This window comes from Papio anubis, chromosome 1 (genome assembly GCF_008728515.1).
Source record: "Papio anubis isolate 15944 chromosome 1, Panubis1.0, whole genome shotgun sequence".
NCBI lineage: Eukaryota > Metazoa > Chordata > Mammalia > Primates > Cercopithecidae > Papio > Papio anubis.
Window position 1 is genome coordinate 79,128,486 of NC_044976.1, and position 288,358 is coordinate 79,416,843.

The following is a 288,358-nucleotide window of genomic DNA, read 5'->3' on the forward strand; positions in this document are numbered from 1 at the left end:
TGTTCATTTCTTTTTATTGCAGAGAAGTGTTTTATTGCATAGAAACACCATTTGTATGAGAATAACATGGGAATAACTCATTTTGATGAAAATTTGGGTTGTTTCCAATTTTTGGCTATTACAAATAGAGCTATGAACATTCACTGGTGTGTTGATGTACATTTTCATTTCCCTGGGATAATTACTTAGATGTGGAATGGCTGGATATCTGATAGTGTAGGTTTGCAGTAAGGAACTGCAAAACCATTTTCCAAAGCAATTGTACTGTTTTCCAGTTGCACCAGCTTTAAGAGAATTGTGGTTCTTCTACATCCTTATCAACACTTGGCATGGCCAGTCTGTAATTTTAGCTATTCTAATGACTGTGTAGTAATTTCTAATTGTGCTTCTAATTTGCATTTCCCTAATGATTAACAAGGTTGAGCATTATCTCGTGGGCTTTTCATCTGTATATCTTTGGTGAAGGGTCTATTCAAACATTTTAATCATTTATATTGGGTTGTTTGTTTTCTTATTGTTGAACATAGAGAGTTTTAGATATATTCTGGAAATGAGTTCTTCATCAGATACCTAATTTGCAAATGACTTCTTTCAATCCATGGCTTCTTTTCATTCTCTTTCATAGTGACTTTTGAAACAGTGATTTTTTTATGAACACTAATTTATCTCTTTTTTTCTGGAATATACTTTTGATAGCATATCTAAGAAATATGTGCACAATTCAAAGTAAAGTTTTTTCTATCTTTTTTCTGAAAGTGTTATGGTTTTAGGTTTTACATTTAGATCTGTGATCCATTTTCAATTGAGTTTTGTATATAATATTTTAAAGTAGTGATCAAAGTTCAATTTTTTTCTTTTTACATATGGACATCCAATATTTGCAAGAACATGTTTTGAAATGATTATCCTTTCTCTACTGAATTGCTTTTGCACTTGTGTCCAAAAAGGCTTTCCATATACATGTGAGTCTATTTCTGGACACTCTTTTATACCATTGTTCTATTTATCTGTCTAAAGCCAGTACTACACTTATTTTAGCTTTATAATGATTCTTAAAATCAGGGTGTATTAGTTCCCCTATTTTATTCTTCCTCTTTCAAAGTTGTTTGGATTTTTCTAGTTCATTTGAATTCCCATATAAATTTTAGCTTGAGATGATGTCAAGTTTGACATAAACAACAACAACAACAACAAAAAGAACAATCTGCTGCAGTCTTCACTGGTATCACACATAATTAAATTAGGGGAAATTAACATCTTAACAATAAAGAGTCTTTTTAAGCCATAAAAATGGTATATAACTTCATTTTTCTAGGCCTTCCTTAATTTCTCAATAATGTTCTGAAAGTTTCATTGTTCAAATCTTGCATATATTTTCTCAGATTTATGTTTAACTATTTTATATTAGGGCAAATGATATTTAAGCATTTTTTGATTATTCCTAAGATATAAAAATAGAATTAACTTTTATATTGATTTTGTACCCTGAAGTCTTGCTAAACTCATTTGTTAATTCTGTTAGCTTTTTTGTGGAGTCTTTTAAATTTTCTCTTTAGATGATCATGTTATCCTTGAATAAAGAAACTTTAATTTCCTTTCTATACTGGATGTGTTTTATTTCTTTATTTCTTGCCATAATGCACAGGGTGGAAAAAAAAAGAACTCATTTCTAGAATGTATAAAGAATCTTCAATACTCAACAATATGAAAACAAACAGTCCCTCACTATTAAGTATGACATAACTGCAGGTTTTTCATAGATGCCTTTTTTAAGGTTTAGGAAGTTCCCTTATATTCCTAGTTTTTTAAGTTTGTATAATGCATATAATTAGATTTTGTCAGATGCTTTCTCTGCTTCTATTGAGATGCTCATCTGATATAAAATTTCAGTTTATTGGTATGGTGATTTCTGAATATTAAATAAATCATTCATTCCTGGGATAAATCCCACTTTGTTATGGTGAATTATCCCTTTAATATATTGCATTTGCTTTGCTAATATGTTGTTTATAATTCTTGGATTCTCTGTTCATGCAATGCATTGTTATAATGTGTTTGTCAGGTTTTGGTATTAGGATAATGCTGGCCTCATAGAATAAACTGGAAAGTATTATATACATTCAGTTTTCTGGAAGAGTTTTTAGATAGCTGATACAATTTATTTATTCTGTATTTTGTAGAATTTTCCAATTAAACCACTGGGGCCTAGAGTTTTCTTTGTGGAAATATTATAACTGCATATTCAGTTTCTTTCATAGATAGGGGGTTATTTAGACTACCTGTTTTTCTAAGAGTAAGTTTGTAAACTGTGTCTTTCAGGAAATCTAGTCATTTTATCTAAGTTGTCAAATCTACTAGCATAACATTTTAAAATAATATTCAGTTAGTAACCGTTTAATATCTGTAGAATCTGTAGTAGCATCATTTATCTCAATCCACACATTAGCAATTTGTGGCTTCTCTCTATTTTTGTTAGTCAGCCTGGCTGAAGATTTGTTGACTTTTGATTTTTCTCAAAGAACAAGTTTGTTTTCATTGATATTCCGTATTGTTTTCTGTCGTATTTCTTTCATTTTTCTTCTTTCTTCTGCTTACTTTGATTTTAATTTGCTGTTCTTTCTTCAGTTTTGAAGGTAGAATCAGGTCATTGATGTGGGACTTCTATTATCTCCTAATATAGAAATTGAAGGCGACAAATCCATCCCTCCTACCAGGTACTGCTTTATTAGCACCATTCAAATTTGGATGCCTGATATTAATTCTATTCAAATATTTTAACTTTCTCTTTGATTTATGTTTTGAAATATGGGTTACATCCTTCATATAGATCCACTTTCTATCTGGAATCATTTTTCATCTCCTGAAGGACTTCCTTGGCGTTTCTTGTTTTAGTCTTCTGGCCATGAATTCTTTCAGCTTTTGTACATCAACAAGTCCACATTTTGCCTTCATTTTGAAGAGATGTTTTTTGGTATACAATTCTACATTGATATAGTTTTCTTTTCATATTTGAAGGATGTTTTTCTACTATTTTCCTATTTACATCATGTCCACAAGAAAATAAATCTTAAGTCATCCTCTGTAGATAGTATGTTCTCTCTGTCTCTTTACTTTTAAGGTTTTCTCGCTATCACTGTTTTTGATAAATTAGATTATAGATATATCTTAGTGTAGTTTTCCTCAGGGGTTGTGTGTGTGTGTGTGTGTATTTCTGTGTGTGTTCTTGAGGTTCATTGGGCTTCTTGAATATGTGGATTTTCTAATTTTTGAAATCAAAATAATATTTTAGGCCATTATTTCTTTAACCTCATTCCTTCAGAGTTTAAAATTACACATAATTAGGCTGTATGAAATTGTTCTACAGCTCATTGACCCTCTTTTCATTGTTTCAGCTATTTTTTCCCTTTATGTGTTTCATTTGGATAGATTCTATTATTACACCAGACTTATTACTCTTTCTGTAGTCAATGTTTAATCTGAAATGACCTTAATCTACTTAGTGTTGCCATAACACAATAACACAGACTGGGAAATTATAAAGAAAATACATTTATTTCTCATGGTTCTGGAGGATGGGAAGTCCAACATCAAGATGCCAGCATCTGATGATGGCTTTGTTGATGCATCATCCCATGACAGATGATGAAAGAACAAGAGAGTGTGCATAAAACAGAGGTAGAGGGCCAAACTCAATCTTATTGTCAGAAGCCCACTCCTGCAATAATGACATTAATCTATTCATTAAAAAGTGATCTAGCCACCTCTTAAAAGTCTCACCTAGCCACATTGTTGCATTGGGAATTAAGTTTTTAACACATGAATTTAAGGGATACATTCAAACCATAGCAGTCATTAATCTCATCTGGTTTATTTTTTCTCTCATTCATTTTAATTATTATCTGTAGAAGTTTGATTTAGATCTTTTATAATATCTTTTATTCTCTACCTGAATTTTTTAACATGTGGAATATAGTATAATGACTTTCTTCATTTCCTTGTCTACTAATTCTAACCACTGTGTCTGTTCTGAGTTGTTTGATTGATTTTCTCCTCATCATAGAAGGTCATGTTTTCTTGCTTTGCATGCCTGGTAACATTTCACTGGATTGTAGTTATTGTACAATTGTACAATTTTGAGTACTGAATATTTTTGAATTCCTATGAATATTATTGAGTATTGTTTTAGGATACAGTTAAATTATTTGGAAACTGTTCAATACTCTAGGGTTTCACTTTGAAAATTTGTTAGATTACACCAGAGATATGTCCCACATAATACGCAGAGCTAATTATGTCCACTACTGAGTATTCTGTGTGCACACTCCTGACTATCCTATATGATGCCCTGTGAATTATGAGGTTTTCTAGTTTGCTTGATAGAAACAGGGGCTATTCTCAATGCCCCATGTGAGCATTGGATATTCCATGTAATCCTTTTGGATTGTTTTTCTCCAAGATTGGATAATTTCCTCACACACATGAGCTAATCAGTATTCTGCTGAATATACAAGGGAAATCTTCTGTAATTATCTGGCCTTCTTCCTCTCTGCAGCGGTCTCTCCCCTCAGTAGTTTGTCCTGTGATCTCTAGGTACTTTGTCCTTTCCAGATTCTCAGCTGCATCAGTAGAATTCAGACAGCCTTCTGCTTGAGTTTTTCCTCCCTGTACATGATCTGGACATTCTCTTGAAGCAATACAATGGGAAATCATAGCCTCATCTGACATTTTTTCCCATTTCTCTGGGATCACCATCTTGTATTGCCTGTCAAACCATTGTTAGATATATTTTCCTTGATTTTTGTTTGTTTCAGGCAGGAAACTATTACTGTATCCTGGATAGAAGTATAAGTCTGCATTAATTTTATAAACTCCACTGTGGATCATTTAATTCCATCTCATCATAGAATATACCTTTGTGATGAATTATGTTTTCAATTTTCAATTCAAGGGAGATAATTTTCATAGCTTTCACTTTTGTGTACAAGTCATTATCATTGAAGATGGATTTCTTAAGGATTCATGACTTGCTTTTTTGTTTTTCTCCCTAGGAACTAGCAAACTGCCTAGAATATGGTAGATTGATTGATGGCCTAGATGAATAGAAGGCCGATTGAAAGCATGTTAAGATGAAAATAAAAAGTAGAGTGTGGTGTTGAATGTATATCTGTTATGAACTGAATGTTTGTCTTGTGTCCAAATTTACATGTCAAAACCCCATTCATTATAGCCAATACCTTTGTGTAAACTTCTTTTGAGTTACAAAGCACTCAGAGTTCACAAAGCCCTATCAAATCAACCTTCACATTAACTCTCAAATATATATGGCAAGTAACAGCCTCATTTTCCAAATAAGAGAATAGAAACTGACAGACAATAAATGACTTTCTCTGGCAACCCCATTAAAAAGTGGTGAGGTTAGGTTATAACTGAGATCATGCTCAGGTCTTAGGAGTAGACCATCAACTTCTTAATTAGTATTTATCTTCTGGTTAAAGTGGCCAATTGATGGTTTGTATAATTACAAATCTAGGCTTAAGGTTTAATGTGTAATGTGAAAGGAGCCTATCATTCTTCATCTGACATTAAGAACATCATCCGAAGTAAACTCAATAATATTTAGCATATTAATTTAAAACCAGAAAGGCAGAATTTTTTTGTCAGAATATTGGAACTGTGGTCTCACACAGATAGATATGTGCCAGAAATAAGAGTTCAGTCCCTTATAACTGATTTGGTGAAGTTTTAAAAAACTTAAAAGTAGCTGAAAATAATAAAAATTATAGTATTTTGGAACAACTCTATTTCAGAAAATTTTCTGAAAGAAATCCCATTACTAATGGACAAATATAACAAATGGTTAGTGATACAAATAGGAGAAGATGGAAGGAATAATGAGATATCCTAGAGGAATCTTCTTTTAGTTATTAGTTTAAGCTGGTTGTAGACTTCAAACTCAGTTCTTGGCAGAGAGAAAAAAAATAAATCCTCTTTAATTCCCATAATGCTATTGTGACACTGGGTACTGTTTCTCTAAAAAAAAAATAATGCAATATATCAAAGCTACATAGTATGTGGTTTGAAGTAAATGGAAGAATTGTCTAATGTAGAAAAAATAATTGGTTTAAAAGTTATGATCACTTCTCCCCCTTCCCCCAAATCATTATATCTTCAAACAGTGATGGGTACCGAGTTACATAATATTTTTCATTTTATTTAAGGTAAGATTATTATTCTTAAGTGCTAGTTACAAATAAGGGCCATGTTTTAGAGCACATAAAGCATACACAGTGTGGTACTTTATCAATATCAACTCAAATGAAAGTTTCTCCTTTTTTTGTTGACTAGTACCTGGTTGGGACACTGTCTAGCACATGATTAACACTAAGGAAATGGTTGCAATTATTGTTATTATTTACTTTTCCTAAATGAGATTTTGGTCAATTTAGCACTTCACACAACTGCTAATCTGCAGTTTCTCAATTTTGTGAAACCTTCAATTTCATGTTCCCTGAAAAACACTCCTTTCAGAACTAGACAAGACACATGGCCACTAGAAAAATGTCATTCTTCTTGTAGCCAAGTGGAAAAATTTGTGATATTGTCTACCCATAAAGCTCAGGGACAAATGATGAAAGACTGGCCAATGTATTATAGAAAGGATTACTAGTCACATCTTCAATCTCTAACATTATTTCTCTAAAAAGCATAGAGTTTTCATGATTCAAATTTATTTACTATTTACCACAGTCCTTCATATCACGGTGTTATAACATTTTTGAGATTATTTTCTGAAAAACACCCCATCACGTTGTTTAAAACAATTTCTCTGAAAATTAGGTCTCTCTAGATCACATAGCATGAATGTAGGAAATGAGGTATTCAGGTTCTCAGTACCTGTGTCTGACGGACTGTTGGTTCACCATATTGGCATGGTGGAGTATAAAAACAGTGTTCTATGTTCAAATTAAATGGAGATTGGTGTGTTAAACAAAGCAAAACAAGTTTCTATACTCCAGAATGTTTTAAAGCCTTGGCTATTCAAATACATTTGTAAATCTCCTAGAGGGAGCTACAGAACAGGCAGCATCTGCCAAACGTATTTGCCTGTGGGATCTATTTTTTAGGCACATTAGCAGAATCTCCCTAAGAAAAAACTATTAAGGATTTGCTGTTGTAGGAGTCAATTTTAGTGAACTTTTGTGACTAAATTATAGCTCAGATATAGAAATATTTTAACAAATCAATCAATACTAATAGGGATACAACTCAGAGGAAAATGCATTTCATTAATTCTTATTAGATCCCATCATTAGGTCTAAAAGGATCTAATAAATAGCTTTATTCAATTTTAATTTTTCATAGAAAGGCCATAAAATTGAAGGTAAATATTTTACATTCTATATTTGATTTATAAAATATAAATCATATTTTATTATAATTATTAAATAAATGAATTTTGATATATTCAAAGTATATTTCAGTTTGGAAAGAGAGTCTGAATTATGGGTGAGATCCACAAGAAAGTAATGAAAATGATAAATTAGGAGGGTATAGTCACCATTCACTATATTTCTTACTCTCTCGTAAAAGTTGTCAAAATGAACAATAGGAATTCAATAAGTGTACTATTCTCCAGACAAAAAAAAAAAAAAAAAAAACAATGAAAAATTGAATGAAATATCATAAAATAAAAGGGGTCTTGTGACCAAAAAGTGAACATGTATAAATGCGAGCTGGAGTCTTTTGTATTCAGGGTAAAATAATTCGTCATGATGAATTTTCCATGGGAAAGATTAGTATTAAGGAACTGGTTTTAGTTAGAGATTTCAAAATTTAAGAAGATATGGAGATGTTGGTACTAAGTAATTCATAGGTTAAAAGTTTGAAAATAAGACCTAACAACAAAATATTAAGAAAACATAGTTGATTAACTTTGGGAACAGAAGAATCAAGGTAGAGTATCCGCAGGATGAGTTTAACAATCATGTTAAGGAATTAGAAATATAACCATTACCAACATTGGTAAAACAGTAAGAATACAGCTTGGGACAATTTTTTTTTTATAGAAAAGAATACCATGAACTGTTACTTAACAGAAAGCTTAAGACATGGAAAGCAATTATTTATTACATTGAAATTATATACTGTTATGTTTTTTAAATATGAAGAAATTATATACATGAAATTATATTATATATTATATATCACATTAAAATGATATACCATTATGTTTTTTTAACTATGAAGAAATTATATATATGAAATTATATATATTCTATATTATAAATAATTATATACTCTATATTATGTATATATTATACATAATTATATATTCTATATTATGTATATATAATATATAACAGTGAAATTATATATCATTCTGTTTTTTACATATTATGAAATTATATATTACATATTATATATAATCACATATTATATATTAAATATTTTATATATAAAACAGAAATTATATGCTGATCTGTTTTATAAATAAGAAATATGAAATTATATATAATGTATTAATATATAATATATAACATATAATATATAAATATATAATATATATTAACATATAACATATAACATTGAAATTATATACTGTTGTTTTTAAATATGAGAAATTATATATATGAAATTTTATATATTATATATAATTTATTATATATATATGGAAATTAGGATTTCCTTACACAAAATGCTATTTTAAAGTTATTTAGGACCCTGCACAAATGAGAATGCTTGATAATCTAACGTATGGACAACTCAACCAGCCCAAGGTTTAATGATTTATTTGATAGTGGAAAATTAAATGAACCAGAGAAGCAAAGTTGTAATAAATAAAAACAGTAGCAGTTATGAACTTTAATGTATATTTTGCAGTGTGGGGTGATGCATGGGTTAAGCATTAGATAAATTTGATTTCTAATTCTACTTTAGGCACTTATTGGTGGTCAGTTAAAAAGGTGATATAGCCTACTGTCTCTTCGTATATAAACGAAATGTGGATAGTAATACATACATTTTGGTAGGGTTATTAAATACATTGTAAATAAAATATCTGGTCAATAAAGATAGCACTGCTTGATAACTGATGTATTTTTAAATTAATTTTACAGATATGTTAATGGAGACTCAGATGAAATATGATATAAATAGCAAGAGAAAATGCCTGAGATGGAAATCTATCTCCCCTGATTTATAACTCAGTGCTCTATCTATCCCATCATAGCAGCTGCTCTCCACTTTCTGTAGTTCATCACAATTTCACATTTCTGTTGTTGAGGGTTTATTTATTTTTTTTTTTAATTTATTTTTTATTATTATACTGTAAGTTGTAGGGTACATGTGCATAACGTGCAGGTTTGTTACATATGTATACTTGTGCCTTGTTGGTGTGCTGCACCCATCAACTCGTCATTTACATCAGGTATAACTCCCAATGCAATCCCTCCCCCTTCCCCCCTCCCCATGATAGGCCCCGGTGTGTGATGTTCCCCTTCCTGAGTCCAAGTGATCTCATTGTTCAGTTCCCACCTATGAGTGAGAACATGCGGTGTTTGGTTTTCTGTTCTTGTGATAGTTTGTTAAGAATGATGGATTCCAGCTGCATCTATGTCCCTACAAAGGACACAAACTCATCCTTTTTTATGGCTGCATAGTATTCCATGGTGTATATGTGCCACATTTTCTTAATCCAATCTGTCACTGATGGACATTTGGGTTGATTCCAAGTCTTTGCTATTGTGAATAGTGCCGCAATAAACATACGTGTGCATGTGTTTTTATAGCAGCATAATTTATAATCCTTTGGGTATATACCCAGTAATGGGATGGCTGAGTCATATGGTACATCTAGTTCTAGATCCTTGAGGAATCGCCATACTGTTTTCCATAATGGTTGAACTAGTTTACAATCCCACCAACAGTGTAAAAGTGTTCCTATTTCTCCACATCCTCTCCAGCACCTGTTGTTTCCTGACTTTTTAATGATTGCCATTCTAACTGGTGTGAGATGGTATCTCATTGTGGTTTTGATTTGCATTTCTCTGATGGCCAGTGATGATGAGCATTTTTGCATGTGTCTGTTGGCTGTATGAATGTCTTCTTTTGAGAAATGTCTGTTCATATCCTTTGCCCACTTTTTGATGGGGTTGTTTGTTTTTTTCTTGTAAATTTGTTTGAGTTCTTTGTAGGTTCTGGATATTAGCCCTTTGTCAGATGAGTAGATTGCAAAAATTTTCTCCCATTCTGTAGGTTGCCTGTTCACTCTGATGGTAGTTTCTTTTGCTGTGCAGAAGCTCTTTAGTTTAATTAGATCCCATTTGTCAATTTTAGCTTTTGCTGCCGTTGCTTTTGGTGTTTTAGACATGAAGTCTTTGCCCATGCCTATGTCCTGAATGGTACTACCTAGGTTTTCCTCTGGGATTTTTATGGTATTAGGTCTAACATTTAAGTCTCTAATCCATCTTGAATTAATTTTCGTATAAGGAGTAAGGAAAGGATCCAGTTTCAGCTTTCTACTTATGGCTAGCCAATTTTCCCAGCACCATTTATTAAATAGGGAATCCTTTCCCCATTTCTTGTTTTTCTCAGGTTTGTCAAAGATCAGATGGCTGTAGATGTGTGGTATTATTTCTGAGGACTCTGTTCTGTTCCATTGGTCTATATCTCTGTTTTAGTACCAGTACCATGCTGTTTTGGTTACTGTAGCCTTGTAGTATAGTTTGAAGTCAGGGAACGTGATGCCTCCAGCTTTGTTCTTTTGACTTAGGATTGTCTTGGAGATGCGGGCTCTTTTTTGGTTCCATATGAACTTTAAAGCAGTTCTTTCCAATTCTGTGAAGAAACTCATTGGTAGCTTGATGGGGATGGCATTGAATCTATAAATTACCTTGGGCAGTATGGCCATTTTCACAATATTGATTCTTCCTATCCATGAGCATGGTATGTTCTTCCATTTGTTTGTGTCCTCTTTTATTTCACTGAGCAGTGGTTTGTAGTTCTCCTTGAAGAGGTCCTTTACATCCCTTGTAAGTTGGATTCCTAGGTATTTTATTCTCTTTGAAGCAATTGTGAATGGAAGTTCATTCATGATTTGGCTCTCTGTTTGTCTGTTACTGATGTATAAGAATGCTTGTGATTTTTGCACATTAATTTTTTATCCCGAGACTTTGCTGAAGTTGCTTATCAGCTTAAGGAGATTTTGGGCTGAGACAATGGGGTTTTCTAAATATACAATCATGTCATCTGCAAAGAGGGACAATTTGACTTCTTCTTTTCCTAACTGAATACCCTTGATTTCTTTCTCTTGCCTGATTGCCCTAGCCAGAACTTCCAACACTATGTTGAATAGGAGTGGTGAGAGGGGGCATCCCTGTCTTATGCCAGTTTTCAAAGGGAATTTTTCCAGTTTTTGCCCATTCAGTATGATATTGGCTGTGGGTTTGTCATAAATAGCTCTTATTATTTTGAGGTACCTTCCATCAATACCGAATTTATTGAGCGTTTTTAGCATGAAGGGCTGTTGAATTTTGTCAAAAGCCTTTTCTGCATCATTGAGATAATCATGTGGTTCTTGTCTTTGGTTCTGTTTATATGCTGGATTATGCTTATTGATTTGCGAATATTGAACCAGCCTTGCATCCCAGGGATGAAGCCCACTTGATCATGGTGGATAACCTTTTTGATGTGCTGCTGAATCCGGTTTGCCAGTATTTTACTGAGGATTTTTGCATAGATGTTCATCAGGGATATTGGTCTAAAATTCTCTTTTTCTGTTGTGTCTCTGCTAGGTAGTACCATTCAGGACATAGGCACGGGCAAAGACTTCATGTCTAAAACACCAAAAGCAACGGCAGCAAAAGCCAAAATTGACAAATAGGATCTCATTAAACTAAAGAGCTTCTGCACAGCAAAAGAAACTACCATCAGCGTGAACAGGCAACCTACAGAATGGGAGAAAATTTTTGCAATCTACTCATCTGACAAAGGGCTAATATCCAGAACCTACAAAGAACTGAAACAAATTTACAAGAAAAAAACAAACAACCCCATCAAAAAGTGGGCAAAGGATATGAACAGACATTTCTCAAAAGAAGACATTCATATAGCCAACAGACACATGCAAAAATGCTCATCATCACTGGCCATCAGAGAAATGCAAATCAAAACCACAATGAGATACCATCTCACACCAGTTAGAATGGTGATCATTAAAAAGTCAGGAAACAACAGGTGCTGGAGAGGATGTGGAGAAATAGGAACACTTTTACACTGTTGGTGGGATTGTAAACTAGTTCAACCATTATGGAAAACAGTATGGCGATTCCTCAAGGATCTAGAACTAGATGTACCATATGACCCAGCCATCCCATTACTGGGGATATACCCAAAGGATTATAAATTATGCTGCTATAAAGACACATGCACACGTATGTTTATTGCAGCACTATTCACAATAGCAAAGACTTGGAATCAACCCAAATGTCCATCAGTGACAGACTGGATTAAGAAAATGTGGCACATATACACCATGGAATACTATGCAGCCATAAAAAAGGAGAGTTTGTGTCCTTTGTAGGGACATGGATGCAGCTGGAAACCATCATTCTTAGCAAACTATCACAAGAACAGAAAACCAAACACCGCATGTTCTCACTCATAGGTGGGAACTGAACAATGAGATCACTTGGACTCTGGAAGGGGAACATCACACACCAGGGCCTATCATGGGGAGGGGGGAGGGGGGAGGGACTGCATTGGGAGTTATACCTGATGTAAATGACGAGTTGATGGGTGCTGACGAGTTGATGGGTGCAGCACACCAACATGGGACAAGTATACATATGTAACAAACCTGTACGTTATGCACATGTACCCTAGAACTTAAAGTATAATAATAATAATAAATTTTTAAAAAGAGAGGTAAAAAAATATATAAAAAATAAATAAATAAATAAAAATAAATAAAAATTCTGAAGGTACAAAACTCACTGGTAATAGTAAAGGCACAGACAAATACATAATATTATAACACTGTAATTGTGGTGTGTAAACTACTCATAACTTGAGTAGAAAGATTAAAATATGACTCTATCAAAACTCATAACTATAAAACTTTCTAAGACATAAAGAATATACAGTAACATAAATAGGTAGAATTTTAATTTTCTTGAATTTTTTAAGTCGTGTTTTGTGATCTAACATATGGTCTGTCCTTGAGAATGATCCTTGTGCTGAGAAGAAGAATGTGTATTTTTCAGTCATTGCATGAAATACTCTGTAAATATCTATTAGGTTCATTTGTTCTATAGTTCACATTAGGTCTGAAGTTTCTTTGCTGATTTTCTGTCTGGGTGTTTCTTTGTTGATTTTCTGTCTAGGTGATCTGTCTAATGCTGAAAGTGGGGTGTTGACATCTCCAGTTATTATTGTCTTGGGGTCTATATATCTCAATAACTCTAATATTTGTTTTATATATCTGGATGCTCTAGTGTTGGGTATACATGTATTTAAAATTGTTGTATCCTCTTGCTGACTTGACACTATTATTATTAAGATAGGGTCTCACTCTGTCACCCAGGCTGGAGTGTAGTGGTACGATCTCAGCTCACTGCAGCCTTAACCTCCCAGCCTTAAGCAATCCTCCCACCTCTGCCTCCCAAGTAGCTGGAACTGCAGGTGTGTGCCACCACACCCTGCTAACTTTTGTATTTTTAGTAGAGATGGAGTTTTGCCATGTTGCCCAGGCTGATCTTGAACTCATGGGCTCAATCGATTCATCTGTCTTGGTCTCCCAAAGTGCTGGAAATACAGGTGTGAGCCTCAACACCTGGCCAGTTTTAAGCATCTTGAGATTGGGATGCTTATGGGACATCCATTCAGTAGTGTCCATTCAACAAGAGTTTTTTTTTCAGAAATGACATTCTTTATATCTTTTGATTTTTTTTTTGTCTTAAAATCTACTTTGTCTGATAGAAGTATATCTACTCCTGTTCTTTTTTGGCTTCCATTTGCATGAAATTATATCAAGTAACTTCTCTGAGCATAGTGGAATAAAACTAGACATCAACAACAAGAGAAAACTTGGAAACTATATGAAAATTAATCAATGTGCTCATGAATGACCAGTAGGTAAATGAAGAAATTAGGAAAATTGAAAATTTTCTTGAAATAAACAATAAAACACAACATACCAAGACCTATGGAATACAGTGAAAGCAGTATTATGAGTAAAGTTTATAGCAGTAAGCACTTACATAAAAAAAAAATAGAAAAAAAACCTTCAAATAAACAACTCAGTAATACATGTTAAGGAACTAGAAAAGCAAGAGCAAACCAAATCCAAAATTAGTTAAATAAATAATAAAGAGTAGAGCAGAAATAAATAAAATTGAAATTTTAAAAATACAAAGGATCAACAATATGAAAAGGTGGTTTTTGAAAAGATAAACAAAACCAACAACTTTTTAGCCAGGTTAACTAAGTAAAAAACAGAAAGAACTCAAATAAATAAAATAAAAGTTGAAAAAGGAGACATTACAAATGTTATTGCAGAAATTTAAAGGATCATTAGAGGCTACTGTTAGCAACTATATGCCAATAAATTGGAAAATCTAGAAGAAATAAATTCCTAAATACATACAACCTACCAAGATTGAACCATGAAGAAATTTAAAAATGAACAGACTATTAACAAGTAACAAGATCAAAGCCATAATGAAGTCTCCCAGCAAAGCCTGGGAATCTCTGCCTTCACTACTGTATTCTACCAAATATTTAAAGAAGAATTAATACCAAACTCACTCAAACAATTTCTAAAAATAGAGGAGAGAGGAGTACTTCCAAACCAATTTTATGAGACCAGTATTACCCTGGTCCTCAAACTGGACAAACATACAACAACAAAAGAAAACTATATCTGATAAATATTGATTAAAAAAATCCTCAACAAAAGAATAGCAAACTGAACTCATCAACTCATTAAAAACAAACAGTATTCATTTTGACCAAGTGGAATTCATTGCAGAGATGCAAGGATGGTTCAGCCTATGCAAATCAATCAATATGATACATCATATCAACAGAATTAGAGGCAAAAACCGTATGATCATGTCAATTGATGCTGAAAAAACATTTGATAAAATTCAATATGCATTCATCATAAAAACTCTAAAAACTTGGTATAGAAGAAATATGTAAGACAATAAAACACCCATAGCTTTTAAACTGTGAATAGAGTTCATGGATTGGACAAATTAATATTAAAATGGCCATACTACCCAAAGCAATCTTCAGATTCAATGTAATCCCTTTCAAAACACCAATGACATTTCTTCACTAAAATGAAAAAAAAAAAAACTAAAATTTATATGGAACCACAAAAACTCCAGAATACTCAAAGCCATCCTGAACAAAAAGAACAAAATTGGAGGAATCACATTACCTAACTTTAGGTACTATACTATATAGTAACCAAAACAGTATGCTACTGGCATAAAATCATACATATAGAACAATGGAACAGACTGAAGTATCTTGAAATATTTTCATACATCTACAGTGTATTAGTCTGTTCTCATACTGCTAATAAAGACATATCCGAGACCGGGTAATTTATAAAGGAAAGAGGTTTAATGGACTCATAGTTCCACATGGCTGGGAGGCCTCACAATCATGGCAGAAGGTGAAGGAAGAACAAGGCAAGTCTTACACAACACCAGGCAAGAGATTGTATGCAGGGGAACTCCCCTTTATAAAACCATAGATCTAGTGAGACTTATTCACTATCATGAGAACAACAGGGAAAAACTCACCCCCATGATTCAATTACCTCCCACGGAGTCCCTCCCTTGACACATGGGTATTACCGGAGCTACAATTCAAGATGAGATTTGTGTGGGCACACAGCCAAACCATATCATACGATGATCTCATTTTCAACAAAGGTGCCAAGAATATATATTGGAGGAAAAAACATTCTCTTCAATAAATGTTACTGAGAAAACTACTTATTCATATGCAGAAGAAAGAGACTATAGCATTGGTTTTGGCAAATATTTCTTGAGTAATATCCCAAAAGCATAGGCAACCAAAAAAAAAAAAAATGGACAAATGGGAATCATATAGAATTAAAAACTTCGGCACAGCAAAGGAAATAATAACAAAGTCAAAAGAAAACTCACAGAATGGGAGAAAATATTTGCAAATTATTCATCTGATAAGGGATTTATAACCAGGATGTATATAAGGAGCTTAAACCACTAAATAGTAAAAAGCTAGTAACCTAATTTAAAAATGGGCAAAACATCTGGATAGACATTTCTCAAAAGAAGACATACAAATGGCAAACCAGTTTGTGAAAATGCCCTTAACATCACTCATCATCAGAGAAATGCAAATAAAAACTACAATGAGGTATTATCTCACCCCAACAAAAATGGCTTTTATCCAAAAGACAGGCAATAATGAATGCCAGCATAGATGTGGATACAAAAGGAACCCTCTTACATTGTTAGTGGGAATGTGAATTACTGTTTCCACTATGAAGAACAGTGTGGAGGTTCCTCAAAAAACTAAAGACAGAACTATCATATGATCCAGAAATTCCATTAATGTTCCTGTATCTAAAGGAAATGAAGTCAGTATTTTGAAGAAATATCTGTACTCCCATGTTTGGTGCAGCACTGTTCACAGTAGGCAAGATTTGGAAGCAACCTAAGTGTTCATAAACAGATGATTGGATAAAGAAAACGTGGGACATATACACAATGAAGTACTATTGGCCATAAAAAAGAATGAGATGCTGTCATTTGCAACAACATGGATGTAACTGGAAGAAATTATGTTAAGGGAAATAAGCAAGGCACACAAAAGCAAACTTTGCATGTTCTCATCTGCTGGTGGAATCTAAAAATTAAAACAATTGAATTCATGGAGATAGAGAGTGGAATGATTGTTCATCTCCATGAACTCATGGAGATAGAGAGTGGATTGAGCCTGAGAAAGGTAATGGGGGTCTGATGAGGAAGTGGAAATAGTTAATGGATACAAAACATATATTAGATGGAATGAGTAAGATCTAGTATTTGATAGCACAACAGAGCAAATACAGTCAACAATAATTTATTGCACATCTAAAAATAGCTGAAAGACTATGATTGGAATGTTTGTAAAACAAAGAAATGATGAATGCTTCAGGTGACAAATATCCTATTTTTCCTGATGTGATCATTACACATTTTCTGCCTGTATCGAAGTGTCTAATGTACCCCATAAATACATATGCCTACTATGTACCTATAAAAATTGAAATGAAAAAGAAAAAAAAAAAGCTGCCTGGTAGGGCCAGTTGCCATACTGACTTGCTTCAATCAGATACAATAATTGTATTTAGGTATTTTTGGCTTTACTCTTTAAATATACAAATATTCAATCATGCTTCAAGATGCATCTATCTGGCTTTTGTGCTGGCCAAGTAGGAGAGTTAAATGGGAATGTACTAGGAATGATTATTCCTGTTTTTTTCAAATCCTTGATAGTGAAGCTAATCTCTAAAATTTCCCTAGGATTGTAATTTTGCCTTTAGTATGTAAGGGGGAGGTGGGATGTTCCAGCAGGTTCTACTAGGTTATTTCCACCAAAGTAGTCCACATTCTACCAGTCAAGGAAATAATATATTTTGTTATTTATTAAATATAACTATTTTCACTGTTTAATCTGTGACTGAGAAAATAATCACCATGAATCTGACTTGGGGCAAGATTCCATTTGTCTTCTGATCTCGATAAATCCCAATCTCCAGTTTATCTCAAGTCTCTGAGCATTAGTATCAGTCTAAACCCAGTGTATAAAAAAATCCAAGGGCTGAGTTGTATTCTTTCTCTACTATACACTTACTCTCAGAAATGCTGCTAGTCTCTCTGAGAGAAATTATTTTTAAAAAATTCACTTGTGGCTTCATTGAAGAATGTTTCTTAAAGAGAGCTAGCTTTCTCCATAAACAAATAGCTTGAATTCTGTGAAATGATTTTAGCTAGAACTTGAGTAAGAGAGCGTAAATACCCTATATCAACTTGAATTGTGCTTTCTGCTCTCCAGACCTAGAATTTTCCCTCTTACATATTTTAAACAGCCTCTTAATAGTCCCCTCACCCATTTAATTTCTAGAGATCCTGTGGTCAATTAACTATATTTCTGCTTGGGAGAGTACTCTGATTGTGACGTCTCTCTAAAGTATATTATGATAATTGTGCTTATTTTTGTGCTCACAGGTAAGTACCTTTATAACTCTAGGATCTCAAGATTCCACTGCTCTCATAGAAATTGGGGAGCTCAATTCCATGGCAGAATTTATCTCTAGCTTGCAAAAAGACAGTCACCACACTTGCTAAGAAGGCTTAGAGAAACATGTATCCCTCAGGCTTCCCTAGAGTTGAAGTTAGGGACTGGTTAAGCAGATTGCACATAAGACATTCATTCCAACATTTTCTAAGCCTTCAGGCAACTTTCCTGTTCAGTATGCTCTGCAAATTCCAGCATCTCAATTTCATTGACTATAGGTCTGCCTTCAATTCTCCATCCAAGCAAACTATTACTGTTTACTTTCAGTGTGTTTAAACCAACACAGGTCCTGGATGCTGAGTGAGTGGATTTATTTCAATAAATTAAACCCATATTGGTCTTATATTCCATGCCCCTGGACCTAATAATCTTAGAATCCCTCTCACTCATGCTCTTTGGACTTTTACTGACACTGATCGGCAAGATACTACATTTCTTTCAGCAGATAGGCTATTTCATTTCAGGTTAGTATTTGTACTTCTCCATTTGAACTCTGCTGGCATCAAACTCTTCTTATAGACCTGCAGGACATGTAGGCTGGTGGAGTGAGTCCTGAGAACAACTAAAATTCCATAGAGAGGCAACTGTTCCAGTTTATACATAAAGAAGCTGCATCCATTAACAAAGTTTTAGGTGTATATGGAAATTCAAATTCCTCAGTTTTATCTGTTTCTTCTCTAATGTGCTCATGTCATACCTCATTCTTCCACTCTTTCCTAACCAGGACCTTTTCTTAGAATAAAGATCTAGTAGAATTGTACATTATATTAGTTTGGTTCTGTAATTCTACTGTGATTATAATCAGGCTCTGTGCTTGACTCTGCATCTATAGGACATAAGAAACTATTATAATTACCTTTTAAAAACAAATTTCCGGCTGAGTGCAGTGGCTCACGCCTGTAATCCCAGCACTTTGGGAGTGCGAGGCAGGTGAATCATAAGGTCAGGAGATCGAGACCATCCTGGCTAACATGGTGAAACCCCGTCTCTATTAAAAATACAAAAAATTAGCCGGACATGGTGGCGGGCACCTATAGTCCCAGCTACTCTGGAGGCTGAGGCAGGAGAATGGCGTGAACCCAAGAGGCAGAGCTTGCAGTGAGCTGAGATCGCACCACTGCACTCTAGCCTTGGCGACAGTGTGAGACTCCGTCTCAAATAAATAAATGAATGAATGAATGAATAAATATATAAATAAATAAATTTCCATCTGAACACTGCAATTGACATCCACGACAATCAGCATTTTGTTTCCTCATTATTCTCAAGGACCCTCAGAGGAGCTATCCCTGTTTCAAACTTTGTAAGCACTATTGTTACTATATAGACACTTCGTCACAAAACCATGTCTTCTTTCATCACTTTCTCATGTGTCTTTGCTGGTGGTCATTTTTTGGAATATGATGGCAACATTTGTTCATTACCATCCTCACCCTGGATGAGGCTGTAAGGTTATACATGTGCTTCTAAAACACGTAAACAACCGAATCCCGGAATCTTAATTTTATGGTTCTTCCTGGGGTGGCTACTCCTGGTATCAGTCACTCTTTTAGTCAGAAAACAGATGGCACATCCTAATGGGGTAATTGAGGAAAGATTAATATGGACACCATTTTTGGTAAGTAAACCAACAGGGACTATGAAGCACCCCAGGGCTACCAGGCAGTGGTAACTTGTTATCATCTTTAGGCTTAAAGTGGCAAGAGAGAGGAACAATTACTACATTTTGGAGAAAGCTATGGTTTTAGGAAAAGACTACCCACTAGAAACATAATCCCTGCCAACCTGCAGCCTGGCAGAAGTCAATTAGTGGACTAAAACTTCAGCCCTCTCTCTCCTTCCACTGATCTGCTGGTGCCTCCCATTGGCTGTGACCCGGTATATTATAAGAACATAGTCCACAACCTTTTCCAGTATTATTGATGAGTAGTATTTGATACTTTCTTCCTCCTTATACTCTACATTCTCTCCTTTTTCCTTACGCAGCTGACCTTGATTTCACTGAGAAAACCAAAACTTTCAGAAAACAGTGTTCACAGAGTCCCAAGACCATATTGACATGTTTAGTAGTATGTGTACCCACATCATAGGCCTCCATTCCTGTTGCCCATAGATCAATTTCCATGTTTCTCTATGATCCACAACTCCTGAACTAGATGCCTTTCATCTGTTCAAGCACATCTCTCTAGCTCTTCTCCCCCATTTCTTCCACACCATCAATGTTTCTTTGCTATTGTATTATTGTCATCAACCCATTGACATACTGTTATTTTTTCCATCATAAAAGTTCTTTATCACCCTTCTCTTTCTAGCTACTGTCACATTTCTTTTCTCCTTTTTATAGGAAATCTCCACATGATTGTAATCTCACTTTTAGAAACTTAACTCTTATCTTTTAAACCCTCCTAAGTCAGGCCTTCACTCTGAAGTTGTTCTTGTTAAGGGCACTAATGACCCACCTTGTTGAATGTAATGGTTAATTTCAGTCAACTTGTCCCATCAACAACAGTTGACATAGTCGGTCATATACTCCTTAAATATTTTAACCTGGATACCAAGTTGGTTTTCTAACTTTTTCTGTGACTATTCCTTTTCAGTGTCCATTCCTTTTCAGTGTCCTTTGCTTCTTTTTCATTTAGGTCAGGTGCCACCCAAAGGAGTTTTATTAATAAAGGACATAAATTAACATGACACACATATGAAATTTAGGCTAAAACTCTCTCCCAAATATCCTCAATATTATCTAGTCTCTAAAGAAAGATTGTGTTTGGGCAAGGAGGTATTATTATTTAAAATCTAATGTAGCGTTTTATGTGAAATTTGCCATACCACCTCCCATTCCACTAGATGACATTTCTAAAACACAATTTGCAACACTGTCAAGGTCAAAATCCTGTGTATGAAACTTAGGCATTATGCTTCGTTCTCACTTGTGACTTTATGTTACCTGATAAATCTAGTGATGTGCTGAAGTCAAATCATATTGATTTGAGAGAGCCAATTTTTAAATTTTCAGATATCTTATCAGCAAGTTTTTGAAGCACTGGTAGCACGAAATTGGCTATTGGGAGAGTATTTACACTATGGGAATTGGTAAATGCTACAAATGAGGAATTTTGCCTCTAGAGATGCAGATGCTAAATATTTACTAGTACACAATTGCTTGATTTGCCACAATGTTTTGAACAAAATCTTGAAATTAAATTACATTATGATGTCTGTGCTATCAAATAAGCTCCATGTGAATAGAAAGCTGGTATGTTTTCTTTATGTTTGTATTCCCATAGAACATCACAGTATATTGTACGTATTTCAATACATATTTTTGCATTAATGAATGTACATACACCTTTGGATTATATCATAATATAACCCATGGGTTATACCACAATAACAAAAAATGTTGTGTTTTTCTAATAAATATACAGTATCTAAGTTGCTGTCTAATTATTCTAAGCCCTGAAAATATTTTTTTAAAGTCTCAAGACATTAATACATGCCTTAATAAAGCTTTTAGGCAGATGAATAGAAATATTATAAATAAATAGGGGATTTAGAGAATGATCTCACTTTGCAACAGACACAGACTATTTAAAATATGTCATCTCTTTACTGTGCATTAAACTGCTCCACTGTAATTTTTAGTAACAATTATAGAAGCCATTTCAAAAGTATTTTAGATACGGGGAAGTCATATAATCAGGTTTCCTTTGATATTTTCTTTTACACATCCTAACACCACAGTTCTGAGAGGATGTCAGCTTTCCAGAATTCTCATATTTGTTTTTCTTCTTTCCTGTTTTCTTTAAATATTTTTATTCTCTAGACAGGCAGAATAAGGACCAGTGAAAGAAACCATTATAATTCCTTTGTCCATTTTCTCCAGAATTGCTTTTCCTTCCCTCTTTCCAACTTTGTCTGATGGATCCACTGAATATTTCAATATATCCTAGTGGAGTAAAAATATTAAGCCAAAGAAATTGAAATTATAGAAAATATAAATTCAATCATCACACTCAATTATTGTAAGCTTTTCTCCCTGGCATTTGAAATGAAACAAGGATGCATATTATCATCACTCCTATTCAAAATTTTATTTGTTCTATAACTAGCCAGTACAATAAAGCAAGGGCGAAAAGGACAGGGACAGCATAAGGTTTGAAAAAAAGAAATAAAACTGTATTATCTGAATACATGATTGTTTACATTAAAAATTCAGAAGAATATAAAGTTAAATTTTAGAATCAATAAAGATTTTAGCAAGGAGACTGTATGTAGAGCTAAACGTAATTAAATTATATTTATGTATATTAGCAGAACAGGTAAAATTGGAGTTTAGAATATATTAACTACAGTGATGGCAAAATATATCAAATGCTTAAATATGCATAACAGAAGGTATGCAATAACTTTAGTTTAAAAAGTAGAAAAGAGTAAGAGAGATATTAAAAAAAGATTTAAAAATAAATGCCCATGGTTTGGAAACTCAAAATTATAAAGATGTCAATTCTTCCTAAATTGATTTATAGATTAAGTGCAGTTTCAATTAAAATACCAGCAAAGGTGTGTGTGTGTGTGTGTGTGTGTGTATGTGTGTGTAAATTGACAGATTCTAACATCCATATCAAGACAGTGATAAAAATACTCAAAGCAATCCTGAAGAAAGCAAAGTTAAAAAACTTACTTCACATATCAATATGTAATATAAAGTTATAGTAATTTGAACAATGGGATATTGACACAATAGACTAGTTTACCATGAGAATAGAATAAAAAGTTAAGAAATAGACCCACATATAAGTGTTCACCAGATTTATGACAAAGGTGACACTGTAGTTCTCTGAGGAATGAATGACCTTTTCAATAAACGGTGCTGAGTCCATTATAAGGCAAAACAAAACGTATATGGATTCCTACCTCATATGTTATGAAAAATCAATTAAAAATTGATAGCAGATCAAAATGTGAAAGGTAAATCAATAAAGCTTTTAGGGAGATGAATAGAAGAAAATTTTATAAAGTGAATTGGAAAAAATTTCTCAAATTGGACACAAAAGCATCCTAATCATGAAATAAAAAATAAATGATGTTAAATTAAGAACTGCTTATCTGACACCATCTTTCTTTTTGAAGTCATCTTCAATAACATAAAGAATTTCATAGATTGAAAGAAGATATTCACTAAATATACCTGACTAAGGACAAATTTCTGAATAACTCAAATTCTTCAATACCTCAATAAGAAAAACATAGTATCCAATAGATATGGGTAGTAATTTGGACAAACATTTCAGAACAGAGGATATACAAATTACCAATAAATATACAAAAATATGCTTACTTTCATTATATATTAAGAAAATTTAAATCAAATAACAATATGATACCATAAAATACCCAAAAGAATTATTAAAGTAAAAATGATGGAAAAGGTAAAGGGTTAGCAAGGAGATGGAGTTCTTGAGACTTATAAACTACTGGTGGGTGCAAAAATTGGTGAAACCACTTCTTAAGTCTGCATGACAGGATCAACCAAAGTTAAAACTACGTATACCTGATAAGAGAGCAATTCCACTTCCAGGTGTATACCTACACAATACACATTTGCTTTCCAAAGATATGTATTGGAATGTTCATAGCAGCACTTAATGATAATTCCTTATAAATGGCAATCACCCAAATGCCTAACATCAGATAAAGTGTATTATATTCACACGATGAAATGCCATCCTACAAAAATGAGAATGGATGATTTTCAACTACATAGAAAAACATGGATAAATCTAACAAACATGATGTGGGGCAGAAGAAGTCAGAAAGAAAGGAAGAGATGCAGGAAAATGTCATACATATAAAACACAAAAGCATGCAAATAGATATACACCAAATAAAATAACACAATCCTAATTGCCTCTCTATGCTGTTAGAAGTCAGAGTAAGGCGTTACTCTCACAGAAGTAGTAACTGAAAGGAAAAGAATTGGGGCTTCTGTGGTGTTGGATGATCTGAGGACTTTGTTTCGTTTTTTAATTTATCTCAGAGCTGATCAGACCAGGGTGTTTATCTGTGAAAATTCTTCAAGATGTACACTCATGACATGTGATGCTTTCTACATGGTTATTACACTTCAAAGAAAACTTTTAAAAAGAGTACGGAGGGAGAGGTTTTATTTTTCTCACCAGCATTCATAATTTTTATTGTATACCATATCTCTCTTTTATGCTATTTTATTGTTTCTCTTTGAATAACAAGGCTTTGTTTTTATCAATAAACAAAATTCTAGTCCAAGCTGTGCCCCATTATACACATCTTGTATTATATAACATGAGGGAAGGCGTACAGCTATTTAATTTCTGATATTTCCATTTCTGGAATAAAAACCAGAAGGTTCAGGTTTAAAATTTTCTAATTTGAACCACCCATAGCAAGAAAAGCAGGCCCAACACGTGTACCCCAAATCAATCCAGTCACCAGTATTTTCAGCAGAGTAACAACATATAATCTTTTATTTTAATGATAAAATGCATTAATTTTTGTAATTCTACAGCCTTTAAAAATCTTCTTAAATATTTAAAGGAAAGCCCCATCTTGGAAAACACTATGCGTATTTCTTTAATGGAAATTTTACATTAAATTTCTAACAACCAAGTGAACCTTCTTTGAAAGAAAGGAAAAATCATCATATTCAAAACAGAGAGGCCATATAAACATATCAGTACAGATGGTCTCCAACTTATGACAGTTTAACTTAATGATTTTTTTAGCTTTTTGATGGCGCAAAATCATCTAAATAAACTTTGAATTTTGATCTTTTGCCATGTTAGTGATATGCAGCACATGAGATATTCAACACTTTATTGTAAGATAGGCTTTGTGTTAAATAATTTTGACTAACTATAGACTAATGTAACCATTATGGTGATGTTTAAGGCAGGATAAGTTAAACTATGATGTATAGTAGGTTACATGTATTAAATGCATTTTTGACTTACAATATTTTCAGCTTATGATGGGTTTTCCAACATGTAACCCCATTGTAAATACAGGATCACCTACATATGCTTCATTATAAATACTCAGATTAGGATTTTCATAGTGATTTTTATTTAAAATTCTCAGCAGCTCTTGTTCCCATGGATTACAAGTGTTCAATGCTTGCTGTACTGAAATCTCACTTTTTGTATTTATAAGAAAATTATTGTTCTGGTATGTAAACTAGGAGCTTTGTTAGGTTAGATGACAGGGAATCATTGAGTTGCCTCTCTTTAATAATAAAGACATATCACTATGTTCTTACTTTATAAATTTATCAATATTTTCTATACTTCATATTACATTATAAACACATATACTTCTTCACATATACACACAGAAATAGATACACACCAAATAAAATAACACAACCCTAATTGTCTTAACATGTTTTTTAACATGGATTCACCCACGTTTCTAACTCATGTTATACTACTTGTAATTACAAAACTGTGTGTGACAGTTCACGTGAGTATAGAAACTTGGGATGCTTCAGACACAAGAGGAATTGACACTTTCTTGAAGGCTCGTTTCTAGGGACCTTATTGTTTCTTAAGAAAGACTGGTTGCAGGACAGGTGTCTGGAGAAAGCATTATTTGTAATGCAAGGCTGGGGAAGAGAATAATAGCCGCTGTGGAAAACACATAAATCACCATCAGGATCCTCCTTTTATATTCCTCATGGAAAAAAAGACTAAAGCTTCCAGAGGAATGGCAAGAAAAACGATCATCCTTGGACCATAGATAAAAACCCATTAAAACTAAAGGAAGAGAACCTGAAAAACACCCTCTACTTCTGAGGTAAGGGCAGAAACACAGTTTGAGCCCAGGCCGTGAGAGTTCTCCTACAGCTTGATAAGGGATAGGATCACTGAGAAGTCCCCATTCCTGAGAACCAGGGATGTTAACATCTGCCTAATACTGAGGCTGAACCAGAACAGCTGAGATTTTCTCCACCATTCACTACTACCAGCATAGCAAGTGTTATGCAATGAGTAATAGCCGTTTAATCTGGAAAAAATATCAAAGGAGGAGAGACTGCCAATGAAGTATAGGTGCAATGGGAAGACCCAAAGCTAAAGGTAGAATAAGCAATGTAAAATTTTCTGAAAGATAAGTTGTTGGCCTAAACACAAGGAAATTCAGGAGGCAGTTGTCACCTGTAGTGCACTAAAGGCAGTCATACCAACAACAAAACAAGTCCAGAAAACCTAGCCCAGTTTCTGATTAACTTTACTCAGTCTCAGACACTAAAGATTTAGAAAAAAGACATGTGCATCTCTAGGAATAAATATTATTTGCCTCAGTTTCTACTAGTCTAATAAGATGTCTGACTTTTATTCAAATTTTAAAAGACATAAAGCAGCAAGAAAAACAAGACATGTTCCAGAGGAGACAAAGCAATCAACAGAACCAGATTTAGATATGAGAAAACTTTGGGAACTACCAGGTGTGGAATTCAAAATAAATATAGTTAATAAATTGAAGCCTGTAGAGGAAATGGTAAGCAACATGCATTATCAGATGGTCAACTGAAATAAAGGATATAATAAAAATGCTACAGAAGAAATACAGTAACAAGTGAAGGATGTCTCTCATGGACTTCTCAGTAGGTGACACGAACAAGAAAATAAGCACTGAATTGGAGACACATCAATAGAAATTTCACAAATAGCAAAAGAAAAGTTAGACTGAAAGACAAAAAATCCAACCAAACAAAATATCTAGGACAAAACAGAGCAGCTAAGGACTGTGGGGCAATATGAGTCTAACAAGCATGCAAATGGACCAATTGAAGGAGAAGAGTGAAAGAATGGGGCAAAAGAAATATTCAAAAATGAGAATGTACAATAAGTTTGTAAAATTAATAAAAAATAAAAGCACAGTTTCAATAAGCTTGGAGAGGACACCATTCAGGACAAACAAAAGCAAACAGAAAAACAAAAGCAGTATATATCTTTTCAAATAGCTACAAATGTAAGACGAAATCTTGAAGGCAGCCACAAACACAACACAATACATACAGGGGAACAAAGGTAAGATTCACATCTGAATTTTTTGTTGGAAACTATGAAAGTGAAAATGCAGAAGAGTAACATCCTGATATGCTAAAAATAAATTAAAAATTGTCAACTCAAAATTCTAGACCTGTGAACATACTTTTCAAAAATGAAAGAGAATAAAACATTTTTTTTCCAAACATGGAAAAGCAGAGTTCTTTACCTGCAAATCTAAATACAAGAAATTTTAATGGAAGTTATTCAGACATAAAAAATGTACTATCAGGCAAAACCCTGTATCTACACAAAGAAATGAAGAATATTAAAAATAGAATAAAGATAAATATATAATATTTTCTTCTTGTAATTGCTCCAGTAAATGACTGCTTAGAATGAAAATTACAGCAATGTACCACACATTTATGGCATACGTAAGAGCTAAATGCGTAATAAAAATAGCACAAATAATAGAGAAATTGGGAAGATACAGTGGTAAAACACTTTCTCAAAAGTAGAAGCCATTTCTAAGCAAATGGCTTAGAAACAAGTTTATGAAGAAATGCTCGACATCACTAATCATCAGATAAATACACATTAAAACCACAATGAGATACCATTTCACACTAGTTAAAAACAGTTTGTATCAAAAAGACTGGTAATAACAGTTGCTGGTGAAGATGTGGGGAAAGGGGAAGTCAGACACAGAAAGACAAATATCATGTGTTCTCACTCCTATGTGAAAGCTGAAACAAGCGGATTTCATGAAAATAGAGAGTAGGCTGGTGATTACCAGAGTCTAGGAAGGGGAGATGAAAGGAAAAATAGAATATAAATGTATTTATTACCACTAAACTGTAAACTTTCAAATGCTGAAGATGGTAAATTTTACATGTAAATTTTACCATGATAAAAAAATGAGAAAGTTAAATCATAAAATATTTGATTAAATGATAATTAATATAGTATATATAAAAATTTCAGTCTGAGAACAGTAGCTCCTGCCTGTAATTCCAGTGCTTTGGAAGCTGAGGTGGAAGGAAGCATGAGACCAGGAGTTTAAGACCAGCCTGGGCAACATAGTAAGACCTGTCTCTACAAAAAAAAATTTAAAAAAAAAAAATTAGTCATGGTAGCATGCACCTGTAGTCCTATCTACTTGGGAGGCGGAGCAGGAGAATCCCTTGAGCACAAGAGTTTGAGGATACAGTGAGCTGTGGTTATGTCACTACAATTCAGCCTGAACAACAGAGCGAGGCCCTGTCTCTATAAAAAAAAATAAAATAAAAGAGAAGAAAATCCAGGGGTGCTACTAAAGCAGTGTTAACAAAAAAAGTTTATGTTGATACAACCAAGTGTTGATTAATGAGGGTGATATTCTGAGAAATGCACCTGTATTAGCCTGTTCTCACACTGCTAATGAAGACATATTTGAAACTCAGTAATTTATAAAGGAAAGAGGTTTACTGGACTCACAGTTCCACATGTGTGGGGAGGCCTCACGATCATCGTGGAAGGCGAAGGAGGAGCAAAAGCAAGACTTACATGGCAACAAGCAAGAGAGCACGTACAGGGGAACTGCCCTTTATAAAACTGTCAGATTTTCTGAGACTTATTCACAATCACAAGAACAGCATGGGAAAAACCCACCCACATAATTCAATTACCTCACACTGGGCCCCTCCCATGACACATGGGGATTATGGGAGCTACAATTGAAGATAAGATTTGGGTGAGGATACAGCCAAACCATATCAACATCATTAGGTGATTTTGTAATTGTGCAAACATCATACAATTTACTTAAGCTTGGTGGTATAGCTCACTATACACCTAGGCTACATGGTATAACCTATTCCTAGGTTACAAACCTGTACACCATGGTACTGTACTGAATACTGTAGATAATTATAACCCAATGGTATTATTTGCATATCTAAACACATCTAAGCACAGAAAATGATACAGTCAAAATATGGAATAAAAGATAAAAAATGGTACACTCATATAGGGCATGTTTCATGAATGGAGCTATCAGGATTGGAAATTGCCCTGGATGAGTCAGTGACTAAGTAGTGAGTGAATGTGGAGGCCTAGGACATTACTGTACACTACTATGGACTTTAAAAACACTGTACGGTGAGGCTATATTAAATTTATTTATAAATTTCTTCAGTAATTACCCTTAGCTTATTGTAACTTTTTTATTTTATAAACTTTTAACTTTTAAATTTTTGAGTCTTTTGTAATAACACTTAGAATACAAATTGTACAAACACATTTCTTTTTTATATCTTCATTTCATAAGGTTTTTCTGTTCTTGAAATTTTCTTTTTTTTTTTTTTTTTACTTTTTAAACATTTTTGTCATAAACTAAGACATAAACATATACATTAGCCTAGGCCTACATGGGTTCAGGATCATTAATTTTACTTTCTTCTACCTCTACTTCTTACCTCACTGGAAAGTCCTCAGGGGCAATATACATGGAGTTGTCATCTTCTATGACAACAATGCCTTCTAAAATACTTCCTGAAAGGCCTGCCTTTGACTGTTTTATGATTAAATTTTTTTATGTGCAGAAGCAGTAGACTCCAAAATAATTGCTAAAAAGTATAGTATAGTAAATACATAAACTGGTAACATAGAAGTTTATCAAGTATTATGTACTATGCATATGCTATACTTTTACAGGACTAGCAGCCCAGGAGGTCTGCTGACATCAGCATCACCACAAACATGAGTAATACATTGTGGTGTGATGTTACAACAGATATTATATCACTAATTAATAGGAATTTTTAGTTCTATTATAATCTTTGGGACCACTGATGTATTATATACAATCTGTTGTTGACTGAAAACGTCATTATGTGGCACAGGACTCTATTCAAAAAGAAGGTAGATAACAAATAAAATAGCTGAGGTTTAGAAACAAGAAAAAAAAAGAGCAATTCAATCCAAAGCAATCAGAAGGTAAAAATTACAATAATCAGAAGTTAGAGAAATTAAGAACAAAAAATATAAACCAAATGAAAAGCTGGTTCTTTGTGAAGATCAGTAAGATTGATGAAATTCTAGCTAGACTGACAAAATTAAAAGGAGGCATGTGGGTGGGAGAAAGGGGACAGGGGAGGAGACACAAATTCCAAATTTCAGAAAAGAAAAAGGGGACATCACTTCATCACACACACCCTGCAAAAAGCAAAACGGACATTGGAATTCTACAGCAACTTTACACCCACAAAGTTGACAATTTATATAAAATAGACAAATACCTTGAAAAATGCAAACTGCTAAAGTTCAGTTTAGAAGAAATAAACAATCTAACTATTTTTGTATCTATTAAAGACTGTATTTGCAATTGGAAACATTACAAAAATAAAATGTTCTGATCTAAGTGAATTATAGCAAATATTCAAGGATACAGTAATTTCAATTGTACACAAATTCTCCCAGAATATAAAGAGGTGTTAATACTTCTCAACTCATTTTATTGGGCCAGCATTACTCCCATACCTAAACCAAAGGCATTAAAGACAAAGACGTTAAAGACAAACAAAAGTCACATATCGCTCAGGTACATGAGGAAAAAAAAAACGTAAAGAAAATATTAGCAAATTGAATACAACAATCTTTAAAAAGAATAAAACATATGACTGCATAAAGTTTACCCCAAGAATACAAGATTCATTTAACTTAGTAATCAGGATAATTCACCAGATGAACAGACAAAAGATGAAAAAAATTATATAATCATTTTAACATAGGCAATTAGGAAAAAGCACTAGACAAATTTCAGCACATATGTATGATAAAGAGTCTAAGTAAACTAGGAGGAGAAGCAAACATCTCCAAATCAATAAAGGTGATCTATAAAACAACATACAAGCTGACATCATACTTAATGCTCAGTGATCCAAGACCAAAAACAAAGCAAGAATATTTGCTGTGCCATTCTTATTCAATATCACAGCAGAAGCTGTATGAGTTCAATAAGGCAATACAAATAACTAAAATGTATATAAATTAGAATAGAAGATTGCCTCTGTAGAAATTTCTAGGGAATCTACAAAAATAAAAGAAATGAACGAAATGTATATTAGAGCTAGTAGTGGGTTTAGCAAGGCTATAACATATAAGGTCAATACACAAAGTAAATATATTTCCCATTTTATTTTTTATTTGCATAAATGTAATGGGTACAAGTGAAGTTTTTTTACATGGTTATATTGTGTAGTGGCTAAGTCTGGGCTTTTAATGCAACCATCATCTAAATAATGTACATTGTACCATTGAGTAACTCCTCATCCCTAACCCTCGCCCAACCCCCTGAGTCTCCAATGTCTATTACTCCACATCCTATATCCATGCATACACATTATTTAGCCACCACTTATAAGTAAGAATCTGTGGTATTTGATTTTCTGTTTCTGAGTTGTTCCACTTTAGGTAATAACTTCCATTCCCATACATGTTGCTGCAAAAGACACGATTTCATTTTTTTTTTAATGGCTGAATAGTATATGAGTACATTTTATATATAGCACATTTTCTTCATCTAGTCATTCATTGATGGACACAGGTTGATTCCATATTTGTTATTGTGAATAGTGCTGCAATAAAGTATAAAAGGAATGATCGACTGAAAATTCAAATTTAAAAGTACCATTTACAATAGGAGCAAAATACAGGAAATACTGATGCATAAAACTAATAAAAATATATGTCTGATCTATCTGCTGATTAAACAAAATACTGATTAAATAAATAAAAATGACCTAATGGAGGGATTTACTATATTTATGAATTGGAAGACTCGATATATTTAATACGTGAGTTACTAAAGTGTTCTATAGATTTGACACAATTCCAATCCAAATTTGAACAGATTTTTTGCATAGATATTGATAAGCTGTTCTGAATTATATATGAAAATGCAGAAGAACTAGAAAAACAAAAAATAAGAACAAAGTTAGAGGACTCATACTACCAAAAATCTGGACCTGTGATAAAGTTACAGAAATCAAGACAGTATTTTATTAGAGAAAGGATAAACCCATAGATCAATGGAACAGAATTGAAAGCCTAAACATGAAGCCACACACATACGGTCAATTTTTTGACAAAGTTACAACAGCAATTCAATGGAGAAAGGGTAGTCTTCAGTGAAAAATGATAAAAAGGTATGCATTCATATACAAAAATCTACTCATTATTCCTGCCTCACGTCACATACAAAGTTTAACTCAAAATCTATCACTCACCTAAACACAATACATAAAACCATAAAACATCTAGAAGAAGACAAAGAAGTATATATTTATGAGCCTAGTTAATGTGAGATCTTCTTGGATAGAACATCAAAAGAATGAATCAAAACAAAAAAATATGAGTAAGTTGGACTTGGTAAAAATTAACATTTGCTCTTTCAAAGACACTATTGAAAGAAGTAAAAGTGACAGACTAGGAGAAAATAAGTTCAAAGCACATATACAACGAACCACAGGCTGGGCGCGGTGGCTCACGCTTGTAATCCCAGAACTTTGGGAGGCCGAGGTGCGCGGACCACGAGGTCAGGAGATGGAGACCATCCTGGCTAACAGGGTGAAACCCCGTCTCTACTAAAAATACAAAAAATTAGCCGGGCGTAGTGGTGGGCGCCTGTAGTCCCAGCTACTCGGGAGGCTGTGACGGGAAAATGGCGTGAACCCAGGAGACGGAGCTTGCAGTGAGCCGAGATCCCGCCACTGCACTCCAGCCTGGGCGACAGAGCAAGACTCCGTCTCAAAAAACAAATAAACAAACAAACAAACAAACAAAACAAGCACATATCCAGAATATATAAACATCTTCTAAAACTTAGTAAGAAAACTAACAACTAAAAAACAAATAAGTAAATCACCCACAAAAGAAAAGCAAATCAGGACATGAAAAGATGCCCAACACCATTAGCCCTTAGAGAAGTGCAAATTAACATTGCAACTAGATACCACAACAGACCTATTTGAGACCACCAAGAGCTGACAAAGAGGTAGCGCAATCTGAATTCTCATATATTGCTTGTATGAAATGACAAATTATACAACCACTGTGGAAACAGTTTGATATTTTCTTATAAAATTAAACTTACCCTTACTATAAGACTCAACCATCATAGTCATAGGTATTCACACAAGTAAAGAAAAACCTATGTTCCCACAAAAACCTTTATGTGAATATTTAGAGCAGATTTATTCAGAATTGTTCCAACCTAGAAACAATCTAAATTTCTCTCAATTGAGGAAAAGATGAACAAACCATAGTGCATCTAGAAAATGGAATTCTACTGAGCTGTAAAGAGGAACAAACTACTGATCAACCCAACAATACAAGTGATTCTAAAGTGCATTATGCAATTTACAAGAAGACTCCAAATGCTACATATTAAATAATTCCCTGTATAATACTATCTGGAAGGGGCTATACTGTAGGGACAGATTATAGATTAGTGTTGTCCAGGAGCTAAGGATTAGATAGGAGGTTGACTACAAAGTGACTCAAGGAAAATTTTGTGGTGCAATGGAAATATTCTATATTTTTATCTTGGTGATAGTGACACAAGCATATGCATTTGTCAAAACTTGCACAATTGGACATTAAAAATGTTATTTTCCTATGTTTAAACTATATATATATTTTTTACATTGGAGCAAGGATAAAAAAAAATGCCTTTTATTCAGCAAGGCATTTCCCGCCGTATCGCCCTTTTAATTACTCTCCAACAAAAAAAATGGCTTAATTAAATTAAGAGTAAAACAGCTTGGTGGTATAAATTAAATCTAGGATATTTTTCATCTATTTTGTTGCTAAATGAGATAATTTCTAAGTAAAAAGCTTGTTTTTCTTCAATAAGATATATTACATGAAGTCAGTACGAATAAAAATAAGGCAATGTTGTTATCAATAATATATCATGTAATTGGAGTATCTTACAAGTACATATACGTTTCCTCACTACATGTTTGCATTCATGTAACTGTTTTGCAAGAATGAAAGCAAAGGGCTTATTCTTAACTTGCTAAATATATCCACTTTTTCAGTGCCACTATGACAATTAAAAGTGCATTAAAATCCCTTGACGGTAGCCTTTACAAAAATTACAATAAACATACTGAAATTTTGCATAGCTATGTATTTATCTGACCCATAATTTGGATCAGATGTATAGATAATACAGAAACAAGAAAGGAAAACATCTCTGGTTCCTTTTTCTAAGAATGAATTTTATAAATTAAAGTGTTATGTTTCAATTACAGAATAAATTGCAGATTATAATCCAAGATATTGGAAGATAAGGATGAAAAAGAAAAAAAGTATTTAACAATAAATTACAACTGAGAACGTTTAAGCCATGAATATTTTCAAATCCCTCAAAGAGGTATAGAAAAGATGACGTCTTCAAATAAAAGCTTTCATTATTTAAAACAAAACAAACAAACAAACAAAACACTTGGAACTGTTGGAAGAAGACACACACATCTTACTTAGCAGGCCTTTAGGAACTAACATATTTGTATCTCCTTTTTGTTTTCTCTACCTGATTCATCAGTACATGGTTGGCTATGTATTGTAACTATCTTTTTACATCAGCTATTCAAAACACTTTGCTTGTCACAAATTCACCAGATAATTGGTCTTTCTGCCTTAATTGATTTGAAATACATGTCATTTAAAAATTAAAGGACAATGGACTCAATTTTCTAATGACAAAAAAATACGTTTTCAAAGGTTGAGTTGATGGGGTTTTGACTAGACAAATGAGCTATTAAGGTCCTTTAAGCAATTCATTAGTCGCTAACGGTTTTAGGGACATCTGTTGATGACACTGAAATCGATCAATTTTAGGTGCAACTTTACTGTTGGGAAATTCAACCACCAAATCATTCAGAAATTTAAATGAGGTTAATGCTTGCATGTTTACAACTTTGTAGAATACAACTCCTGATTTTTAGCCGCTATACCAGAAGAACAAAATGGTAAGACAAAAAGAAGAAAATATGCAATCTTTCATTTTAATTGAAGCTCTGAATTTGCAAATTTTAACACGTACAACTTTGCAAAATTTTTCTGTAAATTTGAAGACTATATATAGATGCTTTTTTAATATATACTACAATGCTATAACACAAAGGGGAAAATACAAAAATTTTATCCTTCTAAACCTATGGGTAAAAATGACACATGTCTCATTTCATATATAAATGACATTAATTTAGACTGAGTCCCCAGCCCATAGTGCTGGAGAAAATTTAACCTTAGCCATTTCAAAAGTGTCCATCCTCTAGTGAAGGCAAAGCACTTGGGCCACATCCAAAGCCAACATACTGGGGAAGCCCTCTCTTCATCTGTGTCATCCATTCTCTATATTGTCTGGGTTTCATGAATATTATTATCCCAGTTTGACATGTTCCCTTCAGGTCTGATAGCAATGAATTTATCATGCCACATTACTAGGGCTCTTCTCCCTGAAGCTTTGATATCTCCTTGACAAGTTGTTAGGAAGTAAAATTCTGGAGTCAGCCAGACCTGGGTTTGACCCTTCACTCTACTGCTCATTAGTGGCCAGACCTTGTGCAAGTGGCTTAATCATTCTGAGCCTGAATTTCTTCAGCTCTAATATAGATAATAAAGAAAATTACCAGACTGACTGAGCCCTGAATAAGATAATGTTGTGACACTGAAATAAGATAATGTATACAAATGACCTAACATGCTGTCAAGCACATTCATATGAATTTTAGCTATTTGGTAGCTACAAGTGTATTTGCTGACAAATACTCTCTCCTTCATCAAACCTTGGTCAGGCTCCTCCAAGCCCTCTTCTCAACTACGCTTCAATCTTGGGCTTTGGTGTCCATCCTTATCTGGCCTTCATTGTCCAGTTTCAGTAAGAATTCTGCCAAGTCAGTTTAGAGAGAATTCCCCACTTTTGATATCTGATCCTCTCAATATCTAATGAAATTCCACATCCCCTACCCTCAACATCTGATCACTCTGACCTGCCTTCAGCAAATATTCCACCCTCATCTCCCGTGTTCCCTCTTAATCATTTTCCATCCACCACTTCTACCACTACCACAAACTTGCTCCTTTGTTATTCATCCCCACTTTTCCTCGTTGTATTTAGAATTGAGCCCAATTATATATTCAGATAGCTCTGCCTCTACTGTAATAGCTCCTGAGTAAAATTCATTTTTACTGTTTTAACTACTATGCAGCTCCTGCTTTTCTTAACATTATCAGCATTAGTTCTTAGAAGATATTGACATAGATCATTGTAAAATAAACACAAAGCTTGCTGCAAAACTTTATTTTATAATGAGTAATTTTCTTCACTATGAGCATATAGCATCTTTATATGGCACCTGTAATGTAAAACTAATGAGGAATTATAATGGGGTAACTGAAGTAGAGAAATTGTCTATTCTCTCAAAGATTTTATAATGTAAGCAGAGGCAAACATACATACACTAAAAATTGTGTGTGGATATGCATTTTAAATATTGTATATAAAGTGCTAATAGGATACTCTTGCAGGAATTTCAAGCATAATGATCAAAATAGTAATATGATCTCAGATTAGAGCTCAGACATAAAGGCAATAATTGAAGTCCATAGAGCAAGAAAATAAAGGTTTTGCTCATTTTTCAGACTGTGAGCTTGGTAAACATTCACAAGACAGATTTCAGAAGAACAAATAGAATTAGTGAAGTATGTAATGAGTGGTCACAAATATAGAAAGGCAATACAGACAATAAAAAGGGTAAGAATACAGTTTAATCAAGTATTAAACACATCATAGAGGTCACATATAATAAACACAAAGAAAAAGCAACTGTGGATTTGGGGTTGAGTTGCTTAGAGAGCCAAGACTCCTTTTTCCTTCAGTGATGTTAGCTCTAGGCTGATACATGGGTTAGTTTTATGGACTGAGTTCTTATTTAGGCTAATAAAAATATGGTAATAATAACAAGACAATAGTAGCAGCTTATCTGTTCCCCAAAGCCCTCAGAGACGTTTCACGAAGTAAGTGAAAAGTAGAGGTTCAAAGGTCTCATTCTCTTTCAGAAATTCAAATCTCCTAACCTAGATTCAATGAATATGCTTCTAAGAAGCTACTCCATTTTGGAAGAACAACAGATATCATCATCACTGAAAGAAAAGATCATTTGGATTTGACAGAACTTTCTGTGTCTCAATACCCATCATAAGAGGAAGAAGATTCTACTACAGCTACAAAATTCAGCCTTTGGGGTGCTGCTTTGTTGGAGGTTATACCAAGATGCTCATTTCCTGGAAGGATCCCTAAATACAGAAAGCAAGATGGCTTTCAAGTTTTTCTAAACTCGGTAGATTAAACAGCCACTCAGTTGTCTCTTTGGAGCAACTATTATGGAAATTAAAATGCCCTTTTAAAAACCAGATAAGTCCCTACTAGAGTTTCGTTTCATCCCCTATGCCATCTTGCTTCTCTATGCGCTCGCACACACACACACACACACACACACCCCGAAGCTTATGGATAATGTGCATTGCACTGGGAATATCCAAAGCAATGAATGGCTTTTAGAGTTGATTAAATGCTAAAGTGAAGCTTTTTGATAACCATGAGAGCTGACTATTGTAAGTGTACTCCAGTGTCATGAATATTACTGCTAATACATGATAAGATTTTTAAGGACATAATAAAGTGTAATAAAGAATAGATCACTTTCTTCCCTTTTGAGGTTTGGAAAGAGCTATCTTCTTTTCCTTGGGCCTTTACAATTGATGGCAAAAGGGAAGTCCTTTTAAAGTGAGTGACTTGGTCAGGGAGGTTATATAATGAGATTAATAGCTTAAAGGAATGGACTGTGTAACAGGCCGTGATGAGATTAAAGATATTTTAATATCAAAAAGGGCTTTGTGGCTTGTTAAAGAGAATACAATTTAACATTTGAGGGCTGAGACTGACAGAAACTTTTGTTGATTAATAAGAATGTATTCCTCTTTCTGTACATTACTTAGCTGGGGAAATTGTGAGAACAGTACTTTATGGTACTGACAGTGCACTAAAATAAAAATGCAATAACTAGAAGGGGGAGTTATTAGGGTGAAATGAACTATTGCACTTTGAACAAATGTTTCAAATTATATTTCAGATATTTGGTTCCTTAAAAATTCAATTGCATTTATTAAAAAGTTAATTCTATATATTTAAACAAATATGTATTGAAAGATATTGGGTTTACCATAGCCATGGGTTACTTTTTTAAAATAGGGTAATAAGCTACTATATAATCTAAAATAAATTGTGAATGTTTTACTTTATATAGATGATAAAAACTTCCTGTGTCATATTTATACTGGCAATAATATTGATAATCATTATGCCTACCAAACACTATTCAAGCACTGTATTTATTAATATTTTATATATCCCATATTATATATTATACACGCACATATATGTAGTTTACATATTTTTAAATATATATATAATGTATATTTGTAAAGGACTGATAGTTGAGAAGAAGACACTATTTACAAGAGACTACGGTAGTATTTGGTAAGGTTTTAGTAGTCCAGCATTTGTTCTCCTTCTTTAATAACTTTCTTTTCTATTGGAAGTGACATGTTCTTTATTTGTATTGTTGAAGGTGACAAGAAGAGCCCGATATCTCTGTTCTATACTCCAGAGGAGCTCAGGCAAAGAGTTCCCTCCCAGAATTTTTGAAGTTGACCTAGCCAAAATAGGACAAGCAAGTGCCCTTGGAAGTATTTATTATAGCTCAGCAGCAGCAGCAGCAGCAGTCGTGGGAAAGGCCCAATTAACTTCAGGATATTTGTTGAGCTCCCTGCTGTCTGAGTCTTCTTCCCATCACAGCCCCTTTGATTCCTGCTCATCCCCCAAGATTTGTCTCCCAGGTGGCTGTCAATTATGTAAGAGTCCCTAATATTCTTTCATTAAATTTCCTATTGCTAAGATGAGCTCAACAAAAAGGATCTCAAACCAAGGTAAACACAAACATGATTACATCACTGAAGGTAAAGCTCTTTATAATATTGTTTATGTTTTATTTTTTCTTATATCAATAAAATGGATAGCAGGGACTGTTTTTGGCAGTAGCAGTGATACTGAAAATAATAATCTACATATATTGAAGTTGCTTTAAAATACCATATCTCATAATAATCCTAAGAGGTCAATAATAATTTTGTCCTCTTTTTAGAAAGAGAAAAACTGTGATAAGAAATTTACTGTTGTATTTAAATTTTAGGAAGGGGACCCGTTGCGAAGAACTGAAGCTTTCAGAAAACTGTAAACCTTTACAGACAGAGGAAGACCTAAAATATGTGCTAGACTAGGCAAGATGCAGAGTATTCATGAAATATTATTAACCAGGTTTCTGGAGCACAAGTCATGTAGAGTAGTTGGATATGTCCTTGGGAGTCACACAGATGAGCAAACTTAATTGGCAAAAAATGAGTTATTACAATGAAGACACAGAGGTGTGGCCTAACTCTTCAGAAATATCACTACAAAGAATGTATTCTACTAGAAGTTGTTTAGAAAACAGTGACATCAGAGGAGACGAAAAAGTAACTGAAGTTTCTCATCAATCAACAAATTAACACGTTCCCACAGTTATGATTTAAGCTATAGTTTCTCTCTGCCCAGAACCCCATATCACTAGGTAGATGTAACTACTCAGGCATATTAAACACAACCTGCCCAAGGGAAATTTCCTGTTTACCTCACTTTGATTCCCACCAAGTCTCCCTTTCCCAGTGCTCCCCACTCTCAAGAATAGCAATCATCCATTTGGTTGCTTAAAAAAATAATGCTTTCAGGAGATCGGGACCACAGTGAAACCCCGTCTCTACTAAAAATACAAAAAATTAGCCGGGCGCGGTGGCGGGCGCCTGTAGTCCCAGCTACTCAGGAGGCTGAGGCAGGAGAATGGCGTGAACCCGGGAGGCGGAGCTTGCAGTGATCCGAGATCGCGCCACTGCACTCCAGCCTGGGCGACAGCGCGAGACTCCGTCTCAAAAAAAAAAAAAAAAAAAAAATAGTAATAATAATAATACTTTAAGTTCCTGTTTATCTATACCAGCCAGCAGAAAGCCCTGTGGACTTTGCCATCTGAGATGTATGCAGATCATACCACTTCTCCCCATCACAACCTTTTCCACCCCACATGATCTCTTTGAGGAAACTGCTACCACAGGTCTCAAAGTGAACTAATCTCCTGATTCCATTCCTGTCCTGTCTGAGTCATTCCCACACAGCAGCAAGAGGGAGATTGCCGTAATCATGTGAATCGGGTCATGGCAATCCCCTGTTTAAAACCCCCCAACAACTTCCTGTTGCATTTAAGTAAAATGCAACCTTTTCATCAGGTTCAGAAAGACCTTTCTGATTTGGCCTCCGCATACATTGCCAATGTCATTTTGTACCCCTCTCTTTTCCCACTTTGCTCCGGCCGCATTGGCTGTCCTTCAGTTCCTAGAGCACGGTGAGCTCATTCCCCTTTTACGACTTTTTTCCTTTAGTTACAAATGGGTGGCATAGTTTTGAGATTCACAGCTCAGCCTCAAAATCGTATTCTCACAGGTATCTACTCTGTACCTTACAGCAGAGCAGCTGCTCACTAGCATAGCAACATAATTAAATCTCTCCATTGTGGCTGTTTATTGTTTTTTGTTATCTGAGTCATCTTTCAAGATATTAGCTTCATTAAAATAATCCTCTGGTTTATCCTGTTTACCTTTATATATCAGCACTTAGTACATTTCCTGACACATGGTTGGTGCTCAGTGAATATCTGTCAAGTCAGTGACTAAATGAAGGAAGAAAGAAAAAAACTAATATTTATTAAGTGTCAGGAATATTCAAGTAAGCTAAATAACTCTGAGTGACAAAGTACAAGTCAACCTCTATACCCATATTGTCAAAGATTATCTGAGCTACTTTAGGGGTTTTTTAATATTAATAATAAAAAATTACTATCAATTAATATTTAAGATAGTTACCTAAAGCTTTTTAATTCTTTTCTGAAAACCAGTAAGACCCTTTTATTTTTCAGATACATATAAGCTCTATACAGTAGGTGGGATATAAGTAAGCTATCCAGTTGGCAGAGGAAAGTACTCTTCTCCCATTCTCATCAACAAACTGGGTGTTTTGCACACAAAGCAAAACGACTTTCTCAAAGGACCACGCTGCTTAATAGCGGAAGGGAATGTATGGAGTTGCTGCAGGGGGTTAAAAATTGTGGCCCAGAAAGTGTTTGGTTCTTGAGCTTTCTCTACAGATAATGTAGCAAGCTGAATGCCAGGAGTGTGAGGGCAAAGACAAAAAACAGAGTTTTGCTTTCTGACCCCTGGCCCTGAAGACAGGTTTCTAGGTTCTGAAACAATGGCCCAAATAGTGACTGTAAATGTGCAAGCTTCTTCAGCAGGTATATAACACCCTGTTGCTGCTTCATGCAGACAGTGGGTCTTAGATTTACTATTATTGCCTTCTTTAGCTTTTATGTTTTTCTCCTTTAGCTTTTTTCTTCTTTGCACTCAATATTTTTATATTTCCATTTTATTATCTTGGTTACCTTTGCAATTATGTTTTTTTAAAATCTCTTAGTCATTCTGTGTTTTTTTTAAATAACATATTTTATTGCCTTAACTGTTCTACCATATCTTAAAACTTCTTAGCCTGCTTTGTCTTTTCTCAGTAACTTATTTTTCCATTTATCTTTTTTTCCTTATACTTAGCTTTGCATACATCATTTACCTAGTTTTTTTCCCTAAAACTTTCACCAGTATAAGTGTTATCTTGTGGTGTTTACTTATACTTTTAGCTTTTCCTGTCTCTCATTCTTAATAAATTTGTCTTTTATTACATTGTACTATTTTTATTCTCTTAAATATTTTCTATTTAAAATGTATTTTGTCAAATTTTCTTAACTTGTGTCTATGTATTTTAATTGAATTTCTTTTAATTACTGTTAAATATATTTAAATGTGAGAAGAAGTTACACATATGCCATTCAATTAAGGAGACTCTCTGCTCTAGGCAAGGTCAGTTGTCATTTTTTACTTTTCATTTAACCTTTAATGGGTCCTCCTGGCCCTTGTGAAACTGAACCTTCATTTACAACACCGAACATGTGATTCTAAATCATTGCACTGGATAATAATAAGGCAGAATTTTGCAAATTCCATTGCCAATATTAACACTAATGCCTTGGAATAAAGTAATGTATCCACATTTGAAACAAGTTCTTTCTCCCTCAGAATGACCTGGGGAATGAGAAAGGAGGGATTGATTATTAACAGTACAATGTACTTGGCCTCACTCCATAATACCATACTGGAATATTGGGAATGTAAGCCTTGAACTTGCCTTTAACATTATATTTGTTCACAAGCTACCCTGGGTGATTTTATAAAAATTACATTAAGCTTTGACAACCAGTGTCCTAAATCATTCAGCCCCTTTGTATAAAAATGTTAATACAAAACCTATCGTTTCTATCTTAAATAACCACTGGATACCAGGCAAATCATTTTTTTTTTGAGACGGAGTCTCGCTCTGCCGCCCAGGCTGGAGTGCAGTGGCCGGATCTCAGCTCACTGCAAGCTCCGCCTTCCAGGTTCACGCCATTCTCCTGCCTCAGCCTCCCGAGTAGCTGGGACTACAGGCGCCCACCACCGCGCCCGGCTAGTTTTTTGTATTTTTTAGTAGAGACGGGGTTTCACCGTGTTAGCCAGGATGGTCTCGATCTCCTGACCTCGTGATCCACCCGTCTCGGCCTCCCAAAGTGCTGGGATTACAGGCTTGAGCCACCGCGCCCGGCCCCAGGCAAATCATTAAAACAGAATAAAAACATATTTAATAAATCACTCTTCAGATTGAATGGTATTATTAAACAATTAATCAGTTCTTTTAAAGTTCTAGTACTGTGACTGAAAAGAAGAATGAGGATCTGTAGCTCTTGTCCTGGAGCCTGCTTTATTACAAATTTCACTATTACTTAACTGGTTCACTTTAGTTCCAGAAAGTGTCATGTCCATGGTACTCCCTCTGTGGGTTTGCAGTTATTAATAACATTATCAATATCACTACAGCTAAGTTAAACTTACATCATGAGGTTGTGCTTGCTCATACATTGCCTCCTGATGTAGACTGTGGGCTGCTCCAGGGCAACTTTTATGTTTCTGTTCTTAGAGTCTGGTACTAGTAACAGTGTCCAGCATTGAGTAGATGCTTAAAGAAAATGTTTTGAATAAATAAATAATTGTTTATTTAAACAGAAAAGTGTTTTCCCATACTCTCCAATAAGATGGAGATAGTAAATATTAGTTTTTATTCTTTCTCCAAATGTAAAACCTGTTTACATATGGAGCCTCTGATTGGTACTCTTCTGGCATTTACATAATCATTAGGTATCTAAAATAATTAGTTCCGGAGAATCAACAACAGAATCAGAAATGGCAAGATGGAAACTCTATTTAAAGATAATATACATAGAATGAGGGATAATTCTATCCCATTCTATAGATCGTTCCTGTGATCATTTAAATTTTTGCTCAATAAGTATTTACACTACTCTGTAGATGGTGTATATTTTCCCATCCCATGTTGTTAGGCCAGACTATGTAACTAGTTTAAACCAATGAATTCTTAGTGGACATGACACAAGTAGAAGTTTTAAATACTTGTGTGTGGTTTTGTTCAATCTATTCCGGTGTCTTGCCTTGAAAATAACATGCCCGAGGTAGCTGCTGTGCCTCTGGGTCATAGAACAAGCAGACATAGATGAGACCTGAATTGAACCACAGACTGGATCCAAGTGTAACCAATACACAACCTGAAGCAGAACTGTACAGGCAAGCCCTATCGACATCGGCTGAACCACTGTCACTCCATAGACTTTGTGGCAATGAAAACACATTCTGGTTTCGAAGACTGAGTTTGGGGGTGATTTTTTTTTATGTAACAAGTTGTGGCACCAGGTTTTTTATATGCCTCTTCTGGGGTGAATTCATTGAATACAAAAAGAAACATTTTGAAAAACTTAGAGTTATGATATAGTGTTAGAAGATATTAATCTGTTCTCTCACTTAAGTCCAACGTATTTTCAACCATGGACAATAATCCAGTTTTCTTCTATTACTGTCACCTTTCATATCTATTCATAACCCTTTTGTGGTCTAGTGGAATTATTAATCAGGCTGTGGAAATAAAAAAGAGGTTAACTGTATTCAATTAATACTACTTACATTTTAGCTTTTCTCTGTGTATTAATCCAGATTCCTAAACTCAGCAAAATTCACTTTTTTTTTCCGGCATGAATTCTTTCCACGGGGAACTTTCCTCTATTGAAATTAAAACAGTACTTTTAGAAAGTACTTTGTGTTTAGCAGTTAGTCGTATCCTCTTTTAGATCATCTTCTAGATATACCATTGGTAAATTTTGCTTCTCTAACAATATGGTTAACTTCTGAGGTCATTCTTCAATTTCTTTATGTCCTTCCACAATCCCTAAAATAAACCTAAACACAAAATAGGCATTTCATAAACAGAATAACCATATACCACGGTTTTCCTGGGACATTCTCATTTACGGCTTTTGTTCCAGAATACTATTAATAGCCTTGTTAATTCTTAAAATGTCCCAGCTTGGATAGGAAATTATTTGGTCAATCAATTAATAAATCACTGCCAGATGACAAAAATGATGCTTAGAAAAAGTTATGTATATACTATCACCATCCCAATGGAATTAAATGTGTAGATGTAAACCAACAAGTGTTAATATCAATGTATCATCTTGTCATGAATTCTTATATTCGGCCTAATAATGTAAGAAAAGTGGTGACTAAACATCCATTTGCCTTCTGCTTTTTAAAGGACAGAGTCTGATCTGATATTCATGTCTGGTTTGTCTTATAATGTGATATGCTGATGTTGTAAATCTTTGTTTGTATAGCAGGGACTCACAGCATATTTCAAGTCTATTTATACTTTATTTATATTTCAAAGACATCAGCCCAAAGTAGAGTGAGTTCAGCACAGTATACAAAATAAAATGCTTGTGGTTAAGCATTTATCAATGCCTTTGGAGTCAAAGAAGTCAATGGAAAGTGCTGTAAGCAGAGATGTATTAAAACTTGAAGAAAAGCATTATAATAAAATGTAATTTTTTTTTCTTTCCCTACGGTTTATAGTACTTATATTTTTCATGGATTTAGGACTATGAGTTTTAATGGGCCATTGGGTATAGTGAGCACAGACTTTGGAATCTTGAAGATCTGAGTTTAAAACCATGTTAGCTATTTACCGACTAGGTAACCTTGAAAATCTCTGGCAATGACAGCTTTTTTATTTGTGTCATGGAGAAGGAATGTCCACTCATTAGACTATTGCAAATAGTTAACGAAAAAAAATAGAAAACACAGTGCTTGATACAAGTGATTGTTCAAAAATTAAGATTTTTCTGTATGACTAACCCTTATTCCTAACATCTAAGAATTACTGAAAGCCTGAAGGTTTATTTTAGGAGTTACTCTGTTACTGCTTTCACTCCAGATTTCCCATTTTCAAAGGTCTGTTGCTCTGTTGGTGTTATAAGTTTGGGTTTTTTCTTTTTCCCCCCCTTTCTATTTATGTATTCATTGGGAAAAAATTTGCTGGTCTGAGCTCTTTAATGGCTTAAGAAGTCTGTGTGGATAAATGGGAAATGCAGTAACTGAAAGTCCTGTGTTAAGGCTAGCTCCTGCCCGGAGTGCACATCATATCTTGCTTTTGCGTGTTGCTGTTCCTACTGCTGCTGGAGGGGAACTATAACTACAGATCATGAGAGTCTATGACAGACTGTCTGAGGCACCTGAGTGCTGCGCTCATACTTACATAACTTAATGCATTCAACGAAACCTGGAGAAATTAACGCAGGACAGCTGCATACATGACAAACAAACGCACATGCCGTGCTGACTCCTCCACCAGAACCCAGGGCCTCTTCAGTATGTTTTGACAGATCAATTTGAGGCCTCTTATAAACCAATTCTCCCCATCAAGCTAAAAGCAAATGACCAAGATCTTTAAGATTTTGAAGGAAGAGAGGCATGTCTTCATTCCTTATTTCTTAGTCCAATGGGGATTGTGATAAATAAGCAATTGCTGTCATAATGTTTAAGCAGTAGTTTGTTCTTTCTGCAATCTTTGAAAGGCTTTTGTTTAAAACCACTGGAGGAGTGTTTCTACATGCAATGAAAAAGCAGTAAGAAATCTATGAATTATACCAGCCCGCAGATAAATTTTTACCTTTGTAAAAATTATTTTTATGTGAAATAATTGTAGCCTAAATATATCTACCCAGGGTTTACAAAAATATCCAGCTAATTTAGTATATAACTTAATCTGCCCCTAACTTTGAGTCGCTTACTCTGGATTTGTAGCAATGGTGAGACTTATGGAAATACAACATTAATTGGACTGCACTCAAAATGTGTGAATTTCAAAATCTAGCAATGTGCTAGAACTAGAAAATAGTGATAAACTCTTTCCTCAAAAAAGATACAGAAGACATCTTTCATCACAAAATATCTACAAGAAAAGGAAATAATTATTTTTAAACTTTAAATCAAATGTTCTTCCAGGTCAAATAAAATATGTGTTGGATACTTTTTTTAGATGAAGAATAGGTTTATGAATAGATCTAAAATATTTTTAAGAAGCACAGCTTAGTCTCATACAGTTATTGAATACTTAAATTTCTTCATATATCTTAAGGACATCAGTTGTCAGGATGTCTGTGCTAGTGTATGGGTTTTCAGCTTTTGTTCCCTTTAATAGCTTAGAAAGGAAGATACGAACTATGAGAATTGTTAAAGCAACAAAAAAGTCTCTCTGTGTTTTCTTTTGAGGGGAAAGGTAATTTGTTAAGAAACCTCCTTGACAGGATGATGGAACATACTTCTTTTGTTTTTTTCCCACTGTGTAGAGCCATGAGAATCAAATGAAAGCTTGGCTTACTGTAACACATTGACTGACAATTAGATTTTAAAACCCCAGGAAATAGGATCTCATAATGGTACCTAATGGGATTCTGAAATAAAGTCTACTGCTCTCAGGTATCATCAGGTAGTGAAATTAAAAGAAAAGCACAGAAACTCAATTATTGCTAGAATCGGCTCGTTAAGTTGGTTGCTGTCACAACTAGAAGATTCTTAACTCCATGGCAATATTGCATATTTTTGGTTTCTTGTACCATTAGAGGTTATTATGCCTCATAAAGCTAATAAATGTGAATCAAATTCTTTTCACGTGAAAATCTTTTGAGGCTTATTTTATATGTATCCTTCTCACAAAGCAGAGTAATTTTATTAATATATCAAGCTAACAGAATTTGATGCAGCAGTAAATATCTGGAATGTGATGGCTTAATTATACCCCTATTATTAGAACGTCATAATTTTAAGTACTGCAGTAATGCTCCATTTTTATAAATTTTATGCCAATTGCATCTAATGAGACAATACTTAGATACTGATAAAAGAGTACAGAAAGTAATCACTGTGAGTGAAACTTAGACATTCAATAACAAAAATGTCAATGTAAATAATGAAAATTATGGCTTATTTTACCATTTAATGCTATGAGATCAAAAAAGAATGTTTGACTTTTGTTGTTTGATTAAAAATGTTCCCTTAGCATTTCATTTCTGAATTTTCCCATAGTCCATTATTAACGATGATCCAAAAACTAATTAGAGGAGTAAAAAATGTATTATTTGGAATATGAATTCAGCCACTAGAGATAAAAATGTTAGGAGCTCATTAATCTAAAGTCTTTTCAAATACATTTTTAAGTGAAAGTAACTTTATTAATCATAATATCCTAATAATCATTTTATACATACATACATACACACACACACACACATATAGAGAGAGAGAACAAGAGATGGAGAGAGAGAAAGACACACAGAGGGTTTTTCTTTTGAAGTTCTAAAAATATAATGTCAAAAGAAAAGCTGATTCTTTCTACAAAGGAAAGAAAGCAATACTGATTATTGATAAACATAAAAGGACATGTCCCTAGAGACCCCTGTAGTAGAGTTTCATTCTTTATGTCTATGCTTGGTTTGTCCACCAGTAGTAGCGGAATTTCCTTTAGTTGCAGAAAGAGCTACGTTGGACAAACTCCCTCAAAAGACGTCCTCATTCTTTTTCACAGAAGCAAGTGGATGTAAATAGAGAGGATAAGAAAAAAACTCAGTGGATTTAGGAGAATCAAGTTGCACCCATGACACATGCCCTAACTTTAAAATATAGATCATTTGAGCCTATTTAATTTCAAGTTATTATTAATTCTTTATTCAAGAGACCAAAACTTAATGAGCTTTTACTGAATTCTGGGAAGCAGAGAATTCAAAAAGGTATGTTTTTTCCAGACATGAGAATAGAAAATCAAAAGAATTAATTGAGACAATTTGGTTTTATTATTAAAAGTCAGAAATGCTAAGCACAGAAAAAGACTGACAAAAAATAGCATAAAATTAAGAATATTAGTATTTATATAAAGAATTTTGTCATTTTCAAAATACTAGGTGGTTATATCAAATGGAAATATAAAAATTTTTAAACATGTTAAATTTTAGAAACAGCCAAACTTTTTATTCTAGCAGAAAAAAAAGGCATAACAAAGCAAACAGCACAAAACAAAGGGATTAGCAGTACAATTAAACTCTGCTGGTTGGATTCTACCATCATTATATTGATAATAAAAGGCAATAAAGGACTACTTTACAAGTATTAATTAAAGAGAGACTCGAGAGCAAGAGAAAGGGGAGAAAAAAGTTCACAAAAAAGCCACAATCAAAAAAAGGTTTATTTCAGGTTGGATGGTGTAGATACTAAAGGCAGTAGAGTGTGATCGTTATTAACTAGGACTTTGGAGTCAGACAGACCTGAGTTTAGCGGTGCCTTTGCTACTTATAGTCTAAGTGGTCACTGGAAATCTCATTTTCTTCATTTGTAAAATAAAGTTAATAACAATACTTCTTTTATACAGTTGTTTTGAGGCTAAAATTAAATAGTGCCTGGCACATAGCATATGCTAAATAAATTATAGCTATTGTTATTAGTAAGTCACAGAGACACAGAAAGTGAAAATTACATGGCTCCTGCTTGAGACTGTGTGGTTTCTGTGATCTTCCCTATGATGCTCAGTTTCTCAGCTGAGAAACTGAGTGTTGGCTGAAATCACCAAGATTTGCTTACAGAGTTATCACACTCTGAGCCCTGGAGCAGCACTATGTGCCTGCACAAAGGCATCTTCAGCAATTCAAACTGGTAAGCTGCATCTGCCTACGTAGGTAGAGTTCTGATTCTCACAAAGGTTCTGTATTGTCTCAGTCCTGATCACCAGTTGTCCTTTCCAATTGCAGCGTTGATTATAGCAATGTTTCTTAACCTGGTAAACCACTCTGCATCTGAAGTCAAAGAAGTTGCCCCATTTCTGATTTATAAATTACCATGGGTTTCCATGTGCCATTTTTATTTACTAGCACACAGCTGAGACTTTAGTTTCCTCTTAAATCATTTAGTTTTGTAGTTCTCAATCCAACACTTACCTGATCACCTGCTCTTGTATAGCAGCAACTGACTGCAGTTACTTTTTAGTATCTCACTCTTTATGGATAAAATCAAACCTGGGTTAATCACAGAGCAGGAATGGAGTGATAAGAAGGTAATGAGGTGATTTAGGAAGTTTGGAACTTTTGTTACAAGAAATCATTTTATTTCATAGCCAATGAGGGTCTATTATTTGTGTCAAGCATGGCAAAAGGTCTCAGATTTTAACCCAACTTGCATGTTACAAAGTTGACCTGCCATAGTTTCGTGAATACAGGTCAAAAAACAAGATTCCTAGGGCAGAGATAAAACATACATTTTATTACATCAATAGCAGTAATAAGGTGAACAGCATTTTTGTGTTGGCTCCCTGAGCCCCAGTTCTCATGGGGAGGTGTAAAGATGGACAGATGTTTACCCGCACATACAGTAGATCTTATTACAGGAGAAGAATACTAAGCATAGGGAACCCAGATGTTTTATAATGACCAGTAAGAATGCCTAACCTCCTTTTGCACCATAGGAAGATACCATCTCTGTCATCTAAGGATTTACTTTGTACAAACATTCTTGAAAAGATAGTTCAGAATAAAGGACGATAAGTGCCTCTACTCACCAGATATGCAGAAACAGGCGATACCCATGGATAATTATCTCTCAATGATGTAGAAGACATTGGAAGACTTCCCCAAGGGAAATATCACTATTATTCATTAGATATAGAGCTTATTTATATAAACTTGAGAAGTTACAATGTGATTTTAATAAGGGATTGACAATCTTTCTAAAAATAAGTTCAGAATGTTTATATATCCTTTCAGAGAAAAGAAGCATTAAATAACATTGTTCTAAAGATGAGAAGTCACCTGAAATTCTAAGCAAGCCCAACTCTTCGCATCCCCTTTTTATCCTCTGCTTCTTTACACAGATAAAAATAAACATTTTGCACATAACTTTTGTCACAGTTATTGTGGGCTGATTTCCTTTTGATTATTCTTTTTTAAAATAATCACTTTTAAAATAACTTCAAAATAGCTAGAGATATTGCCTTTAAAACTAATAGTGAAAATATTATATTTTAAAATAAAGAGAAAAACAAAACCAATAGTTTTTAACTCAATCTCCACAGCTAAAACATAACCAAAAATCAATAAGATAAATGAGATAATTAAAGTTATAGAAGTTAATTAAAATTGAATGATTTTCACGAATATATAGAACAAAAAGCAAAAAGCAAAGAGAAAATAAATTCTATAATAATAAGTAGAGAAACAAGATTAATGATGCTGTAACACACTTGAAATATTGATTCTTTCCCTTTATCAGACTTCAACAGAAAAAAAAAAAATGGAGAAAAGAAGTGTAAACAGTCAAGAGATAATGAAGAATGAAAAAAAAAAAATGTCCCTGATCTTTTCCTTGCTGAGCAGGTATGAGAAATTTTGAAAATCATGTATAAGTGAGCAGACTTACTGTACTTGAATCCATGAACATTGAGGGATGTTGAGCACAACTGATGAACTACTGTCTTTTAAATAATCTTGAAGAAGTTAATAGGCATCAATGATTAGGAGGGATAAGTAATATGCAGTAAAGAACCTTTAAAAGGGAGGTGAATAATTGACAGATCAAGTAAATCTTTTCTCTGGAGTGTAACTGACCAAAAGGAAAGAACTGTTTGATGACAAATAAATAACCTGGAGAAAGTCAGCACTCAGCTTAGAGTTTCAAATAAGACACAATTAAAAATAAGTCATTTTAAATATAAGTAATACTGAAATAGATGGAGTGTACTTTAAATTACAGGTAAACAGATATTGAAGAAGAGGGCACTTAATGAAAGACAAATTTTAAAAATGACATAAATGACACAAAATTGTAACAACAGCACGAGGAAAGTTCAGCCTACCAGGAAAAAAGCTTTTGATATAGAAAGAAAGCAACCAAAACAATCCTCATTTAGCTCAACAAACTTGACAGAACATCAAATGTGAGTGAGTGGACCACTGGAGCTGATTTGCACTGCTTGGGAGGGCCAATTGTTAAACATCAGATAATTTGCATGATGGGTGTTAAAATGTTGGGGGTTTCATTTCCGCCATAGTGAGAGCATTTACAACATGAAAAATCAGCAAATGATATAAGTCAGGATCACTTTCTTTTTTCCTTCTTACAAGCCACTATAGCAGGTGCTACAAGAGAGAACTTATTTTGGACAGATTCTGAAGTATTAACGAACAACAAAGTCAAGGCTAAACTTATCATATCCTTTGGCTTCTGTCTTCTCTATTTAAAAACAAGTTTTAAAATTGAAATGGATTAACAATATTTTGTTAAATAGAGAATTAGAGTCTAAGATAATAAAGCTTGATCTAAAGGAATTTCAAAATATGTTTTTTCTTCTTGATTATATAAGCAATGCATTCTCAGTGTAGTGAATACAAAACATAAAAAAGTTATAACAGAGATAAATGTTGTTAATATTTTAATGTATTATACTCGTCTTGAAAAATTAGTGTGCATGACATTTTAACCATTCCTCTATTGTAGGTTATTTATAATATTTTATATATTCAGCTATAATTATAAATAAAACTCCAATGAGCATCTTTGAACATTTATCACTGCATTCCTGCTTATTGCCACAAGATAGATTTCCAGAAGAGGAATCACTGGGAATAAGGGAATGAACATTATTTTTAAGTATCTTCCACATATTAAACCACTGCTTTGCAGAAAGTTGGTTTGAATGTTTACTTCCTTCATCAGTGTACATGAATGCTCATATCCCCACAGCTGCCTAGCATGGATTATGATCATTTTTAGGAAATGGGATCAAGGAGTCAGCATTTATAGAGGTTTTCTGAGACTGAGGCCAGGAATACCGTACTACTAAAAGTTGTCTGTCCCTGGGAGTAATACATCACGTAGCCAGGTCTCAAACTGTCTGAAGACCACTAGAAAATAATAAGTTGGAAATTTGCCCCAGATGCTCTAGATGAGCCAAAGATCTCTTCAATGGCATGTATATTTTTAGTCCAATTTGTCTCTAGCTGAGGCAGCTTGTCTAGATTCAGCACTGCAGTTAATCTCAAACTCAGCATGAACTTTACAAATGTTTGGCAATAGGTATAGTGGTGCTGTTATCTACCTTGTCTAGGTAATTAAAAGGGGCCATGTTTACTAATCAGCCCAGGCATTTCCTGTTTCTTACCTTTATACTGTCATCTGCAAGTTGAGATTTGACCAGATTCCAGTACTTGCTGAACTCTCACGGCTGGAAAAATTGGTATCTTATTTTAATTTGCACTTATGATTATTAAAACTAAGCTTAAACATAATGACTAAATGTAATTAATAGCTATGTGTGTTTACTCTTCTTGGAGTTGCTTATTAACAACTTTTTCCTATTTTTCTTCCTGGGGAAAGGGGAAAATTAAGTATAACTCTCACTTGATATATAACTAGCCAAGTCCTGCAGATTTTGCTTTTTTATTACTCTCAGATTTGTCTCCACTTCTCCTTCTCCACGGTTACTTGCTCCATCATCTGCCTCAGACTGCAGACGGGTTTCCCTGCTTGCAAGCCTCTAGCCCACGGCTCCAAGAGTCATTGTTCTAAAATATTTTTTTAAAAAGAAAACACTAATCATGTCATTCTGATCTGGTTTATATTTTCCCCTAGACCCATCCATGCATTTTAGGCTACAAATTTTTTTTTTTTATTATTATTATACTTTAAGTTCTAGGGTACATGTGCACAATGTGCTGGTTTGTTACATATGTATACTTGTGCCATGTTGGTGTGCTGCACCCATCAACTCGTCAGCACCCATCAACTCGTCATTTACATCAGGTATAACTCCCAATGCCATCCCACCTCCCTCCCCATAATAGGCCCCGGTGTGTGATGTTCTCCTTCCTGAGTCCAGGTGATCTCATTCTTCAATTCCCACCTATGAGTGAGAACATGCGGTGTTTGGTTTTCTGTTCTTGTGATAGTTTGCTGAGAATGATGGTTTCCAGCTGCATCCATGTTCCTACAAAGGACACAAACTCATCCGTTTTTATGGCTACATAGTATTCCATGGTGTATATGTGCCACATTTTCTTAATCCAATCTGTCACTGATGGACATTTGGGTTGATTCTAAGTCTTTGCTACTGAGAATAGTGCCACAACAAACACACATGTGCATGTGTCTTTATAGCAGCATGATTTATAATCCTTTGGGTATATACCCAGTAATGGGATGGCTGGGTCAAATGGTATCTCTAGTTTTAGATCCTTGAGGAATTGCTGCACTGTTTTCCACAATGGTTGAACTAGTTTACAATCCCACCAACAGTGTAAAAGTGTTCCTATTTCTCCACATCCTCTCCAGCACCTGTTGTTTCCTGACTTTTTAATGACTGCCATTCTAACTGGTGTGAGATGGTATCTCATTGTGGTTTTGATTTGCATTTCTCTGATGGCCAGTGATGATGAGCATTTTTGCATGTGTCTGTTGGCTGTACGAATGTCTTCTTCTGAGAAGTGTCTATTCATATCCTTTGCCCACTTTTTGATGGGGTTGTTTTTTTCTTGTAAATTTGTTAGAGTTCTTTGTAGGTTCTGGATATTAGCCCTTTGTCAGATGAGTAGATTGCAAAAACTTTCTCCCATTCTGTAGGTTGCCTGTTCACTCTGATGGTAGTTTCTTTTGCTGCGCAAAAGCTCTTTAGTTTAATTAGATCCCATTTGTCAATTTTGGCTTTTGCTGCCGTTGCTTTTGGTGTTTTAGACATGAAGTCCTTGCCCATGCCTGTGTCCTGAATGGTATTACCTAGGTTTTCTTCTAGGGTTTTTATGGTATTAGGTCTAACATTTAAGTCTCTAATCCATCTTGAATTAATTTTCGTATAAGGAGTAAGGAAGGGATCCAATTTCAACTTTCTACTTATGGCTAGCCAATTTTCCCAGCACCATTTATTAAATAGGGAATCCTTTCCCCATTTCTTGTTTTTTTTCAGGTTTGTCAAAGATCAGGTGGCTGTAGATGTGTGGTATTATTTCTGAGGACTCTGTTCTGTTCCATTGGTCTATATCTCTGTTTTGGTACCAGTACCATGCTGTTTTGGCCAATGGCCATACTGCCCAAGGTAATTTATAGATTCAATGCCATCCCCATCAAGCTACCAATGACTTTCTTCACAGAATTGGAAAAAACTGTTTTGAAGTTCATATGGAACCAAAAAAGAGCCCGCAATGCCAAGACAATCCTAAGTCAAAAGAACAAAGCTGGAGGGATCACGCTACCTGATTTATGCTACAAAATTTTAAACCCTGTTCAGTTCTGCAATGGCTGAGTTTCTCTTCTACTCTTCACCTTTCTTTCTTTTTAATGTACATAGAACCAAACATGATACTAGAGTAAATATTACTGAAAAATAAAACAAAATGAAATATTCATCTACTTCCCACTTCTATTTGATTATTTATTCCTACTGATTCACATTGACTTATACTGACCTTTTAATACACTAAACCCTTACATATTTTTACAGAAGTTACTGTGATTTTTTTTATCCTTTACTTGTATGATTGGCCTTAGGGTCCATTTGCAGAGTATTTGATTCACTCCTGTTAAATTTCCCCTTAAGAAACACAGACTGAAAAAAGCAAAAAGGACTTGGCACTATATAAAGTAATCAAGAATTAATAGCCAACTAAGACCAATAAAGTGATGTATTACCATAAAAAATATAAATAGAAATGGTATCTCTTAAAATAAGGTTGGTCCATGGACGATGTGTAACTTGACCACAATAAGATAAATAAAGACATTGAGAGCAAGCATTTAGAACCTTTTGTGATAATTTGGCTTTCAGATTACATCTAATCCAATACATAATTTTGTGTTACTTAAACCCAATATAAAAAGTTGGGATTTGTAAAAACTATATATACAGCCTGCTATGATTTATTTTTGGATCCTGGATTTGACATCATTTTAATATATGTATCAGTTACAAACTTCATGGGGATGCCCTCTAAATACTCACCAACTTCATTAATAAACAAAAGAGAAGGAGGGGACCCAGATGTCTGACTAGAAGCTGCTAGTGTGTGTCGCTGTTGTGGAGAGGAGGAAGAGTGGTGAGTAAACCATCAGCTCTTCAACTGGATCTTCCAACTTGACACATTGGGATTCATCAAGGTAGAAACGTGAACCATGGAAACCAGAGTAAAATGAGACAGGACGAACCTACCCAGGACTGGTGTGGGTCAGGGGTCTTCCCACTACAGGGAAATGATGAGTGAGTGAAAGCCCCCAGGAACCCATACTCTGGCACTCTGCCAAGTACCTTTGCAACCCTGGCTTCTGGAGATCCCCTGTAGTACCCCGGTTGCTTCCAGACTGACAAAGACAGCTACGAAAAGTCTGGGCAGAGCTACTCTCAGGCACACACTGAATCTGGGGGTCATTGGACCTCTGGACATCCTGGCACCAACGGCTGCAGCTTCGGCAATAGATGAGGCCAGGGTCTTTCACACACCCCCAGGATACAGGCTGAATCCACGGGGCTGAGGAGCAGACGGACTACAGGCAGGCCTCACCTACACTGCACCTCACCAGACAAGGCCCACTGGCCTGGCAGCCTAGCCTGGCCATCGCAGGCCTTCCTGAGCTTTCTGCCGGTAGCAGCCCTGCACTGTCCTTGGGACGGAGCTCCCAGACGGAGGAGATGTGCTTGCCAGTTTTGCTGCTTTGTAGCTCCCACCCCTACTGCTCTCAGGCTCCTGAGGGATCAAAATGATTAATGACTAACATGGGTCACCAGCACTGAGCAGCTGCCTTATGAGAAAGCAACCAGACTGTTTTCCACGCAGGTTCACGTCCCCGCCACTTGTCACTAAACAAGGCCTCCCGACCTGACACCCCAGCCACCCACTGCTACCTGGGCTATCTGGCTGGCAGCAGCTCTGCACTTCCCTAGGAATGAGATCCCAGTGGTGGCAGACAGGCCCGCCATTTTTGCTACTCTTCAGCTTTGTCCCCTACTGCCCTGAGTCTTGGGAGGGAGAAAAGTGATTCAGAACTAAAGTGAGCCCCCAGCAAGCATAGCTGTCTTACAGAAAGGTAGCCAGACAGTATTCCATGTGTATCCCTGCCCCTTTTAACTTCGCTGGGCAGGGCCTCTTGACCTGGGCCCCCAGCACAACCATCCTGCCGCTATCTAAACACCTCAATTGGTAGAGGCTCTGCATTTCTCTGCAAAGGAAATGCCAGAGAAAACCTACAGCCACTCTCCCATTGCAGCTGCAGTTGAACCACTCTTACTACCCACAGGCTGGGAAAGGAACAAAAGGCCTGGCTACATCACTGGCACCTCCAACACACCACAGCAACAATACAGAGAGGAGGCCAGTCTCTCTTCCTTGTGAGCCTCCATCCCCTACTCTTCACCAGGTAAGGCTCCTGGCTCAGGACCACAGAACAGCTGCCCCACCCCCATCTGAGCATTCCCACTGGTGGTAGCTCCCTGCTTCCCTGGGGTGGAGTTTCCAGAGGCAACCAACAAACCCTCTACCACTGCCACTTCAGCCGTTCTTCCCTTGCTGTCCTTGAACTGGAGCAGGAAAAAAGAGCCTGAGGGTTCTAATCATACACACCACAGTTGCCATATGGAAAGGAGTCCAGTCTCTCCTCCCTGTGAGCCTCTGACTCCCTGCTCTTCACAAAGCAGGGCCCCTGGTTCAGGCCTGCAGAGCAACCACCACACCCCATGGTGGAACTTTCCCCCTGGTAGCAGCTCTGCATTTCTCTGGGATGGAGCTCCCAAAGGCAACTGAAAGCCCCTTTGTCACTGCCACTGCACGGGGTCTGCCCTTGCTGCCCCTGGACTGGGGAAGTAACAAAGACCCTGAGTGCTTTACTCAGACCACCATCACATTGAAGTCACCCTAAGTAGAAGAGACCAGCCTGTCTTCCCTGTGAGCCCCTGACTCCCCTGCTTATCACCAAGCATGGCATCTCAGCTTGAGCCTACAGTGCAGTCACCCCAGCCTTGGCTGGTCATTCTGATTGGTAGTGACTCTGTGTTTCTATGGGGTGGAGCCTCAAGAAATAAGTGAAAGGCCCTCTGCCATTGCCACTGCCAAGGTCAAGGCCCCTGAAGCCCCCAAACTGAGGAGGAAACATAAAGCCTGAGTTCACCCCAGGAGTGTTGTGTGTAGACCAAGAGTGACAAGCTGAGATCTGCAGTAAGAACTCCAATGGGAGAAGAACACACACCATCAGACAACTGAGAGGAAACAATGTGCAATTGTGAGGAAATACAAAAGAACCACATGGCTAAACAAGAGTCTACCTACTGGTCATTACACCTAAGACCCATCTACCAAATCACAGCCCGAATATCAACACCAAAAATATTTTGCTAATATCCACCCCCAGTGAAACCAAGGGTAATAATTCAACTACAAATAGAGACCCTGCATAAAGACTCTGCCCTCTGAAAACATCCAGAAATGCAGTCAACTGGCTATACTCAAATCACGCCACAGTTAAAGGAACATCACCCTACATAGATGGGAAAGAATCAGCAAAATCTCTGGCAACTCAGAAAACCAGAATGTCCTCCAACAATGGTTCTTAACCAGGCTGAAATGGCTGGAATGACAAACACAGAATTCAAATTATGAATAGGAATGAAGATCATTGAGATTCAGAAGAAAGTTGAAACCCAATTCAAGGAATCCAAGGACTACAATACAATGATATAGGAGCTCAAAGATGAAATAGCCACTTTAAGAAAAATCCAAGCTCATCTGATATAGTTGAAAAAGTTGGTGTAAGAATTTCATAATGCAATCACAAGTATTAAAGCAAAATAGACCAAGCTGAGGAAAAAAATCTCAGAGCTTAAAGACTGGTTTGCCAAACTAAATCAGTCAGATAAAAGTAAAATAAAATAAAATAAAAGAATAAACAAAACCTCTGAGAAATATGGGATTATGTAAAGAGACCAAATCTAAGACTCATTGCTATCCTTGGAAAACAGGGAGAGAAAATGAGCAACTTGTAAAACATATTTGAGGATATCATTTATGAAAATGTTCCCAACCTTTTTCCAGAGGCCAACATCATTCAAACGCAGGAAATGAAGCAAATCCCTGCAATATAGTATTCAAGATGACCATCCCCAAGACATATAGTCTTCAGGTTCTCCAAGGTTAATATGAAAGAAAAAATGTTAAAGGCAGCTAGAGGGAAGGGGCAGATCACCTACAAAGGAAACCCCAGCAGGCAACAGCAGACATTTCAGCAGAAACCATACGAGACAGAAGAGTTTGGGGGCCTATATTTAGTATTCATAAATAAAATTCCAACAAAGCACTTTATTTTATTTTATTTATTTTTTATTATTATTATTAATATACTTTAAGTTCTAGGGTACATGTGCATAATGTGCAGGTTTGTTACATATGTGTACTTGTGCCATGTTGCTGTGCTGCACCCATCAACTCGTCAGCACCCAACTACTCGTCATTTACATCAGGTATAACTCCCAAAGCAATCCCTCCCCCCTCCCCCCTCCCCATAATAGGCCCCGGTGTGTGATGTCCCCCTTCCCGAGTCCAAGTGATCTCATTGTTCAGTTCCCACCTACGAGTGAGAACATGCAGTGTTTGGTTTTCTGTTCTTGTGATAGTTTGCTAAGAATGATGGTTTCCAGCTGCATCCATGTCCCTACAAAGGACACAAACTCATCCTTTTTTATGGCTGCATAGTATTCCGTGGTGTATATGTGCCACATTTTCTTAATCCAGTCTGCCACTGATGGACATTTGGGTTGATTCCAAGTCTTTGCTATTGTGAATAGTGCCGCAGTGAACATACGTGTGCATGTGTCTTTATAGCAGCATGATTTATAATCCTTTGGGTATATACCCAGCAATTGGGATGGCTGGGTCATATGGTACATCTAGTTCTAGATCCTTGAGGAATCGCCATACTGTTTTCCATAATGGTTGAACTAGTTTACAATCCCACCAACAGTGTAAAAGTGTTCCTATTTCTCCACATCCTCTCCAGCACCTGTTGTTTCCTGACTTTTTAATGATTGCCATTCTAACTGGTGTGAGATGGTATCTCATTGTGGTTTTGATTTGCATTTCTCTGATGGCCAGTGATGATGAGCATTTTTGCATGTGTCTGTTGGCTGTATGAATGTCTTCTTTTGAGAAATGTCTGTTCATATCCTTTGCCCACTTTTTGATGGGGTTGTTTGTTTTTTTCTTGTAAATTTGTTTGAGTTCTTTGTAGGTCTGGATATTAGCCCTTTGTCAGATGAGTAGATTGCAAAAATTTTCTCCCATTCTGTAGGTTGCCTGTTCACGCTGATGGTAGTTTCTTTTGCTGCGCAGAAGCTTTTTAGTTTAATGAGATCCCATTTGTCAATTTTGGCTTTTGCTGCCGTTGCTTTTGGTGTTTTAGGCATGAAGTCTTTGCCCATGCCTATGTCCTGAATGGTACTACCTAGGTTTTCCTCTAGGGTTTTTATGGTATTAGGTCTAACATTTAAGTCTCTAATCCATCTTGAATTAATTTTCGTATAAGGAGTAAGGAAAGGATCCAGTTTCAGCTTTCTACTTATGGCTAGACAATTTTCCCAGCATCATTTATTAAATAGGGAATCCTTTCCCCATTTCTTGTTTCTCTCAGGTTTGTCAAAGATCAGATGGCTGTAGATGTATGGTATTATTTCTGAGGACTCTGTTCTGTTCCATTGGTCTATATCTCTGTTTTGATACCAGTACCATGCTGTTTTGGTTACTGTAGCCTTGTAGTATAGTTTGAAGTCAGGTAGTGTGATGCCTCCAGCTTTGTTCTTTTGACTTAGGATTGTCTTGGCAATGCGGGGTCTTTTTTGGTTCCATATGAACTTTAAAGCAGTTCTTTCCAATTCTGTGAAGAAAGTCATTGGTAGCTTGATGGGGATGGCATTGAATCTATAAATTACCTTGGGCAGTATGGCCATTTTCACGATATTGATTCTTCCTATCCATGAGCATGGTATGTTCTTCCACTTGTTTGTGTCCTCTTTTATTTCATTGAGCAGTGGTTTGTAGTTCTCCTTGAAGAGGTCCTTTACATCCCTTGTAAGTTGGATTCCTAGGTATTTGATTCTCTTTGAAGCAATTGTGAATGGAAGTTCATTCCTGATTTGGCTCTCTGTTTGTCTGTTACTGGTGTATAAGAATGCTTGTGATTTTTGCACATTAATTTTGTATCCTGAGACTTTGCTGAAGTTGCTTATCAGCTTAAGGAGATTTGGGGCTGAGACGATGGGGTTTTCTAAATATACAATCATGTCATCTGCAAAGAGGGACAATTTGACTTCTCAACAAAGCATTTTATATCCACCCAAACTAAGCTTAATAAGTGAAGGAGAAATAAGATCCTTTTTAGACAAACAAGTGCTAAGGAAATTCATTACCACCAGACCTGCTTTACAAGAGGTTCTTAATGGAGTGTTGAATATGGAAATGAAAGACTGTTACTGGCCACCACAAAAAAACAATAATAATAATAATTAGGTGCATAAACTATAGACACTGTAAAGTAACCATACAATCAAGTCTGCATAAAAATAACCAGTTAACAACACAAAGACAGGATCAATGTTAACTGTGAATGTAAACAAGCTAAACGCCCCAATTAAAAGGCACAAAGTGGAAAGTTGGTTTGAGAAATAAGACCCAACTCTATGCTGTCTTCTCGTGACCCATCTCACATGCAATAACACCCACAGGCTCAAAATGAAGAAATGTTGAAAACTCTACCAGGCAGACAGAAAACAAAAAAAGCAGGGTTTGCTATTCTAATTTTAGATAAAACACATTAAACCAGCAATGATTAAAAAAGACAAAGAAAGGCATTACATAATAGTAAATGTTCAATTCAACAAGCTTTAACTATCCTAAATATATATGCACTCAGGAGAACAGGAGCATCCAGATTTATAAAAAAGGATTTTAGAGACAAATAAAGATACTTAGATAACCATACAATTATAGTGGGAGACTTCAGCACCCCAGTGACAGTATTAGACAAATGATCAAAGCTGGAAACTAATAAAGATATTTAGGACCTGAACTCAATACTTGACCAAATGGACCTAACAAATATCTACAGAACTCTATGCCCCAAAACAGCAGAATATACATTATTCTCATTGCTACGTGGCACATTTTCTAAAATTGAACACACAATTAACCATAAAACAATTCTAAGCTAATTCCAAAAATCAAAATCATACCGACCACACTCCCTCCTGGATGACAGCACAATAAAAATAGAAAGAAATATCAAGATCATTTATAACCATATGAGTACACGGAAATTAAACAACCTACTTCTGAGTGACTTTGGAGTAAACAATGAAATTGAGTCAGTAATCAAGAAATTCATTGAATCTAATGAAAACAAAGATACAATATACCAGAATCTCTGGGACACGAGGCGGCATTAAGAAGAAAGCTTATAGTGCTAAGTGCCTACATTAAAAAGTTCGAAAGATCTCAAATTAAAAACCTAATATCACACCTAGAGAAACTAGAAAAACAAGAGCAAACTAACCCCAAAGCTAGTAAAAGACAAGAAATAACCAAAATCAGACCTGAATTTAAAGAAATTGAGACCACAAAACCCATAGAAAAGATCAATGAAACTAGAAGTTGGTTATTTGAAAGAATAAATAAGATACGTATACTACCAGCTAGACTAACAAAAGAAGACAGAAGATCCAAACACAATCAGAAATGACAAAGGGGACATTACCACTGACCTCACAGAAATACACACTCACACAAATCATCAGAGACTATTATAAACACCTCTATGCATACAAACTAGAAAACCCAGAAGAAATGGATACATTTTTTGAAAAATACACCCTCTCAAAACTGAACTAGGAATAAATTCAAACTCTTAGAACAATAACAAGTTCTGAATTTTAATCAGTAATAAAAACACTACCAACAAGAAAATTTGAGATGAATTCTACCAGACATATGAGGAAGAACTGATACCATTTCTACTGAAACTACCAAAAAATTGAAGAGGAGGGACTCTTCCCTAACTCAGTCTATGAGGCCAGCATTATCCTGATACCAAAACCTGTAAAAGACACAACAACAAAAAAAACTTTAGGCCAATATCATTGATTAAAATAGATGCAAAAATCCTTGACAATAGACCAGCAAACAAAATCTAGTAGCACATCAAAAAGCTAATCCATCACAATCAAGTAGGCTGTATCTCTGGGATGCAAGATTGGTTCAACATATGCAAACCAATAAATGTGATTAATCTCATAAGCAAAAACAAAAACCACATTATTATCTCAATAGATACATAAAAGGCTTTTGATAAAATTCAGTATTACCTCATATTAAAAACCCTTAACAAACTAAGCATTGAAGAAACATATCTCAAAAGAATAAAACTTGTCTATGACAAACTCACAGCCAACATCAAACTGAATGGGTAAAACCTGGAAGCATTCCCTTTGAGAGCCAGAACAAGACAAAGAAGCCCACTCTCACCACTCCTATTCAACATAGTACTAGAAGTCTTACCCAGAGCAATCAGTCAAGAGAAATAAATAAAAGGCATTCAAAGAGGAAGAGAAGAAGTCAAACTGTCTGCATTTGCAGACAATATAATTTTTTACCTAGAAAATCGTATAGTATCTGCCCCAAAGCTCCTTGATCTGATAAACAACTTCATCAAAGTTTGTGCTATAATATCAATGTGCACAAATCAGTAGTATTTCTACACACCAATAGTGCCCAAGTTGAGGGTCAAATCTAAAATGAAAGCCCATTCACAATTGCCATTAAAAACGATAAAATGTGGTGGCTGGCATGATGACCAAATAGGAACAACTCCAGTCTGTAGCTCTCAGCAAGATCAATGCAGAAGGCAGGTGATTTCCGCATTTCCAACCGAGGTACCTGGCTCATCTCATTGGGACTGGTTAGACAGTGGGTGCAGCCCACAGAGGGTGAGCCGAAGCACAAGGGGTCAGGGAACTCCCTCCCCTAGCCAAGGGATGCCGTGAAGGACTGTGCCATGAGGAACAGTGCATTCCAGTCCAGATACAATGCTTTTCCCACAGTCCATGCAACCCACAGAACAGGAGATTCCCTTGGGTGCCTACACCACCAGGGCTCTGGGTTTCAAGCACAAAACTGGGTGGCCATTTGGGCAGACACTGAGCTAGCTGAAGTTTTTTTCATACCTCTGTGGCATCTGGAACACCAGCGAGACAGAACCATTCACTCCCCTGGAAAAGGGGCTGAAACCAGGGAGCCAAGTGGTCTAGCTCAGTGGATTCCACCACCATGGAGCCCAGCAAGCTGAGATCCACTGGCTTGAAATTCTCACTGCCAGGACAACAGTCTGAAGTTAACCTGGGACACTTAAGCTTGGTGGGGAGGGGCGTCCACCATTACTGAAGCTTTCCCCTCACAGTGTAAATAAAGCCACCAGGAAGTTCAAACTGGGCAGAGCATACCACAGCTTGGCAAAGCCACTGTAGCCAGACTGCCCCTCTAGATATCTCCTCTCTGAGCAGGGCATCTCTGAAAGAAAGGCAGCAGCCTCAGTCAGTCAGGAGCTTATAGATAAAACTCCTATCTCCCTGGGACAGAGCACCTTGGGGGAAGGAACAGCTGTGGGCACAGTTTGGCTGACTTAAACATTCCTGCCTGCCTGCTCTGAAGAGAGCAGATGATCTTCCAGCACAGCACTCGAACTCTGCTAAGGGACAGACTGCCTCCTCAAGTGGGTCACTGACCCCCATGCCTCCTGACTGGGAGACACCTCCCAGCAGTGGTCAATAGACACCTCATACAGAACTCTGGCTGACATCTGGTGGGTGTCCTTCTGGGACGAGCTTCCAGAGGAAGGAACAGGCAGCAATCTTTGCTGTTCTGCAGCCTCCGCTGGCGATACCCAGGCAACCAGGGTCTGGAGGGGACCGCCAGCAAACTCCAGCAGACCTGCAGCAGAGAGGCCTGTTAGAAGGAAAACTAACAAACAGAAAGGAATAGCATGAACATCAACAAAAAGGGTATCCACACAAAAACCCCATCTGAAGGTCACCAACATCAAAGACCAAAGGTAGGTAAATCCACGAAGGTGAGGAAAAATCAGTGTAAAAAGACTCAAAATTCCAAACACCAGAACAACTCTTCTCCTCCAAAGGATCACAACTCCTCACCAGCAAGGAAACAAAACTAGATGAAGAATGAGTTTGATGAATTGACAGAAGTAGGCTTCAGAAGGAGGGTAAGAAACTCCTCCAACCTAAAACAGCAGGTTCTAACCCAATGCAAGGAAGCTAAGAATCTTGAAAAAAAAAGTTAGAGGAATTTCTAACAAGAAAAAACGTGTGGAGAAGAACATAAATGAACCGATGTAGCTGAAAAACAAGCACAAGAACTTCATGAAGCATACACAGGTATCAATAGCCAGACTGATCAAGCAGAAGAAAGGATATCAGAGATTGAAGATCAACCTAATGAAAGAAAGCATGAAGACAATATTAGAAAAAAAAAAAGAATGAAAAGGAATGAACAAAGCCTCCAGGAAATATGAGACCATGTGAAAAGACCAAACCTGTATTTGATTGGTGTATCAGAAAGTGATGAGGAGAATGGAACCAAGCTGGAAAACACTCTGCAGGATATTATCCAAGAGAACTTCCCCAACCTAGCAAGACAAGCCACCATTCAAATTTAGGAAATATAGAGAACACCACAAAGATACTCCTCTAGAAGAACAATCCCAAGACACATAATTTTCAGATTCACCAAGGTTGAAGTGAAGGAAAAACTGTCAAGGGCAGCCAGAGAGAAAGGTCAGGTTACCCACAAAAGGAAGCCCATCAGACTAACAGCGGATCTGTCTGCAGAAACCCTACAAGCCAGAAGAGAGTGGAGACCAATATTCAACATTCTTACTGAGAAGAAGTTTCAACCCAGAATTTCATATCCAGCCAAACTAAGCTTCATAAGTGAAGGAGAAATAAAATCCTTTATAAACAAGCAAATGCTGAGAGATTTTGTCACCACTAGGCCTGCCTTACAAGAGCTCCTGAAGGAAGCACTAAACATGGAAAGGAAAAACCGGTGCCGGCCACTGCAAAAACATACCAAACTGTAAAGACCATCGACACTATAAAGAAACTGCATCAACTAACAGGCAAAAGAACCAGCTAGCATCATAATGACAGGATCATATTCACACATAACAATATTAGCCTCAAATGTAAATGAACTAAATGCCCCCATTAAAAGACACAGAATGGCAAATTGGATAAAGAGCCAAGACCCATCAGTGTGCTGTATTTAGGAGACCCATCTCACATGCAAAGACACACCATAGTTTCAAAATAAAGGGATGGGGGAATATTTATCAAGCAAATGGAAAGCAAAAAAAAAAAAAAAAAAAAAAAGAAGAAGAAGAAGAAGAAAGGGTTGCAATTGTAGTCTCTGATAAAACAGACTTTAAACCAAGAAAGATTTAAAAAGACAAAGAAGGGCGTTACATTATGGTAAAGGTGTCAATTAAACAAGAAGAACTAACTATCCTAAATATGTATATACCCAATACAGGAGCATCCAGATTCATAAAACAAGTTCTTAGAGACCTACAAAGAGACTTATACTCCCACATGATAATAATGGGAGATTTTTTTTTTTTTTTTTGAGACGGAGTCTCGCTCTGCCGCCCAGGCTGGAGTGCAGTGGCCAGATCTAATAATGGGAGACTTTAACACTCCACTGTCAATATTAGACAGATCAATGAGACAGAAAATTAACAAGGATATTCAGGACTTGAACTCAGCTCTGGACCAAGTGGACATAATAGACATCTACAGAACTCTCCATCCCAAATCAACAGAATATATATTCTTCTCAGCACCACATCGTACTTATTCTAAAATTGACCACATAATTGGAAGTAAAACACTCCTCAGCAAATGTAAAAGAATGGAAATCATAACAAACAGTCTCTCAGACCACAGTGCAATCAAATTAGAACTCAGGATTAAGAAACTCACTCAAAACCACACAACTACATGGAAACTGAATAATCTGCTCCTGAATGACTACTGGGTAAATAATAACATTAAGGTAGAAATAAATAATTTCTTTGAAACCATTGAGAGCAAAGACACAACGTACCAGAATCTCTGGGATTCAGCTAAAGCAGTATTTAGAGGGAAATTTACAGCACTAAATGCCCACAAGAGAAAGTGGGAAAGATCTAAAATCCACACTCTAACATCATAATTAAAAGAACTAGAGAAGCAAGAGCAAAAATTCAAAACCTAGCAGAAGACAAGAAATAACTAAGATCAGAGCAGAACTGAAGGAGATAGAGACACGAAAAACCCTTCAAAAAATCAATGAATCCAGGAGCGTTTTTAAAAAAGATTAACAAAATAGACCACTAGTCAAACTAATAAAAAAGCAAAGAAAGAAGAATCAAATAGACACGATACAAAATGATAAAGGGGATATCACCACTGACAACACAGAAATACAAACTACCATCAGAGAATACTATAAACACCTGTACACAAATTAGAAAACCTAGAAGAAATTGGTACATTCCTGGACACACACACCCTCCCAAGACTAAACCAGGAAGAAGTTGAATCCAGGAATAGACCAATAACAAGTTCTGAAATTGAGGCAGGAATTAATAGCCTACCAACCAAAAAAAGTCCTGGACCAGACAGATTCACAGCTGAATTCTACCAGAGGTACAAAGGGGAGCTGGTACCATTTCTCTAAAACTATTTCAAACAAAGGAAAAAGAGGGACTCCTCCCTAATTCATTTTATCGGGCCAGCATCATCCTGATTCCCAATCCTGGCAGAGACACAACAAAAAAAGAAAATTTAAGGCCAGTGTCCCTGATGAACACTGATGCAAAAATCCTCAATAAAATACTGGCAAACCGAATCCAGTAGTACATCAAAAAGCTTATTCACCACCATCAATTTGGCTTCATCCCTGGGATGCAAGGCTAGTCTAGCACATGCAAATCAATAAATGTCATCCATAACATAAACAGAACCAAAGACAAAAACCGCACTATTATCTCAATAGATGCAGAAAGATAAAACTCAACACCCCTTCATGCTAAAAACTCTCAATAAACTAGGTATTAATGGAGTGTATCTCAAAATAATAAGAGCTATTTATGACAAATCCACACCCAATATCATACTGAATGGACAAAAGTGGGAAGGATTCCCTTTGAAAACAGGGACAAGACAAGTATGCCCTCTCTCACCACTCCTATTCAACATAGTATTGGAAGTTCTGGCCAGGCCACTCAGGCAAGAGAAATAAATAAAGGGTATTCAAATAAGAAAAGAGGAAGTCAAACTGTCTCTGTCTGCAGATGACATGATTGCTTATTTAGAAAATCCCATTGTCTCAGCCCAAAATCTTAAGCTAATAAGCAACTTCAGCAAAGTCTCAGGATACAAAAACAATGTGCAAAAATCACAAGCATTCTTATACACCAATAACAGACAAACAGAGAGCCAAATCATGAGTGAACTCCCATTCACAATTACTGTAAACAGAAAATACCTAGGAATACAACTTACAAGGGATGTGAAGGACCTCTTCAAGGAGAACTACAAACTATTGCTCAAGGAAATAAGAGAAGACACAAACAAATGGAAGAACATTCCATGCTCCTGGATAGGAAGAATCAATATTGTGAAAATGGCTACACTGCCCAAAGTAATTTATAGATTCAATGCTATCCCTATCAAGCTACCATTGACTTTCTTCACAGAATTAGAAAAAACTACTCTAAATTTTATATCTAACCAAAAAAGAGCCCCCACATTGCCAAGACAATCCTAAACAAAAAGAACAAAGTTGGAGGCAGCACGCTACCTGACTTCAAACTATACTACAAGGCTAAAGTAACAAAAACAGCATGGTACTGGTACCAAAACAGATATATTGACCAATGGAACAGAACAGAGGCCTCAGAAACAATGCCACACATCTGCAACCATCTGATCTTTGATAACCCTGACAAAAACAACCAATGAAGGATTCCCTATTTAATAAATAGTTTTGGGAAAACTGGCTAGCCATATGCTGAAAACTGAAACTAGACCCCTTCCTCACACCTTATACAAAAATAACTCAAGGTGAATTAAAGACTTAAACGTAAGACCTAAAGCCATAAAAACCCTAGAAAAACCTAGGCAATACCATCCAGGACATAGGCATGGGCAAAGACTTCATGACTAAAACACCAAAAGCAATGTCAACAAAAGCCAAAATTCACAAATGGGATCTAACTAAACTAAAGAGCTCTGCACAGCAAAAGAAATTATAATCAGAGTGAACAGGCAACCTACAGAATGGGAGAAAAAAATTGTAATTTATCCATCTGACAAAGGGCTAATATCCAGAATCTACACCGAACTTAAACAAATTTACAAGAATAAAGCAAACAACCCCATCAAAAAGTGGGCAAAGGATATGAACAGACACTTCTCAAAAGAAGACATTTATTTGGCCAACAAACATATGAAAAAAACCTCATCATCACTGGTCATTAGAGAAATGCAAATCAAAACCACAACGAGATAGCATCTCATGTCAGTTAGAATGGCAATCATTAAAAAGTCAGGAAACAACAGATGCTGGAGAGGATGTGGAAAAATAGGAATGCTTTTACACTGTTGGTCGGAGCGTACATTAGTTCAACCATTGTGGAAGATAGTGTGGCAATTCCTCGAGGATCTAGAACCAGAAATACCATTTGACCCAGCAATCCCATTACTGGGTATATACTCAAAGGATTATAAATCATGCTACTATAAATACACATGCACATGTATGTTTATTGCAGCACTATTCACAATAGCAAAAACTTGGAACCAATTCAAATGCCCATCAATGATAGACGGGATAAAGAAAATGTGGCACATATATATCATGGAATACTATGCAGCCATTAAAAAGGATGAGTTCATGTCCTTTGCAGGGACATGGATGAAGCTGGAGACCATTGTTCTCAGCAAACTAACACAAGAACAGAAAACCAAATACCACATGTTCTCACTCATAAGTGGAAGCTGAACAATGAGAACACATGGACTCAGGGATGGGAACATCACACACTGGGGCCTGTCACGTTGTGGTGGGCTAGGAGAGGGATAGCATTAGGAGAAATACCTAATGTAGATGATGGGTGCAACAAACCACCATGACAGGTATATAGCTATGTAACAAACCCGCACATGCTGCACATGTATCCCATAACTTAAGGTATGATAATAAAAAAAGATAAAATACCTAGGAATACAGCTACCTGGGGAGTTGAATAATCTCTACAACAAGAATTACAAAAAACTGCAGCAAGAAATCAAAGATGATGCAAAAAAATGGAAAAACATTGCATGCTCATGGACAGAAAAAATCAATATTATTAAAATGGCCATATAGCCCCCCAAAACTTACAGACTCAATGATATACCTATCAAATTATCAATGACATTCTTCACAAAATAGAAAAAATCTATTCTAAAATTCATATGGAACAAAAAAGATCCTCAATAGCCAAAGCAATCCTAAGCAAAAGAACTAAGCTGGAGGTATTACATTACCTGTTACTGAACTATAATACAGGCTATAATAACCAAAACAGCATGGTCAGGGTCCTGGTACAAAAGCAATCACATAGACCAATGGAAGAGAATAGAGAGCCCAGAAACAAAGCTGCCCACCTACAATCATCTGATTGTCAACATAGTTGATAAAAACAAGCAATAGAGAAAGTAATCCCTATTCAATAAATAGTGCTGGAATAATTGGATAGTCATATGCAGAAGATTGAAACTGGACCCCTTCTTTACACCATATACAAAAATCAAGTCAAGAAGGATTCAAGACTTGAATGTACAAACTGAAACTACAAAAACCCTTGAAAAGAACCCAGGAAATACCATTTTAGACATGGGCCCTGGCAAAGATTTTATGCTGAAGATGCCAAAAGCAATTGCAACAGAAACAAAAATTGACAAATGGGACTCTAACTGAACTACAGTGCTTCTGCACAGCAAAAGAAACTATCAACAGAGTAAATAGACAACCCATCTCACATCAGTCAGAATGACTATTGTTAAAAAAGTCAAAAAAATAACAGATGCCAGTGAGGCTGCTGAGAAAAGGGAATGCTTGTACACTGTTGATGGGAAAGTAAATTAGTCTAGCCACTGTGGAAAGCAGTTAACCAATTTCTCAAAGAACTTAAAACATAACTACCATTCAACTCAGAAATCCCATTATTAGGTCTATACCCAAAGGAATATAAATCAATCTACTATAAAGACACATGGATACATATGTTCACTGCAGCACTATTCACCATAGCAAGAAGTGGAATCAATTTAAATGTCCATCAGTAGTGGACTGGATAAAGAAAATGTGGTCCATATACACCATGGAATACTATGCAGCTACAAAAAGCATGAAATAACGTCCTCTGCAACACAGATGAAGCTGGAGCCCATTATATTAAGTGAAATAACATAGTAACAGAAAACCAAATACCACATGTTCTCACTTATAAATGGGAGCTAAACATGGACACAAAGGAAACAGTAGACACCAGGGACTACTTGAGGGTAGAGGTTGGGAGGACGGTGAGGTTGGAAAAACTACCCACTGCATACTATGCTTATAACCTGAGTGATGAAATACATACACCAAACCCCTGCAACAAACAATTTATCTATAGAACCAACCTGCACATATACCCCTGAAATTAAAATAAGTAAAAAAAGACCGAGACAAGTCATATTATGTTCATAGTAAATCACTAGAATCTTTCTATATTGACATTAATATACTATCCATATTTTATAGATATTTAGCTAGTTACTAGGTCTAATTATGCTCCCTTTCCTCCTCAAGTTTTCCATCAGTGTATTATTTTTAAAAGTCAAATACTGGGCTGAAATTGTATTCACACATATGCCAGGCCTTCCAAATTGCCCAATACTCTATTTTCTTTTCTTCTTCACAGGGCAAGTTCTAGGAAATTGCTCAATACTCTCAATCAGTGTCTATTAACATAGTAAAATGTATGAATACTAGGTTTGATGTGAAGTTTTAATATTATTTTTCTCGGTACTCAACTGTCATTCTTTGAATAATTTCTTCCAGATTGTTTATAATCTCTGGCATCTTCAAATTCTTAATGTCTTTGTAACAGACCTATTCACTGTAAGATTTACTATACATTTTAGCTACTTTTTTGTATTTTTATTTCTATGTGTGCTCTTTCATTTTTTAACCTCCTTTGGAATATGGGTTAAGACTTTGTTCTCCAATCTAAATATTTCTAGACAAACTCTAGGTTCTACACCTGGAATAGTGAGTAAACACACAATTGATGTTTGATTGGATGTGCTTATCTCAACGAAATATTTATGTTTCTTTCCAACTGGATTCAAGGCAGAGGGGATTATGGTCTCATGGTATATTTCTAGGCACTGTCTAGGCACCATCTCACTGTGAATCTGTGCCATTGACAGTTCCGTTAACTGAGATTGTGGCTACCATATCCACTCTTTCAAGAAGTGAGGAAAGACTTATTCTTAGTAAGTGTGAGGTAGAAAGGTAGAAAGATAGGCAATCCACTTCAATATTGATGAAGAGGTGGATGTGATGTAACAGTAAACTTAAAAGTCTACTTAATTTCCAAATAAAATATGTGGCTCTCAGTGGTAGAAACAAGGAATAAAATCAAGTGGATTTTGATTTCCCCAAATTATTAAAGTTTAAACTATTACTCTAGATTCATAACACAAAACAATGTATTTAATAATTTAGTAGTTTGCTTTGAGTAAATAAGTCTTTATTCTGCAATTTTAGAGGTACCAGCATCTTTAGCATCAATTGTAAAAACAATATTCCACTTCATAGATATTAGACAAACTCAGCATTTAGATCTTAGGTTTGCATCATGTCAAATGCCTGCAGCTGGCACTTTGATAAAACAGGTAGCATCAGAACTATGATGGTAGTTTTTGAGATATAATATATGCTGTAGAGTTAGAGTGTAACATATTAATTGTGGGAGCTTATATGTAATGAAGATCAAATGTTTGTAGTTCTTTATTATCTTAAAATATTGTGTGTATCAAAATTTGGCCCTAGGCCATCTGTTAAACTGGAAAAGTGACTAGCCCTGGGCATGTTATAATATTAATACTATAATATCTAGAATTACTACTCAAATACATAGGAAAAATTGGTTTAATTTATAAAGAGAAATTAAGTGTTATGCTATGAATACTCTAGAAACTAGTATTAATGAGGTATAACATAAGCCAAGGATGCTATATTTTACATAGATGGTTGCTTGAAATTTTTAAAATGTTGTAATAAAGAACATGAGTTATTTTTTAAAGGCTACCTGAAAACATTTACGGGCTGACTCATGAATGTTTAAAAAGTTGATTGACATTCTTAGCTTATAAGTTTTATGTTATGCTTGCATTCTAGCATTTTTTACATTACAATATTTGAAATTATTTTCAGTTGTTTTTCTGAGCAATGCTGACCGACAGTAACCCTAATCTTGGCTCTCTCCCATTTATTCATAGTACCTGTTTGCTTCATTGATGCCAGAGTGCCTTTCTGAATTGCAAATTTGATCATCTTACTTTATACCTTGAAAGCTTCCACAACAATCTATTGCCTTACACAGTCAAGTCTCATTTCTTAGCATTCACTGCTTTCACAGGCTGCCACTGGTTTTCTGTCCTCAGTCAGCTAGGACTAATCCTTGACGTAATATATTAAATAGACACACGATCTACCACCTTCAGGGTCTTCAGTTTGCTTGGAAATTATGTTTCCACATGCTTTTGTAGAAGCTGTTGTTAACTCCCTTAAATATCCTCTTCTAATCCCACCTTGTAGGAAAGTTCAATTCCTTCTTCACAGCACAAGTGACAACTTCAAAAGTGAAGCCTCCCTTGACTTCTCCCACTTCAAAGTGGGCATTAATGACTGACCTCTCATCACTCTGAACTACCACAAAACTGTATATCTTTATATTTGTCTATTGATTGATCAATCATTGTATATACAATCATTCCATGATGAGAACAATATAAAGGCTGTAAGTCTTACTGAGTCCTTGAATTACTCATTTAAAAGTAATTTATTTGTTTCACTCTGTACTTATTGTATATATGTTTACCAGGTGACCACTGACAGAAAGTTATTTTCCTAAATTTGTACAAGATAGGTAAAAGGGGAGCATATGTGCCCCCTTTTATGTACCTCATAAGATCTCTGCTAGACTGGGAAATTGTTATGGGAACACTTTATATGTTCTTGAATGCCTGAATCTTACTAACATAATCACTCAGCAGCTACTTTTTCTGCTTATATAACCTTCTAGAGCTACCTAAGCTCCTAGTTGCCTTTGAATGTGGACACTTACTTCCTATTATTTTTCTGAATTCTTGGTATAATTTTAACCTATTCCTTTTGGTTTAATTTAGGCAGAGTCCATTTTTGTTGTCTGCTGCCAACTTCAAATTGATATGCAAACTTCAGAAAAATTGTGAGGCTTATATTAGGAGACACATTGACTTGTCCAGGAAATTGTTGAGATCTGAGACAGTTGGCTAATCTCTTCACTATAGGTATAATAATATCAGACACAGACTGGCTAAGCGATAAAAGTAGAGACTCTGTTAAATTTCCAAAGCAGAAAAAAAAAGCTATATTAACATAGCAAATAATTAAAAATTATTTATCTAACACCTTTGGGAAATCATTGACAATTTTAACCATGTATTATTTTAGTTCAAGTAATGGAGAAGAGAAGTAGGTTTTGCTGAAGCATTATGAGTTTAATTTTTGATCTGGTGGTTTGGAAGTGCCAATGACACTTTCCATAGGTAATTAGAAGTATGCAGCTGAATCTGAGTATAAAGCTCAGGAAAAGGGTTGGAGTTCTGAATATTGGTTGGAACATTATCAACCTATAGGTAGTAAGTTGAAGACATTAGCTTATGAGAGCAGCAAAGGAAGTTGCAAATAGATAGCAATATGAATGGAAACAAAGATACCAATATTTAGTCTGGGTGCGGTGGCTCACGCCTGTAGTCCCAGCAGTTTGGGAGGTTGAGGCAAGGGGATCACCTGAGGTCAGGAGTTTGAGACCTGCCTGTCCAACATGGCAAAACCCTGTCTCTACTAAAAATACAAAAAAATTAGCCAGACATGGTGGTGTGTGTCTGTAATCCCAGCTACTTGGGAGGCTGAGGCAAGATAATTGCTTGAACCCGGAAGGCAGAGGTTACAGTGAGCTGAGATCATGCCACTGCACTCCAGCCTGAGTGACAGAGAGGGACTCTGTCTAAAAAAAAAAAAAAACAAAGACACCAATATTTAAATGAGTCTTTCAAAGATTTATATCTTTTTACTGAGAAAGTCTATATCTGGAAATTTATTTAAAAGAAACAACCCTAATTCCAGAAATAGTTCTATGCCCAAAAAATGTCCATCTCAGAGAAAATTAAAATGTCTGCACAGCCCTTCTTTTAGAGGTGTTTGTTGAAATTCACAAGGGGCACTCTCTCCAGCTGCCATGTTTATCCATGACACAAATCAGGCAAATCATATCTTCTTAAAATTTGAATAGAAGGGCATAGAAGCTGAGAGTTGGGAGTAGAATTTATTTCAAGAGCTGAATGTAGGAGGAAAGAAAACACTGCTTTCTATGGATAGCTTCACTCGGGACTGTCCAGTCTTAGACTTAACTAAAAACTTTCACTTTTACTTGAATTGGAAGTGGCATCCTAACATCCACCTAAAATGTTCTTTCTTTTTAATTTTACTTAAACTGAGTCAGTTTGATTTTGGTTACTTGCAACCACATTTTCTTAACTAATAATGCATTGTACATTATTTCTAATTGAGGAAAAGAAAAAATGTTAATAGCTAAACAGTAGTAGAATATTTATATATATAATAGTGTACTTGCTAATCAACAATTAGTAAATTATTAAAAGTAATATCTATAAAGAGCAACTAACAACCTGCAAAAACTTGTTATGCACAAATATAAAAAAAATTTAAAAATTGCTTCTATAACATAATAATTTTATAGCCTATACAGAGGAACAAAACACAAATGTTAATAAGAGTTGTTTTGGAAAAGCTTTTAAAAGTATAAGGTAAAAACAGCTGGCCAGGAGTGATGGTTCAGGCACCACCACTTCTTTCTTTCTCAATTCTGCCTGTATCTACTATTTTCTATCTCCCCTTATGTCATTCTAAACATCACAGGAACCTTCTCTCTGAAAATATCTTTACTAGAAATGTATAAGGGGATAGAGGGAGTATGTCATATTGTTACACTACAAATTTACCTTATATGGTGTTGTATACTCAACATTCTCATTCTTTAGTGTTCTGTAGACACTACCATGGTTCTACACGTTTCTTTATTCCTCTTGCCTTCAAGACCTAAATAATGCTTAAATATCTGCTTGTCTTAAATGAAGAATAATTTACCTATTTTTTTTTGTTTTACCTTTTCTCTGGTTTACACAAGAAGTTAAAATCTTACCCCTACTCAATTACCTTACTGAAATATTTTCCAAAAATAATACACTTGTCTGCCTAAGAATTCAGATGACAGTTTTAAGACAATTTTAACAGACATTTTAAATTTATTAATCACTTATTTATTAAAGTACATATTTATCTATTTTATATTTTAAAACTTGATTTAAACTATATTGGCATTAAATTATTCCCTATGACATTTATATCATTTACATACCAATTATAGTTATTTTAAAGTTCCTAATGCAACATTTGGATTGTCTCAAAGTCTTGATTATATACTGTTTATTCTCTTGACAATGGAGTCATTTTCTCCCGTTTTTTGTGTGTATCTCATATTTTTCAATACTGGATATTTAGAAGAACTGTAGAGAGTGAAGTATTTATGCCTGGAAATGAGCACATTTCTTCATCAGACTTTTAGTATGTGGGTGGTGGAAAATGAGGGGAGTATAAATTAATCTATGTGAAGTAGCTTCCCCTCATCTTGGGCAGATACATTCTAAGACCCCACTGGATGCCTGAAATCATGGATAATGTCAAACCCTGTGTATGCTATGGTTTATTTCCTCTACATACATACTCATGATAAATATATAAATTAGGAACACTAAGATATTAACAACAAAGTAGACCAATGATAACAATACACTATACATCGCTTCTCGGCCTTTTGGCTAAGATCAAGTGATAACAGTACACTATAATAAAAGTTATGTAAATGTGGGATCTCTCTTTCTCTCTCAAAATATCTCAATATTTTCAGACCATGGTTGACCATAGGTAACTAAAATCATGAAAGTGAAATCATGGATGGGGGATACTACAGCATTCTCATAGTGGTCACCTGCTGCTCCCTGTGTTTAGCATAGGGCTTAGTGTGCTGACGCGTTTTCTCAGTATTTATGCTCCACTCTGTTTTATAAGACCCTGAACATCTGCACTAGAGAGAGAGGTCTCCCTCCATCCTTTCATAGTTCTACATCAATAGACTATTACCGTCTGTTGCTCTGTGTGGGGCTTATAGTAGGGCTTACGGGGGAGCTTCTTGGTTCTCTTGGTTGAGCCTCAGTATTAGGCAGGTTCCGTACACCTGAACTGCAAGGGTGGGACTTTCTTTGTATTCCCTCTTCTCTCTTCTGTTAGGGTTCTCCAGAAAAACAGAACCAATAAGAGAGAGAGAAAGATTGATTATAGGAATTGGCTCATGCAATTATGGAGGCTGACAAGTTTCATGATCTACCACTGGCAAGACGAAGAACCAGAAAAGTTGATGATGCAAGTCAATCCAATTCCAAAAGTTTGAGAACCAAGGATGCAGTGTAAGTCCAGATTAAGTCCAAACGGTTGAGACCCAGGGGCACCAATCTAATTGCAGAGGGAAATGTGCATGCCCCAATTCAAACAGAGAGAGCGAATTCACCTTCTCTGCTTTTTGTTTTATTCATTCCTGCAACAGATTGGATGGACCTTTCTCACATTTCTAAGGATGGTCTTAACTCAGTCTAATGACCTAAATGTGAATTGTCTTAGTCCTTTTTTTGTGATACCACAACAGAATACATGAGACTTGGTAATTTATGAAGAACAGGAATGTATTTCTCATAGTTCTGGAAGCTGGGAAGTCCAAGATCAAGGTGTCAGTTGGTTTGGTTGTCTGGTGAGGGCTGCCCTCTGCTTCCAAGACAGCACTTTGATGCTGCATCCTTTGGAGAGAACACAGGCTATATTCTCACATGGCAGAAGGCAGAAAGATAAAAGGAACAAGCTTCATGCATCAAAACTTTTATAAAGGAACCTAATCTCATCTGTAAGGGAAAACACAACATGGCTTAACTTCCTCTTAAAGACCCCACTGCTTAATACTCTCCCATTGACAATATCTGAATTTTGGAGGGGGCACATTCAAATTATAGTACTAATCTCTTCCAGAAACACTCGCAGACACATCCAAAAATGATGTCTGGTCAGATATCCAGGCATCCTTTAATCCAGTCAAGTTGACACATACGATCACAAAAACCAACCTTAGCAGCCAAGCTTTGTCTTTTATCTGTGGATGGTCTTGGGTAATAGAAAATTTCCTATCTTTCCCTCAGTCGTAGCAGACATCCACTTATATCAGTACCAGATATTGTGCTCAAGTGGGTTTCCTGTCGCTTTCCTAGAGACAGATGTATTTGACTTCTACCTGTCCATCAACAGCAGAGCATTTTGCCTGAGATCAGTGGCAGGGGGATTTCCTGCTCATTCACAGTAGTTGAATATGGTTGATGCTACTTGGTGCAATAGTTGTTACATGAACAGAAAAGTTCTGCTCCCACCTCAGAGGGATACAGTTTTGCGTCATATGAAGAAGGGTCTGGGAAAGTGAGCAGGGTTCTCTACCTGTCTACCACTGAGGAAAACTTTCTCAATTCTCTGGTTCTTTCTCTGTCAAGATTACTGGATGGAGGGCCACAGAAAGGTAGGGGCATAAGGGCCACAGAAAAGGGACTGAATGAGAGGAGACTTTTTTTGTGTATCTGGGGCTCTTAGGGATTCTGAATTTTTACAGGAGTCCTCACTTGGTTTTTAAAAATTAAGATTTTAGCCATTTTCTTATTACCCACTTTTATTGTGGTTGCCTCTTCCTCTCATATTCTGCCCAAAGTAAAAGGGTCAGTATATCCTGTCTCCTGAAGAGGGGCTTAAAATTTAGTTTGCCTGGTTATCTTGTTACCTCAAAATTCTGATGTTTTCAATAAAAGGTAACATTGTATAGATTATCCAGCCTTTGTGTAGTTAGCATCATAGAAATGTATTCCTGAGTTTGCATACATTCTAAGTGGAAGCAGAAGTCATAACATACACAGAATATTGCCATTTATTATTTTTGACTCTAAAATATATTATAAAAATATTTATAGGTAGTAGAACTGGATTTTATACTTTCATTTTAATGACTGCATTGTACTGCATAAAACAGAAAAGCTAAGGTTTTTATATTAACATATTCACCTAATAAAAAAAATTAAACAATTTATTATCTAATGGTAAAATGCTACATTAAAGTTAACTTTAAGCCACTAGCAAATGTAAAAATGTTGGCTTTAAAAAAAAAAAAAGTTCAGTAACTAACGAAAAAAGAATTATATTAAATTTGCAGAATCAAAGTATCCCAATATAAAGAATCTTTATTATATCTAAGTTAGGTAGGAGGTACAGATTATAGGAAATTTTTGTTTATGTCACTTGTTACACCATAATTGATGAACATAGGAAATTACAAATAAAATATATTTTGAAAACAGTGTCAAATTTAATGATTATGTATTTTATGCCATTACTGGCAGTTAATTCATATGGTTCTACAGCAACCTCAATTCATCCCCCATCAGAAGAAAGAATTCGACTGAGGGGCGTAAGGCAGAAGGAAAGACCAACGCAAGTTTTAGAGCAGGAGCAAAACTGTATTAAAAAGCTTTGAGTAGGAATGAAAGGAAGTAAAGTACACTTGGAAGAGGGCCAAGCAAGCAACTTGGGAGATCAACTGTGCTGTTTGACCTTTGACTTAGGGTTTTGTATGTTGACTTACTTGCAGGGTCTTGCATCCCTACTACCCCGATTCTTCCCTTGGGGGGCGCTGTCCACATGCACAGTGGCTTTCTAGCACTTGGGAGGTGAGCATGCGCAGTGTATTTACTGGAGCTATAGGCATGCTCACTTGAGACATTCTTCCCTTACCAATTAATTGGCCCTGGAAGTTCATGTACCAAATACATTCCACCATTTTGCCTCTTAGCACACATGTTTGAGCCCACTTACCTAGCTCTTGAGATCTTATCAGGAAGCTGCTGATCACCAGCAGTTTCAGGTTTTTTCTATCTGTTGGGAAGCTGCCTTTGTCTGGCACTGGCTGCAACCAATTATTATTTTAGAGAGGGAACCAATTATTATTTGAGAGAGAGAGAGTGTGACAACTGCCTGACCATCACTTGGTGGTTGCCTGATATTCCTGGTTGGGGTGAGGAGAGGGGCCTCTCCTGTCCTACTCATGTCTGACTACCTACCTACTATAATAATGCTAGGCTCTTTGCTAAGACTTGGAAGCAAAATTTTTTTTAAATCTTTTATTCTGTATTTAGAGCTTACATACAATGATATAAATCACAGTCTAAATAAACAAGGCCTTTATTGAGGTGTGCCATTGGAGTTTAGTTTTAAAGAATGAGTTGGCATTTGTCACATGCAGAAGAGAAGATTACAGTCTTAAAAATGGTCACAATGCAAGCAAGTGTGAAAAAAATTTCCTGAATTAAGAAGGCATCTTGAAACGGTAACATCTACGTATTTGTCACATTTTTGTATGTATTTTTGCTATTAAGATAAAATCTAGAAGCCCAATACTCCCAGTGCTAGTGGATAAATGACTAGACTAAGACTCACAAAACCATGGTTTTTACCAGCTTTAAAGGGATCTACATAAAATAATCAGGGCACATAAAAGCAGCAATATCTTACATACTCGTATTTTGCATTGCTCTCATATCTGTGACTTTTATTAGTAAACAAGAAAACTAGCAAGTGATTACGCTGATAAGAGTAATATAGCTGATAGTTGCTAGGCTATGATGATGTAACAAATAAACCTGAAAATCTCAATAATTCTAAGTGTTGATGAGGTTAACATGGCCCACTTCTTTAACTCTCATCTAAATGGTAGCTAAGGGATCTAAGGTGATCTACCATCTTACAGCCTTTCACTTCCAGTCTAGAAGACTAAAGAACTTGCACATGAAAAACACACACCCATATCTGACAGCCTTGGAATGGAAGTGACATATCACTTCTGCCTACTTGTCACTGATGAGGACCAAAAACATCTCCCCCACCTGATGCATCGGGGCTGAGAAATGTAGTTTCATTCTGTTCCCTGGAAAATGAAACAGTTTGGTGAACTCAGTATATCTTTTTCTATAATGCCAATTCTAAAGGAGTCTATAAATAGAGTAGTTATATAAACAAAGCATATGGAACAGTAAAAAAAAAAATAAGTAAATAACTTAGGAACATTCATAATTCCACTTTGAGAGAAATCGTTATTTCCATATTTTTCCTCCAATATTTCTTCTAAGCATATATTTTTCTATTATATTCTATGAAAAGTTTGGGGTAGCTTCTTTAACATTTCCCATTAGATGATATGTGATTGAATATATTACATACATGTAATGTAATGGTTTCATAGTACCACAGCATATGTATATAGCATCATTTACTTAACTGTACTTATCATTATTTGTTTTCACTAACTATTTCAAAATAAATCTCCCTGTAGAAATATTTAGATGAATTTCAGCTTTTTGTCCTTGAGATAAATTCAGAAAAGTGAAATTATTCTTTCAAAGCATATGGATATTTTTAAGGCCATGTAAAATTATTTCAATATTGCCTTTTAGAATTTTCCATTTCATAATCCCACCAGCAGTGAAAGAGAGAGTGCATCTTGCAAACTTCTTGTTAGTTCTGACTCGGGAAATTGATACTGAGAACTAAAAACATCCCAGCCGATATTACAGAGCAAATAAAAACACAAGCAAGAAGAAAATGAAAATATGAGCTCTTTTTCCTGTGTAATGAGCATGAATTTGATTTTCCTAATATAGATGTTCTCTTATGATCGGATTGCTCTTCACCAGGCCTTCTGAGTGGTTGGATTTGTGAACCATCACTTCCTATAATATCATCCAACTATAAAAATAAAATCTAAGATTTACAGTTAATATCAAACTTGTATGTCATTATTATATTCACTCCCCCTTATTCTCTGTATATGCACATTATTTGTTGGGGTTGGAGGGGGAGAATAACAATTTTGACTCCTCCATTAAATATCAAGCTTCAGAAATTCCTCTGGATTGCATCACTTTGTTATAGTAAACATTTTGCTTTGCAACGCTTCCTTCATGCATATTTCTAGATATGTCACACTCAATATAGATATTATAAAGATCTGCCTATGTTTTTAAGTAATCATAATGTTTGTATGCTTTCCTGATGGGGGTATAGTTTTTCTGCCCTTGATGATGATTACAAGTTAGTCAACAATTAATAATGTATGTACATCTGTTTTAGTGAGTACACAGAGTAAGAGTGGGTTTAGGCACATACTAAATGAATTCAGCTGTGATACATAGACTCCTTTCTTGAATTTCAAGGAAAGCGTCCAAAAAGATGGCATTTATCAGACAACTGTTGGCAATCCTTGAGACACAAGTTTTGTTGGGAGAAATATACACCCATCCACATTATTTCATCAACTTTGATTTTGTTTTCTTTTGAAAAACCCAAATTTCATGGCCAGAAGTCATAGTTCAGTGGTTCTTCAGTAAGCCACTGACAATTAATATATGAAACAAAACAAACTGGCTCCAGGACCCACATAGAAAGATCCACCTCTTCTACACTTTTCTAGAGAGTCTAGTCATTAATAAGCAGCTGTTTTGAAAAGTGCATTTATAGTTTAATATCTGCAACTTGTACTTGATTTGTCAAACACGTGCTTCCAAATGAGCAGCAGCATCCACAGCTATGTTGCTATGTGTTTAGAGGGCAAAGTGGAGGAAAATCCCAGTGTGACGCTGCTGGGGCATGCTCACAAATGGCTCCAGTCGGCCAAAAGGAAAGGTTGTAAATCATGATCCGAAGGAGATTGATGATGTTTGTGGAATATTCTCTCCGGGTGCCAAAGAGGTGTTTGTTCCTGAGGCTTAAGAATTATTTTTGTGGAAGGCTTTTATCATTAAGGTTGATGATCTGCCTGCAACCAAAAAGGAGAGAAAGAGAGAGAGAGAGATTCTCATAACAGCACAGTGATTTGTATTCTTTGCATGACAAAAACTTTCATCATAGATATCACTGACAGTTATGATTTGTTAAAGTTTTCTTCAGGGCATTTGTTACAAACCTGGAATTTATTGTTTTGTGATTTGCATCTTTATTTCTGAGGTGTACAGAATCTGTAGCATTAAGGCGCTCTACAATACTCTACAAGTATTATACCTACATTACATACAGTAGGAGACATTTTTAAGCACAAATCCTTGGTGTACAATAAATTAGTTCTTTTGTAAGAGGCTGGCTTTTCTTTTTATGAGGTATTAAATAAGGATGGCCTCACCAACGCAAAAACATTGACTAAATTGGCACATAGCAAACACAGTCCTATAATTGAGTGTTTCATTTAGCAAAGTGTATCACACATGAACAGGGACTGTATGTGGGATTTTTAAAAAGGGGTTTGGGGAAAACATGTAAAATTTCTAACTAAATTTATAAGTCTAAAAGCTCTTGTAAAATATCACTTATTAAAAGAAAAAAGATTATAAAGCTTTTAAAAATTATATTGAAATCAGTCAGAATTTTGTTTATTTTTATTTTCTTACTGACTTGTTGGGATAATTCTTATTAAGTAATTTATAGCATAAAATTGAACTTTAAACAGAACACTTTCTACTCTGAATCCATTTTCAATTATTTCCCCAAGCCCCACCTAATAAAACAATGAAAAATGCTATGGAATTATATCCCATACAATTTGGGAGTTCCATTTGATTTTTTAACTACCAAGTATGTATGTCTTTCACAAGGAGTATGCAATATAGTGACCTACTCATGTAGAGTGTTTAACTTAAAACACTCAGGATTTTTTTTAAGTATTTAACTTAAAACACTCAATCAAAGTCTGGTGAAGTTTTAAAATTCTTAATTTAGGTGACAGTTTCAGCAAACATTAAATAATAATTTTATTTAAAAGATAGACTCCTTGGAGACTATCGGCAAACGTATCATGTCCATCACTTTGAAGCTCTCACTTCATACTATATAATGGAAAATCACCTGTGTCTAACCTTTGTTGGAATGCTTTATGATTAAAGAAGCTTTTTTGTGGACTAGCAAAATATAGTAAAATAAAAGTAACCTGACAATTTTACTCAATGTTCTTTGGGGATTCCCCAAATAATAAATGTTGAATTTATATGAATTTCTATATTTGAAAGAAAAATTCACTGGGGATTTCCAACTTAACCCAAAGAGATAAGACATGTGTCATAGTGTAAAAGGCTTGACTCTGAAGTAGAAAACCCCAGTTCCTTATTTCAGCTTTCCTTATTTCAGCTTTGTATGTCTTGGAATGTAATTTAATCTTTGTCTACATGTCTCATTTTCCTTACAGCAAAAGAAGAGATTCAACTAGATGAACATTTAGAGCTAAAAGCCTATACGGGTTACTTTTAACCTCTCTCTCTTATACACACACACACACACACGCACACACACGTATATATTACGTATATATGTATACATATATCTGTGTATATATATCTGTGTATATATATGTATGTGTGTGTGTATATATATGCCACACACACAAAAATTACCAAATATCTTCCACCCTCCAATAACATGAGTGATTTCAGTGATTTTTCCAATTACAATTGAGGGCCACCTTTCCTCCCATCCTCCAGATAAAACTTAAGATTATATATATATATGCACACACACACACACACAATTTCATATATGAGAGCCACTTATGATAATGACTAATTAAATAAGATTTAAAAGCACAATGCTTAAATATTTTATGTTACTGAAATAGCTACTATTAGGCTGGTGCAAAAGTTATTGCGGTTTTTGCTATTGTTTTAAAGTCTAAAAATGTAATTTTGCACCAGCGTATGTACACCATCAAAAGTAACATTTAAATTAATTGGCATAAATTCTTCTTTTAATAGGTGAGATATTTGTATAGTAAACTTTTAAATGGAAATCTTCTAAAGATAACCCAAAAAATGAGTGGTATCCATTTAGGTGAGCTATAATAATATTTAAAAGCCACTTGAGGAATTTGGATGTTTCTTCATAACTAAATTACAAGAAGACTTTTGCACTTCACTTATTTATTTATTTATTTCTGTTTATTTTTATTACAAATGCTGTTTTTAATCATGAGAGTGTGTCCTTTAAAAACAATACATACATTACAGATATGTCTGGCAAACTTCACTTGTTCCAAAATATTATTTACTTAGGCTACACATTGTTTTATTTATAATCGCTTGGCTAAGAAAGGTTGAGTATCGTCCAGGAGCAGTGGCTCATGCCTGTAATCCCAGCACTTTGGGAGGTGGAGGCAGGCGGATCATGAGGTTAGGAGTTCAAGACAAGCCTGTCCAACATAGTGAAACCCCATCTCTAATAAAAATACAAAAATTAGCCAGGCATGGTAGGGGTTGCCTGTAGTCCCAGCGACTTGGGAGGCTGAGGCAGGAGAATTGCTTGAACCCAGGAGTCAGAGGTTGCAGTGAGCCAAGATCGTGCCACTACACTCCAGCCTGGGTGACAGAGAGATTCTGTCTCAAAAAAGAAAGAAAGAAAGGTTTGTAGCATTTGTTGGCATTGATGCCTCACATAGGGTGCTGCAAAATTGCCTTTTTAGCCTTTAAAAACAATATAACAATGTCAGTTTGTAGCAAAATAAATATTACAAATCATTTAGAAATAATTTGATATAAAATTATGCTGACTTTTTTTTCAAGAATTATATATCTTAAGAATGAGTTATCTAAATGTGGTAGCTTACCATTTAGTTAAAAAAAGAATTAATATTCTCAGAACCAAGTCTGAATAAATGTACATATGTATACAATGCCTGAAAAAGGAAAAGGCAGCCCATGACTTTCGGAAGCTTGCCTGGCCCTAGAAGTTAGGCCTTAATGTTGTTAGCAGCTGCCTCTGTACTTAGAGCAAGGTCTTGGTGATCACCTTTTGAACACAGACAATTTCGTAGGTCACCAACATCAGAAAAGGTCGCTCTGTGGCTGTGATGAAGTGAGTCAAAAACTAAGCCACTCTGTATTTATGGACGAGCACAAAAAATAACAAGATCATTGTGCAAATCACACACACAAAAAGTACAAAATATCTCCCACCCTCCACTAACATGAGTGATTGCAGCTATTTTTCCAATTGAGGTCCACCTTTCCTCCCATCCTCCAGATAAAACTCAAGATACTCAGTCATAGACTGTCCCCACTTCCAAACAGCACCTAACCCGAAGTACTTCTTTCTTGAATACTCCCCTGAAATTACCTAACACATTTCAAATCCTGTAACTCCTTTATAACCCCTCTTAGTGAAACAGTTCACCAAGAAGTGTGGTGTTCCTCATCACAATACTCAAAAAAACCAACTCCGTTTGACTACAGTTATGTTCCTGGTGGTCTTTGACAAGATATGTATACATTCTGTAAGGTCCATATTGTGAGTGAAAAATAAAAGCCGTCAAAATGTATATTAATATGCTTAGAAACAAATACATAATTGTGTAAAATTCTACACCTCACAAAATTTCCTAAGAAAAATATTCCTAATGAAAATAATTTTATTTTTGTGAACATAAAATTAGGACTCCAATAAAGATACATTCATTTGTTTCACATTATCTCTTCATTCAGAGGCAAGTTTCATCAACATTAATTCATCATCTTTTATCTGCCAAGCAGTGTGCTAGGGACTTTTATGTAAATGTTCTATTTAACCCTCAAAACAGCCTAAAAGGTATATGTTTTTTCTATGGTTTAATCTCCATAACAGAGTACTAAAGTTGGAGTTTTAGCCTCATTTTACATCTAAGGCAACATTAAGTGACTCGCCTGGCAGCAAGAGTCTGAGGCAACAACCAGAACATTAATTCCCAATCATGATAAAAATAGAAAATTAATAAAGCTACACTTTATTCATTTAAGCATATTTGTTATTCCTATTTTGTGCCAGGTACACTAAACAATAGAGATGAAAATCTCTCTTGTCATGGATGTTACATTCTAGTGAGGCATGATAAAAGATAAACAATACAAATAATTAAAATACATAGATGACAATTCGTCCTGTAGAAAAAAATAATAATGGATCAGGGAAAGGTGTTAGAGATGTGGAGACAGGGGTTTCAATTCTAACGATTATGTTTAGGGAGGCTTTCCTGAATGAAACCTGAAAAAAGTGAGGGAGCAAATTATGAAGATATCTGAGAGAAGCATGCACCAGGCAGGGGGAACAGCAGGTACAAAGAACTAGATACTAGAGCATGCCTGATGTATTCAAGGAACAGCAAGGAGGCCTGTGTTTGGAAGGAACAAGAGCAAGTGGGGAAGTACAAATGATGAGATCACAGGGATGGTGTGAAGACAAACACAAATGGAGCCCCGGAGACTAGGAGAGGGCTGGATGGTAGGAATACAAGAGTGTCATGATCCGACTTTTATTAAATGAGGTCTCTTTGACTGCCATTTTGAGAAATGTCTGAAGGGAGCAAGGTTTAGGCAGGGAAATCAAGTCATTTCAATAATTCACATAAGAAATGGTGGCAACGTGGACCAGAGTTGTAGTGGTTGAGGTGGTAAGAAGCGGTTGGCTCCTCGAAGTAGTATTTTGAAGGTAAAGAAGAGAGAGGTATTATAGGTTAAGTCATTTGCAAGGATAAAGTGGCCCAAGATTTGATCCAAGAATCCCAGATATTCTGACTGTGGAGTCTGACCCTCTACTGAACTATGTTGTTATAAACCTCAAAGTATACTGCTATAAAATATTTTTAATGAAAACTTGCTTATTTTCAATTTAATTCCTCGAAACACAGCTATTTTATAAAGTTCCCATGATTTTCCATATAATTACTCATGAGTTTAAAAAAGATTGAAAAATGATCTCATTTGTTAGAAACGCTGAAATTTCACCGCTAAGAAAAATAAGCTACTATTAACTATGTGCTCTTTCTTCAATTAGCTGCCAATTTAATTATTTTCCTTAGCAAACAGACATTTTAATGGAATAATTATGCTTTAATATAAGTCAGAATATTTTTCAGTGTGTACACTGCATCATTCTCAAGTAACTTTTGGTAGACTTTTTTCTTTTTATCAGTTTCCAATTTTGTATAAATTAAAGGTTTTTTAATAGGATAAATTCTCAAATTTTTATATACATATATTAAAAAGTCAATGGGCAATTCATACTTTTTTGCCCTCTTTAAAGATAATTATTATTACCAATCAGTTTCCTAGGAAGAAACATTCTCTCTGTCAATTCATCTTCTCCATCTGCTTGCACATACTGCAAAATTATAATCATCCATAATTTGTGATAAATTCCTGCCAAACGTTGCTAAAACAATTTGGAAAGTGCCAGACAAGGCTACTAGCCAATTTACACACATTGCAGATGCTTTTGTTCTTTATGCTTTTCTCCAGAAAAGTTGAATGTGAAAGTTATTTTTGATGAACTTTTTATTTTAATTCCAAAGTAATTGTGACAGTGAGTTAATTTTTATCTAGAACAATGACTTTTTTTTCTACTAATGATGGGAACACAATTCATAAGGCAGTACATTTCAGAAAAGCATAAATAAGACAAACTCAGAATTTAATGAGGAATACTTAGGTTGTAAGCTCTTTAATGACCCAGGCTGTGTCTCTTTATTTTATAATCTCCAAAACACAGTATAGTTCTTGGTATACTAGAACCGTGCTTAACTAGATATTCTAGCAAGAAAACACAGCTATGCAAATGCCTTGAACTAGGAGAGGATATACTCATCTGGGAAGGTCATCATTGTTCACCAAGCTTTCAGTTTCAAAGAATCTAGGGATGAATAATACATGCAGAAAATGATATTTATCTATCTATATAGATTGCCTGAACTAATCATGATAATAAATACTATGACAGCTGATACAGCCAAAACACTTTCATGTTTTACTCTTTGAATGAAATAGATGAATGAATTGATATCCCCTTGTTTCCTATTTCTCTGCTCTCCTTCAGAGTCAGACTTCTCAGATTTGTCTTGAACTCATGATTTTTACATCCTATTTAACACTTTCTTAACCATTTCCAATAAAGCTATTCCTCCTCAAGGCTCTCAGGCCATCAGAGATCTGTGTCATACCAAAGCCAATCTAACTCCACCTCTCATACTACTGACATGGCTTACCAACCATTTATTCTAGAAATATTTCCTTTTCTATATTTAATCCATCACATTCTTGGTTTGCCTCTTATTTCTGTCACCTCTTCTTCACAGTTTTCTTTACTGGTTCTTTCTCTTCCTCCAGATCGCCAAATTTTGGATGCTGAGATTGTCGTTTTTAATGTTCTTCTTTTGTGTAGGTCCATTTTCTCTATAAACGATTTTATATACTCCCATTATTTTATGTGTGCTTTATGCACAGACAACTACTAAATTTATCTGTCCAAGCTTGCGGCCTTACCTCACTTCCTAACTCATGTATTTAATGTCCTTCCTAATACGTTTATTGTGGCATATATAGGAATCTCAAACTGAATGTAGCTCAAGCAAAACAATTTATTTCATCCTGCCCAGATATTGTATTTTCCTGTTTCTAAGCCTTTCCCATCTTAGCAAACAGCAGCAAGCAACAGCAGCCGAGTTCCTCAGCGGAAGACAAACAAAACTAATATGTATACTTGACTCCTCTCTTTTACTCAGTCTCATCTCATTCATCAGGAAGGTCCCTCAAAACATATATCCTAAATCCTACCACCTCTTAATGATTACAAATTCACTATCATCTCTAGCCAAATTTACATCAACCACTAGCTAACTTTCCATCTCCTTGCTCTCCACTCTTGTTCTATCATCCATCCAGAAGCCAGAATTTTGTTTCTGAGATGTTAAATGCAATCAGATCACCACCAATAGGTTTTCACTGCAAGAAACTAAAATCTAACTTCTTGCCAAGGCCTCAAGGCCCCACATGATCTTGTCTTTGCACAGTGTCATCTTCTCCCACTCTTTTTGCTCTCTTGCTTACTTGCCCCAGCCGTGTCACCCTTTTGGTTTCTTAAACAAACCTGCGCATTCCAGTTTCATAGCATTTGCATCTATGTCTTTTCTTGGAATGTTCTCACACAGATCTTCAAAGAGCTGCAAGGTAAAGGGACCTTCCTGAATGCCTAATTTAAAGAACCCTACTATCTCATATACAGAGTCCCTCTGAACTATGTAAAATCATATCACCTTCTTCATATTGTTTATCGGTAGCTAACATCATTTATTTGATTCAGCTTTCTAAATACAGGGTCTTATTGTCTGCCTACCCCACTCCTAGGGTGCAAGCACTCTTAGGGCATCAATATTATTATTTACAACTCCTATACCTAGAAATATATGACTGAAATATATTTAGTATTCTGAAAATATTTATTTGCCATCTTAAAAGCAATGCTGGAATTAGAAGGACCTGAATTAAGTGTCTTGTACATATTAACTGATGAATAATTTTTTTTGATGTATTTTATCTCAATTATTTTATATCTTCATAAATCTACCTTCAGGTTCTTTTATTAAACATATCTATAAGTACTGTGAATTTTAGAAACCATATTTATTCCTACATACATTTGAAAGAAAAGAGGTAAACTTATCTTACTCATCTATTTCCTATATTAATCACAAAAAGTTACCAACATGGTTATGAGTTGAGACACATTGCATATGTAGCATATACTGTGATTGCACTCATGCTGCAGAGGATAATCATTCTTAATTTAAAAAGATTGTAACAAGTCTTAACTCTTTTATTATTTACATAAATAAAACAAAAACTTTTGACTGACAGTAATGAATGCCACTTATTTCAAACTAAACATTCATTGGCTTCAGAAATGGACAGAGAAACACTCTTCTAATTGTAAAATTTCTAATATCTCTTTGGACATTAGTTACAGTTGAATTTAAGACATGGCTTTAAAATGAGCTAGAATTAATCTCTATGGCAGCAAAGAAAAATTAGAAGTGACGTGAGAAAGAATCTGGTTTGCATGTCCACAGTAATTGCTACTTAGGGTTTCTATTCATTAAAGTAGTCAGAAAAAGGGTTTGAAAGTATTTAGTAAGCATTGGTTTCATAATCTTGTATTTCTACTTTCTGAAAATCACACTTATCAACTTTTGGGCCTAATTTTATAACAGATAGATAGATAGTTTCATAATTCTACCTGATACCATAAATATATTCTAGATACAACTAAAAATATAATCTTAATTTATAAGCTTAATCTGTATACTCAAATACAGGCACAAGTTGTCTTTTAATTCCAAGCTTCTATCTATAAGATGATATTTCTGGAATAAGGGGTTTTTCATAATTTATTTGCCAAAATAAAAGATTTTTTTTTTTTTTTTTTTTTTTTGAGAGGGAGTCTCGCTCTGTCGCCCAGGCTGGAGTGCAGTGGCCGGATCTCAGCTCACTGCAATCTCCGCCTCCCGGGTTTACGCCATTCTCCTGCCTCAGCCTCCCGAGTAGCTGGGACTACAGGCGCCCGCCATCGCGCCGGGCTAGTTTTTTGTACTATTTAGTAGAGACGGGGTTTCACCGTGTTCGCCAGGATGGTCTCGATCTCTTGACCTCGTGATCCGCCCGTCTCGGCCTCCCAAAGTGCTGAGATTACAGGCTTGAGCCACCGCGCCCGGCCCCAATAAAAGATGTTTATGTGAGATTTTATTGATAGATAATCCACTTAGAAAAATTGCTAAAATTAATTATATCACTGATATACATGATTGTGGTAGAGGTTTCTGGCAATAAAAATAGTTAATATGGCTTGCTATTCAACAACTTTATAATTCAATAGGAAAATAGGTTAGCCACAAACACCTTCATTAGTGAAAGCTATAAGCACCTATAATTCACCACATGTAATAAAATAATGTCTCAAAGTGCTTATCATAGACACTGTGCTAAATGTTTTAAACATAACTGAATCTTCATTACTCCGTAAGATAGACATTGCTGTTACTTTAACCCCTTTACACACAAAAAAAGACAACTGAGGCTCAGAAAGTTTAAGTAGCTAACTTGTCCAAGGTCATACAGATAGAAATACTTGCTTGGAACTTGTCATATTTAATTCCAGATTTAGTGTCATTTCCCATGCCAGTGTACTTTTTGTCAGTACAAATGTATCCATGGAGAAGAAATGGAAAGAGGATTCACTGAAGAATTAGAATGAAACACACACACACACACACACACACACAGGGGCTTGTTACTATAAGTGAATGAATACACAGACATGCATATAATACATTTATTGTCACTTTGGGCTTACCTTGTGCCAGACACAGTTTGAACTATTTGCACATATTAATTCATTTAGTCCTTAGAAAAATTCTATTAGTCACTACTATTACTGCTAAATATACTGAAGCACAGAGAAATTATGCAGACTTTCTAAGGTAATAGCATTAAAAAGTAGCTAAAAATCAATGTTCAAATGATATTTAAAACCAATTGTCTGAATAATATCACCCAAGACCTCAAGAAAGAGTATATACAGAGAAGATAACTGGGAACTGAACTGTGCCCCACTTCCAAAATTGAATCTGACAGATTCAAAAAGAGATAACAAAATAACTACGAGATAGCAACCCGTGGCACAGAAGGTGAAAAGCAGGAGGGTGTTCTTACCAGGAAAGCTAAGAGGAGGGAATGATTCCAAGAAGACAGAGATGTCAACTATGTCAAATGCTCCTGAAAAGTTATGAAAGGATTAACAATAAAAAAGATTGGAAACTAGTTGTGTTTATCATAGTGCAATGGCAAAGAAAAAGACCGATGAGAGCTAAAGACAAAAATGGGAATAGTGTCATAAAGAAAGTTAATAAGGACAATTATTTCTAAAATTTTACAGAAGATAAAAATGAAACAGCAGCATGAGGGAGATGTGGGGTCAAGGCAGGGTTTCAGAAGATGGTAAACATTAAAAAAAATTAAAATAAAGTAAAATTCACATATCAATGGAAATGATCAAAAGAGAATATGAAATATGCCATGTGAGAGATAAGGAGAAATATCAGGATTAGAGTCTGTACTTGTGCAAAACATCCAGCACAATGGTTACTTTTATGTGTCAGCTTGACTGGACCTCAAGTGTGCCCGGATATTTATTCAGGTATTATTCTGAATGTTTCTGTGAGGATATTTTGGGATGGGTTTCCATTTATATTAGTTGAATGATGAATGAGTAAAGCATATTCCCTACCTAATGTGCATGGGCCTCATCTAGTTAGGCCTACAGAGAATAAAAATGCTGACCTTCTCCCAAGTAAAAGAGAGATCTCGCCTGACTACCTTTGAGCTAAGACTTCAGCTTGTTCCTGCATTCAGACTTGAATGGAAACATTAGCCTTCAGACTGGAAAAGTATGCCATCACTTCTAGTTCTTTAGGCCTTCAAACTTGAACTGGAACTGTACCAGTGACTCCCTTGGGTCTCCAACTTGCCAACACACCCTGTACATCTTGGGACTTGTCAGCTGCCATAACCACATAAACCAATTTCTTATTATATATACTGTTTCTCTGTAGAACTGACTAATATTACCAGAATCCAGAGCACCAGGCTTCGAATTCACCTAAGGTGGGAGTTTGATTTTGAGTGCTTGAACTTAGTTGACCATCAGAGCAGACCAGATCAGACCAGAAACGGGCAGAAATGATGAGTCAGACTCTTCAAGTTTATCTTGCTTAGTGTCATTTCTAAACTAACAGAAAAGAGGTCCAAACATCATCATGAAAACCAAGAGTAGAAGAGAGTGTACATGGTCTTCTTCCTTTGTCCCTCACTGAAGTGACGGTCTGAGCAGTTGGTGGTGAATGAGGAGCAGGAATGATGTCGGTACTCAGGGGTCTGTCATAGGTCCTTTAGGGAAATGCATGCTGTACAGCAATGCATCATATATGTTCCATTGAGCCTATCCAAAGATCTCAGAGTAATAGGCAGAAAATGGTTAACCGAAGGGTTTCTTATTTCTTCTAATATTGTCATTTTGTTTCTTTTCACTCTGTTTTGTCTTTCTGTTTTCTTCCGAGTTGTATTTTTAAATTTATTTGTAGTGGTTATTCGTGATTTGTGTGATTACAAAACAAATTATCACCATTTATTAAATTTTAAAAGAACTGAAACATCAATCTCGTACCATCATTCTACTGCCTGTACTTGTTGAGTATTTCAGACTTCAGAATAATGTCCAAACTCTTACTATTGAATTCTAAGTCCATCATTAAGGTAGGAATACATGCTTTTCTTCTTAAGTTAATTCAATTAGTTTCTTTTTCTTGCAAACAAATGAGTCCCAAGATGTTATTATTCCAAATCATAGGCAGCAACAGAACATTTATTTATTTTTTGTTTACAGTTTGTTTAATTTCTTCAGTGGATGATACATCATCATAGTTGTCCTTTCACCATATTTTATTTTGTTTGGCTTTTGTTTTAATCAGTGGAAGACAAAAAGAGATTGACCAAGGGCAGCTACCCGTACTGTGATGAATAGGACTCTAGGGATATAAATGAAAAAATAAAAAAGACATTTCAGGAGTTTTTCTGTGTATGTTACAATTTAATTAAACCTTATAAGAGTCTGTGAATTTATTAATTTCTATGAATAATGTTTAATGTATCTTATTCTGTATGTTTCATATTTCCATGTTTTCAGCCTTTAGAGTTGATGCCATTTTACAGATAATTATTTGCTACCAACTACAGCAGATTGTTTACACAAAAATATCCCATAGAAAGGGTGACATTTGGAACTGCAAAGATATATTACACTGTAAGATTTATCTATGTTATTTAATAATTATGGATGTTTATGTTTTAAAACAGAATAGAGGTACCACGGCTAAATAGGAAGAGTCCATCAGCAGATATTAGATTAGATAGTTCTAGAAATTATCTGATTTAATACATAGTGTTCACCTAAGTTCAAAAATAATATTAATTGACCTAAATTAATATTAGTCAATAGGTTCAGTTATCTTTTTTAAAAGATGAATCATCTTAATACACTTCCATAAATATGCTGCTGTGATTAGTTTTTTCCATGCACTGTAAATTATTGCCACAAGTTTTAACCTCATACTAACCATAAATAATGCTTAAATGATGCTGTAATTTTTGCAATCTAGGGCCATTCACAGATGAGTTATTCAGTGACAAGTGGTATCTCTACTAAGGTAATCGTTCCTCATTATCTTATTCCAAAATGAAGGGGAGGAGAAGTGTTAATTCATATTGCTGCTATAGTTAAACTATTCTCTAATAAATTTAATATTGTTTGGTAAACTAAGAGTGAGATATTTGAAAAAATCTCAAATTTGCTTTAAATGGAAGAATTTCTTATAAAAAATGGAATAACATTTTCATTTGAATGATGTTCTATGACATTGCTAAATAATCTTCTAGAAGAGATTGCATTGTTATATTAAATAATTAAAACAAAATTGGAGGAATATTACACATGTTTTACATATGTTTTGTGATATGAAATAAAAGATGTAAGTTGTTTCTTTAAGTAGATCAACAAGTACACATTCTACTTTAAAGTGAAAGCTTTATTACCAGCATTAGAAATGCAAAAGGATGCATTATTTAATTTGGAATGCTTTGAAAGATTGGTCTTACTGCAAATGTTCACAGCTCATGATGATACGTTAATATCATCTTCCTCCTTAGTAAACATGATCATTATCTGGCTCCTTGAGAGTCAATTCATGAAATCTTTAGGCACCACCTGGACCATTATAAAAGCATACACACAGGCAGGACACTCTGCAGACTCAAATCAATACACACTGACTACACATTTGACTAATATATGGGCTTCCTATTTAGATCTCCTCAGGAGATTGCATTTGGTATTAAACAAGTATGTTTCACTGTATTTTAGAAACGATACTGAAAATACGAGTGAAAAATAGCATCCAAGAAACCATATCAGAAGGACCCTAATACAAGCCACCATTGTCTTTCTCCTTGATTACTGAAATGGTCTCTTAAATCTTCATTCTTAGTCACTGTAACCTATTCTTGAACAGGAGCTAGAAAAATGTTTTAAAAACTTGGAACTGGATCATCTTATTCTCCTGCTTAAAACTTCTTGACAGAGCGTGGTAGCTCACGCCTATAATCCCAGCACTTTGGGAGGCCGAGGTGGGCGGATCATGATGTCAGGAGATCGAGACCATCCTGGCTAACATGGTGAAATCCCATCTCTACTAAAAATACAAAAAATTAACCAGGCATGGTGGCATGCGCCTGTAGTCCCAGCTACTTGGGAGACCGAGGCAGGAGAATCGCTTGAACCCAGGAGGAAGAGCTTGCAGTGAGCCGAGATCGCGCCACTGCACTCCAGCCTGGGCAACAGAGACTCTGTTTCAAAACAATAACAACAAAAAACTTTTCTCTTGTTTCTCATTGTCCTTTGCATAACAACTAAGCACTGCACGGTCAGCCCCCTTATTTGCTTCACCAGCCTCATTACCTCCTCTTCTCCTCCAGGTTAAGTGCACCCCCTTTTCTCTTTGGCCCACGTCATGCTAAATGTGGCGTTCTGAGTGAAGTCTTCCATAATTCTCCACACTAACTTAAAAGTCCTCATCATACACACTCACAAAATCCTGTACGTTTCCTTCATTTCAATGATTATTACTGTAACTAAAGAGAAACTCAGAATATCCATCTTCCCACCTCTTTGAAACGACATGCTCCCTAAGGGCAGGACACACTTGCCATTCACAGTAATATTCTAGAATAGTATCTGACACATTAGAGACACTGATAATATTTTTGAATGAATAATTTTCAACAAATCTCAATTAGAAAATGTTGCTTGCATATTTTTACTCATTTAAATGGCTTTATACATTTGTTTATATATTTCAATCTGCATGGTATAGCCACAGATACCTTCTGAATGACATTTGCTTTATGACTCTCTTTAGCTTTATTGGATGCGTTCTCAAAAAACTAATACAGAATCTAGATATTTCTACCAAATTACTTATTGTTAGAAATAAGTGTAATGGGCTCACCAAATGATTGAATTACTGTTGAGTGTAGTTTGCTTACGAAAAAGATAGTTTTCAGGCCCATGTTTCTAAAAGAAAATTTAGAAAATAGAATTAAAAAAACACTTTTTAAAGAGGTAAACTCACCTCAAACAGCCCAGAATGTTTATTTTAGATGCCCCTCAAACAAAGATACCAAAATTTAAAAAGGGCCACCTGGCCCTCTGAGTATTAAACATTTACACCAACAAGGATATGTTCTGAGCAGATGTTTAGCACAGCATGAGGTATTTAGACCTGATTCCAGTTTGCTTCCAAAAAGTGCAAAGTGTCTGGCATTTTTTAAACAGAAGTTTTCTAGATTTTTTAAAATACAAGATGATGTATTAATCTCATAAGATTGATGTGTGCTAAGGTGTTTGAGTCTATTGCAATATTCCAATAAAAATAAAAATAAATTTCCATTCAAGGCACACAATGAAAATGTGCGTGTGTGTGTGTGTGTGTGTGTGTGTGTAAAATATCTTACTATGGGATCTACATATATTTATATCAGACCCTTAGTCACTGTCTTAAGGGAAGTGTTCACAAATGAACTCTAAATTCTATTTTTAAATGGAACAAGGGCAAAAAAATTTTTCCTGTTTTATTTCCTTTCTAGCAGTAAAGAATTTTATTGTTTATTCATCAATTTTTTTAATATTTTAAAATCCAAATTTAAATTTTTAAATAGGACAAAGAATGGGTGTGTTTTTTTCACTAATAGGCAAATTCTTCTATGAACAAAAATAAACTGAGATTATAGATAAACAAAACATAGACACATAGACACAAAAGATCTTTTTTGCCAAGTATATTTTGAGAAACATAATCAAACTTGTTAGAAATCTAGCATTTCAATTTTGCCCTCCCCTAGCAATTCTTTTTTTATTATTCATTACTAAGCTGAGACAGTTAGAGCTGTAAGAAATGCATGCCTCTGGTTAGCCCTTAAAAACAAATATGTCTATCTAATAAATATGAGGTCCAGCTTCGGATCAATGAACTAGGAGCCAGGATTCCTACAACTAATTCATGAATCTTTGACTGATTTTTCCATAGAACTAGGAAGAGCCACTCAAGCTCTTTATATCTTCACTTTGCAATGTGAATAACAACAGAGCATATGCATTACTGGACCCTGTGCAATTTCTTTGCAAAAACACTTTAAGATACTTTGATAAGAAGTACTGTATTAAACAAATTATTGCTGTTACTCATTAAGCTGCTTGTAAAACATAATGAACAAAGGAAAGTATGAGCTCATTGCATGCTATACAAGAGATGTTGGAAATCATTAATGTAGTCAGATTTCTCAGAGTAAACAATTTCAGTCCTACAAGCAGTTGTCATTGATACGGACATTACAATCTCTTAGCTGATTTTTGCACACCCCTCACTATATTGAATCTTACCAGAAATTTGGTTTCTTGGGTGAAACAGAATATTCCATTTATTTTTCGTAGTGTTTTGTATCTTATAAGCTATTCATATTCAAATATCCTTCATGTTATAGCTTCTAAATCCAGGAGAGGCTACAGGTTCATAAATCTTAGAATTGAACATAGTTTCACCATCAGTGCCCCCATTAGTTTAATAAAGAGATAAACAAAGTCATGCATTTTTAAAAAATCAGTAATTGACGTCACATTTTGTCTGGTAAGATGATGTTCATTAATATGTCTTTTCTAATGAATTTTGTTAAATATAACTTTTAAGTTTTACTTCCTCTCTTTTTACCATAAAGTTAACTGAGGATATTTTTTATACTCCACAAATGAAGTCCTTATGCAAAATCAAGTTTAACTTTCTGATACCTTATTGAGAACATGTATCCCCACTTTCAAAGACTACAAGCCATCAAGGATATGTTGGCTTTTTTTTTCCCCTTAAAATAAACCAGAAACCTCTTGCCTTAGCCAAGCACACTCATTGATCAGAGGGTTCTCTTAAATTGACTTGTCATCAGAGAAAACCTCATTTTCTTTCTTCCTTCCTCCCTCTCTCCTCAATGAAGAGGTCACTGATGGGAACAAGAATATATCACAAAAGGAGTTTAGAATTTCTTCTTGGCCTTTTCAGAAAGCCACATCCAAAGCAAGTTCACAAAACCTCACATTTCACAAAGACCTAGTGCCTTAAAATAGAAAACCAAGAAACTGCAGTGAATACCTCTTACATTTTTTTCCAAAGAAACATTGTCTTCCAGTATGAGAAAATAAGAATTTATAGTTTATGAATAATTGCAAGTTTACTCTTCAGTGGTTTTATTTTTCTTCTAGAATGGTCATTTGTTCTGATCTGCAGAGTTCAAGTCAGGTATTATGAATGTGGTCTGATTATATTGAATAGCATAGAGGCCTAGAATAGATCTGTAGCTGCTTGAGAAATCTAACAAACAAAAAATCACTTTAAGAATCATGGCCTTTTCAACAGTTGATGCTTCTCCTTTTCATGGAGAATTACCCCTAAACTTGGTATCTTGATTTTTATTTTATTTTAGGTTCTTTGTTAGTTTTTTCTAGAATGCAATATTAATTTTCACGTTGAAGACGCAGCAACATTAAGATGATAATTGATTTTAGAAGAATAGAATTAAGGACACATTTTATCACATAGGCCCAGGAAGAATTAAGAAATGATCCAACCAATATGTTTTGATAGCACTTCCACACATCTATATACTTCAGGTTTAGTAGAGTTCTCCCCCGATAAGTGTCACAATTTTCTGTTAGCCAGTCTATTTGGTTCACCACTGTATCTCCAGCACCTAGAACAATGCCTGGGACAGAGGCACACTCGAGTATTGCTAAAACATGAGTACATGAGTTATTCCTGCTAGTCTTCAATTTTTGAAATAGTAAAATGTTTTCTTAACCAAATTAGTGTTTCTCACTACTCCGATTCACCTTGCATCTGAATAACAAAAAACAAGCCTCCTTCGGGCTGTTGGTTTAACTACATCATTCCTATCAAGATTTATTGGTTACTTTATAAATTATGGTTTCAAAGTCCTATGCCAAAGATTTCTCTGCCGTCTAAATATTTTCTCTCAATCTTTTAACCTTTGCTATTTTGTCTGAAAAAGAAATTTAATATACAGATTTTCCAATTGTCTTTACATTTTCACATTTATAAGGAACGTCTTTCTTGTACATCTTTTATGATATCATTATTTGATATATTAAGTAGCTCCTGAAATCCCATTTTTATCTGAAGACTATCTGGGATAATTTTTAAATAAGCTTTTCCCTGTCTACTCTCCTCTAACATATACTAGTCTACAGTTGTTTATAGATAAATAATGATATGCTTAGCTATTTGTTTAACATTTCTTGTTGAATTGTAGCCTATAAATAGGAAACAATGAAAATATCACAGCAAAAGAGATCATTGGAAATAATGACAAATTATGAAACATACATTTTTATACTTTCATGAATTAGAGCCATAATTTCCAAAACTGTTAAAGTTTTAATGCAAACTTCTAACTTTCCTTCATTTGTCTTAATGACTTAGCACTAGAAAATCGATTCCTCAATTGCTTGTGGAGACAAAAGGGAACATAAGATGACGTCTATATTTCTTTCCCAATAAGAAATGGATAGCATAAAATAAAAAAAAATCCAGCCATAAATAACAAATGTTATCAAAGAAAATAAAATGGGAAAGGTTTTAATTGGAGTCTCAAATTATAGCTGGTAGGTAATGAGAACTTTCTGGACCTCAGTTTTCTCATTCATAAATTAGGAATGATACTGTCAGAACTCTCATAACACAAAAAAAAATCAACATGAATTCTTGAATTATACCCTGCAATATGTAACTTCACAAGTTCTAAAAGATACCTATCAGAAGACATACTATGGTTTTTGTTGGCCTTTATTTCTAAATTTCTATTTGGTTTGGTGGGAAGACAGCTTTTATCACTTTCAATTAAATCCTAGGTTAGAAACTTTTATTTAAATTAATATAGAAATCAAGCACACAGCTTGGGAATTAAAGCTACCATGGCTGACATGCAGGATCTGCCACTCTCTGGCAGATGTCTGGCTGATTAACCTTAGGCCTTAGAACTATTTTGTTTTCACTGATGTTCTGTTAATACCATTGATGTAAGCATTTTGTGAATTTACTAGATATTTTATTCATTTTTACTTTTTCTAACATATCCCAAAGAAATAAGCAAACATTATACAAAGATTGAGCATCCCTCTAAATCAGGAAAATCTCTACGTATAATAGGGGATATATTTATTTATCCCTATCGAACTGAAATTAAATCACTCCTAGTTTTTAATAGGTTAATCAGTGAACATGTGGAAGTTAGTTCTTATGCTTGAAAGTCTATGCAGAACACCCAACATTCACAGCCTTTCCAGCTACTACCAAAGTAATAACTTCCAGGAGAATCTTTGAAGCTGGAGTAATTACTATGAAAAGCCACCAAAATGGCTTATCTTGCTAGAAAGTAGAATAAAACGGGAACAGCATTCGATTTGGATCCACAGAGCTCTTGCTTTGAATTCTACGTCTGTCTCTTGCTTGCTAAGTATCTTAAGCAAGCTACTAAAACTCTTAGAGACTTAATTTCCCCTTTTGTGAAGTGGTAGTAATACTTTCCCTGCATGTCCACAAAGTTTAGGGCTTGGCACATGGTTAATACCTAACTGTGTTTTTAAATTTGTTCTTACTTTCCACCTTTAGCTTAAGGTATGATTGCGATTACTTATGGATTCACCCATGTGAATGCTTTCAAAGACAAGGTAGCAAACTTGATTATTGAATGACCATGAGAATAAAAACCCTGCAACTTTGCAATTGCCAAATGATGTATATTATTAGGAATCAAAGTGACTTCTGTGAATTCAGAACAGGAACCTTTATTTTCCCAAAGCTGTATTTCTCAAATATACTCAAACAATTTTGAGTAGTGTTAAAAGGAGAAACTAATATAAGATAATTAATCTTTTGTTTTTAGTCTTGCTCTAGCTTTGTCAATTTGGCAAGATAAAACATTTCCACTTAAAAGGCATGATGATTTGGTAACATAAATTGAGTCTCTGCGTAAGGCTTATTAATCATGAATTTTGCCAAGACGCTGTAATCACTGTTTTCTCTATGTTCTTGGTCTTCTGAGTCCCATTAAATGTCATGGTTGAGGTTTCAAGGCTAGACAGTGACTCCACTGATATTTGAGTCAACCTATAATTTCTTATTTCAGCATTTTATAGTCCAACATACTATTCAATCATAAATACTTGTTGCATTTCTAATAGATTTAATAAAGTCTAATATTATCTGTAATCAAATATCAGTTGAATCAGTGGAAAATGAGACTTATCTTTGCAACCCGTATTTTATAAAAACAAAGCAATAATTTCTTATGATTTGAAATAAATCTCTCTTTAACATGAGTTTCTCTTGAGAAATGTGGGATCATTAGAAATATGAATAATTCTTGAATAGTTCTTTTAAATACTCATAAAAGAATATTTATTTGTGGTATCAAAAATTGGCAAATGTTGCCATATTAGGTTTGTGGAATATATCAAACCATGTTTAAAGTATTTCCAATTCATAAAACCTGAAGCAAGAACTTGTTGGCCAAGAACTTCATTGCTTAATTCCATTCTTGTATTTACATAAAGGTAATACATATGTGTTTGATTCATTCACACTTAAATGACTTAAATGTTGCTTTTAAAATTATTTACTTTGTTCTTAGGTAATGTCTTTCTTTTGAGGAGCTCAAAGCACTCTATAAATGTTAATGGGCATTTTCACAATACCCTTATGCGGTAGACGGTAATGAGTTCTGTGAATTTCACTTATGTCATTTTTCAAGGGACCAGGGAAATGTTAACACACAAGAGCTCAGAGTCTTAGTAGTGTTAGGTCATAAGAGATATGTGTGATATAAGATTTCAGATTTAACTCTCGTTCTTTGTTTATAATCAAAATGATTTTTTAAAGATAATACAACATTGATTATGATTACATGGGGGTAAGAATCTCTTTTTTTCCACTCTCTCTCTTTCCTTTACTGTTGTTAGTCACATCCACTAGCTTTTCTCTTCTCCCAACTTTCCACAGAGTAGGAGGTAGCTGATAATAGCTCTCCTTTAAAAGTATCTCCTGGAAGGATGCTCACCCCTACATAGTTTGGAAAGAAATAAAATCGAATAGACATTTAGTGACAAAGTTACTGAATATAACCGAAAATCCACATCTGTGAAAATGACAAAAAAAGCAAGACCTTTTTATGCTTGGTGTTCCCAAACTACAACCTACCATGAACTAGGAATTCAAGAATATTTATAAATTACACTAAATTTATTACACTCCAGATGCTCCAACATGCCTTTAGTATATAAGTTAAATTGATAATTAGTATCTCTTCTACTTAGGGAATTTAAATGGTTACTTCACTCAGAGTATTAGGAGAATAATATTAGGAGAAGTTAGCAGAATCTTACAATTGTCACATTACAAGAAATTAAAGATTGGTTCCTAAATAATATATAGGCTCTTGTGGAAAAATAGCACTCAAGATTTTCTACTTTGTAAATTTAACTTAAGGAAAATGCAATCTTGAGCACAAAAGAAATTCAAATCATGTGAGCTATGGTTGTGACTGTCAGGTAAAGAAAGGGATAGGCAATCACTGAACTAGTGTCCAGAAAATATTTCACATTTCACAGGAGGCAAGTGAAACAAGCAGCCATTCATAAAATCTGAAGCTGCTGTTATCTTGCAATAAAGTAATCATCACAAATAAAATAATGCTCTGAAATTAATGGTAATATTTGACATAAAACTAAATTTTCTAGGCCTCACCAGGTAAATTTCAACAAGTTGTCTAACGAATATGGGAGGACATCCAATCTCCATCTCCATACTCTGCTATGATTTTTGAATCAGTCTCAAATTATCCTTATTCTTGTTAGGAAAAAAAAAAAAGTTAAAATGCGTTCTATGGAGATGACGTTTTTGTGTTCTTGTTGTCCTTTAAGTACAATATTTCTATATGTCCTTGTATTAGCTCTATAATAGAAACATTTTACATACAAAATAGGGGAGAACTAATACACACAGGGAGAAAAAATACTGAGTGAACACTTAGGCCACCTCATTGTCATTAAACTTCCTATAAGGTAACTATTTTTATTATAATATTGCCTTTTTTAATGAATGAGGAAACTGAGATTTACCATATTAAGCAACTTGACCATGGTTATGAATCTTAAAAGTGCTAAATTTTGAATCAGATCCCAAATTGCCTAGCATAAGAATGTATGATATTACATACATATTATTAAAACTCAACTTATTATTGCTGAAGTTTCTTTAAGTAAAATGAATCTGCAGGAGAGAAAAATTAATTATCTTTTTAATTTTAACTTTATTAGCTAGAAAAAGAAAATAATTAGCTTTTTACTAAGTTGTAACAAATTATCTCAGGAAAAAAAAAAAGATGTGGAATTATAACATTTAAAAAGCTTAGAAATTTATTTTCCAATAGAAATTTTACTTCAAAAAAACTTTACTGTTTTCGGTTCTTGAAAATATAATTGGGCACACATCAAAATATCATCAAGGTTATTAGAAGCCACTGCTATGATGAAATAAGATAACAACTAATTTTGCTAAATGGAATCAACAAGGTCTTTAAACACAATTATATTTAAGCTATAATAGGAGCACCGAGCTGTTTTATGAGGCAATAATCTGGTTCCCTCGTGGATAAACTATGAGGCTGAAGGCTGGTTAGAGTTTTGCAATAAGAGAAATGGATTATTGCCTCGTAAAATCATTCAGCACTTTTCTCATTGTGATTATTCTACAAGTCTTCAAGAATTCACTTTTAAATAAATGTCACTACATAAGTGCTTATGTGGCAAGAAAACTATGACAAAGCAAGTGATAGAGGTAGATTGTGGCCTTTGAAATTATAATAAAAGACACATCATCTTTAGCCTCAAAGAAAGTAGTTGTCCATAATGTAATAAGGCAGCTATCCTAAATCTTCAAGATTTCTTGGATTGTAAAGAAATCTTTTTCTATATATATATATATATATATTTTTTTTTGTCAGCAGTCTCCACAAGTGGGTAAAACAGTGGTCTTCTATGGTGTTTATCTTAGAATCATCTTCATAGAGAGGACCCAATGTTCATAAAATACCATTAGAAAAGAATATTCACTTCCAGTTCTGTTTCCTGTTTTGATTATGGCCCTTACAGGAACCATGTTTAGTTAAAATTGACCTGTTCTTTTACTAATATTCATCATTTGATAATTATCTTTAGCTACTGTGTCTTCAGTATATTTTAGTGCTCAGAAATATGGCTTAGGCATAAGAAGAATTTAATACATGTTTTTCAAGATAGCTAAATGGACTTTACTATATTTCACTGTCAAATGGAATTTTCTATTTCTATAGAGAGAAAAGGAACATAGAACTATGAATCTATGATCTAAAAGCTGTTTTTCTAAGAATACACATTTAACTAAAAGTTTTTAAATTTTTTAAATTTTCTCGTTTTTATCATACTAAGGTATAATTTCCTTATTTTCTCACTTTCTTCAACACAAAGTTAAAAATACAAACAAATATTTAATATTTAATAAAGTTTAGTTACATGTCAAGAGTTCGTGTGTGTGTGTGTGTGTGTGTGTGTGTATTTGATTTTCAGAGCAACCCTTGTAAGAATAATTATTTCCATTTTAGATAATGAAAATATGATAAAAAGGTAAAATAACCATACGACATTAGAACAAGTAAAATTAAATCTAAACAAGTTGACTTTAGAGCCTATCCCTTGAAATTACAATAAACAAATTGACATAATTTTTTGTATTTTTAAATTGACAAATAATAATTTCATATATTTACAGGGTACAGCTTGATGTTTCAATTCATGTGTACATTGTGGAATGATCAAATCAGACTAATTTGCATGTTTATCACCTCAAACATTTATTATTTCTTTGTGGTGAGAACATTTAAAATCCTGTCATTTAGCTATTTTAAAGTAGTATATACATTATTAACTATAGTCAGCTACACAACGGAATGTTAGCCTTAAAAAATTAGCATAGATTTGAACCAGCAAATTTTGTCTCAAATTGTATTTTCAATTACCTCACACTTATTTCATGCAAAGAAGTTAATGAAAATAAAATACACGTGGAATTGAAAAGCAGAAATAAAAATATCTAGAATGAGAAAGTATCAAATGCAATGGGTGTACAATGTGAAAAAAGTAAAAACAGAATGGTGTCCAGCTTTCATTACCAGATAATAGAAAGATGAACATGAACTGATGTGTACATTGCACCTCATCCCTCTAAGTGTCTGCTATTGTTGATAATGCATGTATATATAAATTAGATTAAATTACAAAATGGACATGGTAAATACCAAGTAAATGATCTAGAATGTAAAACAAAAACAAATTGGTAGAGTCTAGAGAAAAAAGACCTCTCTCTGTCTGTCTCTCTCTCTCTATATATATATAATATATATATATGTGTGTGTGTGTATATATGTAAAATTTACTTATATATGTAAAAATGGTTAAAATGGAAAAGGAAAGTAAAAACGTTATAAATATACACATATACATATGTTATATATAAGTATATACATGGCAGTAAACAGGGCAAATAAACTAATCTGTCATAATTCAATTCAATTACTTGTCTTTTTGGTAAGAGGATATAATTTCTGACATTAATTCTTGCATAATAGTGGATATGTTTGTTCAAGATTTCTAGGTACCTCTAGAAAAAAAGATGTAGGATTATAATACAAAACACAAAAACAAACAACAAAGAAAAGCTACTCAATCACCAAAAGAAAAACACATTAATATAAAATGTTAAATAAAATTCCATATGTAAGACAAAATGAAAGTTGAGTAATAAAAAAAGAGTTAAACTCTCCTATAAAGTTCAGGAATCAAAAAACAGTTTAAGAAGAGAAAAACAATCTATTCATATGCCAATTAATTTTTGAACAGATTAAAAAAAAAACAAAGGAAGACTGATTTTGAAGGATGGGAATATATACAAAGTCAGATACAAACACAAAGAAAGCCAATGTAACAATACTAAAGAGAGAGAAAATGAAATTCAAAGCAAAGTACATTAAACAGGACAAAAAAGATATTGCTAAAACACCCAATCACACAGAAAATCAAAATGTGTTAAAGTTTTTGTTCACTAACACAGCAAATTCTAATGACTTCCAGCTATAAACACTTTATCTTCCAGGTCTTCAGGTTAGCTGGGACAACTCCAGTTCAAGTTAATTGCATGTATTTCTCTCATTCTGGAACTAGCAGTTACCCTAGTGCTGCTGGCTCTACTGCCAAAAGTAAAACATGCAAACACATTTAAGCTCTCTACTCCTATCACATTTCCTTATAATCCATTGGCCAAAATAGCACATGGCTAATATCAAGTCAAAGTCACATAGTCAAGAGTGTTAATGTATATATCTAGACTAAGGATGACAAGAAGAATCAAACTAAAATCCACTTGCGATGGTTAATATTGAGTGTCAGCTTGATTGGATTGAAAAATGGGTATATCTGTGAGGGTGTTGCCAAAGGAGATTAACATTTGAGTTAGCAGACTGGAAGACACAGACCTGCCCTCAATCTGGGTGGGCAGATCAGCTGCCAGTACAGCTGGGATAAAAGCAGGTAGAGGAACGTGGAAGGACTAGACTGTTTAAGTCTTCTGGCTTCCATTTTTCTCTCATGCTGGATGATTCCTGCCCTCGAACATCGAACTCCACGTTCTTCAGCTTTTAGACTCTTGGACTTACACCAGTGGTTTGACAGGGACTCTCAGGCCTTCTGCCACAGACTGAAGGCTGCACTGTCAGCTTCCCTATTTTTGAAGTTTTGGGAGTAGGAACGGCTTCCTTGCTCCTCAGCTTGTAGACAGCCTTTTGTGGGGCTTCACCTTGTGATCATGTGTGAGTCAATACTCCTTAATAAACTCCCTTTCATATATACATCTATCCTATTAGTCCTGTCCATCTAGAGAATCCTAATACACCACTCTACCACAGTTTACCTCCTTTGTCACAATTGCTCACTAAATGCGCACAAAATACATACCTGCCTCCCTGAGATACCCCAAGAATCTATACAATTATCCAGCTGGCTCAAAATTCAAACCTCATGATCAAAAAAAAAAAAAAAAAGCCAGGTCTAAAATGACTCATCTTGATTCAGAGAAGTACTAACTAATATAGACAAGTAATCTGTTCTTTATATACTCATCGTTCAATGATGAAACAGATTGGCTAACAATATTTTTTAATTAAAAAGTTGGGAGAATGACAGGAATATGAAAGGAACTGGTTTATAGCAATTCAGATCTCTTCTTGGGCAAATAGTAGCAGGTTCTCCCACTCTGGGATAGGCTAGTTTTGCCTCCTAGGTGTAAGTTCCCATTCTGATGTTCTCTTTGCAACCGTCATCATCATCATCCCTACTTATTCACAGGGACAAGGGAAAAGGACAAGGACAAGGGAAAAGGACAAGGGAAATATATTTTCTCTGGAAACATACAGTTTTTCTAGTCTGCTTTCTGCCTGGCCAAAGTTGGGGCCCACTTGTCTTTTTCAGTCTTCACGGTCACAATTTCTTTTTAATCCAGACAGTAGTAGAGCTCTGTAAAAAAATGTATCTTAATATTTGAAAACAAAATTTAATTTCAATCAACTTATATGCCAAAACCATACCAGTTATTTTTGAGATACCTTTTCAAATGCAGCTTATAACAACCAACTCATGCTACCGATATTCTGCTATGAAATCTTTTTGTCCAACACTAAGTTCATTAGGCTCATTTTCTGCCTTCCACGTTATCACTGTGATAATTTTATCAGACAGTTGATAATTCCATACCAAAGCTCACCATTTCTTCATCTTCCTATAATAGTTTCATTGTCCTCTTACCCAAAGACATTGCCATGTATGTTTAGATTTTATATTAGCATGATGGTTTGGCTATGGCTTGTTTGGCTATGGTTTGTTTGGCTCTGCTAAGTGTCATGTTGAAATTTGATCCTCAGTGTTGAAGGTGGGACCTGGTGGGGGGTGTTCAGATCATGGGGCTGGTTCCCTTATGAATGGCTCGGTGTTATTCTTGTGGAAGTCAGTGAGTACTCACTCTTAGTTCTACAAGAACTAATTGTTGAAAAAAGCCTGGCACCTCCTTCCCCTCTCTCTCACTTCTTGTTCTTGTCACATGATGGACTCCCCTTCACCTCTTCCATGAGCTGAAGCAACTTGAGGCTCTTATCAGATGCTGGCACCATGCTTCTTGTACAGCCTGCACAACTGAGCCACACAAACCTTTTTCTTCATAAATTACCCAATCTCAGATATTCCTTTTTTTTTTTTTTTTTTTTTTTTTTTGAGACAGAGTCTCATTCTGTCACCCAGGCAGGAGTGCAGTGATGGCATCTCAGCTCACTGCAACCTCCACCTCCCATGTTCAAGTGATTCTTGTGCTTCAGGTTCTCGAGAAGCTGGAATTACAGGAGTGTGCCACCACGCCATGCTAATTTTTGTGTTTTCAGTAGAGATGGGGTTTCGCCATGTTGACCAGTCTGGTCTTCAACTCCTGACCTGAAGTGATTCACCCCCCTCAGCCTCCCAAAGTACTGGGATTACAAGTATGAGTGACCATGCCTGGCTAGATATTTCTGTATAGCAACACAAACAGATAAATTAGTAGCCCCACCCAGAAACTAATTTCTGTTTTAGTCAAGTTTCTGCTGCAATAATACCAAATAAAATAAAACCCCAAAATATCAGGGGCTTTCAACAATTATCTTTTGTTTTTTGACATTAGGTCTGATAGTTATCTGGGATATGATATTCTCAGGCAGAGAGCAGATGCACAAGATCTCAAACCAACCATACAAGTATATTTACTTCCTCTATTTGTATCCATTCTCTAGCAGTCCATTGTAAAAAGCGAGTCACATGGCCAGGGATATATATTGCACTTACTTGGAGTAAGTACAAGACCACATGAGAAAGAGTATAAATGTGTAAAACTTTTATAAGGAGGAAGTGAAGAACCGCAATAAAAATATAAATTTTAGAAAGAATTGACAAATCGAATATCATGGTAGAAGACTCTAACAAACATTTGGTCAGAATAAAAAATTAGTTTGAAAGATGTAAGAATACTATGAATTTTTAAGATGTAATTAACTCAGTTTATTTTATATAGCTAAGAGATTACATAGATTTTTTTCCAAACAAAAATTATAAAAATAAATTTAACCATATTGCAGGAAAAAGATTATCAGTAAGTTCTAAAACCTAGAAATCAAAGAAGCCACATTCTTTGAATATGAATATAATAAATGTTGGCCAAAAGGGAAAGCAAGTAAGTAGACAATTGAATACATTTGGAAACCAACAAATAACTACCTAAGTAACTCTTAGACCAAAGAAAAAAGGTAAATGGAAATTATAATGTATTCAGAAATGACCCATAGTGAGAAGACTCATATCAAAACCAATTACTGCAGTGAGAACATCTCTCAGAGGCAACTGTGTAATCATAAATGCATTGTTTAGAAAACAAGGTAGGATGAAAAAAAATCAAAATAAGCTTTTAACTCAATAAGCTATAATTGGAATAGCTAAATTAACCAAAACAAAATAGAAGGAATTAATGAGGACATAAGCTAGAACTTAATGAAACAAGGAACAAAAGTAGACTTGATCATAAAATCAAAGCTATATTATTTACTGCTTAATACATGTATATTTGAAAAATCCGCATTAACTGGAAATGTAATAGGAAAACTCAAATTCACTAAAATGTGCTGAAATGTATTCAATACTCATTAAGAAAATTTTTTAAAAAACAGGTTTCCAATTCATGCTTCAAAGATAGCATAAAATCAACACGGGCAATGGATTTAAAAACTATTATACACAAACACGTAATCAAAAAGTAGAGACCACCTCACATTTAATGATATAAAAATTAAAAATTTTAGAAAGTTAACTAAAGTACATTAGTAGTATACTTAAAAAATAACAGATTATGATCAACTATGATTTATCTCAGAACATACAAGGACGGCTCAGCATTAAAAGCTATGGTTCGAAGTTTAAGTCTGTAACATGTATGACCATGTAAATTTCAAAAATTTGAAAAAATTAAAAAATTATTTTAAATTGAAAGCTACCACACATACCTTTTCATATGCATAGAAGCATGTGCATACATACACACACAAGACAGTAGAAGAAAATTTACTTTTAAAGGGCGTTTGGTAGACTATTCAGTAACAACAATTAAAAATAAAACATTAAAAGCATTTTCATAAATAATGAACAAGATACGCATGCCTATTATAGCTACAATCCAAAAAGTCACAAAAATGATTTCCTTTAAAATAGAAGTAAAAATATAAATATTTAGAATTTAATAAAATTGTGCAAAACTAAATGAAATCCATAAAGTCTGACTAAAAAGAGAAACGTCTTCGTAGAAGACACAATTCTAGAAATATAATATCAAAGTAATTTAATTCAGTGGAATTACAAACAAAAGTCTAAAATAATACTTTCCATGTTTCATAAGCTGATAATAAAATTGTCTGATACATAAAATGCTAATAATACCTCCAAAATTTCAAAGAAAAATAATGTGAAGGTCTCTTTGCATCTGTTAGGAAATCATGCCAAAAAATCATTGTAGTTCTGTTCAATAGAATAAATTCAGATTCGGATTTTTAGATAGAATAGAGGAAAACGTTCCACTGACTTTATAAAAAAGATGAAGTTGGCATTTCAAAAACCAGTTTAAGGGAGTCAACTTCTTTTTTTTTTTTTTGAGACGGAGTCTCTCTCTGTCGCCCAGGCTGGAGTGCAGTGGCCGGATCTCAGCTCACTGCAAGCTCCGCCTCCCGGGTTCCCGCCATTCTCCTGCCTCAGCCTCCCGAGTAGCTGGGACCACAGACGCCCGCCACCTCGCCCGGCTAGTTTTTTTTTTTTGTATTTTTTAGTAGAGACGGGGTTTCACCGTATTAGCCAGGATGGTTTTCATCTCCTGACCTCATGATCCGCCCGTCTCGGCCTCCCAAAGTGCTGGGATTACAGGCTTGAGCCACATCGCCCGGCGGGAGTCAACTTCTTTTGTGACATTATCCATTTGTAAAATTTATACGAAATATATAGAAAATTTTCCGCAGATGTATTTGAACTAAATGTGTTAAAGTAAATCCTTAATAATAAAAATTGAATACATTCATAATTTCTAATAGAGACTATCAAAAGGGATTTAAAAGGAAAAAACATAAATATATAAAGAAAAAGTTTTTTAGATATAGCTATTGAATATTTTAATACTGCTGTATCACCAAGACATAATGTTAAAAAGCTAAAAAATAAGTGTGAGAATGTAAGTATTTTCCACATATATAACCACCTCTTAAGAGAAAAACAAATTCAAACAACTTTTTATCAGACTTACAAAATTTTGAAAATTTTATAATATCTAGTGTTGGCAATGGTGTGGGAAAATGAATACTGTCATGTAGTTTGGGTTTATGGCCTTTCTCCTGACAATAATTTATTGCAATTGCTAGATTCAGAAATTTCTCTTCTAGTCACCATTATAGAAAAACAATCACATTTTATGCAAAGAGAGACATAGAAAAATGTTCATTGTAACACAGATTGCCTTGACAAAGAATGTGAAACAAGGCAAATGCCTATCACTTGGGGAATGGTTAAATAAATAAAAGTACATCAATAAATAAATAGCATGTGGTCATTAAAATTAATGACATAGATCTATAAATACTAACCTTGAAACATGTCTTTGATATATTGCTAACTGTAAAAAGCAAGCTGTAGACAAATAGGTATAGCATGACCCATTTCTTAATGATATACTATGTAAAGGTATACAGGTATTGTGTGTGTGTGTGTTTATGAGGGTATATATATTCTTCCTACAGTGACATTAGAATAGCAGAGGAAGTTTCATTTAACAAATATTGTTTTATTCATTTGTACAACAAATATTAAGTTTGCTAAGCACAGTATAAACTATTGTTAAAAATATTTAACGAACGCTTTAGATTCCAATTTTTAATGTTGATAAGTTTTATCACCTTTTATCAATTAAAGCAAAGCCTATAACTTCTACTGTGGCAAAAGCAGAAGGCGAGAGTTTCCTATGTTCTTTAGAAGACTTCAACTTCATTATAAGAATATAGTGGTTTCATTTAAAATCTGACAAACAATATTAGTAAAATTAATGATCACCTATGAGAATGAGACACCAGTTGGATAAATATGTTCATTTAGAGTCTTTTTAAGAAATGGTAATTGCAGGATATTTACCAGATCATTCAATTAATAGGAAAATATGTAATATTATTTCAGGGAGGTTTTTTTTCTATAATATAATTATCCCTATCTCAAAGTCAGGGCCTCAGAATTTAGCCATTAAAACATTGATCACTGTGTATAATTACTTTTTGTTGAATTATAAAAACCAATACTCTTTATATGACTTCCTTTTTAGTCTCTTAAAACACTATTCCTTGAAGTGGATGCTTGTTTTTAATGAACAAAAGCCCTTATGATGTTTCTGTGTAACTTTCTGTGTTTGTGTTTTCTGTCACATTAAAAGTCTATTTTAGAACTTAAGAAAGGGTTAAAATTGTCACAATTTTCAAAAGAGGAAATTTACGATACACTGAGAAGACTAAATGGACTTTAACTCAATAGTTTTGCTAATATTCTGTTATTGCCCCTATGGAACAAATTGAGGAAACCAAGTTGGAGGTTATCCCAGAGTTGCTGTGGTTAACACTCTCTGCAGATGAAGCCTGACATTTTATTCTACACAGGCCTAAACAAAACATGAAATTGTGCTACCATACGTCTTCCCATCACCACCTTCCTCACCCCAGAGCCCAGCTACTATGCTAATGGTAGGTATCTCTAGGAAATCACAATTATCTTTTCTTCTGAGCCCAGATTCATCGCAGAACCCTTCTTACCACAACATTTCAGGCAGTTATCAACGATTATTTGGAGTTGACATACAAGGGTGAACTATATTTGCCATTTCTGTCCTGAAGACTTATTTTTAACTGTTTTTCTGCTCTTCTTTAAGCAAAATCAGATATATTCCTTCTGCCTTTGCTCCCCCTTTTCACCTTTAATATGTTCTTTCTCTACATTGAGTCCGTACAAGTCCTCATCCTCTTTCAAAGCCAATCTCATGTCTCACTTCCTCCAGGAAGCCTCTCAGACAATGGCCACTGTGACCTCCAACTCCTGAGGGTTTCCCTCATATTTCTCACGTGTAATATAGAGTTGCCATCATCACAAACTTAGATAATTCTCTAACTTATATATATATATATATATATATATATATATATATGTGTATATATGTGTGTGTGTGTATATATATACACACATACCACTATTACATAGAATACACTCTAAATAACAAAGAGCTAGTAACAATAAATGGTGACATCCTTAGGTTTCTAATGATTCTTAAGTACACGTTAAAGACATTATTGAAGCTGATTATTGTTTCTAGCTAACACTAAATGCTTTTAAATTTTTTTCTAAGGAAGAATACACTGAAACAAGAATTTTAAAACCATCAGAAATACAAAAGTACAGATGACATTTCAAAACTTTTAGACAGAGAAAAATATATGCTATATATTCCAATCAGATTTAATATTCAAATCTAATTAGAAAATGCTACTGTATACATTTTGTAACAAAATGATTTCAGCTGCTTGCCAGTGAGAAACACCCTCTTAATTCTGGCCTGGACCATGAAGGCTAAAAATTTGCTTCCACTGGTGAAGATCTGTTCAGTCCAAAATTCTACCTATGAAATTCACTATCAGATATATTGCAAAGCCATAGTAGTGCCATCTAGTCCAATGGAGAACAGAAATAAACTATTTCAAGAAGACTGTCAAAATTTAGGAGTGATGGGGATTTTGATGGTAATAATTTGCATAATTCACATATTTTGACATCTCAATGAATGTAAGTGCTATTTAATAAACTGCTAGTAATTCACTATTTTAAAATTAAGAATTGATACTACAGTGTATTATATTTTATATTATGTTTCACAATAATATAGAGGATCATATATCAGAGAAAGATGTTCTTCTTTTGATAAATAACTTTATGTCAAAGCACAATTTTCAAAAAGTTTAAAACGTGACTCTCATACAAATAGAGAATTAACACATGCCAAAGACATATTTGACTCATTAATAAGGAAACAGCAAAATGGTAAAGCCAATTCCAAAGGTATTTGGGAAACAGAAATGTACATAGTTAATGAGGAAAGTCATACGAAAGTAAGTTTTCTAAGTTAAAGAAAAAATTGGTTAACATCCTATATGGCAATAAAACAGTAAAAATTAATATCAATTTCTATACAAGACAGAAATGATTTGGATTTCTACTGAACAAAATCCACAAGTTAGCATGAAATTTCACAAAATCTAGCTGTTAATAGAACATCAAACAGAGGCACAGGTGCGTGTCTCCTCAGGAATAAACAATCCTTAGAAAGGCCTGTAGGAAAATGCTCTAGTACCCTATAGGAAGATATACAGTCATGCTTATACCTTATTTCCAAATTTTATATCATCATTTAACAAAGAAACATTACTTCTGCTGACCTCATTTCTTCCCTTCTGGCTTACCTACATCATCGGCATTTTCAATTTGTTTTCACTTTGGGGTAATCTCAATCACTCACCCATACTCTCTCCCTCTCCCCCCATGCACGCACCCTGAAAGCTCTTGGTTTTTTGGTTTTTTTTTTCATTGAGAATTGTTCCATATGTGGAAGAGTAATCTACAAAGAAACTATGTGGACATGAGAATGCTTGACTGATTCTCATGCTCCTGCCACTTCTGAAATGTCTCAGCAAAATTATGATTTACTACATATTTTGGATCTTCATTACTTATAAGTAGTACAAAGAAAGTCTTATAAATTACAGGGTAGACCATAGTGCTTTGTAAGGCATCATTTTTTTCTCATCTTGAAAATAATTTATAATTTAATAAAGATGTTCTTTACTAAATATGTTATGCTTGAACTTGCAGGCAACATGTCTTTCAGGGTAGGAACCTAAAATGGAAGAGGCCGTTGCATGCCTTTACAGTTAATATATCTATATAAATGAATAAGTCAAACTATCCAATTTTCTATTGATTTGGCACTTCTAATCCCCATGCCCCTCACTGCGAATGAGCAAATTTTGCTATGAGAAATATATCACTGGCTTCTGGCTTTAATTTTTCCACATTTGCTTCAGGGAGACAGCTAGTTCCAATAAAAAGTATCATCAAGTAAGGTAATGCAGGTTGGACTTTCTATAAGGCTGCCTTCTGGGGATTTAAGTATAGGGGAGAGAATACTGAAATCCAGCCCAAAATCTCCTCTTTAAGCCCAAGACCATTGGAGCTTCATACGTCAGCAGGAGGTACCCTGTAAAAAATTTACAAAAAGGCAACTTTTGGCTGAAGGCTAAATTATGGTTGCAATTAATCTGTGATCCATCTGATAAAAAAGCAAAAGCTGCCTCAATCTGTCTGTGAACCTGAAGGCAAAATCTGGCTGGAGAGGTTTCATATGCAGAGAAAGATTCATGCACACGTAAGTATAACTCACAGCTACCTATAGAGAGGCTAACTAGAGAAGGGACAGGGTATTGTCAGGGGACCCAGAAATAAGAAATTCACAACACTCCAGAAAAATGAAAGTAATAGCTAACATTTATTAGGGGCATACTGTGTCCCAGGGACAGAAATACATTTTTATATGAATCATCTCAATATTTTGTTGAATAGATTATATATGGGCCATAACTGCCTTTGACTTTCCATGACTGAATAAATTGATCAGAAATTCAAATATTATACCATGTAATAATCTGGAAGCAAACAGCAGAACCCAGACTTTAAACCTTCATTTCTCATGACATATTGTAAAAGTTTTTATTTTTAATTTCAACTAAAGAATCTGCATGGAACTTGTTAAGAATATACCCCAGCTGCTGCTTTTTCTATTCAGTGTGACCCCAAACAAGGAATGTTTCACATGGTTTTAGGTTTCTGAGTGGAAGTTTAGCACAGCTGTGATATCAAATGAGGTACCACCTGGCCTAATCACCGTAACAATATGTCCTCTGTCCTGCACAGCTAACAGATGGATTGGGTATCAGCCTGATGTCATAATCTGTTAAGTTTGTAATATGGAGTACCCACCCCATTTAGGATTCATCTCATCTTCTCTGATGACATGCTGTACCCTAAATAGACAGATGACACTATCATTATATGCCACTATTACTAGTCATATGGAATCTTAGTTTGCATTACTTAAGAATAATTATACGGTGTTCTAATTCATTTGGTGAACTGTCACTCCACTACTGAAATACTTACATGGAATTTTAACAAATACTATGACATTCATAAAGTAGATTACTAGTCTTCAACATTTATTTTATTCTTTTCTTAATTCAAGTTCTAAATATCGACTTTCTTAAATATGTGCTGCTGATCTTTCTCTTTGGGGCATTAAATGAAATCTCAAAAACTATAGAGTTGATGTGATTTTATACTTGCATCTAGGCTGTCATGTAAAATGTGGTAATATAAAAGTTATCAGTAACATATGTATCTGTAACATATATGATAAACATTTAAAAGGACAATATGACTGGTGATAATAATTCATCAAATTTGTATTGTTTCTCAAATGCAAGGCACAATGATAATGTGAATGCAGAAATAAACATGAAATTAAATTATTCCACCCTTCAAAACATTTTCAGTCTCTTCTAATTCACCTCCTCTCTCTGCCAGCCCCAGAAATACTCATTTGAGTTCATGCAAACAGCAATTCCTTAAGTCTTGTAGATCCATCAGTTGACAAGGCCATTGCCCATCCCCCACTCCCTTCTCTTCTATTGTTACTTATTTTTCTATATAGAGGATAGGAATACTACTACTCATCTTGTTAGTCTTCCTCGCAGCTAGGAACAGCCAGTGAGATGTAACAGAAATCTGGTAGCAGTTATGGCTGAAGTATGCTGGGAAGCTATGGGAAAGTCACACTTCCCTGATAATAGAGGAAATCTATTTCCACCCCCACCTCCTTTCTTCCATCCTTGAATATAAACACGATGCTGAGAGTTGCAGCACCATGAAGCATTAAGATAATTGCCAAGATCAGTAAAGTGCAGGATAGAAAGCAACCAAGAAAATGATATTGTTTAATTTCTCCACAACTCTGATGTGCCTTCATGTAACTTCTTGCTCAACAAAAATAAAGTTTTATTTGTTTAATCCATTGTTAAATAATTTGTTATCCACTACAAAAACAGTGGATATGGCAATTAGTCACATTAAGCCTACTTTATTAATGCACTGATAATTTTCTTATTAATATCCTATTTCTTTTTAGAATTATATTTATTTTCCAAACATAGAAAGGAAAGTATAAAGCATTAATACTGCAGTTTAGTTTTGTTTAGGATGGTTTCCGTCATAGAAATGTGATGCAATAGCTTTACTAAAACTGTAAATTGTTACTATGTAATAAAATATTAATACATTTCTTTTAGCTATATAATGAAGGATTCATGAATAGTACCATTTATTTTTTAATGAAAATTAGATCTTTTTCAAATTATGAAAAGATCAAGAAATATTCAATCTTTACTCATTATTACTATTTATCTTCATTCATCTTTATCATATTCCTTTTTTTTTCCCACAAAATAGCAATTACTTGTACTTTTTAGGATTATACTTTCATTCAGCAGGTGTGCCTTCCATATACCTAGCTCTGTTTGGGGAACAGAGAATACAGAAAACAATGAGGCATGACTTCTTCCCTCAGAAAGATCACAATTGAGTGAGGAAAATCAATAAATAAACTTTTACATTTACCAGCACACTGCCACCACACAGAGAAAAGTGAAGTGGGTATTCTTGTGCTCCACCAAGGTACCCTCAAGTTCAACACACCCAACTCCTAGCTGCTCCCAGCTTCAGCGTAATAGCCAAAGACTTGTATACAGCTGCCTCCACCGCATGGAATTGCCTTGTAGGTATGGAACTGTTCTACCAAAAGTTATGTAGGGATCCAAAGTCTGGCCTGCTGGCCTCCGTTAGAGAAAACTCTGAAATTTAAAAAAAAAAAAAATCCCAGATTTATAAATTGTCATGGGATTAGCTGAGGGCTTAGTTGCAACTCTCTTGAGGGTCAATTTCTCTTTCTACTAATTTTTTCTTTCCTTATTTCCTTTCATGTCTTTCTCATGAGAATACTCCACAGAGTGCTTCTACATGCAATTAATTCCCAAAGAACAAGGTATCTGGCCAAGATCTTGAAGATGAATGAACGGCAGTCGAGGAAAACAGAAAAAGGCAATTCTCAGAAAGGAAAGAACATATTTAAAGGCACCTGCAGAAATGCAAGGTAGCATGGATGGTGTAGGTTAGGAAGCTGGGAAAGGCATACATGAGGCATGCATAAAAGATTTTGCGTATCAGACAAAAATGTTTGAATTTTATTGTGAAGGCAATAGAGAACACGTATCAATTAAAAATGGAAGAAACAATCAAATGCCCAACGTCAGTGGATAAAATTAATACGAGTATATGACTTTTACCTGATAAAAAAATCTGTCTTAAGGATAGCTCCTGGCATTGGTTCTGTAATTTATCATACAAGATATCATGCCCCTGCCTCCTCTTGGTTTCCCTATGGCCTTAAGAAGTCTGTGAAGGATTCAAGTACCTTGCCCTGTTCAACAGCGGGACAAACAGGAAGAGGAAAAACAGTAGCAGTACTCTTCATTTTTATGCCACATCACTTCACATTTGTGAAGAAAGTAAAAGTTTCTTAACACCCACCCAGTAGAATTCTGTTGTAGATAACTTTTATAGTCCCCATGGTAGAAGAAAGCAAGGGAAATGCAAGTAGGAAGAGCTGTTAGGTAAGTTACCCTATGTTGCCCACAAGGGATTCTGAGGACTTGTATGACAGGATCATTACAAGGGGAGGAAATTCTGTAAATGGAGTAGTTTGGATTTGCTATTGAATAATGCAGATAAGACAGGAGGAATGCCTGGAATAACGAATGATTGTAATAGTGTTAGTAGGAATTCACATAAATGGAATAATCAAGAGATATGTGGAATAATATGCCAAGGACTTGGGAATTGATATGATTCCGTTGCTATAGAATGACACAAGTTTTACAAGGTTAGAGAAAATTGACAAGTGCTTCATTGATTTGCATGTACATCCTCATTTGTATATCACCGACACAGGACAGGTATGATTATTCCCATTTCAGAGATTCAGAAACCACTGTTCAGAGAGATCAAAAAGGATTTGCTTTAAAAAAAATCCCATAGCTAGTAATTTTTAGAACTAGGGCTCAAATCCAAGGTTTCTGATGATTAACTTAATTGTGCTTGTTCTCTTGAATGTATAATTTAGTAGAGCTCTAATGAATAATTTTTTATCATCCAAACCATTAAGCACTAGAATTAGTCAGCAAAGGTATATGTGCTTCTATAAAGCCTTATGGCTTTGTGTGAATACAAAATTGATCCTCATAGCAAATACGAGCAGAAATAAAAGAACAAAGAGGAAGAAAAAATGGTATAGAGCAGAATGTATAGGATGAGTAAAAGCTTATATTCAGGTTCAAAGATTTTAACATTTCAAAAATTATTATACTTTATCAATTTGATTGCACAGCCTGTATTCAAATATTTATGTTTTATTTATTTGGTAACAAATATTAACCTCATGATATATATCAGTAACTATATTAGATCTTGGATTTAGCAAAATGAATATGACACAACACTTTGATCAAAATTAGAATTAGAATTAGAAAAATATACCCATCATAAAAACAACCCTCCAAAGTTGTTATAAAAGTGCTCACCAATGCAATTTCATAAGAAATGAAAAAATATTAGAGCAGAGGTGGCAATATACTTATTTATTTTAGCAGATAATATATAACTATTCTTCTAGGAAAGCACATAGGAATAAATTTCAAAAATGTTCAGTTAGTAAGATTAGTCAATAAGTTATCTATTTAAAAAAGCAACTATGCAAAATCAATAGCTATCCCCTTGATATGGTTTGGCTGTGTCTCCACCCAAATCTCATCCTGAATTCCCAGGTATTGTGAGAGGAGCTTGGTAGGAGGTGATTCAATCATGGGGACAGGTCTTTCCCATGCTGTTCTCGTGATAGTGAATAAGTCACACCAGATCCGATGGTTTTAAAATGGGAGTTTCCCTACACAAGCTCTCTTTTTGCCTGCTGCCATCCACGTAAGATGTGACTTGCTCCTCCCTTGCCTTGTGTCATGATTGTGAACCTCCCCAGCTATGTGGAACTGTAAGTCCAATTAAACCTCCTTCCTTTGCAAATCACCCAGTCTTGGGTAAGTCTTTATCAGTGCTGTGAAAAAGAACTAATACACCCCTATAGAGACAACTATTACTAGCTAGAACTTATGATAGAAAAATAGATCACTTTCTATAGAAACAGCAATTATCTTACACCTAGAATTAACTCTAATCAGAAATGTAAAAGCTATATGATGAAATCTTTAAAATCTTTACTGGAGACATAAAGGAAGTCCTGAACTAATGAAGATACCAATGTATACTATGTTTTAAGGAATTACTCCATATTTTAACTCTAAGAGATAAAAATGAAGAATAGAGGATGAGGAGCTCACATTTGCTAAGGCAAATTAGGAAGAGAAGACTTCTTAAAAGAAATAAGGCTCAAATTGAGAATTGAAAAATATGAGTTTCCCAAGTATAGAAGGTAGAAGGAATATCAGAAAGAAGAAACAGCTTATATAAGGCAAAGTTATCTCAAAGAGCACTATGTGTTCAAAGAATAACAATTAGTTGGCCAGGGATGAAACAGAATAACTGGAAGAGAAATATGGAAAGAATCTTGTATTTATCTTTGTTGGGGAGAAAATAATATGCAAATCAAACGCCATGAAAATACAATATTGTTCAATTTTCCACATAGTTTGGTTAATTTTTAGGTAGAAGCTCAGTACTAAAGAATTAGCATATAAACATGTTCTAGAATGTTTATGTATGTAATAATTAAAATTATATGTATTTCTACCATTCTCCAGTGGGGGTTTATAAAATATTTTACATAATATTTGGCATTATGTCTCAGTAACAAAATGTTGAATTCATTGCTAAAGTCAAAGCTTTCCAGAATTACACCTGAGAAATAAGACACTATTAGCTCGTTAAAAGAGTATTAAGCATTAAGTCTCTCATAAAGTTAATTTTAAAATATTTGCTTTGTGTATGAAGCAAAATTCATTTTAAAAGGTCTACTTCCTTTATAGTTAGTAACATAATAAGAGACAGTGTTAGGTAAATAGCAAATTCCTTTAGAAAATAAATAATTCTTGATTATTTATGTTATTGATACTTAATATTTTGATAACATGAATTCTGTAGAAATTGCTTTGTAGAGAACAGAAACTCAGTATAATAAACTAAACTTGAAATGCCTGAAAATAGGTCAAAGCAAACTTCAGTAGTATTAATATGTCTGACCACACATTAATGAGAAGGATTCATATAAATCTTTTCTATGTGTCCTTAAATTTGTTGCAAAAAATATTAAAATATTTTTAGTTTTTATTAAATTAATAAATATTTGTATTTATCCTTAAGTCAGAAAAAGCAAATGTCACATAAAAAAGGTAAACAGATGAAGATGCATAATCAAATATGCATACAGGTTTGTATAAAGATTTAATATATTTCTTTTTAAAACCAAAATTTCTATAATGTCACTAGAACTCTTTGTTGGCTTTCATCCCAGTTGCTAGACAGCGTACATCACATCATTATTCTCTGCCTTTTTTCTCATCAACTTTCTATGTTTTTGGTTTGCATCTACACGGAATTCAAGTATATACAGCACTTTATGCTATACCATGAATTGTTTCTTTTCTTTGACTCCGTGTGCCTCGGGATAGAGTAGATCTACTGTTCCACTTCCCATAATATCCAATCTAAGGAAATGCAAAATGCTGGAAGTTCTAACCTACCCCTTAGTAGAGGAGATTTTCATTGAGTTTTCTGGTAATTCCATCCTAAACACAGAATACCATTTTCTTTCTTCATTTAAAAGCAGCCTAATCCCCACTGGAGAATGGTAGAAATACATATAATTTTAATTATTAATATTTACTTCAACATTCTAGAACATGTTATATGCTAATTCTTTAAGAGTGAGCTAATACCTAAAAATTAAACAAAATATGTGGAAAATTGAATAATGTTGTATTTTCATGGCATGGCTTGCATATTCTTTTCTCCTCAACAAAGATAAATACAAGATTCTTAGTTCTCACATTTCTCTTCCAGCTACTCTATGTTCCATCCATGGCTAATTGTTATTCTTTAAACACATAGTGCTCTTTGAGATAACTTTCCTTTATATAAGCTCTTTCTTCTTTCTGATATTCCTTCTACCTTCTATACTTGGGAAATGCATATTTTTCAATTCTCAATTCAAGTCTCATCTCTTTTAAATATTCTCTTCCTTATTTGCCTTAGCAAATGTGAGTTCCTCATCTGCTTTTCTTCATTTCTATCTCTTAGAGTTAAAATATGGAGTAATTCCTTAAAACATAGTACACACCGATATCTCATTAGTTCAAGACTTCCTTTATGGCTCTAGTAAAGTTTTAAAGATTTCATCATATAGTTTTTACATTTCTGATTAGAGTTAATTCTAGGTGTAAGATAATTGCTGTTTCTATAGAAAGTGATCTATTTTTCTATTGTAAGTTCTAGCTAGTAATAATTGTCTCAATAAGGGATAGCTATTGATTTTGCATATTTGCTTTTTTAGCTAGATAACTTATTGACTAATCTTACTAACTTAACATTTTTGAAATTTATTCATGTGCTTTCTTAGAATAATTATATACTATCTTCTAAAAATAAAAAATAAATATATTGCCACCTCTGTTCTAATATTTTTCATTTTTCTTATCAAATTGCATTGGTGAGCACTCTTATAACAACTTTAGAGGGTTGTTTTTATGATGTGTATATTTTTCTAATTCTAATTTTGAATTAGTGTTTCTAAGATTTTACCGGTGAAAAATGATTGATTTAGAATATATATTATTATATACTGATTACTGCATACTCTTTCTCATATTAAAATTATTTTTCTCTTTCAATCTATTAGTAAACGACATTTCATGCTATCTTAAGTTGATGTTGATGTTAAAAAAATTGCTTTATGTTCTTTAGAATACATAAGTAATGGAAATAACATTTTGAAAAAATTAATTTTTATATATATTTTATTTTCTGAAAAACGTTTTTCTTCAACTGTTTAAGTTCCAGGGCACATGTGCAGGATGTGCGGGTTTGCTACATTGGTAAACTTGTGCCATGGTGGTTTGCTTCACCTATCAACCCATTACCTAGGTATTAAGCTCAGCATGCATTAGCTATCTCCCCACCCTCCCCCAACAGGTCCCAGTGTGTATCGTTTCCTTCTCTGTGTCCATGTGTTTTCATTGTTCAACTCCCACTTATAAGTGAGAAAATGCAGTGTTTGGTTTTCTGTTCCTATGTTTGCTGAGGATGTTTGCTGAATTTGCTGAGAATGATGGCTCCCAGCTTCATCCATGTCCCTGCAAAGGATGTGATCTCATTCACTTTTATGGCTGCATAGTATTCCATGGTATATGTGTATGACAGTTTCTTTATCCAGTCTATCATTGATGGGCATTTGGGTTGATTCCATGTCTTTGCTATTGTGAATAGTGCTGCAATTAACACACACGCATGCATGTATCTTTATAATAGAATGATTTATATTCCTTTGTGTGTATACCCAGTAATGGGATTGCTGGGTCAAATGGTATTTCTGGTTCTAAATCTTTGAGGAATCACCATACTGTCTTCCAGAATGACTGAACTAACTTACATTCTCACCAACAGTGTAAAAGCATTTTTCCCCAGCCTTGCCAGCGTCTGTTGTCTCTGGATTTTTTAATAATCGCTCTTCTGACTGGCATGAGATGGTATCTCATTGTGGTTCAGAGTAAGCAGACAACCTACAGAATGGGAGAAAATGTTTGCAATCTATCCATCTGAAAAAGATGTAATATCCAGCATCTACAAGGAACTTAAGCAAATTTACAAGAAAAAAAAAAAACTCCATTAAAAAGTGAATAAAGGACATGAATAGACACTTCTCAAAAGGAGACACACATGCAGCCAACAACCATGAAAGAAAGCTCAATGTCACTGTTCATTAGAGAAATGGTAATCAAAACAACAATGAGATATCAGCTGTTATCAAGACTATTGAGGTTTACTGCCAAAGAAAAAGAGAAAAGTTTCAAAGGTCACAAACTGAAAAGTTTGCCCCACTCAAATTAAAAGAAAAGGAAGGAGATAATCCCACCAATAACAAGAAGAGTATCTGAGGTCATGCACAAGACAGAGAAAGGAAATTAGCAGGGTATAGACCAGGTAGGATCCTGTGTCTCCCCTTCCCTCTTGAAAGGCAGAAAAGTGAGATGATCATTCATACTTGGACATGTTTATAGAAAATCCTTAGTGTTCCTCACTTCTCAAAGAATAGAAAAACTTTCCAATCAACATAGTGTCCTTAAGAGATAATTTTTAAATGAGGTAGTTAGCCACGGGTGAGTAGAAAAATGACGGTCTTGTGGAGTCTTTCACTTTCCATTATGCTTCTAATAACTCAGCTGAAAAAACAAAGAAATTAAGATAATGTAAAGTTGCTGAGCAAATTTGCAGATTGGTCAACTTTGGGTTGGACCAAGATTTTAGGCACCTTGTGACCAAAATCTGTGACAGGAGCAAGAGCCACTAGAGACTTCACAAAACCACTCGGCATCAGCACCTCTCTTCACACAGATACACACATAACATTATTAAAGAGAAGAGATTTTAAACACCTTTCCAAATGTTTTAACTCAATTTCTTACCTACATCTTCTAAATTTTCATTAGACAACTTCGATTTTATGTAGGTTATTATTCCCAGTTCTTTATTTTACTGGGATAAGCTTAAGTGTAGGTCTCTTTTTGTTGATTGTTACTGGTTCTCCTAAAGGATGCACACCTAAAGAAAGCTGTCTTTATTATTTTATTATGTGTTATTATATTAATAATGTTTCTTTTCTATATGCACTAATGTATTATCATTAGAGACCTCATTATACATTCTTGGGATACATGAATTGGTCTTCCATGTCTTTAATTTTTGTTTGTCGTCATCTCCATTTTTTATTAATAATTTTCGTTCTGGGAGAATTATTGAGCTCATCTAATTTCATTGATTCACTTGTCCTAAGTTTTCAATTCTAGTTTGTTTTCACTAAGTTCTTTATTTTTGATTTAAAAATACATTTTTATTTAAAATTTTTTTAACTTGAAAAGCCTATTTCAGTATTGAAAATTTAATCTTCAATTTATTTTTATAAATAAAATGCCTTCTAAAATTGTGCTGAGAAAATATGTGAGAAGTTTTGTTTTTGGAAATCTGGTTCATAAGATTATGAGAGAAGAAGAAAAAGACAATATGTGAGTTTTCCAGAAGGCCTGCCTCCTTTTATTCCAATTTACTCTTTCGCTGTGTTACTTTAAAATTCTTCATTGGTTGGTGGTGAAATCTTAACACACGGGTAAACCCCATTGTTTGCATAAGGCGAAAAAAATACCATAGATCATTTCTTCAGTCCAATCCTATCTCCTTATTTCTTACAGAAATGTTTGAAAATATCTTGTCAATTGATTTGGCCTTCTCTGTTTTTCAACAGTGTTTAAAAATATATGGGTATTTTTAGTTGTTTCAGTATATTCAGGAAGGAATGAACTTGAAATACATAAGCTGAAAGCTTAATCTTAAATCTTAAAACAACAGGCTGAGACACGTTTTGTAAATACCTTGTTAGAAATGGTTAAACAGACCTCAGGAATGTTAAACAACATGTCCAAAAACACTCAACTAATGGCTCCATTTTCTTAAAACCTTTTTACATGTTCCATGTCTTAGTCCATTTATGCTGCTATAACAAAATGCCACAGACCGGGTAATTTATTAGAAACAGAAATTTATTTTGTCACAGTTCTGAGGCTGGGTAGTCCAAGACAAAGGCACTGGCAGATCCTTTGGTGAAGGAATAGTCTTTTTTCTAAGACAGTATCTTGAATGTTGCATCCTCCTTCAGATAGGGGGAATGCTGTGTACTCACATGGCAGAAGGCAGAAGGGCAAAAGGTAGAAACTCCCTCTGTCAAGCTCTTTGATAAGGGGACCCCATTTTTTAGGAGAGAAGCCCTCATGACCTAATCACCTCTTAACAGCCCCATCTTTCAATACCATTACTTTGGCCATGAAGTTCTAACACCTGAGTTTTAGAGAGGACACATTTAAAACCATAGCATTCTTCCTCAGGCCTCATAAAATTCCTGTCTTTCTCATGTGCAAAGATATATTTTTTTCTGTCCCAATAGCCCCCAAAGTCTTAACTTGCTCCAGCATGAACTCAAAATTCTACCCTTGACATCTAACTTAGATATGGGTGATACTCAAGGTACAAATCACTCTGAGGCAAATTGCTCTCCAATTGTGAGCCAGTGAAATCAATGCCATAACACTTCCAGAATGCAAAAATGGGACCAGCACAGGAGAGACAGGACCATTTTGAAAGACAGCAATAGGAAAGAAGTAAGAAGTAACAGGTCCTAAGTAAGTCTAAAAATGAAACAGGAGAAATAACATGAAATCTTGGGCTTTTGAATAATCTTCTTTGACTCCATGTCCCACCTTCCAGACACAGTGGAGCATGGGTTGGGTCCCCAGTGGCCTAGGCAGCCTTGTCCCCATGGCTTTGCTGGGTGCAACCCATACAGCAGCTCTCATAGGTTAGTGTTGAGTGCTTGCAGCTCTCCAAGCCTGGTGTTACATGCTGGTAGCCCTACAGGTCTGGAATCCTAGGGGCTTCTCTACCCTCTTCCCTGCTAGACATTGCTCCTGTGGCTCTCTCCAGCAGCTCTTCTCCTGCAGCAAGTCATGGCCTGTCCTAAGGCTGTCTGAGATACCCTCTGAAATCTAGGTAAAGGTAGCCATGCCCCCACAACTCATTCACTCTGCAAGCCTGCAGAATTAGCACCATATGGACACACCAGCAAGGCTCACTGCTTGTGTCCTTCAGAGCTGTGGCCCAAGCCATACCTGAGCCCACTTGAGCCACAGCTGCTGTGGCTGGAGAGTGCTGTACCAGAATTGGGGGAGAAAAGACTTGAGACAGCCCCAAGGCCATGAGCCCCCAGGTCCCATGGGTATCCTGAGAACCTCCCTAGAAACCATTCTGCCCTCCAGGCCCTGGCATTCTGGGCCTGTAATTGGTGTAACAGCTTCTAAGATCCATGAAATGTCTGTGGGTCATTCTCCCATTGTCTTGATGAATAACACCTTGGTCCTTCTATATTTACTAATCTTATCAAATGGTCTCTTGAGCACACCCACGTCCTTGGTTTTCTCTCCTAAACATGCTTTTTACATTCTTTACATGGCTAGACTGAGAATTTCCCAAATTTTTATGTTCTGCTTCCCTTTTAATGATAAATTCCAACTTTAAATTGTTCTCTTCTTGCATTTTACTATAAGCAGTTAAGAGAAGCTGTACAATTCCTTCAACATTTTGCTGCTTAGAGATTTCTATCACCAAATATCCTAGTCCATTGCTCTTAAGTTCTGCCTTCCACAAAGTCCTAAGACACAGATATAATCCAGCTAAAGTCTCTGCCAATTTATAACAAGAATGAAATTTTATCACCTTTAACAAATGTTTTTATTTACCATGCTCCAGACCAATGCTTCTCAAACATCAGGGCACATAAGAATCATATGATATTTGATTAAACACAGATTCCTGGCTCCTAACCCTAGAGATTTAGATTTAGTAAGTTAGGGATGAGACTTAAAGTTCTGTGTTTCTAGCAATTCCCCAGGGAGTACTGATGCTATCCAGACACCATACTTTGAGTAACACTGATCTAGGTCAGTCTTTCTACCTTAGTCTTTGAGGAGGAGGAAAATAATCAGAAGACAAAGAGAAAAAAGGATATTATACACTGCACAACAAATTTTATGTGTACATCTACACCCAACTCTTAGATAGGTGTGGCTTTTTATTTTAGGAGCCTTGTAATGCATCCTCTGTCATTGACAAGCATCTGATAGAGTTTTAATTTTCTGAGAAGGGAGCAAGGCAAGGTAGAGAGAGCTGGGAGGTAAGACATAATGCTCTTTAGAGGTAAAACGCTTTTACTCATAAAAAATTTGTATAGTTAGGACAAACTTTTTTGGCAATAATAAAATTAGCTGGAGTTTAGGAGGTTCGGTAACATGAAGCTCATTTATTTATTTTGTAAAAAAACGGTGATCAATTGTGTTCCATAAACTTAAAAAAAAAAAAAATTAATAAAGCAGTTTCGAAGGCCCTAAATGGAGACAGATTTATAGAAGATGCAAAATAGAGAGCAGATCAGGGATGTAGGAGGGTAGAGTGTACAGGAGGTGAGAGGAACCTAAGATGACACATGAATCAAGGGCCATGTTCATGATTTGAAGTAGGAAAAAACAATGGATGGGGAGTCAGGAGGTAAAATGTTTGTACTTCTAATTTAATCACTTTATAGATACATTGTTTTGGACAAGGCATTTTAAAATTCTTGAGCTCTTAGTTTCTTCATCTAGAATATAAAGATCTCATTTGACCAGGACATCTTGGACAGAATTATGCATTGGAGTTGCATGGGGAAAATTTTGAAAATACTTATGGAAAGGTTGTTTTGGAAAAATTTGACTCAATAGATCTAGATAAAGATGTATATGTTGGAAAACTCTCAGGTAGTTCTTTTGTACTCTGGTTTGGGAACAACTGTGCTCAGTGATAGTTGAGTATTTTTACAATAATATTGGATTCATTTAGAGTTATTCAAGTATGGAACAAAAATATTCTTAAATATTAGTTAAAATTATTACACTATACAGTAATTCAGTAATTATGTATTGATATGAAATGTAATATTTTAAATCCTACCTTCCATACACTGCTGGTCATAAGTTTAGCCTAGGTTACGCTCACATGAATCTAGAGTAAAACTCTCAAAGTTAAATACTCTATCATTGACTGTTTTCATACATTAAAATATCCTTGTAGAGGACATCCACTGTTTTTGCCTTTCCAGACCGTATAAAACCTCAGCATAAAAGGAACCTTATTCTTTTTCATTCTATAACTACCTATATTAGTTTAGGCACTCCAAGAAGTAGATGCCAAAACAGTGTTAAATGTGCAAGGATTTTATCAGGGAAAATCCCTGTGTGAAAGGAAATAGGAAGGGAGCCAGGAACAACTGAGCAAGTCATCAGGTTGCTATGTAAGTCTGAACACAGAGTGAAGAAAAGAGGGAGCAAATGTTGGGTAGAAGTGTCATATTTGGCTATGTAGTGACGGATTCAACAAAGCTACAGAGACCTTCTTAAGCTATTGTGGGCCAACACAGGAGTATTCCCCTCCTAGAAATTGGTTTGTCTTGATATCTCCACCACACTCAGTGGCTTACTGGAAGCAGCCTGTGAGAGGTGAGAGGTGAGAGGTGTAGCCTTACAAATTCAGCAATGGGTTTCAAAACATAGTAGCTGAGATCCTTTATTAAGATAAGCTCTATAGAAAGTCTGCAAAGCCTATTATCATTACTAGAAAACCACCTTCACTCGTTTGTAGCACATAGGTTTAAATGTTCAACCAATCACATGAGACAGTAACTGGTACCTGGACCTAGCTCAGACAAGCAAGTTAGCCCCAAGAATCAGCTGAGATTACTGGCAAACATATTTGTTTTCTTTAAAATAGTGACTAAAAAAAAAAAAAGCTTTAAGCTCAGGGGTGTTTGTGACTCTCTCTGCTACTTTATATAGGTAAACTGGACAGAAAATGAAGCCAAAACAGAAAAAAGTTAGAAGAATGACATTAAAGATAGATTATTGATTATATATAGGTTGAATGTTTGAAAGCACCTGAATCATTTCATCCTTTTATACTTTTCAGTTATTTAAATTTAAAATTTATTTCAGTTTTTAAACCAAAAAGTATAAGTTTTCTGTTAATTGCAATGAATAATCTTTTATACAATCAAACATATTTATGTAAATGATTTAATTAAATCTTTACAACAAACTTTGGTGATAGATATTGTAATCCTCATTTTACTGATGGGAATGAGGTCCAGAAAGATGAAATAATTTTTCTAAGGTTGTCTAAAGTAGTAAAAAATTTATCTAGGCTTCAAAGTCATAGTTTTTAAACTAAAAGCCCACTGCCATTCAATCAGTTATATGTTTGGCTTTTTTAAGGTTTTCCTAGTGAACACCTACTTATTGTTGTCTTGTTTTAATGTGAATTATGGTCAATAATCTCTTTGTGTCATAGATACAGTACATATGTTTGCATTTTGCTTAATCCTATGCCTGTGATCATGGACATAGGACTAAGATTTCAGATTTGAAAACTAATAAAATTACCTAAATTCAGTACTCTATATTATATTATTGATTTTCTCCTTATAAAATTACGCAAGGGGTCATATGTAGTATTACTACTTATACCATTTAATAAGTGCATTTTTGATCTACATTTTGTTGTCATTTGACATATGTTTCTAATTTATAAGCCTCAAGTGCCTATGACTGTTATTGTTTAAAGTCAAAAATGCAAGATTTTTATACTTAAAATTGAGTGTTTCAAATTACTTTGGAAAAGAATTCTAAATGAATGCTAAAAAATAGACAGATTAATGGGTATAAAAGTTTGTTCTATACCTCAAGTTCAACTATGAAAATTTGGGTTTTTTTCTATATGTTTTTTGCATATAATTATATATAATATTTTGATTTAATGACATATAATATTGATTTTCCTACATTTCAATACCAGAAATAGTTGCCCCTCTTCTAGTATTTAGGATGATGGTATGACCAGTAAATCCATTTATTCAGGAAACCCTTAGAGAAGTTTTAAATCAGGAGTTAGTCTTAAAAAATCATCAAGTCTAATCTCATTAAGAATGGAGGAACTATGTTCTATGAATTATTGTCACCTGCATAATATTATACAGATTGGCTCTGGCAAAGTTGTGACTAGATTCATTTCTTCTTACTTCCATTTATTTACTCATTCCATTGAGTCTGCTGTACAAAGGATCAACAAAATAGTATTTGCTAATTTTTCCTTGGGAATGTTGTTTGGTGTTCAATTATCCAATTTGTGTATTTGCTTTGTACCTCTTGAAATTATTTGCAGATATAATTGCTCGTAAAATTGGAACCAGATTCTAGGTTGAAACTCCCACCCAGATCTACCACACTATACACACACACACATATGTATTATGTATATATGTATATGATTCCCAGATCACCCTGTTTTAACATTAAGAACACAAGTAAATTCTTAGGTATTGTTAGAGTGTGGCAGTTATGGATAAAGAACATTGAAGAGATCCCATATTTTATGTGAAAGGCAATTCAAATTTAAAACTTAGGTTGGATAATATAGTTCATTTAAATGATCTCAAAGCTATATTTAAATCCTTTGTGTCTCCTCCCTTTCCCTAACCTTCTACATTTTTAAGATTTGTATGCTCTGCCTCTAAAATCTATCTCATATCCAGTCCCATCACCACTTCCTTAGATCCAGGCTCCATCATTTCTTGCTCAAGTTACTACAAACACCTATAAATCAAACTCCTTCTCTGAAATGTGTTCACCTTCCAATCTACGCTTTACTCAGCAAGCAGAGTGATCTTTATAAAAGTCAAATCGGATCAAGTCACTTTGATAACTCTCCAGAGTCTTTAAGAAAAGTTCACACTCCTTAGCATACTATGAAAGGCCTTCTAAAGTCTTTACTGTCTTATCTCTTATCACTACCCCTTCCTTCTCTATCATTTACTATGCAGAAATTCACACACTTCTAAACCTTCCTATAGGACCCTCCCACACTCTGAAATACTCCTTCACTATGTTATCGCCTAGGTTATACTTCAAGACACAGCTTAGATATTACCTCAAATATTTCATTAACCTCACAGTCTAGGTTAGGTATCCATCCTCTGCGCACATAGAGCACCCAGCTAGCATTTTCAGATAGCATTTATCACACGACGTAGCAATCTATTTAGGTGTCTGCCTTTCCTCAGTAAACTGTAAGTAATTGGAGGGTGTATCTATTTCTTTATTCCCAGCCCCTAACATATTCTGGTTACCATACATGTAATATTCATAAGTGTTGGTTCAATAAATGTTTTACTGACACCTTTCTAGCTTCAGTCCACTTTCTTGAGATCAGCTTCCTTTCTCACCCTGCAAGTACTTATCCCAGATGCTGGGAGTTCACAGATATCACACTTTCTTTCATAACAGACTTTGTGAGTGTTTTAACCAAAACAAGATGTAGCTACTGTTCAAATCAAATTATAGTACATTATGCAGGCTTGGTGACTTATTTGAAAGAATGGAGGCACTAAGGGACTGCAGGCAGTGTGCACTTGAGCTAGGAGACAGCAGTGGCTCCAAGTTGGTTGCCCTCTTTTTCCAGTCCTGTGTTCTCAATTCAAGCTTTTCAGCGCAAGGTTGCACTCTTTGAATTACCCAGGATAATACTGTTAAATTAACTTACTACAATCTTTTTATGTCTTAGGGTTTTAAAAATGTAAAATGGCAATAAAATGATTGCTCTCTGAGGTTATTTTGTGAAATAACTTATAAAATCACTTCATTTAGTTTGCAGCTTCAAGTCGTGTTTAAACAGGTTAATCAGACCAGTCCTCCAAATTATTTTAAAAATCTGAACAAAGTGTTTAAAAATATTACATGGCACTGGAGACGAACCAAAAACATTTAGAATCTAGAGAAGATTCTACTATTGAAAGATCATCGGAAACTGGTAAGATGTGAAAGTTTGCAGTCTTTATCTAAGGTCAACCTCAAACTTCAGTTGACTCCGGGACAGAATACTGTAGCCTTGGAAAATTAAATAGTAAGAGGAGACAGGATGTAATGGCAGACCATTCGGAAAAGTATGGGGAAATCTAGGAAGCAAAGGAGCTGCTGAAGAAGTAAGCCTCAATACCTGCATATAATATCAACACAAATCTTTGCCAGATAACAACAATATATATTCATGTCAAAGACTGCAACAGCATGAAAAATTAAAAACAGTTGAAAACTGCAATACATGAACACAAATGTAGATTGCTACAGACCGCAGAGGAGAAAGATTATAGAGGCTAAATCCAGTCAAGTAACTACAAGTCATTCTTCAGAGAAACGTAACAGAATCAAGAGGCTCTACAATGATGTATTCATGATATCCAGAATATAGTTAAAACTCATAAGACATGCAAATTTTAAAAAAGAAAAATATTACCCATATACCCTCTGAAAAACAGTCAGTAAAAAAGCCTCTCTGGGAATACCTACATATTGTAATTAGCAAAGATTTTAAAGCATCTGCAATAAAGACGTCCACAAATTCAGAGAGGAGTTGCACATAATGAATGCTGGGAAATTGCAGCAGAAAAATGGAAACAAAGAAAAATTACAAATCCTAGAATTAAAAAGTATAATATCTGAAAAATTTTAAAATTACTCTATGGGCTTAACAGATTAGAAATACAAGAAGAAAGAGTCACTGAATTTGAAAACAAATCAGGAGCAATTATCCAGTCTGAAGAATAAACATTCAAAAAGGTTAAAGAAAAATGAACAGAATTTGGTACTTGTGGGACAACATCTAGCCATCTAATATCAGTGTAAATAGAGTCCTTAGAAAGAAAAGAGAAAATTACAACAGAAAAAAAAGAGAATTTTAAAAATTCTCACATTTTGAAAAGCATCAACATACCCAAAAGCTCAAAAAACCAAGCAAGTTAAATAAAAAGAAAATCCCACCTCAATAAATCATAGTCCAACTGCGGAAGTACAAAGATAAACTCACAAGCTTGAAAGCGGCAAAAGTAAAACAACCACATTAAATATAGGGCAACAGTGATACAAATGACAATTACTTGTCAAAAGAAACCATAAGTCCACAAACTTCGGCAGAAGAAAAAAATATTTTCAGACTGGTGGGGCATGACATGGTAATAATAATAAAAAGAATTGGGAGAATAGAACTATATAAAGTTGCAGGTTTCCTCAATTTTATAGGAAGAAGTATAATAACTTTAAGTTGATCGTGATTTTTAAAAAGACATATTTTAATCCCCAGAGAAATCATTAAAAATAATACAAACATATAGAGAGCTAAAAGGCAATTAAAAATCCAAATTCAATACAAAAAAAAAAAATAGACTAATCTAAAGTAAACGTAGGAAAGGAGGAGCAGAGAAACAAAAACTCATGACATAAGGGGGGAATAAAAAGCAAATCTCATACCTTAATGCAGTCAAATTGGTAATTACATTAAATAGGAAATGTCTATTATAAAACACTCTAATTTAAAAAAAAATGTTTCAGTCTTGATAAAAAAACAAGGTTGCCAAACTGGATAAAAAAATGAAAGAACTACTTGTTGTATTAAAAAAGCACTTTAAATGTAAAGATACAAATAGGTTAAAAGTAAGAGGAGAAAAAAGATAAACCATGCAAAGAGTAAGCATAAAAACTTGAATGTTATTTCAATAATGAAACAGTTTTCAAGAAAAGGAATGTTACCAGAAAAAAAGGACCATTCTTAATAATTCTTACTATACCATGAAGAGATAATTATATATATGCATACACAACAGAGCTTCCCGATATATTGAATATTAGTGAAATAACATTCATATTTGAAGTTTTTAACACCTTCCCCCAGGAATGCATTTAAAAATTAATAAGATTGATAAACTGCTAGAAATCATGACCAAGTAATAGAAAAAACAAATCACTAATATCAGCAATGAAAAGAGAGATATTACAAATCTATAGTATAAGGATCACGAAAAAATTAGGAACCACTATAGGTCAATAAATATGGCCTCTGAAACTGAGTGGACAAATTACTTGAAAATACAACTTAAAGGTGGTGCAAGGTCATTAAAAGCTCTCGCACTAATGCCCCTGCAAAAGAAACTGGCGAGGCTGAGGCGTGAGCCTGTAGTCCCAGCTGCTTGGGGCTGAGGCAGGAGAATGGCGTGAACCCGGGAGGCGGGCTTGCGGTGAGCTGAGGTCAGCCACTGCTCCAGCCTGGGAACAGAGTGAGACTCCGTCTCAAAAAAGAAAAAAAGAAACTAAATTCATTATTAAAAAAGAATACTTGCTCCTTCTCCCAAAAAATACGAGGACCGGGTGGGCTAACTGGTTGATTGTATCAACCAGTTAGCTCATAACTGAACCAACAGTTCATAAAGAAGCTCTTTTAGAAAACAGAGTAAAAGGAAATAATTATAATTTCATAATATGAGACTAGGATATTACTGGTACCAAAACCTACCAGGTATTGCAAAAAGAAAGTTACAGACCAATATCTCTCATGGACATAGGCATAAAAATTTTTAACAAAGTATTAGTGAATTGAATCCAGTAACATATAAAAATTACACTGCATTAGAACCATGTGTAATTTGTCTCCAGAATGAAAGACTAATTTAATGTTCAAAACATCAAACAATGCAATATACCACATTAACAGAATAGAAGATAAAATACAACACAGTAATAATCTCAATAACTGCAGAAAATATTTATACAATTCAAAATGTATTCATGATTTTTAAAACATTTTTCATCAAATAAGATACAAAATGAAGTTCCCTCAATCTGATATAAGAATAACTATAAACAACCTACATCTAACATTGCACTTAGTAGTGATGACTGAATATTTTATCCCAATATACGTAATAAGGCGGAAAACTTTATTTTTTTCTTTTAATTCCAGATGACTGTATGTTGCAGCCAGTGCAATACAGCATGAAATAATCAAATTTGAAAAAAATATTCATTTGCATCTGTTCACAGGCAACATAATTATTTACATACAAATCTTAAGGAACTAAATATTGCTTTTATAAATAATAAATATGGTTGCAAGCTCTCCAAATACATCAATTTTTGAATAAATTCTGTGTATTTCTTCAACATACAGAAATCAGCTATTTTTACACACTAGCAGCCAACAACCAAAAATGAATTTTATAGTAGCATCAAAAATGAAATATTTAGGGATAAATTTTACAGAAGACATTGAACACTCCTACACTGAAAAGTTAAAAATATTGTTAAGAGATTGATATGCAAAGTTTATGTACTGGAAGACTCAATATCCTTAAAAAATAAATTCTTTCCAAATTGATCAATAGATTAAAACAATGCAACAACGTCAGCCCATCAGTTTTTTTTTTTTAATAGAAAATGACAAGTTGTTTTTAAAATAATTCTGAAAATGTAAAGGTTCATAGAATAACCAAATAATCTCAAAAAAAGAGAAAGCTGCAGAACTTTTACTGCCTGACTGTGGTAGGCAGAATTCTAAAATGGGCCCCAAGAACTCATTCCACAATGTATGTACCCTGAGGCTGTGAATATGAGAAGCGATTAATGTACAGAATATAGTACAATTTATATTAAGAAAGAGAGATCATGTGGGTGGTCTTGACCTAAACCATGATCTCTCTAAACCAGAGTCTACAATAAAATATACAGAAAATCAGAGATTTGAAGCGTGAAACAAATTCAACACAGGGGAAATTTTCATTACTGGTTTTGAAAATGGAAGGACCATATGGCAAGGAATGTGGGTGGCCTCTGTGAGCTAAGAGTGGTTGATCCCCAACTGATAACCAGAAAGAAAATGGGGACCTTAGTCTTATGATTACAAGAAACTGAATTCTGCTAACAACCTGAATGAACTTGGAAGAGGACCCTAGGCCGGGCGCGGTGGCTCAAGCCTGTAATCCCAGCACTTTGGGAGGCCGAGACGGGCGGATCACGAGGTCAGGAGTTCGAGACCATCCTGGCTAACACGGTGAAACCCCGTCTCTACTAAAAAATACGAAAAACTATGCTCCAGGCGAATTGTGAGCTTGCCTGTGGTCAGCTACCGGGAGGCTGAGAGTGAGGAGAATGGCGTGATGAACCCGGGAAGGGGAAAGCTTGCAGTGAGAGCCTGAGATCAGCACTGCACTCCAGCCCTGGGCGACACAGCGAGACCTCTGTCTCAAAAAGGACCCTAAACTAAAGATAAAATTTCGAATTATCTGACGCAACCCAGTTTCAATCTGTGCTAATGTGAGCAGAGAACCCAGCCATGCAGTTGCCTATGCTTCTAACCTAGAACCGTAATATGCACTTTATTTGGCTTTAAATTTAACAAATTTGGGATTAATTTGCTATTAAAAAGCAATAAAAGCTAATACACTGAATGACTTTCTAAAGTTACAGTAATTAAGGCAGTGTCATCAGATAAGATATTATGCAAGATAATAACATCAATGGAATAATGAACAACCAAAACTTTTCTGACTTGTAAGATAGTTCATTGATTTTTAAAATGCCAAAATTCATTACAGGAAGAATTTTTTCAATTAAATGAAGCTATTGAATTGGATATTCATATATGAATAAAAATGAACATCTACACCCTATCTCTCACAAGCGCACAAAACTGTTGAGATGTATTATAACTAAATATAAAATATAAAAACAAAAAGCTTTTATAAAAAAAGCTGGATTACAAATATTCACAACCTGAAGGGTAGACAAATATTTTGTAAAATACAAAAACCAATGATCGTGAAAAAGAAATTGATGGAGTGAACAAGATGGCCCAGCCAAGAACAACTCCAATCCTCAACTCCAAGCATACTTGACCCCTAAGACCAGTAATTTCTACATTTTCAGCTGAGGTGCTGGAGTTCACATCTCACTGGGAGTGCCGGACGATGATTGTAGTCAGCTGCTGCGGCCGACCAGCGAGGAGGCAAGGCACTGAGGCGAGGAGCATCGCTCCTCACCTATAGGAAGCATGAGAAGGAATCCCTTTTCTAGCCAGGGAACTGAGACACTGATGGTGGCTTTCCCTGTGTGGCTGGCTTGAAGCGAGGCACTGGGAGATCTCTCCACCTTTGCGGGAGGGTCCCGCTTGCAGGCACTCCTGTGCTGCTGGTGATCCTGTGATCTGGCAAGGCAGCCAAGGAGGCTAGGAGAGCCAGCCATTGCCAGAGGCAAAGTAGGTAAGCTCACAGAAGCTGCTGGGAAGCTCCAACTGGGTGGAGCTCACAGCAACTCAAGGAAGCCTGCCTTCATCTCTGCCAGACTCCACCTCTGGGGACAGGGCACAGCTATTCTTTCTTTCTTTCTTTCTGTAACAAAGCAGCAGAAAACTCTTGCGGGCACAAGCGACTCTGTCCTGACAGCTTTTGAGAGGTGGTGGATCTCTGGCAGGAGGCTGAGATCTGAGGGAGGCGGGACCCAGACCCCTGCACTCAGAGTGGGTCCTGGCCCTGAGTAGCCTATTGGGAGGCAATACCTAGGGAACAGTCGGCCACCCACCTCATTGATACCCTGAAGGCTTCCAAAGATAGGAATCAGACAGGTACACTCATGTTCAGAAGTAATTCCTATCTTCTGCAGCCTCTGCTGCTGATACCCAGGCAAACAGGAGGGTCTGGAGTGGACCTCAAGCAATCTCCAACAGACCTGCAGCTGAGGTCACAGTAGAAGGAAAACTATCAAACAGGAAGGACACCTCAAGAGCCCCATCAGTACATCCTGCATCATCAAGACCAAGAGGCAGATAAAACCATAAAGATGGGGAAAAAGCAGGGCAGAAAAAGCTAAAATTCAAAATAGAGCACATCGGCAAAGGGCTTGGCTCATGCATCAGCAGCGGATCAAGCTGGGCTGGGAAGAAATGACTTGTGAGATGAGAGAGGAAAGAGGCTTCGGTCATCCCAAGTTCTTGAGAGCTAAAGGAATTCATTACCAAGCGCAAAGAAACTAAAATCTTGAAAAAAAAGTGGAAAGTGGCAGTAAGATGAATAATGCAGAGAAGGTCCGCTTGAGGAAATGAAAGAGATGAAACCGCGATACAATCTGTGACGATGCAAGCTAAAGTAACCGACTTCGATCAACTGGAAGAAAGGTATCGAAGCGTTGAGGATCCAAATGAATGAGTAGGCGAGAAGAAACCAAAAAGAAAAAAAAGAAAAGAAAAAGAAATGAACAAAGCCTGCAAGAAGTGGGATTATGTAAAAAGACCAAATCTCCGATCTGATTGGGGTGCCTGAAGAGTGAGGAAAATGGAACCAGGTTGAAGAGCACTCTTCGGGATCATCATCGGGAGAACTGCAACCTAGTAGGGCAGGCCAACATTTAAATCCAAGGAAGTACAGAGGCAGCCACAAAGATATATAGGAAGGCAACTCCAAGACACACTGTAATTTGCCAAGATTCGCAGAAGAGTTCGAGAATGAAGGAAAATCTTAAAGAGGCGAAATAGAGAAAGGTCCCGGGTTACTAAAGGGAAATATCAGACTCACAGCAGATCTCGGCAGAAACTCTCAAGCCAGAAGAGGCAGGGCTGATATTCAGCATTCTTAAAGAAAAGAATTTTGAAGCAAATTTCATATCAGCCAAACTAAGTTTCATAAGTGAAGGAGAAATAAAATCCCTTTACAGATAAGCAAATGCTTAGAGATTTTGTCCACCACTAGGCCTGCCTTACAAAGAGACCCTGAAGGAAGCACTCAACATGGAAAGGAACAGCAGGGGTACCAGCCATTCTGGCTTGTGCCAAAATGTAAGACCATGAGGCTAGGAAGAAACTGCATCAACTAACGAGCAAAATAACCAGTTAATATCATAATGGCAGGATCAAGTTCACACATAACAATCTTAACCTTAAATGTAAATGGACTAAATGCTCCAATTAAAGACACAGACCCCAGCAAACTGGATAAAGAGTCAAGACCCATCAGTCTGCTGTATTCAGGAGACCCATCTCTGCCTTGAGAGACATGCATGAGCTCCCAAAATAAAGGGATGGAGGAGATTTTTACCAAACCGTCGGAGACAAAAGAAGCAGGGGAGTTGCAATCTAGTCTCACGGTAAAACAGACTTTAAGCCATCAAATCATCCCAAAGAGACGAAGAGGAAGCCGATACACATATTGGTAGGGATCAATTCCAGAGAAGAGCTGTATCCTAAATATATAATACACCCAATACAGGAGCACCCAGATTCATAAAATAAGTCCTTAGAGACTTACAAAAGACTAGACTCTCCCAGCCTAATAATAATGGAACTTCAGCACTCCACTGTCAGCATTAGACAGATCAACAAGACCAGAAAGTTAACAAGGATGTCCAGAGGTGAACTCACATCTCTGCAACAAGCAGACCCTAATAGACATCCTATAGAGACTCTCCACCCCAAATCGGCAAGAATAGCACATTCTTCTCAGCACCACATGTTACTTACTCCAAAATTGACCATATAATTGGAGTAAAGCACTCCTCAGCAAATGTACAAGAACAGAATTATAACAAACTGTCTCTCAGACCACAGTGCAATCAAACTAGAATAGGACAAACTCCAATCAAAACCGCTCAACTTCCCCTTGGAAACTGGAACAACCTGCTGCTCCTGAATGACTGCCTGGGTACATGTGAAGTAGAGGCAGGGAAATAGAGATGTTCTTTGGAGCACAATGAGGAACAAAGATACAACATACCAGAATCTCTGGGACACTGACTAAACATTCACAGAAGTATGGCACTAGTACTTACAGAGAAGCAGGAAAAGATCAAAATTGACACTCTAACATCCACAATTAAAGGAAGAACTAGAGAAATAACAAGAACAAACACATTCCAAAGCTATGAAGGCAAAGAAATCACTAAGATCAGAGCAGAACTGGAAGGAGATAGAGACTAAAAACCTCGAAAATCCAGCTGATCCAGGGTTGGTTTTGAAAAGATCAACAAAATTGACAGACCACTGTATAAAGGCTAGCCAAAGAGAAAGGAAAGAATCAAATCGTGCAATTAAAAAGAAAATGATAAAGGGATATCCTACCGACCCACAGAAATACAAACTACCATCAGAAGAATATATAAACACCTCTCTATGCAAATAAACTGGAAGTAAACCTAGAAGAAATGGATAATTTCCTGAACACCCTCTTTAAAAGGACTAAACCAGGAAAGTTGAATCCCTGAATAGACCAATAGTAGGCTCTGAAATTAGAGGCAATAATTAATAGCCTACCAGCAAAAAAGTCCAGGACAGATGGATTCACAGCTGAATTCTGCCAGGAGGTATGGGAGGTTGGTGCCATTTCCTTCTGGGCTTCTTCAATCAATAGAAAAAAGAGAATCCTCCCTAACTCGTTTGAGATACAGCATCATCCTGATACCAAAGCCTGGCAGAACACAACAAAAAGTACACAGGTAATATCTGATGAACCTTCGTGCAAAAGTCCTCAATAAAATACTGGCAGGCAGTTCAACAGCACATCAAAAAGCTTATCCACCATGATCCAAGTGGAAAAGGCTGCATCCCCTGGGGATGCAAAAGGCTGGATTCCAGCATTCACCAAATCGTAATAAGCACTTAATCCAGCATATAAACCTGGGGAGCCAAAGACAGAACCACATGATTATCTCAATAGATATAAGAAAAGGCTTTGACAAAATTCAGCAGCCCTTCCAGCCACTAAAGATATAATAAATTCGGTATTGATGGAACGTACACCAAAATCATAAGAGCTGCTTTACCTGGCCAAACCCACAGCCAATATCATACTGAATGGGCAAAACTGGAAAAATTCCCTTTGAAAACTGGCACAAGACAGGATGCCTCTCACCACTCTATTCAACATGGTGTTGGAAGTTCTGACTGGGGCAATTAGGCAGGAGAGAAAGAAATCAGGGTATTCAGTTAGGAAAAGAAAGAAGTCAAATTATCCCTGTTTACAGATAACATTATTGTATGTTTAGAAAACCCCATATCTCGGCCCAAAATCTCAAGCTGATAACAACTTCAGCTTTAAGTCTCAGGACACAAAATTAATGTGCAAATCTAAAGCATTCTATACACCAGTAACAGACAAACACAGAGGCAAATCATGATGAACTTCCATTCACAATTGCTTCAAAGGGAATCAAATGCCTGGAATAACTTACAAAGGGATGTAAAAAAGGACCTCTTCAAGGAGAACTGCAAAACCCTGCTCAGTGAAATAAAAGAGGGACACAAACAAATGGAAGGGCATACCATGCTCATGGATAGGAAGAATCCAATATCGTGAAAATAGCCATACTACTTAAAAGGTGAATTTATAGGTCAATGCCATCCCCATCAAGCTACAATGAGTTTCTTCCACAGGAGTGGGAAAAAGCACTTTAAAAGTTCATATGGAGACAAAAGAGCCCATATCTCCCAGGCAGTCCTAAGTCCAGAAAGAACAGAAGCTGGAGGCATCACGCTACCTGACTTTAAGCTATACTACAGGGCTGCAGTAGCAAACAGCATGGTACTTTGGTGCCAAAACAGAGATGTAGATCAATGGAACAGAACAGGTCACTCCGAAATAATGCCTACACATCTACAGCCATCTGATCTTTGACAAACCTAGGAAAAACAAAAGAAATGGGGAAAAAGGATTCCCTATTTAATAAATGGTGCTAGGAAAATTAGCTAGCCATAAGTAGAAAGCTGAAACTGGATCTTTTCACTTCCTCCATATCACGAAAAATTAATAATTCAAGATGGATTGGAGACTTAAATGTTAGACCTAATGCCATAAAAATCTGAGGAAAACCTAGGTAAATCCTCCATCCGGACAGGCATGGGCCAAAGACTTCATGTCTAAAACACCAAAAGCAACGGCTTGTAAAGCTAAAATTGACAAATGGGATCTAATTAATAAAAATAAGCAAAAGAAACTACATCAAGTGAACAGGCAACCGCCTACAGAATGGGAGAAAATTTTTGCGAAATCTACTCATCTGACAAAGGCTATCTCCAGACACAAACTCAAGCAATTTAAAAAAACAAACAACTTCATCAAAAAGTGGGCCAGAAGGATATGAACAGACATTTCTCCAAAGAGGGGACCCACATTCATACGAAACCAACAGACGCCTGAAAAAATGCTCATCATCGCGGCCATCAGAGAAATGCAAATCAAACCACAATGAGATACCATCTCACACCAGTTAGAATGGTGATCATTAAAAAGTCAAGAAACAACAGGTGCTGGAGAGGATGTGGAGAAATAGGAACACTTTTAACACTGTTGAGGTCAGGATTGTAAACTAGTTCAACCATTATAGAGAAACAGTGTGGCGATTCCTCGGGATCTGGGAGCTAGATGCCATGTATTCCAGCCGTACATTACTGAGATTATGCAAAGGATTATAAATCATGCTGCCTATAAAGACACGTACCGCGTATGTTTGTTACTGGCACTATTCATAATAGCAAAGACTTGGAGATCAGCAAATGTCATCAGTGACAAGATTGGATTAAGAAAATGTAAGCACATATACCTACCATGGAATACCCTTAAGCCATAAAAGGATGAGTTCTGAATCGCTTTGTAGGGACATGGATGCAGCTGGAAACCATCATTCTTAGCAAACTGTCACAGAACAAGAAAACCAAACACATTCTCATAGGGTGGGAACTGAACAACAGATCACTTGGACTCCCAGGAAGGGGAACATCACCCACTGGGGCCTATCATGGGGAGGGAGGGTTGCATTAGGGAGTTGTATACCTGATGTAAAATGACGAGTTGATGAGTGCAGCAGACTGGCAGCAACTCAGAGTATGCATATGTAACAAACCACCATATTTATACATGCTTACCACAACAAAATTATAATAATAATAAATATGTAAATAAATAAATAAAAAAGAAATTGATAAAGTGAGTGCATCAAAATTACATTATTCTGAGTCAGAAAAATCATTATGGAAATAAGTGACAAAGAATTTATTAAATATATATATATATATATATCTGACAGGACTTAGGTTGAGATTATACAAATATTATAATCCAATAAGAAAATGACCAATTTTTTTTTTTTTTAAGTCAAAGGAGAGAAGGATTGTGGAAAGATGGCAGAATAGGAAGCACCAGGAATCTAGCTGTTTACATAGGCAAAAATTGCACTAGAAGAATCTCTTTGATGTGACTCTTTTGAAACTCTGAGGTCTATTAAAGGCTTGCAACTTACAAAGGAAGGCTGGGATATGAAATTGTGGTACATTTTGGCCAATTTCAACTTTTATCATAGTAGCAGCTACCCATTCCACTTCTCTCAGCCCATGGCAAGCAGCTGTGCACATGTTCCAAGAGCAGCTTAGACACAGCTTATGGGAGCCAGGGTGGGGGAAAAAAAAAAAAAAAAAAAATTCACTGTCTTCCAGGTGTCAGAGAATTGTGCTCTGAGCACTGACTGGTGCTTCTGATCACAGAGATCCAGACAAAAAGTTAGGACACCATTTTTGTTGTCCCTTCCTCATTGTTGCAAGCCCTTACCCCTTTCAGCTGAAGTGATTTCCAGGGGATTTAAATGGCTGCTGCAACATTCTCTATCCCAGTCCTCTCATTTTTTCCTTTTTCCCTCTTTGGCAGCCAGATATTAAAGACTAGGATGTCCAAAAGAAACTGTATATATGGGGAAAACTAGACAGTGACCTCATGTGCTCAAGTAGAAGTGCAGGCTCAGGCTCAGAAAACACCTGAGAAGACCTTAACGGTGTACCTCAGGCTCATCTTGGGCACAGAAGTTGTCTGCAAAAATCAAAAAAGCAAAAATGATAAATAAATAAAAGAGCAACCTTGGATTAAGGAAATAATCTGACATCCAGAGTTACCAAATTATTAGATTTAAATGTCTAATTTTCAACCAACATTGCAAGACATACAAAGTAACAGTAAACTATGGCCCATTCAAAAAAAATATCAACAGAAACTGTTTCTGAAAAAGACCAATGGCAGATATATTAGACAAAGACTTTAAAACAACCGCCTTAACAGTGATCAAAAAACTAAAGGAAGATATGGAGAAAATTAAGAAAATAGACATGAACAAAGTTGAAAATATCAATAAAGTGATAGAAAACTTAAAGAGAAACCAAGAAATTCTGGACCTGAACAAAATAGTAACTAAGATTAAAAATTGACAAAGGGGATTCAAAGGTAGATTTGAGCAGGCAGAAGAATCAGTAAACTTGAAAATATGACAAAGGAAATTATCAAGTCTGAGGAACAAGAAGGAAATGAATTAAGAAAAGTGAACAGAGCCTAAGGGACTTATGGGACATCATCAGAGGTTCCAATGTATAATATATAGGTTATGTGAATCCCAGGAGACAGCAAATAAAGCAAGGAGAATATCTGAAGAAATAATGTCTGAAAAATTCCCAAATTTGTTGAAAGATACGAATATAAACATTCAAGAAGCTCAGCAAACTCTAAGTAAGATGAACTCAAAGAAACTCCCATCAAGACACATTATAATTAAACTTTGAAAAACCAAAAACAAAGAGAAACTCTTGAAAGCATCCAGAGAGAAGCATCTTCTCACAAACAAGGGACTTTTAATAAGATGATAGATTTCTCACCAGAAATTTTGGAGGTCAGAAAGCAGTGGGCCAATATACTCACAGTGCAAGAAAAAAAAAAAAAAGTTAACCAAAAATTTAATATCCAGCAAAACTGTCCTTCAAAACTGAGGGAGAAATTATGACATTACCAGATAAACAGCAGCTGAGGAAGTTAATTGTCACTAGCTCTTTTCTGAAAGGAATGTTCAAGGGAGTCCTGAAAGATGAAATAAAAGGACACTATACAGTAATCTGAAGCCATAGGAAGAAATAAAGATGTCAATACAGGTCAGCATGGGGGCAATTATAAAAGCTTGACACAATGGTTTGTAACTGTATTTTGTATACATTAAGAAACACACATTTTTAAAAAACAACAGTCTGAAAGTTAGTATTATTTAACTTTGATTTAAAACTCTACATTTTGTGTTCTACATAATTTAAAAGAGTAATGTATTTAAAACAATTATTGGTATATGTTTTTTGGTATACAATATATAAACATGAAATGTTTGGACATCAGCAGCTGAAGTAGGTAGGGACAGAACTATTAAAAGAGTAGAGTTTTTCTATGTCATTGAAGTTTGTCTAGTAAAAATTCAAATTACAGTGTTATAAGTTGAGGATTTCAAAAGTAATCCCCGTGGTAGCCACAAAGTAAATAGCTACAGAAGAATATACATGAAAGGAAATAAGAATTTAAACATTTCACTAAAAAAATAACAAAAAATATGATAGTAATACAAAAAAATGACAAAAATGTAGGTTATATAGAAGACAAGTGGAGAAATCAAAGAAGTCCCCTTTTGTCAGTAATTACTTTAAATGTACATGGATTAAATTCTCCATTCAAAAGACCAAGATTTGGCTAAGCGCAGTGCCTCATGCCTGTAATTCCAACACTTTGGGAGGCCAAGGCAGGTAGATTACCTAAGGTCAGGAGCTCAAGACCAGCCTGGCCAACATGGGAAAATGCCATCTCTACTGAAAATACAAAAATTAGCTGGGCATGGTGGTGGGCACCTGTAATCCCAGCGACTCAGGAGGCAGAGACAGGAGAATTGCTTGAACCTGGGAGGCAGAGGTTGCAGTTAGCCGAGATCACGCCACTGCACTCCAGCCTGGGCGACAGAGCAAGACTCCATCTCACCATCTTAAGAAAAAAAAAAAAAAAAAAGAGAAAGAGATTGGCAGTATGTATACGGGCGGATCACGAGGTCAGGAGATCGAGACCATCCTGGCAAACACGGTGAAACCCCGTCTCTACTAAAAAATATATATATATATATATATATAACACATGATACATGATACAATATGCTGTCTACAAGAGATTCACTTTAGATGCAAAGACACAAATAGATTAAAGTGAAAGGATTGAAAAATATAACACATGCAAATTATAACCAAAAGAAAGCAGTCATGGTGATAAACTATTATCCAAAAAATAGAATTTAAATCAAAAAAATTACAAGGGATTAAGTAGAACATTATATATTACTACAATAAAAAGATAAAATAACTAAATTCTGACATGCTACAACCTGACTGAAACTTGGGCATATTATGCTAAATGAAATAAGTCAGTTACAAAAGGACAATTACTGTATGATTTCACTTATGTGAGGTATTTAAAGTAATCAAAATCATTGAGACAGAAAATGGAATGGTGTTTGCCAAGGACTGGAAGTACGGAAGAGTAGGGGTTATTATTTAATGGGCAGAGGCACTTAGCTTGTCAAGATAGCAAGAGTTATATAAATGAATGGTGGAGATGACTGTACAACATTATTAATGTTTTTAATGCCACTGAACTATATACTTAAAAATGGTTAACATGATCAATTTTATGTTATGTGTAATTTACAATAAACAAATTGGAAAAATATGCAAAAGATTTGAACTGACATTATTTGAAGAAAGATTTATGAATGGCCAATGTGCACAACATAGCTCTCAAGACCAATCGTTATTAGGAAAATTCAAATTAAAACCAAATAAGATACTACAAAACACTCACTACAATGTCTAAAATTAAAATGTTTGAAAATCTCAAACACTGGCAAGGATATGGAGCAATCATAATTCTCATATATTGCTGCTGGGAATGTAAAATGTTACAACCACTTCGAAAATGTTTTAGTAGTATTTTAGCGTTGAACATTTATTTATCCTTTAACCCAACATTCTACTCTTAAATATTTGGTGAAGAAAAAATAGTATGTCCAGAAAATGACAGGTACATGAATATTCATTTATGACATTCTAGGACAGGCAAAAGTAATCTAAGTAAAAATTTTAAAAGAATGAGAATAGACAAGAGTAGTTACCAGGCTGTGTATGTAGGAGGTAAGTAGTGGAGATTGACTAGGAAGGAACTGGAAGAAACTCTGGAAAATACTCTATATCATAAAAGGGATGTGGATCATATGAGTTTAAAATTATACAGTTAACATTTGTGCATCTCAATGAATGTAAATTTTACCTAAATCACCATCACTGACATCATCATCATCATCATCAGTCTGTGGGAAATGAATAGAGGGAGGTAGAAAAAAGAACAAGATGAAAGATTGTTGGTGATTGTTGAAGCTATGTGATGAATACAGGGTTTCACTTTACTATTCTGTTTACTTTGCATGTGTACAAAATTTTCACAAAAAGTGATGAAAAATTGTGTTGAAGAACGAAAATTTCTTTCTTCCACAACTCTTTCCTCATACCACAATCTATTCTTAAGAAAAAAAAAAAAAGGAAAATCTAAGTATATACTTAGTATTATGAAGTAGGCAAAATATTTTATATATGTTATTTTACTCAATGCTCCTGAAAAAATTGTAAAGCCAGCATTATTATTGCCAGTTAGCCTAGGCAGAAATACACATACAGAGAGGTTAAGTAACATTGCCAAGATAGCAAATGACAAAATTACAATTTAACGGCTATCTAACTGATCCCCAAATATATACTCTTTATGTTATATTACTTTCCTAAGTGATGACAAATCTTGCTTTTGAAAAGGTGAAATATTAGGACTCATGATTACAGGCAGAGAAGGTATTAGGCTAAGATGCTTTATAAAAATTTTAATATAAGAAGCTCTTTAGATAATAAAGGTAAGTATTATTAAATTCAAAATTAACTGTTGATACATTTACCTTTTGAGGGAGATGGCATAATTCAAGTCACAGATGAACAAGCTCAATAGAGCTCCCTACAAAGAGGTCACAGACTATTGAAGCACAAAGAGAAAACTGAAATATCAAAGTCTGTACCAGTTATTCTATGTCACTAAACCATTTGGGCCCTGGAGTTAATGTTCCATTGGTAAGCTCAAAACTATAATGAGCTTTTGGATATGCAAGAGTAAACAAAGAGCAAATTAGGAATTAGAAAGCTATTTTATACTACAGTGAAAAATAAGAAAAACTGAGTTATGCGGAGAGAGTTGTTCAAAGGAAGTTGTATTTGTTGGGGTTCCACAGAGAACTAACACAGAAATAGGATGTGTGTGTGTATACACATATATACACACACACACATATATACACATATGCATATATATGATATATGATATACATATTGATATGATTTGGCTCTGTGTTCCCACCCAAATCTCACCTCTAATTATAATCCCTACATGTCAAGGGAGGACCAGGTAGGAGGCGATTGGGTCTTGGGGACATTCTTTCCCCATGCTGTTCTCAAGATAGTGACTGCATTCTCATGATAGCTAATGGTTTTATAAGGCAGTTTTTCCTGCTCTTGCTCTCTCTCACTGCCGCCATGTAAGACATGCCTCTTTCCCTTTTGCCATGATTGTAAGTTTCCTGAGGCCGCCCCAGCCATGTGGAACTGTGAGCCAATTAAGCCTCTTTTCTTTAGAAATTACCCAGTCTTGGGTATGTCTTTATAGCAGTGTGAGAACGGACTAATACACATATATATATGCACATATGTAGCCTAAAGACAGAGAAAGAGAGATTTATTTTAAGGAGTGTGATTGTAGGGGCTGCTACATCCAAAATGTAGGGTAAACTAGTAGACTGGAAACTTAGGCATGATTTTTATGTCATGGTCTTGAGGCAGAATTTCTCCTTCTCCTGGCAACCTCAGTTTTTATCCTTATGACTTTCAACTGGTTGAACAAGGCCCACTCATATGATCCAGGATAACCTCCTTTATGTAAGGTCAACTCACTGTAACTATTAATCACATTTACTAAATACCTTCACAGTACCATCTGGGCTAGGCTTTCACCAAACAACTAGGCACCATAGCCTAGCGAAGTTGACACATGAAATTAACCATCACAGAGGGATTGTGAGAAAGAGACGTAATGTCCATAATGTCATTGGCAGCAAGACTAAAGGAGCTTTGTGAAAGATAATATCTAAGTTTCAGTATTTATTTCAATGTTATATGATGCTGCGCTGTAAATTTGATCACCTTAAGCCTTTCTGTGCAAGATACACAAATTTCTTGCGTGAATAATATTTTGAGAAGAAATAAGTGACTGAATTCATTGTGTAGGCTAAAGAATGAGAAAACGGCGTAGAATGCATTCAATGACTGGTTTAGCTGTATCTTCAATATTTCAGCATATAAAGGGAGTCACACCAGATGTGATAAGAGAGAAATATAAGTCAACTCCCTCCACCAGAACCCGCAGAGATTTCAGGAAAAGTACAAGGTTCCAATATGCATGGCATAAAGTTCAAGCTACTTTTTATTTCTTTGGATCTCAAAGGTCAGTGTACATCACCTAGTGTAACAGCTCTAAAAGGCCACGTTGCAGATTATGGGTCTGAAGCTGAAAGTTATTTAAAAAGATTTTGCAGGCATTCTGAGGAGTCAATGGTAGCTTCCAAAACACCCAGAAACTTTGAACACTAAAGACATCAGATTCACTTTCGGTTAAGAAAGACTTCGTTACCAATAACTATATCTTCTTCCATCAAATTGTGAATAGAGTACTAAGGAAAGTTTTACACCCTGTCTTCTGTTTTGTATACATGCCAGGGATGGATGAACTCTGTCCCTTTCAGAGGAATTAATAGATCCCTTGTTAAAGGTCCAGTCTAGAAGGCTCTAGTGAGGGATTAAACTCAGTTATAGAAACTCAACACTTTAATTCACATTCCCATTTGGGAGTAAAGCTAAGCAAAGAGTTTCAAGAAAAACTTTTTTGGTCTGCTTTTAGCAAAACAGCCATTTGACATTTCTCTGTAAAGTTTTGCAGAGTCAATGCCAAAGTAAATTATGTTGCTTTACTCAAAATTTACTAAAGTGTTTCTTTTGTGGTTCTTGTAATCTACAATCCAACGGTGTTTTTTGAGTAGAGCTGTGTGTAAATATTTGAAAGCAGGTTACTTGATTATTGTTTCCATTTAGAACAGAAATTTCAATGTAGTTAAAAAAAGTTACCTGTACTTTTAATTCGCTAATACCTTGAAAACATCATTGTGGTAGGTGATTGCCCTGAAGACTCTGGCAGATTCACATGGCTATCTGGTAGGCATTTTAGCTAAACATAAAGAAGAAAGTGTGACAGCAATTGCAAATATGTTAGAAGTTGCCTTGTGTATGTTTCAGATACATTTGCATAATAAACCTGACATTCTGCTCTTCTCCTTACTTTCCCTGTTCATACTTTCACTTCACTTTGTTAAAACACACTGGTCGATGTCTCTCAGCCTCAGTTTCCTCTTCTACAGAATTGGGATGTATTTATTTCATAAATTCACTGAGCAGATACTATGAACCAGGAAGTTTACTAGGTATGGGAATATGGAGATCTCAAATACGACATCTGTCTTCCAGAAAAAGAAATAAACTTTATGAAGTGATAGAAAAATACCATCAACCCATCATTTTTCAGTTAAGAAGACAGAAAAAGTTCTGAGTTTCAGCAGGGAAGTAATCTGATTTTGGAAAGGCTAAGTAGAACATGGGATTTACAGGTAGAGGTGTCTAGAAGCAGTTAAAAATAAAGATGGTTGTAAATCAAGTAAAATTACGAATACGAGAGTATTTTAGAGACTAAAACGTCATGCAGATGTAAATTCCATATATGTGACCCCTCATAAGCAATAGAAATGTGAATTATTATTACATATGTACAGTTGGCACTAAGATAGTTTGCAATTGTTTTATGTTGATCTTAAAATGTTTAATCTTCTATGCAAGTATTTTGACTTACCATGTCAAATAGAAGCTTCTCTAAGACAAAGCATTAAACACTCTTTGTAAGTATACTTTATAATATAGATGCTCCATGAATGCTGAATCATTGACAAATGGAAGACGTTTTTACATAGTGATGGAAGAAAACACTAAATCAAAAATTACCAAATGCTGCCAAATACTTACGTTTGAAAGCTCTAGGTTTCTCTTGTAAGTTACACTACCCAAAAACTGAATCCACAGGAGGTTACAAACTCTAATCATCACATCATTATCACTATCTTAAAAAGAAATATTTATCAAGCATTTATTACACAAGTCTTTTTCCTCTGAACTTAAAAGGAATAAGGTCATTGAATTCTCCCAAAATCCCTTGAGATTGATGTGCTGTAAGTGGTACATTAGGGTGGTCAAAACAGATCTGAATTCAGAGGGGTTGGATTAGAAACTTGGCTCCACTGCTTACTGTATGTAGTGACTTGGGAAATTGAAAGCTCTGTGCCACAATAGCGTCATCATTATGAAGTATAATAATATCATCTTCCTCCTAGGATTTTGTTAGGGTGAAATGAGTTAGTTTATCCAAGGAGCTTAAAGCAGTGCCTGGAATATTGTTTTTGTAAATATTAGCTATTATTACCAATGAGGCTACTTTTTTCTATTAAATATTGTTATACATAAAATTTTTATTAATGTACTTAAATCTAGAGATCTATTTTGGCCCTAAAATTCCAGAGTAAAGGGTTTTTGTTTTGTATTTTTAATTTCATTTTTGTTCTTTGAGTGATATTTATTCTCCATGTCTTTGAAACAATTCTGTAGAGACACTCATTGAAAGCGTATATATTCACTTTTTAAAGTGGATAACAAATTTAGGATAAGTATAATTTGAAAATAAGTTCTTTGTAGCCATAAGAATGGTAAAGCAGTGAATAGGTTGATACTTGAGTCTTAATCCCAGGAGAAATATAATAAGAAAATTGTCAACTGTCTGTCCTTTAAGACAGCCAGGACACTAGATTAGCCTATTTCCTGTGGTAATTCCTAGCTGTAAGATTTCAACAGCTCAGAATGAACATAACATTTCAGTGCCTTTATCTGTGGGTTTGTGTAAATGCTGGATATATTTGTATGAAAAAGTATCATGACTTACTACATTTTACACTTGCATCTGATTATATATTTAATCAGCATTCATTAGATTTTGGTTAAAATGTCTTCATGTTTAAAATTACCTCTAGTTACCATATATATTCTCATCTGGGAATGACAAAAGTCATTGGTACAGATGTACTTGAGATATTATACTTTAATCAGTTATCTTAATTGGAAGTTTGTAAAGTCAAAACAGCGGGCACAAATCCCATTTATACTGGTATTGCTATTTGCAAATTTGTAGTACTGCACACAAAAATGTAGTACTAGCTTCTCTCACAAGTGACCTACAGCAAACCATATAAAGTATTTAGAATCTTCACTCTCCACTTTCATAGCCTATCCATGATGACTGTCCTCCACTAATGACTTTAAATGTTAAATTAAGCAATATTTAATTTCCCCAAATCTGCCAGTTCCCAAATCCTTACTGCTATACTACCTGAATCCTCTTGTGTATTATCTATTTGACAGACGAGATGAGTTTATGGTGATCCCCTTCTCTTGGGCTCAAAACATTAAGTTTAAATCGAAACACGGCTGGCAAATAACCACAGGGCCTTTTCCAAACATTATTTAATACACTGAGCTACAGTTGAACAGTTGCATATCCGTCAGATTGGTTTGCTCACAGAAACCACAGCTATGTATTTTTTTCATAGTCTCCTGAATTACTAACCTGAAAGTTAGCCTAATGACAAATTTTTATTTTATTTAAAACATACATTAGCTTACTTTTTCTCTTTAGGGTTAAAAAGGCATTTTATAATATATCCGAGAGAAAATATAATGTATAAGCTATAAATGTGTGTGGTTTTGTTAAGGAAGTGAAGACTAAGGATATAGATAACCCCCATAACTACTTGTTGAACTTATAAAATAACTCTCCACACCATCTAATGAAACTAATCAAACTGCTCTTTGTCTCAGGCCATTCCATTTCTTTCATGTCACCTCTGTTTCTCCTTTTAACTCCTTGTCTCATACAAAACATAAAAATATGCTGAGGCACTTAATATATTTTCACTTGTACAACATGGATCAAGGAATAAGGATATCTTCATAATTCAATAGTTAAATATGATTATATTTAGCCTATATTCCGCATTATTTTTCAAAGAATGTGATTATAAAAATATACATACATTCCAAAACTATAGCCTCCTCCCTGTTTTTATGATTCGTTTGAAAGTTCATGCTTTTTAAAACTTCTTTTTAGTCTCAATGTAAACCTCATTCTGAAGTACCTTATTCTCTTACTGCATCATCAGTGAAGCAAACTGATCTATATATGTTTGCTAAAGTTTGATTACCTAAGAAAGTCTCTGCTATAAATTTATCTAATTAACTTTTTAAAAAATCTTTCTCATACAAGCAGGGGAATGGATATGCAAGATAAACATGGTCACTTTGGTTTTGTAGTTATTTCGGATTCTGGAACCTGCAAGGAAAATTAGCAGTCCCATACATAAAATTTTATTTTTTGTTGTCATTGACTCCCGAGATTTTCATTAACACTGAATTCATGTAACTTAATTCATGTAAATATTGATGTATTTGTCAATATTTTAAAAGCTTTTTATAAGGTCATAGTAATAATGAATTCTCCAAAGCCTTTGATTGATTCACCTGAGAAAAGAATAATTATTATATAATGTGGATTGTGAATATAATTTAATTTATGGGAATTATTCTAAAATGAGGGGAGATCATATCCTCTCAGTGTATCTATCAGAAGACTGAAACATATCATCAGATGTTGCAAAGTGCTCTCACAAAATGTGAAATTTTGTCTTTAGATGATTGTCCTTCATTGAAGTTGAATGTCATTCATTCTGTCAACATTTACATATTACAGGCATAATATATGTCAGACACTCCTTGTCTGCTGGGGATGTGATAATAAACAAGCTAGACAAAGCTGCAGACCATAGACTCATTATTCTAGACGAGGATCTAGAGCTACTGTTAACGACTAGGCCTATTTTGTCCTGCCTTTACCCAGGTGATGAATTCCAAATGTTAGAATCTGGCCCATTGCACACATTCAAAGCATAAATTCTACTATATCCCCCAGTATAGTTTACATACATGACCAGAGTGTGGGGTCTCTGTAGGTTTGCCCCTTTCTTAAGCATCACTTTCAAACATACACCTTGTGAATGATTCCCATCTAATATAAGTATCACTACTTCTGAAAACTCCTCTGACTTATATAAGAAATGGAACATTTTTTGTGCTTCCATAGCATTTTGTATATATTCCAACGGTATCTTTTATCACATTGCATTGTAAACATCTATGCCTGACCCCTCCATTGGACTATAACCTTCTTGAAAACAAAGATTACATATTCTTTAATATTTCTAACAAATACCTCAATACTTAGTACATAGAAGACACTCAAAAAATATTTGATGATTAAGTTAATTAATTAGCTAAGCTAAATTTAGAATTAGCTAAGGCCCCATCAGATTTCCTGGTTAGAAGTTGTTACAAAAATTCTCAGTGAAAAGTGTAGTAATAGAAAACAATCTAATGTTTATCCTTCTCAAGGATATTAATTATACCTAGAAAGTTGATTCTATTCTCGTGAAAAACAGGGTAAATGAGTCAAGCGCTCCAGGCACAGCCCTCTCTTTCTTCAAGAGAGGCTTTGGTGATAATTCTGATTAGAATCATCTCTTGTGACAACCATCATTGGTCACACCAACTATTAACATTTGGCCTCTGTTACTATAAACAGTAAACAGACTCCACTGGTTACTGTATCAATCAATAACTACTTTTCACATTTTTCCACAGTAACTAAAAATCCAAAATACAACAAAATTGTGAAAGGAATTAAGGAACTGGAGGTTTTTTCCAAAACCTCAATATAATAAATATCACTTTGCCAAACCTAATAAATTCATTGCTAAAGCTCACGAAATTATAAATAACAAAGGGAACAAATAAAAAGGTTTAAAAATGTGGTTTAAAGAAATGTTTAAAAATTACTGGATAATTGAGGGTAATAAACTTTAAAAAATAAATAAAATATGTGTATTTTTAAATTGACTCAAAAGTATGGTCAAATAGTCCAAAAGATAGGAAAACAATCTGTAAATTAATCAAAAAAGAAACTTCTGATAGAAAGAGCTAGAGTCAAAAATATCAGGCAAATTTGCTTTTCAATATTTCAAAGAACAAATAATACACCCGTATAATTTAAAGTGTTTCTTAGCACAGAAAGTGGAGAGTTAAATTTTGAAAGGTATATAAGTATTTGATAATTCAAATACAATTATATAATTTATTATTTTATTTATCACAGGGAAATATTAAGTATCAATAGGGGTTAAAGAAATTATAGCAGTCAAAAGAAGGCCAAACACTAAAAATTAATGCCATTAAAATATGTATAACATGAAAATGTTTACAAAAAATTCAAGTTTTGGAAAGTTACTAAACAACATAAAAAATACATTGTGTTATAGTTTTTTAAACAATTTTAACAATTGTGTTAAAAGAAATTTGTGTGTGCTTATATATGTGTACAAATTGACATGCACTGAGAAAAAAAACTGTATTCATTCCAAAATATTAACAGTTTTATATCTTGGTATTAAAAACGGTATCAGCCTAACATTTCTAAGAAGCATGGTACAGCTTTTAAGGTGTTTAACACAATGCCTCACATAAAGTGACCTAAATCTAAATTTATTTTTATTATAAATTCCAAAATATTAACTGTAATTGATTTTCATCTCTAAGCTTTTGTCCATTCTAAATTTTCTATAATGAATTTATATTTCTTTTGTTGCCTGAATAAACCATTATTCTAATTATTATGAAAAACATTTATAAAAGCATTCAATTTACAAATACCATAAATATAAAAAAGGAAACATATCTAGGAAGCAATTATATAATACCCTACTCATCTCTTAGAAAAGTCACTTTTATCTGAGAATCCCTCTCTAAATCCTCTTCTTATTTTGATTTTCTTCCTTTTAGGTTTTAGATATCCTATCAGAGAAAATGGACCATGTTAACAGGAATAGCCCCACCAATAAAATTAAGCCATTACCTTACACTATGTAAATTATAATCCTATTGGTTGCTTTAAAATGTTGGCTTGAATACTGGCCAATTGGCCATCAGTATGGTTAAAGGTGAATGTTGAACACTGTGCTGTATGTCCCATGTTTTTAAAAATTCTATGACAGACCTGTAGCTGTCCTCCTTATGAGGGACTTTTTAAAAAAAGATAATTTATATCTTCTGTCTATTACAGTGGATACTGTTTTATTAATATCTGCCATTTCACTGCAACAACAATCTCATACAAGGCATTAGATAGTTAGAAAACTGATTAAATTTCAAGAAGCAGTGCCTATACACTAAGCCTGTATCTTTTGTTAATTTGAATGCCCACTATTTTTTAACCCGTAAAACTAAAAGTAGTTGTATCAACCCGGAAAGCAAAAGAATCTGTCTCTCCTACAGGAAAATACTTTTGAAATTACCTGTACACAGTTCCTCCAGTGGTACTTTTTAGAAGCATGTATACTGGGAGAAAACAAACAATCGAAAAAAATCTATTCGCTGTTATTTTTCAGTTCTATTTTGCTTTTTCATTTTGTTTCCAAATTGAGTTCCAGTGCTAAGGTATTTCCTTCTGGTATAACATGAAGAAAAAAAGTAGACATTTTCTTGTAAATCAATTTTGAGTACTGTGGATACTTCTCAACTTAATTATTTTATGAAATTGCAACAATTCATGTTTTTCCATCATGAAACACAGCATCAGCTGGGAGCACTGTAGAAAAGTAGCTTTAGGAGAACCGTTATCAGAGAAATTATAATTTTTCATCATGTTTTTTTTTTTTTTTCTAGGAAAAGCAAAGGCTAATTCCCTTGAACTTAGTAGCATTTGGATAATTTCTCATTAAAAAAAAAAAAAGTGAAAACTCAAGTATTTCTTGTTAAAAGGGAAATCAGAGTACATGTGTGATCCAGTTGAAAAAGCAGGATTTATTTTCAGTATGTAGCTACCAGCCTGTAAATTTTCATTGAAAATGTATGGGATAAGATACCTAAATGAAAATATTTGGTGAACTAAGGAAAGGGGCTTAAGTAAATCATAGACTTACAAAGTTAAAGTGCATAACTTGGATTTTTTAAAGTCACAGTACTACAGAATATCTTAAATGCTCATGGGAAAATGCTCTTTAACCTCAGAAATGGAGATTTTCATTTTAGTTACCCCTATTACTTTTTCCCACGTATTTTCTTCTTTCAGAAACTTGAGAAAACAGAAATGTATGAGATATTATTTTACTTAAGGGAAATGAAAAATATATTTTAAAAAATTTATGTGCTGCTGAAATTTACAAATACTCAAGCAATGATGACATATTAGAAACATTTAGGGACTACTACCCAGTCCTGAATGATTCCACAGCAGGGGCAGTCCACTAAGAGCCATCTTTCAAGGGGCTCCCCATCAATCTACTTTGTTAATATCCTTGGGATTTGGTCTAGTATCATGGAGTGGGGTTATGAACACATGCAATACCAATAAAATGTAGAAAGGCCATGAGTGATCATGCAGCCACAATGGAGCACAAATGGAATGTAGAGATTATGAATATATTTAGCAGGCCAAATTCAGAACAGAGCTCAGTTTATCTACACTTCATCGGTCTATCTTCTCTTGCCCTGGGTAATGAACACATTGTTCACCTGTTACTAAGTTTTTCATCAACTTAATTGGTTTCTTTGCTTCAATATTAAATGTCGCTTTTTTTCCAGGTTTGTTAAGGTATAATTGACAAAAATAAATTGTATATATTCAAGGTGTATGTTTTGATACACATATACATTGTAAAATGATTACCACAATCAAGTTAATTAACATATCCATTTCACATATTTACCATTTGTGTGTGGTAAGAATACTTAAGATCTATTCTTTTAGGGCATTTTAACTATATATTACTATTTATTATAGTCATCATGCTGTACATTAAGCCTCCAGAACACATGTATATCTCATAATTAAAGGTTTGTACTCTTTGACCAACATCTCCCTACTTCTCCCTCCCCTGGCAACCGTCATTCCACTCTGTTTCTGAGTTTAACTTTTTAGATTCCACATATAAGTGATACCATGCAATATCTTTCTACACCTGGCTCATTTGACCTAACATAATGTTCTCCAGCTTTATCTATGTCGTCAAAAATTAACAGGATCTATTTCTTTTTAAAGGCCGAATAATAGTCCATTGTTTATGTGTGTATATATACACACAGATATGCATACACACAATCCCTCATTGTACGGATATGTCTAATGTCACCAACTTAGTTGATTTCATTTCCTTCCATATTAAGTGTCTATTTTCCCCAGATTTATTGAGGTATAACTGAGAAGTAAACTTGTGTAAGTTTAATGTACACTATATGATTTGGTATACATAGATACTGTTAAATGATTACCACAATCAACTTAGTTGATACATCTATCACCGGTCCTAATTATCATTTTTTGGATTTTTGCTTTGTTTTGTGATGGAATAAATGGCTTACTTTTTAACATTTTTTTTTCTATAGTAACTGACTCCTCACTTAAAAAATATTCAAAGCACTGAGATTCAAATGGGTACCCCATCACCATAATTGTTGCCATTGCCTCCTAATTTTAGTTTCAGAGCAATTCACTATCTTCATCACATATGTAAAACAATCTGTCCCCTTACATTCTGATCTTGGAGAAAGTAAGGAAAGAATTTCTGAGAGAAAATTGAATTGGCTGGCAATTTCATTCTGCCTGCAGAGCTAGAATTATTTGAAATATGTCATTTTAAAAGTTGTAACTGATGGTAGTATTATCAAATGACTACTCCAAAACCAAATAGCCATTACATTAAGTGCCTTAGATTTCCAAGGGTTTCATCATTATATACATTTATGGGTTTTTACACAGCAAATATAGAACCCATACATTTCTTTTTAGTCCATTTCTCCCTGCTCAAATCTTGCACCTATCCCCACCATATTTTTTTCCATACTCGATTTTTCCCAGTTTTTTTTTTAAGAGTACAATGCTCTTAAAACACCTGGCATTATTTTTAGCTTACCTTTTATAATAAAATTACGAGGTAGAAACCTTACTATTCTCTTGTTCTTCATTCTACTTGCATGTTTAGGGGTTATGGCTTAGAATTGGACTCACAGGCACAAGAGATTTTCCACTTTCAGAAAGAAACAGTTTGTGGGGGCTGGAAAGGAGAGAGAATCGAAGATGACTTTGAGGGCTAGAAAATTTCTAACTGTTGAGCTTTTTAGTGCTACTTGTTCACAGACTAAGATGTTCAGCCAAAATTTTGTTTGTCTGTCGTCTACACACACACACACACACACACAAAATGGGTTAGGAAGATCTTTATTTTTCATGTACATATTTTATAGGAGTACAACACATAAGTTTCAATGCTTACATTGTCATCAGTTCTTCATCCCCCACCCCAACCCCTTTTCCAACTGGGCATACAATATGCACCCAACATATCTATAAAAGGTTGATGAAAAATCACATTTTATAGTCTGCCAAAGGAATGTTTGTATTAAATTGCTTCAGAGAGAGAAAGTTTCAATGTGATCAGAACCCAGGAGATATAAAAGAACCATAAAGTTTGGGTCATAATGTGAGTTTATAAACCTGCCTTCTACTTAATTTAAATTATAGCGGCAGTGCAAGAAACTGTGGTTTACCAGTAACAGTAGGCCTCAGGCCAAATGCTTTCTTTCTACTTGCTGTCCTGATAGCCTGCCTCTGTTGGAAAGAGTTAACTACCTTTCATAGATATTTCTTGTAACTCATCATCTGAGAAAAATAAGACTTGGTAATCACACGTAGACACACACATTACTGTGGTTTACAATTATGAAGCAGAAAGTATAGTACAGGGTAAACTCCACTTCATGAACTTTTACTTGTTGCTTTTTGTTTGTTTGGCTTGCTTTACTTTTTTGTTGCTGGATTAATGCTGACACTCAAATATCTATCTGCCTAGAGCTGGTGCATGAGCTCTAGGAAGAGAATGAATTTAACATTTCTGTTTAAAATTAAAATTTATCTTATAATTTGGTTTGATTTCACTGAATATGTCTGTGATTTATAATTTCTCATATTGGATAGTACCAAATTACATTTACGATAAGATGAATCATATTCTTGTCTGATACTCTATCTTCTTGGCTTTTAAAGTGTACAATTTTCTGTACAAAAGAGGCTGGAATAGATAAACTCGACTGCCTAATCTTTGACCGTGTCTGTTTGGTGAGTCTTTTAAGAGATGGAAATGACAAGAAAGAGCTTTGATCAAATCCAGCCAGCTTTAGCATTTATCCCAGAGTCCATTATTATAGAACACTGGCAAACTATCAAAAAAAAAAAAGTGGGAAAAAGTATTTTCTTTATAATCATTTTCACAGTTAACCATGACTAGTTATATTTTACACTTTTTGAATATTAAGCTGAAGGCTTATTATTTATTTTGTAAAATAATGTGAGAACTACAAATAAAGACAGATAATATATACAGATATCTGGGAAGAAAACGGTTTAAATATCATGACTTCTATTCTTGTGTTTTCATTATTTTACAAACAAGAATTTTTCTTGTGAATTCGATTTAGTAAAATGTTTTTCCAAATAATTATTCCGTAGTTAAAATACATGGTAGAAAATGAATAATCGTCTACTAGTGCCACTACAGACAAAAAGGAATATTCCTATGGTATAGTAAGTTAAGAAAACTTATATTATGACAAAGATATTGTTTATTAGCAGTAGTCATCATTCACATGGTGTCTAATTTCCCATTTCAATTTGATTCTTGAAGTATGTTGTAACTTGGTAGGAAACTGAGAGCTTATCCAGTCCAACCTGTCAATCAGCAAAGGAACCTTTTACAGTGATAACTTGAATTTCCAGCATCTTATGAACTTTCAATGCAAGTGAATTCACAGCTTGGAAAAGTGTCCAGTCTGCTTTCTTTTTTATTGCTATAGATTTAGGAGGCACAAGCACAGATTTCTTACTCACATGTTTCGTGTAATGGTTGAGTCTGGTTTTCTAGTGTATCCATCACTCGAATAGTGAACATTGTACCCAATAGGTAATTTTGCAATCCTCAGCCCACCATAACCCTCCCATCTTTTGTAGAATTCAGTATCTATTATTCCATGTGTATCCTTTGTTTAACTCCCACTTGTAAGTGAGAACATGGGTTACTTGACTTCCTGTTTGAGTTATTTTACTTAGAAAAATGGCTTCCAGTTCCATCCATGTTGCTGCAAGACATGATTGCATTATTTTTATGGATGAGTAATATTCTATGGTATATATAAGCCATATCATATTGATTATATGTAACATATCATATATATATATAACATATGATGTGTTATATATATATCATATTTTCTTTACACATTTGTTGATGGATGCAGGTTGACTCCATCTTTGCTATTGTGACTAGTGGGGAAATATACATACAAGTGCAGGTATCCCTTTGACACAATAATTTCTTTCCCTTAGGGTATAGACAGCAGTAGTGACATTACTGAAAGAGCTACAATTAACTTGTTCCTTCTATTGGATCACACATGGCCTCTCCATAACTTCCTTTCAAAAGTCATACATCTACTTGAGTTGCAAGGAATAAATTTTACCCATCTGTTATATATTATCCCTTTAAAAAGCAGAGACAGTTATTATGTGCCCCCAATACCTTTCTTTCTACAGATAAAATATTCCCATTTTCTTCAAATGTTTATTTAATCTGCCTTTTAATATAATTTTTATGCTGTAATATGACTAGTGTAGTCAGCCCTACTCTTTTCTGATTTCCTGGGATAATTCCTCCCTTGTTTGAGGTTTTCTACTTCTATTAATGCAAGCTATGACCAGACTGTCTTTTTTGGTTTTGATAACTCACTGTTGACAAATATTAAACTCACACTCAGTGAAAACCACTAAGTACAACAATGTGGAATACATTTTTTCTATCCTACATTGACACACACAATATTTTGAACCAAATCACAAGACTTTATAATGATCACTGTAGGATTTTATCTCACTCATTTCAATCCATTCTTTCAGCTTGTTGAGACCACTTTCAGTCTTAACTCTCACATGTTATCTCCCTGGTAGCATAACACTAGTGTCTGCAACAGCAGCCTTGGCACACTACACTGTCCTTGCAGTTGACATATATTTATTATCAAGCTCTTGGGAGCAGAGTTTAAGCAGTTGCTAATTCAACCATTTATTTTCCCTTATTTCAAATATCAGCCAATGTGAAACCTGTACATATGAGGGTCATCTGTATATTGGACCCCTTTACTGCCTGAAGAAGGGACGAAAGTCTTCAAAGTACCCTGAAGTTTTCTTTTTAAATATTTATTTATGTATTTATTTTCAGTATATACTTTTTATGAAATAATAATATACATTATAGGGGGATTATCAACAGATGATTAATCCGGAGTATAAACCCTAATCCTCTTTCAGAATCCAATTTATTTATAAACAGAATGACAAGTTGATGGCCTGTAAAACATAGATGAAAAACAATAAATGGCTTTGTATCCAAAAATCTTCCTTTTGCCAAAGCAATCACAGGAAAATGGTCAGAGTGAAGGCCAATAATCAGATTCCCTAATGCCATTTTTCTAGTGTTAGCATTGTACCAGGGTTTTGAAGAGGGAACAAATCGGTGTCCTCCTTCATAATCTATAATCCACTTTTTTCTCTCCCTCTTCTTTCTGCTGTATCCCTACCATCATCATAATAGCACAGCTAAGTTTTTATACAATATACTATAGTGGTTAAAAGCATTGGAATTATCCACATGTAGACTTCAGTATCAGCTCTGCTGCTTCTGGTTGAGTGTCATCAGGAAAATGTGAAAACTGCACGTCCTTGATCTAGTCCAGTTACATACTTTGTGAGGCCCAATAAAAAAAATGTGGAACTCCTCATTCAAAAAAAAAAAAAAATAGGAAAAATATTGCCACTAATGTTATCAAAATGTAAGGCTTTTTCCTTTCTTCTATGGTCTCTCTAGATTTCTCGTGGTGTTTTTTAATTTGATATTTAGTGTCATTCTAACTTGTAAAAATCTGTAAATAATTATTAGCATGAATTTTACCATTCTTTATGTTTTAAAATGTCTATTTTAAGTGAAAACATGATAGTATTAAACATATGCAGAATCACTGAAATTGCACATTTCAAATTTTATAAATAGTGTATACATAATATTTTCTTACTAGAATGATACAAACCTAACACAAAACTATCTCAGCTGTTTTTATTAAACTTTCAGATGCATGCAAATTCTGCTTACATTGTCTACCTTCATTGTTCTGATGAGTAAGGAAGAACTGACAGGAAAATAACCTACGGATTGCCCTATCTTTCTCATCACTTCTATGTCCTCATATTCAAATGGTTGGGTAATACAGGGAAATAATATTAGATAAAGGGTATGATAGGGCTCCCTAACCACTGTGTTTAAGACATCATTGCCTTGTTTCTGTGTTTGAAGCAATTTCTGGTTTCAACAGAAAATATAGCTTGCAAGATTCTTAGTGCAATTCCTCAGTCGTAGACGTAGCACAGTAATCTTGTGCTATCTTTGAGTCTTGCTGAACTCTCATGCATTAGAGAAAAACACATTCTGCATGCACAGGGCATATGACATATGACATATGCTATATGACAATGAGGAGGCAAAAAATGACAGCAGAAATGTATATTGTATATATCTCCTACAATCACATACATCCTCAATTGTTCCAATGCACAACAGAGCACAAGTTCAAAAATGAAACTATTGAGATTGTCCAGACAGCAACAACAGAGCATTAAAACCAGCACAGGTGCTTCTGAGTGCAGGGCCCTGTGTAACTACACAGACGACACACCCAGAAAGCCAGCCCTGTGTGTATCATAGCATTTAATCACCTATTCTCCCCTAGTAGGCCATAACTTTTGCTTAGAATAATCATTCTAAGGCTTAGCATAGTGCCTGACTTAGGAAGCAATCATTTTTTGACTGAGTGAATACATCAATGTAATACTTAAACCACTGTCAAATATCATTTTTTAAACAATAGACAGTTAAAAATCATTAAATGAGGTATTGTTAAATACAAGAAAATTCCAAGTTACAAACTATGCTCAATATAGTATAAAGTCTAAAATATCAGCTAAATGGAAACAATATAGCCAATTAAAAGGGGGCAAAAATTCTGATCACTTCCTTGGGTCTGAATGGAAATGACACGTGATATATAGGGAGAGATCAGTCTGATAATCACTTTGAAACAAAGCAATTTCCATGAGGCAGAAACTTGGTCTGTTTGGTTCTTTATTACTATTTCCTTTCCCTAAATATGATGATTGATAAATATGTATAAATGAAACATATTAATGAGTGACAAGGTGTAACCTGATGGTCAAGCAGAATTAATGTTAATATATCTCTATTACATGGATTTTGTGAGAAAGGCTTTTGATCCAAGTGTTAAGTCAGTTATAAAATTAAATGATCAAAATGAGAATTGCTGAGCACACATATTCTTCCCTTCCTTGGGTGTAAAAAGAAACTTCTCAGTAGGAAACTACTCACTTTATTTCCAGAAAATCTCTAAAAAGGGGTGGTGAAAGAAGAATAAAAGAGGATAAAATCAACTCCTTAAAACTCTGCATAAGAAATGTGTAAGTTCTTTTTAAGTAGTCATCAATTATTCTGAAGAGTGCAGTTCTGTTAATATTTACTTATGTCATTACAAATAAAGTAATCGACCGCCCATGACCTATCGCCCTGCTTATGTTTTTAAGAAAAGCTTTGTCCAGATAGTGATAGATTCCTTCCTTGTGATTCATACATTACCCAGATGCTTCAGGCTTCCTGGAATTTCTGTTCAAAATTTCAAAACTTTTGGAAATAAATCATTTTTTCTAAGATAAGCCTTAATTTTAAAGAAAAACAAATATTACAAGAAATTTGTCAATAACATATTACTAATTCTTGGCTTCATCAAACATTATCCATGTCAAAAATAAAAAATAAAAATTGCCAGCTTTTCGTATACAAGGATGAGCCTTAATTTTGCATATGTGGGTCACCTGTAACAGGATGTATTGAACCCTGTTGTCAGTAGATGCCACCTTTCTTACTAAATCTCATCCTCTCCGCTATACTTGGTTACATTTTTAAATATTACATTAGCAATATATAGTTGCATTAAAATATTAGGTTGGTGCCAACGTAATTGTGGTTTGTCTTTACTTTTAATGGCAATAACTGCAATTACTTTTGCACCAATCTAATACAAACCGTAGACAGACAGTCTCAATCTTACCATTCTGAGGTCATGAAAAGTATGAGAGTTTGTTAGGTGTCTTTCTACACCTTGTTTGTCACAAAGATCACAATGTTCTATATCCACAACTCTGAAGCTTACTCTTTTCACTTCATAATATATCATGACATTCCTTTGGGTCAATACATATAGATCCGACTCATTATTTTAATAGCTAACTAGTATATCTTGTTAGATATGTACCATAATTTTTAACTATTTATCTATCAATAGACACTCAAGATTCTTTGTTTGTGAGCCAATAAAAACAATAATCCATTAAATGTCTTCATATGTATACTTGTCCATACTGGTGATTTCATATCTTTAATCAACTATCCCTAAAAGCTGGAATGCTGTTTTACAGATATGTCTGTATGTAAATTTTAACAGATGCTAACAGATTCCTTTCCAAAATGGTTTTAATAGTCTATATCCCCACTGGCTTTACTTACATAAGCATTTTTCACTCTACTCTGTGATAGTACTGAAAATTTATCAATACTGCTCACTGACACTTATCTGATACATTTTTTTTTTATTTTTTATAAAATGGTATAATAGCATCTTATTTGTTTTTCCTCAATTAGGAAGGTCGGTATATTTTTAATGTGTTTAGTGTCCTTGTAGTTTCTGGTGGTAACTACACTGGAATCTTATACAGAGAGCTAGCATATTTTCCACCCTTTCCTTGTCAACCTCGACCAAGAATAACTCTAGATCTCCTTTTACTATTTTTCCAGTTAGTCCTTATAACATCATGTGGAGCTTTTTCATCTAATTAGCCTACAGAAAAGGATTATATAAATTTCTCAAACCTAGGAATGAATTGGTTGTGAATCCTTAATGCATATGTGCAGGTATGCTTGTATTTCAACAGGGAATGGCCCACCAAAAATAAAATAGTAGTGAACGCATCACTCTGTGAAGAAGCATCAATACATAAGCCTTCCTTAAAAGGAGGAGAGAATGAGTGGTAGAGAAGAAATATAAGTGAAGAATTGTATATCAAAAACAAATAGGAGGAAAGGATTAACTAACCATGGGGAATTCAACTTTTAGTTGCCTTCAAAGTGTTTGTGTGCCTTATAAGAAAACAACCATCAAGTTGTATTATCTATGTCCCTGATATCTCATAAAACATTTTCCGCTGTGCAGTCTGATTTTCTCTGACCAGGACACTCCTAATAATGTTCTAATTTGACTCGTTGACTTGAATATTTCCAATCTATACTTTATATTTTATTAGGCCCTTGCATTTAACAGGGTCAGAAAACCACCTACATCAAAATCACTTGATTGCTTTCTTGTTTTTTTTTTTTTTAAATGTAGATTTTTAGCCAAGCCTGGTGGCCTGTGACTGTGGTCCCAACTACTCTTGAGGCTGAGGCAGGAGGATCACTTGAGTCCAGGAGTTTAAGGTTGCAGTGAGCTATACTTGAGCCACTTTACTCCAGCCTATAAGACACAGACCCCATCTCAAAAAAAAAAAAAAAAAAAAAATGTAGGTTTTGGAGTATTTTACATCAGCAACAAATTATAATTTCCTAAGGACAAGTCTAGAAAACTATAATTTTAAGAATTTTTCCAGGTAATCTTTACACGTACTAAATTTCGAGGGTAATTTGCTAAGCCATATTAAATAGTTTGCTGTTTCTTGCATATACTGCCATAAAAAGTGTAATTCCACTGCTAATAATATCATTACTATATTCTGTCCATCGAATTACCATTTTTTAAACTGAATTCATCAGTTTGTAACTCTGCCCTCTATGATTTTACAACATTCTATACATAGATGTCCTAAAGGTAGTTTATTTCTAGCCAATGTTTAATTATACTTTATTTCTTTACTAGACTAATATTTAAATTACTTTAGGAAAACTACGTATTTATTCATACCTGTCCTAATATTATGCTTCCATATTTAACCAATTATGATCATTATTATTTTGATGGCTTCTATATATTGAGAGCCTACATCTTTTCAAGTATTATGTTATGAATTTCATATGCAATATATTTTTAATTCCCAATAGGCATTTTAGTTCTATGCTATATACAAGGAAAATGTGACTCAAAGGGGAACAATATGTTTGAACTTGAACAAATAGAAAATAAATTGAGCCAATATTCAAACCCAGTCCCATCTGAATCTAAAGCTACTGCCCTTTCTATAGTATTTCACAGCTCTCAATAAATGTTGGTTAAATTACTGATCATATTATATGCTAGCTAATTCTCTAAGATTTGTCAGTTAAACATTTGTCCATATGTAAATTTTAATAGATGTTAACATATTCCTTTCCAAATGATTTTAATAGTCTGTCTCCCCATTGGCTTTACTTATACAAGCATTTTTCATGCTGCTCTGTGATAGTACTGAAATTTATCAATACTGCTCACTTATGCTTATCTGATGAATTTTTTTGTTTTTCTGTCATCAGTCATTTCTGTAAACCTAAAGGATCTATTTAAAAAAAAAAAAAAAACTTTCTCATTTCTCAGCACACACTCTTAGTAATGTTTCCCACAGAGATTAGTAAAATAAAAAATAATTACTTTATACATTAGAAAAGCTATAATCCCATCCTAACTTTAAGAGAGTCTAAAAGTTCACTTGAAAATTGCCTTTTCTTCATATTCAGGAAAGGAGAATTAGATGGTTACCAGGTTTACTTAATGGGAAAAAAAAAAAACCTTAAGATGAACTAAATATTTTTAGCAAAAAGGAAATCATTAATGTATTGTAGTTACCATTTTGAGCATTTACTTCATGCCAGACTTCATACACATATATTTCCTTATTCTCACAGCATCACTCGGAATTAAATATTTGACCCATTTTAAACACTATGGAATAGGCTCTCAAGAGAACAAGTTGTATGAAGTCATAAAACTGGACATTATTAGAGCCCATTTTTTAACCAAGTTCTTTCTGTGAAATGATTTGCATTTTCTTCCCAAAAATTTGTACAATTTACTGGACTATGCTGTTAGCAATCACCCATACCACCTGGCTCAACTAAACGTCAAGCATGCACATTTATATCGTAATTAAATGAAATAAAATATAAAGATCATTTGATGCATTTTTAGCAATACCTGAAATCGTTATTCTGCTATATGGTTATCAGATGAATGTTAAACAAGGTATGTCAATGACCATTATCACATTTATTTTACCCAATTAAAGTATTCCTAGCTTTATCTGGAAGAAAAATAGAAAAAGTTTAACCAAACAGATAGTTCTTCAAATTCCAAGAAACGACGCAGGTGCCTCCAGTCCTTCAATGAACAGTAGCCATCGTCCAAGTTTTCTGTCTGGATAGGATTACAAAATGTTTCTTTTCTCCTTTCCAGAAGCCACTCTCACAAATGGATGAGGTGAGTTGGGTCCCCAATTCTATTTAATTGGAATTCTGCAAGGCCCAAATGAAGCCTGTATCCCCAAGGTGTAATTAACTTAAATAGACTCTTTCCTTAGACTTGGCACTTCGAAGTAAAAGCCACAAAAAAATAGTTACCTGGGGATTTTGTTTCTAAACTCTAATCAATTTTGAATTATTAGAATTCCAGCACTGTGGGGAAACTAAACAAATTTGGGGAAGATAAATACAGTTGACTTAGTCTCTAAAAGAAGAAATTACAGAACCAGGGATGAATAGTTTCCCTATTGTAAGTTTCATTCTGAAGAAGAGGCCACTTTCTGCCTCATACATCTAATCTTGCCTCCAAGATGCAATTGTCCAGGTGCTGTCATCTTGCTGTATAAGCTAAAGACTCTAGCACACACCTATCCCTTGCTTCCTCTGAAATGAACATATGTCCAGCACATCTTTATTTCCAATTCCTTGACAAAGTGAAAACTTTTCTGTACATACTATAGATTATATCTGGGCACCAGTGAAATCATAAAAGCCTGAAAAGGAGGAATACTCAAAGCAGTGTTCCATAATTTTTAAGAATAAAGAGGAAAAACTGGACGAGACCAATATGAACAACAGTGTTGCTTTTCCTGAGATGTCAACATGTAGTATGAAAAGCAGAAGTCATGCCCACTATTTTAAAAACAAAGACAAGGCACAAACTGGGATCAAATAGTTGTAAAACATAAACTAGATTATAGTTTAAAATGTTTATTAAAATTTCTGCAAATCAATAAGAAAAAGAATAAAGCTAGAAATGGGCAAAAGGATAGGCAGTCATTTCACACAGAAGGGAACTCAACTGGCAAATAAATGTATAGGAAGATGCTCTACCTCACTAGGAATTGGAAAAATCTGAACTAAGATCATAATGAGATGTCACTTTACACCCACTAGATTGGCAAAGTGTCTGAAATACCAAGTGTAGGAAATGATGCACATCAATACAGACTCTCAGATATTCTTGGGAGGAGTGTAAGTTGGAAAAATCCTCATGAAAAGCAGTTTGGCAGCATCTCAAAGAGTTGCGCATTCCCTGTGCCTCAACAATACTACTTATGAGTCTGTCCTATAATACTAGAAGATACACCTATGGATAGATGTCTTGAACCAAGAAACGTGTAGTCAAATGTTCATAGTAGCATGATTTATAATAGAAAAACTGTGAAAGGGACTCATTTATCCAATGATGGAAAAAATGTGAAATAAATATGACACAGTCACAAGATAGTATGTTTTAGAGCTTTACAAATAAATGACTTTTAGCTATCAGCCAAAACATAGCTGACTCCTAGGAATACAATATTGGGTTGTTTTATTTGTCAGCCCTTTAAAAATAACAGATTGTATGTCTTTCTCTGGTACTTGCTTGAAGATGGGAGTTTTCTTTTAGGCTGAGTGAATTTCACTTAAAGTTGGTAATTCAACTTATCCTACCCATGTATTTGAATGGCTTCTGCCAGAGGTTTCTAGCTGTTTCTGATTATATATCATTCAGGTATTCATATATACAATACAATTGGTCCTCCAAATCTGTGTGCTCCATATCCATGGATTCAACTGTGCATCAAAAATATTCAGAAAAAAAATAATGTGTCTGTACTGAGCATGCACAGACTTTTTTCTTGTCATTATTCCCTAAACAATACAGTGTAACAACTATTAACATAGTATTTGCATTGTATTAGGTATTATAAGTAATCTGAAGATGATTTAAAGTATATGAGAGGATAAGCATAGTAATATGCAAACACATTTTATATCAGGGACTTGAGCACCCATAGATTTTAGTATTCACGGGGAGTTCGGCAACCAATACTTGCTCATATGGAGGTATGACTGTGTGTGTGTGTACGTAAAGTTTTAAAAACCAAGGCAACAATAAGCACTAAATTTAAGATAATGCTTATCTGTAGGGAGAGATAGGAATATAAAAAAAAGAATCATAGAAGTAAACACAATTACCTTTGTGATGCCTTAATTGTTAAGTTGAATAGTGGCTCATGGGAACCTATTTAATTATTATATTTTACATATACATTTATCCAGATAGTCAAGGAAGGAACAAAATGGGGAGAAAGAAAAGAGAAAGGAGAGAAGAAAGATGAAGAGAGGGAATGGAGAGGATGGAGGCAAGAGAAAAGCAGGAGCTATGGAGTCAGACATCAACTCTAACAATGAATGTTTGAAGTTAGATAAGTTCTTTAGTATCTCTGAGCCTTATTTTAAATATCAAATGTAAATTTCACTGCTGGGATTGAGATGAGTAGTAAATGAGATTAATTCAAATAACTACACACTCCTGGTGTTTGGTTATTTACACACACACTCCTGTTTCTCCCTGACCAACTCCTTTTCTACTTAAATAAATACAAATTTTGGGGTGAGGTGGGGGGTTCAGGGAAAGGAGAGTTGCTGGAGACCATCACTATTATCTTCCTTTCAGTCATTTCTGTAGGCAGGACACTGCCCATAATCACAGAGCAGGTGATGTCAGTGGCCTTCCAGATCCCAGTCCCCTGAGAAACCCAGTGACCCTAGGTTCTAGAATATGACACCCCTAACTTTTTTCTTCATGGCTTGAACTGAAGCCTAGTGCTTTCAAAGATTAAACATTTTTTTTAGCAAGACCTAATTAGGAAAATCACAATTAGCTGCAAATATGATTTAATCTTCCCTTGGGAAGGGGAAGGTTACTTTCTAAAAAAGTAGTTTGTTCACTAAAATTAATCTTTAAGTGGTGAAATGTGAGATGGAAGTATTTTGGAGCACAGTTGCACTCACCACCACCCCTTGCCTTTTCTCCCTTCGGGAGAAAAGCAAAACTAATCAGCTTGGCAGCTGCCAAGGACCCCCACCCTACTCTGAAAGTGAAGCTTTAACGGCTCAATAAACACAAACATTCATATATTAAGCAACTTAAAACATCAACTGGTAGGAGCTGATGCTTAAACATACTGCCTTAGTGCCCAGTTGAGTTTAGCTCAGTGGCTTTCAACTGGAGGAGATCTTTGCCTCCAGGGAATGGTAGGTAATTCTGGAGACATTTGTAGTCTCACAACTGGGCAGTAGGGTACACTAATTACTGGCACCTAGTGGGTGAAGGAGACAAGGATGCTTGTTGGAAACATCCTACGATACACAGTACAGACCTAATAACAAACAACTATAAGGTCTCAAAATGTCATATGTGCTGCCGATGAAAAATCTGGGTTTGCTGTATGTGTGCCACATTGAGCTAGCTTTCTTCTGACCTCAGAATCCCAAGCTAGCTGTTTACTATAAAGGAATTTTATGTCATGGGGCTCATTATACCTTAATCAGGGATTATTAAGCCAAAGATCTGTGAACTGGCTTAAGGCAGTTCATAAAATCCATGAAATTATATGTAAATTTTGTTCACATGTGCAGTTTTAAAACATGGGTTTAAAGTTAAAAACTTTTTGGAAGCCCAAAGACTCCAATCTTTCCCCCACAAATCTATCCAAGTATCTAAAATTCTCAACAAATCAATGAATTCCTCTTACAAGAAAGATTTCATTGTGGATAGAGATTTTAAAAGATGGTGTTTCTACTCAGAACTGGATTGAAAATGCAGCCACATAAACTTTGAGTCTCAGTTTCTAAATCTATAAAAGAAAATAATTATTCAAATTTAATTACTGCTATTTAGATCACCTCACCACAGCAGGCACATAGTAAACAGTAGCTTTTGCTGATGTTTTATTATTTAAAAAAAAAAAAAAAAAAAAAAGTTGCTTGGTTTTCAGGCTTTGCTTGTAGGAGATGGTTGATGGCATAAAAGAGAGCTATCTGGTAATATTTTAGGGCATATTTATCTTGTACTGGGAAGAAGGAGGAAGAGCAGATTTGTGTAAAGATGTATAAAATGTTTCAACACCTTATCTTATTCTCACAACAAAATATGAAGTAGATGATGTGGACATTCACATGAGAAAAGACAGGCATGAGCAGTGAAGTGATTCGCCAAATAAGCAAGGACTCAAATCCAGACAGTCAGATTCTACAGCCTAATTTCTTTTTACTTTGCCCTCTAGGAAGAGCAGGCCCCTCAGAATTCAGACACAGCAGAGACATTTGGTATAGCACAGACATTCTGAAGGAGTGAACAATACCCCAGAGGACACGCTGCTTTTTTAGGAGGTAATCACTGAATCTGGAAGTTAAGACAGAGAGCCTTTTAGAAGGAAAAAAAAAAAAAAATCTCACAGAGATGAGACGCTTTCTGAAAACGGAGATTGAAAGGTCTGCGCAACCAATTGCAACTTCTAATTTAAAGTCAAGCCTGGCTGTTCAACAGTAAACCCCACCTCAGCTCACTTTCCACTCTCTTCTAGCCCTGAGGCTCCTCTCCTCATTGTCACTGCCATCTGTTTGTGTTTTCCCTAATTTCTGCTCACTCAGAGGTACCAAAATAAGAGTTAAAGACTGAGTTTGGGCCCCGCACAGTAATCCCAGCACTTTGGGAAGCCAAGGCAGGTGCATCGCTTGAGCCCGGGTGGATCGCTTGAGACCAGCCTGGGCAACAAGGCAAAACGCCATCTCTACAAAAATACAAAAAGTAGCCAGGTGTGGTGGCATGCACCCGTAGTCCCAGCTACTCAGCAGGCTGAGGTGGGAGAATTGCTTAAGCCCGGGAGGGTCAAGACTGCAGCGAGCAGTGATCATGCCACTGCACTTCCAGCCTGGGGGATGGAGCCAGGCTACCTCAGGGGAAAAGAAAAAAACAAACAAACAAACAAACAAAAAAAAACCTGAGCTGGGCCACAGTGAGTATGGCATGTGGGGAAAAGCAGGAACTCAGAGAAATAAGATCTGATGTCTCTTTATCATGCCTTTGGATTGCCCAAAGTACTTCCCCAATGTATAGACAGTTGATTGAATTAACAAGATAGATACTTTAAAAAAAAAACAATCTAAAAAGCCAAGAAAAAGGTTACTGAGATTTTTCCTTCATTCATTCATATATTTAATCACTTTTGAAATTCAACAAATATTGAGTGCCTCCAACAAGGGCCAGGAATTCTGCTAACCACAAATGTACATAAAAAAAAAATCAATGCCCATCTCAACCCATTTGGAGTGTGGGGGAGATGGACACTAAACAGATAATCCCTGCATAATTATTACATACTTAATAATTAATTGTAAGTGTAATAGGATTTGTGTCAAGTCCAAATCTATAATAGCATACAAAAGAAACACAATGAACTCCAGGACATCTGTTCTGATTAGTTTTCCCAAGGAATTTAGCAAAAGGAGGAGTAAAAGAATGTTCCTGGCAGAGAAAACTGTATCTTCAAAGACAAAGTGAGAAAAAAAAAAAAAAAGGCAAGGGGGATAAAGAAAGATAACTTGTTCCTCAGTTACACTATGTGGAAACATTTATGCTATCCCAGATGTTTTAAGGACTTCAAAGAGTTTCTTAGCTTTTCCCTCTGATAGAATGCAAAATAAAAAATGAGCCCTCCAACTCTCCATTATCAGTAATTTTTTGATTATATGAACCAACATCAGGGTTAAAAGGAAAACCACAAGTTAAAAACAAACAAACAAACAAAAAAACAGTTCAAGGGGGGAAATAAAAGCCTTCAGTGGTGAATTAAACATATGAGCTTTTTTTTAAAAAAAAAAAAAAAAAAGCTTCTGTTTCTACTAATGGGTTGTTTTCACCTGCTTCTGTGGGCCTACCTGGCTTACCAGGGTGGCTGCAGCTGAACAAGTGAATGAGCTATCATTGTAGCTTGATCACCAGGATGCAGAGGTGACCAAAGGGTCAAAGCAACAGAAGCTGGGCCATTACAGAAATGAGTAATCCTCAAACAGAAAAATCTACTCCCAGATCATTTGGAGCCAAATGGAGACCCGCTAGGCTCAGGGAATCACTGACTGGGTTGCTATTTGAAATGTGTTATCATCAGATACACTGAAAGTCAAACCCCACACAGAAACCTTGTTAGTCATATGTCTGGGACACCTTTGGTGTTTACTAATGCCCCAGGACTGTGAAGCAGAAGATCCACAAGAGAAAACTAGAGCTCTCTGAACAGAGAATCCAAGCAGATTGGAAGAGAGCCCCTTTTGTTTGTGTGTACGTGATCAAAGCTGGAAGCTTTTCAACAGTGAGTTACTGTGCTGAACATAGAAAAACTAAGCCTTTAAAATAAGCCTGTTCAGGTTTCACAGCATATCTTTAGAAATCAGTCTATTCTTAAGAAATTGTGTGGCATTGTTTCATATTTTACTTTTCCTAGCCAACTTAGTTTTTTTCAAAGAATCATGAAAAGACCTTTATGTAATCATGACAAAAACTGACACAATCACTTTGGATTTGAAAGGATTGATTACAAGCATTTTTGAAAACAGATATTCTTTTTTTTTCCCCCTCTCTAAAAAGACGTTGAGGGAAACAGAAGACTAAATATGTTTCCTGGACACAAGAAAAGTCTGATGAAAGCCATTTTTCATTTTATTTCCATGCTGTGAATGCATATTCAGGCTATTCAAACTACCACAGCAGTCTGCTTCTCAAGTTAAACCACCAACCACCAGTCCATAGGGGTGAAAAAAACTATTTTTATGCACTGTGACATTTTTAACTTGTAAAACATTGCAAATGTAGGTGGTAGTTCTCACAGTCTGGTGTATTTTTGGAGTTTCATAATCCTTCTAGTCAGAGCTCAGGGGCTGCTTTTTTTCAACATTTTGGCATGTCGTGGCCTTTTCTCCATAATTGTACATGTTTAAAAAATAAATCTTTTTTTCTCATTGCGCTTCCAGTCCTCTCGTTGAAAGGCACTGGAATGGGAAATAGAACACACACATATTCACACTTGATCCTGCCCTGTTCTCTCCCTTTCTCTACCTCTTCTCTTTTTCTTTCCTCCTCCTTTCTCTCCTCCTCCTTTATTTCATGATCTCTTGTCTGTTCTCCCATGCTTTTCTTCCTCACATACGTTTCTCAGAATAAACTTGAGTTTCAAAACTCTGAAATTATATTTCAAATGAGATTTTTTTGTTGTTTCTCCTTATTTATGAGAGTTAATGGTAACTTAAATCACATTTATGTTTGTGAATTATGTTTTCAAAACATGTAAGAGGTGAGTTCAATTTTAGAAATTATGATAATTTAAATAATGCTAATATAACTGGTTGAAATGTGAGACTTTTTTTTTTTTTTTTAACTTTAGAGAACCCAATGATACATTATTTATTTTCTCTGAATTGAACCATAGTTTGAAGGAACTGGCCAAACCCACTACTTGATGAAAGAACAACCAATCAAAGGTATAATTGTAGAATTCCACCTCTACTAACTGTAGAGGCTATGCAGATGAGATATATAGATCTAATATAACAATTCAGAAATGAATACCCAATATTTGCTTGAATGGTATCAGTGACTTCCCAAAGTAACTACTATTATTAGAAAGTTCCTTCTTATATTAAAATCAGTCTAACTCTCCTATCACTAACCTTTTTTGTTCTTGGTTCTGTTGCAATACAGCGTAACACAAAGCCAGTGTGGACTCTCTCTCTCTCTCCTTATCCTGAATATACACCTTCAATTCTTATTCTTATACTATCATGTTTCACTATAGTACATCCTCATCTACCCTAATTTCAAGACCCTCCACTACTGGGGCAGCCCTCCTTTAAAAGTAATCTAGTTTATCAATATTCTACTTGTTACAATGTGACCATCAGTACAAATTGCTCCAGGCACATCTATAATTTGTCACCTGATTTTTTTCAGAATTGATTAACAGTTATTTAGTGAGACAGGCGGAAATATATTGCCAATTAATATAAACTATATTTTTGACATTTGGAAATAATATATATCAATTGTTCCCTTATCCTCTTCTTTGGGTTCTCCCCAAAATAACCTTCACTTGCCAAAAACTGTTGAAATTTCCAAATACGTACTTGTTAGAATGAAAGAGAGCATAAGTTGAATACACCAGAGCATTTTCTTCCAAAATCCCCAATTAGACAAGTCTTCTCTTAGCCTTGCTATGCCAGTTCTCTATCAACCTCCTCTGCCCCTACCCTGGTCACCCTTTTAGCTGTTTAGCCATTGACTTTTTTTTTTTTTTTTTTGCTTGATTTTTCATTCCTGTCCTCTACCTCCTAAACCCCTCTCCCTTTTTTAGTCAAAGCAATTTAGTTCTGTCTTGCTTCACTCTCCAACACCCTATACCCCCAACCCACTACTGTTTTTAAGAGTTGCCAGACGCCATTAGGATAAAGATGACGATTTTGTATGAGTGTTCAGCAAACAAAAGACCCTATAGTTGGTAAAGTACACCAGTCTTAGAAAGCAATGGGAGATTATAAATGACTTTTTCCTTTCACATGTCCAGATTCCAAACAAGAGATTTCTTAAATGCTCTGGAACTGGATCATTTTCCTATTTTGACAGTTATGTTAGCAGTTACTGGTGCAAACCAGAGTTAACTAGAACCATATTTCTGACTATTTCCAAAAAATGGATTTTTAACACCTTTCATAGACTGGCTGTCCAGGAAGTGGCCAGTCTGTGTATGTTGCTGTCAGCAATGACACCTTAAAACAGTTAAGGTGATGCAATCTGATCACTGAAGAAAACAATAACATTTTGTGACTCTACAATTGGCTATGATATTCCATTAACTAAATAGTTGTTGGATTTGTTTTATTCCTTTGTAGCTCACTCAGTTTTTTAGTGTTAGTTGCTAACGTCATTATGCACTCTGAAACTAATATTTTTAAACTCAAATACCTGATTATTTACATTTATACTTACCCTACTTCATCTTGGTTTGGAACTTAAATGCTAACCTATAGAGGTAAACGTTAAATCTCAGTTCAGAAACATTAAATGTAGTTGTTCCCTGTCCCAACTTTAGGTTATCACAACTTTCAGCAAGTAGCTTTCAATTATAGCAGCTTATAAAGTTTTTATGAGAGACTGATTTTTTCTTAATGTTGCCCAGGACAGGACAAAGCATCATCTGCCATAACAACTAAGCCCACTATCCAGTGTTATACCCATCTACAATACAGAAGTCCAGATATTCTAAAACATAGAAAATGATGCTTGTAGATATCAGTAGATGCAAAACTTTCATTTTTTTTGATTTGTAAAATCCAAAAATAGAATCATTTATCTCTTTCCACATCCTCAGAGATTTATACACTGCATTAAAATTTTGTATTCAGTATACCTCAAAATCCTCAAGAAGAGGAAGCAAATTACAATAAACAAAGCAAAGCTCATATGCCAAGTATAAATCTTACTCTGTTTCAAAGACTTTTTGAACAAGCGGAATATGAACATGACAATCTTGAAGATGATTCAGGGAACTCTGCATCTGAATTTTCACATATACATCATGACACTAAAGAAGGTTGAGACAAACTAGAAACAGTTTCTTTCAAACCAAACCTGTGGTTCACTATCCGTCCCTGCCAAAAGGAGTAAGTTTTTCCAAAAAAATTTCTCGGTGTTATCAAATAAGAGATGGAATTATTTAAAGATGAAGACATCAGAAGAAACTATATGAAGTTAGCTCATAAATATCTCCTCACCTTCCTCAGGCTAATATAGACTCAGAAATGAGTTTATCAGCAGAATGAGAAAATTTGCCCAAAAGAGTACTTGGGAATCCCTGGTAACACCACTGATGTACTTTGTATATTGAAAGAGGGCTTTTAACATAAAGTCAAGTAATATTTAGTTTTCAATTTTTATGGTTAATTAATTTGGTCTGTTTTTATGAGGTGATCAGTGTGTTTTCAATAATAAATTTCTATAAATTTTATCTACTAAAATCGCTTTAAATGAGAACACATTATGTAATATCCATTGTTTTACTTTATATTTTAGTGCTCACTAAAATGTTTTAAATGTCTTTCAATATTTTAAAATAAACATTGAAGAACTTAGTTTTTAACACTGTGTAAAATAAAAACCAAATTACCGGTATTGCCATTTTGCTAGGCTCTTGTAATCACTAGACTACGGGGCATTTTGTTTTTTTCTAGCAGCTGCCTATCCACTAAAATATGTTATCATTCAAGTCACAGATCATTATTATTAAATTCAACATAAATGCTGTAAACTTTTTTTTTCAGTGCTTGGAAACATTGTTGACATTTTCTTGATTTTTTTAAAGTGATCTCACCACAAAAGTTAAATGAAGATTAGTTCCTAATGAGAACTATATAATTTCCTAATTCTTACAAACTGTCTAATAATTAACTTTACAAGAAAATGATACTTAACTTCATTGGAAACCAAAACAGTAAAATGCCATTTTAAGGCATTAGTTTGGCAAATATTTAATATGTAGATAATATCTACTGTTGGCCACCAGAGAGGGAATGTCACTGTCTCTTTCGATGTTGTTTTATTTATTACCCATTAGAATTAAGTGTGTGTAATCTTTGACCCAACATGATTATTTCAGGAAATATATCAGAAATACTAATACAGATTTTCTAGGACAGATGTATAAGTCAGTTTCCTTCAGTGTCACTGGGAGCAACTTATTAAACCATGTCAAGTCATGCTACAGAATGGGCCTCACTCATTCATGATGAAAAGGGGGACACACACGCGCATTTTATATTATAAACAGAACAGCCCAACACATTCTTCTTCTTGAGAACAATCCTCCCTTCTGGTATTTTGTTTATTTCTCTCCAAATATGTTCTGGAGTGTAGGAAGTGTAAGAGAAGTATAGCATATTCAGTTGAACCTGAATGAATGTACTCTTGGGAGCTTAGAAGTCTACAGAGGGTTTCCACTACTACCCTTTAATCATCAAGGATGGAGGGTATACCTGTTTTACCTATTCTACATCTGGCATCATTTGCCATTCTCCAACGTGAAAGCACATGAAATCTCCAATAATATTTAAATAGTTCTTTAGTAATGAGATTTAACTGATTTCATAAAAGCTGAACATATTCAAGAAAAGGGGGGATATTAGACTCTGTTCTTATTCTAACTACTGTGTTTCTTTGCACTACCTAATGACTAAGTCTTTACAATCCAGGTCTTCTATAAGTTTCTCAAGTGGATAGTTGCCAGGTTTTTGGAGGATCTCATATAGACCTCCTTTATTTTTTAATTTCCGCTCTATCCCATTTAGTTTCATAACCCAATCTCAATAACCCATTGCTTGTTGTGAGAAAGCAGTCACCAACAGAAATTATCTAGCCCACAAAGATGTTCACTAATTTTGTGCTATGAAAAAAATAAGGAAACAAATAGAGCTGTTTGAAGCTAGATGAATAGATATTTGAAGATTAATCTTTTTCACAATATGAACTTAAAAGTAATGAATAAGTAAATTGACAACACTTAAAAATCATAAAACTCCTCATTAAATCTGGATTTCCAGTTTCTTTCTTTTTTTTTTTTTTGAGACAGAGTTTCACTCTGTTGCCCAAGCTGGAGCACAGTGGCATGATCTCGGCTCACTGAAACCTCCCCTTCCCAGGTTTAAGTGATTCTCCTGCTTCAACTTCCTGAGTAGCTGGGACCACAGGCGCCTGCCACCACATCTGGCTAATTTTTGTATTTTTAGTAGAGACAGGGTTTCACCATGTTGGCCAGGCTGGTCCCGAACTCCTGACCTCAAGTGATCCGCCCACCTTGGCCTCCCAACCTCCTTTTTCTTTTGTAAAGCTGGAAGACAGGGCAACACTGGGCTACATACCTAAGTGGTGGTCGTTATCTAGATTGCTTCAATTAGACAACATATGTGTTCTTCAGTTTGCCATGATGCCAAAATATCCTTATTTTTTTAGCACTTAGACTACATATTTATTATTTCTTGCTTTACATATTGTAAAGTACCAATATCCCTATCAAAATCCCTATCAAAAGAAAGAAAGGGATAAAACAGTATGATCCTATGACTCATGAGAAAAAAACCTGGGGAAAAGATTTTTCAGATATTTAGATGGCTTCATTTGTATTATATGCCAGCCACCATCTCCACCTTCGTCCATGGGCATTTGAGTTCATAAACCTTGCTTCAGGTAAGAGGGTCCCTCCTTCTTTCCTTTTTCTCATGCCAATCCAAAAAAATAATCAAATTCTGGTTTCCATAATTCCTTTCTAGTATCCTGCAAATTTTACAGCCTCAGGGAAATGTTTCTGCTCTAAATAAATTATATTCTACAATGTCCAATTTGAAGGCTATTCTTCTTCCAGGCGAATGTGAAAGCAAAATAGAAAATCTACCTTTAGGCTAAAAATAGCATCGTTTCTGCCCCATCAACCTCTTCTTTTGTTGTGGTTCTATATATAGTTTTTCAAAGACATCCTTTTAATCCTTGGAGTTTCCTCTGAGCAGCCATTAATGCAGAAGTGTATCATTATGATCACACTTATTATAAGATATCTTACAGATATCACCCTTTCATCAGATTACATGCCCAACTCTACCTCTTCTCTAGCTATTTCAAAAACAAAAAGGTAAACACATCCTTTATTCTTAGTCATATTATCTAAAACATCTTACCTGTAATAAGTGGAAGAGAAAATAATGTCTATGCCTCCCTGAAATACCAATAATTCCTCAAGTTTGAGATGAAAAGAACTTGCATTTATTTTTTACAAGCTTGCTCTTTTAAAATTATTTAATGTGCCACTGAAATAATAGCCATGGAATCTGAGGGACTTGTCTTCTGTCTGATGTGTTCATTGACAATGTTGAGAGTACTGGAATGCTTCAGGGAAATAAATGCTTTCAAAACAGCCTCTCTTTAATATCTGTTTCAAGGGAGAAAGGGACATTGGTGATGCTGAGACAAGGAGATTTTTATTTCCATAATTTAGTTTGAGTGTCTCAAAGCACAGTTAGTTTGATTTGTCTTCGTACGTTGCGGACCACAGGTGTTTCCCATTAAGACAAGCAAGCTGACTTTAACGGAATCCAGCAGAGCAGTGGGCACAGAATGCTTCTGTGAACTGCCAATAATTATTTGTCCTGGATTTGTTTCTGGAGATTCTACTTAAATTGGTTCAAAAGCTGATAATCTGTTTCATCCCTAAAGAGTAACCCCTTTAAAAAAAAAAAAAAATGAGTGTGCTTCCAGGTAATTGGACTGAATGAAAGAGCTCTCTTAATATTGCTGCTAAATTAGAGAATGATTTTTAAATTGTGATAAATAAAGGCTTTGACACAGTGAAAGCCTGTCTCTACTAGAAATACAAAAATTATCCAGGTGTGGTGGCATGCACCTGCAGTCCCAGCTACTTGGGAGGCGGAGGCAGGAGAATTGCTTGATCCTGGGAGGCAGAGGTTACAGTGAGTCAAGACCACACCATTGCACTCCAGCCTGGGCGACAGGGTGAGACTCCATCTCAAAAAAATAAATAAAATAAAAACAAAAAGAGGCTTTGGAAGAGCCCTCAATATGTGGCACTGCTAATCAAATAGCTTCATCAATTATCTCAGTCTTTTCAGCAGACAATGGGATGAGTAATAAATCTAAACTGGCTAGTACCTAAATGCTTACATTGTAAAACATGCTGACTGCTGTGTCTGCTCTGGAATATGAATTTAAACTTAAAGCATCATTTAAAAACTTATCGTAATTTGCAGTCATGTGAACCAAGATGTACTTTTTAAAACCTGTGTCTCAGAAATCCAGTGGTCCTCATGTGGTCATAGTCTCTTCTCGAAGAATGGATAGATGGACACACTTCAACACCCATTGTGGGTATGGCCAGCCGATGCCAGTTGGATTTCAATACACAACGTAGTATTTTATTGTAGCTCACCTCCCCCTTCCTTCTTTACATTGCTTGGCTTCTTCTACAATGAGCTTGGGTGAACTTGACCTCTTTAAACATAAAGTAAATCTATACTCATTAGCTATCTCAGAAAAGAGAGCAGGTCTGACATTAATAGACAACCTGGCTAGTGTAACTTATCAAATTAGCCGTTGGAAGATAGTCATTTTATTATTTATGTATTTATTTATTTGTTTTTATTTGTTGAGACGGAGTTTCACTCTGGTGCCAAGGCTAGGGTGCAGTGGCGCGATCTCGGCTCACTGCAACCCCCACCTCCCAGGTTTGAACAATGCTCCTGCCTGAGCCTCCGGAGTTGCTGGGACTACAGGAGTGTGCCACCATGCCCGCCTAAGGATAGTCATTTTAAAGTTTAGGTCTTGAAGAGTCTGAGGAAGACATCAGAATGAGAATTTTTGTGATAAAATTACATTATTTATTATATTAACCTCTATGCACACAAACTAGAAAGCCTAGAAGAGATGGACAAATTCCTGGACACATACATCCTCCCAAGACTAAATCAGGGAAAAATTAATTTCCTGAACAGACCAATAACGAGCTCCAGAATAGATTAGGTAATGAACAGCCTACCAACCAAAAAATGCCGAGGACCAGATGGATTCACAGCCAAATTCTACTAGATGTACAAAGAGCTGGTACCATCCCTACTGAAACATTTCAAAAAATTGAGGAGGAGGGACTACTCCCTAACTCATCCTATGAGGCAAGCATCATCCTAATGCCAAAACCTGGCAGAGACATAAGAAAAACAAAGAAAAACCTCTTCAGGCCAGTATTCTTGATAAATATTATGCAAAAACTCTCAACAAAATACTTGCAAGCCAAATCCAGCAGCACATCAAAAGCTTATCCACCACAATCAAATAGGCTTCATCCTCAGGATGGAGGTTAGTTCAACATACACAAATCCATAAATGTGATTTATCACATAAACAGAGAAAAAGAGAAAAAGACAAAAAACAAAAACAAAAACAAAAAACAAAAAAAAAAAAACTCACATGTGATTATCTCAATAGATACAGAAAAGGCTTTCAATAGAATTCAACATTCCTTCGTGTTAAAACTCTCAATAAACTAGGTATCAAAGGAACACACATTAAAATAAGAGCCATCTATGGCAAACTCACAGCCAACATCATACTGAATGGGAAAAAGCTGGAAGCATTTTCCTTGAAAATTGGCACAAGACAAGGATACTCTCTCTAACCATTTCTATTCAACATAGTATTAGAAGTCCTGGCCAGAGCAATCAGACAAGAAAAATAAATAAAGGGCATCCAAATAGGAAGAGAGGAAGTCAACTATCCCTGTTTGCAGGCAATATGATTCTATATTTAGAAAACTCCAGAGTCTTGGCCCAAAAGCTCCTTCAGCTGATAACTTCAGCAAAGTTTCAGGATATTTTAACATTATTCTTTATATTTTTTGCTTATATATTTTTACTAACATATACAACCAATATGGATGTATTAAAATGGCATTCATGGGTACAAGTTTAGTTGGAAAACATGTGTTTTAACCCAAGAAAATTAATATATATTTTCATAAGAACTAAGAAAGTAAAAACCAATTTAGAATCCAAATTAAAAAGAAGACATTCTCTGCTCTAATTCAGATGCTAGTATTTATTTTACAATATGTAGTCCACAAAAATGTCTAAGAGACCATAGGACACCAGGATATGTAGGAAGATAGACAGAAAATACCTAAGGATCTTAAGTAAGTTTATTTTTCAGATCCAGAAAAACTTCCAGGAGGCTTAGAATTAGCAAGGTTATTGCAAACTACTGCTAATAATCTATGAATAATCACAAGGAATGGGAGATACATATATGTGTGTGTGTATATATATATATGTGCAGATGTCTAATATTTTAAAAACAAGGGGGAAACTGAGGATTCTAAGAATTATAGGCCACTATACTTATTATGATTTGGTGAAAAAATGTGATATAGTTATTAGGCAAATGTACAGTATTTGTGTACACTAAGAATATAAGGAAGTCATTAATAAGAATCAGGGATGTCTGAAAGAATAAGTCACAGTAAGTTAACAATATTTTCATTTTAATAGAGTTACTAGTGTGTAGTCCCATGAATACTGGAGAATACTTAATTAGCTTTTGACAAGAAATCCTCTGTTATTTCTTACATAATTCTTAGTGATAAGATAGATTTAGACTGTATGAACATGGTCATCAATGACTTTAACATCTAATTCCACTGTCTGTCTTTCTTTATCCTATATTCATAATGCATGACTTCAGATGCTCTTGACTTCATCTGTTTTTCCTTTCAGCTATGTCTGCAATGACCAACTCTGTATGGGCATGTGTTCATTCCTTTGGGTCTATAGCACACACTCCCATCTCTCACACTAGAATTTTTCTGTGGCCTTCACCTTGTGGGATGCTGTAATGATTGATTTGTCACCCAAACAGATACAACCCAAAATTTCAGAGGATTAACCTGTATGAGGCAAAACATTGACCACTGGTCAATAGGAACCAATGAGAAAAGGCTCACAGGTGGCCCTGAGAGGCATTTCATACAGTGTCTCACACTTTCACAAAATTGAGGCATTATTCACCCACAGCATAGCCAACCTGATTAATATATCTTCATATTGGTTCTCCTTTCTTCTCTGCTTCGTAGCCCTTTCTTCCCTCCAAAACCTTTCACCTTTCCAGTTCTCACTTTTTCCCTTTTGTCTCCTAGGTTTGATCACTTGAGTTGTACTCAATATCTGGATCTCCCCTTTCAGCATATACATATTTCCAAATTTCACTCACCCAAAAGAAAAAATGCAAAATAAAAAGTAATACGGTTTGATGGCATATTCTTATCTCATTATTGTCCTTTTTGGTTTTCATCAAGAATCTCAAAAGAGTAGTCCACATTTAAGTTCTTACACCTTCACCTTCTACCTTGCTCTGAGCAACAATCTTGCTCTGACCCCAGCACATCTCTAAAACTCTGCTAACACTATCAAGGACATTTAATTGCTAAGTAAAATAGACACTTTCAAGCTATCTTACTTGACTTTTTGCTGCTTTGGCACTGTTGAGAAAAGTTCTTAAGACTCTTTTAGTTTTCTTTTGACACCATGCTTTTTCATTGTTTTTAATGTTTTTAATATTCCTCAAAGCTCCTTTGCAGGTCCTGTATTGTATTCCTTATCTGTCTGCTTTTCTGATGTTATTGCTTTTAAATTTGCATAACTTTTCTTCTCCAATGCCAATGTCATTCACATTTCTAGTTTGAGAAACTATTTGATCTATGCAGGCACTCAACATTCTGTCTTTACGACTGATTTCCTGGAAGAGTTGGACATCATTTATCCCTCTAGATAACCTACAGGCAACTCAAGTTTAATGTGTTCAAAACGATATCCCTAATTTTCCCCCTACCCAGTCATAAAAGTTTTATCTTCTCATCCTTTCCCATCTCAATTTTTTTGCCTACCATCAAATAAATCAACCCCTTCAGAATCATTGGAATCTTTGTGTTTTTTTTTCTCTCATAATCCAACTAATTAAAGACCTACAGAATGATATTTTAAATAGTTATTGACCACATCTCCATTGCCACTTCCCTAAAAGTGCCTTTACTTTCTCACACTGTATACATTATCATGGTACATTTTATAAGAAAGGAGTTAATTACATTTATTATATCTATCACTTTTTCTAAAGCAAACTGTTCTTATAAAGGCGAAGCTCAGTGTAGTGATATACATGATCTTGTTTCCTCTGACTATAGTTGATTTGACTTAGTGGGAGTATACAACCTCAGTGCAAAAATTGCCACACACATACACATAAGGGGGTTTTACATGAAAAGCCATATTCAAACTCACTCATCCAGATTATCATTGTAAAGGAATTGAAGAATATGAAGAGAATCAGTCAGTAAGCTATTGTATTAGTCCATATTCATACTGCTGTGAAGAAATATCAGAGACTGGGTAATTATAAAGAAAAAGAGGTTTAATGGACTCACAGTTCCAGATGGCTGGGGAGGTCTCACAATCATGGTGGAAGGTGAAGGAAGAGCAAAGATTTGTCTTACATGGTGGCAGGCAAGAGAGCAGTCCAGGGGAACTGAGCTTTATGAAACCATGAGATCTCCAAGACTTATTCATTATCACAAAAACAGCACAGGAAAAACCCACCCTCACAATTCAATTACCTCCCACCAGGTCCCTCCCATGACAGGTGGTATATTAGTCTATTCTCATGCTGCTAATAAAGACATACTTGAGACTGGATAATTTATAAAGGAAAGAGCTTTGATTGACTCACAGTTCCACATGGCTGGGGAGGCCTCACAATCATGGAGGAAGATGAAAGAAAAGCATAGGGACGTCTTATATGGTGGCAGGCAAGAGTGTGTGTGTTCAGGGGAACTTGCCTTTGTAAAACCATCGTATCTCGTGAGACTTATTTTCTATCATGAGAACAGCACCAGAAAACTCACACCCATGATTCAATTACCTCTCGCTAGATCCCTCCCAAGACACGTGGGGATTATAGGAGCTATAGTTCAAGATGAGATTTTGGTGGGGACACAGCCCAACCATATCAGCCATAGAAGCAAAACCTAAAAGATTATCAATATAGAAAAAAACCTAAGATGGCATGATGGACTATTACTTAGCTAAAGCTTTGAGTAGACCAATGTTACAAAAATGGAGAAATCATGAGGCAGTGGGTAAAGAGAATAGAAGTTGATAATACCTCTGGAGAAAAGAATAGACATACTGAGATATATATCGAACAAAACACTGAAGAAAAGTTGAGTTATTAAGTGAAGCATTTCAGTGAAGCCCTGGCAATTTTTGCCATCGAGGTCTACCATAGTATCAATTACAGTTCCTGTTCTTACATGTATATCCATGTAATAAGCCCCTGATTACTCAAATTAGACTTTGTTTCTTATAAGCAGATATGTCTAGCCACAGTACATTCTTCACTGGCCTGACAATCTCTAGTTTCTCACTCCAACATCCAGTATTGAACACTGTTGTATTAAGTTATATGTGTGTGTGTGGGGGGGGTGTATTTCACATAGTCCGTGTATACACATTATATATGTGAGATCTATATACACACATACACACACACACACACATATATATATATATATGTGTCAGGACAAAATCTAAAGTCCTAAGCATGCCACCCAAGGCCTTCTGGTCTGACCTTTGCTTAGCTCTTCAGACTCTTGCCCTCTTCAGACCTCCTTCTACCCTTCCCTTCCTAATTCATATAAAAGTAACACCACATTCCAAATAGTTTCCTTGTTCCACTATGCTCTTTCACCACAGTGAGCTTTTGCATCTTTTGTCCACCATTACTAGATGGTTCAACTCCTTTTGCTCCTGAACTACTTTAATAATCTTTCAAAACACAGTTTACATGTAACTGAATTTAGCTCTTCCCTAGCATCCTGGGCATAAATACTTTATAACGCATACCATGTTGTATTTAAATCAGTAGTCTTCCTCCATCTCTGTCTCCATCACCAGAATGTGATCTTGTTATTATACTTTAAGTTATAGGGTACATGTGCACAACATGCAGGTTTGTTACATACGTATACATGTGCCATGTTGGTGTGCTGCACCCATTAACTTGTCATTTACATTAGGTATATCTCCTAATGCTATCCCTCCCCATCCCCCCACCCCGCCACAGGCCCCAGTGTATGATGTTCCCCTTCCTGTGTCCAAGTGTTTTCATTGTTCAGTTCCCACCTATAAGTAAGAACATGTGGTGTTTGGTTTTCTGTCCTTGCAATAGTTTCTGAGAATGATGGTATCCAGCTTCATCCATGTCCCTACAAAGGACATGAACTCACCTATTTTTATGGTTGCATAGTATTCCATGGTGTATATGTGCCACATTTACATTTCCTTAATCCAGTCTATCATTGATGGACATTTGGGTTGGTTCCAAGTCTTTGCTATTGTGAATAGTGCCACAATAAACATACGTGTGCATGTGTCTTTATAGCAGCATGATTTACAATCCTTTGGGTATATACCCAGCAATGGGATGGCTGGGTCAAATGGTATTTCTAGTTCTAGATCCTTGAGGAATCGCCACACTGTCTTCCATAATGGTTGAACTAGTTTACACTCCCACCAACAGTGTAAAAGTGTTTCCATTTATCCACATCCTCTCCAGCACCTGTTGTTTCCTGACTTTTTAATGATTGCCATTCTAACTGGTGTGAGATGGTATCTCATTGTGGTTTTGATTTGCATTTCTCTGATGGCCAGTGATGATGAGCATTTTTCCATGTGTCTGTTGGCTGCATAAATATCTTCTTTTGAGAAGTGTCTGTTCATATCCTTTGCCCACTTTTTGATGGGGTTGTTTGATTTTTTCTTGTAAATTTGTTTAAGTTCTTTGTAGATTCTGGATATTAGCCCTTTGTCAGATGGGTAGATTGCAAAAATTTTCTCCCATTCTGTAGGTTGCCTGTTCACTCTGATGGTAGTTTCTTTTGCTGTGCAGAAGCTCTTAAGTTTAACTAGATCCCATTTCTCTATGTTGGCTTTTGTTTCCGTTGCTTTTGGTGTTTTAGACATGAAGTCCTTGCCCATGCCTATGTCCTGAATGGTATTGCCTAGGTTTTCTTCTAGGGTTTTTATGGTTTTTGGTCTAACATTTAAGTCTTTAATCCATCCTGAATTAATTTTTATAAGGTGTAAGGAAGGGATCTAGTTTCAGCTTTCTACATATTGCTAGCCAGTTTTTCCCAGCACCATTTATTAAATAGGGAATCCTTTCCCCATTTCTTGTTTTTGTCAGTGTTTGTCAAAGATCAGATGGTTGTAGATGTGTGGTATTATTTCTGAGAGCTCTGTTCTGTTCCATTGGTCTACATCTCTGTTTTGGTACCAGTCCCATGCTGTTTTGGTTACTGTAACCTTGTAGTATAGTTTGAAGTCAGGTAGCGTGATGCCTCCAGCCTTGTTCTTTTGGCTTAGGATTGTCTTGGCAATGCAGGCTCTTTTTTGGTTCCATATGAACTTTAAAGCAGTTTTTTCCAATTCTGTGAACAAAGTCATTGGTAGCTTGATGGGGATGGCATTGAATCTATAAATTACCTTGGGCAGTATGGTCATTTTCACAATATTGATTCTTCCTATCCATGAGCATGGTATGTTCTTCCACTTGTTTGTGTCCTCTTTTATTTCATTGAGCAATGGTTTGTAGTTCTCCTTGAAGAGGTCCTTCACCTCCCTTGTAAGTTGGATTCCTAGGTATTTTATTCTCTTTGTAGCAATTGTGAATGGGAGTTCACTCATGATTTGGCTGTTCGTTTGTTATTGGTGTATGAGAATGCTTGTGATTTTTGCACATTAATTTTGTATACTGAGACTTTGCGGAAGTTGCTTATCAGCTTAATGAGATTTTGGGCTGAGATGATGGGCTTTTCTAAATATACAATCATGTCATCTGCAAACAGGGACAATTTGACTTCCTCTTTTCCTAATTGAATACCCTTTATTTCTTTCTCCTGCCTGATTGCCCTGAATAGAACTTCCAATACTATGTTGAATAGGAGTGGTGAAAGAGGACATTCCTGTCTTGTGCATTTTCAAAGAGAATGCTTCCAGTTTTTGTCCATTCAGTATGATATTGGCTGTGAGTTTGTCATAAATAGCTCTTATTATTTTGAGATACCTCCCATCAATACCTAATTTATTGAGAGGTTTTAGCATGAAGTGCTGCTGAATTTTGTCAAAGGCCTTTTCTGCATCTATTGAGATAATCATGTGGTTTTTGTCTTTGGTTCTGCCTATATGCTGGATTACATTTATTGATTTACATACGTTGAACCAGCTTTGCATCCCAGGGATGAAGCCCCGTTGATCACGGTGGATAAACTTTTTGATGTGCTGCTGGATTCGGTTTGCTAGTATTTTACTGAGGATTTTTGCATTGATGTTCATCAGGGATATTGGTCTAAAATTCTCTTTTTTTGTTTGTCTCTGCTAGGCTTTGGTATCAGGATGATGTTGGCCTCATAAAATGAGTTAAGGAGGATTCCCTCTTTTTCTATTGATTGGAATAGTTTCAGAAGGAATGGTACCAGCTCCTCCTTATACCTCTGGTAGATTCCATTTGGTCCTGGACTTCTTTTGGTTGGCAGGCTATTAATTGTTGCCTCAGTTTCAGAGCCTATTATTAGTCTATTCAGAACAGAAATTATAACACTGTCTCTCAGACCACAGTGCAATCAGAGGAGAACTCAGGATTAAGAAACTCACTTGAAACCACTCAACTACATGGAAACTGAACAACCTGCTCCTGAATGACTACTGGGTACATAATGAAACTCCCTGGTTTAGTTCTGGAAGGGTGTATGTGTCCAGGAATTTATCCATTTCTTCTAGATTTTCTAGTTTATTTTTGTAGAGGTGTTTATAGTATTCTCTGATGGTAGTTTGTATTTCTGTGGGATCAGTGGGGGTATCCCCTTTTATCATTTTTTTATTGTGTCTATTTTACTCTTCTCTCTTTTCTTCTTAGTCTAGCTAGCGGTCTATCAATTTTGTTGATCTTTTCCAAAAACCAGCTCCTGGATTCATTGATTTTTTGAAGGGTTTTTTTTGTGTCTCTATCTCCTTCTGCTCTGATCTTAGTTATTTCTTGCCTTCTGCTAGCTTTCAAATGTGTTTGCTCTTGCTTCTCTAGTTCTTTTAATTGTGATGTTAGAGTGTCAATTTTACATCTTTCCTTACTTTTCTTGTGGGCATATAGTGCTATAGATTTCCCTCTACACACTGCTTTAAATGTGTCCCAGAGATTCTGGTATGTTGTGTCTTTGTTCTCATTGGTTTCAAAGAACATCTTTATTTCTGCCTTCATTTCATTATGTACCCCGTACTCATTCAGGAGCAGGTTGCTCAGTTTCCATGTAGTTGAGGGGTTTTGATTGAGTTTCTTAGTCCTGAGTTCTAGTTTGATTGCACTGTGGTCTGAGAGACAGTTTGTTATAATTTCTGTTCTTTTACATTTTCTGAGGAGTGCTTTACTTCCAACTCTGTGGTCAGTTTTGGAATAAGTGTGATATGGTGCGGAGAAGAATGTATATTCTGTTGATTTGGGGTGGAGAGTTCTATAGATGTCTATTAGGTCTGCTTGGTGCAGAGCTGAGTTCAATTCCTGGATATCCTTGTTAACTTTCTGTCCCGCTGATCTGTCTAATGTTGACAATGGGGTGTTAAAGTCTCCCATTATTATTGTGTGGGAGTCTAAGTCTCTTCGTAGGTCTCTAAGAACTTGCTTTATGAATCTGGGTGTTCCTATATTAGGTGCATATATATTTAGGATAGTTAGCTCTTCTGGTTGAACTGATCCCTTTACCATTATGTAATGGCCTTCTTTGTCTCTTTTGATCTTTGTTGGTTTAAAGTCTGTTTAATCAGCGACTAGGATTGCAACCCCTGCCTTTTTTTGTTTTCCATTTGCTTGGTAGCTCTTCCTCCATCCCTTTATTTTGAGCCTATATGTGTTTCTGCACGTGAAATGGGTCTCCTGAATATAGCACACTGATGGGTCTTGACTCTGTATCCAATTTGCCCGTCTGTGTCTTTTAATTGGAGCATTTAGTCCATTTACATTTAAGGTTAATATTGTTATGTGTGAATTTGATCCTGTCATTATGATGTTAGCTGGTTATCTTGCTCATTAGTTGATGCACTTTCTTCCTAGCATTGACGGTCTTTACAATTTGGCATTTCCTTTCCATGTTTAGTGCTTTCCAGCTACTTGGGCATCAGGGACCCACTTGAGGTGGCAGTCTGTCTGTTCTCAGATCTCAAACTCTGTGCTGGGAGAACAACTATTCTCTTCAAAGCTGTCAGACAGGGACATTGAAGTCTGCAGAGGTTTCTGCTGCCTTTTTTTCCGGCTATGTCCTGCCCCCAGAAGTGGAGTCTACAGAGGCAGGCAAACCTCCTTGAGCTGCAGTCAGCACCACCCAGTTCGAGCTTCCTGGCCGCTTTGTTTACCTACTCAAGCCTCAGCAATGGTGGACGTCCCTCCCCCAGCCTCGCTGACGCCTTGCAGTTCAATCTCAGATTGTTGTGCTAGCAATGAGGGAGGCTCCATGGGCGTGGGACCCTCTGAGCCAGGTGCGGGATATAATCTCCTGGTGTGCCATTTGCTAAGATCATTGGAAAAGTGCGTCATTAGGTAGGAGTGACCCGATTTTCCAGGTGCCATCTGTCACTGCTTCCCTTGGGTAGGAAAGGGAATTTCCTGACCCCTTGCACTTCCTGGGTGAGGCGATGCCTCACCCTGCTTCGGCTTATGCTCGGTGGACTGCACCCACTGTCCAACAAGCCCCAGTGAGATGAACCCGGTACCATCAGTCTTCTGCATGGCTCACCTCTAGTGATCTATCTTATTTATCCCAGAGAAAAACATAAAACATGACATGCATAAAACAATCAGTAAATCTTTCTTCCTACAAATTATGAATCGTAAAGTATACACAGAGGGAGGTGAAGAAGTAACTTCTCTGGGGTCAACCTGATGGAGATCTTCAGTGAACTGCCACCAGACTGGGTATCCCTTTCTGAGTTTAACATTTAATCATTTAATATCAGCAATTTCTAACAGTTCTTCTGGGTCCCAACTTCCAGGAAATGACTCAGAAACTTCCTATGTGTAGATCACTGATCTTAGTCTAGATAAAAACAAACCTGTTTCTAATCTCCTGATCTCATGACCCACAACTTTCCTTTGTATTCAAACATGTCACCATCACTAGAATCCATATTATGCTTCCTTTTGTTTTACAATCTTCTTTGTCTTGAGTGTTCTTTTTCTCATTCTTATTTATCAAAATCTTGCTGGTTTTTAAAACTTTCACCGATAGAGCAGTGCTGTAGATTAAGCATTAGCTTTCTAGTTGAACAGCACTGCTTAACTCCTAAATTCACCACTTCATAACTACGCAATTACCAGCAAGCTATATAACCCTCCCGGCCTTATTTTCTCATATTTGTAAGATGGAAATAATATCTTCTTCAAGTATTTGTTGTATTAGTGAGGTCGTGTATTTCAAAAGCATTTGGAAATTTGTCCCTTAACTTTCCTCTTGTGAATTTTCACCACACTTTGTATTTCCCATATACTGCATTTCCATCTGTGTTTTATAAGAGTTTCTATGTACATGACTGAAAGCCTCTATTAGTGAAAAATTTGGAAGATGAGTTGGGGAGATAAGGTATAGTTTATCAGTCTGTATTTACTTATTGACATGGAGTCTCATTCACTGTGTTGCCCAGGCTAGAATTCAGTGGCATGATCTAGTCTCACTACAACCTCTGCCTCCCAGGTTCAAGCAATTCTCATGCCTTAGCCTCCTGAGTAGCTGGGATTACAGGTGTGCACTACACCTGGCTAATTTTTGTATTTTTAGTAGAGACAGCATTTTACCATGTTGAGCCAGGTTGGTCTTGAACTCCTGACCTCAAGTGATCTGCCCAACTCAGCCTAATCTTTATTTTTTATAGTATTTCACCTAGCAGGGTTAGTCATACAAAATACATGGTTAAAGACTCGAAAGAATTTTTTATCAAATTTATAAATATGAAGTTGAAGAAAGGACTGAGTTGTATAACCAAATCAAGATTCAAAATATCTCAATATGTTGAAATTAGAGTCTAACATTTCTATGCCTAAATGAGTCCTGAAGTTTTACAAGGATTGTTGGCAATTTGGAGGATAAATATCTAAGTGTTTTATTTATTTTTATCTTACAAATAGCCAGTTTTACATTAAGTCCATAAAATAACTAATATGAAATAGTTTACGTTAATTTAATTATATAGACATGATGAAGTTCACAGACTCAGTGTACTTTGTCTTATTCATATTACATGTGGAGCATGTTGTTCTATTTTGGAAGCCTCTTAACTGAACTGGAAAATTTTCAAGGAAGGGCAGCCAGAATTGTGAAGGCTCTGTAAAAGTATGTGTTCTACAGCTTAGCAAAAGAAACTGGGGTTGTCTAGCTTGAAGGATCAAACAGAGAGAGAACATGATAACTGACTGCAATTATTTGAGAGGTTGTCATTTGAAAGATATTAGACTTAATTTCTGGGATTCTCAATGACAGAATTATACCATTGGAGGGAAGATGCAGACACGCAGACATTGACTAAATATGAAAAAGAACTTTAAAACTTTTAGAGATTACAATAAATATAATGGACTTCTCCCAAAATGAGTAGGTTCTTATAAACTAAGAGGTTGAGATTAGTTAAGTGCCTAATCAGGGTGTTATAAGAAAGTTTCTTCCTTTAAGTGAGAAAGTCAGTTAAACAATATCTGATGATTCTTTGAACATTGAGTTTCAATAATCTATATAAACTAGATTTAAGAATTTTGAAATTCATTAAATACTCCTCTAAATTAAAATTTTAAAAATAAACATATTAGAAAAATATTTACTAAATGTCCCTTAATACAGATAAGTTAAGAAATTAACTTGAAGGCAAAACAAGAAAATCACATGGATTTATGCAAGCAAGGATTTGAAAAAGTTATTCGTAACCTTGAAAAACAAAAACGAGCTATATTTAGAAAACATTAAAATAATTGGTTCCATATGTGTTATAGTTCTTATGTGTCCATTAACCTAATTAACTCTGAAATCTAGTAATTAACTGACCCAGGAAGTCACAGGCCAATGAATAAATGAACTTTTCAAGATTAAAAAAAAAAGTCATTGATTTATACTCACTGAGCCCACCCTTAGGAAATGCATTTATACCTTGAATTTTGCATGAAGTTATGTGAATTACACAATTAGGCAATATGCATTTAGCTACAGTCAACAGAGTTCTGATTTGACTGCCAATTAGGAATGCATGTTGACTATCACTTAAGTGAAATACGATGTGGAGGGTAAAATATTACCTCATCAAGTGTCCATCCAACTTTTATCTAACAGATTCACACATACATTCAGTATGCGATTAAATCACAAAATACTGGACACAATGTGATCTCCATGGAAAGTATCAGTGTATATATTCACTTCCTAGTTGATAAGCAGTACAGTTATTTTACAGAACTTCAGTGGTATGCAATTTCAAGACTACTACAGAATTACGCAGGATAACAACTTCAAGTAGCTCTGGTTTAATAAAGGGAGAAAGAAGAAAGGAAGAGAGGAAGGGAAGAAAAAAAAAGAGAAGAAATAAAGGAAAGGAAAGGGGAGAGGAAAGGGGAGGGGAAAGGGGAGGGGGAGGGGGAGGGAGGACGGGAGACGAGAGACGAGAGACGAGAGACGAGAGACGAGGAAGGGAGGAGAGAAGAGGGAGAGAGGAGAGGAATGGAGGAGAGAAGAGGAATGGAGGACAGAAGAGGAAGAGAGAGGAGGAGAGGAGAAGAGGAGGAGGAAGAGAGGAGAAAAGAGGAGGAGAGGAGAAAGGAGGAGAGGAGAAGAGGAGAGGAAAGGAAAAAGGAAAAATGAGGGTTGAAATACTTGATTGAGGAACAGGTGAGGTTAAAAAAAGACTGAAGAATTACTGAACTCATTTTGACATGTTTTAAATAATGGCCAGAAAATACAAGGGCACGTGCAGTGCAGTTAAATCTTTCCCACTCGTTAATAGAGGGGATGCAAAGGTCACTGCTGTGCAAAGAGAATTGACTAATCCTTTCAATGCATGGTGTATCCAGTACCTCTTTTATTTAATTTTGTAGAGGAAAGCTGGTCTGAATTAGGCCTTCAATAATTATTGCAGGAACCTGACACAAACTTTAACAAGCCCCATAATGGCCTATCTATATATTCAGGCCAATTATTACATACTGACTCAAGCAGTTGGGCAGCAGACATTGTGCTGTTCACTCAGAACTTCTTTTGAATCATTTTACATTTCACACAATACAAAAGAAAACAGCCATGTAAATTAGAGAAATAAGCAGAATACCACCCAAGGGAAAGAAAGCTGATTCTTAATGCTGTGTCTAAGTGAAATGTGAATGATTTCATCTTTGAAACCTGAAATTGTGCTTGAAGTTGCAATTATACTCTTTCTGGCATGATAAGCTATTATAGAAAGAAATGCAATATGTCTTTAAAAAGCACAAGAACAGGAGACAGAGTTACAAGTAAGACCCAGATGAGCTGCTTCTTCCAAGAATGACAGCAAAGTTATAAAGGAATAGATGTCGTCTCTCTGGAAAAGTACGCAAAGAAAGAAGTGCTTGGTACGGTTTTAATTCCTGCCACACTATTTTCAAAAATTCCAAGGACAGGACAACCTGACATTTAACTCTTTCTCGTCAATTGTGGTGAGAGTGCTGAAGTAAAATATATGCATTAGTGTTTAATGTACCCTTGGTGTAATGCCAAACCCAGGACATCTTGTTACAAGGCTTATCAAATATATCTTTCCCATCAGTAGCTAGGGCACAAATATCTCTGCCTTCTGATTTCGAGAAAATATTTTTTTATTCTGCTTTTATTCATTACTAGAAGGTTAGAGTGATTGTTTTACTCCTTTAGATCAAATTCCTTCCACAGCTGTTGCCTAAATTTCTTATACAGATTTTATTAAAATATATGAAAATGGAATCTGTTAAACATGACCTGTACATGACCTTAAGCATAACGGAAATCAAAACCATTTCCCTTCTTTTTTGTTACCAGTTTTCCATCCCCTACTTAACTAGTTATTTCAAAATGTGCTTTTCCTTTCCTACAGAACACATCTTTATGTCAAAAATGATGAAAATACTATAATGCTAAAAGAATACAGAAGCTCACTAGCCGTGTTTATTTATTGCCCAACACATGTTTCTCTTACTTTTGTTTTGTAAATCTTATGGATTTAAAATAAACTACTAGACAGGGATGAGAGGTTGCAGTTCTGTATCTATAAATAATGCAGCTTACTAAATGCAAATGTTTCTTGTAGTCCAATGTTTCAAGGAGTAGTTTTTGCAGCTGTTTTGGGAGAAAGTGGTTTTATATATTTTCTTTTGTTATTTAGCTCCATAATTTAAGTTTTATAGAAAAATATTTATAAATTAAACCCCATATGTCTGACTTGCAAAAGAAATACACTAAATACTGTGTTTTCAGAGAAGAGCATTGAAATCAGGGTGGAGACATGCTTACAATTTACTCTCAGCTTGCAAGTATTAAGAAAAAACATTTAGCCTCTGGGGGTAATGCAATCACTTTCATGATATTTCTATCCTAGAAAAATAGTTCTTAGATTTAATCTATGCAATCCAATCAAAACCATACATCTACATAGAGCTTTTAAAAATATGTTCCTTGGACAGTCTTTACAGAAAAATTTACTAAAAGCTTGACTACATTGAAAAAAAAATTCATGTTAGATCTGGGTAAAAAACAACCTTGAATAATTTCTACTGAACTTTACAAAACACAAATGCAGCATAGAGAAAGGTTTCATCTCCAAAGTCTATTAATTTCTACATAAGTACTTTTTCTCTTGCTTATTTTCAGGCCTTCTCCCCCCCACCACCGCCCCGCTCCAAACACACACTCACTCTCTCTCTCTCTCTCTCTCACACACACACACACACACACACACACACTGGTTCTGCTGTTAAAAAGAAACTTGCCACAAATTCAGTTACTTAGAAGCTCCAAGGTGACTTGACTGGAACTCAAATACAATTTTACTGACAACCACATAACTCAGTACAAAACGGGGCCTTCTGATATTTTCTTTTCTGTGAGAAAATAAACTAAAAATGTGCAGAACTAGTCAAAATAGAATTACAATAGATAGTGGCACTGGGAGTAAGAAGGAAGGAAAGAAAAAAAATTGAGAGAAGGGAAAGGAAGGAAAGGAATGAAAAGGGAACAGAGGAAAAATAAAGCAAAATGAGCAAAAAAAAAAAAAAAAAAAAAAAGCTTTCATTTTTGTTTGGTTGGGTTTCCTTGATCACTGAAAATCCTTACCATCTATGTCATCACAGGTAGAGACAGGTGTGTCAAAAAAAAAAAAAAAAAATCTTGTTTTGGATTCTTGTTAGTCATTATTTTTATAAAGAAAGAGGAAGGAAAAAGATTTTTACAGAGACATATACCTCTGTAGATAGAACTAGAAATACTAAAACAAAACAAAAGGCAATGGTTTAAATTCTCTTGTAACAAATGGAAAGAATTCTGAAATTCATTGCTTCAGTGCAGCGTGGCTTGCACTCACAGTACAGCATGCAAAGGGGGCATAGCAGACGTACAGATCTGCCACTTGATGCGTGGATCCTCCTTCAAGGACAGCAGAGAGCACTTAGCTGTCAGCAACATCAGGTTCTGCGGCAAAACGTTACCCTGATGGAAGTTCTGTCCTGCTTTCCAGCGTAACCCTCATGTGGTGACTGAGTGAGGTGGGATATAAAGGCCCAGCCACTTCTACCTGAGGGTGAATGCCCTGCCTTGCGATATTTACTTCCAGTATGGTGCAGACTTTGTTGGCTGGCGTTGTAGTTCACCTTCGTCTGCACCAAACTGCTTCTTCCTTCTTCCCTTCACAGATGGGAATTTTATAACTATCTTGCCCCCAGGCTCCATTTTAGCCTCCACTTCCAATGAATCCAACCTATAACAGCTACTAAGCTAAGTTTTAGGAACACTAAATTATGAAATACAAATTATTGTTTTTAACAGTCACTGAGAGCATACTCTGTTTCAGGGACTAAGCAAAGCACTATTGCTTTCCATTTTCACCTTGCATTGTCATTAACTTCCCACCACCCAATCAGGTACACATTTTATACCCACTTTATAGATGAAGAAACCATGGCAGACAGAAATTCATAAAGTCTGTAAAGGAATAAAGCTTAGAATAAGATTGTGGCAGTCTAACTCAAGAACCTGTGTTATTAATTTTTTAATATGCTATAATCATTTAAAAACAGACAAAAATCAACTTTTCTATACATGCTTCCAAACAGCCAGACAAAAATTTCGAAAATCCCGCAACTCAAATATCCTCATGTCTGATTCTATGTAGCTGGGACTTTTGGATAAAGAATATAAAATTTTAATTTTCATCAGCATGTTTTACACTGAGAAATTTAACAAATATTTGTATACAAATTGCTGTGAAACAAGCACTATGCTAGGTATTGAGGATACAGAAATATATATATATATATATATTTAAAAAAACTGTGGCCTTCAAGAAGCAAAATTCTTATAAAGAGGAATGCAAACCAATAATTTTAGTTCAATGTACTAGGTGCTAAAGTGAAGAGACAAGATACATCAAGTTCATAAAAGAAGGAAGTGATAGCTCTTTTGGAAAATGCTAAAGACTGATTTTATACAGGACACAATGCTTAAGACTTGAAAGTAGGGAATGCTTCCTGACAAAGGCATGGTATAGGAAAAGGCAAATTAGGCATCTGGAGCATCATATGTTCTCTGACAACTGGGTAAATTTTTTCCCTGAGTTTCCTTGATGGCTCAACCACCTATACTATAACTCCTTCTATAACCATCTGCTTTTCTTTCTGGTTCTAGATGGACCTTGGGCAATACTGGTTCCATCTGAAGTTAATTTTATATCTTTTTTGCCCCTCCCTTGAAGAAATAGCAGAATAATTCTCCCTCATTCTGTACCACATTTAAATCTCTAGTGTGAAGTATCAAAAGCAAACAACCTTGACCACACCCTGGTCTCTTCACTCACAAGCACCCAGACACACTAGAGAATCCGGCTATGTGCTTATCAGTATTCATAATTTTCTTACTGAGATCAATTACCATTCTTTACTGTTTTTGTTTAACTCTGGGTCTTCCCCACTAGACTACAAAATTTGGCAGGGAAGTTCTCTAGCTTGCTCACACTGATAGAATTATCAGTGTTGGGAACTTAGTAGGCATTTAATACATATATGTTAAATAAAGGTATAAATGAAGGCACTGTTCACTATCATTTATTTACAAAAACAAATATTTATGGAGTATTTACTAGATTCCAGTCAATATGCTAAACTATATGAACAAAAACTGATGGACATAATCATTGCCTTAAGTAAATAATCTAATAGCTTAAACACATGTGTACAATAACTAATGCTTAAATGCCTACTAATAAGCATAAAGGACTTGGGGCATCTAGAAGGTCAAAGACTAGAGGTGGGATGACTAGATAAAAATGTGAAACTGGTGATTCAATTAGATGAAATAGTTGTATAATAAAAGATGTTTTCCAACATATCCAGCTTAAACTTCTATAAATAAAGAAATATGAGGGCCTTCTACAGGGTATAATAGAAAGAGAGTGGACTGTGAAATAGGTTAAATTTGATTTAAATTTTTAATCCCACCATTTAGTAACTCTATGACCTCGAAATGTTAAGTATATATCATCAATTTCCCCATTTGTTTTATTACTCAGGCCAATAATTACCATTCCCAGAGTTTTTTGTAAGGATTGCCTGAAATTTTATATGTAAAATACTTAGCATACTTTCTGGGACATAGTAATGATAGCTGTTCAACTAATGTTGGTTTTGTCAATTTGTAGGCTAATCTAACTCTAGAACCCATCAATGAAACTGTCTTTATAAACTTCATAAAATTAATCAGGGAAGAAGGAAAGGGGAGAAACAAAAATAAACCAAGACTGCAGCACATTCAAGTCAGCCTGCTCTCTAACTTGCTTCCTTGTAGTTGTCTGTTTACTGCCTATTGCCCCAGAATCATGTAGACCCTATTACAAAATTACAGTTCCCTTCAACTTCTCTCGGGATAACATCTCAAACACTGTGAAACTGTTTTCTCATTTGAGATATTCTTTCAGGTCTTGCATACAGGTGAAACCACTGACACCAGCTGTTCTGAAGGACCCCAAAAGGAACCGATGTACCAAGGAATTCAGTTTCTGTATCCTGATGATTTTATCCCCCTTATCATAACTAAGCAATAACTCCAATTTTCCAGCTCCTTGCCCTCCATAATATCCTTAAAACTTGCATCCCAGAACTCCATTTGAAGATGAATTTGAGGGTTCCTCCCATGTCCTCATTCAGCCATCCTGTGATCATTAAACTCTTTCTCTTCTGCAAACCATGCTGTCTCCATGTATTGGTCTGTTACTGTACAGCAGACATACAAACTTATTGGTCCTGTTATACTGGTACAAGTACAACTTTGTCACCCCACACTATATTCTCTCCTGCCATGCAAAATTGAAATTATGTCTGTGATGACACCTACTGTTTCAGGAGACCTTGCCTTGTAAATTAGGGATCAAAGTGACTTTATAAAATGCCTTCTATTACTCTAGTTAGATTATATGCATTTTCTTGTATGTTGATATAAATGCCAAATAACTTATTTTACTTATGGTTCTCAACATAAGGTGTGTTTATTATTGTTCTTACAATTTCACTATCTAATAAAAGGCTAAACAGTGATAGCTAACTCTTCAAAGATGAATTAAAGTTAACAAATGAGTATTCTACATTTTCTCATCTATCTGTATCTGGTAAAGAGAACACAGGTCTTACCTAGTCAACTGGTTCCCTAGTTACCTAATGTACCAATGTGAGAGTCTGCAGCAAAATGTCTAAAAAATTAGGAAGAAAAAATATATCTAATTCAATAAGGGCATTGCAGTGAGTGCAAGAGTTATGCTGAAATGCACAGCTTGTGAGATGTATTGTTAAAGCCATTTTATTTTCATCCCTTCATTCCTTTTAACATGATTCTATGGGCCCTGTTCTCCTGCCCACTGCTTACTCTTAGTTAAGAAAAACAATTTTTTGACTCATAATAATCTACAGATGTAAGAATAAAAACTTCACATTTTATTTGAAGAGAGGTCCTCTTGCTCCTTACCATCGTGAACCTGACTCACACTAAGCACCTGCGTTGAAGGTGTAGACTGTAATTGTCATTTTCTTCTTCCATTCCTTGCTTTTTTACCCATTCTTCCTCCATTTTGCTCACTGAGATTTTCTAACTTAGATTTATGGGGAGGCGGACTGGAAGAAGAAAATAAAGAAGTCCTTTGTAGTTAAATATACCACGATTCATAACTGCAGTCATGCTCCAGAAGTCAGTCAGATCTTTAGATTGACCTCTTTAATGTGGAATAGTCACATATCTCCTTAGACATTTTCATCCTTAAATTCTTACTTGCCATTCCCTTGATAAGGGCAAATGTATCCCTTCCTGCTCCTGACTTTGGCACTTTCATCAGCCCCTTATCTCACTCCATGATGTTGGAATCACAGGCAGTCCCCTGAATAGGACTTAAGATGGCCTGTGTTTGCTCTTTCCACATCTGTGATGGTATATTCTCATAGAGTCTGTATGTGATCCATGGGAAGTTTACACTTTATTTGCCTCATGGAGGTCACACGCTGCCCAGAGAGAGCACTCGTCTGTTGTTCTGCTTTTCTTTTGATGTCCCAGGCATTCACGATCGGCAGTACCTTATGGCTCCCAAGCTCCAGGGTACATATTTCAAACTCAAAGTGGTTCTGTAGAACATTCTTTCACCAATGTTTTTGGGAGGAACAGACACCTACACCCTCAAAACCTCCTATGTGAGGAAATCAAATGGTACTTAAAAGCATAGCTTTTTCCAAAAATTCGTTTATTGTCTCCACTTTTAATATTTTTATACTTTTAAAATGGTGGAGAATATTTTGATTCATAAAATAATTGGTTTCCATAATTTCTTTTGCAAATCCTTCATGGTGGTCTCATAACTTCACTTAGAATGTGGCATCAATTGTCTTGAGTCCTCAGCTGAAACTGATACTAATATGTATCTATTATACTGTCATAAGTTTTCCATAAAGTTAAATTTATTTAAGAAAAATACTTCTCTTTATTTTGAGATTATGTCTTTCTTCCTTTTTTTGTGGTATACAAATTTATCTGTTTGTAAAATCCTAGTGATCGTGTGTTGTGGTTTTTATAATGTGCTTCCTTGATAAAACAAAGATTTGACCACTGATCCTGTTGGTCCTTTATTTGATTTTTAATTTACAGGTTGATTTCCAAATGCCTTGAAAATATTACTCTGGTTTAGCTCCTTCCTTTTTTAAAAAAAATAAGGAAATTAAAAACCTGAAGTGAGGAAGTGAAAATTCTCAAGCAACCTTAATGAAATATTCAGGACTAGTAAAAGGAACATAGTTCTTCTGGCTCTCTGTCCAGTGCTCTTTCCACTACTAACATTTATTTATTTTTAAAAAATCTAAAATGAACAGATAGAAGTTCATTACAAAATAGAAATCCTGAAAAATGATAATTCTACAAATAAAAGGACAGAGCACTTTCCTCACATTCAGTCATTAATCTTCAAAGCAGCTTACTGCGATAAGCAGTTATTATCCCCACTACACAATGAGAAAACTGAGACCCAGAGCTGTTTTGTAGGTTCCCCCACATCCACAAAACTCATGTTACCCTTAACCTTACTAAAATTTACAGCAAACTTCTGATTAAGAACTGGCTATACTTAACCTGGAAGTCATTTCCATTTATCAAAATAAAACTATATGAAGTTAGCTTCATTAGATAATAGAAAGATGGAATAAAAAAGCAAAGAAAAAATCTAATGACTGATTACAATGTAAAGACACTTATGAAATTTAATTACAGGAATACAAGAGGAATCAGACAAATATCAATGAATTATCAGTGAAATATCAATAAGGGAACACAGTCTACTGATGAAATTTTATCATTTTATATTTCTCTATTCTTTTTCTAAAATCCCTAGATATTTTTAAAGCATACCATGTGTTAAACTTAACATACTTATGATGTAAAATTTAAGAGTCAGATGATATTTCCATCAAAGACTTCATATTTTAGGAGTTCATTACAATCTACTTACAATTTGTACTGAGCTTCCAAATTCTAAAAATACCTGCTTTTAAAATATTTTAAGTCAGTTGGTAAAATAGGAGGCAGTCACATAATCAGGTTCATGGTTTCTACTATGTATGGCTTTTTCTTTCTCCTTTTTTTATCAAGAGCATAACAACTCGATCTTAAACACTGACACTATGCAGACTTTGTTGGACCGCTCTTTTCCAATTTAAACAAAACATAAAACAGAAGAGATATTTATCTTTGAAGAGTGGCTCTCACCATTGGGACAGTGCCTTTTTCTCTGTTACTCTCCAGGAATTCTAGATGTAGACAAAAATATATAGCAGGGCTTGAACAACATATTTCAGTGAAAAGAATTAATTACCCAAAGAGTCAAAGATTGCTTGGAGCAGAATGACAGATTTCAGGAAGCTTTCCTGTAGAGTTACGGTGCTGAGAAACTGACTCCATGTTGAGAAGATGGTCCCTATTATATTTTACCTAACCTTTGGCTAAAGCCATATCCAGACAATGTTGACTTGTTATCCCTAAGATGTTCTAGAATCATGTTTGTGCTTTTCTTTCTAAACCTGCCCCCAGCTAAACATAAATTTTTTGGTCCAGAAGAAAAAGAAAAATATCCCTACAGTATGCCTGTCCTTGACTTCCAGATTACAAATGAGAGTTTAATTCTTTCATCAATGTATATTAAATTTCATCAGAGTAAGAAATACTTTTTGAAACAAACTGACAGTGAAATGCCTTTCAAAATACTGTTTTGGTTTAGAACTGTCATTCTTCAGGCTTAGTGGCTGCAGCCCCAGGGCTGAAAATTTACGCTAGTATTACAGCTGTTCAATGTAATATTCTAACAATGTTTGCCATTGATTTAGAAGATTCAAACAGCTTAGATTTTGTTCCCTTTCATTTACATTCTTAGCATCAAAGTCAGAGTGTTAAGGTAGTACAGTAATGCAGTTAAGAAAAAATATTAATTCTACTGACAGTAGGATCTTGTTGTTTTCATTGCTGTAGCTTAAAATAATTTACATGTTCACCATTCATCAGTAAATGGAAGAATGCCATATCTAAACTTGAAAGAACAATGTATTATAAAATTATTCTGACAGTTCATTCATATGGAGAAGGCCTTGTACAAAACAAAGACGCAATGCACTCCCTGTTGACTCAGGGCCTCTTTTGTAAAGGGCTTGACCTTGTGCTACTTAATAAAATTCAACCCTGATACGGGTCAGTATACTATGCAACGAAGCCTGAAGGGACTGTTTCTGAAGCCAGTGTGGTTTAGAGGAGAAAACACAGGAGGTAAGAATAAAAAGATCTAAATCAGCAGTTGACACAGAGTATGACCTTGGGTGAGTTGCTTAACCTCCTTGGACTCCAGTTGCTACATCTGAGAGGGGGAATAACACTCTAATACAAACATAAAAAGCCTACTTCTTTCTATTTCACAAAATTGGAGTAGGGATTAATGAGATAATGTGTGTAAAGCAATTTGATCTCCTGAGAGAAAGGCATAAAATACATAATATCAAGCATTATTACCAATAATTATTCCAGTTGACCTATGTGTAAAGGGTAGAGAGTAGTTTGACTCTTTTGGTAGCATAATTACATAGGAAACAGGTTTATTTATTTATTTTTCTGCTCTCCCCAAAGAGCCAGAAGTTAATTGTGTTTTCAACCTAGAAGATAAGATTTTGACTTAGACGTGGTAAGTGGTTCACTTGAACAGCTATTGAGTAGACGGTGATAATGTGGTATAACCTGTTTTTTGGGATAGAATATTGGGGGTTTGAAAAAGTAGCAAGGAAAATTTCTAAGCAATGAATCATTGTCTTCTAAATAGCATATAGAGGGTAAGAAATATTTATTCCCCTATAAAGAAGAAGACTTAACAAGCAGTTTTCTTTGTCCCCTATCATAAGGCTATTTGATACATTGGCTATCTGATATGAAATGCAAAATTTTGCAAACAATTTTCATGGTCTATAATCAAGCCAGAATTTCTCACTCACCTATGAAAGGTATAAGCAGAGACACAATCAGTGAATTTCCTAAATGTTTTCTTTCTGGCAGATATCAACTAGAAATCTGACTTAAATCAAATACATTGCACTTATTCATTGACTATTTAAAGATCTATCTACTGTGTTTTGAGGCATTGTACAAGATTTTAAGGATATAGGAAAAGGAGATGCAAATTTTTCAGCATTCTGGAAGACAGAAGATTGACCACATACAGGTGGTGAAGTTTGAGTCTTGATGCAATGGAAGTGATGAACATTCATTTGAGCTGTAAATTCAGGAAAGAGAACAAACAGCTGTGGCTAAAACAAGTACCTTGAAAAGGAATGGCAGTACATGAGACTGAAATGACAAAATGGGATAGGTGATACAAGATTCTGAGGATACATGTGTCACACTTGAAGAGCACATCAGTCTCTTTCCCACTATATATATATATCCTCCCTGTAGTAAGCCACAAGTATTGATTTAAAGACACTTTGTAATATCTTCAAATGCGTTAGAGAAATGTGAAAAGGCAATAGGAACTGTCTTTAGTCCTTTTTTTTTTTTTTTTTTTTTTGGTTGTAACAGAATGCCTGAAACTGAGTAATTTATAAAGAAAAGAGGTTTATTTAGCTCACAGTTCTGAAGACTGAGAAGTTAAAGGGCATACTCCTGGCTCCTGGTGAGGGCCTCTGTGCTATGTTCCCACATGCTAAAGAAAGTCAGTGGGAAAGCGGATATGTGAAGAAAGGAAAATCCAGTGACATCCTGGCTTTATGACAACCTACTCTTGTGAAAACTAATCCATTCCCTCAAGAATTGATCCAGTCTCACCAGAGCTAGAACTCACTATTGTGAAAAAAGCATCAAGTCGTTCATGAGAGGTCTGTCCCCATGACCCAAACACCTCCCACTAGACCCTACCTCCCAACAATGTCATATTGGGGATCAAATTTCAACATGAGTTTTGGTGAAGCACCAACACTGCCTCAAAACCATAACAAGAACTATCCAAAGATTTTAAACGGACAAGTCACTGGTTATATAGATGTCTTACCTTACATAATTCTATAATTAGATATACAAGAAGAATATTTTTTGCATTGTCATTTCCCTGAAATAGCACAGTACCCTTTTACAAAGATGTTTTATCTATCTATCTAATCTCTTTCTATCAGTCTCCAGTGCTTCTCAACATTTCTGCATGCTATCCTCTTTTACCTCCCTTAGACACTTGAGTCAAGAATATGTGTACCCTTTGAAACATAATTATAATAAATGTATATTATCAAAAGATTGAAATTTTGTGTCCAGAAATTCTAGTATTTCAAAGAAATCTCTCAACTCACAACCTCTGGTTTGCATATCACAACTAAGATAATCATTAATAGTTACTAATCTCTTGGTACTTCTTTTTCTTTTATTTTATTTAGCTTATGGAGTGTAGAAGGGTAAAGATCAGGAATGAAAACCTGAAGATTGCATTTCTATTCCTAGTAAAGTAAGTTATTATCCATGTGACCTTGGAACTATTAATTGGGATCATAATACCTATTCAGCCTTTTACAAGTTTTGCTAGTATCACATGAAATAACGAATATGGAAGTCCTTTGACAATATGCAAGAATGGGGGGATAAAATGATCTCCCAGACAATGACTTGGAAAGGCCCTGATGGAATCCCTGTTTTGTTTAGGGATAAATCATAAAAGGTCAAATCTATAGAGAACTATTCAGGCCCAAGGAATGACAAAATTTGGGGTGTATATAGTGAATTAATTGCCCATTTTACTGTGTCCTTCAGAAATTCAGCTGATATTTACTGTTCTAGTTGAACAATGTCATAAGTCTTCATGAGACATTTCATAAAGTTTTTCAAAAAATAGTTTTTCTCCACTATAAATTCAAATCAAACAAAAGGTAAACAACTGAGGTTTATAAGATCCATTTCATAAATAAGACTATTATACAAAATAAGAAATAAGACACAAAAATCAAGTATCTTCCAGTGTCGTTTACAACTGACTGAATTCTTTGTGAGCCTTCTTTTATTTCCCTTTGTATTCTCAAAACAGAAAAGTGCTGGTTCATTGTAGTTACATAATTGATTTTAAATGAGTTAATATTTAAGACAACTTTTTGACATATACATAAAGTATTGCAAATTAAATGCAAACTAAATAAAGTAATTTAATTTCCCCAATATTATATACATACTAACCTATCAGCAAAAAAAAAAACCTGTGGCATAGCCTTTTCAATGAGCATTTTAAATACATGTGAATAATATTAACAGTACTCAAAGTGTCCGTTTAAAATAGAGCTAGAACAGAGGTAAGGGTAATTGAACTATCTAACCATAAGTATTTGAAGATATTTCATACTTTGGAAAATTGTCCAATCTCTGGTATCTTTCTAGAAGAAGTGAGAGTCATTATATGTATATGATAGAATATTTTAAAATGTAAAAAGTCAAACATTTCACAATTTATCCTTCCAAAGAGAATTCTGAAAACAAATCATTCAACCATTGCTCATCCTCTGGTCTAGGAAATGCTTAAGGGAACAAAAAAAAATTACTTTTATAAAGTGTCTTGTCAACAGACCAAGAGAAGACCCAATGAACATAGAAACCAATTGTTGCAAAAATAGTTTACTCCTAGACATATATTTAAAACACATCTAAGGAGGGAAAATCAAGTAAGATTAAAAAATTAATTTCAAGTAAAAAAATATGCTAAGTACATATCTCACATGAAAAGTCATGCCTGCTACTGAAGGAGACATGAAGAAGATGACCAAATAGTCATTAAAAAAAAAAAAAAAAAGCCTGGTATATTTTCATACAGGTAAATAAACAGCTTTACATATATTTATATATATTATATATGTATATATTATGTATATATGTATATATTGTATATATGTAGATATATATTATATATATAATCAGGTAAATTATTTTTATGCAGTTAAACCGCTATAATATGAGGCAGAATGTATTATCGTAGGCATAAAATGCTGTAGGACCTCAAAAAGATTAAGAATTAAACTTCCTTCTCAACCCTACTTCTATATATTGAATTGTTCTATTTTCAGTCTGAAGTCCTCACTTTACACTATATTCCTAAACAGTCTTATCTATTCCTGTAGTTTTAAATAACATCTATAAACCAACAATTCCCAAATTTCTCTTTCCAGCCAAGACTTCTCCTTTGAGCTTCAGACTTATAGAGCTCTCTATTTAAAGTCTTTACTTGAATGTCCCACAAGTGGATCAAATTAAATATCTTCATCAGTCATGGTTCTTAGTTGCAAGCAACAGAAATGGACTGGCTGAAAAATCAAACAAGAGGTTGTAAAAAAGATATTGAGAAACTCACAGAATTGTTGTGAGGATTAGAAAGCCAGGTTCTAAGCTAAATATTTTTGTAGAAAAAATAATCAAAACCACAAATCAGAATTGGCTTAAGATAATCACTGCAGCTGCTGCTGTTACCAAATTCTAGAAACTACTGTTTGCATGGGTGCCACAAGCTTACGTTTTCCACAACTGACCCCCAGCACTGATGGCTTATCTCAGGAAGATGATCTTGCAATCACTGCCCCCTATTCCTGGTAAGTGGAGTCCACTGTCACCACCACATTAGCAGAGTAAATCTTTGCACAGGTTTATGTTATGCATAGACATAACATCAAGTTGCAAAAAAAGCTGAGAAGGGTATTTGGGGCTTCTCCCTTGGGAAGGCAGAATTTATTAAAAATAAAACTCTCCCAAACATAGCAATGGTTGTGAAAAGGTATTGAGCCGACAGAGATAGGACAGATTGTGCCACAGTAATCAAAACGGAACTTTTGATTTCCCTCTCCACAAATCATTCCACTTGCAGTCCCTTACATTTTAGGTAATGGCATTTCCACTGATTCAGTTGTTCAAGTCAGTAACTGAAACATTTTTCTTTAAACATCCTTTTCTTCACATCCACATCTAATCCATTACCAAATTCTGTCCTTGCAGATATATCTCAATTTCATCCACTTGTTTACACATCCACTATTGCTATTTGTCTAAATGAAGGGTCAGCAACCTTGTTTTATAAAAGCCTATAGAGTAAATATTTTAGGCTTTGTGGGTATATACAGTTTGTCACATTTCTTTGCTTATTTTTTACAACTTTCAAAAATGTGAAAACCATTCTTACTTTATGGGCCATACGAGGCAGGTCACTATAGGGTTTGTACCCACTAATTCCTGGTCAAGATCATACTACTACCATCAACTAATTTCTGAATATACACTAGAAGCTTAATGTTGACTGATCTATCTGCTTCTTTATCCATCTTCAATCTATTCACAAATAACAGTATAAGCGGTATTTTAACCTGCTTAATGTCCTTTGCTGGTTTCTCATTGTACTTAGTATGAAAACAAAACCATAAAGTGGCCTTCAAGGCCTGTTGACCTCTTCACATTTACTGCACACTGATTACCTTTCAGCTAAATCAGTCTTATTTCATTTTTTTGAATGCCAAAATCTACATAAACTCAGGGACTTTGCACAAGTTATTCTCTTCCTGGAACCCTTGTATCACTTTTCCTTCATCTTTGAGGGCTCAGAGTCATTTCCTTTGAGTCTGTTCCAATCATCTCAGACTAAATTAGGCTAATATTTTTCTCTTAAAAAGCACCCTGTTATTTTCCTGCATGGTGCATATCTTTATCTGCAGTTATACAATTGTTTCTTTACATTTTTATGCTTACCTCCTTCTTTAGAATGTAAATTCCAAGACAACAGAGACCATGTCTGATTTCTTCATTGCTATAAATTTCATGCCTAGCATTTTACCATGTTCTCAAATAATTACTTGTTGAATGAGGAACTGAATGAATATATAAATCCCCCTGGAAATGTTCAAGGAAATGTTCATGGAGCTAGTGAAATTTAAACTCATCATTGAAGAATATGAAGAATTTAGAAAGGTAAATTAGTGAAGTCTGATGTGGAAACCTAGGGCATACCTAGAAAAAGAGTGAGCTATCCAACGCACTGAGTTATATGGTATATAAGGGATATATAATGACTATATAATGACATCATCCTAGAAAAGTAAATTGGAAGTAAATTGTGGAATGTCCTATACGGTGAGATAAGGAATATACTTTATCCTAATAGCCTAAGAAGATATTCCCATATGGTGTTCTCAGAGCTCTTAGTATGTTTAAACCATTGTAACTCCTTAAAGAATCTAAAGCAATCACCATGATCCCCAACTCCTGGTATTCAAATCTTTGTGTATTCCCTTTCTCTTGAGTGTAGGCAGGACATGTGACTTACCTCTAATCCTTCAAACATGGCAAAGGTGATAGAATGTAACTTCCATGGTTACTCTATAGAAAATTAGAACAACAGTCCAGTGAGGGAACTTTTCCTTTTGCTAGTTTTTATAAAGTAAATTGGCCATATTCCAGAGATTTGCATAGCAGTGTACTCAAAGTTGCCTCTGACCCAGAGTCAGCAGAAACTGAGGCCCTCAGTCCAACAGGCCACAGGGAACAGAATTCTGTCATCCACTATGTCAACTTGGAAGCAGATCCTCTCCTTGGAAACAGAGCTTTGAAATGAGACTACAACCCCAAGTGATACCTTGATTGAAGTCTTGCAGAAGATCCAGCTGAGCTGTGCATAGATTCCTGATTCACAGAAATCGTGATATCATAAATGTGTGTTGTTTTAAGCTGCTATGTTTGTGGTAACATTGTTATGAAGCAGGAGATACTTAAGACAAGATATTATGGGATGAATTTTGTTCCCACCAATATTCATGCTGAAGTCTTAGCCCCTCATACCTCAAAATGTAATCATATTTGGACATAGAATCTTAAGAGAAGTAATTAAATAACAGTGAAGTCCTTAGGATAACCCCTGATCCAATATGACTTGTGTTCTTGTAAGAAAAGGAAATTTAAACACAGACACATCCAAGAGGGAAGTTAGTGTGAAGATCTAGAGAGAAGATGGCTATCTAAAAACCAAAGAACAGATCCTTTTCTCCTGGCCCTCAGAAGGAACCAACCCTGACAACACCTTGATCTTGGATTTCTGGCCTCCAGAACTGTGAGAAAATAAATTTCTGTTGTTTAAACCACCCAGACTGTTGTCATTTGTTATGACAGCCGTAACAAATACATGGGGGTTATAGTATGCAGTATTTCCTTTCTTAAGGAACATTTCTTAATGCTTGAAAGACTACTAATACTTTAAGGAACCTAGTTTATGAAATCCTACTGTAGATAATTCCATTGTCTACAGTAGGATTTCATAAATTTTTGAACCAGGATATGACATGATTACAGCTAGTTAGACAAGTTTATTTGTAATTTCTTTTTTCTTCAATAAGAAATACTTTCTTCCTCTACTTTTCTCACTAGGTCTTCAATCTCTCTCTCTCTCTCGAAGGATTTACCACTAGGCATTTCTCAGACATGCATTCAATATGTCGGGTACACTCAAAAAAATTTCTTATCCATTATATTTTATAAAGGATAATTCTTAAGCAGCAACTGTAAACATTAGTTTAAATATTCCAAATTTGGGAAGCATGTTGAAGTAAAGCCATTTTCAGCAGTTAGAATTATTGTTTTCTTGACAGTGAAACACATACATTTATATAAAATCAGGGACAAATTTTGCTTAAATGCAATGAACTATTACTCAAGAGATTATTTATTGGATTTGGCAATATCACTCAGTAGTCTGATGTTTGGAGAAACATGATTGAATTATTGCAAATAACTTTGTGTTTTCCCTTCATTTCAGTTCAGATTAGGGTTGTGTATTCTCTTATGTATAATGTAAATGTCAAAGTACCTGTGGATGGTTTATACACAATGAATGTGGTTTTCAACTACTAATTGCCAAGTTTTGGTAGCAGAATCAAACTTCTAAGACAGGATTCTCAGAATCTTTGATCACTTATTTTCAGCTGAATGTGTTTGAAATGAGTTAAGAAGCAGCCATTGCTTGCTGGGGGTTCCTCTCCTTCTCCCTGACAGCCATTCCTTCCTCCTTTATGATTTAGTTCTTCCTGTGAGTCTTCTACAGCAGGCTCATGGTGTCCTTTGTTGACCACCGATTGGTCCCCGATCTTGGTTATCTACTGGTACCAACATATAGGTTGTCATCCTGATTTAAGGTTTTATTTAATCGAGGGAAGACACAGTCTTTTTTGCTTCCTAATTCAGCTCTGAGAAAAGTTTGTACTCTATGTCATATTCCTCACCTTTTAAGTATTTTCCCTACTCCAAATAAGGTTTCCATGTTCATCACTTCCCTGAAAGAACTCTCACCAGAGTCACCAATAATCTCCTAATTGCCAAATCCAGTACATTCCGTTCAGTACCCAAAATGTTTGGTATCTGTGAGTCATTGGTGACTGTGAGCTATTTGACATCTCTGAGCTTCTCTTCCTTTGGCTTAGTGATAACACTGTTTCCTCAGTTCTCCTTCTATCCTTCTAATTAAACCTTCTCTGTTTCCACAGTGACATCTTTCTGAAGCTATTCCTGAACTATTAGCGTGTCTTAGATCTTCTCTCCTAAGAACCTGTCTGATTCTCCATATTCTCCTGGATTATCTCATCTAATCCTATTATCTTAAAGACAACTATACAATGATTAAATGACCCCAAAATTTGTACATTTAACTCAGATGCATTTACTACACTCTAGGCCTATATAGGCAATTGCCTATTTTATATCTTCAAATACATGTCTTCCAAAAGCTCAGATTCTACATCTAAAAAACAGAATTCATCAACTCTTTCCTTCCCTTCTTGCCATGAAACCTGTAATTTCCCCTGGAATAATTATCTTGTCATCTCAATTTATTGTGCCAATAGTGTTTAAAACCAGGCAGACAACATCACTTGCATCTTTAAAATCATGTTAAGGTTCTGCTGTTTAGTTTATTACTCTATCTTCACTGCCACTCCTTACCCTAGTGCAAATCTCATCATCACTCACTGGGATGACTTCAATCATTTTCTTCTCTTTCTTCTGCATCAAGTCTGTACCATCTTGCTTTATTTTACATACTAATGCCAAATAATCTTTCTAAAAGTAATGCTTGTCATATTATTTCAATTCCTACAACATTACCTAAAGAAATATTTAAAATATGTCAGAATGTTATTCATAATTTGGCCCCCTGCTTTCTGCTCTGGTCTTAATCCTCCAACCTCACCTTTATCCCCATACTTTAGACCCTCCAGTCATGCAAACTTTTGTTTCCTTTTTATAATGTGCTATTTTATGCCTATACTTACCCAGCTTAACATGCTGAAATGCCCTTCTTTTTGATATGTCCACATTTCTATGTCATGTGCCTGAAAAAATAGCTAATCATTGCTCATGACTCAATTCAAGTAGTTTCTCTACTTTGACTGCTTTTCTAAAAATAGCAGGTTAAGTTGATCATTTATTTTATGGTTCAATTGAATATTTTTGTTATATTTTAATCACTGTTACCACTCTACTGAAGGTATAGTCCATGAAAAACTACAATCTAGGAGGCTAAAAATCCAATTAATGCCCCACTCCCACTCCAATGTACTAAATCAGTCTCTGGGGTAGGACCCAGGACTTGGTGCTTCATATCATTCTCATGCTCATGAAGTTTTAGATTATCTGCTCTGCAAATTTATGTGTTTCTAGGTGTCTAGAAATTAGAGATTTTAATATGGTAGATGGAAATATGATAGAAAGACAAACTGAAAGATAAGAGGCCTTTAAAGAACCTAGTAGAAAAAATTCTCTAACCAAGAGATAAAAAGTTATATACAAGGAAATACTATGATTGCTGTATATAATGTGTAAATTTCTCTTCCTCGACAAAATTACAAAGGTATTACTGCTATGTGTGGTATGTATGCTATGTGTGGTATGTATGCCATAATGTGTAAGTTTCTCTCTTCCTTGACAAAATTACAATGTATTCCTGCTATGTGTGTGTATTGGGTAAATAGTATGCCAAGTACGTTCCTGTGAGGGCTCTGTTCTTCTGGAAAAAAGGAAATAGAAAAATTTCAGCCTGATCTACCAGAGGTTGGATGATTGCCAGGAGAGAAGCAAAAGAGTGATTAGACCAAGATAGAGTTGAAAGTACCTGCTGGCCTTTTTCAAAGTTCTGTCCTTGTACATAAATGGAGAAATAAGTTATCCACATTCAGATACACTTTTCCTGGAAAAAAAAAAAAAAAACTTTTTCTCTGAAATGTTTATCATAACCTTCTATAAAAACGCTTGTTGAGGTCTTCCTCATAGTATAACAGGAAGTACTGATAGGCAGGGAGAGTCAGATGAAGTAGAGCCATGGGATACAGAAAATTTAAATGAAACCAATTGCCTAAAAGAATTTATGAAATATAGGATTAATTATACAGTATATTTTTGTGTCTGCTTCACTTAACAAATGTAAATTCTTTAACACTAAGGGTGATATCTTGCACCATTTTTTCATCTCCATTGGTAACCATAGTTCCTGGAACATAGTAAGCACTCCATGAAAGTTTGCTGAATGAATGGTGAAAAAGATTTCTAAACCAGCATAAATCATAACATTATCATATTCAGTTACAAAATGTTTTTGCAAAGATGTAGAGGACCACGTGCTCACAAACGAGATATTCCCGATAGTTATGCTCTTGCAAACAAAGCATGACGTTTCTTCTCTGCAATCAGGAAGAACAAAAGAGTCAGCCACAAACAGCAGACTCTGGGAACTGGTTAATGTTTAAGCATCTTGAGAACTCAGAAAGTTAGGGAAAGGTCAGAAAAACAACTCATGACATAAAAACAACTTGTGTCTTGTGACGTGGTAAAATTCCACAAGCGTGTATAAAATAAAGCAGAGCGTGCTGCTCGGGGTGGCCGCCATGTTTGTCTTGTCCTGTGTTGTCTTGTGTGTTCATTCCTTTGTTTAGGAAACACACGGACCCCAACACAAAGACAATAATCTAGGCCCTAGGCCAGGTGCGGTGGCTCACACCTTAATCCCAGTATTATGGGAGGCCAAGATGGGTGGATCACGAGGTCAGGAGATTGAGACCATCCTGGCTAACACGGTGAAACCCCATCTCTACTAAAAATACAAAAATAAAATTAGCCGGATGTGGTGGCGGGCACCTGTGGTCCCAGCTACTGGGGAGGCTGAGGCAGGAGAATGGCGTGAGCCCTGGGGGGTGGAGCTTGTAGTGGGTAGAGATCGTGCCACTGCACTCCAGCCTGGGTGACAGAGCAAACGCCATCTCAAAATATATATATATAAATAAATAATAATAAAATAAGCTATTAGCTAATTTGAATTTTAGGTTTGAACCTTCACACATTGTATCCTGTTGAATGAATATTTCAAAGAGTAATGAAATAATTAAACATTACTTTTGGCAATGCTATGTATGTTTTTAAATACCAAATGGATGAACTGGAAACATATCTGCTTTCAAGTGCCTACACAAAGAGGCAGGCTGTCATGCTGAACAGTCACTTACACCTACAGTTTTCTGCTTACATTCCATTACGTTCAATTACCTGAAACATGTCTACCCATGCATAAAATTATTAGTGTAAAATAATTTGTCTAGGCCGGGCGCCGTGGCTCACGCCTGTAATCCCAGCACTTTGGGAGGCCGAGGCGGGCGGATCAAGAGGTCAGGAGATCGAGACCATCCTGGCTAACACTGTGAAACCCCGTCTCTACTAAAAATACAAAAAATTAGCCAGGCGAGGTGGTGGGCGCCTGTGGTCCCAGCTACTTGGGAGGCTGAGGCAGGAGAATGGCGTGAACTCAGGAGGCGGAGCTTGCAGTGAGCCAAGATCGCGCCACTGCACTCCAGCCTGGGTGACAGAGCAAGACTCCATCTCAAAAATTAATAATAATCATAATAATTCGTCTAATAAACACATGATAATGCTGAAATTTGTAATTTTTAAATGTGTAAGGCTTAAAAATTATTGTTAATATTGTATTTCTCCTAATTCAAAATGATGTATTTTAGTAGAATAGGCTAATAATCTAGCAGAATAGGTTTAATAATGTAATCATATTTATTGCTTCCTACAAGGGCCATCCATAGGCATTATGTTTTGTGTTTTGATCTAATTACCAAAATTCAGGTATGATACTGTGGTGAATCACAGAAATAAAATTCCCTCTAGAAGTTGTCTATTTATAAATTAACCCTTTTAAAGATAAAAGTACATAAAGGATCAATTTTTCTCTGTTCCATTAATATAATGATTTTTAATTATTACCAGTATGTCAGGTGTCTTGTCCTAGCTCATAAAGGCTCAGAAGTAATCTGTTTTGTTTATATTACCAATGCTATTTAAAAAGTTCTGGGCAAGTAACACCAGCCAAATGATAGAATACAATGTCTACAGTCTTCATCTCCCACTGAAGAAATAATTTGGCAACCATCCAAGAAATTTTTTTTTTTTTTTTTTGGTAGGAACTTCAGGACCCAAGTAGGCAATTGTGACACCCTATTGGAGCCCTGGACCAAGAGAAGTGGCTTTGAGTACTCCAGTAGCAAGCCTGCCACCGAGGATATGGCTACAGACTTAGAAGTAGTCCCATCCACTGTGGACTTTTCTCCATCCCCACTTGTAAGCAGTCCTGGAGGCTGTCCCATCTATCCAAGAACTAGGCAGTAGCTATACCTACTGACACCCTTGATAACTGGTATGCTGACCACAGACACCTGACTACAGACCTGAATGGACCCAGACTTATGGTCTGGCTCCAGCACCCCAGAGGGCAGTTCCCAGTGCAGTTCTGTCTGCCTGAGGACTAGGCAGGAGCCATGCCCATTTGTGCTTCCTATTAACAGGTCTACCAACTACAGGCCTGATTGTGGATACAGAAGAAACCCCATGATGTGTCCCTATGTCTGCTCAGTCATGATTCTGGAGGAAGTCTTGTCTGGACTTGGCAAGGATAGGTCTTTATCTGCCACAACTAGTCTGTAAAGACTGGAAGAGATAACTGCTCCTTCAAATGCACAGACACAAACACAAAGCCACAGGATCATGAAGAATCAGGCAAATCTGACAACCCCCAAGGTAACAAAGCTCCAGTAACCAATCCTCAGGAAATGGATATCCATGAACTGCTTGATAAAGAATTTTCTTTAAATGTCTTAAATGAGCTCTATGAGCTACAAGACATCTAAATGGCATTCAAATAAAATCAGAAAAATAATACACAAACAAAATAAATTCAATAAGTAGAAATTATAAGAAACAACAAAAACAGAAGTCCTGGGACTGAAGAATACAATGACTGAACTGAAAAATTAATTATAGAGCCTCAACCCCAGACTTGATTAAGATGAAGAAAAAAATCAGTGAATTTGAAGACAGGTAACCCAATATTATCACACTTTAAAGAAAGAATGAAAAAGAGTAAAGGGACCTATGGCACACTATCATGTAAACCAGTATATTATTATGAAAAGACAAGAAGAATAGAAGAAAATGAGAAGAAAGCATAAAGAGATAATGGCTGAAATTTTCCCAAATTCAAAAAGGAAAATGGACCTTCAGATTTGTGAAACCCAAAGGTCTTCAATAGGTTGACTCCAAAGAGATATGTATCAAGACACATTATAATAAAACTGTCAAAGAGAGTTTTGAAAGCAACAAGAGAAAAGCAACTTGTCACATGCAAGAGAGCCTCCAGAAGACTATCGGTGGGTTTCTGCACAAGAGCCTAAATAGGCCAGAGGAAGGTGAGATAATATATTCAAAGTATTCAAAGTTTTTTTTAAAAAAACCTGCAACTTAGAATACTTTATCCAGCAACACTGTCCATTAAAAATAAAGGAAAGAAAATAACTTTCCCAGATTAACATAATCTGGGGAATTTCATCAACAATAGATCTTCCTTATAGGAAGTGCTAAAGGAAACTCTTCAGGTTGAAATGAAAAGACGATCAGCTATAACACGAAAGCATATAAAAGCAGAAATCTCACAAAAAAGTTATAAAAAAAATTGTGGAAACTTGATTATTTAGGCTGAATTTGTATAAAAGCACAATATATTCAATTCACTAAAAATAGTAATTACCTTATTGTGAACACAGGCATATGCCAAATATCATCTTATTGTATTGGGAGAGATAAGAAAAAGTAATTCATTTTTAGTTACAAAAAGTAAAAAATTCACTGTACATTTGTATTTCTAACAAGCAATATAAGAGGAAACAAATGGTGCCCAATTCAGAGAATGATGGTATTTTGATGAGAAGTACCATTGACTGCAGCCTGTAAGTCACCAAAATGTACAGGCTCACCTCAGCAATTTTGTACAGGGTAACATACATTTCTTTATAACATTCAGTTAAATCAACCCAAATCTTAGAGTAGAAACTCACTAATCTGTCTGTCCAATAAGGGAATTAGCACCCTAATCTTTATGGGAAATATTCCTTGATCTCAATCTTAAAATCTGAATTAGAGTTGCCATGCATCTACAAACCACTGGTTGTATAGTTGATCAATCAAAATGTAGGCACTTGATCCGAATTGAACCTGCCATAATCTTCCACATTCCTGACAAAAGTAAATGTGTTTTCAGGTGGACACCTGCACACTGAAAAAATTAAAGCCCTTTGCTACAGTTATTATTTATATTTTTTAAAAATTTGGATTAGAAACAGTATATTGTGGGGCAATCCTATTGCACACTATTATTATTCCTAATGAATGATAAGGATGTTGAAGCAGATAAATGCAAAATGGCATGGTCATGGATCACATACCTAATAAGTACTAGAACTGAAATTCAAACAAACATATTTTGGCTCCAGAGTCTGACACTTAACTGCCATACTCTGCTGGTGTTTGGTGTATTGTGGTCCTACTATACGTGTAGTCTACATATACAAGAGAATAGCAGAGAATCTTTAATCAATCATTTTCCTCAGGTTGAAATGATAAAATATAATAATCCTAGATAGAATCTATAGTGTAGTAGAAATTTGCAAAAAAAAAAAAAAAAAAAATTCTCCGATTCCTGAGAGTTCCCACACGCAAAGATCTTGACATTAGACTTAAGTTCACAGCACTGCAAGGTGCTTCACAGCAAGGCATTTACAGTAGAACACATCTTATTCTTATTCTTGCTGTGAAATATTGTTTTCAGATCTAGAAATTCTTTTTCTCAGTCCTTCTCATCATTTTCATTCTTCTTATTCCATTGTGTAACTTCAGCCTTAGTTGTCATCCCTTTGATTTTTCTTTATAGTCTCTGTGTACTCTCTTTAAGTCGGAAAGGGTCACTTAAGAGTGAACAGGACTTTTCTCAATCCCTCACTCAGCTTGTCTAAATAAGAATTATACCTTTGCCTTTCCTACACAACGGAATTCACAGCCACATGAAACAATTGATATGTGTCTTACTAAGGACATTTTTTTCTTGTAATGAATTTTGCTGAAAGGTCTGTACATTTTTACCTTTCATATATTTTGACAAGCTTTTCTGAAATCACCATATGGCTACGAAAATGCTAGTATAGAGTTTGAGGATTTATTAGGTACCAATTCTGATCTCAGTTTCAGGTAATCAGGAAACAGCAGTTGTAGTTTAGCTATTATGAGGCAGGAAGACGCAATGAAAAAGTGGTCAGCAATTTTCAGGAATAAATTTAGAGAAATAAAAGCAATACAGAGCACTAACAGTGACCTAAATTTCAGAGGAGACCGGTTATAAAAACATTATCACTGTCATCCCAGTGGAGAGCTAGTCACTGTGCACACAATGCACCTGCCCTCATCCCATCCTCCCCCCTTAAAAGAGCAAATGTATTCACGCTGTCTGTATCATCAACAATGATATATTCAGGCACTGCTTCTCTGGAGAAATGAGCTAATAAGCAGTGGGTGGAAAATTTGGCAAGAACTGTGGTAATTGAAGTAACCATAATAGAGATGGTTCCTATTGCTTCATGTTTAAATGAAACTAATAGGAGTAGCTTATTTCCATTCCCAATTCATCACAAAAGTTCTGACCCCTTGTGATAAATCTCTGGATAGTACTGTGCCACTACATATTTTTTATTTCTAAAATGTGACCAAAACTTTTTTCAACGTATAAAAATCTATAATAACTTATAGATATCACCAATGATCATTAATTCATTATGAATACAAAATGTATTACCTTTAAAATACTTTTACTTTTATTATAACCAATTTTATCAATTACTGTTGGCTGATTGAAAATGAAATTACATTATAACCTATATATCTATATGCTGATTTTATTTTTCTGACTGCTAGTTACTCTCAGTATATTCATGAGAGCTCATTTATTTTTCATTTCCTTTCCAATTATCCATAAGTGAACTGTCATTTTATAATATCAGAAATCTATTCTGTATTTGATCACAATGAGAAATATATACCATTTATATGTGTATACACATATACGGTTGGCCCTTGAACCATATTGGGTGAGGAAAATCAGCCCCTGTGCAGTCTTCATATAGCTTTTGACTCCTCAGAAACTTTACTACTAATAGACAACCATTGACTTTACTGATAATACAAACAATCAACACATATTTTGTAGGTTATATGTATTATATATTATATTCTTACAATAAAACAAGCTGGAGAAAGGAAAATGTTATCGAGAAAATCATAAGGAAGAGAAAATATATTTACTATTTATTAAGTGGAAGTGGATCATCATAAAGATCTTTTTTTAACCTCATCTTCACAGTTCAGTACACTGAGAAAGGAGGAAGAGGTGGGGCTGGTGTTGCTGTCTTAGGAGTGATAGAGACAAGAAAATTTATACGTAAGTAAACGCATGAAGTTCAAACTTGTTGTTCAAGGGTCAACTATAGTAATAAACACTGCCAATATGCTTTCAAAAATATTACTTAATCAGTTCATTTCTATTCTTCCTTCCCATCTCATATTCTAAATAGTAAACAGTCCACTAGGATCTCTCCAGCTTTCATACAATGTTGTTATTTTCAAGCTGGGGTTGCTGGTTCCATGCCTCAATCCTAGAAGGAAAGGTGCCAAGCATCAGCTGGTAGCTTGCCTAGGTTCAGTTTCATTCACTGAAAACCAGGCACTTCTCTACATGAAATATCATATTTGCTGGTCCTTAGAGTATTCCATGGTTGACATAAGAAAGCATCTTCCTTCCAGTTTTATCGTCACTGAAAAATATTCTGGGGCAACAAAGGAAGACTTCCATATTAAGTTGGATTGATTTTTCTAGAAAGTGACTTATGACCACAGGAGCTTAATATTTGTTAGACACTAGCTGTGAGCCAGACTCCTGGCAAACTGCTTCACAGACATTTCTTACGACAACCCTTGAAGAATAATTGTTATCCACATTTGACATATGTAAAAACAAAAGGATAGAGAAGTTCTGTAACTTGCCCAAGGTTACTATGTTCATACATGATTCAGCTAGCATAAAACTCATGTAGTTTAACCTCAGTGTGTATGCCTTTGAAAATAACCAGATTTCTTTTTCTCTACATCCTTCAACTTGAGACCTAATGAAATCAATGCCCAATTGCCTTTGGAATAGTGTTGCTAATATTTAAGTGTTAAAACAAATACTTGCATTTTATACTTATAGTAACAAGGGCTAGAGGGGTGGAGAATTATTGTTTGTCTAACCTCAAGCCTATATCCACATATACATTTTCTCACTAGCCAGCGTTCATTATAGGGGCTATGAAAGCTAATTTCTCTTTGACTTCAGTTTCCCTTGCACCAAGGAGTTATGTGACACAGCTTTGTTCAATGAAGTATAATTAGACGTTATCCTAGTCTTCGGGGAAAACTTTCACTTTTTCTGATGAAAACAATGTAACTCCTAGACTGGTAGAATGAGAAGCTCAGCCAAGTCTCTCGGCAAAAGGAAATAATAAAAGTGGACAGTATTGTTAAAAACAGCAACGTCTGTGCTCTAAACGTCAGCTAAAGGCATACAACAAATTGGAAGATTTAATTCCAGTAAAGTTACTAAAACTTCTATGAAGGCAGTAAATAGTGTCTGAGCCTAAGGTTGCTCCCATCCCACTCCTACCCTCAGCCCCATTAGCCCAGTATTTCAACTAGAGGGAGGCAAGCAGTGAGAACACCTCTGCTGCCAGAGGAAGCTAACTTGATTTGGAGAAAAGCCCAACCCCAGCAAAGCTGTTGAAACAATAGTAATAATGGTTGCAATGATTCAAAGAAACCAACCCCACAACTAGTCTGAGGTTGCTATACTGCTTGTGTCAAGCAACAGACTAGCACACTAGCCAGAAATTTAATAGGAATATCCAGAAAATAAGGCAACTACATTGGGTCTGGATATGCTTCTCATATCTCTTTGGTCTAGAAGGCTGGTCTACATAAGCATAAGAGTGAGTGCATACTCAGGAGACACCAGAGGGCCCTAGCTACCTATGTGTCACTGACTGAATTTGAGGCCTAGTGTAGAAAGGTGACATGAGGTGGCCTAGCAAAAAGTAAAAACTAGAACACACTTGTAAACTGCCTGAACTTCGAATGCATTCCTTAACACATACCCAGATCTACTGGCAAATGGTAGAAGATTTATTGGCCCAAGGTGTGTAAGTATAATTTTGACCAATTACTATCTGATCACTGAGTTCTACTAACTAATCTCTAGATGTCAGGCTTAGAAAGAAAATGTAAAAAGAAACAAAAACCTGAGCAGAGACAACCATGGCCACACACTGAGGGAGAGACAGACTTTACAAAATTAGTTCAGGCAAGTCACTAAACCAACAACAAGCAAAACAACAACAACAACAAAGACAGAAAACAGAACTACAACCCCTGGCAAGAGGAGAAATAAGAATTCTGATTTGCTATGGTACATTTTCCAAGTCATCTACTATGCAGCCAAAAATGCGAGCCATTCAGAGAAACAACAATGTGTCACATACACAGTGGGGAGAAAGCAATTGATGGTAATTGTCTCTGAGGGGACCTGGATGTTGGATTTAGAAGATAAAGACTCTGAAGTCACAATTATAAATATATTCAAAGAACTAAAGGAAACGATGATAGTGGCACATCAAATAGAGAATGTCAATACAGATAAAAATTATCGGAACCAACTGGAAAGTCTTCTGTCAAAAAGTACAATAACTGAAATGAAAATAAAACTGAGGGGTCAAGAACAGACGTGAGCTGGTGAAAGAATCAATAAACTTGTATACCAATAGAATATTCTAATCTCAAAAATGGACAATTTTTAAAAATAAAAGACAAAGAATCTTCAAATCTTGTGCAACACTATCGAACACATCAACATATGCATAATGGGAGTAAAAGAGGGTGAAGAAAGCAGAAAGGGCTAGAAAAACTGTTTGTAGAAGTAATGTCCAAAAAATGTTCAGATGGTGATGAAAAGTATTAACTTATGCATCTTGGAAGCTCAACAATCTCCAGATTGGATAAATAAAACATCCATACCTATATGCATCAAATCAATGTATTCTGTCAAAAAAAAAAAAAAAATCTTGAAAGAAGTGTAAGGAAAATGACTTGTCACACAGAGTGAAACCACAATAAAATTAATATCTGGCATCTCATTAGGAATAAATGAAGAGCAGAAGGCACTGGGATGACATATTCAAAGAGCTAAAAGGAAAAATGTCAACTAAAAATTTGATATTAAGGAAGATTATTCTTTAAAATGAAGGTCAAATAGGCATTTTAAGATAAATACTGAGAGAATTTCTTTTCTCCTGAAGGAATTTTTGCAAACTGAAAGAGAATGACATCAGATGGCAACACAAATCACGAAAAGAAACAACAGACAATGGTAAAGGTAACTGTCTAGTTAATATAAAAGGCAGCACACATTTATTTTGTTAATTTTATTATCAAATCATTTTTTAAAAATTACATAAAACAATATTTAAAATGAAATTTTAGGCCCATAAATTAAAAAACAAATATATACAACAATGCTATCATGAAGGATAGAGGAGAATATGTGGCTATTTTGGACTAAAGTTTCTATATTATACTGGAATTAAGTTAGTATTAAAGTAGAATGTACTAAGATATATATAATGACAGCTACAGAAACCAGTAAGAAAATAACTTTATAGGAGAATAACCCAAAAGGAATTTAAATCGTCCACTTAAAATATCTGAGCAGAGACATCCATGGCCATACATTGAGAGAAAGACTACAAAATTAGTTCAGGCAAAAGTATCTATTTTACACATAAGAAGACACTAAAGGAAGAACAGAAAATAACAAAAAAAAAAAAAAAAAGAAAAAAAAAGAGACATATAGAAGACAAATAGCAAAATAGCAGGCATAGCCATACCAATAACTGTAATAAATGCGTACTGATTAAATATAAAGAAATTGTCTAACTGGATAAAGGATAACTGTATGCAGTCTACAAGAGACACTCTTCATATTTAATTACAAAAATAAGTTCAAGGAAAATAAAAAATACACACCATACCAACAATAACCACAAGAGTTTCAGAGTGGCTATACTAATATCAAAGAGTTTTAAAGACAAAACTGTTCCTACAGACAAAATGGGACATTTTATAATAGAAGTGTTAATCAATAATATAACAATTATAAACATAAGCACATCTAAAAATAGAGCCCCAAAATTCATGAAGCAAAAACTGACAGTTGAGAAGAGAATTAGACAATTATAATAGATACAGACTTCAATATCTCACCCTCAAGAACTGATAGAACACCTAGAGAGAATATTGTCAAAGATATAGAAGAGTTATCCAACAATATAAACAAATTGGACCTAACTGATAACTAGTAAACACTTCATCCAGCAACAAAATCCTCGTCCTTTCAATCACACAAAAATGTCCCCCAAGGTAATTAATACTCCAGGCTATAAAATAAGACTAAATAAATGTAAAAGGATGGAAATCATATTAAATGTATACTTCAACTATAATATAATCATGTTACATATCAACAGCAGAAAAAAATTAAAAAATTAATCAACACAGTTATAAAAAACTGATGGATCAATGAAAAAAAATAACAGGTTAGAAAGTTTTTTAAGCTGAGTGACAATGGAAATATAACATGTCTAAATTTTGTGCTGCTATAATACTATTACCACAGACTTGGTAATTTACAATGAACAGACATTGATTGGCTTCTAGTTCAGGAGGCTACAACATCCAAGATTGAGAGGTTGGCATCTGGCAAGGGTTTTCTTAACTGTGTCATCCCATGGCAGAAAGGCAAAAAGAGGGGGGCAGAGAGAGAGAGAGAGAGAGAGAGAGAGAGAGAGGGATAACAAAAGGGAGCCAACCTCATCGTTTTGTAAGGAATACACTCCTAAGATAACAAACCCACTCCATAATGGTATTAATCCATTAATGATGGCAGAGACTTCATGGCCTAGTCACCTCTTAAAAGTCTCACCTCTTAATAACATTCCAATGGGGATTAAGTTTCCAACACATGCTTTTCGAAGGACACATTCAAACCATAGCACAATATATTAATTATGAGATACAACTCGAGCCGTGCTTAACAGCTTTAAATGTCTATATTAGGAAAAATAAAAAATCAATAACCTGCCACTGTCAAAATAGTTTTTCAGTTGTTCAAAAAAGTAAACAGAATTAGCATGACTTATCAGTTTCACTCATAGGTATATGCTCAAGAAAATTAAAAACATACCTTTACACAAAAACTTTAACATGAGTGTTCATAGGAGCATTTTTCACAATATTCAAAAGGAGAAAGAAAATAATAAAGATTAGTGTGAAAATCAATAAAGTAGAAAACAGAAAAACAGTAGAATAAATCAGTGATACCAGTAATTTTTAATGATCAAAAAATATGAGGATCCTTTTGCTAGACAAACCATGACAAAAATAAAGAAGACTCAAATGATCAAATTTTTAAATATTAAATGGAAGAGGAGTTCAGGCATGGTGGTTCATGCTTGTAGCCCCAGCTACTCAGGAAGCAGAAGGAGGAGGATTATTTGAGCCCAGGAGTTCAAGACCAGCCTGGGCTACATAGCAAGACCCTATCATTATTAAAAAAATAAAAACAAAAACTAAAAAAAAAAAATGAAAAAGAAGACAGAACTAGACTACACAACTGAAAAATTTTAAAAGAATTGTAAGAGAATGTTATGAATAACTATATTTCAACAACTTAAGACAACTTTGATGAACTATATTTCTTTAAACAAAAAATTTATAAAAACTACCTCAACAACAAGCCTGAATAGATCTCTAATAAATAATGAATTAATTACAAATCTTACAAAGAAAAGCCCAGGGCCCGATGGCTTGATCCAAAAAAGGTGTTCTATGTAATCCTTAAAGGAGAAATAATACTAATCCTTCATAAACTTTTTTTAAAAATAGAAAAGGCAATGCTTAACTTACTTTACAGTCAGTATTACCCTGATACCAAAAGCCAGCCATATAATTCATTTAAAAAACTAGAGATCAATATTCATCATGAATATAGACATCAAAACACATCTTCAACAAAATATTAGCAACAGATCAGTTCAGCAATATGTAAAAAGGATTAGATACACCATGACCAAGTAGGATTTATCTCTAGGATGCACGGTTGGTTTAACATCTGAAAATCAATTAATATACCATATTGATAAAATAAAGGACAAAAAACAATCATGACAATAGATGCAGAAAAAGCCTTTAACAAAAAGTAATACTCATCTATGATTTAAATTCAACAAAGTAGTAATAAAAGGGAAATTTCTCAACCTAAGGGAAGCTGTGAAAAACATACACCTAAAATCATATTTAATGGTGAATAACAGAATGCTTTTCTTGTAAGATAAGGAATAAGGCAAGAGCATTTGCTTGTGCCACTTTTGATGAATACTACACTCAGTGCTCTAGTCAGTTCAACCTAGCTGAAAAAAAAATTAATTCAGATTCTAAAAGGCAAAGAATCTATTAGCAAATGACATGATACTCTTTATAGAAAATCTAAAGAAATCCCTACCAAAACCAAAACAAAACAACCAGAACAACAACAACAACAACAACAACAAAAACCACTAGTAATCATAACTGTCACTTAACAATGGGAATGCATTCTGAGAAATGCATTGTTTGGCAGTATCATTCTTATGAGAACATCTTGGGGTGCATTTACACAAACCTAGTTAGCATAGCCTACTATGGACCTAGGCAATAGCCGAGGCTATATGCTATAGCCTATTATTCCTGGGCTACAAACCTATACAGCATGTCACTATACTGAATACTACGGGCAATTGTAACAATCATGTTTGTGTATCTAAACATATCAAAACATAGAAAAGATATAGTAAAAATATAATATAAGAGATGAAAAATGGTTTATCTGTATAGGGCTCTTAACCATGAATATAGCTTGCAAGACTGAAGTTACTCTGGGTGAGTCAGTGAATGAGTGAGTGGTAAGTGAATGTGAAGGCCTAGGACATCACTGTACACTACTGTAGACATTATAAACACTGTATACTTACGCTACACTAAATTTATACAAAAACATTTTTCTTCAATGATAAATTAACTGTAACTTACTGCTAATTTCACTTTATAACCTTTAAACTTTGACTCTTACAATAACACTTAGCTTAATATACAAACATATTACAGCTATAAAAATATTTTCTTTATATTCTTATTCTATAAACTTTTCTCTTTAACTTTTTATCTTTTATTTTTACTTCTTAAACTTTTTTGTTAAAAAGTAAGACACAAACACATTAGCCTAGGCCTCCTCAGGGTCAGAATTGCTGTCTTCCTCCTGTACATCTTGTCCCACTGGAAGGTCTTCTGGGGCAGTAACACACATGGAACTGTCATCTCTCATAACAATGCCTTCTTCTGGTGTACTTCCCGAAGGACCTGCCTGAGGCTACTTGACAAGTAACTTTCTTTTTGAGACAGCATCTCACTCTGTTGCCCATGTTGGAGTACAGTGGTAGGATCTCAGCTCACTGCAACCTCCACCTTTCAGGTTCAAGCAATTCTCCCATCTCAGCCTCCCCTAGGACTACAGACACACGTCACCACACCTGGCTAATTTTTGTATTTTTTGGTAGAGATGGGGTTTCACCATGTTGTCCAGGCTGGTCTTGAAATCCTGACTTCACGTGATCCACTCTCCTCAGCCTCCCAAAGTGCTGAGATACAGGCGTGAGCCACTGTGCCTGGCCATGACTTTTTTTTTTATAAGTAGAGGGAATATACTCTAAAATAATGATTAAAATATAATATAGTAAATATATAAACCAATATCAGTGATTTATAATTTTTAAGAATTATGTACTCTATATATTATATGTGTTATACTTTTAGGCAACTGGCAGCACAATAGGTTTCTCTACACCAGCATCACTACAAACATACGAGTAGTGTGTTACACTATGCCATTGTGATGCCTACAAAGTCATTAGGCAATAGAATCTTTTCAGCTCATATTATGAGACCATCCTCCTATATATAGTCTGTCCTTGACTGAAACGTTATGTGGCATATGACTGTACTAATAAACAAGTTCAGCAAGTTGTAAGAATCCAAGAGTAATATCAAAAAGGAAAATGAATTGTACTTCCATAGATGGTCCCCAACTTACTACCGCTCAACTTATGATGCTTCAAATTTACAATTATGTTAAAACGATATGCATTTAGTAGAAACTATACTTGAAATAATGAATTCTGATCTTTTCCTGGGCTAGCAATATGTGGTACAATACTCTTAGATAAGATATTCAACACTTTATTATAAAATTGGCTTTGTGTTAGATGATTTTGCCCAACTGTAGGCTAATGTAAGTGTTCCAAGCATATTTAGGCCAAGCTAGGCTACTCTTCATTGTTCAGTAGGTTACATTTATTAAATGCATTTTTGACTTGTGATTTTTTTAACTTACAATGGTTTATTGGTATGTAACACCATCATAAGTTGTGGTACATAGAACCATTGTAAATAATCGAATGAATAGTCTAAAAATTAACTCAGGTAAAAATTTCACTCACAAGAACACTGAAAAGAATAAACTACTTATAAATAAAATTTAACAAAAAGTAAAAATGTTTTATACAGTTGCTGAAACAAGATTTAAATGAATGGTGAGACATTTTATGTTCATGGATTGGAAGACAATATTATAAAGATACAATTTTTCCCAAATTGATCTGTAGATTCACTATAATTTCTATCCAAATCCCAGTAGATTTTTCTTTGCAGAAATGTTCAGGTTGACCCTAAAATTTATGTGGAAATGCAAAGGTTCCAGAATAGCCAAAATGATTTTGAGGAAAAAACGTTAGAGGGTATAAACTTTCTAATTTCAATACTTGCTATCAAACTACAATAATCAAAACAGATGATGCTGGCATAGAGATAAACATATGGATCAATGGAACAGAATATTTACAGTCAATTGCTCTTACACAAAATGTACCAAGGCAATTTAATGGGGGAAAGGATAGTCTTTTTAACAATGTTTGCCAATTTGATATCCAAAACTATAAATTAAGAGCCTTACTTCATGCTCTATAAATTAACTCCAAGTAAAAAGTTAACCGAAATGTAGGAGCAAAAACCATACATCTTGTACAAGAAAACATAAAAGAATACCTCTTCATGATCTGGGAACAGTTCTGAAGTAGTATACCAAAAGCTTAATCCATAAAAGAAAAACTCAGAACTCACCAGAATAATACATTTCTATTTCAAAATATGTCATTAAGAAAAATGAGAAGATAAGCCACAGAATGAATGAAAATAGTTGTGAATCATTATATGTAACAGAGGACTTCCATCCAAAATATATAAAGAACATGTATAACTCAATGTGAACACAAAACTTCCAATTTAGAAATTGGTAAAAGATCTAATATGCATCTCACTAAAGAAGATAATCAAATGGCTAAAATACACATGAAAAGATACTTAGCAATATTTGCCATTAGGGGACTGTGAATTAAAACAATGAAATTAATACCACTTCATATCCACTATGACTAATCAGAATGACAGACAATAACAAAGATTGATAAGAATCTGGAGAAGCTGGAACCTTCATTTATTGCTGGTAAGGATGTTAAATGGTGCAGCCACTTTGTAAAATAGACTGGAAATTTCTTTAAAGGTTAAACATAAATTTACTATGCAACTCAAGCAGTGGTATTCCGAGGAATATACTGAAAAGAAACAAAGTATGTAAACAGAAAAACATACATAAGTGTTTATAACAGCATTATTCATAACAGTCTAAATGTATAAAATAGTCAATTACTTGGAAATGGATAAACAAAATAGGATATATCCATACATTGGAACGCAGCCATAAGAACAAATGTTACTGGAATATGCTACTACCTGAATGAACTTTAAAAACATACAAAGTGAAAGATATCAAATGCTAAATACTATTTGTATAATTCCATTTATATAAAATTTTCAGAAAAGTCAAATCAATAGAGACAGAAAATAGAACAGTGGCTTTCTGAAGCAGGAATGTAAATAGAGATTGCCTGTAAATGTGTCTGAGGAATTTGTGGATGCGGGAGGTGGATGATGAGAATGTTCTAATACTAGTTGTGGTGATCATCACACAATTCTTAAAATACTAAAAGTCATTGAACTATAACAGTTATATATATAACAGTTGGATTTTACACTAAATACAACTGTTAAAAAAGGAAAGAGTGGACTAAAGGTATCCTGAACTTTTTTCCCAGCCTTTTGATTTAGTGTATATTTGAGAACCAGGAGATTCCTGACTTTGTACAGCTACCCTTTTTAAAATATCTATATCTGAGCACATCAAAGAAGAGATAATTAAGCACATTGTTAACAAGAAAAAGAACGGAGACAGTGCCAATATTTCCCCACTTTTTGGCTTAAATACGAATGGCTCCCTGTAGCTACAGCAGCCATCTTGCAATATTGAGGTAACAAACATGAAACTTAAACGACAAGCATCCAACAAGTAGAAGAAGGAGTGAAAAAATAGCATGGAGCTGTGTCACAGACAACCTCGAACATGATCTCTTACCTCCAGTTTTGCTATTTAAGAGAATAAATCAGCCTTCAAATATTTTTTTGGTTTGTTTGTTTCTGTTTTTCTGAGAAGGAGTCTCACTCTGGCACCCAGGCTGGAGTGCAGTGGCATGATCCCAGCTCACTGCATCCTCCGCCTCCTGGCTTCAAGCAATTCTCATGCCTCAGCCTACTGAGTACCTGAGATTACAGGTGTGCACCACCACACATGGCTAATTTTTATATTCTCAGTAAAGATGGGGTTTCACCATTTTGGCCAGGGTGGTCTCAAACTCCTGACTTCAAGAGATCCTCCTGTCTCAGCCTCACAAAGTGCTGGGATTACAGACATGAGTCACTGTCTGATGACCCCAACCCCCATTTTTTGTGAGAACTTCTGCTTGCATCACAAGCAGTGAAGGCATCACACAATCATATAGGCATTGACATGGACATAGATGATGGAGATAGTGTCATATAATTCTGCTTGTTCATATTGAGAGTATAGAAATATTGCAAAGCCTAATACTGCTTCTTCTAAGTATTACTTGCCATGGCCTAGGTTTTTGGACTAGCCAAAGGCCTCAAGTATAAATAAGGGGAATGTATTCATAGCACTGGGCCAAATGAGCACTTGTTCAGCCCTGAGGGTTGAGAGCAGAACAAAGACTCAGATTCCATCAAATCAGGATCTATTTGTCAAGGTTCTTCAGAGAAACAGATTATACACATCTAAAGAGATTTTATGTAAAATAATTTCAGGGTGGATAAGTTGGTTTTCACATTGATCATATTTTACATAAAATATCGCTATGTATAATATGCTTATATATAAAATCTCTATATGTGTATATTATATAACTATATTATATGACAGTATATTATATATGACTATATAGACACATCTATAAAATACACATATATACTATATAATATATAGTCATATAATCATATAGTCATATATAATATATATATCATATATAATATATATCATATATATAATATAGTCAATATATAGTCATAGTCTATATATGAGACTATATAATATATATGACTATATATAATATAGTATATATATGACTATATATTATATAGTATATATGTGTATTTTATAGATGTGCGTGTGTGTGTACGCAGAGAGGGGAGGGCGAGAGAGAGAGATGGAATAAGGAATCGGCTCATTAAATTTTAGAGGCCTAGCGAGTCCAAAACCTGTAGAATATGCTGGCAAGCTAAAGGCTTGGGGGAGAGTTGAGGTTTGAGTCCAAAAGTGGCCTGCTGGCTAAATTCCTTCCCCTTTCTTCCAGAGAGGTCAGTCTTTTTTTCCTAAGGATTCAACTGACTAAGAACCTCCCACATCATGAGGGTAGTCTATTTTTCTCAAAGTACACTGACTCCAATATTAGTCTCATCTTAAAAAAAAAAATACCTTCACAGAAACATTCAGAGTAACTTTTGACCAAATATGTAGGTACTGTGACGTAGACAAGTTGACATAAAAATGAACCATCACACAGAAGCACAGGGCAAATCTGCAATCATCAGGTGTTTTGTTTTGTTTGTTTTTCTGAGATGGAATCTTGCTCTGTCACCCAGCTGTAGTGCAGTGGAGCGATTTCAGCTCACTGCAACCTCTGCCTCCTGGGTTCAAGTAATTCTCCTGCCTCAGCCTCCCGAGTAGCTGGGATTACAGACGTGCGCCACCATGTCTGGCTGATTTTTGTATTTTTAGTAGAGGCAGGGTTTCACCATGTTGGCCAGGCTGGTCTCAATCTCCTGACCTTGTGATCCACCCACATAGGCAACCCAAAATGCTGGGATTACAGGCATGAGCCACTGCACCCGGCCAGTAAGTGTTTATTAGAATATCATCTGTGGACATGAATTCAGGACAGATGTGACAATAACTAAGTATACACAAATCAAAGCAAAGAGACAAACACAGGCCTAGGATAAACAAAAGGAGTAATTGGACAATAAAGGTTAGGTAACCAGAAAAATGTAAGGAACCAAGATGGATGAAAACAACAGATTAGAAATGGAATATACAAAAGTATCAAAAGGCATTTATAAAGAACCAGTTAAACATACCAAAACCAGGCAGGAACACAGAGCAAGAAAGACAAAATTAAATATTTCAAGCAAAAAAGTATTGCCTTTTTAGCCTGTAAGTCCTTTTTTTGTGTCCCCTCAGTGTCTAACTGTACTGGTATTTTGTACTACTAATGAATTTTGTTTGTATATAAAAATGATTCTGTTGAACACCTGCACTAGGCCATATAGTTTATGTTGGGCTTTGCCTATTAATAAGAATATATTTCATTGACTTTTCTAGGATTTTTTGCTAGTTCCTTTTTTTTTTTTTTTCTTGAAACCGACTCTTGCTCTGTCGCCCAGGCTGGAGTGCACTTGCGCGATCTCGGCTCACCATAACCTCTGCTTCCCAGGTTCAAGCAATTCTCCTGCCTCAGCCTCCTGAGTAGCTGGGATTACAGGCACCTACGCCTGGCTAACATTTTGTATTTTTTTTTTTTTTTTTAGTAGTGATGGGGTTTCACCATGTTGACCAGTCTGGTCTCAAACTCCTGACCTAAGGTGATCCGCCCACCTTGGTCTCCCAAAGTGCTGGGATTACAGCTGTGAGTCACCATATCCAGCTGCTAGTTCCTATTAAAAGCAATGGAAAACGCTAGTAAAATATTTGCCCCAGTAGCTGTGCAAAGTATGGCTGTAAAACTGAAGCACTCCATTTAGTTTGGTGGGAACTGAATTTATAAACTATCAACAAACAAGTTGATTTAACCTACTGTCTTAAGTGCTGAAGACTCTGGTTTTGAGTCAAGACATTTTTAACATCTATGTTATAAAGAGCTATATCTGCAGGTGCACCTCAATTATAACCCCAAATTCTTAATATGACCAATGTGAAAACAAATTTTATTCTCCCTGAATTTTTTTTAGATAAATGTACAAAGTATCTTAAAGATTCAATAGTATATTAAATTTCAGAAACAAAATCTACTGAACTGATATTAAAATTTTAAAAGTGATTTTTAAATAGATTAAAGTCATTTGCATCTGAAGATACACTATAAAATTTTCCCAACAGCCATTCCAATTTCAGGTCAGAACTTAAAAACACAACAGATTTTTAAAATGCAATGATGTTTACTATACAGTGACTACAACCCAGCTTTTATATACATTTTGCACAAAATATTAATATTATTGCTTCACTATGTGTACAAAAAGGTTAGTTACAGTTACTAAGGGAAACATAACTTGGAATTTTTTGACTTACACTTAAATTTTTGACTTACAGTTAGAAAGCTTGCCCTTAGTGTTCTATTAATATAAGGTTTTGCAATTAACTCTCTTGGCAAAAAATAAACAAAAGTAAAAATAAAAAAGCTCTGCAGAAATTTTTAAACTCATAATTCACTCGTAATGCGTTTTCTCTGAATGCATGGTTTGAAATTCAGTGAGCAAAATTATAAATACCTTATTAGGTATCCTTTTATGAATTTGTACTCATTATAATAAATGCAGCTGTTATACTTTTCCTTTTCCTAAAATTTGTCACCTGAAATAAAAATAAATTTCATGATTTAAAGGGCCAGACGTTTTAGTATAAAAGTCCTAAAAGAAGCCATATGAATCAACGGGAAATAATGATGAGGCATTGTTCATGCACAAGGCCTTGAATGCCCTCCCATTCACTTCTTAATTTTGCTTCAGGGCAGGAAGAAATCTTTCTGGCTCTTATTTTTTTCAGAACTGCATCTGTTGCTTCTTCAAGACATTTATCATTTTGTACTTTATATTAGATTCTTCTGGAGTTCAGAATTCTATCACTTCATACTTTATATTGGGTGCTTCTAGAGTTCAGAATTCAACTTTGGGATCCTGTAATACCTAGACAGGTGATTTAAGTACATGCTCAGTCATATTTGTTGAAATCAAATAAGAATTTTGCTATATTCTGCCATCAAACTCTGCGTTCTTTACAAATCTGCCACTCTTACAGGTTGCCCCTCAAACTGTGAGCTTCATGAAGGATGGGAACCCGTATTCACTGTAAATCTCAGTACTTCATAAAGGATGGGAACCCGTATTCACTGTAAATCTCAGTACTTAGGGCACCGTCCAGTTTATTTACTAACACATAATATATATGTTTTGAATGTGGTAACTTTATCAATGTAGATGTTCCATCATCTTTCCTAGATAGAAGGAAAAATGAATTATTAGCTTCATGAGGTCACAGAGCCAATAAAATTCTAATCAAAATTCAAACCATTATTTTTGCCCTTGTAAAACTTTCAAGTTAAAATATTTTTAAAAATACAACCGCAACAGGTTTAAAAAACAAAAACAACAAAAAAAGCAAACAAAAAAAACCCTAAGATATTCTTGAAGAACAAGCTGAAAGGACTACTGTACTGATTATTTAAATGTCTGAAGTTCTAGTACTTAAGATAGTATTCCACTGGTGCAAAGATTGACTGGAAAGCAATAGAAAGACAAGCAGCTTCCTGATGAATGTATAGACACTTGTTTCATTGTAAAGCTGTGTGATAGAATGCATTACTATTTGCCAAAATTTGCCAGCCTTCTCTGCACAAATAATATGTACACATAATTGTTGAATTGTTGACCATGTACTAGCTTTGTCCACTAAAATATGAGCAAAAGTTAGTATCACTTCAGGGCAAAAGATTTAAGAGCTTTCCTCCCTTCTCCTTTCCCCTCTGCCATGAAGACCAGCAAAGTTCCAGATAGAGGCTGTGACGTAAAGCCAATGCCCACTCAGGATGACCAAATGTAAATGAGAAATAAACTTTGTGGGTTTTGAGATGCTTAAATTTGGGGGATATTTGTTACAGAAAACCTTAGTATTTTCTGAATTCCATTACTTTGTACAGTATAGCGGTAGGGATGTTATCTGTAGTCTTTTTGGTTATTTATGCTAAAATAAAAGTAGCTTTATATGGGAAAGAATTTTTAGAACTCTTCTCTACCTCACATCATATACAAAAATTAATTCTTAGTGAGTTGAAGGTGTATAACAAAACAAAAATGTTTTAGCAGATATTATAGGGGCACATATTTATGATGCTGAGAGTGACTTTCTAAAAAAAACACAAAAAATCTGTAGAAAGAGTAAAACATTGCACTACACTACAGAAGAATTAAAACTTCTCTCCATCAAAATATACTATTAAAAGCCTCAAAGTAAAAAAAAAAAAAAAAAATGCTTACACCATATACAACTAAAGAACTCATATACACAATACGACACCATTTTTTTAAGGGCCAAATTCTTTAAATGGCCACTTCTCCAAGAGTTTTTCCACATTGACTGGTAAACACATGAAAGAGAGCATAACTACATTAGTAATTTGTGAAATGCAAATAAACACCAAAATATAACACCCTTACAGACCTACCAGAGAAGCTAAAATGAAACCAAAAGACAATACTAAGTATTGACATAGAAGTGAAGCAACTAAAAGTCTCTTAAACCCTTAAGAATGTAAATTAGTAAAACCACATTGGAAGAGTTTGTTTTGGCATTGTTGGCTAAAGTGAAAGTTACAAATACTCTATCACCCAAAACTTCCACTCCTGAGGCATACACTCAGAAGACTTAAGTGCCTTTTCTGGGCTTAAAGAGTTGCCTCCAAGACCCTCTTTCAAGGAAGGACCTGTAGCCCAGGTGCAGTGAGTGCAGTCGGCCAACAGCTTTCAGGTGCCACTCCTTTGTGGTCAGCCTCAGTTGCAGAGAACTACATTGACGAAGATCATCCCTCTTAAGGGCAGCAGCTCATACCAGGTTACTGAATGAGGCTGGGCTCTTAGAGCCTGACCGTTTAAGCCTTATTTACTTGCTCTAGATTTTGTTGGGCCTTCATCTCAGTTCAGCTTTTTTCCCTGCTCAATCCTGCCCCAGTCTGGTTTTCTTCACAAGCGTTAGTTCCTATAAAGCATTGCACACACCAAGACCCATCTCAGCACTTGTTTCTGGATAAATCAATATGTGACAGCTGGTGTTAGAAGTGGTCTGAGAAAGTAACTGTCAAGGTAGGATTTGAGGCTATATCGTTCACTTCCCAGCTGGCCATGGAGACCCATCAATAGTAGTAGGTGACACACAAATCGCCCCTTCACACAGGTGTTGATCATATTGTAAAACTTTCATTGGCAGCGAATTGAGAGGGTGTGCTAGTGAAAGAGAATGCACCCGTATCAGGCTTTGGAGACCTTTAAACAAAACAGTAGCTATTAGGTGCTAAATGACTATTGCTGAACACCATGACTGCTCTACAAAAATATCATGAGTAGCTCTGGGCAAGGAACTGGCAATTCAAAGCCAGTTGTGAAACCCCCAAGCCCTGCTGGGTTGCATGCAAAGAGGCTCTTACCAACTCTATCTGGAGGAGAGGAGAAAGCTGAGAATCAAACCCAGGGCTTAATCCATTAGCTGAAATTCAAATAAAGTTAAATCCCAACTACAGTAATTATGGGCCTTAGTTGAACAAACCTCTTGTTACTCATAGACTTATGGGTTAATCATATATCTGATGATTAGCTGAGGGAAGAGGAAAAAAGCGTGGTTCATAGTGTTATTGCCTTGTGTTAGTCCATTTTCATAATGCTATGAAGAAATACCTGAGACTGGATAGTTTATAAAGAAAAAAGATTTGATGGACTTACAGTTCCACATGGCTTGGGAGGCCTCACGATCATGGTTCGGAAGGCATACAAGGAGCAAAGACATATCTTACGTGGCGGCAGGCAAGAGAGCGTGTACGGGGGAACTGCCCTTTATAAAACTATCAGATCTCGTGAGACTTATTCACTATCACGAGAACAGCACAGGAAAAACCCATCCCCATGATTCAATTACCTCCCACTGGGTTCCTCCCAGGACATGTGGGGATTATGTTATGGGAACTACAATTCAAGATGAGATTTGGGTTGGGACACAGACAGACCACATCAGGGCTGAATTGTGTCCCTTGTCCCCCAAATTCATATGATGCAGTCCTAGAATGTAGGATTGTATTTGTAGATACAGTCTTTAAAGAGGTGATTAAGGTAAAATAAGGTGAGCGTGGACCCTAATCCATTAGAACTGGTGTATCTATAAGAATAGGAGATTATGAAACAGACAGAGGAAGATGGCTAGCTACAAGCCAAGGAGAGAGACTCAGAAGAAACCAGTCCTGTCAGCAATTTAGTCTTGGATGTCTAGTCTCCAGAATTGTGAGAAAATAAATTTCTATTTTTTAACCATCCCATCTATGGTACTTTGTTATGGTAGCCCTTGAAAACAAATACAGATTTGGGAACCAAGAAGTAGGATGCTACTCTAACAAATAACTAGAAATGTAAAAGTGGCTTTGCATTGAGGCTGGAAGAGTTTTGAGGCGCATGTTGGAAAAAGCCTAGATTGCTTTGAAGAGATTGTTGATAGAAATATATATGTTAGAGGTGATTCTAGTAAGTGCTTGTAAAGAAAACAGGAGAGCTATAGAGAAAGCTTCTACCTTCTTATATAGTCTTGGCAATTAAATGACAATTAAAATGAACTACAGCTATATACAACACCGTGAATGAATCACACAAAATTGCTGCGCACAGGAAGTCAGATAGCAAAGGAAACAACTACAAAAATCTGTATTAGTTTGCTAGGACTGCTATTATAGGAATGGAGTTGAGATCCAGAAAGGACACACAGAGAGCCTCTGGTTGCTTGCAATGTTCTATTTCTTCATTTGGCAATAGTCAGGAGTTTTTAATTCAATATACGCTTTACGTATTATGTACTTTTAAAAATGTGTGTTTTGTGTTGGGTACTCTATTATATTGTAGGCAAGTGGACCTCTCAAAACTAAACTCCCAAGTAAGATTGACTTACCTGGGCAGAGAGAGTGCTGAAGTACTACATTCAGCACTGAGAGCATGTACATCCTTCAGGCAGTTCATTCATAAGAGAGAAGAGAAAGCAAGGGATTGTTCTATGCATGTTCTTTCCCTCCACTATCCCCAGTCAGATGTCACTCTGCTTCCACTGGGGGGGAATGAGAAAGGGGGAGGAGAGAGACCAGGAGCATTATGCTCATGAAACTTCATCAACATAAAAGGAAACATCAGAGTGGAGAGTAAGCAATGCTAATGCATCCCAACATTGTTAAAATAATTTTGTTATTTTAATTCATTGATCTTAACCATTAAACCTAAGGATTCCTAGGGTCAGTCACCATTCCTTTCCACTTCACTTAGGAGGGTAGATTGGCAGTCCATCAAGACAGCACTGTTCCTACCTTCATAACTCCATTCTCTCAATACCATTCCCTTTGAGTATCTTCTTGTAACTTCTGGTGGACAGTAAAGATTAGAGTCCCAACTGATTTTAGGACTGAACTGATTTTGATCTGAAATTGATTACTGAGTATATTCAACCCCAAAAAGGTGAAAATGTACTCTTTTCCTCATGTTCAACTATGTTGTCAGAAATAAGCAGTCCAGAATTTCTATAATAAAATCATATAAAAATGTTAGGATAATGCAAATAATGCAATAATAAGATGTCAACTTAGAGATATTCCAATAATAAAATAAAAAGTTTGAATACAAAGCCTCCTATAATTATCAAATTTTTAGGGCAAAATTTAAGCCCAAAGATTAAATCCCCTTGAAGATCGCTGCTAGAGCTCTAGCCATTATTCCTGTGTCCCGAGAAAAAGGAAGGGAAGAGAAGTTGAGCACCCCTCCCCCAGTATTTTGTGGAGGATTCTCCAAGTCTCATATACCACTTTCATTTGTCTCTTATTACTCAGAACTTAGCCATGTAGTTCCACATACCTGCAAAGGCAGCGAGAAAATGGGATCTCCTTTCTAGGGGGCAACTTAGAATAAATATCAGGATTATTTTCACAAGAAAGAACAATGATATTGTTAAGGAACTAGAAGGAACTAGAGTTTGCTAAAGCAGCTCTTGTTTGAGACTTTTCCTCCTCCTTTATACGTAAAATCAGTTAAATTTTACTTCGCCTCCAAGTCCTCTGTTTGTAACATGCTGGTACTGAAATGAAAGACACAGTGGCCATATTTTTTAGTGAATAGGCATTTTCAGATTTGTTCTACAGCGGTTGTCTCCACTGCCTTTTGCTGTAATAATGATTAAGCCTTAGAAACCTGTCAGTGTAACCTAAGAAACAGTGGTAAATAGGAGTAATTTTTGAGCCTATAATTAAGTCACAGGAAATTAAGATTTAATCCTTCTCAAGACCTTGAAGATTGCCCCCCTCAAAGTCTATCTCCATTTCCCCCTCTGGCAACCAGACCAAAAATTAGGGTCAATCCCAGCACAACTTTGACCAGGGATTTTCTGGGCCTGCTGTAGAAGAAGGTGCACTAAACAACAAAGAAGCTGCATAATCTAGGTGTCAGGTACCAGCATGAGCCAGGAGACTTTGCATGGAACAAGGTTCTTAGGGTGCTCAATCAAGGAAAGGGGTCGGGTGAAGCATGAAATTGGCTGAGGGAGAGTTTCTTGACATGGGGACTCTTTCCCATGATAGCAAACTCTTGACAAGGACCTGTGAGATAGTGCTAACGTGCTGTCATGTTAGCCCGGGAAGCTTGAAAAGCTATGACCTACTTTCGTTGAAGCAGAAATGCAGAATGAACTTTTTGTTTAACTAGAAATGTCCTTTTCCAACCTAACTGACAAAGTCCTACTCATCCTTTAAGATCAAGATTCAAATGTGTTCCGTTACTCATCGTACCAAATAAAATTAATCACTCCATTACAATCTTACAGCACTATTATGGGAATTCCTTACATTCTTCTCTCTACCTGTACATGATAAAATAATAAAAAGTATTTTAAAAAATGGCAGGGGGAGGAAATGCATATTCTCATAGATATCTGCCAGGAATACTAGGCAATTATTGTTGTATGTATGCCTGTGTGTGTTATGTGAGGTTCATGGGTAAGAGAGACTGAGAAATGTTGAAATATTAAATATTTTATTTAAACATTTAATCAATAAATATAGGTACATATAGGTCAGGTTTCTTTTTCCCCTCACCCTTTTCTTTTCTTCTCAACCTGGTAATGGATAAGTTTTTGGTAAGACATAATAATTGAAAAGTCATAATATTAATAACACCAGTACATTGAGTACTTCTTAAGCACCAGAAAATATTATATGAGTCATATATATTAACTCATATAACCCTCCAAGAAACCACAAGAATGATGTCCTGTTATTATCTCCATTTTACAGGTAAAGAAGTGGGTCCGAAAGAGATTCAGTAACTTGCTATGGTCACACAGCTCATAGGGACAGAGACATGATTCAAATATAACAACTTTTTAACTCATCTTCTTAAATTTTTGACAATTTACTGCTTAAAAAAGACAGTTTTATTTGTTTAAAAATAATATGATTTAAGAAGCAGTCATTATGATAAAAAGATTTGTTGGACTATTGGATAGTCCTCTTTGAAAAAATCTGGAAGTTCTAGTTCACATACTGCTACCATTATCAAAGTATGACATAGCTGTGTGTTTCCAAAATGGAGGCAGGGCCCTGAAGAGGAGACAGAGTGAAAGAAAAGACCAAGAGAAACTGGAATGATGAGGGGAGAAGGAAGAAGACTGTTGTGGTGGTTCTCCTAAACATACATCAAAATTATGCTGTATCCCAGCCTGAGATGTAAAATATTAGTGCAACATCCTCTAAATACCATGTGTGCAGGTAATCAACTAATAGTGGCATTGAGTTCTTTCTGGTGATGGATGAAAGTTGTTTTCCTTCTCCGACATGATAGGTACAACCTAGGGGTTACACATGAATGCAAGTTTACCAACAATGCATCTAGCACAGACTGTGTCTTTGTGGATACTAAGCATCTAATAAATATGTGTCTCCTTTAATTAAATTATGTCTTATACATTTGGTTTTCTCCACATGAAGTTTAGCCTTTAATTTGACAGAATCAATAGGAAGAGGAGTCACGCTTGTAAAATGTCATTTTAAACAATTAACATATTTATCACAAAAGCACTCGTGATAAAATAAATAAGATGAGATAATTTTTAGACAGCAGGGGATGTAGGAGAATTTTCTCTTTCAATCAGAGACAGATAATTTTCACTTTAATTGGGAGACCATGGGGTGTAATGAAACAATTTCTAGATCAGTGGTCTAAAGCTATATTCTAGGTCTTGATCTACCATGAAGATGTTGTACAATCTTAGGAAAGTTACTTTGGTTTTCCTTAACATGCTAATATCAGGGATGTTATGAGAAGCCAATGAAATAATCCATGCTACAACCCTACACAAATGTGCCATGTTGGAAAAGTATAAATGATTTTGTTGTCGATCACAATACCTGATGCGCATTCAGCTTTCTGTAAATAACTGCTGATCAAACTTAAGTTTCTTCATTTTAGATTTCCATAACCCCCATGTGTATGTTCTACTGATATACAAAAATATAACAATAAAAAGAGGTGAAGTATCTTAATACAAATACAATACCTAAATAATACAAATACAATACCTAAATAATCCTTACAACAACACTGTGAGGTTTCCATTTTTGATATCCTCTTTTCACACATGAGGGTTACAAAGGTTACATAAATACAAACAAGGATTTATAACTGGTAGATGCTAAAGAAAAAATTCAGCATAGGTCTACTGGTCACTAACATCCGTATACTTCCATCATGAAATATTTCTTCTATTAGATATATAATTCTCTCTGAGTCCCTAAAGGAGATTTTCTCAGGGCAGAAAAGATATCCACTATAGGCTCACAACTGTAAAACAAGCCCCTAAATAATTCACATGTGTTTTAAAGACAAATGCATGTATATATGTGCATGTATGTGCATGCATATACATGCAATATGTATATATTCACATATTAATCAATGCCATGAGAATAATGCATGTCTGTACAGAAATCTGTATGTTAATGGACGTGTTTCTCATTTGCTAATTTCTTTACATAATTATCTTCTCTTGTTAAAAGGAATTTAATGTGGGATATTTTCATTAGAAAAGTTTCTATTAATTTAAAGAATGTTCTGCTTGCAATACCACCGAGATAATCAGAACTGGTAACACAAAGGAATAATAATATAACAAACCAATCTTTCTATCATAATACCACCATTCCCCTAGCAGCTCCTCAAAAAAAAAAAATGAAAATTTTTATTCAGACTGCAATATTTATTTTAAATAGAAATAGAACTATGTGCTGAAGTCTTTATAAAAGCTCTGATTACCTGTGAATCCCAGAGGCAGCCATCTATACATTAGCATAGATGATAATTGCCTGGTTTTTGATTATGTGTACAAATTTGACATTCCAGCTACCTGTTTCCATGAGCAAGTATAAAATATTTACCACTTTTGGCATCTGACCAACTAATTACCTTCAAAAATACAACCAGAGTCGGCATAAAATATAAAATTAAAACTTTTAAAATACTTTTACTACAAACTTTAACTTTATATTCTCTTTTAATGTTAAGTAGTCCTTACAGGTAAAAGTCTAAGGGAATTGGAAGTTATTCAATAATCCTAGAAAAATAACTAAGATCATGCCAGTGGTTTTTAAACATATATTTTATGTATTTAATTGAAAATCACATCTCCTTTACCTTATTTCAGCATATATTATACTTAATGCTAAACATTAGCCCTCAGAATAAAGAAATGAATAATATATGAGTTGCTCTTTATTATGATTTTGAAGACTGATTTAAAATTAATTTTCAAGACTATTATGGAATACCAAATGTCATATTCACTAGTACCTGTACTCTACTTCCCAATTGCAATGTGCTGTTTGCCACAGCCATCTGTTCGTATTCTCTCTCTTCCAACTTGAATATTGAAAGAACCTCTTTCTAACAGGAAAGAATTAGGGATTCAAAGTTTTTCATGTTTTTGCAGAAAGTTCATAAAAAATTTGCACCATGTATATAAGAATTATGCAAAAAAAAAATACAATTATAGGAACTAACAAAAATTATCTGTGATATGCTTGGGTTTGCCAGAAAAGTCTGGTATTGTATTTAAGTAATAGTTCTCATTGCACAAATGCTCATAAAGTTTGTAATACGAAGTCTACAGGGACTGTGAATATGAATGCAATGAATAACTATGAGGTGTAATATATTCTAAAAAATAATACTGGAAAAGAGTATTGTCTTTGTTTTGTTTGTTTGTTTGTTTTGTTTTGAGACAGAATCTCTCTCTGTCGCCCAGACTAGAATGCAGTGGTGTGATCTCACTGTAATGGCGCAGTGAATGGAATGCAGTGAATGGAATGGTGCAGTGAATGGAATGCAGTGGCCGAGCTCATTGCAAGCTACTCCTCCTGGGTTCATGCCATTCTTCTGCTTCAGCCTCCTGAGTAGCTGGAACTACAAGTGCCCACCACCATGCCCAGCTAATTTTTTTGTATTTTTTTTTTGTAGAGACAGGGTTTCACCATGTTAGCCAGGAGGATCTCAATCTCCTGACCTCATGATCTGCCCTCCTCAACCTCCCAAAGTGCTGAGATTACAGGCATGAGCCACCGTCCTGGCCTGGAAAACAGTATTGTCATACAAATGGAAGCTAAATGTCCAAGGAAACCTTCAGCACATCAAGATTATACTCATCAAAAAAGAAGGACTTCTTAATGTTTAAATGAGATTCTTTTGGCTGGTGACTGTGAAAGTGAGAGCCTTTTTAAGCAATTGACAGTTTCAAACTTGTGACATTTTGTCTAGCCAGACAGAATAGTTTCGTACAGTGAACAACTTTTTGAATCTACTCTATATTGAGCACTGTACTAATTTGAGGAAATGGAGAAGGAAGGAAAGAGGATACAAAGAAAACAATTGATAAACTGCTTACCTTGAATTCACTTTATATCCAATAGAAAGAATATATAGGCTAACATATACCGTCTGGAAAAAAGAGAATAGAAAACCATAAAGTCTAGTAACAAATAAAATAAGCAACACAAACAGCTCTCACATCCACCCATCGCAAAGTAATATGCCTAATGAGAAACGCTCCTTTTGTAAAGAAATTTAGATAATCTAAAGATAATAACTCACAAATATGTCATCAAGGTATTTCTATATTCCCAAAGGAGATTGAGGAGATGACTTTGACAAAATTTGTTGTGTAAAAGTGACAGGCATGGGATTATTTCTCTCCCTTTGCTGATAACTGTAAATGGTGCCTATTTCCCTTATCAGGCTACTTGCTCAATGCTTGGAATAAACTCCAGAAGAAAATGTGATCTGCCTGTGACATCTCAGGTCCATTGATCACCATGGTTGATGTAACTGATCAGGTCAGATCCATAGGCATCATTTTCTTCTTCATCACTTTATTTGTATCATACTAAAGCTGTAATTCTAATCAATTTTCAGGTAAAAGTAAACATTCTTAATGAAAAATAGAGTGAAAAAAATCCAGGAAAGCATACGGTGCTTACCACTCAGATATTGCTGGTTTTTTATACTGAAGGTAGGTATTCTATTGCTAGAGGCTCCAAACAAATAAACTTTATTTCTATATCCGTTACTCAATTCAACTAATTTGAGACTGTAGTTTTTATTATCCATGAAACTAATTAATTTTTGTCACATTTGTAAAATCACTGAATAAGACAGAATCATGTCTCTGATAGCCATATCCATAACTTTTCTAATTGGCATGTGCTGCCAAAACCAAATCAATGCTACCATGATCCTGAACAATCAATGACATGCTCAAATATATTTAGGCTGGATGAGTGGCAATTTAATTGATTCTGCTTTACATATTCCACAATATTAAGCCTTTATTTTAGTACAAGTCAAGAATAACTTGAATTGCCAAGTGCCTACAGACAATTAATGTTGGGGCAATGTAAGATCAGTAAAAGGCAGAGTTTCTGTCCAGGTGGAGATGGAAAGCAAACACAAGTGAAAAAGATTTAGAAATGATGGCGTCATCTATTGTTATAGATAAGAACAAGCACATACCTCATTACTTCTAAGAGAGTACAGCACATTGTTTCATTAATTGAAAATTGGGTGGAATAGTTATCCAAGACAAAAAAAAAAGTGTCATACACATACGCCCGCATATATGTTTAAAGTTATTTGTCCATTATTGAAAAGAGATTCCTCTAAAAGGTACCCAAGGGAGCAAAAAGGGAGACACTCATGTCCTTTTTTCTTTCCCAGACCATCAAGTAAGCCCAATTAAAGAGCTTGATATGTCAGACAGGGTTTTAGTGAATGTGTCAGCATGGAATACAAGCACTGTAGCTAAGGAGAATGGATTATATGTTTTCGAAACCAATGTACATTATGTAACCTACCCTGTGGTGATCATGGGGTGAGACATATCAGGTGGTGCTAATCAAACAAGCTTTACCAGTAAACACTTCCATGTAGATTTTTTTTTTTTTCAGTTGGAACCACATTTCCAAGAAGAGCTTTTATTCAATTCAAAAACTCCTGTTTTTCATAGCTCATTTAAACCTTTTTTTTAACAATTCATTACAGGCTGAAAAAGGTTCTGGGAAGCATTTTGAAATACGCTTTGCACTAATGTGATAAGAGATATCTTTTGAAAAATAAAGTGAAAAAAATCCAGGAAAGCATATGGTGCTTACCACTCAGACACTGCTGATTTTTTATACTGAAATTCACCAGAGAGCACTGGAGTTTTTAAGAAACAAACAAAAGTACTTCCATAGCTAGAGGGATGCTCTTGCTTCTCCTGTCTTTTAATTAGTCTTAAGAATGGTATATCATTACATGTTTTAGAAGCAACCTTAAGAGTTGAGTAGGAAAAAAACTAATGTTTATTTTGAACCTACTATTATGTATCATGCTGGGCACTTTGCATGTGATCTCCCCTTAGTCTTTTGCAACAATTCTTCCAGGTAGGTACTATCTTCCTACTTTACAAATTAAAATATTAGAAACTTTCTCAACATCTCACTGCTTTAAAAAGTAGCAGGATATATACTCAGATTTCTAATTCAAATTCAAAATTATATACTTTGCAAAATGTACCTGAGAAACCATGGTCAACAGAAATAACGTGTCCCTGACTTCATAGAACTGACAGACTGATTACCACTATGAAAAACAAGACCCCTGGAAGACTTTCAAAATTCTTCTCTGCTAAGTATATCGGGGCCTCCAAGAAAACCCCAAAGCTATCCTACCACAGGTACACTATGGAAATTTGGAGAGTCTATAACCAAAAAAGTTCTTCAAAAGTTTTAAAGCAGGACAAAGAGAGCATTCTCCTTACTTTATTCTCCTTGTCTCCTTGAGGTTGGTACTCTACATATGTGGGATAGGAGGAATTAAGCAACGGGTTAAAAAAAAAGTGGATCAGAAGAAAAAAAATTATTCAATTACATCTACAAGGTTAGATTATTTTTCTAAATGTTCTGTTTGATTGAAGAGAAAAAATAAGCTACAGGAGCTGGGTGAGAGAGCTAGTGATAGGGGTAGTGTGGCTAAGAAAAGGGAGAAACACATGCTTAAGTGAAAGGGGGCACATTTTTTTATGCATGTGAGCATATGCATGACACAATCAACTTTTGAAAAGACCAAAATGAGGCCAGGTGCGGTAGCTCACACCTATAATCCCAGCACTTTGAGGAGCCGAGGCGAGTGGATCACCTGAGGTCAGGAGTTTGAGATCAGTCTGGTCAACATGGTGAAACCCTGTCTCTACTAAAAATACAAAAATTAGCCAGGTGTGGTGGCATGCACCTGTAATCCCAGCTGCTTGGGGGCTGAGATAAGGGAATCACTTGAACCCAGGAGGCAGAGGTTGCAGTGAGCTGAGATCGCACTGCTGCACTCCAGCCTGGGTGACAGAGCGAGACTCATCTCAAAAAAAAAAAGGAAAGAAAAAAAGAAAAAAAAGAAAAGACCAAAACGCTATGAAGAATGCATAAGAAAGAGGTCAAAGGAGAACGATCAGCTTTATGGAATGCCTACCTATTGCCAAGTATTTCATTGCATAATTTTCATATAATCATTACAATGACCCAGGAAATAAGTGGTGCATTCAGATTTTACAGATGGGTAATCTAAAGTTCAGGGAATTTAAACAACTAGCCCAAGGCAACACAGACTGTTGAATAGGGTTTGAATAAAGACAATGTGACAAAGCCATGCCCCAGGCATTACCACTATGCTGAACAGGCCTTACTAGCTGGGAAGATTCGGTTGTGTGTACTTGTGTTTCTGTAACCCACACCATAGGAGATACTTGCAAGTAAATGGAGATATTATTTGGCATATCACATGCCCACAATTCTCTGCCTAAATCTCCTCAGAAATCATGCCCCATATCCCCTCCCACATAGCTCCCTACCGGAAGCAACTTTGACTGCTAGTCTGGCCACTGGAGCTGCCCGGGTGGGGCCGCAGAGACCAAATGCACTGCGGAATTAATGATCTCTTCCTCACCTTCCAGCAGCGCTTAACAAATGACTTAGCTTTCTAGATGAACAACTCTAAGGGACACTGCAGTTTCCCAGAAGTCCAGAGGGACTGAGCTTCATTTGCCCACAGAGGTACCTGCTCACTAACATCCCCTGCCTTAGCTCCATTCCCTTTCTTTTCTCCCTTTCTCACTTGCCAACTATTTCCTGGGACCACTTCCTAAATAAACGTCTTCAATACTCTTACATAGCTCAGGTCCAGCTTCAAAGGAAACTCCACCTAACACAATTAGCCTTCAGAGGGAAGGCAGAATTTGAACTGAACCTTGAAAAAAAAGAGGTGAAATTACAAAAGGGAGGAGAATAAAAGAAATGGAAGCCAACTACAAAGCATAGGTGTAGAAAACCCTACGTCAATTTGAAGGTAGACAGAGACTAGGTCAGCAGACTGAGCATGGTACATCCTTAAGAATGCCACAAAATCACATAAATATTCTCAGTTATTTTTGTTTTTCTGGATAAAGGCTTTAGAAGGGTTGTCATTCGCTCTCACTGCCACTCTTCTTTACTTAGGAAGATTAGGATATTTTTTATTGGTAACCATTTATTTATTTCCTGCCATATTTCAGAACAGATTTGAGAAGACTGAAAAGCCAATATGACTAGTATCTACAAACGTTGAAGTTCTTATTCTCCTGTTCAACTATTACAACAGTCCTATTGATATAATTTTTCATAATGTAACCAATACGAAGAATAAGAAATAGACAGATAAGACAATGTTAATGCAGTGATCAATACATAAATTCCGAGTTTCCTGATCACTCTGCTATTTAAAGGCAATTTTGTTAAAGAGGTTTTCCTCTCCTGCATTTGCCTTATTGCCTACTGACATATATATTTGGGAAGTGGGGGTGACTTTTTTATTTTTGTTTTACTTAATACGCTTATAATGGCTCAATTTTTTTTTTTTTTTTTTTTTTCCTAGAGAAAGGAGGGGAAAAATATCAGTTTGGAATTGAGATATACTTCCAAGGAAATGTTTTTGATGTCTTGAAAATTTAGGGATGATGCACTAGAGCTTCAGCAGAAACAAAGTACAAAATATCTTCATATGTCCTTCTTAATCTCTAGGGTGAAGAGATAGTATTTCCTAGCTTTAGATAGAAAATTACTAAAACTATGCTTTTGAAAGGAATATATTTAATATAACGAAGGACTGGTGTTGCTCCCCTTATATTTTTGCATTAAAATTTTTTTTTTAATTTAATGTCACTTATACTTTACTTGTTTTTAAAGTTTTAGAGAAACTCAGTTGCAGATTATAAGCCCATATCTAACCACAATTTGCTTTGGGGCTAGGCATATGACTTTGCAAAAGTCAGAAATTGCTGAAGGTTATAAAAAAAATCTCCGTTATGGATGTTAGTAGGTTTTGAGGAATAAACTGCTTTGCCTGGACCAAACTCTATTTCAAGGGCAGCATTTGGAATTGTAAAAAGACTCATATGGCATTTTCCCTTTCCACCTTTCAAAAAATTGCACATGAAACAATTTATTTCACTGAGAGTTCAGTGTTTATTTATTCCACCTATATTAGCCCTAACTGACTGAATGATGTTTGTGAATCCTTGAGGTTTGTTTGATAACAAAAGTAGCATCCAATTCAAGCAGTTTCTTTCAAGCAACCTTGAGAAAATTCCCAAAACTACAAAAGAGTGCCTGTATAGACATTTTTTTTTTTTTTTTTTTTTTTTTTTTTGAGACGGAGTCTCGCTGTGTCGCCCAGGCTGGAGTGCAGTGGCGCAATCTCGGCTCACTGCAAGCTCCGCCTCCTGGGTTCACGCCATTCTCCCGCCTCAGCCTCCGAGTAGCTGGGACTACAGGCGCCCGCCACCTCGCCCGGCTATTTTTTTGTATTTTTAGTAGAGACAGGGTTTCACCATGTTAGCCAGGATGGTCTCGATCTCCTGACCTCGTGATCCACCCGCCTCGGCCTCCCAAAGTGCTGGGATTACAGGCTTGAGCCACCGCGCCCGGCCTGTATAGACATTTTGCTGCACAATTTGATGACAGAAACGGAAGTCATTACATGGAAATTCCAGCTGGAAAAGTGGTTTATTTTGTATTTTAATCCAAACATTTGGGCAAGGGATTGACAGAATAAGAGCATTTTTATTTTTGAAGACACAGTAAATATAAATTATTATGATTTGGCAATTAATTTTTGTGTGTATGCTTCAAGGGTGCGAAGGAAATGAGCTTTTTCCTTAAAGTAGCAGAACAAAAATTGCATTTTATTAACATAAATCTGGGGGCACTATTCTTTTTGCATTTTAGGAATTAATTATCAATAACAAAATTTATCTATTTATGATCATAATTAACTATAAAATTTCTAATCTTAACTAGATAAAATCTCTAAAAATTCATTTCTAATCAAATGTTATAGTAGGCAGGATAATGTTCACCAAAGGTGTTCACATCTTAATCTCCAGAATTTGTGATATATTGTGTTACACAGCAAGGAGGAATTAAAGTTGTACATGGAATTAAGGTTGCTAATCAGCTAACCTTAAAATATAGAGATTATCCAGGATTATCTGAGTGAGCCCAAGGCAATCACAAATGTCCTTTAAAGCAGAGGAGTAAGGGGCCATGGGCCAAGGAGTGCAGGCAACCTCTAGAATTAGGAAAATGAATTATCTCCTAGAGAATCCAATAGCTTGAATTTCACTTATCTCAGTGTACCATGGAGACTTTGGCTTTGGGTACAGCTAGGCAGCTGTGCTCAGATAATGCCCTCAGAGGTGTGACTCCTGTTTAGCTTTCTCCCATGGTGGCTTTATTCTCAGGCAAGTTCTTTCTACATGAACCGAAGAATACTTTTTGGCAGTTCTTGGCTACTTGAGTCTTACCATGTGTGATCCTAAATGCAGACACTCTGTCCTAGTATCTTCATCAATTTCCTCATCGATTCAAACAGAAATCCACTGAATATCTATAATGTGACTGGTACTACTATATCAGGGAATTTGGAATACATCAGGGAATACAACAAAGACCTTTATCATCAAGGAACATGCATCCTATTGAGAGAGATGTATTCTCAATATCCAAAATAAATGAGATTTTTACAGTATAACTCAAGAGATATAGCATATTCAGTTCAAGACTACTGCAATCAAGCAAATATTGCAACAAAACGCATCACATGAATTTTTTTGTTTTCTCAGTACACGTAAAAGTTATGTTAACACTAAGCTTTAGTTAATTTAGTGTTTAACACCATTATATGTAAGAAACACACACACACACACACACACACATAAAATGTACGTTCCTTAACTAAAATATACTTTATTGCTGAAAAATCTTAACAATCACGTTAGCCTTCAGCAGTCATAATGTTTTTGCTGGTGGAGGGTCTTGCCTTGATGAAGGCTGCTAACTAATCAGAGTGGTGATTGATGAAGCCTGGGTGGCTGTGGCAATTTCTTCGAATAAGAAACCAATGAAGTTTTCCACATTAATTGAATATTCCTTTCACAAAAGATTTCTCTGTAGCATGTGATGCTGTTTCATAGCATTTTACTCATAGTAGAACTTCTTTCAAAATTAGAGTCAATCCTCTGAAATCCTGCCACTGCTTTATCAACTAAGTTGATGAAATATTATAAATCCTTTGTTGTCATTGCAACAATATTCACAGCATTGATTCCATCTCTAGAAACTACTTTCTTTGCTCATCCCTAAGAAGTAACTCCTCATCCATTCAAGTTTTATCATGTGATTGTAGCAATTCAGTCACCTCTTCAGGCTCCATTTTCAATGTTATTTCTCTTGCTTATTTGTACCACATCTGCAGTGACTTCCTCCACTGCAGTCTTGAACACCTCCAAGTCATACATGAGAATTGAAATCAACTTCTTCCAAAGTCCTGTTAATATTGATATCTTGACCTCCTCCCATGAATCATGAATATAGTTAATGGCATCAAAAATAGTGAATCCTTTCCAGAAGGTTTTCAATTGACTTTGCCAAGATTCATCAGAGGAATCCCTCTAAGGGACTATAGACTTATGAAATGTATTTCTTAAATAGTAAGACTTGAAAATAAAAATTACTCCTTGATCCACGGGTTGCAGAATGGATGTTATTTTAGCAGGAATAAAAACAACATTAGTCTCCTTGCACATCACCATGAGTGCTCTTGTGTGCATCTCTATCAGAGCTCTTGGGTGACCAGGTAAATTGTCAATCAGCAATAATATTTTGAAAGAAATCTTCTTTCTGAGCAGTAAGTCTTAACAGTGGGCTTAAAATATTGAGTAAACAATGCTGTAAACAGATGTGCTGTCATCCAGGCTTTGTTGTGCCCGTTTGTACAGCATAGGCAGAATAAATGCAACATAATTCTTAAAATCTCTAGGGTTTTCAGAATAGTAAATGATCATTGCCTTCAACTTAAAGTCATCAGCTGCATTAGCCCTTAACAAGAGCTTAGTCTATCCTTTGAAGCTTTAAACCAAGCATTAACTTCTCCTCTCTAGCTTTGAAAGTCCTAGATGGCATCTTCTTCCAATAGAAAGCTGTTTTGTCTACATTGAAAACTGGTTATTTAGTAGAGCCACCTTCATCATTGACCTTCTGGATAACTTGCTGCAGCTTCTCCATCAGCACTTGCTGCCTCACCTCACACTTGTATGTTATGGAGATGGCTTTTTTTTTTTTTTTAAAGACTCATGAAACATCGTCTGCTAGCTTCACACGTTTTTTCTAGAGCTTCCTCACCTCTCTTAGCAGTCATAAAATTGGAGAGAGTTAGAAGCTCGTTCTGGATTAGGCTTTGGTTTATGGAAATATTGTGGTTGACCTGATCTTTTATCCAGACCACTAAAACTTTCCTCATATCATCAGTAAGCCTGTTTTGAATTCTTATTATTGATGTGTGCAATGGAGTAGCACTTTTAATTTCCTTCAAGAACTTTTTCTTTGCATTCACACCTTGGCTAACTATTTGGCATAAGATGCCTAGTTTTCAACCTATCTTGGCTTTCAACATTTCTTTCTCACTAAACTTAATTGTTTCTAATTTTTGATTGAAAGTGGGGGGCATGTGATTTTTCCTTTCACTTGAACACTTAGAGGTAATTGTAGGGTTATTAATTGGCCTAATTTAACACTCTCCTCTCTCAGAGAATTGGAGGGCCAGAGGAAAGTGAGAGAGATGAGAGATCACTGTGGAGCAGTTAGAACACACACAACATTTATCAATTAAGTTCTCTGTCTTATATAGGCAGAGTTTGTGGTGCTCCAAAAAAATTGTAGTAGTAACATCAAAGAGCGCTCATGAGTGCTATTTGATGCATAAGAGATATAATAAGAGATATAATAATAATGAGACATTTTGAAATATTATAAGAATTACCAAAACGTGACACAGAGACACAAAGTAAGCACATGTTGTTAGAAAAATGGTACCAATAGACTTGCTGGACACAAGGTTGCCACAAACCTTCAATTTGTTATTTAAAAAAAAGATACCTGCCAAGTACAATAAAGCAAAGAGTAATAAAACAAGGTATGCTTGTACATAGCATATTAGAGGATGATAAGTGCTATGTTGAAAGCAAAGGTAAAGTAGTGAAATCAAGAATATTAGACGTGGGAGCCATGATTTAGCAGGTCAGATGGGCTCCATTGAAAGAGTGAGATTTGAGCACAAGCTCCAAGGTGATGAGGGAATGAGTGTTGTGTAGAGGTGTTTGAAGAGAAATCGAAGAGAAGAAATAGGCAATGCAAAAGTCCTACTCTCAGGTGAACTAATTTCTAGGAATAACAATAAGGCCAGTCTGGGTGGAAAGAGTAAAAAAGAAGAAGAGTATAGGGAGGTGGAGGGGTGGAGACCAAATCATGTAGGATCGCACATACCATTTTAACGACTTTGGCCTTTCTTTGGATAAAATGAGAATTTTTGTAGTGTTTTGAGCAGAGGAATGGCATAATCTAACTTATGCTTTTTGTGTTTTTTATTGTAAATTTTTTGAAGGTACATAGTAGATGTGTATATTTATGGGGTACATGAGATGTTCTGATACAGGCATCCATGTAATGTGACAGAATCACATCATGGAGAATGGGGTATCCATCCCCTCAAGCTGACTTACACTTTTAAAAGATGCATCTAACTGCTGTATTGTGAATTGACTCAAGTGGGCAAACATAAAAGCCAACGAGGAGGCTGAATGCAGTTGTCCAGCTAAGAAATAATGGTGGCTTGGCCCACAGTGATAAGAGTGAAAAAGTAGTAGTGGTGAAAAGTGGTCAAATTATGAATACATTTTGAAGACAGAGCAAAATGGGTTTTCTAAACTTTTGTGTGTGGTGTGAGGGAAATAGAATAAAGCATAATTTCATAGTCTTGGCCCAAGGAAGTGGAAGGAAATGGAAAAGGCTGTGAGGATTCTAAGTGTTGGAGGACAATCAGGAGTTTCATCCTGGATGTGCTGAATTTGACTTGTCTATTGGAGAATCAAATGGAGAAATCAAGTGGGCGGTTGGATATGAGTCTGGAATTTAGGACAGAGTTCTGGGCTGGTTATAAATTTAGACAGCATCCACACATCCACATATAGAATATTTTTTCTTTTTTCTTTTCTTTTTTTTTTTTTTTTTGAGACAGAGTCTTGCTCCGTCACCCAGGCTGGAGTGCAGTGGTGCGATCTCGGCTCACTGCAACCACTGCCTCCTGGGTTCAATCAATTCTCCTGTCTCAGCCTCCTGAGTAGATGGGACTATAGGCGTCTACCACTATCCTCAGCTAATTTTTGTATTTTCAGCAGAGACGGGGTTTTACCTTGATAGTCAGGCTGCTCCGGAACTCCTGACCTCAAGTGATCTACCCACCTCCACCTCCCAAAGTGCTGGGATTACAGGCGTGAGCTATCATGCCTGGCCCACATATAGATTTTATTCGAAGACTGGATAAGACCAACAAGAGAATGAGGAGACACAGAGAGATAATCAGGTACCAATCACTTCAACATTAAGAGATTAGGAAAAAGAAGAACTGGAGAGCATGATAAAGACGTGAGAGAAGAGGAAATCCAAGAGAGTGTGGAATATTCAAAGCCAGATGAAGAAACTGTATCAAGAAGGAGGAAATGATCAACTGGACCAAATTTCTCAGAAAGTTGCATTTAAGACCAAGAATCAGCTATTGGACTTGACAGCAAGGAGGCTATTAGTGACATATAGGAGAGCAATTTTGGTGGAGTGGCAGAGTGCAGTGCCTTATTCACTTGCAATTAACAGAGAATAGGAAAAAGGTGGCGGTGGTTTGAGACAATTCTTGAACACACTGCAAAAGCTTGTGGCAGAAAAGGAATCAAAAGATAGGTTTTGGATTTTTTATGGTAGAAATAATATTTTGTGTATAATATATGTGGATCTGGTATATACAGGGAGGGATTAGCCTAAGTAGTGACAAGGTTATTCATTTACAGAACCATGTAGGAAAGCAGCATTGTGAGTGCGGAAACAGTGCAGAAGGTTGGCTGTGGCGGGTGGTAATTATCAGCTGAATGCCTTCATTTTCTCAATGAAAAAGGAAGCAAGATCCTTAGCTGAGAGTGAAATGAGGTAGTAGGTACTAAGGCTGGAAAATAGAAATGAGAAATAGTCATCAAAGTGGAAAAGTGAAGACACTTCGGATGCACAATGTAATGATGGGCTGTATTAAGTATCCTCTCCAGGTTCACAGCCATGAATTTAAAATGAGGCTAGTCTTCATGGTTGTATGTTTTCCTTCAACTGTGTGTAGCTGCACAGGTACAGGTACAGAGTAGGTGGGAAGTTGAATTTTCCTAGGGTTTTAGCTTTGCCAAATGAGTTTAAAATTCCCAGGACACATGGGATATGTTTAACTTATCTAAAATATATATTGCTAAAGGAATTTTAAACCTCTTGGGTATCATCTCAGGTAAGAAAAGTGTCTTATTCACAAAGGCTTATTTATCCAACAATTTTTTTTTTTTTTTTTTTTTTTTTGAGATGGAGTCTTGTTTTGTCGCCCAGGCTGGAGTGCAGTGGCGCGATCTCCACTCACTGCAACCTCTGCCTCCCGGGTTCACGCCATTCTCCTGCCTCAGCCTTCCGAGTAGCTGGGACGACATGCGCCTGCCACCATGTCCGGCTAATTTTTTGTATTCTTAGTAGAGACGGGGTTTCACTGTGTTAGCCAGGATGGTCTCCATCTGACCTCATGATCTGCCCGCCTCGGCCTCCCAAAGTGCTGGGATTACAGGCGTGAGCCACTGCGCCCGGCCTTACCCAAGGATTTTTAAGGCTCCCACATATGTGGCAAGAATTCAACAGCATGTATTAATTGTGAAATTGAAATTGAGTTTTAAAAGTTCACATATTGGCCAACTGTTGAAAGGTACTTACAAGGGAGAAAAACTATATCGAGATAGTGCATTTTGCTATGACAAATAATTCAACATTGTATTGTATCAGCATAAAATGTAGCTACATATACACTGCCATTTTCATTTATTGTTAGAAGTGTCTATGTTTAATTTCCCAAGTAGGATGACTTTATTTTAGGCGGATACTGTGTTTTATTCATTTTATTCTCTACTGCATTTAGCATATGACAGAGCACATGGAAAATTCCCTTAAAAAAAAAAAACCCAATAAACAAAAATCTCTGTTGATTAAAATGATCAGATTTACAGTTTTAGGTTCTGTATTCCCATCTTGAAATAAAGTCCTCAACACAGTTCATCTAACGTTATACAAATATTCAAATTCACATTGCAGATTTTAAATGTTCTTCAAAATCACTCATTCTTTAAAAGCACATTCTTCAGTTGGAGTCATTTGTGAGTATTAGCTAAAGAAAGAGTTTAAGTTCAAATTTCATTACTATCTTGTTTCAATAACTTAAATATAATTTAAATTAGTTTCTACACACACAAAATACTTAGTTTACAAATAAGATACATTACCAGGCAAGGGCCATGTCTACTATGATATTTAAAAAACTTTTAAAAACTAAGGCAAGTTTTTATATTGAAATATATAGCCCTAAAAAACAGTGTTTATAATGGAAATGCTGACAGATCCATAACAATAGCAATGCTAGCAGGCACCGCTACAATACCAAATGTCATCAGCCAATTTACCTCTTCATTCATGTCTGTTGCTAAGTGTCTAGTTACTGTAAATGCTTTAGATTTTGCATAATTTATGTAAATTATTAAACACCTGTTCTCTTCCCAGAAAACAAAGATATGGAACAGTCTCCTTAGTTTAATTGATTCCTGGCTTGAGTTCTGTCATTGTTTCCCCAGCAACTATAAGGGAGTATAGTTCCCTAATGGTCAGATAGTGTTGGAAAGACACAGATGTTAAGAATTGATCTCTTAGGAGCGTATATCTATATAGCTTTATGTGTGGTTGGGTGGACATGTAAATGAATAAATAAAAATATCATTGTTTCTATTGAATTCATTTAGAACAGAATATGTATGCTATCAGTAATACTTATTGTAAAGCACTTTTGCTGGTTTTCCTGCATTGACTTTTTTAATACTTTCGGCATCAGCCTTTTAAGTTTTAAAAACAAAAAATTGATATTATTTTCCTTAATGAGGCAATTCATATTCTTTTCTAAATATTCAATTCAAATTATTTTCTTTAAAGATTTCCAGATATCCAGTTCACAAAAGTGCACTTAATGTGTACAGAAAACTCAATGTGGTCATTTGAAGTCTGTTAGAGAAGCATAGTTTTTTGTGAATGTTCGTTAATTGTTGTTATTACTCTCCTAGATGAAATGCTAAAAAAGTTTCTGGATCCAAATAATATTATAATTACTTAGCCACCCTAGACAGTGCTTTAAATTATTTCTTTATTAGGCAAAAATCTGGTATAGCCTAAAATTATTTAGTTACACTGAACCAGTTAGTGATATAATTTGTATAGGTAAAATCTTTCCACAAAATTATTTTTAATACAGTTGATTTTGGAAATTGCTTTGCTCAGAAAGGCATTTTAGAAATTATTTATAAAACATAAACTGGTGAATCAATGGTTCTACCATTGAAGATCAATACATCTTCAGCTACCACAGAAGTCTAATTTAACCACTGGAGGAAGTCGTGTACTAAGAATCAGGAAGTAGAGAAAGAACCACCAAAAAACGTTTTGAAATTCCCTTTACCTATTATATTTGTATTTTTCAGCAGTATTTCCAAACCTTATACCTAACTGTATGAAATGTTCAGTGTTTGAAATCAATGTGGAAAAATATGTACCTTAAGAATTCTGAACTATAGTTGAATTCATATTTAGCTATCAATAAGGTAAACTCCAATTCTTAAAATTAATGAGAATTTAACTCAGAGTATCTTTTAGTCAGTCTAAGAAGAAGCAGCAGCAAAGTGTGGCCATGCAAATAATCACACATATAATACAGATGAGTAGAATGCATTCAGTTTTTATGAAAGATAGATTAAAACCCAACAAAATAGATATTATGTGATAAAAATCTGGACATTTAACATAAGTTTCATAGTGTGAGGTCGGTTGTAAACAAAATAAAACAATATGCCTACTACAGGGCAAGCAGATTGTGTAGCAGTCATTTGTTGTTGTTGCTGAATAACATGCCACACAAAATTTCTGTAATAATCAGCAACAAGCATTTATTCCTTGCTCACATGTCTGTAGTACCCCTGTAGTACCCTGAGATTTGGCCTCTCTTAGCTGGGCTCCTCCTCCAGTCTGGCTTTCAAGATGTGAAATGGGTCTCCATGTCTCTCATCACCCTGAACCATTGGGTACCCAAAGTATGAGCTTCTCACAGTCAAAGGCAGGAGCAAAGGGAGCAAGCCCACCTACCCACACAAGCATATCTTAAGCCCCTATTCACATGTTGTCAGCTAACATCCTATTGCAAAATAAGCTACATGGTCAAACCCAGCATCAATAAGATGAAGATAAAGAGGGACAGAGTGAATATTTGCAGAACAAAATTTTAATCTGTCACAGGCAGCTGTTATTATTTTAAATGCAACTATAAACTGAGTCTATATTAAAAGATGTCTGATGCCTTGTTCAAAATGAGCATCTCTAGTCAGGTTGTAAAAGAAAACAGTCAGCTATTTTAATGAAATTAATCCCATTTCTGCTCAATATTAGCACATATGTGCATGATTATATGTATAGGTGTCTAAAGAAGAAAGATTTCTTTTAGAAATATATTTTAGATTACATTGCTATCATTCAAAAGATTTGTTCAGTCCATGACCTATCCCATGTGTTCATGAGTTCTGTCTCTTAATGAATAGGGATGGTCTCTTTACATCAATTTTCTCCAATGTGCCATTACACACTGCCTAACTCCCACCTTCCCACCCAACAAATTTGATTCACCAGAAGGTAATATCTATAACAAGTTGGGCCAATCAAATGATCTCTTCTTTTCATTTTAAATTAAATATAAAAGACATTGTTCAACCTAGATTTGACAATCTGATGGAAGGACCTAGTTTATACTGGGCCTTGCCATATGTTTATTACAAAGCTTGCTTTAGAGAGAGAAGCAAAGCAGATAGCAGAGAAACAGAAGAAAGAGAAGATCTGACTCCCAACTCTGTGGAGTAGATAGGGTGTACAGGATTACCTACATTTAATATATAGTAAAGCATTAATTAATTCTATAAAATATATATGGAACATTTTAATAAGTATGCTCAGGTAATTAATTTCAGAGAGTGTTTTTAAAGCATGTATTTGCTCTTCTTTACCAGAACTCCTAAAGATACCTAAATACAGGATGAGCTCATTTACGAACACCCCATACTGTGTAGTTGAATTAACAAAAAATAACATATAATGCATTTACCTAATTGCATAGCCCACATGTCCTCTGAATTCCTTTGTTTCCCTAATCTTTTGAAAAAAATGAAAGATTTGGTGTGCTACTTCTTGTGCTTGCTCACTAAAGTTATAACTCGACTCCCTATCTCCCGACCCTGTAGTGGACCTTGGCTCCCACCCATGACCAGCAGAACCTCATTTCATGGTCTATGTGATGGGCTGCTGTTGCGCTTTGCTTGGTTTTCAGAAGATATAAAGTAGAGCTCAACTGCTTCCTTTGTTTCCCAAGCACAGCACACAAGATTTTGATATGCACGTACATTTTTTTTTACTAAAGGGTTAACATAACTTCAGGAGGAAATTTCCATACAAACTGGAAAATCTTAAACTTCTAGCCAACTCTGAATTTTTTGTGAGTCTAAATAATGGAGGAATCAAAATACTGAGGCTTCCATAGAAAAGGAAGTCTTCTGTGGATACTTCCTCTAATCCGCACTTTCTTCTTCTCTCATAGGTGCATGTCCCCTCTCAAAGAATCTCCTGATTCACGTCTCACTCCCAGTCCCTCAGAAAAACTCCAGTCCTCTCCATAGGACAACATCTCAGTCTCTGGATTTATTAAATATTTGCTTCACTTTCTTCAGCTCTATCTAAGAGTGTTATTTTAAGGACAAAATAAATTACCACATCCAAATGACTTAGCCAAGTACTTGCACATAGTGAATGTTTGATAAATACCATCGCCATCATCTTCTTCTTTCTAATCACAATTGTCATCACTATTATTATATTTTTACATTTCACATTGTAAAGAGCATAGACCAGGCTCAAAACTGCTTAGGCAAATATTCTGTCTTTTCCACCCTGCAGCTATCTGCAACTTATTTAACTTCTCTATAACGTATTTCTTTATTTGTGAAGTGAATATAACAATAGCATCTATATTATAGGATACTTGGAAAGATTGAGCAGATTATTATATACAAATGCTTAAAGAGTTTCTGTCGAGTAGTAAACACAATATGTTTTTGTTATATTATTGCGACTATTATCCACATACATTGCTTCCTGTCTGAGTCATATAAGCTCAAGTATTTTCCTCGGGATTGCCCAAATGACAATGATGTCCATCACTACCCAGTGACAAAGTTTTACTGCGAATATCTGCCCTGTAGATGAAGGAAGTAAAGCATACAATTAGCTTTACCAATCAACATTCTCACCTGTGTGATCCTGGTCAGCTTTGTCCTTTAATAAATGAAACTATTAAAATAAGCACATCTGTCAAGTATAGACATTAATTTACCCTTCAGCTCTGGTCTAAATCCATATTGAGAAAGGAAAAACTTTTATTTTTCCAATTAGCAAGGAGCCTGTCTGCTCTTTGAGTCAATGGACTCCAATTAGTGTGTGCAGAAGCATTTGATTTCTTTCCTGCCCTACCCCAATGGGCCTACCTGAATCATAAAAGAGATATATTAGCTTTTAATGTGTGCTCTTCTGGTTAATATGGAAGGGCAGGGAACTCAGTTCTCTATACCCATTTTCTCCCACTGATAGAAAGAGGAATGGGTGTGGAGGGATTATCAGTATCCCCCTCTAAGCATATCTAGAAGATACATAAACAACAAGAAATCCCAGATATTTAAAACCTCCAAGGACCACTTTCTCTTCTTACAAGCAGTGCAAGTACTATCCATTAATTTTATACTCAAATGAAATTTGTGCTGGTAAGTTCTAGCCTGGCTTAAACTACATTCTAGGTTTCCTAAATGTGGTCTTTTCATAACCACTGGTAGGATTTATCTTAGCCATAAAACTAAGTGATTTAGTTCATTTTTTAGAAGACATAAATATATTACACTCTATTCATCTAATTGTCTAATACCAGTTTAAATTTTCTGCTTAGAGTAAGCTTATGAATTGGAACATAGAGAAATAGATGAAAACTAAAAGATCTTCCTATATTGACAAATTAAGGCAATTTGACGACCTTATTATTGAATTCACTTCACCTCTTCCAATGAAATCTTTCTATAAGATGCCTAAAATTATACTAATATCGTTACTAAGAAATCAAGTAAAAATTTTGCGTAAGCAAATTTTAAATATTAATTGTAATCCTTTCTTAAATCTCTCTTTTCCACCTCTACCACCATTAAAATTTTGAGGTTTAATTTAATTTGCTTAAGTAAGTTGCAAGAGAAATGATCCAGTCACCCAAAGGAATGCATTCCAGGGAATTGAAGCTCATTGTTATTTGTTCAGAGATGTTAGTATGCCTTGGAGGTATGCTTTAGAATCTATTCAGGTTTGCCAGGTGTTCTAACTCAGATATACTCTTGACTAGCATGTCATCTGAGCACACTGCCAAATAAGAACTCTTCTGTTAGTGTCTCTCTATGGTGCACTAGAACACAATACAAGTGGTTGAATAGTAGAAGGAAATAAACCATACTTATATGATTTTCATCTATACTAATAGTAGAAAATTTTGTCAGACTATATTCTCAATAATACCAGCAGATAGCATGTGAAGCTTATGTTACATTTAGGGAATATTTACTCTCAAAAACGCCAAATTTTATGGAGTAGATTTTATGGAAAGTATATCCAACTTGGCTGTTTTCTTGGCAGACCATATATTTTTTATATTCTAATACGTGTAATGAATTTAAATATAAAAACTTCAATAGTGAAGAAGTTACATGATTTTTTAAAATAATGTATTTGGGCCGGGCGCGGTGGCTCAAGCCTGTAATCCCAGCACTTTGGGAGGCCGAGACGGGCGGATCACGAGGTCAGGAGATCCAGACCATCCTGGCTAACACGGTGAAACCCTGTCTCTACTAAAAAATACAAAAAAATTAGCCGGGCGAGGTGGCGGGCATCTGTAGTCCCAGCTACTCGGGAGGCTGAGGCAGGAGAATGGCGTGAATCCGGGAGATGGAGCTTGCAGTGAGCTGAGATCCAGCCACTGCACTCCAGCCTGGGCCACAGAGTGAGACTCCGTCTCAAAAAAAAAAAAAGAAAAAAAAAAGAAAAAAAAATAATGTATTTGTTGTTAAGATTGTCTATTTTCATATTTTATTTCTTTTCAGTTTTAAGAGTGGAATCATATGTCTGCAATATTGTCAGAAAATCTGGCTTCTAGAACTAATTCCTGTACAGACTATGTGGATGACTTGTGCAAGCCATTTAGCATCCCTTTTTTCAGTTATCCTATTCCTCAAATGAGAATAATAGAATCTATCATTTCTGCTTTGTTCTGAAGAGCAAGGTATGTATGCGGACAACCTTTAAGTATATCAAATACTAACAATTATAAATCATTATCTCTGTGTGATACAGAGTTTGCACTAGTGAGTCACTGTGAGTCATGGCTTTTGACTTGTCCATATGTTTTAGAATGAAAGTTAAGTTTCAGTAAATATCTTTCATCCGGTAACTATTCCTGACTATCTCTAAGTATTCCCACACTGGGCCAAATCAAAGAGTACAAAATTATGAGGCACATTTCCAATAATCATTCTGTTTTAGGGCTAGAACTTTATTGTGCAAAATATATTTTTGTAAGTCTTTTTCCTTAACTTTTGCTTCTTTTTTTTCTCCAGGAAGCAAAATAAGTGCTAAATTTTTGTTGCTGCCAAAGTTTAGTTCTACATTTTCCCAGGTTTTTACACAGGTTTATTAATGAGTGAAATGGATTACTTTTTGTTTGTTTTATTCATGATATAAAAATGATATGCACTAGGTCTTGTTTTATGTTTTTGTTAATCTAGATTTTTTCTGGTGGTGTATTTGAAATCTTAAAATTTTCCTAATAAAGTAATTAATGCTAAGTAGCATTAAAGTAACAATAAATGAATTCTTATGACCTCATTGGTATTTTACGATTCTTATACAGGTAAATTAGTTTGCTAGTTTCAACATTCATGATTCAATAATCACAAATACACACAAATTTAAAGCTGGCTTATAAATAGTGTTAACCATACAAGACTGCAGGGCCCCAAGGCTTAAATAAAGAAGGGCAAGGGTCAAAGAAAAGGAAAAAAAATGAAAAAAATTTACATAATTTTCCAGTCTCTGGAATTTTCCCCCAGTCTCTTTTTAGCCTGATCATCTGCTTAAAGAAAATAAATTAGGTGCTTCAAAGAGAGGTCAAAGGCTTTATTTAGTCAATATGCATAAGAGAACACCTGGAGACCAGGTAATTCTCCACGTTGAAGCAAAACTGAGCTTTATGGGAGGGGGCTGGGAAAGAGAGCAGTACAAGTCCTTGTGGTTTGGCTCAGTTAGCAGTTTTTTGTCTCTAACTGCTCTAAAAATTGTGGTTACAACAGCTGGAGATTATTCTGGTTTTTCCTGCCTCTCATTCGGTATCATTGGGACAGTTCCATCTCTGTAACTGCCAGGATACTTATTTTGAGAGCTGTTATTTGCAAGCCTTGTGGTTTGTTAGTTGGTCAAGGTTCAAGAGGGGGAAAGTAGGAGAGAATAAAAAGACCAATGAAAAAATTCAAGAAGGCAAGGGTTGAAGGTTATGGAAACTGTGGACTCTCCATTATGTTTTTCTTAATTCTTTTGCACGTCTTTATCTAAAAGTCTGAATTTCTTTGCTATCAAATACTATAAATGATCACTTTGGGTCGAAAAAATATGCTAGAAGTTAAGGAAAGGCTATGAAGTTTATAAATTCTTTGAATCTTTCCACAAGACTATGTTTTACAGCCCCTTTCAATTATACTCTGTAAGTCAGTTATCAGCAGTGATTTTATTCATACTAAGCATGTGCATAACTAGTCTTGATGCTCAGCCATTTATACAATACAGAGGGCCTAGCTCTGGATGTCCATTGGAAGGAAGTTATTACATGGTAAAACTAGTGACTCAGTTACAGAAAAACATTGCATCCCAAAACGCATTAGAGAAACAATTCTTCCTCTTCTGCTTCTGGTAAATTTCACTAGTTTGAATAGATCTGAATTCACATATGGTTTCAATAAATACAAATGATAGAGAAGAATGGAATGGACTAATAACTTGAGAACAAACTTCTCAAAGTTTGAAAACTAACAAGAGTTTTGCTGATATTCAGTCTTACTCTCCAGAGCTCAAAGGAAAACTTTATCTACATCGTAACACAATGTTTTAATTTACAAACAATCTTCATCTACAACTATCTATTTTTTTCTTTCCTTTTTTTTTTTCTTTTTTTTTTTTTTAAATCCAGCTCTCTTTGAAAGAACCAAAGGTCTTTGGCATCAATTCCTGTTTCTTTCCTATATAGCTAGTGGATACTGGCCCTATTGTTTCCAGAACAAAATTTCTCTTACCTTTTCTCAAAGTGTTTGTTGGAACTCATTATTGACACCTCAGTATTTCAGGACCAAAACACTGCAAAAACATTTGAAAACTATCTCAGCATTTATCTAACTGAATGTGTCTTTACTTCATTTCCTTTTTATAAAAGTAATGGTTTATTGAATATTGCATTAATTGTACTGGAATGTGTTAACTGGTAAACTCTGGAAATGATTCTAACTCTTCTTGATTAGAATGACTAGACTTTGAATCAGAACCTTTCTGGGGTTCTTGCTGTTACAGAAAATGTATGAAAAAGATAGTAATTTACCACCATGTGCCTTATAATTAAGTTAATCGTTGTCAGCATGTAGCTATAAACCAAATACCAATTAGTCCTATTTGTTTATCCATGGACTTTTCTGGTTGCCTTTGAGTTAAAGTTTCTTATTTGGGCAACTTAGAACCTCCCTCAGTGTGCATGGGAAATGTTATTTTTTAAAAAAACATTCTAAAATGTGCAAATTAAATGCATATTTATTTTCACTATACAAATGAGCTGAACTAAGTTCTTATTAGCAGAAGACAGGTTTTGTAATGATTAAAATGTAACAAATTTAGGCGAGAAATCTGTGAAATGCCTCAACAGTCTATGAATGCTGGTTAGGTATAATTAGAGATTCAGTCACTGTTTAACAATCTATTAATTCCTATAACTTCCTGTATTTAACAAAAGCCTATTTTTCCAAATTGAAAAAAACATATATATCAAAATGAGCTGCATTGGTATATTACCATAGACACAGAAAAAGCCATATGCCCATGCTGAGAGAATTATATTATCCAGAAAATGAGTCAAACATATATTGGAAAAGGTACCCAGGAGCAGACAAAGCAAGTCACACACATACAAAGAGACCCACAAAAATTCAGAGAAACAAACATAATCAGAAAAAATCAAAACCAAAGCAAAACCAAGACATATTCCCACTCAAAAAATACCTTAGATTGGAAAGAGCCCTACAGAAATATAGTAAGTGTTCATCGAAATCTGTTTTCTCACCTTCTGGGAACACGCTTAGACTATATTTCCCAGATTCCCTTGCAGATGCGACCATGTGACTGAGTTCTAGAGAATGGAATGAGAAAGAAAGTGGTGAGTTGCATTTCCAAGCTTTGCTCACAATGACCTCCTATGTCCCTTTCTCCTCTGGCTGAAGGGGAAGGATGCAAGCTCTACAGGGACCTTGGAAGGTGTGTGTTAAAGATGGCAGAGCTGCTGTGAGCCTGGATCCCTGATATGGACCCAAGACCCTCCTGGACTCCCTTTTCTTCCACTTGCCATCCACCTTGGACTGTTAATGGAAAGAAAGAAATACCTTGAACTATTATGTAAAAAAAAATTTGTTTCCTCAGTATTTGAGCCATTATACATTTTAAACTATGACTTTGACCTAGAATAACTGAACTAGAAGAGTGAAAGAGATGTAAACCTAAATGATACTTTTCTGTCTTCTGGTCACCTTTTCTATGTCCTTCAAAGAAGGTTACATCTCGTGGCGTTTAAGAAAATGCTTTGATAGAATTCAGCTACCATAAGGTCTTTGCATTACAAGCCAAACTACAGGACTCAGTGAAAGAGATAGGATAGGTAAGTAAAAATAGCATTAGACTAGAAATTAAAAGATATTATTGCTATGCTTGATACTTCCTACCTGATGATGTAGATGAATGCCTTTTCCTAACTAGAAATTCTATTTTCACATCTGTAAGATGAGAGCACTTAAAAAATGATCACCAAATATCTATAACATCATAGTTATCATTCAATGATTCTATAATTCAAAAATCCCAGATTATTACAGAGATACTATTTTGTAAAACAGACAGTAAAATTAAAGAAAGTGAAAAATTACACCTTAGGCTTTATTTTTTTTTTCAATATTTTCTGGGAGTTGTAAAATCAGCTTTAACCCTAATCTAATCCTGAGCTAGTACCGATCGACCGTCCTACTTATTATAATTGTAAAACAATAGGGTAATCTGGACAGTTTCTAAAATTATTACACATCTAACGCACCATGATACTAGGAGATAGCAAGTGCTAATCCTCAGGAATGATTTGTTTATTGGAAGCTTTGTTAAACATACCCTGCTTCTGTGAACAAAAGACTAAATTAGAAAATTACCTGGATTTTGAAATACGATCTGTGTGATAATGAGCAAGTTGCTTAATCTCTCAGAACCTTATTGTCTTCGACTATAAATGGGGGTTAACACTGCCTCTGCTGTTGTTACAAAGATTCGGTGAGATAGGAAATGTGAAAGCTCTTAGTTCAGCCCTTGCCACACAGTAGCTGATCAGCATATGTGCTGGCTTATTCCCCAGCTTACGGCACAGTGTAGAAGGGTGTGCCAAACAGCACGCCCAGCTCTGGCCCAAACACTTTCTAGTCACTATGAAACATTCAAGATGGTTAACAGAGGCTTACATATTGGCAGAGCATGCAGGTTGTGACAGAAAGATCAGATGGAGGTAAGCCATTTTAAAACTGACAATGATAGTGGTTGAATATTTTTTTGGAGTTATATAACTTTAGCTTATGGAAAGAATGAAAATAATTGCTTTCGTTATTATATTCTAATATTAAGCAACTCTTTGCTTTAAAGGTGGTAAAGGTAATTAACATGTCCTGATTGTCTACTACATGCCAGAGGTGCTTCTTTCTTGGTTATAGACTTTAATCTGAATAATAAAACTTTCAAGGTAGGTCTCTCAGTCCTGTCATTTAGGCAAGAAAATAGAGGATCAAAGCACCTAAGTGCCTTACTCTGGCCAATCTGATGAACTCAATGTAGAATGAAAACCCACACATAAAGCTAAACCCAAATGTGTCTGGCTTCGAAGACCATTTTCTTTTTACCACATTGCACTGACTTTCGATAATAAAGTCTACAACACCTCCAGGTTGTTGTGCTTTAATTCACCAGCAATTATTGTGCTCATTGTTTCTATAAAGAGAGTTCATGTATTAAAAAATTGGAAAACCAAATCCCAGAATGGGGATGTGGGAGTAGTACATACAGCAACTCTTGGCTTACTAATCCTCTCTAAGTGGTGCTTTGCATTGTGAAGAACGTAATTGTTCCAAAATATTTCAGTATACTTATTTCTTGGCAAAAAGTGAGGAGGTAGTGGGAGCATTCTGATGTGTGTTGAAGTCCAATATAACATGGTGAGCATAGAGAGAAAACAAGACAAACTTTGTTGTGACAATTTCTTTGCATGATGTCATTTGGTTTTTGTTAGTAAAAAGCTATCGGTGACATCTGTTTATCCACTTGTGAACAAGACAAGGCCAAATGTTGCACCAGGTCTCTCTGCACAGGCTACTAAAGGAAGGTCTTTTGCAAGTGATGATGTGTCAAAAGTCACAAAAAACTGTTAAAATTCTACTTCTGCTGAGAAAATAGTGTACTTGAAGGATATGTGGGTGAAATGTATTAAATCCAGATGAGAGTGGTATTTTTGTATCCATTAGCAACAAACGCCCAAGAGAATGAAATATTTAACTTAAAGAAAAGATTGTTTGTGATCAGAATGGCAATTTCTTCGAGAAAGGCCTAAATGCAGACAACAATACCACCTGGATATGCCTCTAAATTTTAGTTTCCACTATCAGTCTGAATTATTGCATGTGCACAAAAAGATGACTTCGGAGAAAGTTTTACTGTTATGTCTGGAAAGAATTTCTTCATGTTTCAACAATGTTCTCTTAAGAATTGTTATTTGTAAAACTTTCAGGAATTGCTGTCATCAAACCTACAAACTAATCTCCTTTTTAAATGATGGGTAATTTTTGAAATATCCTTGTAGCTTTGGCTCAGCTCAGCAGAGTTTCTACATATGCACCATTTGTGTACCACGGGGCTTCATACTCAAGTCAGGGTAGGTTTCCATGTGTTTGCCCATTGCATGCTTCTATTAGAAAACTCAACTGAAGGAATTAACTAGGTGAAATCCTTGGGTAGGGATTGTGACTGAAATGGGTGGTTTCATCTGCATTGATACTAAATCATTGAGGTTCTTTTTTTTTTTTTTTTTTTACAATTCCACAAAACAGCCATTTGTACTGGGCTCAATCTGTTGATCTCCCTGAGATCACTCATGCGGCTGCAATCATTTGTTGGCTCTGCTGAAACTGAATGATCTAAGGTCAAATCATCCATGTATATGGTAGTTGGTTTTGGCTTTTGGCTGGGGCAGTGGGGCCAAGGGAGTCATTTGTTCTCTCATATTTCAGTAAACTAGTCCAGGCTTCTTCGCATGATATCCCCAAAGGAGCAAAACCAGAACACTCCCATCTAAAGAATGACATCAAAGTGTTCTCTATTCTTGTTACTATTAACTTCTGCTCAAGTGTTTGCATTCCTCTCTTTTGTTTCCTCCAACCCACCAAAACTTATTTTCATTTCTTAGAGTGCTTTGCCCTCTTTTCTTTTGCATATGCCTTCACCATCCATCAGGGAAGGTTGTAGAGATTTGTGGGCAGTTTATTCAGGAGAATTAGGATATTATCTGTTTGGATTATTTATGTTATCAGATGTATCATAAACACACTTTTATTTTTCTCCTACAACTGATTTCCTATTATACCTTCCTTCCTACCCTACCGGATAGTATCTTCTGTAAGTCTCCCAGCCTTCAGGTATTGGAAAAGCAGTATTTTCAGGTATTAAGAAGTCCAATCAGAATTGAACAAAAGTTTTATTTCACTTCTAATTTAAAACTTCACTTTTTCCACAAACTAAGACCTGAATCTCAAATATCTATCAGCATTGGACAAGGGAGAAGCAGTCAATCGTTCATCCTCCAAGGATGAAAAGGAAGATGGGACGATCGACAATGAGGAAAATGGCAAGATCTTTCTTAATTGGTGCCGTGTGATACAACTTCATTGCAAACTGTGTGGCAGACACCTAAATATCAGCTATTTCTCTGGCAAAGCTTTCTCATGGGTTATTCCTACTGAGAGAAAACTTTACCCACCAATTCTTGAACAGGGCAATGCCTCTTCAGCTGACTTCTACATAGTTGACATTCTTAACAGTCCATTTCTTTTAGAGTGAGTCATGGTGGCAGCCACCTCCTGAGTGGGGTCTTTTCAAGAAGGCTGGCTTTGGCTGCTTTCTTTACTGACCACTCTACCCCACAGGTACCTGGACTTAACAAACTCTGGGAATACAGGCCATTCCTACTGTCTTTCTTCTGAGGCAATGTCAACCAGTCTTTCTCCTTAAGCCTTTCAAAGTGAGAATCAAGAACCAGACTCTATATATTCAAACTTCAGACAAAATCTTCAGTTCTTCCAAAATCTCCTGCACTTTTCTTTGCTCTGGTAGCACCCTGAGATAGGCCTGAGTTTCTAAAGCATGAAAAGCATCCTAATGAAGTAAGATGTCAATCTTCCTTTCCAGTGAGCATTTTACTATCTGGAAAATGGTTTTCTAGCTTCTTCTCTGTTTGATTTGCATCGGAGCACCTCCCTTCTCTCCCACAAAGGGAAGAGAAAATGCCTCAGTGCTATAAATGGGAAAGGCCTATTGAACAGCCTATGACTTAAATATTTATCTACTTAGCATTTTCCCCCTTTGCACACTTAAGTTCAATTCCTAAGGTAGCAGGCTTTCTGAAGTAACTATTGCCACTGTGCCTTGTTTATCATTTGTCCATTCTATGTGGCTTTATATATTTGTATGTGCATGATAATGCATACCAGGAGACACTTTTCTCAGCCTAATCAGAAAAACATAAGATTCTTTTTACTAGGTTGTATTTTGTGATTGGTGCTGCCAGCATTAATCTCTGTGGGATTCGTGTTTCTCGGTTGCATTAAGCAAGTTTCCATGCTTACCAATGCTTTTCTGTTTCAATTCTCTTTGCCTTATTTCATCAAAATGCTTTTCTCTTAAGACCACTGAGCCTGTCAGACCAGGACTCAGAGAGTCCCTAGTCCTTTAACAAGACACATCCTCCAGCAAGAACACAGACTGGTGATCGCAGTTTTCACAAGAACACAGACTGGTGATCTCAGTTTTCATGTAATCTTTCTGACCTTGCTTGGTTCCTTTGCTACTGGAACACTTCACCACCCAGCACAGCCTGGTGTCCTATTGACTGTCACATCTTTCCAAAGTGCTCTAAACCTTGGGCCATGAGTTTTCACATTTCTCTTGACTCTTGCCAGCTGCCATCTACATTCTCTGAAAACCCCTGTCTAGTATGTTCTCAAGAAAGCTGACTTTAGGCAGAAATGGATAGGATACAAGTTACAATTGTAATTTAAGAGAAAGCAGATTGATGTATCTATTTTGTTTTCCTTTTTTTTTTTTTTTTTTTTTACAGTTTTTTTTCCTTTGTCAACAATTATAAGGTAAGAGATGGAAAAATAATATTAAATATGCAAAATTTCCAGCTCTCATTCACTAAAAACTAAGACAAGATGAATAAATAAGACCACCTTGCACTTTTAACTTATTCTGTACCAGATACGTCTGGATGATGGTATTCAGGACCATACCCAGACATGAGTATAGGCCCTTACTTGTCTATATGAGATGTTAGACAGCAGAGAGGATTGGCTGATCCATTATAAACTCTACCGCTTATCCCTCTACATTATTCTAGCCTGAATGGTATTGAAATCATTCAGTTGTGTTCAGGCAAGTATCCAGACAAGACCAAAGGTGTGGAAAATACTCTCTCAAAATATACTCAGTTGAAATTGTCACAGCCCCAACTGTTGTGGGCTACTTTTTTTCTCTCAGATAGAATGTACTGCAAAAGTTTTAAATAGAAGCAGAGCTATCTTTCTCAAAATTTGAATAAAATGTTGGGGTTTATCAAAGTCTGAAGTCACCTGAATCTATGTTAAAATGTAAGATAGGTTGTATCAATGGGGGAAGTAATATTTGTAAATGACTTTCTGATCATTGGTCCACTAGGAAGAGGTAAACCCTTATTTGCAAAGGTAATTCCAAGGCCCTGGCACAGCCTTTCACAGTGTGTTCACATGGCTATATGTTTTTCTAAAATTTGCAAAAGTGTGACATTTAGCTGCAATTGTATATATGTATTCACTATTTATTCCTTTACACTCCAACATCCCCTTGGTTGTACTTCGCCTCTGGTCTCGTGGTTTTGGTGTGGCAGAGGCGGAACTAAGGTGAAGGTGAGTTATAAATCTGTTAATTTGGGGTTTGGTGGTTCACGGTACATTCTGTATATAGTTCAGGGATTGCTAGCCATCCATCCAGAGGTAGGAATGTCTTCAGAATACTTCTGCCACCCAGTGCTGACTCACTGGGACTGTGACTAATGCTGCAAGGTCAGATATGGGATAGCTGTGTGAATGTATGTGATGGCATCTGACAGCCGCAGTTAAGTAGCTGTAGGTAAGAGTTCATTTCAAATAATATTTAACACTAATTACTGAATAAGAACTCTTGAGGTGTTCTGGAATTACAGCTAATATATGAAAGAATCTTGAAAGAAATTTTTCCAAATTTGATAATAATCTTAAAAGTGTATTTGATATTACCAGCAATAAGGTATGAAGCTGAGAGAATTTTTTCTAAAAACTATGAATAATAAAACATTTCAATCAACAAAAGATTGAGTTCTCTGAGAAAGATTGTATTACCTTACTTTTATTTCTGAAAAAAAAATGGTACAAAATGCTGTCATATGAAGAGGTGATCAAAGGGTACGCAGCCAAATGTTGGGGAAAATGTGCATAAAATAAATAACACAAGTGTCTAAGGCACTTTATAAATTTAAAAAGTATTTTTAGTTCTGTGGTGTTTGTGTTATTCATGATTGCTTTCTAAAAATTTATAGTTTTTCATTGTTTCCTTTCCTTTCCAGTTTCATAAATGGTTGTTATTGTAATTGAACTTTCTTTTAAAGATGGCCTCACAAATTACATCGGCTTCAGGTCCCAAGACCTGGATGTGCCCCTGCCCCTATGGTATACAGATATATAGACATACATAAAGATGGATAGATAGATAGATAGATAGATAGATAGATAGATAGATAGATAGATAGAAAAGGTGAACAGCTCTCTGTTCACTTCAGCTTCTAGGAAGAAGTAAAATTAGTAAATGCAGACAGTACCCAGACCATAGACGACTTTATAGATTAAAATCAATATTTCAGTGGAACCGGTTTGCACTTAGGAGCTCACCAGGAGCCAGTGAAAAACATGTAGACAACTCACATAAATAAAGTAATCCTCATAATGGAGTACATGTGAAAATTAAGACAACAACACTCCATTTAAGAAAATGATCTGAAGACGCCAATCCCCTTTGTAGAAATGGTACAGTCTCAGCAAACGCTTGGTATACATTAACAGGATGGTGTGATATCTATTCTTTCCTATAATTGACCCTGTGTTCTTAGTGAAAGAGAAATTAATTTAGGAACCATTTGGACTTGGAGAAGATTTAGTCTGTAGATTGATAATTAAGCAACAGTTTTTCAGTTTGAATCTTTTACTATTTTGACACTCAATAAAACTCAAATTTTTTAAAAAATAGAAATACCTCTTCTGTATTTTGGGGTTTTTTTGTTTTGTTTTGTTTTGTTTTTATAGGTCTTTTATGATTTCTGGAATGTCATTTGCTATGGTGCTTGAGCGAGATATCTTCATTATCTCTCAACTTCCCAAAAGTTTAAACATTTCAGAGATAACATGATTTTGAATAAAACCCAATTTACAAAGATGTACCTGAGGAGTTATTTTTTGATATTCTTCCACAAGAGAATTTCAGTTGCTAATAACTTCTGGGCAATGTTTATATTTTGGGATGAAAATATAACCTACTTTATTTTTATTTTTATATAAACAAATCTTTGAAACAACGTTTCCTAAAATCATGACCACACGGCATAAGATTTTTAAAACTCTGGAGGTAACCAAACCTATATTTGTATGCTGACATTACCCCTTCTCATATAAGAGACCTCAGTCAAGCGGCTTAAATTCCTCAGCTCTCATTATATTTCTATCTAAAATAAGTATCAAAAAGAAACCTAAATCTTAGACCTAAGATGAGGGTTAAATATGATCCCAGATGAAAATGTTTTAACATAGGTCCTTTATAAAATAATTAATGGCATTGTAAAATGCCTTTCAACCTTTTATTTTTAAAGCTAATTAAAGTTAACTTGTTGCTAAAATACCGTTCCAAACTTTTGAGAAAAAGTTTTTAAATTAACTGGTATGACTGACACGATATTGAAAATTTAAAAAATAGATATAATGTGCAATATGTGCTGAGATAAGTTATTTTTTTCAAAGAAAAGAAGGGAATGAATAGCCAAGCAAAAGTATTTTTCCATTGCAGAATCTACCTCCCTCACCATGACAGTACATCTCAGAGGTAATGGCCCTGAGGATAAGTCAGAGTAATAGGAGCCTCCTCTGTTTTATAGATGGCTTTTAGTGCAATAAGCAAGCAAATGAACAATTTATCTCATTACCATTGGATTTATTGGAGTTTGAGATTCAGACATTCCAATAAGGAAACAAAGACTGTGGCCTCTTCTAAGGGACTCTTACTTAAAATATATTACACGTACACAAACATGTTACACTTCTATTATTTCTTTTTTTCCCACAGGGAAAGAGAAATAAAGGAAATAATTAATGAACAGGATTTTGTTTTGTTCTTTTCAACTAGTATTATTAATAATTGTGTTTCTTTTATGAAAGAAATAAAACATAAGTGAATTATTATTATCCAAATTGTAATTTGTATTTTTGAATTTAATCTTGTGAGTTTATGCATCTGAATCCTTTTAAGAAAATACTAAAAAAATTTTTTGAATGATATTCTGAAAGTTCTGAATCTGTCCAAATTATATATTACTGAATAATACTAGCAACTATTACCTTAAAAACAGTATTTTTGTATTGTTTGAGTAATCAAGCACTGTATTAATTATTTTATTATATTATCTTCTTTATTCTTTAAAATAGCCATGTAAGATGTTAATTTTAACATTTTAAAGCTGAGAAAACTGAAACTAAGATGAGATAAATCTCTTTCCTTAGAGAGCTACCCCAGGAATCGATCAAGTTAAAATTTGTATTTGAACTCAAGGACCTATTATTATTCTCCTCAAAGTTATTCAGAAAGAACCACACTCCAGGCCCTTGTTTGACATAATGATAATAATTATATTTATAGATCCCATTTTGAAACCTAACTATGCCTAGAACTCCACTGAATCCTTTACAGACATGATTTTTAAAATCAGTACAAACACCCTACCATTTGAGTACTTTTATTATTTTCCTATTTTCCTGTCTTCATGAAAACTGGATCTTAGAAAAATTGAAAAATATGCTGCAAAGTCACAAAATTTGCCTATCAAACCTACATTCTGTATCACTACACAAGTTGCCTTCGTCATGAAGATTATATAGGTATTGAAACAGCAAAGATGCCATAGTTTTCCCATAAATAGCTCCTCTTGGAGCCGTAGGGCTAAGTTATTGTATAAAAGCAAGTAATAGATGGTTTATCCATTAAGTTATTTTTGACTGATCGATGACATAGCTAGGGTGACCCTGGAACATCCAGAGAAGGGACTAAAGAAGAAACACAGAGTTTCAGGGCAGGGCCAACAGGGCTGTGGGGTAGGGAAAAATCTTACTTTAAAATAACAATTCAACTGGGTAAAACATTCAAGCTGTGATATCAGCTTGTGACAAAATAAAAAGCAAGATTAATGTACTTTAAAAAACAAAGTGAAAAACAAACAAACCCTCCAAAAACTTGCAAATGACTAACATACAGAGAACAGGACCTTAGCTTTAGGTGTATTAATAAACACATTCATTTTCTTGCAAGAGATCGATAAATTTTAAAAAGGAAGATATCCCAAGACTTTCTGATGCTGGCAATTTTTCAAATGGTAACATGTTAATTATCATTTTGATAATGTTGCTAATTCTTTCAATATGATTTAAAAGGTTGGAGGTAAAACATGTTTTTCAAAAATTGCATAGAATTTGCTTAGAGCCACCTGTGTACTTGATGTGAGATGTATAAAGTAGCAGAGTTTTTAATACACTCTCTACCAAGTGCAATAGAGATCTTCACATAGGCAAAATAAATGAGCTCCAGAAAGGTAGTCTAAAGTTATAGAAATGCATTAAACAAACCTTTGTTAAAACACAAGATATCTTTGTCTCTCAGAAATGTTCAATCAAAACATTGAACAAGAAAAGAAAAGAAGGAATAGAAAGTTGGCCATCACATTAATAATCATTGCTGTGGTCCGTCTGGGAGGCAGTGGCAGGAGGGTTGTTTGAGGCCAGGAGTTCAACTAGCCTGAGCAATAAAGTGAGACACTAAAATCTACAAAACAATCAAAGAATTAGCTGGGTGTGGTGGTGTATGCTGATGGTCCCATCTACATGGGAGGCTGAGGCAGGAGGTTTGCTGGAGCCCAGGAGGTCCAGGCTGCAGTGAGCTGTGTTCACGCCATTGCACTCCAGCCTGAGTGACAGAGTGATATGGTTTGGCTCTGCGTCCCCACCCAAATCTCATATTGGATTATTATCAGCAATGTTAGGGGCAGGACATAGTGGGAGGTGATTGGATCGTGGGGGCAGATTTCCCCCTTCCTGTTATCATCATAGTGAGTGAGCTCTCACAAGATCTGGTTGTTTGAAAGTATGTAGCACTTCACCACTTCCTATCTCTCTCTCTCTCTTGCCAGTCACGTGAAGATACGCTTACTTCCCCTTTGCCTTCTGTCATGATTGTAAGTTTGCTGAAGCCTCCCCAGAAGCAGAAGCTTGTACAGCTTCATCCTCCATTCTTCCAATGGGCAAGTCTAGGACCATTCTGCATGCTTCTCAGAGATTCAAAAGGATGAAGCTCTTGTTACCTTCTGTGGCGACGTCAATAATGCACACTTACATGAGCTTTTCTTTCTTCCATTTGCCACTGTCTTTTTTTTCTTTCCCTCTCCCATAAATAAACTAGCTGCATCAAATCTTGTCTCAGTCTCTGCTTTTGAGAGAACTTCCAAAAAAAAAATGGTCAGCAGAACATGTGTTGATTGAATGATTGATCAACTGAATGATTGAAGGAAAGAGTTATCATCTTTCTAATCTGAGCAATAAGCTTTTGATGACTTTATACCTACAGTATTCAAATTGTGTTTCTTCCTTTGGCTATTTAGAAATGCATGAGAAGACAATCAGAGAGGGTAAGTGGTTGCAAACCAGATGAATAAATGCAGTTACCAGATGTTCATTTTAAATTTAAAATTAATGTGGTGAAAAAGTATATAGTTTGTCGAAAGGAATGGAAAATATTAATAAGAAGAATGCCTTATAAATGATGTACTCCCCAAACAGCTGAGTATACAAGATAAATTCATTTTCAAAGCCCTCGTGTCATTAACAAACTACTCATGCTTTTCTCACTAGGCTTATGGATTCTCCAGGACCTTCTGTGCATTGCCTCACATGGTAAAGATTCATTAACTTTGCTTCCCTATTTTGTTATTGTTTGATCCCTGAATTAATCTGTCTCTGTAGAATTTCCATCACTATTTTTTTTCCAGACCAAATTACAGAAGAGTAAATTCAATCTGAGTGACAAATGTTGCACAAGTTCTCACTACTTCCAGTATTATTTGGAGTTGCTTGTAAGCCAGCACAGGTAGCATAAAACAAAGCTTGCCATTTATCAGTAGTTTTTATGCTTTAACAGGATGTTTAATGGAGAGTTGTCTTACTGGTACAGGAGGAATTATCCAGGTGCTAATTATAAACTTCAAGTTTAGGTAAAACTAAATTAAATTAGTATGATTAGGTTGGAGTGCAGTAGTTCTGGGTGAAAATGAGCCTTTCTGAAAAGAGCAGTTTGCTTTCCCTTGTGTCACTTACAGCATATCTAAGGGAAAGGCATAAAACTCATTTTTAAATTTCTGTATGAATTAGATTTATTCATACAGCAAAGTGTTAAGAATCAGGTTTGTGAATGTGTGAAGTGAATCAGAAACATACATGGGCCATGTGTATCTTCCAATGCTTGGTTAAATTAGCAAGATTTTCATTTGTGAGGAGTTTGATCTCACAGTGATACCCAACACAAGCGATATTTACAGATAAATTTTCAAGAGTCATGCTAATTGTTATATTACATGAAAACCAAATTTATGAATTGGGCCACACATTTGAAGTTTAATCTGTGCATATGTATGGATTTTAAAATATATGTGTGTTATAAATTATGTAGTAATCTGTTTTGTAATGTTTTCATTAGAATTTCTACAAGTTATTTTCATCATATGTAAGTCTTTTTTTTAATGTAATTTTTTTCCTTTGCATGTACTGATTTCTGTTTCAAGCCAAGTATTAAAAGCATTTAAAAAAATACCAGTATGTATTTTTTTCTTCATGTATCTCAGTTCTTTCTTAAATTTTACTTGCTTTTTTCAAAAATTATACCTTATGAGGCATAATAAAGCCTTGGTTCTGTGTCTGCTTCTCAGTGGTTCAAGGTTGCTACTCAACTCCAAGGCAGATAACTGAAACTCCAATACAGCAAGGCATTCCCAGAAAGCAGTCTTTAAGGTTTGCTTCATTCCTGTTTTTACCTATTCTGAACTTCCAAATCTTAAGTCAAGGAGAGCCCACCTTATTTAATGGTTTAAAAAGAAGAAATATCACTATTATTACAACCCATTCAGATTTTAACTCTGAGTGGAACTAAATAGTTAGTGACTTTATTCTGCTTTGTTTGCTGCTATCTTGCCAGTGTCTAGAACAGTGCCTGGCACATGGTAGAAACTCAATAAATATTTTTAAGTAACTATAACATCATTAATTATAGGCCAGTATTAACAATAATTATCATTTTATTGATTTATTACAAGTACTCTCTGAAAAAGATCAGGCCTTTCTATTTTAATTTTGAGTTGTTCAACTAGACCCAACTGTTTTGTAAAACAATTTGAAACTTGGCAAATCCCAAAGCACAACTGGCAGGCTCAGCTTGGCAGAGCTTACCAGCCCAGCACTTACCCTTATGCTTCTCTGCCCATGGCCCTCACAGTGACCAGCATGGGCCTGGCAGCCAGCCGTTTGAAATATTTTTGAATTGTTGACACTGCTAGGCATATATTCGTTTTACCCCTGTACCTACCTAACCTCTGCATGCTGAATTTTAGAGTCTGATCCTTTTGGATGAGGTCTCATAGGTAGAATCTCCCAAACACATAATTAGCTACATGCACTACAATAATACACATGGGCACTGATGATAATTTGGAGTCCACCCTCACCAAAGGAAAAGGTGTTAATGATCAATCAGCATGGTGAAGGAAGAGTCTCTGTCCTGGTCAGGATGACAGCAGCATTCTCTGCAGGTAATAATGACATTAGAAATATTTCAAAACTCTCTCAGTGGAAAGAATATCTAACTTAGGGTACACTAGCTTGCAGTATCAAGTAGACAAGACATATAATCATCTAAATAAGAAAAAATTATTTCTCACTCAAAATCAGCTCTGCTCCGTGCAGTCCTGTCTATGATAGCAGGGATTGCATCATCTTCTATATGTGGTTTTCAACGTTGCCCTGGAAGAAGTCTCTATTCTAAACATAGGGAAGAGAAAATGGATTACTTTGAGGAGTAAATTCTTATTGACCATACCTGGAATTCGTACCTCAATTGTGTTCACATTCTATTGGTAAGAACTCAGTTGTCGTACCTAACAACAAGGGAGGCAGAGGAATAGAGTCCAGTTGCATACGTTCACTAGGAAGAAATAGATGGTGGCAGTCATGAAAATTTGCTGCTCAGGCCTCCCACAGTGTAGAGTATAATATACTATTGTCCCCAGCTGCTGTCCCTCTGGGTCCACCGCTGTGTTTGTACTGAAGCAACACTTTGGATAGGCTGCTGTTGGCCAATGACTGAGCATGTCAGGATATGACGCCAGGCCTACTCTTGTGAGACACAGAACTCCTCCTAAGAATGACTTTGGCTTGAGAACTCCCTCTTGGTCTGGCCAAATCTTTCTTAGAACTGCACTGCATTCTAAATTTCTTCCTACCTAATCCTGCTTTCTTCCTCTTCTCCATCATAGGGGTCAAATCTACAGGCTCTGTCCACCTTCTCTGGTTTCCTCCACTTTATCCTCTACTGGTATTTCTCCCCAATACATCTCTTGCATATCTACTCTCATCTTGGTTGTGTTTCTCATAGGACTCAAACTAACATGGAAATTCTGGTATGTGGCTAATTGTTGCAGCCAAATTATGCTGTTCTAATCAACATTTGTACCCATTTCTCTATTTAGGAAACAAACTAAAACTCTCCCTCTCCAAAGAGGTTCTGACTTGCTATATCTAGATAAAACTCCAGAACATCTTAGTGACATGTAGTCCTTTCCATCAGAGCCCAATGTGACCCGCATTGTCCTATGACCAAAAATCTGAAAAGACCAGTACTCTTTGTTACCATTCCTATATACACACCCAATGATGGAGCGGAGATGATATAGCCACAATAAACTGCAATCTATTACAGAAGAGAAAAGAAACAAAGCAGTTACTGGAAAACAAACAAACAAAAAAATTATCAGAGAAAGCTATTATTAAAATGCCCTATGTCACTAGAAAAGAGAAATCCACGATAAGACTTTGAATTTGTTCTTCCTGAGAACACCTTATTTTTGCTCAGTTTAGCCTCTGTTCTGCCCTCTGGGAGGTTCTACCTGTATTTCATCCTCTGTGATCAGATTTGAAGTGGGGACTGAAGAGGCTGCTCTCTGAGGACCATAGAACTTTCCCAGCCTAATTCCTGGTGGTCAAAATTTAGAGGCCTCCAGGTTGCTTTATAGTCACAGGCTTTTTCAGGCAGGTCTCAGTGTCTCTTGGAAAAATTCAGTTCCCTCAAACACTTTTCTTAATGTACAGTTCTTAAATCTGATTTTTGTTTTTTCTGTTGTTGTTGCTTTCCCGCCACAAGACTTCTCTCTCACAACCTAATGACAACTGAGATGAGAACACAAATAAATAAGCTCGAATAAGAAGACAACACCCTTAATCTGATTTCAGCTGAGCTATGTGTTCCTTTGTTGAAGTGAGAAATCTTAATGAGCTTTTGTTGTTCAAAAACCTGTTTTAATATTATTTCTTGTACAACCCAAAGCCTGGAAAGTCAGTATTTCTCATCTCAAAGAACTCCAAGTTATTCTTTTTCATCTCTTCTCTTAAACTGGACAATTTTTGCTTGAGCTCAGCCACTTGTAATATCTTGTTAAATGCAAGAAGTAAAAGACAGTCTGGCTTTTTGTCTAATACTCTCCAACTAATAATTTTCTCCCCATTGGAGGACAGCTCTCAACCAAAGACTTATGGAAGAGGAAAGATAAACATCCTAGCTCCCATATTCCTTGCCTGAGCTAACTCTGAGAATTGTTTCTGCAATGTGTCCCAAGATTCTCAGTAGATTTAAGCTCCAGTTGCCCGTAATGGTAACTTGGCTGATAATACAATGTTTGTTGGCTCTCTTTCCTTTGCTGTCTCACTTCCCTACTCTCCTATTATGTTTCCTGAGATCCTCTCTCACATAAACTATGTGCATTCAAATGCTTTTCTCAGGGTCTGCTTCCAGAAGAACCTAAACTAAAACATCATTGGTTTTATACTGTCTCTCTGAAAGAGTGCCTAGCACACAAAATATAGGCCAAAAAAAAAAAAAAAAAATCATTTGTGAAATAGATTGCTAAACTCATCCTAAATATGAAACTCCATTCTTAGCAAGTATTCCTTTTTTACTTTCTTGAGAATACAAAGTTTGTTATTAACCTGTACATCTGCTCTTCTCATTTCCCTTGTAACAGTGATTCTTAACTTATGAGGCCCTAAATTTAATAAAAGCTACAAGCCTCTAATCCAGAAAAACATATAAGCATATATACACTAATTTTACAAAATGTGGGAAATCCATAGACCCAAGAGAGTCTCATAAGTCTTCATGAGCCCAGATTATTAACTCCAGGGCTATGCCAAACCAAATACTACAAGTCCCTCAGGCACATTCTTTAGCATACCTTCTTCCTGAAACTGTACCAGAAAATTTATCTATGACACTTTACATGAAGACTTTACAAGTAAGCAGAATACATTGTAGTAGCTGAAGTCAGACGCCAGAGCCAAAAGGACCGGGTAATCTTGGGCAGATTACTTAACCTCTCTGTGCCTGTTTTGCTACACATAAAATGGAGCAAGTAGTAAATACATTGCATGGTTATTAGGAGGTTTCAAAGAGTTAATCCGTACTGAGCACTTAGAAGAGCGTGTAGCCCTTCTCCATCACTGTGTAACTATAATCTATTACTGTTCTGGGTTCTAGGGATTTTTCGATGACTGCCAGGGTGAGGTTCTAGACCTTAAACCCAGCTTCAAGCAAAGAAATTCCAGCTTTATTTGCATAGTTATCAACTTTTTTTGGTAGACATGGGCCCAGATTAAGGTTTCAAAGTTTGCTTCGGCTGCAAAGAGTCACTCTGGGCACAGGCATATCTTTCCCAGGAGTACATTCAGTGACTATTCCAGGCCAAGGCATAAAGGCCCAGCAATTGTTTCCATTGCAGGACAATTTTGATAGGCCATATGTGCTGCAGAGCTCCTTACGGATTTAAGGAAGGCTTTGTCTGGCCGACATCACTGTTGAGCTTCTTCTTCTGCCAAAAGTCTTGTTTCCTCCCACTCCTTTTCACAAGTATTGTTAACCCATGTCAAACTTCCTCCCTGAGTTCAGTGTCTGCTTCTGGAAAACCTACCCGGCGACAACTTCTAGATAAGAGTCTTAAAAACAAACAAACAAAAAGAAACCACTTGTCTGTTTTTACAGTTTTAATTATAGTAATTTTTAGTTGATTTATGAGTGTAGGACTTTTTATGCAGTAAGATTTTGAACTTCTCAAAGGCAAGAGCT